General features: G+C 38.9%; 5 protein-coding genes, 1 long non-coding RNA gene and 2 pseudogenes across 6 annotated transcripts; 5 read left to right on the forward strand and 3 right to left on the reverse strand.

Annotated features, from left to right (window-relative positions):
- Positions 1-40851: 40851 nt before the first annotated feature.
- Positions 40852-228767, reverse strand: LOC139942627 (uncharacterized; annotated as a pseudogene).
- LOC139943370 (uncharacterized) lies at positions 53690-58149 on the forward strand. Its single transcript, XM_071940192.1, has 4 exons — positions 53690-53773; positions 53873-54067; positions 54407-54499; positions 58039-58149. Exons 1-4 carry the CDS (start codon positions 53690-53692, stop codon positions 58147-58149), a joined length of 483 nt encoding a protein of 160 aa, XP_071796293.1.
- Positions 88564-90117, forward strand: LOC139943371 (uncharacterized). Its single transcript, XM_071940193.1, has 2 exons — positions 88564-89458; positions 89900-90117. Exons 1-2 carry the CDS (start codon positions 88564-88566, stop codon positions 90115-90117), a joined length of 1113 nt encoding a protein of 370 aa, XP_071796294.1.
- On the reverse strand, positions 127920-134944 carry LOC139942498 (uncharacterized). The gene is made up of 6 exons (XM_071939313.1): positions 133669-134944; positions 132921-133044; positions 132217-132473; positions 131778-131882; positions 130326-130506; positions 127920-129441 (listed from the first exon to the last, which is right to left on the reverse strand). The coding sequence occupies exons 3-5, from the start codon at positions 132365-132367 to the stop codon at positions 130373-130375; spliced, it is 390 nt and encodes a 129-aa protein (XP_071795414.1). The 5' UTR covers positions 132368-132473; positions 132921-133044; positions 133669-134944; the 3' UTR covers positions 127920-129441; positions 130326-130372.
- Positions 152014-158254, reverse strand: LOC139942497 (uncharacterized). Its single transcript, XM_071939312.1, has 5 exons — positions 158045-158254; positions 156857-156991; positions 155528-155743; positions 153952-154010; positions 152014-152276 (listed from the first exon to the last, which is right to left on the reverse strand). The coding sequence occupies exons 1-5, from the start codon at positions 158189-158191 to the stop codon at positions 152102-152104; spliced, it is 732 nt and encodes a 243-aa protein (XP_071795413.1). The 5' UTR covers positions 158192-158254; the 3' UTR covers positions 152014-152101.
- LOC139943373 (uncharacterized) lies at positions 181232-186471 on the forward strand. Its single transcript, XM_071940194.1, has 5 exons — positions 181232-181372; positions 181867-181884; positions 184240-184298; positions 185134-185301; positions 186447-186471. The coding sequence occupies exons 1-5, from the start codon at positions 181232-181234 to the stop codon at positions 186469-186471; spliced, it is 411 nt and encodes a 136-aa protein (XP_071796295.1).
- An 11238-nt stretch (positions 228768-240005) lies between the features above and the next one.
- Positions 240006-241656, forward strand: LOC139942499 (uncharacterized). Its single transcript, XR_011786686.1, has 3 exons — positions 240006-240317; positions 240511-240739; positions 241477-241656. It is a non-coding gene; the product is annotated as an uncharacterized lncRNA (long non-coding RNA).
- Positions 241657-279387: 37731 nt separating this feature from the next.
- Positions 279388-282319, forward strand: LOC139942628 (uncharacterized; annotated as a pseudogene).
- Positions 282320-288358: the final 6039 nt, after the last annotated feature.

A 288358-nucleotide genomic window follows, 5' to 3' on the forward strand; every position in this document is an offset into this window, starting at 1 on the left:
ACTCTACGTTAACCGTATAGCACCTGCACAGTCGTATGGTAGAAAAAGGCGTGTCTTCAACTGGTTAATTAGGTACTAATTAGTAAACCGATTTAGCTTCCTACAAAATTAAGTGTGCCCAGAGGTATGGTATATTACATTATGTAATAAAATTCCACTTTTTTTATATCACGAAGGGTACATTAACTTTACCGTAAAGACAGTCTTAAAATTAAGATGACTGTGCAGGTGCTACACGGTTAACGTATAGTAGAAAGAGGCGTATCTTCAACTGGCTAATTATGTACTAATTAGTGAACCGATTTAGCTTCCTCCAAAATTAAGTGTGCCCAGTGGTATGGTCTATTAGATTATTGAGGATAATTGCATCTTTTACACAACATGAAGGATGAGTGCAAGTTTTTTGGCAGCTGTTTTTGATGTTCGACGATGAAGTTTTAATTGAGGCGGCTAATCACTAAATATATATGCAAAGATAATATAGTCTACCTCTTGATTTGCTTATGGCATGTTCTTTCAGAGTTCGGGGAAAAAAATTCTTGTAACTCTACACGGTGACTGCTCTATATTCCGACATCCCTATGTTCCGACACCCCTATGTTCCGACACCCCTATGTTCCAACACCCATATATTCCGACAACTCAACCTATACTCCGACACCCCTATGTTCCGACACCCCTATATTCCGACACCCCTATGTTCCGACACCCTTAAATTCCAATGACCCAAACACCCCTATGTTCCGACACCCCTATGTTCCGACAACCTGCACCAATATTTTGTGTTTGTCATTTGTTTTTTAAGAAAAATGGTGCGACTTAAAAGAAACTTCACCTGACCGCAATTTAGTCCATAAACGTACCGGTAACCTATCTTTATGTAGCAGTAGAGGGTTGGAATCTTTATTAATTGAAGGCTCATGAAATGTTATCAACACGTCGGACACGCCTCTAACAATAGCAAAGCACCGATTATCTTCATTCTATTCCATCATTTTTAACACAGTACAAATTTATCTTATGAATGTTCAAACCTAATCCCGGCCGAAATTCACCGGGAAACCTGGCTGTAAAACAAGTTGTGTTGTTGTTATTGATCAACAGAGTAATAATGTGCGAAACAACTTGTCGGAACATAGGGGTGTCGGAACATAGGGGTGTCGGAATATAGGGGTGTCGGAACATAGGGGTGTCGGAATATAGGTTCAGTTGTCGGAACATAGGGGTGTCGGAATATAGGGGTGTCGGAATATAGGGCTGTCGGAAAATAGGGGTGTCGGAATATAGGCTGAATTGTCGGAACATAGGGGTGTCGGAACATAGGGGTGTCGGAATATAGGTGTGTAACCCTCTACACAATTAAAAAATTTGTTCAAGTTAGAAAGGATGGAAGGCCAAAATGCTTCCACCTTTTACTGAGTGGGATCTATTTTCCTAGTTTCCGGAATGCGCGGCCAGTTTTGTGGTGTTGAAAATCTGGCCCGAAATCTGGCCAGAAACGCGGATAACTTCAGCCTGGTAATTTTACCACGTCACGTCTTTTCGACAATTATCATTCTTGATCTTTTCAAATCGGCAGCAGCACTAGGGTCAAGATCATCACACAGCAGCTCAATCGATTTCTATCTTTTAATTTCTTTTTGTTGCCTTGATGCAGATTTGATCAATTGAGTACCTCGTATTTAGGTTAGTAAAAATTTGTACGTCTGGAAACCAGTAGGCGTAAATGGTTTATTTTTATAAGTTGGCGTTTTTTGGGGTTTTTTTTTTCAGTTTTTGCCGCCTCAATAATAATACACAAACGTACATGGTATTTTGTGTGCGCTGTCTGTCACTCTCGTTGTGCTGTTTGAAAATCTATTTTTTTCGCAGCTATCGACCGATCGATCGCGCAACTAACATGTTTGCGATACACTGATTGTCGTGCAGTCAGAGATCGGTCGATCTCTTTTTATAAAATAAAAGTAGGCCTAGCTAGGTAACATGATGATAGATTTGCATAGAAAATCATACAGGTTTAAACATCAATTTAAATATCAAGATTTTGCCCTACAGGGCCTTGTATTTGTACATGTAATACATTACAAACAGTTTTTACTGTGATAGTCGCATTATACTATGTATCGAGGTTGACCAATCAGAGACAACAACACGCTCGCGCGCGCATGCTGACCCCTCCAGAACTTTCCTCGCCCCGGCTGGCCGTGTGTGTACTGTGCTGTATGTATACTTGGAATGGCCAATGCTTTGGGTTCGTCGCGGCCCCGAAGATCAAATGCCGTTAAACCAAGCAGGTATTATGCCAAATTAAATAATATTTCGCTACCATCAGAAAGAGGAATTGCTGCCAAAGATCCTAAATGGCGAAGAAGCGACACTTTTGATATCGAGGTAAGCTTTTGTTTGTTTTGTAACGATCCTAGTGAAGGAGAAGCCGCTAGTGCTAGATACAAAGCATGCTGCCTGTGCATTCAACACACAACGAGTATTAAAAACGATAAGACGAAATCAGACAGAGGATTGGATACCAACTTGTAACGTTAAACATCACTGTTTATGGTGTAATTCTGATGATATGACAATACAGTTACTGGTGCATATTGTATAATCTAACAGAAGAGTGAATTAAAACGACCTTTCTGTCCGAATTGCAGAGTTAGAGCGATGCAAATCTGTTTTTAATCTTTCGACTTTACGTACAACATGGCCATGTCCTTGTTCATTGTGTGAGTAAAAGTTTTGGAATGTTCCATGTTTGTAAATAGAGGTGGGTGCGCTCGTTGCTGTGTCTTCTCTCCTGCACCTTCCGTAGGCTTCATTGGATTGTTTATTTAATAAACTGCAATTCAACAGTATGTGATATATTGTCATCGTGACTTATGATTTTCAGCCTAATTTTATTCGACACTCATTTAATGTATAACGAAATACACTAATCACTATTGAATTCAAAAGTTATTAATGGGAATGAGTTTTAGAACCTTTTTTGATAGGGGAAAAACTCTTTTTGACAACTTTCAATTAGTTGGGTCAGTGCAGGACAAGTAAACTTTTCTAAATAACAAAAAATTTAAAGAAATTGACATCTGAGCAATTAAAAAATAATGTTTTAGTTTATAAATTTGAGGTAGTAACATTTAGTTGAGAACAACAATGAAAACGAACAATCACTTAAGCTTTTTGTATTGTCTCAATTGTTTTTCTTGCAGATTTTGGATGAGGATCGACTGGGATTCCACTTGGGATACATGGATCCCCAGGGATGATCTTGTCTATAAGAAGTCCGAGAGGTTAAACGACATCCATATTAATATTCGCTGTTTACATTTAGTTCAGAGACTGGAGATTGGCATTAAAGAAAGCCTGAAATTCCACCGGTCCCATGACCCAGTTGTACTTTTGAGATTTGAATGTGACCAGCTAACCTTTGAAACTATTTTTGGAAGTACTCGGCAACAAGGTCAAAAGTACATCATCAGAAACAAAGAACTAGATAGAATCCTAGGAGAAAAGTGGAACATCCGCATCATTAATCAACATGGAGAATGTTGCTCTGTTGTGGATGGGACTGTCATTGTGAGCCTTAAAAAACATCGCAGCCTTCAGGAGTATATCCAATGTGATGATGGGAGTCTCAGTGTACAACAGACAAGGGACATTTCTTACTGTTTCGGTTTGTAAAAACCGAGGGAAAAGTAGCTATGTCAGAATTGAAACTTGAAACCATGATATAAGGTACTGACATGTGTGTTTTAGGACCCTTTTTTATTTTGTACATAATACTACATGTAAATTGTATTTGTATTTTTGGGGGGCTGATGGATTTGAGACTTTAATTATCTGTACCATAATGGTATCCAAAAACGAACCAAGTGTCAGTATTTCTGTTTCCCATCACCTCATTTATGAGGTTATTTCCAACAATAAATCCCAAATCTACCAAAATCCTCGTAAAATTCACAGAGATTTGTTTAAGGCAATTTGTCAGCGGAAGAATGTCAATGTTGATTTCAGCAAAAGAATTGAGCATCAAATACGAATGAAGGTTTCAAGGTTTTGGAGGAAATATAAAACAACCTCTATTGGTGGAAAACAGAAACAACTGTTTATGAAATGGTTAAATAATGTTAATGACTGGGCATTTAAGATTCTGTATTCAGAATATGAACAAGACAACATTCTCAGAGAGAATGCAATACTAAAGAATAAGCTCACAGCAGCAATCAGTGCAAAACAAACACTGAGAAAACAAATTAGACAGAAAACTACAAAAATAAAACAGAAAGCGAAAACATTAAAAAGGTAGAAGAATATGCTTGTTCGTTGGGCACGCAAACATGTAAACAAGCAAAGGTGTCGCAATGTCCCGCACATTCAAGGAGAGTATAGCAGGAGTCAAATGTTTCGGCGCAAGAAAGAGTTAGAAGAAGATTACACTGCTGTCCTGTCCTTCCTCGATACACTAGGGGTATGAAGTAAAGAATGTCACTGTACTAAACAAAACTACAGGTAGACTTGAAACTGTCACTGTCCTGAATGATTGCGACAATGGATTGGGTGATTCAGACAGTATTGAAAAGTTGCAAAAGTTAAATCTGGCAATGCTAGTTAAAACAAGATTCAATATATCTCATTTGCTCAAATATCAGGCTTACCAACATTGTTCAGCGTGAAAAATCAGATGAAAAATATCCAGGATTTCATCCCTATGTCAAGCCCACCTGTTCACGACAAAGCTGGTGTACAAAGGGATTTGAAAGTCCTCATCGAAAAAAAACTGCCCAAGCTTGTAGAGGCCGGTTTCATAGGCCAACATAATAAAAAGCTACGGGTTAAGATCAGTGGGGATGGAACACAGGTTGGCAAATATATTCACTTTGTTAATGTTACAGCTGTTTTTTTGGATGACAAAGAGAGTGTGAATTCGCCATATGGCAATTATACAATTGCAATTTTGAATGATGAGGAGAAATATGAGAGCCTAGCGAGGCATTTGGTTGACATCATTCAGGACATAGAGTCATTCACACAAATCACTCATGATGGAATAACATACTCGATAGAGTATTCACTATCTGGTGACTATAAATTCCTTCTCAGTGTCTGTGGTATGATGGGTGCCAATTCCAACCACCCGTGCTTGTATTGCGACTCATCTAAAGAGAAATTTCCTGACCCACACTTACAAGGGGCTCCAAGAACCACTGAAGACATTGCCAAATGTAGCCTTAAAAATAGCAAGGGCTGTAAACGCACACCTCTCTTTCAAACAATTCCAGCACTTGGTAGTCATTGACATTTTGCATATGTTTCTTAGAATAAGTGGAGTATTTATTGCACTGTTGCTGCTTGAGTTAAGAAAACTAGATGCTATCGAAAACACTAAAACCTTCAAAGTATTTGACAGAACTCAGTATAGGCATTTAGTTGCCTATGAAGAGTTCATTGTGTCCATAGGCGTGAAAGGGTTCTCATTGTATCTTGACAAGGAAAGTAGGGCCCTAAAGTATAAGGATCTCACAGGCCCTGAAAAGCTTAAACTTTTCTGTAATTTAGAACAAGTAGAGACCCTCTTGGCTGATGTCCCTAGAGCTCGTATCGACAAAATTATGCAAATATGGCGTGATTATTTCACACTGCACGAAGCCCTGAGTGTGTTAGCAGGACTGTTATGGAAGGAAGAAAGTAAACTTACTCCCAGTGAATTCAAGACCCAAGCCAATGCCTGGTTTTCTCTCAGTGTACTTCAGAAAAAATGTGACGCCATACATGCATATGTTTGTACAGCATGCAGCAGACATAGTAGAAAGGCTTGGTCCTTTAACAAATTACAGCACAAAAGGCTTGGAAAAATTGAACCAATTGACCACCCTAGATTATTTCAAAGCCACAAACCATCACCTTGGTGTTTTTGCTTTAAGTCAGATTATGCACAAACAAAATAGGTTAACATGGCTGACAATGAACAACATCAAATTGCAGAAGCAAGTAAGGAAATGGACTAAGTGCAAATCAACAGACCATGATATAAGAAAGTGCATGGTAAAGTAGCTTACAATACATTTAGTAAGTTAATGATCAGAATGTTCTAAACAAATGAATTTTGTTGTGTGTAAACCCCCTGATAAATTGGGTTCCATTTAACAGTGTACTAAAATTACTCTATTAATTTAATGGTCCTTCAAGAGAGTAGACACTAAGCAGATTTACATTTAACTTACAGGGTTTGAAGATGATAGTAGAAAGCTTCCCTTAAAATATTACTTGTTTTTTAGAAATGAGTAAAACAATGTCACGAAAATAATAAATTTTAGCATGTAAAACGTATTAACCAATACTAGTATATCCATACTTTGTTTTAACTTTTCGTCTCCTGAGACAAAAACTATTTTGTGACACTGTTTTACTTATTGCTCAAAAACTACAGCACCTCAGCAAGTATTATTTTAACGGAAGCTTTCTACCATCATTATCTTCGAACCCTGTAGGTTTAATGTAAATCTGTGGACATTGTGTTTTGTGTCCTCCCACAAGTACCCACACCCTTTAAACTTGATACATGTACATGTGTTTGTTTTTATTGTTATAGAAATAATTCCAAATGATTGTTGATGAAATATTTACAAAGATTTGTGTATTAAACTGGTTGTTGTGACTTAATTTGTACTAAAAAGTATTAAAAAGTGTATTTTGATACTAAACAGACCCACCCACCCCATTTTCTGATACTTGAGAGAATCATACACAAACTTTTGTCTACCAAAATAAACCAAAAATAAACCGAAACAGGGCTTTAAACACATTTGAAGTATTTCGTATGAGGGATAAAGGTATATTTTATAGGTTAAAATATTAGATGCAATAAACAATCAAGTTAACAACAACAAAAACTCACGATTATGTTGTCTGTTCTTATTCAGCAGTAATATTTCAGTCATCTTTGCAAGTGTAATGGTAAATATTTGTGACCATTAATTAAAAAGGGTTGAATCGTTAAGTATTTCAGCAAAAAATAAGAAAGTGACAAGAAGTTCCCTTCAAAAGTTGTCCGCGGTTAAAACTAATTCAATGTGTAATTACGCACGACCCTGACAGACTTCCCTACTACATGAATGGTACAGTCCAACATCGCGCAGTCTTTCAAGCAGATCCCGGGCAGAAAGGTTCATTAAAGGAGAGATTTGTTTGGTAAATGGTACGGGGGTATAGTTTCATCAATACAAATAAGTGACCAATCAAAATGAAGCTTGTAAAATTCTGTATATCATGGTCGGTGAGCATTTTACTACAGAGCGCAATGGTATGTTTGGGTTATGGTTATGTGCAAAACGGATCTCCGTCACAATGGCGGACATCAACATGAAAAACGCGTTGCCACACACACGCAGCAAACACGGGTCAATCCGTTGAGGCCAAAAGGCCGTCAGCGAAATCGCAATGGTGCACTTATGAGACAATGTGTACGAGGTACGGACTATTAGTAGCTTATTTGGCAAAAAAGTACCCAGTATATCAATAAAATGTATTATCCTTTTAGAGAAGGTTGATGTGCAATTGTTGATAGTTTTCTCAAAACGCTAACAAGATCGTTGTAAAATGGGGGTGTGTGAGATCACTATGGGGAAATTTATGATTGCCGTGTGTGTGCGTTGTTCGTGCACGCGCGTCTCCAACGGAAGATGCGACCAATCTGTTTGTAATGATAGTTATACCTGGCATAGAATTAGGCCTACAGAGACTTATTTTTTGCCGCCAATTTTTTTTTCTCCTTTTCTTTTTCCCCTCAATAAATAACAAAACAATAGGAGATATAGGCCTAACCATAATAGTTGAATTGAAAAACATACCTCAGCCGGAGATTTTAAGGCATATCAAAGCACAAAACTTGTCCAACAACAGAACTAGCAGGGCGTACGGGTGCATAGACTTTTTATTACCAGATATTCTTACCACCAGTCCTTCAATAGTCAGATTTCTTACTATGAACAGATTAGAAGTTTAGAATTAGAAGTTTAGAATTAGGCCTATAGAATAAGTAGGCAACATGATGAATGAGTTAAATAGGAAGTCTGATAAATACAAAAAAAGTCAAACACGTTAAAACAACAATTTAAATAGTAATATTATGCCCTACAGAGCCTTGTATTATAGGCCTACCTGGCAATAGAATTAATACAGAGACTTAATTGTTTTATTTATTTTTGTCCCCTTTTTTCCCCTCAATAAATAACAAAACAAAAGGATATAGAGCCCTAACCATAATAGTTGAATTGAAAAACAGACCTCAGGCGGAGATTTTAAGGCATATCAAATACATTTACCAAATACACTTTTTACCAAATATTCTTACCAGTCCTTCAATAGTCATATTTGGAAATTTAGAATGAGAAATTTAGATTTATAGAGTAAGTAGGCAACTTGCTGAACGAGTTAAATGAGTTAAATGAAAAAAAAAACACCTTAAAAGAAATAAAACACGTTAAACAAACAATTTAAATATTAATATACTAGGCCCTACACAGCCTTGTAATATATTACCTTGCTTATTTTCTTGCGCAAACAAATGTAGGCCTTACCATCAAATAATTAGGCCTATATTAATAATAGCTTAACTGAAAAACAGACCTCAGCCAAGGTCTCAAATTTAAGGCATATCAAAGCACAAAACTTGTCAAGCTCCAACATTTTGTTTTCTTTTCGATCTACTACCCTGAAAACGATTGACCGACCACTAACTTGTTTACATGATCGGCAAATCGCACAATCGGGCCTCAAAATGTCCATGATTGATCAATAGGTCTGCTACATCTGAGCGCGATCGCCAGAATGTCATCTCACATTGGGAACTACAATGCTTCTCATTATGACTTTTGGCATTCGCCACAGCTTATCCAAAGTAGCACTCTCAGAGTTATTAACGCTGATCAGTTTGTTACTGTCAGCTGCAGTTTCGAAACACTTCACAAAGGGTAATTTCAGCAAGTTCTACCAAGGACTGAAAACTCCAGTAACTTCACACAAATACTGTAAGAACTGCAAGAGCTACCTTGGGACTGGTGAAGATGTGGCATTTTGTGAAAACTGTGGCAGTTACATCATCACCAAGGCCTACCACTTCATCACTTTGATGAAACCTTTGTAAATGACATTGAAGATGGTTACTGTTAAGTCTCTGACAGATTTTACAATGACAATGACTTTTTAGTCTGAGCATGATGTGGCCAATCAATATGGTCAGGATTTAGATCCAGATGATGGAGACGGTGATTTGTCACAGTAATCAAAGGAAGAACCACTACATAATGGATTACTTCTCTTATTGGGAACTACAATGCGTCTCATTATGACTTTTGGCAATCGCCACAGCTTATCCAAAGTAGCACTGTCAAAGTTATTAACGCTGATCAGTTTGTTACTGCCAGCTTCAGTTTCGAAACACTTCACAAAGGGTAATTTCAGCAAGTTCTACCAAGGACTGAAAACTCCACTAACTTCACACAAATACTGCGAAAACTGCAAGAGCTACCTTGGGACTGGTGAAGGTGTGGCATCTTGTGAAAACTGTGGCAGTTACATCACCAAGGACAACCACTTCATCACTTTGATGAAACCTTTGCAAATGATATTGAAGATGGTTACTGTTAAGTCTCTGAAAGATTTTACAATGACAATGACTTTTTAGTCTGAGCATGTGATGTGGCCAATCAATATGGTGACGATTCAGATTCAGATTCAGATTCCGATGATGGAACTTTTTCAGCTGCTGATCCCAATGAGGAAGAACCTCTATAAATATACTAAAATATTTACTATTATATAATAAAGAAACAAATTAAAAGCCTAGACCTTATGCAACCGTTTCACTAGTGTTTTTTTACCATATTTTTCAATCACAAAAAAAAAAAAAGTCAAACCTTAGTAATCAGCCAAACATGCCAAAGCCAAGGAGAGGCCCCTACAAGGCCTATGCCCATTGTGAGGATGGAGAATCAAGTCCAGCCAAGGTACCCCGCACATCAAAATGGCGCTTCTCTGCGGAAGCCATGGGTCAAAGTAAAGATTTAGTTGATGAAACCTTTGATAATGATATTGAAGATGGTGACTGTTTAGTCTCTGACTCTGAGTATGATGTGGTCAATAAGTATGGTCAGGATTTAGATTCAGATGATGGAGACGGTGATTTTTCATCAGAGGAAGAACCACTATATAATGGATCACTTCTCACATTGAGAAATACAATGCTTCTCATTATGACTTATGGCATTCGCCACAGCTTATCCAAAGTAGCACTGTCAGAGTTATTAACGCTAATCAGCTTGTTACTGCCAGCTTCAGTTTCCAAACACTTCACAAAGGGTAATTTCAGTAAGTTCTACCAAGGACTGAAAACTCCAGTAACTTCGCACAAATACTGCGAAAACTGCAAGAGCTACCTTGGGACTGGTGAAGATGTGGCATCTTGTGAAAACTGTGGCAGTAACATCACCAAGGACAACCACTTCATCACTTTGCCTATTGTTGATCAGTTGAAGAACATAGTACCAGGTATGTATACATTTTGATGTGCGCGCGTGCAAACTCATATGTCCATACATACATGGTCTTGTTTATCGTCAAACAAATATCGCAATATTTAATTATATCACGATTTATATTTGAAGTTTAACATTCTGAAATTGAACAATGCCACATTTTATTACTTAAACAAAAATAATAAATCGGGTGTACTACTACCCATGGTGTGAAAACCTGGGCCTTTCAGTTACACACCATAGCTACATTTAAATGTTACACACACATTAGGTGTCTTTTAAGGTGTCTGCTGCGCACGACTGTTGTTATGTGTGCACATTTAAGCTAGATCCCGCCCATTTTATTCTATCTAACCAATAAGCATCCATAATGCACATTGGGTCACCTGTCGGTCATAAACAGTAGTACTGGTGGGTTGTGGTTTGTGTAATATAGGAATGTTTATAGGGAATAACATCGTTCGGACTCGGTCCTCAATGCGTGGTAATGACCTTAGCTGGTGACCACCAACCCGGTCATTACCACGCAGTGAAGACCTGGTCCTCGCACTGATATTCACTAGTTCATTTAAAATAGATTGGCAGATGAGGCAATGACGTTATGCACATTTTTGGTTCCAAAACTAAGGACGTGTACCCTAATTATTTTGTAAATGTTCATTTTGTCATGTTCATTTGGGTTTTTTTTCAGATTGCATTGATGATATTATGCACTATCAGCAATCAAGCCATGGCGGGGACATACTCTCTGATGTCCTTGATGGGGAACTGTATAAGCAAATATTCATAGGCTCGCACTTTAGAGGTACAGATGACAACGCCAAAAAACGGAAGTTCACATCTCTCTCCAAATGAACACTGATGGGGTTTCATTGTTTCGTTCCTCGATATTTTCAGTGTGGCCAATTTATTTCATCATCAATGAACTACCACCAGTTCTCAGGTAAAATAGATAGGGAAAAGGTTTTCAAATTTCGGACAAAAGCACTTGTTTTCGTTCCAGTTTTTTATTATTTTATTTAGCTGTTTTGTAACGCAGTGCTGCAAAACAGCTGAAATGTTTGTTAAATTTTTATAATTATTATTTTTTTATTGGTATGTTTCACCCACAAAATATGTGCGATCAGGATGGAATTTTGTAGGTTGTTAGATATTGGCAAGTTTTTGTAAATTGTGAAATGACTTCATCATGGCGTCATCACATGATTTTCATTGTTAAAAAAAAACCAAGTAGTGTAATCTCCCGGCATGAATCTGAAGTAATATTGGTACGCTAACTCGACTTCCGACGTCATCGGGTTAAGGACACAACAACCACCAAATTGTTGTTTATTTATCAGCCTCAATTGTGTAATTAACTTTGCAGATGAGAAATAATTGCATCAACACGTATAATTTATGTTCGGACAACTTTTGCGAAACAATACACAATAATAAATCTGGATAGATCTGGATAGACACTCTCAACATTCTTTTTAGAGCAAGTTGAGGAGACTGAAAATCAATTACGTTATTCATTACTAGGACACAAGTCAGCAGACACAAGTTTGAAGTTTTCAAAGGATCTTTGGATATTTGCAGACAACCACAAATATCCATAATAATTAATAGGATAATATAGGTTTTCTCGGTCAAATTCGGCAAATAATTCGTGCACTCGGCGTTGCTTGTGCGCGTGCGCGCTACTTATTATTAGCTACGTCACCTTCAAAATGACACATGCGCAGTGGTTTGCTACCAGATTCGGAAGCGGCGGGTGCGTGTTTCCCTAGACCTTCTCTTGGAGCGGTTCGTGTGTGAGAGCGGATAATGGATATGCGCTCAAATTAAAGCTGTTTTGCCTCTCCAGTTGTTACTGCGTTTCAAATTTGGAGTTCGGCCATACAATTTCGTTATGGGTCAAGTCAAATTCCATTGGCACTCTGTTCAGTTTAGCGTATCGTCATTTTTTTCATTACAACAGGGATCCCATTGGCACCCAATTGAATGGGCTCACAATGTAATTCTATTTGGACCCAATGGGACCACATTGGATCCTAATGGGCTCTCATTGATTGGGATCCCATTTGGACCCAATTGGATCCCATTGGGACCTCATTGGGACCCAATGGGACCACATTGGATCCTAATGGGCCCTCATTGATTGGGATCCCATTGGGACCCAATTGGATCCCAATGGGACGTCATTGGGACCCAATGGGACCACATTGTATCCTAATGAGCCCTCATTGAATGGGATCCCATTTTCATCAAATGGGACCACATTGTATCACCTTAGGCCCTCACTAAATGGGATCTCAATGGGATCATATTGAATGGGATCCTTTTGTGACCCACGGAGACCACATTCACATGACTACTAATTTTCCAGAAGATGCCATGCTGCTGTCGCCAAGCAATTGCTGGTTGATTGGCCGGCCCCACTAAAAACAGAAACATAAAGGAGACATTTTAAATTCCAAGCTGGCTCCAAACAATTGTTTATTGATAAAAAAGAGTATTAGGGTCTTTGGGTGGTATGGTTGATAGCAAGTTTAAAGGCACTGGACACATTTCGTAATTACACAAAATATATACATGTATTGGCAAAAAACTTTTACTTTGTAACGAGCAATTGTGAGCTATTGATAGTTTAAAACATTGTGAGAAAAAACTCCCTCAGAATTAATGTAGTTTTTGAGAAAGAAGTAACTTCTCAATAAAATATTAAAATACTTAAGACCTGAAGCCCTTTTCAGGCATCTAGCCCTTTTTAGGCATCTGAAAGCACACAAAGTTTTGCAACAAGGGTGTTGTTTATGCATATGTTGGGAAAAACCAAGTGACAATACATGTACTGGTCTTTGATATTTACCAAACGTGTCCAGTGCCTTAAATAAACATAATAAGGGCAAATAAATAAAAGTATGCTGAATTTTTTAACAAGGTTGTTTTTGGTCACAACGCTATATCAGTTGTCCATTAATGATAATATAAAATAATAAAACATGAAGTTGAATCAAATTACTGTACCCGTATAAAGCTTTAACAATGTATAATCAAACTAATGAGCAAAAAAGTATAATAGAACACAAACTATTGCAAATCATTTGTTTGGCAGACTGAAAAAAAGTTTTGTGCACACTGAATGCTTATTACTGTACCTGTTAAAGCTTTTAAAATGTACATTGTATAATCAAACTAATCAGTTAAAAAAATATAATAGCACACAAAAAAATTGCAAATCATTTGTTTAGCCGACTGAAATTTTTTGTTTAGCACACTTAATGCTTATAGCTGTCTCCAGTAGGAAATGATGATTTGGGCATGACATGCAACAATACCTTTACTGCAGCATAGAATGGAAATCGTGTGTCACATCCATATAAAACTAGAACAAACAATTTTAACGAATAAAACTTTCGCTTTAGTTTAAATTGGCAAGACATGGTGTATGGTTCTGTACATGCAATATTTATGAAAATTATTCAAAAGAATACCCTTCATGATTGTTTTAAATGTGACGCATTTGCGTCGGAGTTGTCCTTTGACAGACCACAGTGTGACCTGCTCTACCAAATTGGCAAATGTCTCAAATTTTTTGAAAATTGAGTTATGCATATTATATTAACAAGGGAACGAAATGGTGTTATTTCGAGCGGCTACGGAGGACTTTCTTTTTATTTTGTTCACTCAACTCAAAGCACAAGGCACAGATGAACAAAAGGTTTTGCATGAAGCCTCTGTTATGCAAGATACATGTACATTACAGTTGATCTTTTTTTTTCCTCATTAGCCTGTTAATATCTTGTATTTTTTCAGTAATGTACTTCTCAAACTTTTATGCCTCTTGCCGAACTTCTTCTTCAGATGCTCTTGTTTCTTTTAGGCGGTCCATGAAGCAGCCTAAAATAATCGACAAAAAATAAAACCATTTTACAGGTTAATAATCACCCTTGCTTTACTTGACAAGGCAAAAAGTTTGCCTGTATCAGTTGAATTTGGGTCATAATTAAAGTGTCTGTTGGTGTATGATGCGGGTCATCTGATCGACTATAAATTCCCATGAAACCACAGCATGGGAGTTACCTTGTATGAATACATACCATCACTCACTGAGACATGTACAAAAATGCTAAAGTGGCAAAACAATTGGTTTAAGTCATATTAATCACATTACGACACAACCATTTGGGAAACCGATGATACTTTAAGTATAAGCTATTTCAAAAGATCAAAATTGTCTTTAACAATTAAACTAAATTTGCTCGTATGACATTTAGTTTCCAAAACTGCATGTAAAGTTAAACAATTGGTCTGCATAGACCCCTTGTCTTAGTCTGTTTTAAGTGCATGTGTGATTTTTTTAACCAGGACTTCACATAGACAAGTTTGGGTCAATGGGTGAAGGACATGAAGAAATTTATGCAATCATTGATCAATTGATGGCTTATAAAATCTGTGTTGATAATTTATGCTGCACCTACCTTTCATTACTCTTATTTTCTCTGGAGTTAAGGGTTGCCTCGCTTCTCTATTATCCTTAAACATGTAGCATATCTTCCCCTGTACAGACCTTTCCTTGAGGACCTCAGTCCCCTAGGTTGCAACCGCCAATCCCTTTACAAAGAGAGAATGCTTCCATTGACATTGCAAAGCCTCCCACTGGTCTTTGAGGAGTGCGTTACCATAATTCAAAAACAAGGAAAACACTGTATTTGTAAATGCAGATGGGTCAGTTTGAGAACTTCGACAAGTTATTTGTGTTATTAGAGAATGTGTGATTTTTTAAAAACAAATACATATTGCTGCAGTGAATGCATTTGCAGCTAATGAACAAGATTGTGAAATAAGTCATACTAAGATGTGTGTTGAGTTTCCTGGCCGCTTACATGTAGCTAGTGCCACAGAAATTGTTGGAAGTGGGATCTTTATAAAAATAAGAAACCGTTTATACGTGGGTTTCTCTCCAAATTATATTACTATGTATAAGTGCCAAGGGCTGGTTAGGTGAGAACATGGTCAATCAGAACCTTCCACTCAGTGTAAATAAACACCAAGAAGTATGTGGTTCAATATTGAATGAGGAGAGCATTTTTCGGCATACTTCTTTCCCTGGACTCGGGGAATATCAGTTGACAACTAGTAAATGCTGTATTTAACGAGAGAAAAGTTGTCAACTGATATTTTGCATTGAAAACGAGTCCAGGGCTCGTTTTCATTGTAAAATATCAGTTGACAACTTTTCTCTCCTTCAATATAGCATTTACTAAATATCAGTTGACAACTTTCTCTCGTTGAATACAGCATTTACTATATAGTAAATGCTGTATTCAAGACCTGTCTCCCCATGAGTGCTGAGACTTGGGTTCAATGAGAAGAAGCATGGAACTTGATCGAAGATTTCTTGATGGAGTGTAAACTTGAAGAAGTTCAGAAATAGAGAGGGGAGCCTTGCCATTAAGTGCTTTGTAGACAATGAGCATCAGCTTGAAGATGATTCGTTGAGAGATAGGGAGCCAGTGTAGTTGTTTCAGAATAGGGGTGATGGAACAGGATTTCTTAGACATGGTCACAATGCGGGCAGCAGTATTTTGGAGGCGTTGAAGATGGGAAATCTGGAATGTTAGGAAGACTGTAGAGAAGAGCATTGCCATTGTCAAGGCGAGAAGTAACAAATGCATGAATGACCTTTTCAGTGGCACTTTTGTCCAAGTACTTACAAATCTTGCCAATATTCCTGATGTGGTATGATGACAGACGAAGGTGTTGATGTGTGGTTGAAGTGTCATCGATGAATCAAAAATAACCCCTAAGTTCGGAGCTTGCTGCGAGGGAGCTATCCGAGTATCACCGATGAAGGTGCATGGCACTGAAACCTTAGTTAACTGTTGACGTGACCCAAATAGAAGGAACTTTGTCTTATCATCATTCAACTTCAGGAAGTTTTGTTGTGTCCAACGTCGAATCTCTTGGATGCATTTCTCAAGTCTTGCAAAGATGCATTGGCGTTTTCTTGAGAAGATTTGAACGTGATGTATAGCTGAGTGTCGTCTGCATAGACATGGTAATTCAGATTGAATTGCAGGATGATGTCACGAATCGGTAAAGTGAACAGTGTACACCACTGCGGGCCGAGTACGGACCCCTGTGGCACAGAGTAGTTAAAAACAACAGGGTCTGATATTGCGGGGCCAATACATACATGCCGAGTTCTGTTGTGGAGGTACAATATGCACCATGCTAGGGCTGTGTCCTCAGATCAACAGTCAGGAACATCGCTTGATCATATTAAACATTGGACAGGTACTCTGAACTCATTTGAGGTTGCTCCTGCTAAGCATTTGTCCAGTAACTGTGTTGTTTTGGAACTAGCCAGACATTCATATGTTTGTTTTTTACCAAACCACTGTGTTTTGTAAAGCAAATCTTCAAATAAATTAATTACTTAAGCTGTACAGGTGTACTTCAGTTCAGTTCCCACAACATGTTGACAAAGATACATGTAGGTGGGATTGATGCATAAAGTCACCTTCCACATCGTCGTGTGAGTCTAATGCTGTATCAGACACTTGGATTTTCAGTTGCGTAAGCAAGTCTACAAATGCTTTGTGTCTGTTGGTCCTACTTGTTGGGCACCTCAACAAAGTAAACAATGGCACCCCTTGAGTGATGTCTAAGGAAGAGGAACAATGGCGGTACCCCATAAATAACATGCTACTTGGGTGCGATTTGAACCCACCACTCCCTGCCCTCAAGTGCAGACTTTCCACCAGTTAGACCACCTAGCAGATGGCAAATAAGAATCTTTTTCGTTGTGGTACTTTTGGGTACAGTGTAATATTTCATTAAGAGATTGCCATTCCCTTCACAACAATGTTTTACTGCGGTAGACACTGCAAAAGAGGATTCTAAACTGCCAGCCGACAACATCAAGCTCGGTGGTCTAGTCAAGCTGCATGGTAGGACGTCTGCACTGTAGGGCGGGGTCTCATGGGTTCGAATTCCGCCCACGTAGCATGTGATTGTTTCAACACTTGCGCTCAATAGCACTGAGTATACAGAGTTTAATACCTATTATAACTAATTATTATAATATTACGTCGGCAATTGGCAATCCCTTATATAAATAAAGTTCTGTCTGTTTAGCACCTTGATTTTAATATGCTTCTTCAGTTTATCCTATGCCTTGTTTTAAGTGTTTTTAGAGCGTCTTTCCAAGTTTTAACAATGTGACAACATGTATTTAATTAGTAGAGTCGAAGGCAAAGTGTCTGTATACCATCCATACCATATAAGGGATAGTGTAGAGATGCTAATTTCAATTTTCTTTTAGCAGCCAAACACAAGACAAAGTACAGGATAATCAGTAGACTAGAGGGTATGTGAGTTATTACATGATTGATGTAAACAGTACATGTATATGTTCTTTCTTTCAAAAAAATACGTACACTTAACCTACAGGTAATTATATATTCCATCTGTGTTTTAAGATAGATGATGTCAATATACTGCTCAAAGAAATTAGTGGAACATACTTTGGAGATCGTTTTGTGCAACAGAGTTTGAGGGGATTAAATCTTAAGAGCATTCATTTGCTTTTCTCCTGAAATGTTGTATTTTGTAATTTTAAATGATTGCGTGGAAACAAATTGAACTATGAGCTATGAACTATGAACTGTTAAAAAGAAATTTTTAATATTCAAAAGTAATCTGGTAATATTTTTGTTACAATTTTAGTATAAACAAGCTTTCCGTGATTTTTTAAGCCATGTATTCCAATCATTTTCAGGATTTGTCTCCACACTGTCCTTTGTGATCAGTACATTCCATGCATGAGAAGAAATAAATGTAATTGTAGGACATACAAGTTTTAGTACGTTTGTGGCAGTGCTTTAAAGAGTTGTGTGAGTTTTATACTGAACAAAAATATAACTGTACAATGTGACTCTTTGAAAACTGTAATTGCCTTATTGTTCATGTCATGAAATAAGTCTCTTGGTTAACTAACTCATACAGATAACTGCTCATTTGCAAGGACGTACACTAATCTTGCCATACAACTCGAGAGAAAAAACAAATTGGTACATAATGTACAAAATATTGGTTCATCAATTGCAAGTGACACTCTTGTCATGTGGCACCAATATGTTACATTGTGCATTTATAATTTTGTTCAGTATAATGTTTTACTTTTAATTTGGGGATAGGATTTTAGTAGTGGATTTTTTTTAATTTTTTTATAAACATCAATGAATCTGGTGCAGAAACACAGGAAGAAGGTTCCAACTGACTGGTAATTAACTGTTTCCTCCAAATGGTTTCAACTGGTCCCTGTTCTTGAGAATAACCAGTTGTTAACTGGTCCCTTGAACTGGTTTCAACTAGTCCCGGTTCTTGAGAAAAACCAGTTGGTAACTGTTTCCTTCAACTGGTTTCAACTGGTCCCTGTTCATGAGAAAAACCAGTTAGTAACAGGTTCATTTAACTAGTTTCAACTGGTACCTGTTAAAAATTTCCAACTGGTAACTGTTTCCTTCAACTGGTCCCTGTTGGTAAGAATTTCCAATTGGTAACTGGTTCCTGTTGGCACAACAAGAATTACCAGTTGGTAACTGGTTCCTTCAACTGGTTCCGGTTGACACAAAAAGAATTACCAGTTGGTAACTGGTTCCTTTAACTAGTTTCAACTGGTCCCTGTTAAGAACTTCCAACTGGTAACTGTTTCCTTCAACTGGTTTCAACTGGTCCCTGTTCATGAGAAAAACCAGTTAGTAACAGGTTCATTTAACTAGTTTCAACTGGTACCTGTTAAAAATTTCCAACTGGTAACTGTTTCCTTTAACTGGTCCCTGTTGGTAAGAATTTCCAATTGGTAACTGGTTCCTGTTGGCACAACAAGAATTACCAGTTGGTAACTGGTTCCTTCAACTGGTTCCGGTTGACACAAAAAGAATTACCAGTTGGTAACTGGTTCCTTCAACTGGTTTGAACTGGTTCTGTTGACAACTGGTGTGTTACCTTCAACTGGTCTCAACTGGTCCCTGTTGGTAAGAGTTTCCAATTGGTAGCTGGTTCCTGTTGGCACAACAAGAATTACCAGTTGGTAACTGGTTCCTTCAACTGGTTCCGGTTGGCACAAAAGAATTACCAGTTGGCAACTACTTCCTTCAACTGGTTTCAACAGGTTATTTTGCAACCAGTTGAGCTACCAGTTGAATCCAACAGGTACCAGTTGGACACCAGTTAAATCCAGTTTAAAACGGTTGAAACCAGTTGACTGTTTAACTGGTTTCAACTGGAATTTTCACCTGGGATAAGATCAACACCAACCACGAAATCATCACCAAACTCAGTTGAATCACGTATGTTGGACTTGGAGGTAGTTCACATCCACATTATCTTATCATTCATATTTTACCCAGAGGAAGGGCATATGTAACTCTGTATGCCCTTCTTCTAAAACAAAAGGCTGTAAAAGCGTAAGCAATAAAATGGCTCCAGAAAAAAAGTGTGGCATACTGTTACATAGATTGACCCCCAAAGACCTTTGTCAATTCTCATGCAAAATTTAACATACGAATGACAGAAAACCAATCAAACTTTCAAGCTCTGTTTTCTTGAAACGCAATATACATGTAGCACACTTAATTGCTTGTATTTCTTCGGAAACTTTGCGTTACATCCTTCTTTTGGACACAGAACGAATTGCAATATAACAGACATTTGATACAAAGAAAATCTAACTTCCACTGCTCAGTATATTGCAAAGGTCTAATGGGTTAGCAATAATGAATGCAACCAAATGGAAAATGACAAGAAATGGCCAACACCAACAATTATTTTTTCACTGCGTATTTGTTTACCGATTAAGATGAAAGATGGCACAATACTAGTACCATCACACAATAAAGTGAAAATCAACTTCATAAAAGGCCCACGCAAGTAGGTAAATGACCTCTTTGTATAGCTTTAATATTAAGGCCCATCACACCACTCGTTTTGTCTTTTTACACATTTTTGACATCTTGACCTTTGACCTAGCTGTTTAGAAAGGTCATTTGAATCTAGTTGACTTAACTGAATGTCATTGATAAAGGTTAATCATTTAAAACTAAAGAATACATTCATTTGTAATTTCACTGTGATGGTATGCCATGTAACAATGCATTTGAGGGGAGAAAACCAATTTAACGTATGTTTGACCTCTTGACCTTTGACCTAGTTGTTTGGAAGGTGTCAATCGTGTATACAAATGTTTTTCAGATTCTCAGGGTCAGGTTTCTATTCACCTCTAACACAACATTTGTCCTAAAAACAGTTAGTTTTAGAGATAATTGACCTTAAAGGTTGATAATTACGACCTTATTTAAATATGCAAATTAGGTCATTTCTGGGTTGAAAATCTTGTCCCATTTTGGATATGTCAACAATAACCACCCATTACACAAGAATCAACAATAAAACAAACTTTTGCAATTTGTTTGACTCAACATGAAAAAAATGTCTAAAATTCCAAGATTAATATTTGCGAAGTTTTTTGTTTCCCTAAAGCAAAGTATATATTTTAAATCAACATGTAGCTAAATATTTAAATGCATAATTGAAATCTGTTTCTTTCTTTACATTACAGATTTTGTATTGGAACATTTCAAAGAACTGAAAGAGGCTGATTTCAACTGCTTTGTACGAGAAAAACTTGTAAACGAAGGTCGTGAGCGTAAGCAATAGATAGCCAAATGTTATTTTTGGGTTGTTTTTTAGTGTCAATTCAAACTGTTGTTAAGGCACTGAACACGTTTTGTAATTGTCAAAGACCAGTATTCTCACTTGGTGTATCCCAACATGCATAAAATTACAAGCCTGTGAAAATTTGGGCCCAATTGGTCATTGAGGTTGCTAGAAAATGATGAAAGAAAAAACACCCTTGTACAAATTAGTGTGCTTTCAGATAGAAATAAAAGGCTTCTGGCCAGAAGTCTTTTGTTATTTTAGTGAGAATTTACCTCTTTCTCAAAAAATACGTTACTTCAGAGGTAGTCGTTTCTCACAATGTTTTATACTATCAACAGCTCTCCGTTGCTCGTTACCAAGTAACTTTTTATGCTAACATATATCTTGAGTAACTACTAATCATGTACAGTGCCTTTAAAAAGGAAGGTAACAATCAAATTCCATTTTGAGAATTTCCAGTATATAGAGTTCTCAAATAAGTGGTGGGAGGGGGGCAGAATTAACAAGTCTCTAACTTCACGTTAATATGGTGTCAATTCCCATTGTACTCGAACCCTTCCAGTGCAACATTTTTCAACATCCAATTATATTGTAATGACTGATGAAATATTCCTTCTTTGGAATTAAAGAGCCCATGAGTTGTTGAAATCCAATGACGTCATGTTTCAAATTTCGCTCTAAAAAAAGTAGGCACTAAACCGAAACACTACCCGAACAAAAATGTACTGACCTATTTTTCTCCGAATGATGTCATCAGAGGATTGGATGTTTACAAATTTAGCACTAGAAATGTATCGAATGCAATGGCAATTTACACCATTTTAACGTCAGGTTGGAGACTTGTTAATTTTTCCCCATTCACAAGAGGTCTATATATCTTTTAGAAAATGAGTACATCACAAAAATACAAATTTGAGTAGCAATAGTCTATGCAAAAAAACAACTCATGAAAATTTGCTTGATCGATTCCATTCCACACATTTTCATTGAGGTTGCTGCCCAGCTACTTTTGAGAATTATATAAAGTTTTAATGTTCTCTTGTCTAAATTTTCTGATTTTGTATTGGAACAATTCAAAGACATGAAAAAGGCTGATTTAAACCGATTTGTATGCGAAAACTTCTGACGAAGGTCGTGAACTTTAGCAATAGTTAGCCAAGTGTTTTTTGTGTAAATTCAAACTGCTTTTGAAGAGGATCGGTTACAATTTAGTTCCATTTTGAGAGTTACTGATTTTCCAGTATATAGAGTTCTTAAATGAGTGGGGGGGGGGGGGGTGGAATTACAAGTCTCGAACATCACGTTAAAATTGTGTCATTTCCCTTTGTATTAAAAATTCAAATTTTCAACATACAATTACATCATTATGAGAAAAATGGGTTTGTACATTTGTGTATAGAGATGTTTTGGTTTATTCCTGACTGTCAATGACATTCGATAAACACGGATTTGAATTTGATATTTTGACTTATGAAATATTCCTCATTGGAATTAAAGAACCCATGAGTTGTTGAAATCCAATGACGTCATGTTTCAAATTTTGCTCTAAAATATCAAATAAACCGAAACACTAGCCTAATTGAACAAAAATGTACTTAACAATTTTTTTAAGATTGATGACATTGGATAATTTGATGTTGACAAATTTAGCACCAGAAGGCTATCGAATGCAATGGCAATTTACATCATTTTATTGTGAGGTTGGAGACTATGACACAAGCCAGATGCAACTTGAAAATGATAAATCTAAGTACTATTGGATGGATATTTTTAAAGATCTTGACTTCCATCTTTTTCTAGATCGTAATATTACAAAATTAATTAAAATTCTTTCCAACTTTTCACTCTCAAGAAAATGTAGAAAGAAAATTAAGAAAAAAAACCTTTTGCTCATTTTATCAGAGAATGCTCATTCAAAAAATGTTGGTAAAGAAAATAAATGTGGATTCTCAAATCTTCTTATTTCAGTTTGTACCTTGCTTAGTTTAATGTGATCTTTTTTGTATTACGTAGCATAAATTTAAATTAATGCATTAACTTAAAAATCACTTAACATAGGGCGTATTCTTGATTATTTTACTTAGAAACTGACTGGAAAAAATGTGTATGGTTGAAGTGTACATTGTATGTATAGTGGAACAAATTTGAACTAGTGCCAGTGATTGAAACATAAACGTAACTAGCAATTGCCTTATTCCACGTACCATTGTATTACCATTAAAAAACCAAGTGTACCACTGACTGGAATAGGAAGCGACCTTTCAGTTTAACATTAGAAATACCATTCAGTGTACTTTTGTACCATTCAGAAACCAACGGATGGAATGAACATTTACCATTAAAATACCATTCCACGTACTGTCATAATAGGAAGCTACCATGTTTAACATTTGAAATACCATTCAGTGTACTATATGTACCATTCAGAAACCATTGAATGTAAGGAGCATTTACCATTCAAATACCACTAGCGGGATGCCGCGCTTCACGCGGCACCCCGCTAGATGATGAAAATCCTTTACATAAATATTTCGAAATGTAATGTGGGTCAGAGGGTGTCATACGCCTCTCTCAATATTTATGCATGGCGTCATAATTGTAACCCAAAATGAAGCTATTTCGCACGTCCGCCACTACTTGCAGTGGCTGCGCCCACCTCGTTTTGGGTTAGACGACGTACCTTATGCATACTATGGACTTATGCACCTATTCTTGCTGTCATGGTTATTGTACCTAAAAAGCAACTCAATTATAGCTTCGTTATATCAATATTGTTTCTGCATTCTATGCTCAAACGGCGTTTCATCCCTATCATCACCAGACCTAAGACACAAGTTTTATGGGGCTAATCTGTCAGAACATCTGTAAAATGTGAGCAGCAGTATAGAACTTTTTGACAGCATCTTCAAGTGCGGACCTATGAACCAAGTTTTAGGGGGTAAACCTGTCGAAGAGTGGGCTCACGAGTGCAAAACCTTTATGGCATAAAGTTCCGGGCCCGCTTAAGGGCCCGGGAAAATTGTGCATTCTAGATGCTCTGTGGTGCAATCCTAGGCCAATAAGAGGCATACAGAACGAAACAGAACATCTGTAAAATGTGAGCAGCAGTCTAGAACCTTTTGGGTTGACAGTATCTTCAAGTGCGGATCTATGAACCAAGTTTATGGGGAAAATCTGTCAAAGAGTGAGCTCAAGAGTGCGAAATCTTTACGGCATGGGTCCGGGCCCGCTTAACGGCCCGGAAATTGTTTGCATTCTAGATGCTCTGTGGTGCAATCTAATAGGCCAATAAGAGGCATACAGAACGGAACAGGACATCTGTAAAACTGTGAGCAGCAGTAGAACCTTTTGGGTTGACAGCATCTTCAAGTGCGGATCTATGAACCAAGTTGTAGGGGAAAATACTGTCAAATAGTGAGCACATGAGTGTGAAACCTTTACGGCATGGGTCCGGGCCCTCTCAATTGGGTCCGGAAAAATTTTGTGTTTTTAGATGCTCTGTGGTGCAATCTTCAGGCCATTTAGCGGCCAAATAGAACAATGAGCTGTGTGAATATTTTTGTTCCAGTGCTCCACAGTTCCTCAGTGCAAAACACGATTTTCATAATAAAGGTGGTCAAACGACACGGGGAACATTGATACTGTGTCCCCCACCCTTCGAAAATGGGGTGGGGTGGGGTGGGATGGGGTCGGGTACACATCCCTTCCACTCTTTCAAGGGGGAGGTGCAAATCTGTCAACGATGGAGCATGCGTGTGAGAAGCCTTTACGGCTCGGGGTGCGGGCCCGATTAAGGGCCCGGGAAATTTTTTAGATGCTCTGTGATGCAATCTAGGGCCACATGATTAATGCCCATAGGGACACAGGGTTTCGTCTTACACAGTGCAAAACTTGGGCTTCATGATAAAGGTGGTCCAAAAGGTGGGGGGACATTTGATACTGTGTCCCCCACCCTCCAAAAGGTGGGGGGGAGTGTGAGTGTGCAAGGTGCCGACTTTGCAGGTGCCGACTTTGCGAGGTGCCGAAGTGTCCGGTATTCCTTCTAGAAACTATAAGGCTCCCCCGTGAGCCTTATAGGGGTCTAATATTTTGGGCCTCCTTAACGCTACACGTTTTTCAAATCATCGTGAAACTGACCGTTAGCCAGCAATAACTAAGGTTTCTTTTGTACTACACTACCAAAACTTTCCCCACACACACAATATACATTCATAATGCTTGCATTTCCTTTTTTAAAAACATCGTCAAAAAATGACATTTTCACGTCCCACGATACATAGCGTTGCTACAGCACTATAAGTAAAGCGAGTTTTCGGAACATGCTGTGTGCCACAAATCTAATTTATCTACTGTTTTGGTTTTTTTTCCGGGGGGCGATAAGAGCGTAGGCCTCTTTTTAGTTTATTCTCATCTGAGTTGGTCTTGTAAACTTTCTGGTCAATAGGTTGCACGCTACGGGAGCACTAAACGTGAACGTCAAAAAAGTGTTTTGTTTATTGTCACTTTGGGCTTATTGCATCTCGCGAAATTTTAACGACAAACGACACAATTTCTGACCGCGTTCATGTTCACGCTGCTCTAGGAACAAACCTCCATACATCCCATATCTCTGGAACGCTATATCGTACAAACTGACGATAAATTCATCCTCACTCCTTAATTTTTTCTAACTTATTTCACTTTCAGAAAGCATGTCAAGTTATTTTTAGGGTTTGTTACGTCCAGTTTGGGTCAATAGACAAACTCCTAAAAATGTACCCCATTCAGCCGCATGAGGTCTCTTTTGTTAATATTATCTCCACTAACCAACCCGACGGGCCGATTGCTAAATTAGGCTACAAAATGGATTTGGCAAATGTACATTCTGAGACCTGACCGACACACTGCTCTAACCAATTTTGTGAATGGACTTATTCAAAAGGAAACTTAATGTCGTTTTGCTTAACAACTTTGACCAAATGCAAAGTTCTTTTTTACAGCTTCAAAACAGCCTTTGACGTACGTGTATAAGTTTCACAAACTTCCGTGATGGGGTAAACTTTGAAACTGCAACACTATACCTCCATGAACAGACCGTATTCTAAATCGGTATTCATGTACTCATTTGAGTTTACTGGCAAAAGATAGTGTCCATAGTTTAAAAACAGCAAGATACGTTTTGCATCAATAGTGCAATTTCTGTATGGAGATTTTTGTAAGTCCGAGGTCGCCACCCACTTTCAACCTAAAGTGGTCCCACGGCGACCTCCTTCACCAAGCAACAGGTGGCCTGTCTCAAAACCAGACAACACACCACTCACAATACACTGACCAGTTTGTAAGGAGCAGTTAGGCTCTTTGTGTAAGCCCCCCCCCCCCCCACCCCAAAATGTTATTAATTGTAAAGTTCCCTTAAACACCTTCCAACCTATAGCCGGCCCTACCCAATGTTTCCAAATTTTAAAGCTTCCGTTTGATCCCATCCTTGTCCATCATGATAATTCTCATGCCATTTGGAAGTGAATGCTTTTTTATAAATATTCTCCATTTAATCTTTTCAACAAATGAGTCACCTGTCAGAAGGATTTCTAGGAAGTATGATAACAACATCGACCAGTGGTTGACACATGGTCGCCTGCGAAACATCAATCTGTGAGTTACTTCATTCATTCAATGCAAATTCGTGAGATTTGTTTCGGTTTTGTTCTGGCACCCATACAGCCTCTTCGACCCTTTCGACCCTGCGCGGCAATGAATGAACCAATCCGGAGAACCATGCTTAGTACAACATGAAAGTAACCCGACCAAAAAGGGCGGATCGAATGGCGGGTGGGCGGTCAAGGGGCATAAGTGAACCAATCCGGAGAACCAGCTGCGAAACACTGTCCAATGTGCCGCCTGTCAGAAAGATTTCTAGGAAGTCTGGTAACAACATCGACCAGTGGTTGACACACGGTCGCTGCCCAAACTTTCTCCAATCAGATGACTTGTAAGTGGGAGTTTGGGTCAGGGTTTGGTAGACTTGCAACCCGACGTCTGAAACCACACAAACGTATTGAGTTCCACACACTTAACCGTGTTGATTTCCACAAGGATGCCATGCCACTGGACCTTCTAATTTTCAATCCAAGATGGCGCGGGTTACGCTTTTAATAGTATAGATTACGTGTACTGTCATAATAGGAAGTTACCACTCAGTTTACAATTCAAAATACCATTCAGTGTGCTGTCGTACCAATCAGAAACCATTGAATGTAAGGAGCATTTACCATTAAATACCATTGTGTGCACTGGCATAATACCATTGATACCATTGACTGGATAGGAAGCTACCTTTCAGTTTACCATATGAAAAACCATTCATGTATCGTGGTACCATTCAGAAACCATTGAATGTAATGAGCATTTACTATTAAATTACCATTCCGCGTACTTTCACAATACCATTGGGGATACCATTGACTGGATCGGAAGCAACCATTCAGGTTACCATTTAAAAAACCATTCAGTGTACCGTGGTATCATTCAGAAACCATTGAATGTGATGGGCATGTACCATTAAATTACCATTCCGCGTACTTTCACAATACCATTGGGGATACCATCGACTGGATCGGAAGCTACCACTCAGTTTACCATTTGAAATACCATTCAGTGTACCGTGGTACCATTCAGAAACCATTGAATGTAATGAGCATTCACCATTAGGATACCATATATTGGAATAGGAAGCTAGCCACCATTCAGTTTACCATTTGAAATACCATTCAGTAAAACTTCGCAATACCATTCAGAAACCATTAGGATAATACTATGGTAAATGAAAAAAGGTTATTACCATTAAGTGTATATCATTACCATTATACCAATGGTAAACCATTGGTACATGTCCAATAACACCATTTAGAAATTACCATTTGTACCAGACAATGGTGCTTTTAATGGTAATGTATGGTAACAGGGTCTGCCCGATAGTCCGAAGGTCCGTTAGTCCGAAGGTGCAATAGTCCGAAGGTTCGATAGTCCGAACGCGCAAATTTTCCATAAGAGGGGGTTCATTAGTCCGAAAATGTAATAGGGTTCGTTAATCCGAACATATGATGCAATAGTTCGAAGGTTTATTAGTCCGAAGGTTCATCGATCCGAAGGTTTACTGGTCCGAAGGTTCGGTAGTCCGAATTTAAAAACGGTTAGTTGGTCCGAAGGTTCGATAGTCCGAAACAAAAACGAGGTTCAACAGTCCGAAGGTTCATTATTCCGAATCGATGATAAGGTTCGGTAGTCCGAATCGACGATAAGGTTCGATAGTCCGAATCGACGATAAGGTTCAATAGTTCGAATTGACAATAAGGTTCGATAGTCCGAATTGACAATAAGGTTCGATAGTCCGAACTGACAATACGGTTCGATAGTCCGAATCGATAATAAGGTTCGATTAAGGTTCGAAAGACGCACACCGTGGGGAAATTTAAATAAGAAGTTCGTTTTGTTCATAGATATAAATTAAAATAACTGAAATAACTAGATCGGCCGCGCGTACATACACGGGTTCTGGCATGGGTCCGCCATTGGCCTATCTCCCCTGTTCACTTTCTGTGCGTTGCCGTGGTCACGTGACTTGTTGCCGTCGGCACGTGACATTTAGCGCGTCCAAAGCCTATCTCCCGTGTGCATTTTCTGCGCGTCGGCTTTCGATAGGAAATCGTTACCGCGTCCATGGCGAACCAAAATAAATTCTACACAGGCAATGGCGCGTGTGTATTGTTGATTCGGACTATCGAACCTTATTGTCGATTCGGACTGTCGAACCTTATTGTCAATTCGGACTGTCGAACCTTATTGTCAATTCGGACTGTCGAACCTTATTGTCAATTCGGACTGTCGAACCTTATTGTCGATTCGGACTATTGAACCTTATTGTCAATTCGGACTATCTAACCTGATTGTCAATTCGGACTACCGAACCTTCGGAATTTTTAACCTTATCCTATTTTTGGACTAACAGGCCATTCGGACTATCGAACCTTCGGACCTTCGAACTATTGAACCTTTGGACTAACGAACCTTCGGACTAACGGACCTTCCAACTATTGAACCTTCGGATTATCGAACCTTCGGACTATCGAGCGGTAACCACATTTTTATAAGGGTTGTTCCATTATGCTAACTTTTTAGTAGCTTCATATATTAAACATTTTAGCCTATACTTTGCGTAGTTTTTTTCATGCAATTTGTCTAAGTAATTACCATTATGTTATACATTGATAGACAAGTTTTGTTGACTCTACCTGTTCCACAGGAAAACAAAATTACAGGGAGCTTAATTAAAGATGAGCTATAACGGTACTCCTACATTAAAATCATCATCACAACTTGTTTATGTTGTGTTCAGCTATCAGTTCATTGTTGTGGTCATGTTTTTCTCCAAATAATTTTGCTACAATTTGACTGAAAAAATTTGACCTCGATTCTTCGATTTTGAAATTTCCCGCCCTGTACTGGTTCCCGGCTATTAAACCAACACTGAAATCTAAGCGGATTTGTAAACCACCGGACGTCATGAACGTGGTCAAAAAATGGTGACGTCACACCCATGAAGCAACGAGAGTAAACAAAGATTGTTACGCCATGTTACTATGTGTGTTGTGTATGCGTTTTCATTCACATTATAGGCGTGCGTGTGTGCTACGAAGCTTTTTGTTTCTAGTGTATCAGCTATAAATACTGCCGACTATTTGGTTGTTTGTGGATGCACTAGAAGTTTCAAAAATTGTGTAAGAAGCCTGGATCGATTCCGAAATTTAAACCTCTAAAACATCGAGAGAATTCAGGGGGATCTTCTACCACCAGGCCCCAGCCAGTGCTGCTTGTGCATGCTACGACGTCGGCGGGGTCCCTTTGCCGTGGCCCTGGTCACAAGTGGCCGTGGAACAGCAAAAGAATCAAGGCATTACAGAAAAGAGAGGGAGAAACGCCTGGTAAGTACTTGCTAATAATTTTTTTAAATCTACTATTGAGAAACTATCTCCATTATTAATTCAGGCCCAATACATGTACATGTACATGTTATTGTAATAAGAAAAATAGTAAACAATCTCTACCCTTTTCATGCAAGGAACAATCATCATGTTGTCAAGTGACACGATGTGCATGCTCTGAATCTGACTACCATAAAATAGCTGGATAGTGTATTGACTCTGTTGAGTGATGATTCCATGTAGCCACCCAGTGCTTGTGGCATTTGTTTGTGTTTTTTTTTAAGGCACAGCTCAAAAATATGTTCAAACTCTCATCCATATAATTGCCCATCCATGGTCATTCAGATTTTTTTTTCCTAATTCAGTAATTACCAATTCCAGACATTTTTAGTGTGAAGTTTTCCTATAGCTGTTGTTTATTATTGGCTTAGCACGGTTAATTACATGGAGTGTTTACTATATTTGCATTTGTAAAATAAGGCCAGTTCTTTTTCAGCACTATTTTTTTTATTTTTTTATTTATTTTTTGTTTTTGTATTTTTTGTCTAGAAATAACTCGCAGCTCTACACTACAATGAGAATGCAGGACGAAGACAATGCAGAACGGAGACATGCTAGCCAAAACTAGAAATGGAGACCTAAGATTCTCAATAGCACTTTAGGTAAGTAGTAGGCCTATGCATGCAGTTTTTCAGAGGATCAGATGATTTCTTCATTTTTAGTTTTTCAGCTGCCCCTTTGAAAACTGTTCACCCTCCCCCCACCCCGATCTGTACCTGAACAGTTTTGTACTAGGTGTAGATCTGGGGGAGGGGGGTGGTTGGTTGCCCCCTTGGTTTTGTTGCATGTGGACTCCTTTTGTTCTGGTATTGTGTTAACTCAAAGAGAGATTGTCAGTACATGGTGTTACGTCAAACCTTCCGAGATTGTATTTCTGCCTTGTAAATTTTCAAGAAATCTCACATAACGATTATTTGGTTTTGTTTTTTATTTTTCATAAACAGATACGCAAAGAATGCATGCACAATGCACTTGTTCATTGTCAGCAGGGTGACAAGACATGAAAACAACTCCATCCGCAGCTGATGTGTAACCCCCGTGTCATTGACATCACCCTTCACCAGCTGGAAAAGGATGCAGCAGCTTTTTTTTGGGGGGGGGGGGGGGGTGGGGGTTCAAAGGTAGTGGGTTCAACTTTGTTTGAAGAAAGAATGACCTGTGCCCAGTTTCATGGATCTGTTCACCACCAAATTCTGCGCTTATGATCACCGTTCTCTGCTTACGTCCAAATGCTAAATTTCTGCACTAGCTGTGTAAGCATAGAATGCCTGGTATAAACCGAGTATGCACCCATGGCCCGCAAAAGCCAAAATTCGCTGGTAACCTGTGAAACGTGCTTGATGTAAGCACATAATTCCCTGCTTCCGCAAGTGCCGATTCTTTGTTTACAGTATGCAGATCCATGAAATTGTGCCCTAGCCTGTATAAACACATAGACTTTTTGGTGTTTTTTTTTTGGTGGGGGGGGGGGTTCCATGGTAGTAGAATCAACTTTGTTTGACGAACAAATGACCTGTGCCCAATTTCATGGATCTGTTCACCACCAAATTCCGCACTATGATCACCGTTCTCTGCTTTACGTCCAATGGCTAAATTTCTGTGCTTAGGGGAGATGCAGGAGAGTTGAGCCTTTTTTTACATTTTGCACCATTCTGTAGAGATGAAATGTAGGATCCCCTAACTAAATGTTTTAAGTAAAGCTTTAGAGGGTTGACTCACTTTAAATAATGTGACAGTTAGGCTAATTGTTGCAGCCTTTTCACAGGAAAGGTATAAAAAAACATGGCAAAGTGGTTCAACTCTCCTGCAAGGTGAGGAGAGTTGACCATACCCTTAAGGAGACTTGATCCACCTAAAGGAGATATGAGCCACTGTGAAATTGGTAACAAACAATGGCATTTACAACTTTTGCTTAAAACAATGTTACTTGCTTGTTAATATGTTTACTTGTTAATTGTCTTACAATAAAGCATGTTGAAGTCAGACAGTTTAGTTTCAACTCACTTTATATTCTAAAACAAACAAACAAAACCATGTTTTGCTTGTCAGTGTGGTACTTGTACTTATATGCAAACACTAAAATGAGAAAACCACTTCAAAAGTGTTCATCCGAGTTAAATTGGTGAAACCTTTTTAGAGCCGTCAATCAGTTACCAGTTTGAAAACTTTGAATTTTACCCTTTTGAAATTGTTTTTTCTCATCTTGGATGTTTTTATCATGAGAAATAGAATAGTCTTTGTATTAAAGGTGGGTGAGCCGATCTTCAACATCATCCCCTACTTTACTCTATTAAATTGTTAATGCTAATCAGAACATTTATTGTTAGTAATTTATGGCTAGTTTTGTGGGAGCAGGACTCATCTATAAACATCTAATAATCTACTGTTTGTCAATAAGGATGGCAGGATGAAACAACGTAAAACATTTTTTCAGCACTTAACCCCTAACTGGGATCACACCATGCAGTAAGATCTTCATATTCATCAGCGTCAAATCCGTCAACTCTGGCAATGTAGTGCATTGCTTGTGTTTTTCCGTGGACTTTCACAATCACGAAGTCGCCTTCAATGACATCCTCCTGATCGTCATCCACGTCAGAGTCATCAGAGGTATCCTCCACTGGCGCTTATGGTATTGACCACCGTGACTAGTTCCCCCCTTTCGGCAGACGTGACTGACCCAACTTGCTTTACTCCTTTTGCCGCAACAACATTTCCTGGCTTTTGCAACGTCGTGCACCCAGTTTCATCCAAATTGTATATGTCCTGTGCCTGAAACTTGTGTTGGTCAATGACAGATGCTAGGTTGTAGCCAAAACTAAAGTTTGGTTAGACACTACCAACAGAGGGCGTATGGACTCAACCACTCTTTGGGACAGGGGTCTTTTGGGGGGTGGGTCAACTCTCCTTATGGCTCAACTCTCCTGCATCTCCCCTACTTTGTAAGCGTAGAATGCCTGGTATATAAACCAAGTATGCACCCATGACCTGCAAAAGCAAAAATTCGCTGGATCTGTGAAACACGCTTGACGTAAGCACAGAATGTCCTGCTTCCGCAAGTGACGATTCTTTGTTTACAGTAAGCAGATCCATGAAATTGGGCCCTAGCTTGTACACATTGATGTGGGTGTTTTATTTTATTTTTTATATCTATATATTTTTTTTTTTTTTGGGAGGTAACCAGGGTAGTACAATCAACAATGTTTAAAAACAATGACATGGTCTATAAACAATGATTTTATTATATCCTTTTAACTTAATTTACAATTTACAAAGAGAACCACAGCTGACTAGGTACATAACATGTCTTAGGTTGTTTTTTTTAGGGTGAGGGGCGTTGACAGGGTTGTATAGTTAACTTTGTTTGAAGACGGAATTTTCAGATGATTTCGCTATCACTAGGGAACCTTTGTTCAATTTTGATATTTTAAACTCAAAAAAAAACTATTGATGTTTGAAAATACATACATTTTTAGTGTTGTAGTTATATGGAGGTGTACATGAAGGCTTCTGTTTTTTGTTTTGTTTTTATATTTCTGCTAACCAAGTTGAATGTTGTTACCGTGTTAATCATATAGTGTATTGTTGACAACAGGGAGCAAGTTTATTTGCACATCGGTGCTAAATTAATCAATTTGAACCACACACCTAATTTTATAAGCCATAGTAATTCACATTTTGTGTCTTTCAGAGGGGTGGGTGGTTCAAATTAAATTAATCAATTTGAACCACCCACCCCTCTGAAAAACACAAAAAGAAATAGCATACATGTACATGTATGCGTAAATTATTATGGCTTATAAAATTATTTCTCACTCCCTCCGGATCATTATAACTAGGAAAATTGTTACGACTGAAGACAAATAAACCAAAGCAAAGCTGCCTAATCCGTAATAGTAATATTGGCTATATCAATAATCCGTTATAGCTCATCTTTAAGTGACAATTTGTTTTTGATACTAGGAAGTTCATTTAAATTAACCCATGATCATGCGATCTGCTGTAAATGTGTACATTTGTACACCTTTTCACAAACTGGTGAGCACATTTTAAAATTAAATTAATACTACATTCAAATATAAAATTACCTTTAACAACATTTCAAATAAAAATGCCTTTGTTGTTATAGAAATGACAAAAAATAAAAAACAGCAATATTAAGTTAATTGAAGTGTTGATTCCAAATATAATATGTTGTAAGAAAAAAAAAAAGAATGCCAAACGTTGTGTATGGGAAGCATCATACAATAGACTCCAAATCCCTTTGATAGTACTGATTAAGATGAAATCCATATTTAAAATGCTACAAGAACCCTCATATTTTGCTCTGATGTGAAACAGGCACTGCTTTGTTTGCTACTGGGATGTTCGAAATGCTTAAGAAATTTTATCTTAAACATTTTTCATTTTTTCATTGCACCTATTTGTGTAATGAACTTCTACATGGGAACAGCTAACAGTTATAAATGCTAACAATCCACAGATGTTTTGTAGGTTAACATAGAACAACAAATGCATATAATTAAGTTAAAAATACACACAAATCTGTCCATGGTTTACTTTGCATAACAAAGTACCAAAAGCACAACCCTTATGCCCCAAAGGAAGAATAACTCATAATTGGAATACACAATCTGAGAAATGTTTCTGACACAAAGATTTCTCAGATCCAATTTTAGGTGTATAAAATCTAATGTATTTTCCCATAACCAAATACATGTTTTCAAAGTGACATGCTTCGATCTCGAAATGCTTTACTATCAAAAGCTGCTGTAGTTAAAGCCCGAGTACAGGCTAGTATAGTTCAGGTGGTAGGTACTTAGTTACGAAAAGAATACCATGGTTTAATGAAAATTCAGATCTGGGTTTAGAGTCGTATGGTCTACTGCCTCAAATTCAGGGTCTAAATCATGCGATTATGGTGAAATTAAACCTGAACAGCTTTGGGTTTGTCTAAAGGACAAACACCCTATATCTAGTTTTACTTCTTTTTTAGGATAACAGACATGCACCAGTCCGTCCAAAACGGCCCTGTGTTTACTGTGGAGAACTACAAGCACAGCTGAATCGTCACCTCCAACAATAACATCGGAAAGAGGAAAAAGTGAAAGCAGCGTTCAACTTCCACGGCAGGATAGGCTTGAAACCATGTCGCAAATAAGGAAAAATGGAATCTATAAAGAAAACATTTGAAGAATGAGTTCAAGTAAGGAATCTTTATGTAAATTACTCAGGGAGCGAGACCAAGGAAGTTCAAGCTTAGTTATGTGCAGAAATTGCCATGGATTTTATAGTAGGACACAAACAAGTTTGCCACTCCACAGTGGTCAGCAAGGTGTCTGCAGTAGCTATTACATCCTTGAGGAATATCAACAACAAAGCTATTGGTGCCAGATTTCAGTCAACAATTCTTGACAAGTTTAGAAGTGATACTGGTGGAGAGGTCTGTAGAACGGACAAAATGATCATTCAGGTTGGACAAAACTTTGGAGTAAATCTGTCACAAGGGAAAGATCAATAGTTATGAATGATATGAGGAAACTAGGAAACCTCCTCATCAAACTGAGAATAGTCTCGGATGACAATACTTTGGGTGGTGAGGACTTACCTAAGAGACAAAACTACACCTATCTGCAACTTGTCCTTGATGTCCTAACGGAGACGTCCAAAGGGGATTTGAAATCTGGGTTAAAGCTTGGTGGTAGGGTCGACAGCGAAGAAATAGATAACTCACACCCGGTCTATATGTATGTATGAGAGATCATTTTATTGATCACCATTCAATTCTGTAAAGGAATGTTTATGAACAGTTTGAGTGGATTGAAATTCACTCTACATAGACTCTCTACATAAAATACTTTTTTGTAAACAAATAAATTAGAAATAACACAAACTTCCATATTATTATTATTAATGGTTTATTTTAATCTGAATAAAAAACAACCAAAAGGTTGACAACATTCAAATTTACAAAGTTTTTACAGAATTAAGAAAAATGGAATTAACAATGAACAGGCAAAATCTATACATAAATACACAAAAAATTAAAGAAAAAAAAACATTATCTGGCAGAAAACACGGCATAAAAATGGCAAAAACATACATCAAAAAAACAGACAAAAAGTTTAAAATTTGCCAAGCAGCCCCAAAATCTATTTCAATATTCTAGCTAATGAGGGTAGCGTGGATTTACTACAGCGCTCAGTTTTGCATTTAGGCAGTCAGTGATCCAATAGAAAAGTAACTACTGAATTCTTTTAAGCTGGCTTAAAAGGGGTAAAGGGTCCAGAAAGCTTGTTCCTGTTCTGATTCCGAAAGATACGCTGCGTGCAGTTGAGATGCTTGTGGAGATGAGGTCTGAAGTTGGTGCGTCAGAAAAAAAATGTGTACCTTTTTCCATACACACAAAAATCTGAAGGTCATGTAAATGGATGGACAGAACTAAAAAAAGTAACTCAAATGTTGGAAGGTCATCTAAAGGATCACTCACATCTGACTGACATTATTAAATTAGAATCTGTAAAACACCGTGGAATTGACTGAAACTAGTTTATAGTGTCGATCAGATAGGTTTGTTTATTATTATCTTTTGTTTTGTTTTATTCTATTTGCAGCAGACCGAATGCCGAAACGAAAACGACAGGAAACTGAGTCATCCCCAACACGATCTAGAGGTATGAAAAAATTAATATTGAAAGGAAATTTTGAAACTGACGGACACATGTACAGTGTTGATTAGATGGAACTTTGCATGCTATTGAACTATGATACTTTCAACAGTGTGCTCTGTTCTCTCTTTTGCCCTATGAATGTAGAAACAAATTTTACCATTCATAAATATTTAATCATTGAAAAAAAGGTTGAAAAAAGAAAAATCAACTTACCAAGGACTTGAATCTTAGACGTCTGAAAATGTGCTGATGCTCTATTAACTCAGCTATCTAGCCCTATTATTGGCGGTCTCCCTATTTTGTCAATATCTTTGTTTGGAGCAACAGACAAAACTATTTAAGCCATGCACTGCTAAATATTGTGTTCTTGAAAAAAGAAAAAATCTTATTTCTAGACAAATGTTCCTGTGTTTCTTACAATAATCTTAGTTAAGTATTCAAAATACAAAATTGCTTTAATTAGATCCCCCTGCTGCCGCTTCTCATAATCAACAGTGGCGTGTACACACGTGTGCGTCTTGCCTTTCGTGAAGGCGCGCGCAGCACCCCGCCCCACAAGTATAACTATGCGTGGCTGATGCAGCGAATAACCCCAGTCTCTCAGACATGAAGTTCAGTCTAGCACCAGACGTACGCTATGCTTTCTGCTCCCATTGACCTGCACTTAGTTTAGTTTTTCAATCGTGAACCAGCGCGCTGGTATCAACCACAAACAGGCTTAAAATGTTATCTCTATCTTTTTTCCTGTTTGGCTTTCATTTGAGCCAATGTTCGAAAAAGTCCGCCAATTATTAGTACAGTGAAGTAAAGTGCTCAAAATTAGTTTTGGTCGGAATATCACGTGACCAATTTTTAAGTGATTTATAAATAACGGTTTATGGTTCGATTTTTTAATGTTTCGGGCCAAAAATCTGACATAGCATCTAACGGTTCAAAGGCTTTGTCGACGAATCCGACAAGCAGACAAAATACGTCAGTTACATTAATCACTTTATACTTGAACACTCACTGAAATGCAGTTAACGATAGGCCTATTATACATGACTGTGCTATTTATATATAAATTTTTTCTTTATACAGCCTCAAGACCCACGTCTGCAAGAGTTTCAACCACTGGCCAGACTCTCAGCCAGGATGTTGGTGCACTGGTATGTGCATATTGGTCGGCCAACTTGTTTTTGATTAATGACGCCATCTCCTTCCAGAAGAACGACAATGGCAAGGTATGTAATCAAAATTAAATGCCACTGGAGCTTCTTCAGGATCTTGTGCAGCTATGTGCCCTTCCAAAGGATGGGTGCTGGATGCCTGCAGTGGCAGTTGTTTCAAACTAATCTTGAATGCCCAAGGAGTCTATAACTGAACAAAAATTGATAATCTGTTCTATAGTTCTTGAGATATGGTCCCACTTCCGGTTGACCAGGAAGTAGGGGTCAACTTGACGTCACGGTTTTTTTAAAGTTAATATTTTATGCCTAAGGAGTTTATAACTGAAAATATTCTGAAAGTCTGCTGTATAGTTCTTGAGATATGGTGACACTTCCGGTTGACGCGGAAGTAGAGGTCAACTTGAGGTCACAGTTTTTTCAAATTAATCCCCAACCCCCAAGGAGTCTTTAAGAATAAACAGTTGAAAAGTCGGCCGTGAAGTTCTTGAGATATGATGCTGCAAAGATTTCCTAATTTTTTGTATGCAAATGAGGGTCACTGGTGGTTAATTAATAAATAATTTTAATATGTTTTATGATAGGAATTAAGCTAAACATCCTAAAGCTTCCATTTGATATTATTTTACGTGTTTAAAAACACATAATTAATTTGTAGGCTACTCCTTTATTTTCCTACTCCTGTCGATAGGGGGCGCTCTTATGAGATATTTCAATTGCACGATTTCTGCACCGTAATGTTTGTATCTGACTCTGTATCTGTATGTGTACATCGCAGAGACCAAAACTGTCATAAAATATGTCAAGCTATAACTTTCCCTATAGAACACATCCCAGTTTTATGGCTCTGTCTGGTTCAACCAAACTCTGGCCATTTATTATACAACCACCATTCTCCGCTTACTGTGCAGGCACTGAAATATCAGTGCAATTAGTTCAAAGCAGAGATTTCCCCTCATGTACTAACTATCTTTTTTGACTTTACATGTTTGAAGTGCAGGCCTTACCAAACCTACTTTTCAGGGCAAAATTACATGGTTCTCATGACCACCAAAGTCTGCGCTTACCATCACCATTTTCCGCTTACTGTGATGTGCAAGTTTGGAAAATAATGTGCGAGCTTGGAAGCACACAAACAAAAAGAATCCCTGCTATAAGCAGTCTATTTCGCTTGACGTAAGCGCAGAATTCAATGCTTCTGCAGAGCACTGAATCTTTTTCATTAAGCAAGTTCCCATCATGACTCGACTAGTCGCACCTCAAACCTAACTACGACACTTGTCGAGATAAAATACAGATTCTCAAGATTTGTGCGGTTATGTGCCGCAAAGGCAATATTAATTATGTTGCGAATGGGTGACTAGTGAATTTTACTACTCGACTAGTCGCAACTCAAACCTGACTACGACACTTGTTGAGATAAAGTACGGATTCTCAAGATTTGTGCCGCTATGCCGTAAGGGCAATATAAATTATGTTGCGAATAGTAGTGAGCAACACAACTGGTTCACCAAACAGGTAGTCGAGACAAATTTTTAATTATGTTGCGAATGGGTGTGACTAGTGAAATCTACTACTCGACTAATCGCACTTCAAACCTAACTATGACACTTGTCGAGATAAAGTACAGATTCTCAAGATTTGTGCCGCTATGCCGTAAGGGCAATATTAATTATGTTGCGAATAGTAGTAAGCAACACAACTGGTTCACCAAACAGGTAGTCGGGACAAATTTTGTAGTAGATGTGTGGACACGACTATAACGGAGTAGAGAAAAACAGTAGTCGCGACTCCAGTAATAATTTGTAGTCGCGACTTTAACACTAAAGCACACTAGTCGCCCCTGCCTAGTTTTGTCACAAGTAAAGCATGCGGTTTTTCCTGCGAATGCAAATCAAATTTTTAAGTCACTGTTTTCGCAGTGAAAATTTCGCAGGAGTTGAGCACAATTAGTCAACTGTAGCAAATTTTTTGATGCGAATTCTGACGTGAAGAACACATTCCCTGCTAAGCTGTAAAATACACTTAGCATAAGCACAGTTCCCTGATTACGTAAGCGCTGCGATTCTTTCCTTTAAAAGCCATTGGCCCAGGACCAAACTACATAATAGCTTTTTAAACACAAAAAGCAGCTTAACCATGCCTCATGTTCAAGTTGTGAATCCAGGTGTTCTGCTCAATTTCTGCAATTTTGTAAAGCAAAATGTTTTGCCTGTTTATTATAAGCAGCTCTATAAAACTGAGTCACTCAACCACCACAGAAACGTCAGCATAATAAAATCTCTGCTTTTGTATTCCTGTCAAAGAGTTTTTGTTTATCATGGTCTAATTTCCGAACGTTACGCGAAATACTGGAATTAGTTTAGGCAAATGGTCGCCGGCGCGAACAAGGTGACTTTACCCGTAAATAATTCCAAATCCCAGGCGGTCTATTTTCGTCGACCACGCTCGTCGCCTGAAATGAACCCGGTCCACGACGCACCATGCTCAGGCATGTCAAGTCGGTGACCGCAAGAAATCTATGTATATTGAACAAAAAAAACGCAATAACACCGGTCGAAAATGGGATAAGGACTTGGTCAAGTTTACAGTTTTACAATTTTGACTATCAAATCAAGTTTTACGCCGTACCCATGATCTTTGAAAAAACTTCGTAGATCTACGTATTGTCGTCAGATACACTTTTGTTTTGTTTATCCGCCATAATTTCTTATGTTATTTATGTTAATATCAATATTGTTATCAGAAACATTTATTCCTCCTTTGGTCTTTTTACGCCAGTGATTACCTGAGCCTGGATTTCTGGTGTGGTGCTAACATGATGACGCCTCATGATGGTGAGAAGACGCTGCAGATTGTCTTTCAAACCGTGAACAACACGACCTGTTCTATTGAACTCGGTGTGGACGAGCTCGCCACCCTGCTCGTTCATGAGTCCAAACCCTACACCAAATCTCCGAAGCTGCTCCACTGCATGGCGTTCCAGGAGGTTCATCTTGGGGGTAATTGAATGACCTGGAAACATCCTAGGGTATGATGACAAGAAGTCAGTGATACAAGCGTCTGAAATGTAATTACGTAAGACATGTTAAATAAAGCTGTGGCATCAGAGGAACTATAAAATTAAGAAAATAATAAAAATTAAAAACAATTTCCCCACATGATTTGATTACATACCAATTTGACTTAAGTCTTCTGTAGACACGCCTTTGGCATGATTAATGACAAAGTGTACATAGGCGAACTTCATGAATATTTCCATGAAGGTTTCACCAATTGATGAAGCCTCGCGTATTAGGTCGGTGTATCTGACAATGGGATGGTGTCACATATCATATCTTTCATCACATTCTTTGGCGTGGCTGTAAGGTCTTTGATAACTTCTATCTAAATTAAAATGAATAAAAACACTCAAAATGTGTAAGTTTGTTTATAAATAGGCATATTTGGAACAATAAAATACAACTAAATTGAATGTGAACGTACCCTGCAACACTTCTATACGTGGTTGCCCACAAAGGCCTTCCCATGATATGCCTGCCTTTCTACTCTGTGTCTCTTTAGGGTGTCATCAAGACCGCTGGCGATGGGTCCGGTGCCAAATGGCAGATCTGTGTGTGTTCGTGTTAAACAACAATGATGTACAATAAAAAGTAGTTGGGTAATTTGATGTTGAAAAAAAACCTGCAGCTGAAATTAAATTTCAAATAGTCTTAAAGGAAAAATGTTTGAGTTACCATTTCCTCCAGTTCACACCGCATTTTTGGGGTCTTGAAAAAATTGCAATAGTAGCTCCTCTTCAAGTTGTTCTAGCTCTTTTTGTTTTTTTGGTCATGACACTGTCGATCTTCTGTTGCCTTTCAAACTCATTGGAGATCTGCTGTTCAAAGTTGGTTGCACAGTTGTCGTCGTCCTCATCAGCAAACTCCACAGACCACTTATACAATTTAAGGTAAATGTTGTGACAGCTGCTTTCAAACATATCAAACAACTTTTTGTAGATGCCGAGGGATATGTGGAGACTAGGAATCACCACCTGTAGAAGAAATTACAAAAACATTTGTAAATAAATGTTGAAACACAAAAAGTTACACCAAATGTAAACGTACATGTATCAATTACTTGCTTGATCAATCTCAACAGGAATTATTGCCTTTGCTATGACACTGTTTGATATGTCTTTTGCCCGAACCTTGCGACAGCCATCTTCCTGGTATGCTTTGAACTTTCTGCAAGTGATGCAAGGCTTCTGTACTGAACACTTTGTTCTTCCAATGGAGCCTGCATGTCAGCTACGTGACATGCAGTACGTCTTGGAGTCCAAGGGCAGGATGACAGATCGGGCCCAGCTACACGACATAGTGCGCCATACCTCTGGACGAGCTCGAGACATCATCCTAAATCTTGAGAGCCGGACCCCGACGGGAGTGACCGCTGAAATGGCGTTCGCCGAGCTAGTTGAGGAGTTTGGTGAGGATACAGTTGCAAACTCGCCCATAACAAGATTCTATAGCCGAACCCAGAAGTCAGGAGAAACAGCTAGCGAGTTTGCAATTACCTTAGAGGCTCTCCTTTGGCGTGTCGAAGTCACCTGCGCTCACCATGGTTGGCAGGACACTGGTTTTGGGGACAACCGGGACACTATGTTGGCTACCCAGTTCATGGCTGGACTTCGGGACAGGCGTCTACATCAAAGGTTGGCCCCAATGCGGCCCCGCTCGATGAGCTTCAAAGATCTGCGACAAGAACTGCGGGTGATTGCAGAGGACAACCTCATGGAAACAGAGGTGAGGGCGAGACACCCCCTAAACATGATGGCCCAGCAAATCCCGGATAAGCCATCTAGCCTTAAACCACACCCCGAGCCAAAGGACAACAACACAACCTCACCAATTTTGGCCCTCACGGAACTTGTCAAACAACAGGCCATCACCCTAAATCAAGTGCTGGACTACCAGATGAGACTTGGTCAGCGAGTTGGGAAGCTAGAGCAGGATCCTGGTTTTGGACCCTGACAAGGGCCCCATCCGTCGCAGCCGCAGAGGCAAGCCCCGCCCCAACAGAAGGCTGGTTAATTCAACTGTGGGGAACTTGGTCATTTCGCCCGTCGCTGTCCATACAACAATCTTCGTCAACAGCCCCGTTTTCAGCAGACCTCTGGTGCCCAAAGCTATAACCATCATTTTAACTAGGAAAACCCTCTGATGCTGGGCAGTCAGTGGGTTGTTCTAGTTTACACAAGAGCCCTCTGGAGAACAATAGATATGGAAAGATCCCCCAGGAGAAAGAGCAAGGAGAAAGTCTAGTTGGTCCAGTAAGCCGTGTACAAGTTGCTATTTCTGGCAGGAAATGTTCAGTCCTTCTAGATACGGGATTACAAGTCGGCACCGTTACAGACGAATTCGTGGCCAGGCATCCTCTCCTTAGAACACATTCACTGCATGAAACAGATGTCACCATCCAGGGCGCAGGAGGCAAACCTGTACCCCACAAAGGGGTAATCTTCGTCGACATGACTGTCCTTGGACGCACCCTACCGAGGGTACCAGTGTTTATTGTACCGACGACAGAGTTCCGCAGAAAGATTCCTGGGCTGTTGGGCACAAATGTGCTGAGGGCAAGTCGGGATGCTCTCCATGAGAAACACGGCAGGCAGTTCCTTTCCAGGGTAAAAGAAGCATCCGAAACCTGGTATTCAGCACTTCAATGGACCATTGAAGACGGTGGTGATGTAGTTAAGAAGAATGGCAAGTTCTGTGCATTGCGGTTTAAAGGTCGTAAACCCTTCGTCGTGAAGGCTGGCACAGAGGCTGACATCCCCACTGAAACCCCAAGTTTCCTTCGAGACAGATTCTTTGAAGCTTTGGTCGAAGATGCCCGATCCCCACCAGCCAGAGGTGCCCTTGTAGTCGGCAGAACATTTGTATGAGTAGAGAATGGAAAGGTCCCTGTCAGAGTTATGAATATGTCCTCTCTTGATGTCGTGGTTCATTGTAACACCCGTCTAGCAAGACTGACCATGGGTAGAGTAATCTCTTCATCAGTGAGTGACCCCCCAGGAGATTTGGTAACCTGTTGTGAGTCATCCACAAATATGCCCCAACTTGATGACACCATTGATGTTGACTTTGGCTCTCTTTCCCCAGAAGATAGACCACGTGTGGCCTCCTTAATTCAGGAAAACAAGGACATCTTTTCACAACACTTGCAAGATATTGGATTCACCCAGACGATAGAGCACAACATTCCATTAGTTGACCCCACCCCATTTAGGCTTACATACCGACGCATTCCTCCAGCGCAGTATCAGGACGTGAGACGACATATTGCAGACCTCCAGCAGTCAGGCATCATCAAACCCAGCCAAAGCCCATTTGCATCACTGATTGTCATAGTCCTAAAGAAAGATGGCACCATCCGACTGTGCGTGGACTACAGGAGATTAAAATCAAAGACAGTTCGTGATGCGTTTCCCCTCCCACGAATTGATGAGGCGTTAGATGCATTGAAAAAGGCAAAGTATTTCTCATGTCTTGATCTGACTTCTGGATACCATCAAGTTAAGATGTCCGAGGTGGACCAGCCAAAGACAGCATTTACATCCCCAATGGGTCTATTCGAGTTCACGCACATGCCATTTGGTTAAGTCAATGCCCCAGCAACGTTTCAACGCCTGATGACTACTGTGTTTGGTGACATGAATTTTGAGAGCGTGTTAATTTATCTTGACAACATAATCGTTTTCAGCAGTACTTTAGAGGAGCATGTCAAACGTCTCAGCCAGGTGTTCAACAGACTAAGGGAGAATGGGTTGAAGTTGAAGCCCTCCAAGTGCCACCTGTTCCATTCCAGTGTACACTACCTCGGTCATGTAGTGTCTGGAGAGGGCATCACAACCGACCCAGCGAAGATTTCAGCTGTTAAGGACTGGCCAGTTCCTAAGTGTAAGAACGATGTCAGGAGCTTCTTAGGAATCACTGGTTACCACTGGAGATTCATTCACCAGTATGCCAAGATAGCAGGTCCTCTTTTTGCGTTGACAGGAGGAAAGAGAGGAGTTAAGGACCCATGTTTCATCTGGACACCGGAATGTCAAACTGCCTTCACTAAGCTCATCGACAGCCTGACGTCGGCACCCATCTTGGCCTACCCAGACAACAGCGAACCATTTATTCTGCAGACTGATGCATCCCTGGATGGTTTGGGGGCCGTGCTCGTCCAAAATCACAGCGGCAAGGAGCGAGTCATTGCCTATGCCAGCCGTAGTCTTTTTTTCAGCTGAAACCAGGTACCCAATTCACAAGCTTGAATTCCGAGCTGTCCACTGGGCACTTTCTACCAAGTTCCGGGACTACCTCTACGGAAATAAAGTCACGGCAGTAACCGACAATAACCCCCTGACGTATGTTCTTGACAAAGCTAAGCTGGATGCAACTTGTCAGCGCTGGGTGAGTGACATCGCTGTGTTTGACCTAGACATCTTATATCGGCCAGGCAAGAACAACACAAATGCGGATGCTTTGTCGAGAATGACCCATGATGAGGTGGTACACATTTTAGATTTGACAGTGCAAACAGCCGTTACGAGTACTAAACCAGAAGTTGTACAGGTTGAAGTTCACACGCGAGTAGATCAATCTGAGAAGTCAGAAAGCTCAGGAGACCAAGAGGAGCCGGGAAGCTGTGGAACTCCCTGTGTGCAAGGTAGAAATCTCCTTTAAGCTCAACTGGATGATCCAGACATAACTCGTGTGGTTCAGAGGCAAAGTAAACTTAGCAAGAGGCAAACCACAAAGGAGTCCGATGTTGGGGAGGAGGGTGAAAACCAAGTCCAGAATCTGCTCGTTCTTCCTCAAGCCATGAGATTGCAAGTGCTTGCTCACCTACATGATGATATGGGTCATCTTGGATTCGAAAAGGTTCTCCAACAGGTCAAGGACCGGTACTTCTGGCCAAGCATGTACACTGAGGTAAAGGTCTACATTCAAAAGTGCACAGGCGTACCCAACTAGAGACGAAAGAGTGACTACTGTGGCAAGAGTCCTTTGGGAGAAGTTCATAGTGCATTATGGGATGCCGGAGCGGTTGCATTCTGACCAAGGGAGATGTTTTGAGTCACTGGTAATTCAAGAGCTGTGTAGCCTCCTTGGGGTGAAGAAGATGAAGACCACTCCATACCACAACCGCACTTTACTCTCTATGTTAGGAACCCTGGAACCAGACCAGAAGTCAACATGGGCAACACACCTTGGAGCGCTCACACATGCTTACAATTGCAGCAAGCATGAATCAACTGGCCAATCCCCTTTCCACCTGATGTTCGGAAAAAAACCTAAGATACCCATCGACCTACTTGTTCCAGTTTCAACGCCAGCAGTTACAGAAGCCAATGACTATCCATTCTATGTCAGACAACTCAGAAGACACATGCGGAAAGTCTACCTCGACGTTCAGGAAACGGCAGAGAAGTCTAGGGCAAAACAAAAGGTCGGCTATGACAAGAAGGTCCATGAGAGCATCCTTCAGCCAGGTGAGAGTACTCGTGGCTAATAAGTCTGTGCGTGGGGAGTGTAAGCTGAAGGACCGGTGGGAAGCAATCCCTTTGTTTGTAGTCTGGAAACTGCAAGGTATCCCATCTTATGTAGTTCGGAAAGCTGGTACATCCTCCGTGAGAACTCTACATCGCAACATGCTGATGTTGTGCCCGTTTGATGTCACTCCTTCTGAAGCATCCAGTTCTGGACGAGACACAGCTCAAACATTACCAGGAGAACATGCTTCTTTAGACGAGAGTTCGGGTGTGGTCCTACCACCAGATGACTTCCGAGATGCTGATGAGCAGCAATCACATAACAACAGAAGGTTTCCACCCAGACGAGAGCAGCGGACCGGATGATACCCCACAAGCGGATTCACAAGGAGAAGTCCACCAGGACACTACAAGTTGCCAAGACGTTTCAACCCCTCCAGCTACTGAAGACTCACTTGAAAAGGATTCTTCTTCTTCGTCAGACGATGAACTACCAGCACACCAATTACGTAGATCCATTAGGCCTCCACAGCGATTTGGGGACTGGCTGTAAATCTTCATTGTTTTAAATGTCCGTTGTTGGGACATTAGAACCTCAGCAGGTGATTTCTGCATCTGAAGAATTCCAAGACCCTCAGGATGTCATTAACAGTGCCAAAAAACAAACTCTAGTAACTTGGTGTAACAGTCATTATTACCCCTCTTCTTCAGACTCATCCATCTATGATCCTTGTGACCCGAGGAGGAACACCCAGTCTATCGTCCAAAGTTTGGAGAATGGAACTAATGATATTTTAATTTGTTTTAAAGTTCTTGTTACATAATTTCAGATACGTTAGTGCAGTTGGGAAGATCATGCTCATTAGGCCTACTATGTTTCTCAAGTCAGACATTGTTGAGGACAACAATGATTTTAGCTGGGGCGAGTGTGACAGGGCTAAGTAATAGCCATTTTTAAATGTCCATTGTTGAAGGTAACAGAGAAAACTACAATACATTAATTGGTATAACCCCTATATAACCATTTTCTTATTTAAGTTCCCCCCTGGATAAACACTTTCTCTTGTTCAACCTTTTATACAAAATGATTTTTCACCCCTTCTTTTTTCGATCGGGGGGCTCCGGTTTTTGTAATCCTTTTTATCTTCTTCAAAAAACACTTTTTAAGCTACTCACACAATAACACTGTCAATATAACAAAATGCGGTATTCCTACGTTTGACATCGTCAATTTTTTTTTATTGTTTCCTGAAAACTCCTGGCAAACAGAAATTAGGAGCAATGAAACAAAACAGTATAATATTGGAACGTTGCGATCATAAGAAATAACGGATTTGACATGATGTGTACCGACTAACAAACCCACGATGACAAACATGTACTCTGATGTCTGGCTCCCAACCCCTACCAAGCTCACGGCGAGACCCGCAAGCTGGGAGTTCATAGCGCCCGAGATTACACCTCCTGCCCCCCACGAGACACGGCATGTGCGGTACGTGATATTCCCCGAGGCTCACGTTCTGATCGCTCCACGCTGTGGGGCCATATAACAAGTTTCCGTTACACAGACTTTTTGAATGCGAATCTTACGTTAGATATTTCACCATTATTGACATTTTGTAGCGATAATTTGAATACTTGATCTATTTCGTCAATTACTCGTTAATAATTTTGTACCACTTTTTGGTTAGAGCAATCACGCGACCTTCGTTTTTGTTGTAAAATGCTCAAAAACGGCCAAATTTGATGTGTTTTTTTTAAAGACTGTTCTTAAGGACTGTCCTGGAAACCCGTTGAATACATTAGTCTTTTTTGTAACCCAAATAGCCCAATTCTGCCGGTGCGTCCCTTCAACTGGATGGGGAAAGGTACCAAGGAAGCATTCAGCAAGCTTCCCCTTACAAAAATGTACCATACATTACCATTTAAAGCACCATAGTATGGTACAAATGGTAATTTCTAAATGGTGGTATTGGATATGTACCAATGGTTTACCATCGGTATAATGGTAATGGTATACACTTAATGGTAATAACCTTTTTTCATTTACCATGGTATTATCCTAATGGTTTCTGAATTGTATTACAACGGTAAATGGTATGGTATTTTTTGTGGTAATCCTTCCTTCATTCAATGGTTTCTGAATGGTATTGCGACGCTTTACTGAATGGTATTTCAAATGGTAAACTGAATGGTAGCTAGCTTCCTATTCCAGTAATTGGTATCCTGATGGTATTATGACAGTACTCTTTAATGGTATTTTAATGGTGAATGCTTTTTACATTCAATGGTTTCTGAAGGGTATTGCAACATTTCACTAAATGGTATTTCAAATGGTAAACTGAGTGGTAGCTTCGGATCCAGTCAATGGTATCCCCAATGGATTTTTGAAAGTACGCGGAATGGTATTTCAATGGTACATGCTCATTACATTCAATGGTTTCTGAATGGTACCACGGTACACTGAATGGGTTTTTAAATGGTAAACTGAGTGGTTGCTTCTGATCCAGTCAACGGTATCCCCAATGGTATTGTGAAAGTACGCGGAATGGTAAGTGCTCATTACATTCAGTGGTTTCTGAATGGTACCACGGTACACTGGATGGTTTTTCATATGGTTAACTGAATGGTAGCTTCCTATCCAGTCAATGTATCAATGGTATTATGCCAGACACAGAATGGTATTTTAATGGTAAATGCTCCTTACATTCAATGGTTTCTGATTGGTACGACAGTACACTGAATGGTATTTTAAATTGTAAACTGAATGGTACATTCCTATTATGACAGAACACGTAATGGTATTTGAATGGTAAATGCTCCTTACATTCAATGGTTTCTGAATGGTACATATAGTACACTGAAAGGTATTTCAAATGGTAAACATGGTAGCCCGTCGCTTCCTATTCCAGTCAGTGGTACCACTGGTTTTTTATTGGAAATACAATGGTACGCGGAATAAGGCAATTGCTAGTTACGTTTATGTTTCAATCACCGGCACTAGTTCAAATTTGTTCCACTATACATACAATGTACACTTCAATTATACACTTTTTTTCCAGTTTCTTTATTTATGCTACGTAATACAAAAAAGAACACATTAAACTAAGCAAGGTACAGACTGAAATAAGAAGATTTAAGAATCAACATTTATTTTCTTTATCATGATTATTTGAGTGAGCATTCTCTGATAACATGAGCAACAGGGGATTTTTTTCTAAATTTTCTTTCTAAATTATCTTGAGAGTGAAAAGTTGGAAAAATATTTAATTAATTGTGTGATATTACGATCTAGAAAAAGATGGAAATCAAGATCTTTAAAATATCCATCCTATAGTACTTAGATTTATCATTTTCAAGTTGCATCTAGCTTGTGTCATAGTCTCCAACCTCACAATAAAATGATGTAAATTGCCATTGCATTCGATACCCTTCAGTGCTACATTTATCAACATCAAATTATCCAATGTCATCAATCTGAGAAAAATGGTTCAGTACATTTTTGCTCAGGTAGGCTAGTGTTTCGGTTTATTTGATTTTTTTAGAGCAAAATTGAAAACATGACGTCATTGGATTTCAACAACTCGTGGGTTCTTTAATTCCAACAAGGAATATTTCATACGTCAAACGATCAAATTCAAATCCGTGTTGATTGAATATCATTGACAGTCAGGAGTAAACCAAAACATCCCTATACACAAATGTACAAACCCAATTTTCTCATAATGCTGTAATTGGATGTTGAAAATTATAATTGGAAGGGTTTCAATACACAATTTTAACGTGATGTTAGACACTTGTAATTCCACCCCCCCCCCCCCCCCTAATCATTTTAGAACTCTTTATCCTGGAAAATCAGTAACTCTCAAAATGGAACTTCATTGTAACTGATCCCCTTCAAAAACAGTTTGAATTTACACAAAAAACACTTCGCTAACTATTGCTAAAGTTCACGACCTTCGTCAGAAGTTTTAGCATACAAATCGGTTTAAATCAGCCTCTTTCATGTCTTTGAATTGTTCCAATACAAAATCAGAAAGTTTAGACAAGAGGACTTTAAAACTTTATATAATTCTCAAAAGTAGCTGGGCAGCAGCCTCAATGAAAATGTGTGGAATGGAATCGATCAAGCAAATTTTCAATCGAGTTGTTTTTATGCATTGACTGTTGCTACTCAAATTTGTATTTTTTGTGATGTACTCGTTTTCTAAAAGATATATAGACCTTTTGTGAGTGGGGAAAAATTAACAAGTCTCCAACCTGACGTTAAAATGGTGTAAATTGCCATTGCATTCTTTACATTTCTAGTGCTAAATTTGTCAACATCCAATCACCTGATGACATCATTCGGAGAAAAATTGGTCAGTACATTTTTGTTCGGGTAGTGTTTCGGTTTAGTGCTTACTTTTTTTTGAGCTCAGAGCGAAATTTGAAACATGACGTCATTGGATTTCAACAACTCATGGGTTATTTAATTCCAATGAAGGAATATTTCATCAGTCATTATAATGTAATTGGATGTTGAAAAATGTTGCACTGGAAGGGTTCGAGTACAATGGGAATTGACACCATGTTAACGTGAGGTTAGAGACTTGTTAATTCTGCCCCCCTCCCACCATTTGAGAACTTAAATTTTGCATGAGAATTGACAAATGTTTTTGGGGGTAATTCTTTGTAACAGTATGCCACACTTTTTTTTCTGGAGCCATTTTATTGCTTATGCTTTTTTTCGTTTTGGAAGAAGGGCATACAGCGTTACACATGCCCTTCCTCTGGGTACAATATGAATGATAAGATAATGTGGATGTGAATTACCTCCAAGTCCACCATAGGTGATTCAACTGAGTTTGGTGATGATTTCGTGGCTGGTGTTGTTCTTTTTGGTTGTTTTGTGGTACTGGATTGCCCATTTGATGAAGTGGACGGTTCATTTGATGAGTAAGAGGACAGAGGAGACAGCTTGGACGACAATTTGCCTGTCATTTTCTTCACTTCGTAGAGCAGTTGTGGCAGAACTAAAAAAAAAGAATATTGCAACTTGTTATATGGGCAGGACACGTAATAGTTCTTTTGAAACTATTCGAAATCGTAATATTTTCATTTACATCTTGATGAAAACAGTGTCAATTTCAGAAAAGAATGCAACTGACAGGGCTCCCTTTTATTTTATAAAGCCAATATAGTACAAAACCCAAATATTACTTGTCATAGTAGACAATGTGGTTGTTAATGCTTTGTTTTCTCTTTTTAGCATCTCATTGTCTGCCTTGTGATTCCTGAGCTCATTGATGGGATTGCTGTCACTGTCTGATGATGTGTTATCATAATCTTGCTATAAAGAACATATTAAAATCCAATTGTAACTGTTTTTACCTCATCGTGTTGCTCCTGTAAAGCAGGATTTTGTTTAGTGATGTAGATCTTAAATCATCTCTCCCCCTCGAGACCGGTCTCCCTACCGTCCTTTTAAAAAGGAATAAAAAGGCTATGCAGTGCATATCTGAGAGTGTGAAACACAATATGCAATCCCATTTTATAAAAATTACCAATAATATTTTAAATAGCAATGTGGAGTTTTTTGCAACTGTACTAACCTCAAATCTTGGCTGTTTCGAAGCAAAAATATTTTTCACCATGTTCTCTGCCACTGCTTTGCTGCTGGTTGTTTGTGCCTTTTTAGTCTGTATGAACATGTAATACATTAGAAAAAGTTACAATTTGACAGCTTTGTTTTATTTCGGCTAATTATTTAAAATTATTTTTGGAAGGGGGGTTACTGATATATGTTTTTTTGGTAGTGTAAACTTCTTCCACACAGCCAAGCACCATTGATGAGTTTGGTTGGGTGGTGTTCTTGTTGGATCAGGTGTAGGTTTGGTCCAACATCAACATTTGTTTAAGTTAGGGGTAGGATAGTTGGCCTTGATCGTTGGGTATGTTTTAAAGAAATAAAAGGGAAGTCAGTGTATCTGCCCATAAAAAGATGACAAACTTTACCACATCTAAGCGCTTTTTTTCCAATGACATGGAATTCGGAGTCACTGGAGTCGTCACTCTCTTCAAACTTCTTTGGTCTTTGACGTTGCCTTTTCCCTTAGGGCATTCAGTTGACTTTGAGTCACCTTTACTGTTGTTGTTGTCAAGCAGGCCTTCAAGAACTTTTTCAAGTTCCTTTTTTGTGTCTGAAATTTACAAGAACAAAAATATAGGGAAATCTTTACATTTGAAATACCTGGTTCTGGTATTTTCAGTACAGACAGTTTAATATAAAAAATTAATTGCCCAGTGTCCCGGGGTCGATTTCACAAAGAGTTTGGAATAGTCCTAACTTAGGATTTTCAAGTTAAAAAATCCTCAAAATATATGCATAAGGAGTCAATGAAACACGTATGAAATGGGGTTTATGTGGAAGGTTAAACTTTCAGGAGGACAGAAAAGTTGTTTTCGTGTCAATAAATGATGCCGGCTCTTGCCAGTCAGCCGATTGTTGTCGATTTTCAAGTTAAAAAATCCTCCAAATATATGCATAAGGAGTCAATGAAACACATATGAAATGGGGTTTATGTGGAAGCTTAAACTTTCAGGAGGACAGAAAAGTTGTTTTTGTGTCAATAAATGATGCCGGCTCTTGCCGGTCAGCCGATTGTTGTCGATATGCCTATTATCTACTGTGATTTTTTTTTTTTTTTGCATGCTGTTGGTGCAACTTCCAGGCTGCACATATGACAAGAGGAATAAAAAAGTTATTGTACTCCTGCAGTGCACACATTCCACCATCTATGTTGTTTGTATTTGTAAATTGTGAAATAATTAATTAAAATAGATTAATAATTGTATTAATTATGACTATGTAAGCCCCCTGGTATTTTTACATAATATTAGGCCTAATTAATGACCAAAAAAATATTATTAGAAATTGAAAAAGTAGCTAACATTATTATAACCTCATCAATAAAAGCAAGGCCAAGCTGATGGTCATGACTCAATGGTCCAAATGTAATGTCAGATGAAGTTCAATTAAATAAAAAACTAATGTTTACCTCAACAGATTTGTCCTGTCATGTCTACGTCTGGAAGTGGAACAGATGAAGTGCAAGACGACATGTGGCTCGCATACATTGACGAAAATAAAGGCTGGTACAATGTAAGCATTGCATTGCAGTAGATTTGGGCAACGTAATAGAATCTTCAGTTTATAGTTGTGCCTTGAAACTTAATTTACACATTGCTATCGTTTGTTTAGATTCCACAAAGTGATCTGTCATCAGACGTAAGCGCACCGCCCTCCCCAAAACCATCACAAGCAAGCACACATCTGTACTCAGTACAAGACGCGTGCCCCTCCCCAGGACCATCAGAAGCAAGCACACATATGTACTCAGGACCAGACGCATGCCTCTCCTCAGCACCATCAGACGCAAGCACACATATGTACTCAGTACCAGAAGCATGCCCCTCCCTAGGACCTTTAGAAGCAAGCACACATCTGTCCTCATGACCAGACGCAAGCCCCTCGCCAGCACCATCTGACGCGAGCACACATCTGTCCACAGGACCAGACGCATGCCCCTTCCCAGCACCATCAGACGTCAGCACACACTTGTCAACAAAGTCACCAAGTACATTCTCATCATCTGAGGATCATTTGCTTCAGTATCAGGTAAATGTGATCTACATCTTATTTGTACCTTCTTGCGCACTTTCGTGTTAGTTGCACAGGACAATGAATGCAATTGATGTTCAAATTGTGTTATTCCACTTAACCATTTCACAACAGCCGGCTGTTAAATTCGTGAAGGTGTCTGATGTCACAGACGACGAATTGGAGGTTACAGTGGTGCATTTGGCAGATGTAACCTGGGCAGATAAGGTAATTACACTGACTTTTTTCCTGGAGAGTCACAGCTATTGCAAAGAGAGCTGATTCAAGATTGACTTCAAATATATGTTTCCAGTTGGAGTGCTTGTTTTTTCAATCCTTCACCCTTAAAAAATATATTGATTTTACATTAAGCTGTATGATATTACACTGGGTTTGTTCCTTTGCTATAACATTGTCTTGTTGATGTGTTTAACTATATATTTTTTGCATTGTATTTTTTGTGTGTATTTAATTGACAAAATATTGACAGATCTCAGTTATTTTATTTTCAAGGGAACACAAACCACTGCTGAGAAACTTGAAGACACAGTGTCACGTCTTCAAAAGCAAAACGCAGAACTTAAGCAGGAAACACATTCATTACGTGAAAAACTGAAAAAGTGCAAAGCACTACTCTCTTAAATATGAGAAATGAAGAAGTCCTTAGCAAGTTACAAAGGCTGGACAATGCCAAGTTTATTAATTACCTCATTGATTCTGATCCGGCTGAACCAAAACCAACAAGAGCAGCTTATCAGAGGCTAGTCAATGTACTTAAAGTGAAAGCAAGGAGACTGCAAAATGATAAACGCACGGCATCTGGAGGGTTGAATCTTAAGAAATACCTTGACAAAGAGTTTTTATTCCCAAAAGCTCAAGACAGGCAACCTGCTGCTAAGACTTCAGAAGCACAGACTAATATTACAGGACCACTACCTCGTTACCTGGTGAACCAGAACAAGCCTCTCAGAGACAAGGTTCAGAGAAAAAATACAGAATTGAAAAAGAAAAACATCAAGTTCGGTATCTGGAAAGACGAATACTGGCTTAGCACAAAGGCTGAAAGACAAATGAAAAAGGGTGAGACAGGTTGAATCAAAGTGTAAAGACTTAAAACACACGCTAAAGGAAAAGAAGAAGGAAATCAGTGACACTCTTGCTGAGAATGAATGGCCGAGAGAAATGGTGGAATTAGAAATGCCTTCAAAAGATGAAAGTGGCAGCTATTAAATACCTATGAAAGAATGGGTCTGCCACCTACTAAAAAATAATGTGCCTACCGGACAGGTTCCAGGAGTAATTGAAGCTGTTTTGAAATTAGTAGGAAAACAGGCATCAGCCTTACCCAGTAAGTCAACCATAAATGAATGGAATGTTATGAGACTATGCATCGCCCAACAGCAGCTAGCTGAAGAAATACCACAGACGTCACATATTGGTCTTCTAAGCGACGAAACTTCTAAATTTGGAAAGAAGTTTGAGGGTTTTCACGCCACTGATGAGAAGGGTCAGCTGTTTGTACTCGGTCTCCGGGAAATTACATCAAAGTCAAGCCAAGATGTGTTATCCAGCTTTCAACAAATTCTGCGTGACATTGAAGACCGGGCAGGTGCCAGTAGCCACCAGGTAGCACGGGAAATTCTCCTGAGAATAACCTGTACTATGTCTGATCGAGCTGCAACACAAGGAAAATTTAATGAACTTTTGGAAGAATACCGGAAGGAAATTCTACCACTAACAGTACACCAGTATGCCTCCTTGTCAGATAGTGACCAAACATCCCTTGGTAAGCTCTGCAACTTCTTTTGCGGACTCCATGCATCGGTCCATCTGGCTGAAGTAGCAGCAACAACCTTGAATCAAGTAGAGGAAGGTATATTCATAGAGGGGGCACCAATCCGTGATAAGAATTTCAGAAGAAAATCTGAGCCAGGAGCAGCACGACTGCTTGGAACAACATGCAAGGCGGTTTCAGAAGGAGGAGATGAGAAGAGTGGATGCCATGGGCCATTCCTTGATTTTGTCCGGCCATCTATCAGAAAAGATGGGTTTATCCACGTTCCTATTGAGCCTTTTCGTGGGAATAGGTTTAACATTTTGTTTCAGAATGCTGCCAGTGTATTCTACTTGGCTACTCATCTCCAGAGTTTCTTTGATGGAGGAGGTGCAACGAAGCGTCTACTTCACGCAGTGCAGTTTCATTTGAAAGTACCTGAATACTTGGCAGGCTGTAAAGCTCTTGGACTGATATCATTCCTGGTGACTAAGCCATTGTGGTCTACGATTGAAGACACAGAAATCCATATCGTGGATATTGGCCAACACTATCAAGAGGTTATTGATTTCTGGGTGATGTCCAGCAGTAGGACAGCTGAATTCATTATGGGAGATCTTCATCTTTCCTTCTGCAGTGTGCCCTCCCTTCAAAAAGATGTGATGTTCCAAAAAATAAAAAAACCATGGAGTCATGATGCCACAGTTGAAGTTATTCTTCAAGTAGTTTTACCAGCCATGGCACGACTCTTGCAGCGTATCTTTAGTGACCACTTGGAACGAGGAAAATGGGACGATGTTTCCCCTGAGATCAGCGAACGTGTCAAGGGTCTTCCAAAACACAACAAGTTTTCAGAAAGCATATTTGGGCACTTGGATCAACTTCTTAGGAAAAAGCCGAACATCACAACGCTTGCGAGTAAGGCATTCATTTTATTCAGCCATAACAGAACACTGGCATGGTTGAATTCCAAGTCTACCGCTGAAAAGGCGCGAATATTCAAGGCGGCAAGGCGGTCAGTGAGAGTCGTCACAAGAAGTTTGAGAGCCGTCGGCAGGAAATTCAGGCATCCCGTCTGGCCAATGCTTTGAAGAAGCTTAACCAGGCCAAAGAAGCCGGTCGTAAACAGATGGAGAAGAAGGAGAAGCTCACCCTGGACATCATGTCCTGGGGTCTGTGGCAAAGCAGAGATCAAGTTGATGAGTATCTGTCCACAATTGACAGCAAATCAAGAAAGGTAACAGCTTTAAAGGCCCAGCTAAACTTCCGCCAGTTTGTCTTGGAACAGAAACCAGCAGACAAAACGACAGTCTGTATGCCTTCTTCAAAAACAAAGTACCATTCACTGCTGAAGAGTTGGCTGCTAACTTGAAGAAACTCATCCAAGAGACTCCATGTCTTGCAAGCCAATCAACCTGGAATAAGTGATCCCACCAGTAGCTCCAAACCACTCCTGGTTGGAAAGAGAATAAAACATTTATGCAGTACAGATGGTGATGAAGAGCAGTGGTTCTTCGGAAAAGTTATCTCCCAGGTTTGATTGGTCAACAACAAAAATTGGACATGTTTCTTACACTGCCATCATATCATTTCACGCAATCATACCTGGAACTGCTTATGTTCAACATTGTCAATGATCTTATAGTGTTATTCAAGAAATGTTGTACTAATAGTGTTATTACTAACAAGTATACAGTTGTTTTTGTGTCCATACTGATGTTTTATTGAATAAGGATTATTATTGATTGCGTTCATTCATGCATGGCATTGATTTTCTTCATTACTTTCATTCAAACAGGTTGTTGTTGCTGTTTCTGATACTGTTCTGCAGAATTACTGTTTTATTAACATTGTTCATACTAACAAGTTAAATAAATTTTACAGGCATGTACAGTTTGTTTCAAGCAATGAAGATGACCGTTATCAATTTGCATTGAGTTGATGGACAAATGTTTTTACCCTTAAATTTTGTCTTCATACCATATCTCAACAGGTTCCTGGCTATCCGGCATTGTTCAACGTGAAGTACGATACAGATGAACATGTGTACACATACAAGCTGCTTGAGGACTACGGAAAAGGAGACCTCCAGATAGTTGTTTAAGGTAATCAGGTCATTAATGGTGCATTAACAGGTTACTCTTGCTATATTTTGAATGGTTAGCATGCTACAACAGAACATTTTGCCATTTGAAGATACCCTGTAATCAACCAAAAATTGACGGACTGAAAACGGCATCTTTTAAATGAAAATTAGCCATAACTTCACTATACTTTAAGCTATCAAGCTGGTACTAAATTTGTGGGGTTCCTGAAAAAAAAACTTAAAAGTGCCGGACTCCCTAGTCAGGGGGGGGGGGGGGGCGTCACATACTATGTACATGTTTATGTATAGCACGAACTACATGCAGCATGAACTACATGTACCACAAACACGTTGATGTTGTTTTGCAATGATGCAATCGAGTGGCTGTGCACATCCATGTCGTCGTCGGCGTCGCGCATGAACTACATGCATGTGCCACGAACACGTTGTATTTTGTATTATTATTAAAGAAGAGTGGCTGTATAATTACTGCACAGCTAGCTGTCATGTCGTCGGCGTCGTGCAACAATAGCATGCATAAACCTTGCTAATAATGGCAGCCCGGCCGCCCTCACCACTTCTCAATCTAGGCCCCCCAAAACGTAAAAAATACCGAAGACCAGAATTCGATGACAATGAACGCTTTCACAGTATACCAAGAAGTACCGTATCACTACATAAAAAGAACAAGCGCCATGGCCAAGAAATGTGAGTACAGTCATACAATATTTATCCATAGCCTGTAGTTACAGTGTTTGGGCCTTTACTATTTTATAGGGTTATGAAAACGAAAAATGTTATTAATATCGAAAATGCTTTCATTCTAACATATTAAATTTGTGGGATTAAGTTTGCATGTCTTGCTATTATAACATTTATTATCCAAAATTAATTCAAAGTTTAGGCCCTATGCTCATTATATTTTGGTGAAGTTTGTCATATTATTTGGTTTTGTTCTCACTCTCTGACTCTCTCCTTCAATTCAACAGTCGTATAGATAACATTTCAAGCAGTGATGAAGATGAAGAACTGATTAATGTAAGTATTTCAAATACTGTTTTTGATTTTATTTCAACTTTCTGTAAATTTTTATCGAAAACCCTTGAAAAAATGAAGAGTAACTCCAACCTTCATTCTGCAGAAAAATTTGCCACGAAGATGGATTTTTTTCCATTTGGAAATTATTGTTCGAAAGAGTGTCAAACTCAAAGTGTATAGTGTGGCTTAGTGAGATATCACTTCACATCAAGCTACGTGTGTCTGAAAAAAAGGATGTACAAAATGCCAGTGCCACTACTAAAAAAACTACTACAGCTACAATAGTTACCTTGTGCAACAATTCACTATGCTATTATCTACATGGTAGATGTATTGACAATGCCAGTGCCATATTTTGTGGTCAAACAATGTTGAAACAATGGACACGTAAAGATTAGTACGATCCGCAAATAATGAAGTTCTGATTAATAAAAACAAAGTGAAGATAGTGTTATTTGTTATAAATTGTAAGAACCCACAGCGGCATGGTGTAAGGATTGTGAATTCTGACATTGCAGCGGAAAGTGATGATGGTCAGCAGTTTCTACAAGTTGAAGTGAGTGCCAACCAATTGGTGTTTGTATAGTTCTTCGTATTTACAAAACAAAAGAAGTGGCTTATTAACTATTGAAGATGCAAGTCCGGGGAGGAGGGTGGGGTCCTCAATCCATATGATATAGAAGAGTTTGCGGTAACACCATGTATAGGAGACCAAAGGGTCTCCTATACCCAAGGTCAAACACACACACCCACAGTTAGTTTACCATACCTAGGTCCCCCCTCGCATCGCCTCCAACGCATCTTCAAGCAAGCAGGTATCAAGGTGTATCACTCCGCCCCGAAGAAACTGCATGGCTCTCTCCAATCGCACAAGGACAAGAATGACCCCTCCACCCTGTAATAATTCAGGAGGCCGGATGCCTGAAGATTGAACTTGAATATGCTTTTATTGCTGTATCTCATTTACTAAGACAGTTAAGTGTGTATCGCCTTAAAACATGGCCGCCTGCATACAACATTAACTTGTTACACACGGCCTTGTGAGGGCGCTCTTCTAATAACAAGCTGTATTACAACATCTTCCTTTTTCTTTTCTTTTTTTTAAAGAAAGCCAAACAAAATACATTTACTTGCAGTTAGACTTTTTCAAAACAAACCATTACAATGAGGAATCAAAACCAATTTTCTTTGAACACTTTTTTTTTTCTTTTTTTTTTCACGACTGTTTGTTTTTGTTCTGGGTTTTCTTTTTGTGAAAAAAAAACAACAAATTTTTTCATAACCAGTATTAACTGTTGGCGGCAACAACTAAGTAACATATTGTTCCAAGTATAGTGGAGGTTTGGAGGTTTGACCGTCCGGCCAGACCTAGTTGTGATGACATGCGGTGGTGTTTCCTGCACCGTGTCATTCAGATTGTGAGTCTGTTCTGAATCAGAGTCAATGTTCAGAGTTTGTTCTTGATCCTTGCGACATGAAGCTCTGATGTCTCGTCTGTTTCGTTGATACTGATGTCCATCAGCAGTTTGCACGATGTAGGATTGTGGCGTAGCAGCATTTTTAGCGATCACAGCGGGTCTCCAGGTAGTTTCCTCGCGAACACTTACTGGAACTCCAGTGGCAAAGGGTTTGAGGGGTTTTGTGTTTCGATCGTAGTAGTGCTTTTGCATGGTTTGCTTGGCGTGAAGTTTCTGCGGAATATCTGTGAAGATTTCTGATTTCAACAGTTCTGCTGATGTCGGTAATTGGGTCTGTGTCCGACGTCTAAAGAACAATTGGGCAGGAGATGGGAGGCCATCTCGGGGTGTGTTGCGGTAATCGAGTAATGCCAAATGCGGATCCTGATTGTCAGCGATGGCTTTTTTGAGCAGATTTTTGGCTATCTGAACGGCTTTTTCAGCTCTGCCGTTTGATTGTGGATAGCGCGGAGAGGAGGTTGCGTGTGCAATATGGTAATCTTTAGCGAATTGTTTGAACTCCGACGAAGCATACTGCAGACCATTGTCAGAAAACAGTATATCAGGAATACCATATCTTGAGAACTGTTGCTTACAGCATGCGATAACTGCGGAAGATCTCAGGTTGGACAGTTTGTTGACTTTGATGAAGTTTAAATAATAGTCAACAAACACAACGTAGTGATCAGACTTGATCTCAAAAATGTCAGTTCCAACCTTTTGTAAAGGTCTCTGAGGGATTTCATGCGGTATCATCGGCTCTTTGCTTTGCTTAGCTTTGTATTTCTCGCATACAGCACATCTGTGTACCATATCTGTGATTTGTGCCGACATGTTCGGCCAGAACATGATGTCCCTTGCTAAGCGTTTAGTTTTCTCAATACCTTGATGGCTCTGGTGTAGTTTTGCAAGCATCGTTTTCTGCAATGCCTCTGGGATGAGAACTTTGTTGTTTTTGAAGATTAGTTTTTCTTCAATTGTCAGCTGTTCCCGAAAATCCCAGAACTGCTTCATGTTGGTTGGTAGGTCTGCTCTGTTATCAGGCCAACCATTGCAAATAGTCTTTGCGAGTGTCTGCATTGTGGGGTCGTTGGCCGTTTCGCGTTGTAGCTCTTCTATTCTCTCAGCCGACATTGGTAGGCAAGTGACCATACAAATCGGAATCTCATTGTCAGTATCATTTGATGAAACTTTGTATGGCGGATAGTTGCGACTTAATGCATCTGCCACTACCAATTCTTTTCCTTTTTTGTAGCGCACTTCCACATGATATTTCTGAAGTTTGAGCAGCATGCGTTGTAATCGTAGAGGAGTTTGCTCAAGTGGTTTTCTCATAATTGCTTCCAGTGGTTTATGATCTGTCTCAACCACAAAATGACGACCAAATACGTACTGATGGAATCGCTCACATCCAAATGTGATTGCATACAATTCTTTCTCAATTTGTGCGTATCTGCACTGTGCTGGCGACATCGCTCGTGATGCATAAGCTACAGGTTGCTCATTCTGCAACAAAACAGCCCCTACACCTGCTTTTGACGCATCTGTCCTGACTAACACCGGTATCGTGACATCATAGAATTCTTTTGCGGCTCAAAGTAATCTGTGAATTTTGTCAACAGAACATCTAGCTTCTTTTTGTCATCCTCATTATCAAAGTCAAATGTATTGTATATTTCAAGTGCTTCTTCTCCAATAGTGTGCAACAACGTGCAGCATCTGACATACATCGGTTTGTCTGCCATCCCCGAGGCTGTCATGTACAAATGAAATCGTTGTTTCCATTTTCGGAGACATTTCCCTCCAGGCAAAGGCTATCTGGTTGCTTGATGCTATCCATCTATTTACTGTAGTTTACTTCTGACACCATGTAACAGTTCAGGAGGCCGGATGGCTGAAGATTGAACTTGAATATGCTTTTATGCTGTATCTCATTTACTAAGACAGTTAAGTGTGTATCGCCTTAAAACATGGCCGCCTGCATACAACATTAACTTGTTACACACGGCCTCGTGAGGGCGCTCTTCTAATAACAAGCTGTATTACAACACACCCGTGCCGGAGTCTATCGCATCCGATGTGAATGTGGTAAGGTTTATGTCGGGGAAACCGGGCGTAACCTTCCCACTAGACTTAAGGAACACCGAGCACACGGAAAGAGGGGGGACTTTGATAAATCCGCCATCGTCAAGCATTCCCACATCGCTGACCACCGAGTGAACTGGGATGCTGCAGAAATCATCGCTCCCACCCAGGCGTGGCACCCGAGACGCATTAGAGAGGCCATCGAGATCCACAAGCATGACACCGTACCCCAAGACATCGGCTTCCACATCAGCAACATCTGGCTCCCCCTTCTCCCGACCAATGGATCTTCTATATCCACGGTCACCCCCTAGGCCCCAACCATTAGACTGCTTTGGGTCATCTATACCCTCAGTCACCTAGGCCCCACACCCTCACTGCCCCCTGTGCTTGTTCCTACTGACACGGTTCAGTGAGCACACACCCCCCACACAACTCCCAAGACTCCACTACAGGTTTCACCACGCATCATCGAGTTCATTTCCCGCCTACATTTCCCGCCTTCGTGCATCACCGCTGATCCACGGCCCAGTACTTAAGCAGCAATAGCATCAGAGTCCAGCATTCTCCAGAAGACGATCAGAGCATACTGATCAAAACGTTGTGTTACCGCAAAATCTTCTATATCTTATCTCCACCTTGCAAAGTTTCAAATCCTACTTATCAATCCATATGGTCATGCACAAGCGTGTTCATTATGTGGTTGAGCCTTAATGGGGAAAACCACATAAACCGTTTTAGGGTTATTATGTGGTTTGAGCGGGAAGTTGTGTTCATTATGTGGGTTTTTTCATTGTGTGGTTTGGGTCATTATGTGGTTTGACCTGAACTATTTTAACTGGAGCAGTGACCTGAATAAAACTATTAATTTTTCTGAAATTTAAAAAACCTCATAACTTTTTACACGATTAATGTACATTTTCAATTTTTTCCATACAGAATACCTGTATTTTAAATTTTATTTTCATGTTTTAAGTCGACTGATATTGTTTCAAGAACAAAAATCTTGAAAACAGACAAAATGTTCATTATGTGGTTGAGCAAGAATTTATTTGAAACAATTTTAATTGTTGATTTTTCTACTTATTCAAAAGGACCTCCTTTTATCAGCTCAAATTTGGTGTGTGGAAAGTATAATATTAAACTGACACTAAGGATTACCCTGATTATCTCTGTATTTTTAAAAGTTTCTTGTTTTGTCTGGATCCATAAGACGATCAGACTGGAGTGTCAATACGCTTTACTGAATGTTCACTTTACTGAGTGTTCACGTAACATTGGTTAACATCTTGTATCAATTAGTCAGCATTTACATCCTAACAGCATCAGGCCGAACATCAATTCTCAAAGTAATGGTTAAATAAGAAAATGAAGTTATTAAAGATGCACGACTTTGTCAACATGGTTTTTTGGGGTGTTTTTTATGTTGTTTTTAGCTGTTCCGACCGTCCGTCGGATCAGGTTTTGTTTTCGTCTAGATTTTTTTGTTTTTGTTTTTATTCTTTGTTTCTCCCCTAAATCCCATAGCGTTTGTACACATTTTTGTAACAGCCTAATCTCCTAAACCATAATACGAAAGAGTGAGTTTATTATACCAAATGAAGCTTAGAACATAAGCTTAATTCTTATCGTAAAAAAAATATTAATTTTTTTAAATTATAAGCCGTAATTAAGCTTATAAATATTTAATTAGCAAACCTAGTTAACACCATATCTCCAAAAGTAGACCGCCGATCCTTAAACTTTTTTGAGCTATACACTAGTCAGGTCCTGTTAATGTGATTTCCGACATAAAATTCTGGACGACGTCACCATGACGTCATGTTTTGCACGTTTTGTGTCTGTGCACAAACACAATGGCTCTTCAAGTGTAAACAAACCCAGCTTTCGGAAACATAATTTATTTGATTAAAATTAAATAACATGTTGTACACTTCCCAAAACTGCTTTTAAAAAGTTTAATCGCATTTAAAAAGCATCAGAACTTATAGAAACAGTGTAATTATTTAAAAAAAAAACTGTATTTCCGGGGAAGTTTTTTTCAAAGATCATGGGTACGGCGTAAAACTTGATTTGAATAGTCGAAATTGTAAAACTGTTAACTTGACCGAGTCCTTTTCCCATTTTCGACCGGTGTTATTGCGTTTGTTTGTTCAATATACATTAATTTCTTACAGTCACCGACTAGCACAAGTCTAAACTTGTTCCCAAAATTTGACAAGCCTGAGCATGGTGCGTCAGGCGACGAGCGTGGACGACGAAAATAGACCGCCCGGGATTTGGAATTATTTACGGGTAAAGTCACCTCGTTCGCGCCGGGGACTATTTGCCTAAACTAATTCCAGTATTTCGCGTTACGTTCGGAAATTAGACCATGACAAACAAAAACTCTTTGACAGGAATACAAAAGCAGAGATTTTATTATGCTGACGTTTCTCTGGTGGTTGAGTGGCTCAGTTTTATAGAGCTGCTTATAATAAACAGGCAAAACATTTTGCTTTACAAAATTGCAGAAATTGAGCAGAACATCACCTGGATTCACAACTTGAAATTGAGGCATGGTTAAGCTGCTTTTTGTGTTTAAAATCTATTATGTAGTTTGGTCCTGGGCCATTGGCTTTTAAAGGAAAGAATCACAGCGCTTACGTAATCAGGGAACTGTGCTTACGCTAAGTGTATTTTACAGCTTAGCATGGAATGTGTTCTTCACGTCACAATTCGCATAATTTTTTTGCTACAGTTGACTAAATGTGCTCAACTCCTGCGAAACTTTCACTGCGAAAACAGTGACTTAACAATTTGATTTGCATTCGCAGGAAAAACCGTGCTTTACTTGAGACAAAAGAAAGCGGGGTGACTAGTGTGCTTTATAACACCCCTTGCAAGTATTGTGGCTGCTCATTGGTTTAGAGCGCGTCGCATGACATGTCTTAGTTTTGCTAGACGACGGCCGTGTGATAGTGCGTTGGTTTGCCATGCGCTAGTTCGACAGACTAGCACACGGCGTGCAGTACCCAGACGTCCGTTGCGTGTACGAGGACGATAAATTAATAGTCTGTAACCATTTTGGATTGCACGACACTACATGCAACACAGTAAGTAAAAGTGTTTGCAATCTGTATTCGCGTCGTCCGTGGATTGTAGCATTCAGGTCTGTACAGTACAGTATTACAGTGTTTAGAAATGTTTGGGGTGTTATAAAACAAATATTGACTGCTTTTACTTGTGCAATGGTTAAAAACTATTACTCCCTCGGTGATCCCCGGAGCGCTCTATTTTCCCTCGGCTTCGCCTCGGGAAAATAGAACGCTCCGGGGATCACCTCAGGAGTCATAGTTTTAACCATAGCACTCGAAGCAGTCAATATTTGTATATTAGTGTTAAATTCGCGACTACAAATTATTTGAGTCGCGACTACTGTTTTTCTCTACTCCGGTATAATTGTGTCCAGACATCGACTACAAAATTTGTCCCAACTACCTGTTTGGTGAACCAGTTGTGTTGCTTACTACTATTCGCAACATAATTAATATTGCCCTTGCGGCATAGCGGCACAAATCTTGAAAATCCGTACTTTATCTCGACAAGTGTCATAGTTAGGTTTGAAGTGCGACTAGTCGAGTAGTAAATTTCACTAGTCACACCCATTCGCAACATAATTAAAAATTTGTCCCGACTACCTGTTTGGTGAACCAGTTGTGTTTGCTTACTACTATTCGCAACATAATTTATATTGCCCTTGCGGCATAGCGGCACAAATCTTGAGAATCCGTACTTTACCACGACAAGTGTCGTAGTTAGGTTTGAAGTGCGACTAGTCGAGTAGTAAATTTCACTAGTCACACCCATTCGCAACATAATTAATATTGCCCTCGCGGCACATAGCGGTACAAATCTTGAGAATCCGTATTTTATCTTGACAAGTTTCGTAGTCAGGTTTGAGGTGCGACTAGTCGAGTAGTAAAATTCACTAGTCACACCCATTCGCAACATAATTAAAATTGCCTTTGCAGCACATAGCGGCACAAATCTTGAGAATCTGTATTTTATCTCGACACGTGTCGTAGTTAGGTTTGAGGTGCGACTAGTCGAGTCATGATGGGAACTTGCTTAATGAAAAAGATTCAGTGCTCTGCAGAAGAATTGAATTCTGCGCTTACCTCAAGCGAAAAAGACTGCTTATAGCAGGGATTGCTTTTGTTTGTGTGCTTCCAAGCTCGCATATTTCACAGCTTAGCAGGGATATTTTTGCTTGTGCGCGGGGAATCTTCTCGTATGTAATCTTTGCTTTTAACTAATTGCACAGATATTTCAGCGCCTGCACAGTAAGCGGAGAATTGTGGTAGTATAATAAATGGGCAGAGTTTGGTTGAAGCAGACAGAGCCATAAAACTGGGCCGTGTTCTATAGGCGAAATTATAGCTTGACATTTTATGACTGTTTTGGGCTCTGCGACGTACACATACAAATACAGAGTCAGATACAGACATTACCGTGCAGAAATCGTGCAATTGAAATGTCTCATAAGAGCGCCCCCTATCGGCAGGAGTAGGAAAATAAAGGAGTATCCTACAAATTTTTTATGTGTTTTTAAACACGTAAAATAATATCAAATGGAAGCTTTAGGATGTTTAGCTTAATTCCTATCATAAAACATATTAAAATGATTTATTAATTAACCACCAGTGACCCTCATTTGCATATTAATTAGGAAATCTTTGCAGCATCATATCTCAAGAACTTCACGGCCGACATTTCAACTGTTTGTTCTTAAAGACTCCTTGGGGGTTGGAGATTAATTTTTAAAAAAATGTGACCTCAAGTTGACCTCTATTTCTGCGTCAACCGGAAGTGTCACCATATCTCAAGAACTATACATCAGATTTTCAAAATATTTTCAGTTATAAACTCCTTAGGCATAAAATATTAACTTTAAAAAACCGTGACCTCAAGTTGACCCCTACTTCCTGGTCAACCGGAAGTGGGACCATATGTCAAGAACTATACAACAGATTATCAATTTTTGTTCAGTTATTGACTCCTTGGGCATTCAAGATTAGTTTGAAACAACTTAGACCCCATGTTGACCTTTACTTCCGGGTCAACCGGAAGTGAGCCCTATATCTAAAAAAGTAAAAAGCTAATGTTCAAACTTCAGTTATAGACTCTAAGGCAATAAATATTAGCTTTGGAAAACTGTGACCCCAAGTTGACCTCTACTTCTGGGTCAACCGGAAGTGGGACTATAGATCAAGATCTACACAACCGATTTGATAGACTCCTTGGCATTGCAGATTAATCTTTGGTAGCTGTGGGCCCATGTTGACCTTTACTTACGTGTCAACCGGGAAGTAAGGCCTTATAACAAGAGCTACACAACTTTTTTGAAACCTTTTTGTCAGTAATATATTCCTTGGGCAATGAAGCACATAATCCAAGCAAAACAACACGAAACAGCTTCGTGTTTGTTCACAAACACTTAATGTCTAGTTTTATTTATTTTATTTTTTTTATTTATTTATTTATTTTTATTTTTTTTTTTTTTTTTTGGGGGGGGGGTTAATGGATGTTTTATTATACAGTTACAAGCATAATTTAACTTGTTGTTGGCGTAGTCACAGCCCACCTTACTGAAGGGTCTTAGTTCGCAGGGCATGTCAGTTCGGTCAGTCCCAGCATAGTGCAAGCATGAGTGCAAGCATGAAGGAAGTAGTAACGTGCAAGCCGAAGTAACTCATTCCATTGCAAGATCAGTGTGTGTACAAGTCATTTGCAAGCTCCACCCAGGTCTTCCAGTTTTCAGAGTTCCCATCGTATTGTTCTGTAAGTACCAATTCTTCCTTTTATTTGTAATTACTGCTACAAAACAACATATGCTTATAATTTGTTGCCATTTCTATTGAAGTGGTTTCATTGGTAAGTTCCTTTTGTATTTACAGTTGTAGTTCTTTAAGATTTTGTTTTCAGTTTGGAAGCACAGCACTTGCTACTACGGTGTTGTCCAAACATGTCCTTGTTTTGCCTATAGGCCATCTACCCTGTTTATAGTTGGAACAGTAATTTGATACTTTTGACTTCGATACTTCGGCCTTATCAACAGGACGAACCTATAGTTTGCTCTCACTTGGTCAACACCACAGAGATGACTTCCCGCCTTGTAAGCGTAAAAGGCAGACCATAATCAGACACAGAATAATTAGAATTTTAATAATAGTTATACAATCAAACCGACTTCAAACAACATTTTAATCAATTCAGACCACAAACAAAAGAAGAAGAAGGAGGAGGAGGAGGAGGAGGAGAACAAGAACAACAACAACAACAATAATAACAACAATAATAACAACAATAATAATTTTATAACTCGACCCGAATCAATCATTGTTTTCTAGGCCAACCATCAATGTGTTTTTCAGGCATAGTTCCGTATTTTTCACTTCAAAATTATGTGGTGTCCAAGTTCAGTGTGAATTTTAATTAAAAATCGAGGCTATGTCCAGGGCCCAATTGTTTGCTTAAGCAGCTCTGTGAAATTGGACCCTGGTCACACTTGGATAAATTAATAAAAATTATTTGTTTTCACCCACAAGTGTTTATGGCAACTTCTTCCATGTTGGATGCGGAAAGCGTATGGGTTTGCAAGACGTTCAGGGTCTTTCACGATCGGATTCGGATCCCTTGCAAGACGTTGACGTCACCGGAATATGCATGTGAGGAGAATTTGTAACAAAGTGTATGTGCTGTACATGTACAGCGATTGATCACAACCAAATTCTCACTACATACAGAGTTGTTTCTGTATTTGCAATGCTGCAATCAAAAGACACTGTCGTGAGCGTTTGTTACATGTTTTGCAACGTGGAGCCGCTAAGATATGTCAAGGAAACTGACCAAATGGTAACAAATAAATGACATATCTCTCAACATACTGACTCCGAAGATGAATGAATGTATCCATGATGTATCAGAAAGCATTTTGTTGGAAATTGCAACCAGAAAAGCCAGATTCAAGGCTCTATTGAGAAAAGCAATAAAATTGTGCTGCCGACACCATTTTGTCGGATCATGCCACACAGGGCCGTGCCACACACACCATGCCTGATCGAATGAAGTCCTGAACCACGTGGACCAACGTGACCAACGACCTTTCTAATCTCCATCACTCAGGTAATGACGTGCACTGCTTAATAGTTTGTGCTTAAAAGTTTATGCTTAAGCGAACACATTGCCTTGGATCGGTGGAGTTGGTCTTTGAAGAGCGTTTGTAACCGTTATAAAATGCATTATCATTAGAAATACAAAGTAGAATATAAACTAATGATCCACACACAAGTCTCAAGCATGACAAATATCACTCGAAACTGCTTGTTTTTCCTTATACCTCTCGTGGACAAAAACACGGTTGGCCATTTATTTGAGTCAAATTTTTGACTCCCATAGGTTAGTTCGCAAAGTAAACATGGTAAAAACTATTAAACTAAAAGGAAAACCACGCAATTTCGAGGCATATTTGTGTTGATCATTGTACTGTTCTAAAAAAAAAGATTAAAACATCTTTCTAAGTCCCTAACCATTTTATAACAAACGCCTTTCAAAGACCAACTCGAACAGGGACCAGTACGCTCTTTGATGCTCTTTGGTAAAATCGTGTAATGTAAAAATTTTACTAAAATGTGTCTTACTCTTAATAATCATGGACTCTAGTCTATGGAGGTGGAAATTCTTATATAAAATAAATTTGCCCCGGGGATAAAGAATATTAATTTTTTGTTTTACCCTTAGTGGCTTTACACCGATGTGTGTTACTGTTACTATTACTATTACTAATAAGAAGCAGTAATACTACAGCACTGTAGTATACTTAGTATTTTCCCTGAGTCGTGTGAACAAATTATCACAGGCATCTGGGGCGGTATATTCGAGATTGTCCATTTTCATTCCCACGGCCATGGTTTTGAGAAAGCTTGTTTGAAATGGGCTTCAATCAGCCTACTCCTATAACTACTATGAGGCTCGTTTCGCTATCTTACGGGATAACTATCTAAATTATTCACTCTTCTGAACTGACCACCAGCTGCCATTTTTGAGTTCAAAATCACTCTATTTACTAGGAGATATAACCGGAAGACTATAGTAATGAACTCTCCCCAGTAAATATCTGTCTTTGCCTACGATACGAATCAGAAAGCACATTACATACAAAGTTGAATGCAAACATTTGAAAAATATTCTTCTTCTTCCTTGAAAAGTGCAGCCTTCAAATGATTGACTTAGGCAACAGGAATTAGTGTCAGGTGCAGATAGAATTGTGTGCATTACAGGTGCGAGTAAAAAAAGCTGGCGATGAGGTTTACTTCAGTCAGGGGTCCCTTAACACCTGTTTGAAGGCATCAAGGGAATGGTCCTACTACTTGCCGTCAACTGGCCGTCAACTCTTTTGTGCCGTCAACTCCCCTACCATCAACTCAACCACTACGTAGATGGAAGGTATGGATTAGTCTTGACCCAAGTCATCTGCGATCCATTTCCAGAAGCGCAGTACTTAATACACAATGCGGTACCAATAATGGACATCTTGGACCAAGACTATTCCGTTTTCCGGAAAGCGCCCCCTGTCGTCCATGTTGTGCAAAGCCTTGTGAAAAAGCAAGAAGGCGGCAGACGGCTTTGCTGCTTCATGATCATTTTCCACGAGAACAAAACTCAATGACTTGTAGTAAAATAACCAAAATGTAACCTAAAACTTATGAAAATTATTTTTAAGCTATAAAGGGAATAAAAGTGTAGCGGCGAGTTCTTACACGGCTGCTTAAAGCCGGCAGGGTTGTTGCCATGTGATAAAGGACCTAGCCAAAGGCGAGGGCCTTAATAGCGCACGGCAACAACCCTGCAAGGTTTTAAACGGACGCTTAAGAACGAGTCACTACTCTTTTATTCCCATCCATTAATGCCCTTTTGTTGAAAAAAAGTTTTAAAATACAATTCCAGACACTTTGTCAGTTGAAAATTGGAGGTTTTAAATATTTTTTTCAAAAACTTCGAGTCTGTGTAGAGTCTGTTCGCATGGGTTGTGCGTACGTGCGCGTGCTTAGAAATAGATTACGCGCCGTTACGTATAGCTATGAATTGCGTGCCGCGTGATAATCTTGCGCGCCTGACACGCGGAAGCCAGCCGATTATAAACAGTGGTAACTATCAACCGTTTAAACACCCCCAAAAGGACTAGAGAAACTGTCTGGGCTATTTATGAATAATAATTAACAGTTCTTTGCCTCTTTTGTGAAATTTAAATGTATATTGGTTGAGTTGGCGGCAAGTTGACGGCGCCAAGTTAGTTGATGGCTAGTTGACAGCAAGCAGTAAGTCCCCAAGGGAAGGATACGCGCAGGATCAACTGGGAGGCTGTTCTAATCCCGGATGGTGCAAGGGAAGTATGAGCTGGCGTACACTGAAGAGCTCTTATGTAAGCTTGGGCGATCTTATCGAATATCGCGATATTTATTTGGACACGATATAGATATCAGATGGATTTGGTTTTAATCGGAATATAGATATATCGCGATATATTGCGATATATCGATTAAATATCGCGATGTATTTGCTAGCTGAGACATCTTGCACCCCATAGGTTTGGAGTAAAACCAGAAGATTAGGTCATTAGAACACCTCTTATGCTAGGACTGTCTCTACAACTTTCACTTGGAGTTTTAAGACTGATGATGTCAAATTTCATTAATCGCAATTATACAAGTTATCACACAAGCGCGAGTGGAATACGGTAAAATACAGCGCTTCTGCGTCCCATATCCAACGAGGCCGAGGGCCAAGTTGGATATGGACGCAGACGCGCTATATTTTCTGTATTTCCACAAACGTGCGTGTGATATCTTCAAGCAAACTTGGCGCATGACATAGAACACACAAGACGCATGGTAGTGATATTAGCCGTGCAATATAGGTTTTTAGCACCACTCTATTCTGCCAATCTGATTGGAGGATAAGTGCGTACTTGAAGATAATATCGAATATCGAGGTATATTGTCGGCGATATATCGTGAATAAAATAAATCAATATCGCCCCAGCTTACTCATATGTTGGATTGTGAATCGGGAGCCAAGACCTCAAATTGATGTGGTTGAATGTGTCAGATTGGTGCTGGGAGATGTTGAGGGGATTCGCTCCATGATTAAAGACACTGGACACTATTGGTAATTGTCAGAGACCAGTCTTCTCACTTGGTGTTTCTCAAATTATGCATAAATTAACAGACCTTTCCAAATTTTAGCTCAATTGGGCGTCGAGTTGCGAGATAATAATGAAATAAAAGACACCATTGTCACACAATGGTGTGTGCTTTCAGATGCTTGATTTCGGGACCTCGAAATCAAATTCGTGGAAATTTACTTCTTTCTCAAAAACTACTTTACTGAAGTTATCACACAAGCGCGAGTGGAATACGGTAAAATACAGCGCTTCTGCGTCCCATATCCAACGAGGCCGAGGGCCGAGTTGGATATGGACGCAGACGCGCTATATTTTCTGTATTTCCACAAACGTGCGTGTGATATCTTCAAGCAAACTTGGCGCATGACATAGAACACACAAGACGCATGGTAGTGATATTAGCCGTGCAATATAGGTTTTTAGCACCACTCTATTCTGCCAATCTGATTGGAGGATAAGTGCGTACTTGAAGATAATATCGAATATCGAGGTATATTGTCGGCGATATATCGTGAATAAAATAAATCAATATCGCCCCAGCTTACTCATATGTTGGATTGTGAATCGGGAGCCAAGACCTCAAATTGATGTGGTTGAATGTGTCAGATTGGTGCTGGGAGATGTTGAGGGGATTCGCTCCATGATTAAAGACACTGGACACTATTGGTAATTGTCAGAGACCAGTCTTCTCACTTGGTGTTTCTCAAATTATGCATAAATTAACAGACCTTTCCAAATTTTAGCTCAATTGGGCGTCGAGTTGCGAGATAATAATGAAATAAAAGACACCATTGTCACACAATGTTGTGTGCTTTCAGATGCTTGATTTCGGGACCTCGAAATCAAATTCGTGGAAAATTACTTCTTTCTCAAAAACTACTTTACTTCAGAGGGAGATGTTTCTCACAATGTGTTATACTATCAACAGCTTCTCGTTACCAAGTAAGGTCTTTTTGCTAATAATTATTTTGAGTAACTACCAATATTGTCCACTGGCTTTATTTTAAGGAGGCCAAAAATATTAGACCCCTATATAACAAAGGCTCACAGGGGAGCCTTATAGAAGTATGTTTGGAACATCTTAGAGCCGCCCCTGAATATCAACTTTAAAAATACTCAACAATGGCTTGGTCCCTGTTGACACCCTTAATATCCATGACTATCTTTTCCAATGCCTCCAGAAAGAGCACTTTAGAAATATACTCCAGGTTCTGATATCAACTTTAAAAATACTCAACAAATCAGTGGCTTGGTCCCTGTCGACACCCTTAATATCCATGACTATCTTTTCCAATGCCTCCGGAAAGAGCACTTTAGAAATATACTCCAGGTTCTGAAAGTTGATAAGGAAAATCAAATAAAATTAATAACCTACAAACAGAGTGAGCGTAGTCAGACTGTGACTGGTCTTTACAAGCAAATTGTGCGGGTTGACCCTCGTTTGTGACACTTGTGTCATTAATCAGTCCGCTTATAGGTTCTCTAGAAACATCTAGGATCTAAGAGTAGAGACTAAACGTGTGGGTCTATTATTAATGCTGCCGATGGCAATTCGAACCATCGAGGAAGGAAATACACCCGAGAAGTTGAAATTGTTTTGAACAGGGGTTATGGCGATTTAAATACGGAGCTCCAGGACTGCCATCCCACATTGTGTCTGTTGTAAAGTCGACTTACATAAAATGATAAAATAAAAGGCTTGGTTTAACTAAATTATGTCAGTAGGTCGACTTGTCATATTATCTTAAAGTTGACTTGGAGAGATTAATTATTTCAGTAAAGTCGACTTATCATTTTATCTATGGTGAGATAAATTATGTTGCCAAGTCAACTGATTGTTTTGATTGTCAGTAAGGTCGTTAAGACACAGTACTTAAGTCGGTTTAACTCATGGTTCAACCCGATCGAGCTCAACTATGTGTGCCTGAATACCCCGTCCAGCGAGGGGGTTTATCTTTAGACCGCCTCGGGTTTATCTTTTAACACTGTGTGGACAGAATAAAAAATTCCACATCCGGTTTAAACCCAAATACACGACCCGTTGACCTCCGTAATCATTACGTCAACACACTGTGACCCTAAACCGGATGTTAAGGTAACAGGGTCGCGTTTGCTTTGACCTCTTAAAACCAAAGATAAACCGTACCAGGTTTAAGTCGATGCTGTCTGAACGCAAGGGGAACAACCTCAAAACGCTGTCTGAACATACTATGCCATGAAATAAGTCGTCTTGATAAATTACATTATTTCGGTAACTCAATACATGTGATGGCACTCCTAGAGCTCCGTATTTGAAGGACCCGCTCGGCCTAAAAAGCTTGTTCAAAATACACGGTTTAATTATTGAAAACTACTTACGTTTGAGTCATTGTTGGTATAACGGCTGACCAGTTCTTCATAAATTAATTCGGTCTGCTCTTCTGTGAAGTCACCAAACATTGTGCACGACATCGTTGCTGTATAAAAAGGGTTGATGTTATTATCTGTCTTAAAGTCCACACAATTTTTTATACCGACGGAACTTGCTCCTTCTAAATGATTAGTGTCAGAAACTGAAATAAGTGGTGCAAGTTACGAATGATTTAAAACTTCACATAAATACAATCAAAACTAAGTTTTTGTTGAAACAAAAACAATTTATCCGATGTAGTAGGCATACACAAATTAGCAGGGTACGTGAAATGTAAAGAAAAGATTTTGCATACATGTCTTTGTAGGAGATATTGTTTTTTATGATTGTTATAAAGAAGAAGAAGATGAAAAACAACTTGCATTTACATGTACAGTAAAACGACAAGTGTTCAGAGCAATGGTCAGAACACCTAATAAGTGATGTTTTAGTAAACACTTTTGTTTAATTTGGAATGGTTAGCCTGGTTATAATGCAAAATGTTCAGTAACAAACCATAGTGAGTTGTGTTATCCTTCTTATACATGTACAGCAATACTATTGTTTCATCAGAAAGATACAGGGGTCATCTAGTACATTTTATTTAAACCAATACGTGGTTGTAAGTTACATCAACAGATTTAGTGCATCGTTATATATTTACCTCTAACCAAACCACCACGTTTATAGGTGATGTGCCTCTCACTACAAATCTGCAAAAAATTTTTCGAAAAGAAAGAGTTAACTCATGTCAATACAGAATTGCACATGGCTCATGATCAGAACGAGCACACAAAGTTTTATACCAAGTGTCAATCAAAAAACAGAATAATTGTTTAATCTTGAAAAATAGTTAATGTAATTCATTGTTACTAAATTAACAGGGCTGGAGATCTCAGATTCTCGGTCTTACCATCCCTCAGTCAGCATACATTTCATCACATACAGTATCTAAGATGGATATTGTCGTGCGTGGAAAGTATTTATTGAAATAGTAGCGTGAACAGATATTGGCTTTTAATAAGGTAGATATAAAAAAAGTATTTACATATAATATGCATAAACCAAGTAACAAGTCATAAAAGTACACAGGGCGCATACTTTTTTATGTAGCAGAGATCGGAACAGATGGCATGGAGACCTCCCGAATAACTTACATTTAGTATTATCAAGTACGCGCTAATCCTCCAATCAGATTCGCAGAATGGAGTGGTGATGAAAACCTATATCGCACGGCTAATATCACTACCTGCTTCTTGTGTGTTCTTTGCCACGCGCCAAGTTTGCTTGAAGATAAATACGTTATCATACGCGCGCTCGTGGAAATATGGAAACTATAGCGTCTGCGTCCCATCTCCAACTCGGTTAGGCCTCGTTGGATATGGGACGCAGTAGCTCTATATATATGAACAAATGCATTATCATGCAAATAGCTTTTGTATTGGTTTGTACATAAACATGGATGCGCGCACACAGCTTTAGTGCGTGTATTGTAGCTGGGTGCGAGAGCTCTAGTCAATATATATAGCTCTATTATTTCCCCTTTTACTTTGGCTGTGAATTTCATAGACACTGATTTTTGTTGCAAAAATTCTATTTTAACTATCCAAGAGGGTCGCCATCTGCCCTTTTAATTTTCCACACTTTTAGTTTTCTAATTTTCTTGATCCTTAGGTTCTGTAGAATTTCATCTACAAACTAAACATGTAATTTCCACACTTTTAATTTTCTAATTTTCTTGATCCTTAGGTTCTATAGAATTTCATCTACAAACTATACATGTAATGTAGCCAGGTGGCATCTTCTAATCATTAATATTCCTTGGAACTTAATTTCACACCATAAGCTCCCCGACTATTATTAGTTAAATCTTTAATAATCGAGTTCAATGTTATCCTAGAGCTCTGACGTTATATTTAACATACTATTAAAGTAGTATTGTGTTAGAATATTTTGTTATTGTGTCTCACCTTTCCAAACATAATATGGTTTAAAAGGTTTTCATGATATCATGGTCAGAAATTGTACTGAGTGTGGAGCTGTGAAGAAAAGATTTGAATACAAATTAGGCCAATGTAATCAAAATATATGTTTCTCCTCCCCCTTTTCTTATGGGTGCCACCTCCCATTTTTTAAGGAGTTGGACTTTAAGAAAGCAAAAATAACATTTTCCTTATTCATGCCGTGCAGCTTCGGTTCTGATGTTCGATGTTTCCTCCTTTTGAAGTTGAAATGTGTGTGACAGTAGGTTTGGTTTCATCAAACAAACATTTTGTTGAATTCAGACAATTTGATTAATTATGAGTATTACTTTTTTTCTAGTGGTATGGGTATAAAAGTTATACAAACCGGTTTTCAGCCCAATTCAATAGTTGGAATGAGTGTTGCTGCTCTTAAAACTCCTTATTAGCTTAAAGACCCAATTGAACGAATTTATTTTTGACGGGAAAAACATTTAATCTTGTTTATAACGTGTTTGTATACCATTTAAATGTAATTTTAATATTTGTACACTTCTGAATTTTTCGTAACTATCCATTAAAAATCAGGCCCAAACCTCAAGGTTTTAAAAAACTAAAAACACTTGTTGACGGCGTTCATCAAAATGACAATACTTTGACGTCATGCTTAGGACTTTGCTTTGTTATACCTCTATGCTGCAACAAACCTGCTGTACAATCTGGAGCTCCCAACTATGACGTAACATGAGTGATGACGTAACAGAGCTTTTTGCGAATTTTTCAGAAAAATAGTCAATGACTTAATTTCCTTTTTGATTGAAAACATTTCAAATGAAATTCCTTTAGAGATCACGACTTGCCATTTTCGCTCAAGTGGGACTTTTAAAGAGACTTGGTTGTGCCTCAGACCTTGGTTGTTTGAACTGTACATTCACAATGCATGTATTTCAAATTTGAACATAACCTTCTTGTGTCATCCTTCCTTGAGTTGCGGACATGTTTTTCTGAAAATTAAATTTTAAGAATTACCACTTGCGCAGTTTTTTCTTATTATAAATTAATCTGGAAGTGCCTTATAATTTTAAAGTTCGTAATATAAAGTACATACATGTAGGCTAATGATTGCATGATTTTGTGTATAAAAAGTGGGTGTTGGAGAGCCGCGTGTTCTGTTTAGTTACAGGTGTTCTATTCTCTTTAAATAATTATCATTCTCCATTGGTATAGTGCAACAATAATTGAAAACATGTATGCATTTAAAGAAAATAATAGTACGTACCTTTGTATTTTTCAGTGCCGAGAGTGTGCCAGATTTTGTCTGCCACCTGTTTGTCTGTGAATACCCTCAAAGCGGGCATTTGATCCTTAAAATCTTGCCTGAAATTTGAAAAGAAAATTACACTTAAAGGTGTGGTGTTTTCAGTAATTGAAATGATTACGACCATGTCTGATTTTTTAATCAACGCTTAAACAAAATATGGTCCAATAATTCAAAATCCATATTGATAGACTCTGATTAATTTAGTTTCCCCTTTATTACCTTATAATTTAATTTAATAATAATAACAATAAACATTTATTGTGCGCCTTTAAACTTGTTATTTGGTCTTATATGCATCCTGAAACTATCTTTGATAGTGTGTATAGATAGTTTGAAACTATCTTTGATATTCCTGAAACTATCTTACCTGCAACAACTCTTTGTGCTGTAGTTAAATTTGTAAATTGTTAAATTTGTAAATTTGTCCTAACTTAGGACTAGTCCTAGGCAATGCTAAGAGATAGGACTGGTCCTAAGTTAGGACCAGTAACTCATCCTAACTTAGGACTGGTCCTATCTCTTAGCATTGCCTAGGCATAGTCCTAATTTAGGACTACCTTTGTGAAATCCACCCCTGAGCACATATACTTGCCATCAATTAGAATATTGATCATGTCAATGATTGGTGAATGCCTTTTCTAAAATTAATTCTGCCTTTTAAAGGCAGTGGTAATGACTCAAAATAATTATTAGCATAAAACTTACTTGTAACTATCAATGGGGAGAGGTTGATGGAACAAAACATTGTGAGAAACGGCTCCCTCTGAAGTGACATAGTTTTTCAGAAAGAAGTAATTTTCCATGAATTTGATTTCGAGACCTCAGATATAGAATTTGAGGTCTCAAAATCAAGCATCTGAAAGCACATAACCTCGTGTGACAATGCACAGTGGTTTAAGACCCAGACATCAGGTCCGATTTTTTTTTCTGAGATAACTACATATCTTGGTGACTTGAACAAGAAGAACTAATTCGTTGAAGAATATTTATTTTTTTTGAAATTTATTACCCTGGTTTTTTAAGGAATTGTAGTCCGTATATTGTGACATGCGTTTATATTCAGCAAAAATCACAAACCCTTATAATAAAAAAAATACCTGGGTAGGCATATAAAAATTGTTTGAGAAAACAAAAATTGTTTTTAAATTACCTGTATAAAGTAACCTTTCGCGCTGTAGAAAATTAAATACGGACCGAAGGTTTCATGATACGGCAAAAATGCTTTGAAATCTTCGACTAAAATGTCAAAAAATGCTACTTTTAAAAAACAAATACCGCCACACATCTTTAAAATAAGCCATTAAGGGCCTGGACGAAATGCTAAAAATATGGAATAGATTAGTAAAGTAACCATTTGTTGTGGCTAGAAATTCACGGTAAATTAGCGAAAATGAGTTTGTACTCCTGAAAATGAGAATTTAAAAAAAAACAATTGTTTACATCGCCAAATTAAGGAAACTAAACAAAAATTAAAACGTTGGATATTTTCCCAATCGGCCACCAACGGCCAACATATTTTTGGTATTTGTTTCCATAAACTTACAGTGACTACTTAGCTTTTAAAATAAAATAGCGCCGAAATTCTGCAAGATCGCCTTCACCTCCCAAAAACTAAGTTTTCAGAACGCTGTTTTCAACCAAAAACATCGTGTACATGGACCTTTTCGCAAATACTGGGGCGCGCGCGTAAAGCTTGGAATTAGATGCATTGTGGTCTAGCTGGTAGCAAAATTTGATTCATATCTATCCCACAATGCACCACATTCAACAGTCTGCGCTTGCGCATTGGTATTTGCGATAAGGTCTATTAACATTACACACAGAAGATATAGCGCCCTCTGTTGACTTCAAAACCACATCTTAAAAATTGTCACAGTAGTTCGTGAATCACGACACGGAGCGATAAATTGTGGCTTATTCTCATAGACAACCACGTTTTATCTACCTAAAGATGACATTGAGACATGCTTGAGATATTATAAAGGTATTTTGACCGATTATTGTACAGAAACTTGTCGATGTCAGGGTCACATAGGGTTTTAAACCACTGTGCAATGGTGTTTTTTCTTTCATTATTATCTCGCAACTTCGACCATCAATGAGCTAAAATTTTCACAGGTTTGTTATTTTGTGCATAAGTTGAGCTACACCAAGAGAGAAGACTGGTCTTTGACAGTTACCAAGAGTGTCCACTGCCTTTAATTTAACTAACATGCTACAAGGATTACAAAATTGACATTTGTGTACAAAAGCTTAACGGTTGAAATTTTTTTTTCTCAATGGAAGTGTAAAGAATGTGGCACAATTCCCCAAAAGATATCAACAGAAATAGTATTTTTATAGCAAATTCCGAACATTTTGGACATACATACTGCAGTGATTGTACATTACAGTAAAATCAACTACATGTATGCATCTTACCTTCAGTGGTTGTTAATTCACCGCGGCTTGTGGTGCTTTATCATTCTAGACATAAACCATAATAAATATTAAATGAATTAATTACCAAAGCACTTGTCTTTGAAGTGGATCTTTTAACTATTTCAGGTTCAAGTGATTTATTAGTAAAAAACTGTTTTACACTCAACCAGTGGCTGCATCCAGCTTGGTCCTGAAACAAACATTAAAGCTCTTCTAAGTAGGTTTTTTTTTTTTTGTATTCTACAACCTCTTGACATCAGTAACAAATTACATTGTTGATTAATGTCTCGGGTATTTATGAAGAAGGGAATAAAGTGTAGTGACGAGTTAAATAATAAAAAAAAATAATAATAAGTTCTTATATAGCGCATTTCACAATAAACTGTATCTATGCGCTTTACATTAGTCCCCTGGTCATTGGGCCGATAAACATCCCTTTAATCTTTCTCAGCTCCCATTAGGGAGTATACATCCCCGAGCTGCCGTGGCGCTCCAAAAGCTTTTCATTCACAATATCAACCTCTACCCTCGCAGGTATACATTTATACCCCTGGGTGAAGAGAAGCAATTATAGTAAAGTATCTTGCTCAAGGACACAAGTGTCACGACCGGGATACGAACCCACACTCCGGTGAATTAGCACCAGAACTTGAATTCGATGCTCTTAACCATGGCACTCTACAGAGTTCTTTCACGGCCCTTTAAAACAGCTGCAGGGTCATTGCCATTTGATAAAGGCTTCGGCTCAGGCCTTTATCACACGGCAACGACCGTGAAAGAACGAGTCACTACTCCTTTATTTCCATTCATAAATGCCTTTTTGTTAAAAGGCGTAATAAAGTAAGAAACTCTTTAAAACTTATCCGTTTCCGTCGTGCTTGATCTCTGTATGTGTGGCCGTTACTCTTTTATTCCCTTATTCGAAGCACCATTTACTTGGTACTGGAGTTCTGGGAATTTTTTTGGGGGGACATACTAAGCGATTGGGCATAATAGTATTATCAACCATGTGTCTTACCTGTAGAGGTTGCTGATTCACAGCGGCTTGTGGTGCTTGATCATTCTAGACATAAACCATGATAAATACTAGATACAAGCACTTTTTTTAAAGTGGTTCACGTAAACCAAGTTTGAAATGTCGAGTTGAAACCATTGCAAGCCTTTTCCATAACTTTGACAATGTTATCTTCAGACAGATATGTTTGAATAACCAAAATAAATGAGTTCTTACAAAAGGTTTGCCGGAAACTTTTTCACTGGGGCTTGTAATTTAAAGAAATATGTACAGTTGGAACCTACATATAAGTACAAATTAATTAAGACATAACATCAATCAAGTTCCTTACCTGCAGTTGTTGTTGGTTTAGTTCAAGATCTAGTGGTTGATCATGCTGAGCAAAAATCATCAGTTTATATATATTAGTTTACATGTATAAGTGGTAGGCTGTGGGTTCAAATCCTGCTGTAGTAAAAAATATTCAACCCCATTTTACTTCAAATGTTCCCCAGTCAGTTTCCTTTGTGGTGTATTACTTTATAGACATTAATCAAATCTGACTCGTAAATATGGCAAACTGAAATTCATGATGAAGACTTTGGATGCCCTTCAAATACTTTGTCCAATGGAGGCAGAACATTATTAAGTGTGTCTTTATTGTGTCATTTAGGGAATAACAGAGTGGGTACCCGGTCTTCACTGCGTGGTAATGACCTGGCCGGTGGCTGGCGCTGTTAACGGACCGAGCTGGATTGTCCAAAGTTTGTGACTTTTCTCTCGGCGGTACTTCCAGACATGTTCAGGGGCCATATATTAAAACGCGCGCATGAGCTCTGCGTCAGTTTACACGCGCGAACTCAAAATTGATACATTTTCAGCGCGTATAATAAGTTGCAATGAAACTAACATGAATATAAATAAGCATGCGATACAGTGCAACATGCAAGGTTCACACAATGTATACTGAGTTAAGAGCACTTATTCGCTATTTTCCAAATCCGGTCAGTATACCACCGTTAACACTCCCACACGTGACCGGGTTTTTGACCAATCAGAGCCTTGAAACCATACAAGGTATTAATTAATGAATATTAAGAGTGTAATTTCTTTGTGACATAAATATAAGTTATCAATATAAACCACAAGGGAAACTGGGTAAATTTGTAAATGATTTTTGGGGTTGAACAAAGAATCGACTAGAGTGGGATTCGAACCCACGACCTCTGGATTAACGTGTCGGGGCTCTACCAACTGAGCTATCAGGGCGAGGCCACTTTGGCCTGCGATAGCTGCAAATTTTGAAGGGCACCAAGGCCAAAGGGAAGGGCACCAAGGCCAAATGGAAACATTTAAAAGGGCAAGGAGGCCAAAAAAACTCAACTTGTGATATTAAAAAAAACAAGAAAATGGAAGCAAAACACACAAAATTATGGAAGCACAAATCAGTTTTACGTTTAAGAAGTGTAAATTTATTATATCCACTTTCTGCAACTTATTTTACATAAACCCTTCCACTACAGTCAGTCCCACTCGTACAGCCACCCTTCAGCTTGACCGTTGCGTTCCATGATCTAAATTTTGATGCTCATCTGTCACCTTTTGCAAAATGAAGCTTCAAATATGATTTCAATCTGTATCTTTTCCCCTTACATTGTGCCTAAATCTTTTCCAATTTAATTACTTTCAAGACAATGTTGCACTGAACTGTATAATAAGATTTGTAAATTTAAAACGCTTTTCAGTTGTAATGTAGGACCTCAAATCTTTGAATGTTTTAAATAAACCATTCCCAAAGACCACACTGAGCCTGCTTCATCAGCTAATTTTAGCTTCCCCCCCCCCAAATAAAAAATTAACATCAGCAATTTTGAAACAAATGAAGTAAGGATGATCATCTCTACTACTAGTCCTCATTCTCTGATGCAGAAGTAGAGGAGTCTTGAGCATGAGTACCAAGAGAGGAGATGATCAGCTGGATGTCTTCTTCATCAGAGCTTTCCTCATAATCGTGATCAGAGAGTGAGACATCTGGTTCTGTGTGGACCGTAATGCTTTATTGAGGGCCTCTTTGTCTGGATTCCGCTCTCCCATCATCTTTCCACAGCAGGTACGCTGTTAAACTCGGCAGATTCAGGACCTCCTGTGGAAATCCGAAGGAGATCTTCAATTGTCCCTGTCAGGAGGCTGAGGCGCCAATCTCCCTGGAAGCGCTTAATGAAGGAGAACTGCCGTTCAACTTGTGATGCGGACACAGGAAGCACAAGAATGATACGCACCAGATGCAGAAAGTTAGAGTACTTTCCCTCCTTCTCATTCAGCATTTTCTGCCACAGAGGGAAAAAGCCGTCTTTCCTGTGGTGCCTTGTTATGTCTTCCTTCACCTTCATCCACTCCCTCTCCACTTTACTCAGATCACAGCCTTTTGTTATCAGAAGCACTTGAAAGTGGTTACATAATATTTGGATTTCCTCGACTCCAAAATCGATGAGTGTATCAGGGTCAGCAGGAAAGTTAGGGGTCTAGTATCTCTGCTGTATTAAGCACTGGGTCACTGGTAAAGTTTTCGAGCCTGGTGCCGATGCATGTAATTATCTTGTTTACAATGTCGTCTGGCTGCCTTTCGAAGGTATCAATGGTAAAAGAATGATGGATTGTTATTTCTACTCCATTATGCATCATGCTGGGTGACTTTCCCTCCTCCACGTGTTTAGCTTCACTAAAAGCTGCTAGAACTGGACGTAGGTGATGACTTGGTGTTGTTCTTTTTCTTCTTAGTGCTGCTTGTGCAAATACGACATTGCTCCTTACAGTTGACAGGGGTACGTCATCCTTCTGGAAGTCTAGGGAGAGCTCCGCCATGTCGTCAACTAAGTCTTGGTACAAAGCCATGTACAGAACGAACTTGCATGATTTAAGCAGCTTCAGGTATCCCTTCATTTTGGCAGCATCAGCAGCTGGGATGTTATGGCGTTCCCCGGTTGCTTGTTCCTCAAACTGCATGGCAATACACTGGTAGTTGGTGGCAAGGCACTTTAGAGCCTTTCTTCTGTGGTCTATCCACCTGGTGCCTTGGGAGCGGGATGGTTGACAACATGCTGTTTGAGGACTTCTGCAACAAGTTCGAGTTAATAAGGTCATGAATCTGAAACAAAACATTTAATTTTCATCAAAACAAATACAAATTAAATGATGTCCTGCTTTGGGAGAAAGGGGGTTGCTGTAAAGACCCATTTGTTTCAAAAAGATTGGTTGTTTTGTGGATAATTGTTGACAAAACTTTTTAACATGAGGTTTAGAGATTTAAAATTTTAGTCCCACTATTAAAAAAATGAAAAACTGACTCATGAGTGCCTCTCCTTATTGATAATTATGGTACAAAGAACTCAAGAAACGGTATTTCCTTTTCATTCAATCACAGTAATATTGTGTATATAAAATTACCTGTGTGAAATATGTATCCTTGAAAGCATCCTTCAAAGATAGCTCTAAGCAATGGGCAACACAATGCATCTTCACCATCCATGGTGCATCCGACTCCTCGAACTTTACCAGAACACCGTTTTTCCCACTGAAGTTCACTGCAGCACCATCAGCCGCTGCTGAAACTAAACTACTTGAAAGATCAAGATGATGCTTTGCACATGTGTTAGTGATGGCGTCATGTACTCCAGAAGCATCACACTTCTTGGGCTCCGCAATAAGAAAAAAGTAAGATAAAAAGAGTAAAAACTGATTAATTTTCAAATTGCTACAACAGCCCGAACACTATCGAATTTAATCAAAACAATTATCTCTTAAGTAAAAATCGATGGCATGAATATGGTATGTAGATAGGCATGATTTTTGTAAATATTTCAATAAAAAAAGAAGTTTTTAAAGCAATAGCATTCCTAGTTATCAGCTTATAATCTTTATAAAATATATCACTTTCATTATTTTTCATATTGATTTTCAAAAGTGTTAAGACTGGGTTGCTCTAAAAATCAAAGAAGTGGTGGCAGACTTTCAAAAATGGATTTCGTTTAAACTTTGCACAAGTGAAGGCCATCAACCAAAATGTAAAAATAAAGCATAAGTTTTGCATTTACACCTTCGTTGCCATGGCAACGGTCAAAAGTAGAAAATTACCATATTTCACCTAATTTAGCTCTTTTCATGAGTAAAAATTACCCAAAGTTGAGGGCTCCACTGTGTAAAAACAAAATAGTGGACCTACCTCTCAGCTGGATATGATAAATATGCATCCTTAATCTTTCCAAAAATGCGTTTGACAAAAGTACAGTTAATTGTGAATGGAAGATTCCATTATTTCAAAAAGGGGTGTTTTGAGGAAAAGTAAATTTGGGAAATACAGGGGGTTGTAAAAATTGTCAGAAGTCCTAAAGTGGCATATTTAGGAAAGTTTTGCTTCCAGGTATGAAAGATAAGACACTGGTCTGTAAGAATTTCAAAAAAAAAAATTGGTATTTGTTGTCCTGGGGAGCAGTGCTGCCAAAAACTTCCGTCCTTTTTTGGAAAAAATGTGTTTATTTTCAAATTGTATAACAAAAAAATATGAATTTTTGTTTTAGTGGATTTTGTTTACTCTTTGCACATGTTAATTCCTTCAACCAAAGTGTAAAAAGAAAGCATAGTTTTTGCATTGCACTTTGGTTGCCATGACTACGGTTAAAAATAACAAAATTGCCATAATATTTCACCTAATTTAGCTCTTTTCTGAAAATTACCCAAAGTTGAAGGCTTCACTGTGTAAAGACCAAATATATTACCTGCCTTTCAACTGAATATGGTAAATATACACCCTTGGTGTTTCCAAAAGTGCACCTGACACAGGTACAGTCAATTGTGAATGGAATAATCCATTATTTAAAAAAGGGGTGTTTTGAACAAAGGTCAATTTGGGAAATAGAGGGGGTTGCTAAGTTTGTCAGAAGTCCGAAAGTAGCATATTTAGGGAAGTTGGGCTACCAGGCTTGAAAGATAAGATACTGGTCTGTATGAATTTCAAAAAAATTGTTTTGGTATTTGTTGACCTCCATGGTTAAACTGGGGAGCAGTGATGTCAGAAGCTTCATGCTTTTTGGCGATTGTACAGATTTAAAGTTGTAAAATAATGCTCTTTTTATTACTTTCTACATGCTTAACAATGATGAAGACTGACAAAATATCAGGACAAAATATAATGAAGCATCTTATGACAACATAACTCCCAGTTGTAAAAACAGGCATCACATAATTAAAAAAGAAAGTTTTGTATTTTTTGAACTGTGGAGCAGTGTTGCCAGAAACTTTTGCAAATTTCATAATCATATGAAAAAATTATGCTCTCTAATTACTTATTACACGCTGAACAATGATGTTGATTGAAAAAAAACATGCACACAATAGAGCAAAGCAACTTACAAGTATAAAAATATAACTCTCAATTGTATAAACATGCATCACAAAGAGATTCTGTGGTATGTTTGTGGTTAGACCCAGTGACTGGGGCGCTGTACTCCTTTTAAACAATTTTTGACTTCATCTGTCGTACTAGCGCCCCAGGGAACGGCACAGAATTTTAACAAATACCCTGTTTTTCGCGACACCCAGCCACAAAAAATGCCTCAAAATGACAAAAAGACCAAACAAACTAGCTCAATAATCGCCTACTCTATTCTCGATACGTCTAGGATGTAACATCAGGCATTTTATTGTACTCACGATCATTTTTTAAACTCCAAATCGATGATTTTTAACTCCGCATCGTGGAGCAATTGACAAGTCTGCGATTTTCGGATGTGTATGGTAACGAAACATGGCGTCGCGGTGTATAGATCAGGTGGTAGTCGCATCACGTGTCTTCGGTTTGCTGGTGACGCGTTGTGGGTGGATGTCCATCAACGCTGTTTAATGCTACACTTGTTACAGGCGTTGCAGCGAATGCTATACATTTGTAGTGACTTATATTGCTATTTGTATTTGTCAGGCAACAGCCGTTTATTTTGGGACAGAAAACATGTACATTGTATATATTTGCTACATGCAACAGCAGTTGACTTTTTCTATGTGCTTCAGCTTTTTGCATGGGCAACGCCATCTTGTTTTATGAAGTCAACAGAGGAACATGCATCATTTTATTGCTCCACCTTCGGTTTTATAACTTCAGTTAGGTTTCATTCAAAGGGTATTCAGGAAAACCCTATTTGGCCATTGCTATAACTGTATACTATATATCTTCGCTCCAAGTATTGTGAGGACGGATTCCAGCACCTTTTTCTGTGGAAAATCGGAACAATTCTAAGTTGCAATTCGTGCGGTTTGACTCTTAATCTTTGGAGTATGTGCGCTACATTTGTACACGTTTTGACCATCGCTGTGATTCACCATTGGAAGAGCGGATGGTCATCTTATCAGTACTTTTACGTAAGTAAATTGACAGTGTTTTTTATTTACTTCATTGGTGACCCCGACGTGATCTTTTGAGAACCAACCTTGTTTCCACGGAACATTTGCGAGTGTGTGAATTATATATTGTGTACTACATTAATAATCAACTATGGCCTCTGAGAAGCCAGACGCTGAGGCAATTCCTGTGGCTGCTCCAATACCACTTGCTGCTGTTAGTATAAAGCTGCCCCCTTTTTGGCACAACGACCCCACGTTGTGGTTTGCACAGGTCGAGGCACAATTCCAAACTAGGGGGATCACCACACAGGCGACCAAGTTTGCCCACATTGTGGCCTCCCTGCCACCTGATGTCGCGCAGGAAGTCTGCGACCTGCTTATTGACCCACCTCAGGCACACCCATTTGACGTGCTGCGCTTGGAGTTGATTCGCCGGACACCTGCCTCGGAGCAAAAAAAGCTTCACCAACTGCTCATTGCCGAAGAGCTGGGTGACAAAAAACCGTCACAGCTACTACGGAGAATGAAACAACTCTTAGGCGACAACATGTTGGAGGACCGCATATTAAAGCAACTTTTTCTTCAACGCCTGCCCTCTAATGTTCAGCTCATCCTGGCCTCTACAAGCGAAACAGTCCCGATCGCACAACTTGCCGACCTGGCCGATAAAATTGTTGAAGTTTCTCTACCCGTTGGGCCAGCCATGTCAACTTTGGTCGCCCCGCATTATGCACCACCGCCCCCAGCTGAGATTAAGCCTCCTTCTTCGGATATGCAGCACCTACAGGCACAGGTCCAGCAGTTAACCCTACAAGTTTCTAAACTGACTTCGCACATGTTGGGAGCTGTCCATCAGTCTCGTTCTTCCAGAGACAGAAGTCGTGATGACGCACACCAGAGAACCCCCAGCCGCGGCAGCAGTGCCCAACGCCACTCCGCAGGGGAATGCTGGTACCATTGGCGATTTGGTCCACTTGCCCGCAAGTGCATCCCTCCTTGCAATTTTCAGCCTGAAACCTCTCCTCAGGGAAACGAGTTCACCAGCCGTTAGTTCGACCAACGCAACTGGTGCACACGAGTCGTCTGTTTTTTATCACTGATCATATAACTGGTACACGCTATTTAGTTGATACTGGAGCTGAGGTCAGCGTTTTACCCTCGACCTTAAGGGATACGTGTAAATCTAACACATTGATTCTCCAAGCAGCCAATCACACGCCAATTGCCACCTTTGGTGAACGATCACTAACGCTCAATTTGGGTTTAAGGCGAACATACCGCTGGATTTTTATAGTGTCTGCTGTATCTACACCCATCCTAGGCGCTGATTTTTTACGGCACTATGGACTGCTTGTTGATGTTAAAGGTCACAAACTCAAAGCTTCAGTTGCATTGGGAGTGTCCGTGGTTGGTCATCAAACAGCTGTCTGATCTTACTCTCCGCATTCAATTAATTTAGGGTGGTAAATGTAAGGTTGTCCATGCAGACCGATTGAAACCATACCTTGAAAAGGAACTTGAGTCATGGGAAAAGAAAGATGAGGTAGGCGCCGTGGAGTCAGGGACTCCTCAGTCTATTGACCTCTTAGAGTCTCCTGGTGTGACAGAGGATATATTTGTAGAGGAGACGGCATCAGAAACAGTTGATAGTTCTGGGGAAGTGTGGGAAGGGACCACACCCTCAGTAGATTACACGGCCAGATGATGTATCTGTGTACTGCCGGAGATGCCATTACAAAGCAACGAAACAGGAAACAATGAACTGGCATTACACCAGGTTTCATTCGTCTCATCTTTGTGAAAGCCGCTAGATAAGTGAAGAAAAAGATAGGCCGGAGCAGACACCCCAAGCTGCCCGTATGTTGGTCATTTCTGAGGGCCCAGCAAAGTGCGAACCTCCAGCTAGTACGCCCCCTGCTCCAATAGTGGACGTGGAAACTGCTCCTTTGGTAGTTGAAGACATGCTGTCACTCTCCCCTACTCGGATCTCACCCCTATGGCCCAGCTCTCGTCTTCACCTCTTCTCAGCTGTGCCCGATGGTCGCCCCGCTAGAGTTGCGACGAAAGGACAATCAGGCCGTATGCTGTTTATGGACAGGCCGCCCGGGTCACCACAGACATCTGAGGCTTCATCTCTCCCTGCCAGTGAGATCGTCTCGTCCGTGGCCCCCCCGCTTCAAAAAGGAACTGAGAGCACACCGGAACGTCGAATGGTAAAATGATTCATCCGCGAACAGAGAGTAACAACAACCTTTGCGGGACCAAAAAATGGGTTGAGCTGTAGCTCGTCACAAAGAGGAGTAATGTTATCTTCCAGTTTTCATCTTTATCAAACATTTGAAACCAAAAATTTGCTAATCATCAGGGAATTGGGTAAATTTATTATTTTATGAAAATTGAGATCAAAGTGTGTGACTTTTTATTGCCAAATTGCTGCCCTTAGTTGCGTATAAATTGTTGTGAATTGGTTAAATGATGCAAAAAATTACCTCAAAATCTATGTAAGTTTAAGTACTTTTAAATTGTGTGAAGCGGTTTACGCAAAATTGTTACCAGTCAACCATAACGTTGTGCATATTTAATAAGAGTAAGGAGATGCATTTCAATTCTTGTCGTAGTCAACCGTACAGTAAGCTGTTGACATGGGTTTTGTACCTATATTTTTGTACTGGTTTACTTGAGCTTCTATAAAGATTCTTGTACTTTATTAATTTAATGCACTTCCCTTTGATTGTTTTTGATGTGAAGTTGATTGGACTGGGGCAGTCCAAGCTTAGCTCGGCCTGTGTGATGGTCAGTGCATTTGCTATGTGTGGTGTGCGTGGTGTATAAGTAAATCTAGTAGACCAGTGCAGGCTGAGGTTGACGAACGTCAAGGCTCTGGTATACTGGTTGGTACTGGTTGACTAGGCGCGGTGGTGGCGTTATAGTGGTTTAATGGGCACACCTAGTTGATCAGGGACACGGTACGTGGTTTACTAAGTGATTTGTTTATTCCTTGTTGTCTAATTCAAGCACTGATATTCTGTGAACGATACTTGAGGCCAGTATAATTAAACTGATTGATGCTTGTTGTTCTGAATTAAAGTGTCCATTGTGATTTATTTTGTGCACGGATTACCTGTTATTATAAAAGCAAGACAATTGACTGGCATCATTTAAAATTTACAACAATTTACACACAATTAAAGGCAGCAATTTGGCAATAAGGCACACACTGTGATCTCAATTTTCATAAAATAACAAATTTACACAATTCCCTGATGATTAGCAAATTTTTTTGTTTCAAATGTTCGATAACGATGAAAACTAGGAGGTAACATGGCTCCTCTTCGTGACGAGCTACAGCTCAACCCATGTCTCGGTCAGATCCACGGTCGCTTCTCTTCGTACCTGTCGGCCTTCCGCAAAGGTTGTCCTTACTTTCTGCTCACGGATGAATCCCTTTACCATTCGCCGTTCCGGTGGGGTTTGCGTTCCTTTGTCTGCGAAGCTGGGGTCCTTGGGCGGGATGATTTCACTGGCCGGTAGAGATGTAGCCTCCGATGTCTGTGGTGACCCGGGCGGCCTGTCCATGAACAGCATACCGCGCGGTTTCCCTTTCGTCGCAACTCTGTCGGGGGAAGCATCGGGCGCAGCCGTGAAAGTGGGTGGAGACGGAGAGCTGGGGCGTAGGGGGGAGATCCGCGTAGGGTACAGTGACAGCGTGTCTTCTTCAACTACCAATGGAGCAGTTTCCACGTCCTCTATTGTGACAGGGGGCGTACTAGTCGGAGGTGTGGACTTGGCTGGGCCCTCGGAGGTAACCAACATACGGGCAGCTGGGGGTGTCTGCTCCGGTCTCTTTTTTTCTTCGCATATTTGGCGGCTTTCACCCAGATGAGATGGGTGAAACCTGGCGTAATGCCGGTTCATCGTTTCCCGTCTCGTTGCCTTGTAATGGCATCTCCTGCAGTACAGATACCTAATCAGGCCGTGGTTTTCCTTGATGTGTCTCCACAACCCTTGGCGCTGGCCAAACCCATCACTACATTCGTCACATCGAAACCGTCTTGGTTTGAAGGGTCTTCCTCCCCTTCCTCCTCTTCCTCCTCTTCCTCCTCTTCCTGACATACTTTGTACTCTCTTTCTATAGTTAACTCTATCTGCAGACACATAAACCGAAAAAGGGTTAGTTATTATTACATTGCAACCCTGACAAAACAAAACAAATCCAAATAACCAGCAAACTACCGGTACCGAACCGGTAGTCTATGATCCCGCCCAGGGTATCGCCTAGGGGGACACTCTGTTGAGGGTGTGGTCCCTTCCCACACTTCCCCAGAACTATCAACTATTGCTGGTGCCGTTTCCTCTACAAAGAATTCCTCTGCCACACTGGGAGATTCTAAGGGATCAATAGACTGAGGAGTCCCTGACTCCACAACCATTACCTCATCTTTCCTTTCCCATGACTCCAGTTCTCTTCCAAGGTACGGTTTCAATCGGTCCGCATGGACAACCTTACATTTACCACCCTTCTTTAACTGAATGCGGAAAGTCACATCAGACAGCTGTTTGATGACCAACCACGGACCCTCCCAACGCAACTGAAGCTTTGGCGTCAGGTGCCTTTTCTTGGCTGGGTTAAAGAGCCACACGAAGTGCCCTTCCTTTAGCCCATGGTCTGATGCCCTTCTATCATAGTCTTTCTTTTGCCGTTGGGCACTCTTCCCAAGACATTGTCGAGCTCTCTCATGCGCTCGTCTCATATTCTGCCGCAGACTCTCGGCGAAATCTGTCTCAACATCGTCCTCCACATCGGCACACTCAACCAACAAATCAACCGGAAGGCTCACCTCCCTACCCAACATCATCATATTTGGGGATTCCCCAGTAGATTCGTGGGGAGTGCAACGGTACGCAAATGTTGCGTATGGAAGACACTCATCCCAATCTTTCTGCATTCTTTTGGGGTCTATGAGCACCGCTACCATGTTTACCAGAGTCTTGTTGAACCTCTCCACCATCCCGTCGGACTTCGGATTGTAGGCAGTTGTACGGGTTTTGGTGATGCCCAATACACGGCACATCTCGCTGAAAACACAAGACTCGAAATTGCTACCCTGATCGGAATGTAACTCTTGCGGGACCCCAAATCGGCAGACAAACTCATTTACCAACTTCAGTGCTACTGTACTCGCTGTCGCATCTGGCCGCGGGTAAGCCTCCATCCACTTAGTACAGTAGTCCCCTACCACCATGATCCATTGATTGCCACTGTCCGACCTCGGCAGTGGCCCGAGCAAATCTATGGCCACTCTCTCCATAGGGACACCCACACGATATTGTTGGAGGGGAGCCCGCCTCTTTCTGGCGGGTGACTTCCTTTTTGCGCACAAGTCACAACTCCTCAAAAAGGACCTTATGTCTGCTGACATACCGGGCCAGAAATACCGATACTTCACTTTGGCCATCGTCTTATGGACACCCAAATGCCCACTCAACTGCCCTCCATGTAACTCGCCCAATACTTCTTCTCTGAACTGCTTAGCGAGAACAAGTCGCAACCTCACCGAATCACCGGTATCTGACTCCCATTGTCTATACAAGAGACCCTCTTTAACCACTAACTGCTTCCACACAGACCAATACGCCTTGTGACTCTTCGAAAGATGAGACACTTCCTTCCATTCAGGACGATTCTCACCCTTTCCTTTCAGCTTGACCACCCATCCAACAATGTCATCCTCTACCTGTGCTTCTCTTAAAACTTCCGAGGACAAGACTGGTTGAACCACAACACCCCTGACTTTGGGATCTTCCTTTTGAGGAAGCACCTGTTGGTCCACAGAACTCTTTTGGTCATCAACGGTTCCTTCATCTCTACCACATTGCTTGCATTCCCGCCGGGACAACGCATCAGCATTTCCATGCTTCTTGCCCGGCCTATGCTCAATCTGAATGTCATATTCGGAAACCACTTCCATCCACCTTGCCAACTGGCCCTCCGGGTTCTTAAACTGAAACAACCAACGAAGCGCAGCATGGTCGGTTCTCACCTTGACCTTTCTACCATACAAGTACTGTCTAAAGTGCTTCAAGTAAACCACAACAGCAAGCAACTCACGACGGATAACGCAGTAGTTCCTCTCCGGCCTGCTGAGTTTACGACTAGCATATGCCAAGACCTTCTCATTCCCTTCCTGGACTTGGGACAACACCGCCCCGATACCATCACCACTTGCATCGGTGTCTAAGATGAAATCTTGGTCTGGAATTGGATAGGGCAATACAGGTGCAGTAACGAGCATACTTTTCAACTCCTCGAAAGCACCCTGACAAGACTCATCCCATATAAAATCTCGTGACTTCTCGGTTAACGCATGCAGAGGACTGGCTATCCCTGCAAACCCACGGATGAATTTCCGATAATAAGATGCAAGACCCAAGAAACTTCTTACATCTTTCACACACCTTGGAACAGGCCAATCAGCCACCGCCTGTACCTTTTGCGGATCTGTGGCCACACCCTCTGTAGACACTATGTGCCCTAGGTAAGCTACTGACTGTCGGAACAAATGGCACTTGCTTGGCTTCAACTTCAACCCTGCCTGCCCAAGTCTCGCAAACACCACTCTGAGACGCTGTATCATCTCGGTCACTGACCTCCCAAAAACAATTATGTCGTCCAAATAAATCAAAAGAATGTCCCATTGCAGACCTGCCATGACTTTCTCCATGAGCCTTTCAAAAGTTGCTGGTGCATTACAAAGGCCAAATGGCATGCACTTCCAGCGATACAGCCAATTTCTCACAACAAAAGTTGACTTCTGGCTTGCCTCCTCGTCAAGTGCAACTTGCCAATACCCCGAAGCAAGATCTAGGGTCGAGAACCACTTTGCCCCACCTAAGGCATCAAATGTTTCGTCAATGCGTGGGACCGGGTATGCGTCCTTAATGGTGACTGCATTTAATCTTCTATAGTCGACACAGAAACGCTTCGTCCCGTCCTTCTTACTCACAAGAACAACATTCGAGGCCCAAGGGCTATCTGATGGCTCGATCACACCTCTCTTTTCCAAGTCACGGACTTGCCTGTCTATCTCTTGCTGATTACAGTAAGGTTGACGTCTTGGCCTCTCTTTAATAGGCCTAGCATCACCCGTTTGTATATGATGTCTAACATCCTCTGTTCGACCAATATCATGGTCACCACTGGAAAAGACATCACGGAAATCACACAAACATTTCTTTACCTCCTCGTGGTACTTTGAATCAACACTTGCAGTGCCTCTTTCATATAAGTCACTTAAAAAACCAGGAACTTCCAGTGGTGGGTCTGCTATCGACCCGGGGTTACCTTCTATCAAATCATGCTCAACTTGGCAAATAACACCAACAGTCGTTCCCTTTCGGGCAACTCTCTGTTCCTTACCAGGTTTAAACACCCGCAAGACCATAATTGCAATGTTGCCCATTTTGGACAGACTAGTCACCAGATTTGTCTAATTTTTACCACTTTTGATTACTTCTACTAGAAACTATAAGGCTCCTGCTCACAGGAGCCGGCATAGTTTCTAGATGTAGGATTTGATCATCAATGTCAATTAGTCATGTGTAATAAATCCGTTCATAACACTCAATCATTTAGAATTCATAACACTCAATCGTTTAGAAAATGATTTGAAGAAGGAGATTTCCTTCTCAATTTCGAAATCATAATCACTGGAAACATATTTGTTCTCCATGATTTATTATAAAAAGTCTTTTTAGTTTAATGGTTGAAATGATTTGAGAATTTCCATTCAGGTTACTCACACTGCACTGATAGTGATACTGCCCAGTGCCTAATAATGCGCTGGTCAGCCTCATATTGTAATTATATAGTAGAATAAGCTAGGTTTAAAACAAAAACAAAAATGACCTATGGATGGTATAACTGTAAATGAAAAAAATTGTTAAAATTGCCTCATGTTTAGCAGAGTGTAGTTCTCGAAGGCATAAAAAGAAGGCAAGCTTAACATCTGGCATATAAAAATCAATCACCATGGTACGTATTGTGCTGTTCCTGCGGACAAAATAATTTCAATGAAACCTTAAACATTGGCAATATAATTATTCATGTTCATGTACTTCTGTTGTTCGAATATCTAAAAGGGGGGCCAGTCACGTACCTCTATTATGCACTATTTTGTTACATCGAGAAAATGTTTGGAAGAAAACAAAAAACAACTAAAAGCTTATCAAAGACTGGCCGAATTGTCCATTAACCGTGAATGCTAGGTTTTTCAACCATGCACATGCATCATATCGACCAATCGGCATAAGCCAAACTCCTTGCAGATTGACATTGATTCCTGTGTAACTGAAACTGAATATTTCCCCAAGCATGATCAATCCAGTAGTTAGAACAAACAAACCCTTAAAATTTAAACTCTTTCCTGTCTGTAGAGCGATCCCATCTGTTGATGTTGACTCCTATGTAACCCGCAAAGCTACTCAACAGGTAAGACAGTCTTAAAGGCATCGTACACGTTTGGTAATTGGAGCCTATTGTTTGTTTCAATCCTATATAGTTGTATATTATACCATATACCATAAAACTAACCTGTGAAAATTTCATTTCAAAAGGTAGTAGTGTTTTTGAGATGTTAGAGAGGTTTCGCAAGCGTACGGATACAGATACAGATACGATAACCGTATCTGTTCACGTTGGATGCGTGTCAAATTTTGTTTTGCAATCATAGATACATACGTCAGGCCTAGGAAAAAGTATAGGGCCCCCCTATATACACTTTGGCAAAAGTTTTACGAGCAAAACAAATCCATTGCCATTCTGTATTTTTCTTGTTACGTCGGAGAATTTGATTAAATAGTATTTTTGTTCAACTGTTCGTTTTCAGACTCGCATGTTAAACACATGTAAAGAAAGTTTCCAGCAAGCATGGCAAAAAGAGAGATCCTGTTTTCACTGCATTTTTTTGTTTTTGTTTGTTTGCTCACAAATGACTTACAGAATTCTATCTATATCGTGAATGACACCCTGAACATTAAAATACAACGAAAATCAGCAAAACGGTATCCATTTGTAACGTACGTGTATGAGCTCCCGTACCCGTTTCGGACGACTATTCTTACTTGTGTACAATGGTTATACTCTCGTGGGCCGCAAAAAGTGATGACGTATTATGACATACTATAACCTATCCGTTCGTATTATGACGTAACCGTTGGCGTAACAGAATCGGTGACTCTGCAAAACCTCTGTATTGCCGAAAATGTGGAGCGGTTATGTCCACGCAGGAAGAACAATCTGCAATGGAATACACACGCTTCTCAATATTCAAAATATTTTGGGGATAAAAAGTTATATATTTTTCCATATTTTTGCTTTGAAGTAAAAAGTCTCTAAAAATGCATTATACTATCCAAAACTGCTGTACTTCTTACCAAGAGTCTTTACCAAACGTGTTCGTTGCCTTTTAAGCTACATTCAACTGAAACTGAATATTTTCATTACAATGATCTTTCCAGGAAAGCAAACAAACTCTTAAAATTTTAACTCTTTCCTGTCTGTAGAGCGATCCCATCAGCTTGACATTGACTCCTGTGTAACCTGGAAATCTACTCAAACAGGTAAGACAATCTTAAAGCTATATTCAATTGAAACTGGATAATTGACTTCAGCATCATCCATCCAGTAGTTAGAACAAACAAACTCTTAAAGTTTAAACGCTTTCCTGTCTGTAGAGCGATCCCATCAGCTTAACATTGACTCTTGTGTAACCTGCATATCTACTCAAACAGGTAAGACAATCTTAAAGCTATATTCAACTGAAACTGAATAGTTTGTCTCAGCGTGATCCATCCATAAGTTAAAACGAATGAAGCCTTTAAACTCTTTCCTGTCTTTAGAGCGATCCCATCAGCTTGACTTGCAAGATTAATTCAGTGATGTAACTCGGGGTCACAAATGATTGTGCAAATCCGTTAAAAATATTAAGTGCACGCACACAGACGAATGCCACTTCTACGCAGCAGTTTGGTTTACACTGATTATAGTTGAGATTTTGGAAGGACAATGTTCTATGTCATGTATGTTGACATGCAACAGCGCAATTTGATTCATGGACCATCCGACCATTCTCTGTTTTTTGTCGTTGTTGTGCCAAATATTTTCTCAATGATGTTATTGCTATTCCAAATTAATTCAATACACAAAATGAAGATTAAGTCTGTGTTCTTGTATGTGTGTTATGTTTTTTTTATTTTATGCACTCTGCTTCATAACCCACTGGTCTGCGACCGTAGATTGGGGGTTACGATTATCGCATCGATCTGTAGGCCTATTTGATGTAACCATTTTGGAAACTTCGCACAGCCCCTAGTATGGCGGTGAGATGACGTTAATAACTTTAAATTATTGTTTATTTTATGTAGAATGAGATTGCGAAAACCCATTTATCAGTAGTTCTTTGGAGGAAGCAAGAAGGTGCTGCATGCAGAAATATGATCAGGAGGGTTTTGAAGTAAAGCATATCAATAAGTACATTGGTGAGGTGTAGGTTTTATGTACTTTTAAAAAACTTTGTTTATACCATTTCAATACTGTTCAGTAAAAATAAAAATGGTGCACGTATTTTGCAAATACAATGTATGAGTTTTGTCGTCGATAATTGAGAGACTGGTGTTTGTAAGCAGGGACTGATTTCATGCTGAAATTTGCGGAACAAGATATTTATGTTTTAATCACTTTGAATGATAATATTGAGTAGCATGTTTGGGTAGCTGGTGTGTCCCTTTAAAGCACAAATTATGGAAAGTGTGTATTTGGGCATAGATTCTTCTAACTCTTTAAACATTTACATCAGTGATGTAACTCGGTTTCTGCTATTAAACAAATTGTTCTGCCAATACAGGCTTCATGAAATTTCACACTGCATCATGGCAATGCAGAAGTCTGTATCTGGATATTAATATAAAGGTTTGTGGTGTCACCGCAAACCTAAATTCTAAATTGTATTTCCACCTTGCAAAGTTTCAAATCCTACTGATCCATATTATTATACTCCGATAAAAACGTATACCCACACACACACACATGCTGAGTATAGCAAGTCATGCAACGCACTTTCTGCATGCATAGTACACTGCATGCACAACACTGATTATTATCCATTAGCCAACCGCTACGAAGCCTCTGACTGGCTCCACCAGAAAGTCAGGGGAGATTTGCAGAAAAACAATTAACAAGTTAAGACCCGTCGTTGCAAATATCCAAGACCATGGTGAGATCTAAATCAGAGAAACAGAGCGCCCGCTAGCGTTCGTTCATTACAAGCGTGTAGAGTTTTTACCGTGCATAGATCGGAACGTTGGTTGTGTGGAACGCGCAACACCAATGGTCTTAGAACCAAGACTAACAACAGCAAGACCCCTCAGCGTAAATCTGGATTCCGACAAGCCAAAACCTTAAGTCGATTATCCTACATTTCCAGGGCAAAGTATACAGTATATTTTTGATGCATGTCATATGTTGAAACTGATCAGAATTATGCTAGCTGATCTAAAAGTTATGTACGTTGACGAATGAGAAATTAGATGGGAATGCATCCAAGAAAAAGATTCACTAACTCTCGGCAACCGACTAACGAAACGTCACGTACAATGGCAACAACAGAAAATGAATGTCAGGCTTGCAGCACAGACCTATGAGCGCCTCTTCAAAGACAGCAAGGTAACAACAGATTTCATTAGAACAATAGACACAGTTTTTGACATGCTAAACTCAAGAAACCCTTTTTCCAAAGGGTTCAAGATGCCTTCGAACTTGCAATCAATATTACTTGGAGGACTATTTGCTGAGCGTACCAGACTATTTGCAGTCTATTCCTCGCCGATAGATCATGGTTCTCAAGAAGTGTCAACCAATCCAGATGAGGACGTATTGGCTTCCCTTAGCACATTGGTCGACGAAGGATGTGCTAAAGTTGAAGATAACATCATTTGTGGAGAAATTAGAGATAACAAGATTTTCTACATCTGTGGATACATTGCTCGCTCCCTGTCAAAAGTTGTTGAGTGCCCAACGTGCCGTTCAGCACTGGCATGCTCCTAATCAGCATTACCAGCAAGCCGACTTACAACCCGAAAATACCGCGGTGGTTTAGTTATGCCTGCAGATGGACTATTCAAAGTGGTAAAGGCGACGGAGAAAACCTTCAGGTATAGTTTGCATTACGTTTCGTTAATTGCTGAACAAACTGCTCATTAATTCCATCAGTAGCTTTAAACAGCACAACATTATTGTAATTGTTTTTCAGACGAACTTTCATTTTGTTTACTATTTGGCAGATATATAGTTTCAAAAACAGAAAACAAGATGTGTTCTTCTAAACAACTGGATCTAAAGATGGAAATAAATGTAATGGCGCATCTCCAGATTCACAGTCTGTTCTCATCACTCCAGGAAGATTTCTTTGACCATGAATTCGGCATTGAAGATGACCACGTGTCAACCCTAGTGAGACAGGTCATCAGGCTGTATATGAAAATAAGACTCAAAATTCTGGAAAATCATACACGAGGATGATTATAATAATAATGTTCACAATGTCCAAATACAGCATTTTAGAGTGCATATACGAGAGGACGATTATAAAAATGTTGTTCACAATGGCCAAATACAGCTTTGTAGAGTGTTAATGAACAGTAAACAAAAATGGAGGCCGTGTTGATAAGCCGACGCTTTGACAGACTGGTAGACAGAACCGTGGACAGACACAAGATAAACGTATGACGAGGCCAACCAACTGACAAACAAAATAAAAAACCACGACAGTTGATTAACTAAAATTAAAATACGCTTTTTGGAAGAATAAAATGATAATGGTAGCCCTTCACCATCAAGTCTAACTTACGGTTTTCGTGCACAGTTTTAGTTAGCCTGTGTAAAATGATTACCAAGTTAAAGGGACACACCGGCTCTCCGTTTACGCAATTTAGAGGTGTAGAATCATAAATGTTTTCATAGATGGTTGCTGTAAAAGAAATCCTCGAAAAGTCAGGTATTTAGCGAAAAAAACCCAAAGCGGCCATATAACAAGCTTCCGTTACACGGACCCTTTGAGTGTGAATCTTGCGTTAGATTTTTCACCCTTGTTTACATTTCCTATCGTCATTTCCTTACCAATCCAATTTTTCAATTGAAACCCATTAGAATTTTTGCAATTGGTTCTAATTGGACAAATTCCAATTGGAAAATGGCACAAAACACATTTGAACCAACTGGAGGTAATTTGAACCAATTGGACTTTGTTGGACTCAGTTTGACTTTTTTCCACTCGTTTTTTTCTACCATTCAGTTTAATTTCACATTATTTTATTTCATAAGTAAATTTAGCTTCCTTCGTAAAACTTAATTAATAATTGATTTACAAACTGGCTCAAGCAAATTATGACCACCCATTGCAAAGAATAATGGGAGTCCGTGTGATGTACGAAAAAAGACCGATCCAATAAGCCTTGCACCATAGCTCAATAACTAATCACAGCTGGGATTTTGAACAACTTAATTCCAACAAAATGAAGAGGCATTGCGAGAGGTTCAGATGTCGTGAAATAAGTTACACAAATGTCACACACAGTGTCCAACTTGATGAAGATTGAAATGACCCAAATCCAAAAACTTTACAAGGCTGGGAAAAATTTGAGCAAACTCACAATCACTATGTAAAAATAAACACTCAAATGACCAGACTTACCTAAAAAAACTTCATGACAGTAGATGCCCACAGTTTTGATAAAAGATCAAACAACTATTCTACACTTTAACACACCGCTGTGTACATGCGACAATCAGGGGCTTCAATGATTGATGAAGGGGGGGGGGGGAAACCGTTAGTCATACGTGGGGTCCAAGCCCGCTTTGATGCACCAGAAAAACTTGTTTTCCACGTGCGTGCTAGAACAACATTATCTTCAAGTCACATGTACAACGCGCAAATTAAACAAATTCAGAATGTTACTTCGCGAAGAACAGCATGCACGCACGCAAACTTTAAAATGTAACTTTTGCACTGTCCTTACCCGGAGCATTGACATTCACAATTACTATCTAATTCTAAATCTGCCGTGAATTCCCTCTGATCCATCCATTAGGGGTTTCTTGGAGTTCACTGATGTTGTCTTTTCCATACGCGTGGAACATGATATTTCTGTATCGTTCTTATGCTTCTGTTAATTTTAGAAATGAAATAAAACTAACATTGCACGCGGTATTTAATTTACAGAATATCATGGCATACGCCTGCCTTTTTTATTTCATAGCAAAGCCTTCATTGTTGTTTAAACATTATATTGTGTCATTAACAAAAACAGAATCATACAAATGCGTGAACATTTTTGTAATGCTTTGCAACTGTTGATTTCACAAAGAGTTAGGACTTATCTTATGGGGAGTTAGGACGAGTAACTCGTCCGAACTTCGGATGCGCCACTGGAGCGATTTCACACACAAAAAAGAAGGGTTTAACGTGTCCTTATTACCTTGGAAACGGCCCCGAACCCTTCCTAACTGAAGACTTACTTGCAAAATGGCGTTGATTCTGTTGGTTGCGAAGAGAGACGTGCGCTTCGGCGGGAACGCCTTTTCAATGACAGACGGAATCCGTTAGATAGTTTAAACAATCAAGAAGGTGTCCATAAATATCGGTTCACGAGGAAGGGGATACTGCAATTGCTAGACAGGGTTGGTGAGACACGGGTGAGTAAACCACGTCAAACGGACGGTACTTTCGTTTAGCAAACAAGAACTAGCTTTATATGCAACTATCAACCAATAAGAGTTTGCTTGAAAGTTTTGCGTAACGTGCAAATCAAAGATGAAGATAGTACAATCAGTCATGATGAGCAGCACTGTGCCGAAACACACAGTTTCGGGAAGGCAAGCACGATCAGGGAGAATTCCCCATGGCGCCGTGACTCTATGCAGATTGTGACAGCAGAAACTGACCATGAAGACTCGGAAGATTTGGATGAGCTAGAATCGAATGCTCCTTGACAATTTTCTACACTTATACCCGTTGTGGAGTGCACTTCTTCTTGGAGATTTCAGTCGATATGATAAGAGTAAAAGTGCACTGGTGAGAAGCCCTCCGTCCCCAAACAGAGCAACAAATGCAAAAATTGAAAACTGGTTTGGCAACGTAAAAAAGGACTTCTGTCCAGGAGGTCGTGTCAGACTGACGGCTGGTCAATTCATCAGAAAAGCCTATGTAAATATTTATCGCAGGGTCACAGAGACAAAGCTACAACAGACGAAGAGGAAACGTGCAGAGGAAGACTACAATCCAGAGGTAGTTTGGAAGAGAAAAAAAAACATCCGAGGGAAAATATTTCCAGGCCCCCAGTGAAACAGCGCAACCAAATGCCAATGTAAACTTTTTGCGCACCCCCCCCCCCCTCCCCACATTTATATCCGTCATCCTGCTGGACGGCTGACTTAGAGGGTGGGTTTTTCATACCCGCTTACCTGCAAAAACCGAGACTAAAATTGTTTGTTTGAAGCATTCCTCAAAAACAACCGCACCTCAGTAAGTAAAATTTCAAGGGAAGCTGTTCTAACTGTGTAAGTTTTAATGTTTATCTGTGAACATTGTGTTTTGTGTTAGGAAAAAGAACATAGACCATTTGAAACAAAATGGCACCTTGAGAAAAAACATGTAGTTTTATTTATTTCATTAATGCTTTTAAAGAGTCATTTCAGGTAAATAGTTGACCATGGTTATGGCTCATTTAGTTTTTTTGTCCATTTTAGACCGATTTTGGGGTCTGAAAAACTGGTTTTTAGCTCATATTTACAACTCCACCCCACCAAAATACGAAATTATTTAAAAAAACCTTGTATATCACTACAAAGTATCATCCTTGGCCTTCCTTCAGAAAAAAAAAAATTATTGCTATAAATATCACCCTTGTGCTGTTTTTGCATCATGCATTACAGTATGTTTTTAGAATATGCAAAATCGCCATTTTTACCCTATTTTTGGATCCCAAAATGTCAACTTGCCAGGGGTCTCAGAAAATTTTCCTTTCGGCTGTGATTATAAGGGCCAATGTTGGTCTTTTCATATCTGGTGAGAAAAACTTGGGCAATTGTATCCTGTTGTGACAGTATTGCCTCAAAAGTAGACTTTTTCCCCCAAAACGTGAAAATATGCTCTTTAAGGGTCTTTTCAAATAATATTGTTAAACGTCGTCCACGGTGGGAAAAAAAGAAATTTTTCTTATACTTTGTGGATGGTAGGGACTTGGGGTAAACAAAATCCACATTTTAAATCATTATAAAAATCAACATTTTAAATCATTATATAATACGTTGCCATGGTAAACAGTTCATTTGTGTTTAGGCCTATTTTGGCCGATTTTGGGGTCTGAAAAAGTTAATATTTACAACCCCACCCCACCAAAAAACACAAATCTTTCATAAAACCCTTTACATCACTACAAAGTATCATCCTTGGATTTACCTGAGACAAAAAATTATTGTTTACAAATTTCACCCTTGTGCTATTTTTAGATTGTGCATTAGAGTGTGTTTTTAGAACTTGCAAAATCAACATTTTTACCATATATTTTGCCCTCAAAATTTAATATTTTCCTTTCGGTTTTGATATGGGCCAAAATTGATATTTTTTTGTAAGAAAAACTTGGGCAAGTGTATCCTGATGTAACAGTACTGTCTCAAAAATAGACCTATTTTCCCAAAACAGAAAAAATTTTGGATTGTTTTTTCTTCAAATTGAATTTATAACATTCAAAAGTCATAATTCTATGAATCTTGCTTCTCTTTCAAGCACTCTGTAGGCTTAGTGGATTACCCAACATTGATCAGGAATTCTTTATGACATACATTTTAGAATTTGCCCGGCCCAGCCCCAATCATATTCCTTGAAATTGCCTAAAACAATGTTTTGTGAATAGCACCTCTTTTTTGAAAGTGTTCCCTTTCGGTTGTGATTGGGCGATTATTGGTGTTTTTATGTCTTCTGGGGAGAAACACTTGGGTTTATTGTATCCTGTTGTGACACTACCTGGCTCAATAGTATGGTATTTTTTTCAAAATCAATGCATGCTTGTAAAAATCTGTTTCAATGCCCTTTGAGTATTGAAACCAAAGTTTACATTTAAACATAATGGTATCCAACCAAGCTATAACCAATGCTTTGCCACTGAGAGTTCTTGATTTGGCTATTTTACCTATGTAGAGTGCGATAAGCATTCTTTACAAGTTGTCTTTAATACAGGGCCAACTCTCCTTGGTACCTGCCTGCTACCAGTTGTAAAACTTTTCATAGTGTCGGTGCCGCAGATGGTTTGGAGCATCCAAATATGTCCAACACAAACGTGGGAAATTAAAAAGCTTCTGCATAAAAGTGTTGTTAAAAACAATGATACAAACGATTTCCAAGATGACAGTAAGAGATCATTTAAAAGAAACATGTTGCCTGGGATCGGTCAACTTGGTCTTTGAAATGCGTTTGTAACCGTTTGTTATAAAATGCATATGGTTAGAAACATGTTTTTGGGTGATACTTGTGTGGATAATTGTATTCTACTTTTAAAATATCTTTCTAATCATATGCATTTTGAAATAAACGGTCACAAACGCTTTTTAAACACTAACTCGACCGATCCAAGGCAACGTGTTCCTTTAATGAAACAACATTGATAGAAGTTGTTAATACTTGCACCTGCTCAACATAAATAAGTAAGATGCAATTGCAGTGACAAATGTTTATTCACCCTGGTTTATTTTTTCCATTCACTAATACTAATTCATTTGTTATATATGTCTCTGAGAACGATGAACAAAAAACATTGTCAAACATTACCTGTTGAATTGTTTATCACGTGAAAAATAAACCTCTGTTATTGTTTGCAACAGTACAATTTAAAGGAATCCCACCATGGGTGGGGAACTGCTTACAGAAGGCTAAAGCAGGTGAATGGCCATTTAGATACTTTGGATACAGTATTTGCGCACTTTTATAGCCTCTTTATTCTGATTGAGATTAAAATCTTTAGTTTGGTAGCAGGCAGGGGACCAAGGAGACTGTTATAAGGTCATGTATAGACAACTTGTAAAGAATGCTCATCGCACTACTTCTTGCAATATGAATCATACCTGTACAACTAGGTAAAGTAGTCATGACAAAACAAGAATTCTCAGTGGCAAAGCATGGTTATGGCTTAAAAATAAAAACGTTGTACTTGTTACTTTAAAGAGCATAGAAAGAGTGCCAGATTGTTTAATAGTCATGCTCGTTTTTGTGTTTTATTAATTCAAACTAAGGGATATCTACAAAATGCATTTTTCTTGTTTTTTGAAAAATTACCATGTTTGATGCAGAAGTACTTCGCCCCAGCAGACATGCAAACCATAACGATAGCCCAATCACTACCAAAATGGAAATATTCTGCGAACCAATTTAGACTGCACAAACTTTCTTGATTTGTAAAGGGAATTAAAGAATGTGACTTCCAAAAAAAGAGCCGCTGTTCACAATTCTTTGTTTTATGCAATGTCAAGAATCATGACTTAGGTCATCAACAAGTCCTTGTCAATGTTGGGTAATGCACTAAGCCTACAGAGTGCTAATGAAGATCTGCCAGATTGATGGAAGTATTACTTCTTTCTGTTATAAATTCAAAATGAAGCAAATATTTCAAAATGCATTTCTTTTTGGGGAAAAGGGTATATTTTTGAGACAGTACTGTTACATCAGGATACAATTGCCCAAGGTTTTCTTACAAGAAATAAAAAGACAAATTTTGGCCCTATTCAAAACCCACAGAAAAATGTTCAAAACCCACAGGAAAAGGGGAGCACCTTTCTGATGGATTGCATCTACATACCTCTGCAATCTATTGATTAACCAGGGCTGGTTAAAGTTTGTCAGGAGGTGTCCATGGTTGTCGTGGAGGTAGTTCAGAGTTGTATTAATAATAAGTGATAAGGTAGATTTAGGACGACCAAAAAATGGTTCCAAATCAACAAGCCTATTTGGATAAACCAACCTTCTGAGGAGGACACATAAAGCATCCTGCCCACAGGCAAACGAAGGGCTATGGTCTGTCGTCGGATGGACTGTTTGTCAAATCTAAAGCTACTTATACACTGAAAATCTGTTAATCGTACTGAGCTGTATCTTGCAACATCAGGGTCATATGTTGTCGGCCGGAAATTTGGTAACATGAGGAATAAAAACATTTCTTCGTCGTCATTTTCAATCGCAAAACGTATCAGTTCATCCCTGGGCGTCGCCATGTCGAATGATAGCGCCCTCAAGTGACACATACTTATATTTTTGCGAAACAAAATCCAACACGCGTCGGACGTCAACGGATACGGTTATCATATCCGTATCTGTATCTGTATCCGTACGCTTGCGAAACCTCTCTATTAGCCGTGCAATATAGGTTTTTATCACCGCTCCATTCTGCCAATCTGATTTGAGGATTAGCGCGTACTTGAAGATAATGAATATTAATGTTGACTCTCCACATGCTTGACGGACACACTCGCTTTGACGCTGTTGTTTATGTACTTTTGTAATACATAAAATCCCTGTTGAAACAAATACCAGTTGATCGTCCTCTCCCTCATCCTTTTTGAGGCGGCGATCATCCTTTTTTTTTTATTTTTTTTATTTCAATTGTTTTTCTCTCAAAGAGACAAGTTTTCTGTGCAATTCTCATTCTTTAAACTTACCAGCTTCATGAACTTACTATGCCTTGTCTGTCAATAATATTAACTACATGTGGTGACTTTGTTTTACACACACCTACAGAGTGGCTTGACGGCTGCTTTATTTGAAGTACACAATGAAGGCCCTCCTCTTCATTTGGAAAATCACAGATGATCAACCTGTTTTTTTGGTACTTGGCCACACAATATCCAAAAATTTTAAATACATGAAGTGTTAAAAAAAAAAAAAAAAAAAAAGAATCGGACACGTAGGCCCTAATTTATTAAAATGAGGAAAAAAAAGGAAATAAAAATATTCATAAATTTAATTACACTCACCAATCCTGTTGATCTCGTTGTACTAAGTCTTCGCAAGACTTCTCACAGACTGCCACCTCTTTCGCATATTAAACCATGACCTAGCCTTGATCAAGGCGCTACAGCCGGCCGCGATCGGCATAAATCCTACCATAGAGAAAGGATGCTACTCTTCCCACGTTGAATTCTGCCAGTGCACCCCGCCCGGCCCCATATAATAGCACACAACGCGCGCATACAGTACGTGTATAATATGTGTACCATCCGTACGTGTGTACCATCTGTACGTTATAAATTAGTGCTTTCTAAGTAGCGCCTTGATGGGTTCGTAAACTGCCCAAATTTAGGGCGGAGCTCATTATGCTAATGTGTACTCACAACCCGTTCTCATTGGTTGCTGGTTGACCCATGTTTGACCTATTAATTCTCGCTGCGATGTCAATCACAACGTTTTGCAAACACTCTGCACATGTGCTCCTGTCATGCTGTCGACGTAAACAGTGCATTTTGCAAGAAAAAACGCAATGACGAGCCAGGGTTCGAGAGAAATACCTACTCCAATAAAAAGGGTATTTACCAAAGTCGCTGGAAAGCAATGGTGCATTATTTGCAATGATACACCGCAACATAACTATACGAGTTTACTACAACAAGATAAAACAGCTTCCAGGCAGTTAATCAGCAGGCTCGATTCTGTGTTGAGCACCAACATTAGAATATCAGACCCTTGTATGTCACATCAAGTGTGTAACAAGTGTTTTAGAAGACTACAAAAAGTCGAAGATGGCCGCGTGGTTCAGCAACAACTTCAAGCTCAATTCCACCAAACTTACTCTTGCCATATGACAACGTCTAATGTTACACTTGCGGCGGCTTCAGGGACAGATATACCAGCTTCTTGTACTTCTGTTGCTAGTCCTGTTAGAACAAAACGCATGCCAAAGGACCAAGGAACCCCTCCTATGTTGGAAGTTGTACGACACCGAACGGAGCGAGGCTTGTCCGGCACCGGTAGCCGTCAGCGCAAAAGAGCCCTTACATTTACAGACACCGTACTCCCTACTGAAGCACATGAACGTATGAAAAATAAGGTAAGCATTTTTAGTATAAAAATATTGTACCCCGCATTTAAGTTCTATTTCTACCTCCATGGTATAGTCTATACATAGTATACTCTATAATAATATTTTCCACCCTATAATCATATTATTGCACTGGTTGGAGTCATGTTCTTCCTATATAAATTACAAGTTTTCCGCAATACCACCTAGTGACCATCACAGTTTTAATTAGTCAATCATTACAAATGAATTGCTGATCGTCCAACTGTTTGCGAAAAGAGGAGGATGATGAGGGCTTTCTAATTTTATAGTTCATTTAAAGGTGGCTGCTGTGCATTTTTTAATTCAAACTGGCCCACAAATTTTTCAGTTTCAAGTCACCACTTACATGTTATTGGAAGATTAGTTGGTTTAATGAGAAACACATAGAAAATTTGTCTTTTTGAAAGAAAGAAAGAACAAAACATTAAAAATGATGCGGCCTCAAAAAGGATGAGGGATGGGACCATCAACTGGTATTTTTTATTTGGCCTTCCTTAATTTTATAATGGTCAATTTTTGTTTACTCAACCAGCAGCCACAATGGGGCTCACAAAAATGTTTTCTGTGGGGAGTTATCAAGGTTCATTAAACAGGAAAATACAGCAATGACATTTATAATTTATGCGGAAATGTTTTTTTGTTAAAAGTGCACTCAGTAGTGATTTCAGGTCATGTGTCCTACATTAAAAGCTCTTGAGTGGTGTACTTGCAGATTGTACAGGCTTATGGAAAATTCTTGGGGAAAACATGTTTACTAAAACGATAACTAAATTTCGCATATTTTTCATTTATAATTACAGGATACGTTGCAGGGGGAAAACATGAAAGACCTGGTAGCTTTGATAGACAAGGAGTGTGAGGGTCTATGTTCAAGTCTGAATCCTTCCATATTCAGGAAAAGTGCTCTACAAGATTTGGAGAGTTGGTCATATGTGAATCAGGAAAAAGAACTTATGGAAAGAGCACCACATTTTCTTTCATTTCTACAAGCTGCAGCAACATCAACAAAGTCTATGAAGAGAAGCAAATCCAAAACAACAGAAAACATCAGACCAGGAATCATGGCAGCTGCCTCCATCTTGTTGAATTGTCGTTCAAAATTCATGAACTTGCATGCTGTTATGACAGGAATGATTCTGAAAAGGGGAGCAGCAAAGAAAGCAGCATTCAAGAGGTTAAATGCACGATTTTTAACTTGCTCATATGACACTGCTCACGAGCGGCAGGTTGAATGTGGGAAAGAGTTTGACAAAACGGTGATCAACTGGAAGAAAAAGGTTGAAGACCAGGCTTTGGTTGCCCAAGCAATAGCTGCTGAGATGATCCCCAACAAGAACATTGATGAGTTTAACTCCAAAAGACACAAAGGCTATAAGTTAATCGGGGATAATGTCGACATCAAAACCCATGCGAGATATATGACACGAGACAAACAGAACAAAGATTGGCACATGTTTAATATAATGGCCATTGAAAATCGCGTAGGGGGATTCCATCTTCCAGATGACAAACCACAAATTCAAGATGTTAGCCGTGCGTCGGCCTCAGTATTTCTTCCAAGTGTTGCTGATGAGAACAACTTGCGGAGCAATTGGGTGATACACATTACGAATATTATCAGTGGCTACCTCCCAAAGCTTGCTTGGCTAGGAAAACACGTACCAACTCGGATTCCACACAAGTACATGGAGGAGACAAAGAAGAAAACCCAGCTGGTATGTCTACCTCCGTGGTATTACAGAAGGGCTCTAGTTGAAATTCAGTTTTGGGGGAGTTGCATGTTAGTTAATTTTTGAATCTATATAAAATTTATGGATAATGGAAGTGAAGTTAAATTTTGTGAGTAATTACAAAGTCCTGTATGACAGAAACAAAACAAACAAAATTGTGTTTCAATAAATTTCAAATATCACTCCTTAAGTACCACATTAATTGAAAATGTAGGCCTTGACACTTTGACAATCAGGTGAGAGGACTCCTTTATTGGCACTTAAGCGAAATTCTATCTACGGGTAATCGAGTGCATCACACAATTTTTTTTTACATTAGATCCCCTTTAGAACAAGGTTCCTGTTGTTTTGTTAAACTCCTTTGCTCCAATCCAAGTGTCGCATAGTAAAAGATTCAAGGTTTTTTTTTCATGTTTTTTTCCTGCATGTTTCCCATTCTCCTTTGGTTTTTTCTTCCATGTAGTATAGCATATTGCCCCTTAAGCTCTTCTTAAATTTTTATTTGCCCAGGTTAGTTGCTTCATGGAGGTAGTTGCTTACTGTGGACATGATAAAGGTGGTCCAGGTCCAATAAGCAATGCACCCTCTTGATCAATGTAATCCGGGCTATTCACCCATTGTATGTTCCTCCTCCATGATACAGATTATAGTTCTTTAGATTAGATAGCAGCTTGAAAGCCAAAGGCAAACAAAACAGTCCAATCATGGGTTTTTTTCAAGCTACTTCCATTATCCAATAAAGCTGGTTAATTGCAATTCGTAACTGGCTTTGATAATAAATTTTTTTTACTCTTCAAGTTCCATAAGTGGAGTCCATTTTGTTTATTGTTTTTGGTTGTTTACTTGAAGTGGGCAACTTTTGGCCATGTTACACAAACCAAACAATGGCATTCTCTATTGATAAGGGGAATAATTAAATTTTTAACATTGACATGTATTATAAAAGACCTTTTGAACTAAAATATTTCTGTTTTCTTCCCATGTTCTTTGCATGCAGATAGGACTAGGAGTTATGATGGAAAACGAAAATACTTCAGAGGGCATCGAAAAGATCATGCAGAGGCTTCACTCCTATGTTCCTGGTGATGGAACTGACAATCCAATACTTACCATGTGTGGTGGTGATCTCCTGACAGTTGAAAGGGAGTCCAATGCTCAAGATGACAAGCAAGACTCCCAGGAACCATCACTGAAGCTTTTGGGACTGATGCCTGTACTTGAAGACTGGCACACCTTGGCCAACTTTTATATGGTATGTTTAAATCAGCAGATGTGAAATTGTTTGATTGTGTACTGTTTACCATGCATATATGCAGCAAATTGATAAACTTTAATACAATGCAAAATAACAAAATAACCAATGCAAGTTTGACTGGAGAGGGACGAAGAGGGGTGACCTTCCTTCAAGTGTTTCATTAGCAATTGGAGCAGACAATTGTTGTGTTCATTGTTGTGTTCATTGCCCCTACAGATTCTTGGGGTGAGCAATGACTCAACAAAACAATGACTTTTCTGTGTAGCTTATGTGTTTTTAATCAGGGAAATTGTCTTTCATGAACAAAAAAGAGTTCTCTGTAAATTATTCATACTGATACTTAAAACTTTAAGTAATAAAAATAGACATGTGAAGTATTTGAAAATTGCCATTTTTATTTAAATACTTACACTGAAACAAACTAAACTTTCACCACACAATTGGTTAAGAATGTCTTCTGCAAGTTTGTAAGTTTTATTCAACTTCACGAAAAATTTAAGTATGTTTTAATGAACAAATACTTAACAGAATAATAGTTTTGTGGGTCTCTTCACAACATAACTTAATGGTAATAATGCATGTACATGTAGTTCTTTCTTCAAATATTACATGCAGTGCTCGTCCTCATGCCTATAACCACAACTAATTTGTTGAGAATAGTTGCGAAATATCTCACTTCAAGTAACAGAATTTACCACCAAAACTAATATTGTTTGTGGCGATTTTCCACTGAGTGATTTATTATCTCACACCAAGTTTTTGCTTGTTATGTAAAAATGCATGACAAAAGATGTTAATTGTCAATTAAAGCTGTCAATTTTCACCCCAAACTCTTATTTCATGAAGATTGTTAACTCCATCCATATACACAAGATTTATATAAAAACAGCATTGAAAACTATAACAGTGCTCCATAAAGAAATATCCTTAAATGTAATTTGTTTTTTCTCCTTTGCAATTCTTGTAAATGTTTTCTCATTGCAAAAAATAGTGAGAACACTCGTACATGTATGCCTTGACAAAATGGTGCTGAGTATCCACAACAGTTTGATACTTGAAGGTGCTTTAGCTCTCTTCCATGCCCTGATAGTTTACCCTCCAGTATCCCACACTTATATCAGAATCACTACCCACATCGTATACAAGTATGTCAGATGAAATGAAGTACATTTGATTTCTACCTCCATGGTTTGATAGATTAAAAAAAAAATTACCCAATTTTGATTTGATTGTTTTGGATCAGATTGTGTGTGTTCACCAAACCAGTAGCATCACTCATATCATGAAGGAAAATAAGTTTTCTGCACACTTATTTTTTTGTTCAATGAATCAACAGTACATGTACCTTTCCATGTAACTTATTTCCATGTGACATGTTTTATTCCAACCAAGGTACATGTGCATTGTACATGTAATATGTAGTAGTATAGGTAGCATAACAAAATATTTATCATAAAAAACCGGTTCATGTACATACATTGTACTGTAAATAAATGTTGTGCATGAGTGAAGTGTTACTTGAATTTGTTTCTCGCTGTAATTATTTATCAGTAGTGTCATACTTATTTTAGTATGACTTGAATTATTAAATTTAACAGCAATTGGTACTGTACTTATCATTCCAATTTTTAGACTCATAAAACTTGTTATGTGGGCTTTGAAGGCCACGTAAATAAGATTTGATTAGGGAACAATTATTTTCTGATAATTTGCATACGGGAAGGACTAAATTCCATTTTTAACATAATTGTTCAAAAAGATGTAAATTCACATAGAACTGGCTTTGAAGGCCACATAAAATTTGACTCCAATAAATGAAACTCGTGTTGTAGCATTTCAATATTTGTACTCTGGACGATAGGTGCCAGTGCTAATTTTCATGCAAGTTATAATGCTTATTTACATGTACTGTACACGACCTGCCAATGCCACACAAATTAGATAATATTTAAATGAGCACACGTAAATACATGTATGTCATAACGAATTTGTCAATGCTTACTACTTAGTTGACCTTCACAGACCACTTGAAGCCATTATACACTTTCAGAACAGAAAAAAAAATTAAAGTGCACAGATTTTCAAATAACTTACAGGGTTTACAGAAGGTAATGGTAAAAACTAAAAGACTTCTCTTTAAATATTGTTCCATGAAATGCTTTACTTTTTGAGAAAACAATAAAACAATTATCAATTCTCAACACAGAGAATTACGGATATACAGTAAACACATGTCATGACACGGCGAAACGTGCGGAAACAAGGGTGGGTTTTCCCGTTATGTTCTCCCGACTCAATGGCTTTAAATGAAACAGATAAGTAAACAATTTAAAAACTATTTAGAAAAGGCATGGGGAGTACTGGTCCAAGAAATTTTGGGTAAATTTTTTTTCTCTCCTTTGAAGCATTCATGTGATTGAAATATCCAAGACAAAATCTACCAGTGATCAGTGTTTTTTTTGGAAATGGTGATGTGAGGATTGCAACATTCTATCAAGAAAGTAGTCCCTACAAAAAAAAAAATTGAAGTGTTGGAAATTAATTGTTTAACAAAATTTGTGCATTTCATAATGATTTGTGTCACAAAATAAACATTGTGAACTACTTCCAACTGGATTGAACAAAATCTCTTAATGAATGTATTTTACATCATAATGGACTTTTTGTTTAAATGACGGGCTATTACTTGTTTCAAAATTAAAAAGAGAAAGTTAAGTTTTCCATTGAACTTGTTTGAAATGTTCTTTTGAATTAATAAAAAAAAAGGGTACCGGAACTTTAAGGACCATACCACTAAAGCACAGATTTACTGTCAATGTGTCTATTTCAGTCAGAATCAGTTGATGAAGACAAGAACAGTGGTCTCAAACTCAGTTGCTGAGATGTACTTGTTGAAGATGAAGATAAGTCAGTGTCTGATGTATCTGTGGACCGATCTTGATTAAGATTCACTACTGCACAGTCCTCCATAACGTCTTCAACAATATGAAACACGCGCTCCTCAACATCTTGGCTGTAGAAAGCATACCTCAGCTTGAACTGCTCCAACGTGAAAACCATCCGACATTCGTCCACTATCTTTTGACAAGTGGATGCAGGAAATCCACTCGTGATATCTCCTCCTGCAAGAAAATGGTGTTTCCGAGTTTCCTGTACATCTGATTCCAGTAGTTGCAATCTAAATGTCTGAAGGCGGTCTTGAAGAACAGTTTTGAATTCATCTCCAACAATCCTTATTGCTGTGGGAGGAGAGTTCGGTTTTACAACACATTGCAGCATGCGTTCAGCATGTGTCCGGAATAGGCAGGCATCTTCCCCGCATTTGCATAGGGTGGCACAAATGTCACAACAGAGGTGCATTGGGACAACACCATACGAATCACCCCCATCATCAAATTTCGACAATGCCTCTTGTCTCCGGCAAGTGTTGGTTTTCATGAAGGATTTCATATTCTCATCTGGTCTTGTATATTTGCCGGCACCTGCATATGAGACTAATATGGATACGCTCTGTTTGCCATCCCTTCCCGCTCTGCCACTCTCTTGTAGAAATTCTTCGATGTCTCGAGGAGGTCCATAGTGCACAATAGTATGCAACCCTTGGACATCCACTCCCATGCCAAAGGCAACTGTTGCAACAAAACTCGAAGATTACTGTTTATGTTCTTGAACGATTCCATAACCATATTCTTGACATCATCATCAGTTTGGGCATGAAACTTGGCAAAAAGCCTATCTGCAGCTGATGATGGTTGCATCACTTTCTGAAACTTGGCAAAAAGTGTATTGCACTGTTGCTTGGTCCTGCAGTAAACAATCATGCGCTCTGACTCCACACCCGTCTCCATTAACTCCTGCAGTTTCCATTCAAATGTTTTGAAAATGTCTCTCTCTTCTATTTTCAACACAACAAACTTGATGTTTTTTCTTTGAGGAGCCTTTGACACAACAATTGGATTCCTCAATCCCAGTGATTGTTCAATTGTTGCTCGTGTACTAGCCGTCGCTGTAGCAGTTAGTGCGAGCACGGGGACCTGGGAACCTGCTAGAGACCTGAGCTCTCCAAGATGAGCGTACTCACTCCGAAAGGCTTTCAGCTTGCCCTCTGCAAAACCCCTGTAATATAGAGAAGAAAGACCAAACAAATTATAAAAAAAAAATCCTTATTACTTTATTTTTATTTTTAATAAGTACAATTTTTAAAACACTAGACAGATTTATAGTTATTCTACCTTCTTGTTGAGTGTATGACTGTGACTCATGAGAAACAAATTGAGTGGTGCACCAACCAATTTAAAATGAAAAGAAAATTGAGAAAACACGCCTTTGTGATGAGTACACAGAGAGTAGGCATAATGATATATTATTAACCATGACAATTGTTTGACTCGGGTCGGGGGTGAACAAATTTTTCATGAAATAGTAAACATAGGTGTACATACTAAAATTATAAATAACATAACGTACTTGGTGGTATGGCTCCCAACCCCTCCAAAAAGTTCACAAGCCCCCAGCCCAGGCACTTTATCCACGTTCGTTGCGTGAATGCTATCAGGGTTAGGGTTACTTGGCCGAGTGTGGCCCTGTAACTTTGTATTCTATAGTCATGGAGCTATAGTTAATCCAACAACAGCAACAAATGAGCAACAAAACGAAAAAACTTACCACTTTTTCACACAGTGACTCTCGTCTACAAAAATCCCACAAAGATTATTTGTGTACACATCGCTCATAGAAGAGACCGTCCACTGACTGCCATGGCTTCTGGGCTGGCGAAAACCAAGGAAAATTCTCCCTTGTTGATGGCACGCCTAGTGTCTGTGGGTGTATCTCTTGTCAAACTTGCCGTCTTTATCCCCTTGCTGTTGAGCGAGTCAATCTGATCTTTCATCAGGGCTGTCAGGGGTGAAATGACCAGAGCCACACTCGTGTTTTTTTTACGAAGAAAGTTACAACAGTACGGAGCCGCCTGAAATATAGCCGATTTACCGAACCCAGTTGGTAAATTAACGAAAACATCATGCCCTTGAAGAAAACATTGAAGGATGGTCTTCTGTTCTGAATGGAAATCATCAATTTGGAGTTTGTCAGCGGCAGAATTAAGACAACCAATTATTTCTAGGTTCGATACCGTCGAAGCCCCCATGATGTTCATGTGTACAGGCCGGACGACACATACGTGTAGTCGCTATGGCTATATAAATAATACACGGTCGTCATGGGGGGCGGCACGACACGCATTTCGCATGCATATCAAGCATGGTCGAATACGTCATTGTAAACCGCGCCTGTGATTGGCCAATGTTTAGAATGAAACGCCCACATCATGCATAGCCCGTTTATTGGAATTCCGATAAAGCAAATAAAGAAACACATAAGCCTTCAGTTACAAACCCATCAAGGCTGTTGTTAGAGCCACACGTACGAGGTTGAGACACGACCGTACTCATGACTACGCTATACTGTTCTCGCTGTACAATGTATGGTAATGTACATTCGTGTATGCACTGCATGCGTGTGTTCCGCGAACCGGGCCGGGGAACAGTATGTCAACAGCCTTGATCAAGGCTAACCATGACCTGGAAGGGCTGCCACTCTCAACGAACACCCAGTAAAACATGCCTTGCTACTTGTGCCCTTAAGCTTGTGCTTGTTGGCACATACACAATCGTTCAGAATACACGTTTCTTCATACGACAAATTGCTTTCTCGAACACGTCTCCTTTCACGTCCTCGACCTCGAGCCATACTGAGCTGAGCCCCCCTGATGCTTCACAATATTGGTGTATACGTTGATAATACACAAATTAATTTAAGTAACGTACCTTAGGCTACCGACACTAGGTGTCTTGGAATTCTTACCCGCTTTCCGCTCTTCTTAAGCTTGTGGAGGTCATCTTCAGAAGCTACAAGTTAAAAAGTTAAAATATCCTAGTGAAGCTAACAGTAATCGAGTATAAATAATGTTATACTCAATGTCTGTGCATGTGTGCCTAAAAAGTATCATACTCAATATTTGTATTCTTTAAATGCATGTGCAGGCCGTTGTGGGTGGTGTTTCAGAAAGCTTTACAATTAATCTTAACTCCGAATAATCAATCTTAACTCTAAACAATCAATGTTAAATTCCACAAATTTACAATTTATCTTATCTCTGTTTCATAAAGAAAGTTACAATCAATATCAAACTTAATTTTACTCAGAATCAATCTTAGTTCTACACTTGATCCAAATCGATTGTTTGATCAAAACAATCAATCCTAAGTGTGATTTTGGCCGGAAACCAAAAAGTTTATGTTACAACTGAGTTAGTTCGGGTTATTACTCACTGGTTCAAACATAACTCTCCAGTTACTTTTGTTTGGGAATTGTCGTGCATTGCGAATGCAGAGAATATTTAAAAACAGGAAGAACCCTCTGGATCACTATGATGACTTTGAAATGTACAAAAAGTACAATTTACACGCGCTGGATGCATCCATATTATCAATATGATTGGGGCAAATCTGCAGCATCCTACAATGAGATACCATGCTCTACCACTGAGTTTGCAAGTATTTATTGCATTACGGTTCTATGCAATTGGCTCACTGTTTGATTGTGTCAGTGAGATGCATGATTGTAGCATCTGTACTTGCTCAAGAGTGCTTAGGAGAGTCACAGCGGTATTATGTCATCTAAGAAATACTATAAAATTCCCAACAACACCGGAACAAGTGCAAGGTGCGCAGAGACAACTATTTGCAGTGTCCGGGTTCCCCCCAAAGTAGTTGGCATAGTTGGTTGAACACATATTGGGCTTCATGGATGCCAACCAGGTATGCAAAAACTTCTCAAATTATCTAATTTTGCGTTCAAATTGTAGGCCTACATTTATTTTCGAGTCTTTGTTTTTAACAGTTGAACGTCTAGTCGGGCGTATATTCTGAAAAATGCAATATTTCCATTGTCGAATTACTACAGTTGGTCCCAAACTTTTTCGGTTGGAGCTGGAAGGGAAGTCAACTAGAGGCAATACTAAAATGAGACATGCATAGGTCATTACAGTTGCCAATATATAGTGTGCACATCTTGATTTTTTTTATGTATAGGCCTAAATGGTCTCAATTTGCTCCAAGGCTGCATTTGGGGGGAGAAAAACAGTCAAATAAATTGTTGTCTGATCCATGGCATTAATAAGTACCCTGGGGTGCTACTATAATTACTATTTTTGTAATACATTTGAAGCTGATCTGATCATCACATTATTTGTATTTTGGGGTTCATCATCAAGATTTTAAACACATTTTTATATTATAAACTGAAAGTGTTGCTTTGAGATATGTATCCATATTTTATAATACCCTGTAAGGTGACAATGGTGGTCATAGTGAATGACACGTTTCTTAGACAAATTTTTAGCAAACTTTAATTCAATAGCCGACAAGAATATAAAGACAAACTTAACAGTTTTGGATCAATTATATCTCAAAGCTGTTTTTAGTGTTTTTTTTTTTTTAATTCAAACACAATTAACAGTTTAATACTGTATAATGCTAACCTTGAAAAAATGTAACACGTAAATCAGTTTAACCCTTTTATTTGGCACATGAATAAGTACTCACGATAGGTGCAACTCTCTTAAATTTGTAATTTTGAAAAATTTCCATGGAAATATTTGAAGCTGATCTGAACATCACAATAATATTAAGTAAATGCACATGGTCAGTAATTAAAGCCTTTTCAGGATTAATTGTTGTTACTAAAAAAGTTCACTCATGATCTTAGGATAGACAACTTTTAGTAATGAACTAAATTTTGTATCAGAATTGTTGTTTATTTTACGCTGGCTGTGCTCTCGTAAGTACTGAATTAAAGATGTTTTCATGAATTGCCACTCATGTCAAAAGGTATTATTGGGATTTACATTTTACAGGGTGCATTCGCTTCAAAACAACAAAAAGGAATTTTAACGCCACAGATTGCAGTTTAAAACCCTTTAATATTTTGTGCCAGTTTAACTTCTCCATTGACTATCTAACTTCTTTTAAAATACTTGGTTATTGCCATAGTAATTAATTAGTCAAAGATGTATGTCTAAAATGAATCGGCAAACTGAAACTTACTGAAAACAAAATAAGTTTGAAGATTTTGTAAAATACTGTCTTTCGGTCAGTTTCCTAAAATTGTCTTGGGCACAAATACCATTATGGTTAGTATTTGGCATTAACTTAGCTTAAAAAAATATTCATAAATACCCCACACAGTTTCGCTATTCCTATTGGTGAAGAGCACGTCACGTGGGGGTGTTTAACCATGTTTAAACGGCTGATAAAGACACAGCTGGGGCTGTTTAAGACCGGCTGGCTTCGGGTGTTTGGAACGCAATGTCTATAAGAATTAGAACACGCGCGTAGTCAACGCGCGTACGACAACACAACGCGCACAAAACAGAATTCACTTAGTTATGCCACAGAAGAAGTTTAAAGCTAGTTACTAAGACATGAATGCAGGTTTGTTTTGTACCAATGTGACTCACCTTTCCTTTATGTTAATTACAGGCCAGAGAAGTGTGTGCAAGACATGCAATTCTCAAAAAACTCTCTTTCCAGAGACTGTTTGACAAAATGAGGGGACTGTACCCTAACCCAAGGAAGGTAATTGCTTCATGCTTATAATTTGGTTTGAACACTAATACCCCAAAACTCTAATTTTTTGGTATGGGGTTGCCTCCAAATGTGTTGTCTTTGTGTCAAGTTGCTTGCAACTATCAAAAATGGCAATGTTGGTGTAGTGGTGTCTTGCCTCGCCTTTCAACTCTGGAACCCCGGTTCGAATCCTGACTGTATGGGTTTTTCCCTGGAATATTTCTCTGGGGTTTTCCTCACACACCTAAACTGAACCTTCCTTCCTTGTCTTCTCTCTATTGGGTTCTTGCCTAGACCGGTGATTTAGTTCACTTTTCACAAAAGTTGGTAACACACCCACAAATTGTGAACAACCACAAATGGGAACACAACCACAACCACAAAATTGTGAACACAACCACAAACTGGCTTCACAACCAGAATCAACAAATGAAATGAAATGAAATGAATGAAATATATTGGGGCCAAAAGAGCCACAATAAGCTTTTCTTGTGTACATACATTGGTAATAGTATGTAATGACATTTATTGTTTTCTGTCCTTGGGAAAACAACAAACAACTAATTGTAATGACGGCAGAAGTCATCGTGTGTCGGTATTTTTTTAAGGTGCGTCATGTCTGAAGCAATTCTATTGCATACGTCCTTTTGTAGGTCGGGGATAATGAATGTTAACTTGGTTAACCCTACACTGATGCGCTCGGTGGTCTAGAGGTTATCTGCTCTAGAGCGCATGAGGTTGTGGGTTCCAATTTCACCCAAGTAGTGAGTTAGGCTGTGCATTTATTCCGCAAAGCTTGGAAAGCAAGTAGTATACAGTGTAAACACAAAGGGTAAATCCAAATTTGTATTCATTGTCTCCGATGCAATTGTTAACCTATAAGGTTGTGTTTTCTCGTTACCATGTTGAGAATTTTGAATTGTGAACAGTTTCAAATTAACTGACATAAGTTGGTCGGTGAAAGGTTAAATACACTGGACAGTATTGGTAATTGTCAAAGACCAGTGTTTGGAAAAGAACAAAATTGACATTATGGTAGCAGATCAGATAAGAAATGCTATGTTAAGACTGTTTGAAAAAAAAAAAAAAATGATATTATGGTAGCAGATCAGATAAGAAATGCTATGTTAAGACTGTTTGAAAAAAACAAAATTGATATTATAGTAGCAGCTCAGATAATAAATGCTATGTTAAGACTGTTTGGAAAAACAAACTTGATATTATGGTAGCAAATCAGATAAGAAATGCTGTGCTTTGCCAAGACTGTTTGGAAAAGAACAAAAATTGACATAATGGTAGCAGATCAGATTAGAAATGCTGTGCTTTGCCAAGACTGTTTGGAAAAAACAAAACTGATATTATGGTAGCAGATCAGATGATAAATGCTATGTTAAGACTGTTTGGAAAAAACAAAATTGATATTATGGTAGCAGGGGTCGATTTCACAAAGAGTTAGAACTAGTCCTAGCTTAGGACTAGTCCTAGGAGATATACAAATTGCATGGATAGTCCTAAGTTAGGACGAGTAGCTGGTCCTAACTCGAGATGAGACTAGTCCTAACTCTTTGTGAAATCCACCCCTGATCAGATAAGAAATGTTATGTTAAGACTGTTTGAAAAAAACAAAAATTGATGTTATAGTAGCAGATCAGATAAGAAATGCTGTGCTTTGCCAAGACTGTTTAGAAAAAAACAAAATTGATATTATGGTAGCAGATCACATAAGAAATGCTTTAAGACTGGAAAAAAACAAAAATTGATGTAGTAGCAGATCAGATAAGAAATGCTGTGCTTTGCCAAGACTGTTTAGAAAAAAAAAAAATTGATATTATGGTAGCAGATCAGATAAGAAATGCTTTGTTAAGACTGTTTGGAAGAAACAAAAATTGATGTAGTAGCAGATCAGATAAGAAATTCTGTGCTTTGCCAAGACTGTTTGGAAAAAACAAAATTGATATTATGGTAGCAGATCAGATAAGAAATGCTATGTTAAGACTGTTTGGAATAAACAAAATTGATATTATGGTAGCAGATCAGATTAGGAATGTGTCTTTTCAAACTGTTTTTTTTATGCAACAATTTTTTTTAATGAATTTTAAACTGTTGGAGAAACCAAAATTGATATTATGGTAGCAGATCTGATTGGGAATGTGTCTTTTTAAACTATTTTTTATGCGACAATTTTTTGGAATGAATTTTAGACTGTTTGGACAAAACAAAATTGATATTATGGTAGCAGATCCAATTGGGAATGTGTCTTTTTAAACTGTTTTTTTTTTAATGTGAAATTTTTTGGAATGAATTTTAGACTGGAGAAAACAAAATTGATATGGTAGCAGATCTGAATTAGGAATGTGTTTTTTAACTGTTTATTACGTGACAATTTTTGGGAATGAACTTTAGACTGCTTGGAGAAAACAATTGTTATTATGGTAGCAGATAAGATTGAGAATTTAGTTATTTCACTGCTGTTCATTGTGTTAAACTGAATTTGTTCAGACTTTTACATTTCCATAATATGGTAATAATACTTGATATTTCTGAATGTATTTGTACGCAGCGCCACAAGTGTCACACCACTTCCGGACAAAATTCATTTCACCAAGAGGACTTAGTAAATCTAAGAAGTCGACTTTTCTTGTGTGTTTATTCTACCAAGATGACTAAACTGAAATTTAGAAGTCAACTTATCTCGAAAAATTATCTTACCAAGACAACTCGAACAAAGAAGCTGTCGAAGTCACAAGTTGTCTAATTAGCGAGATAAATTAACAAGAAAAGTTGAATTCTAGTAAGACAAAGTCGTCTTTATGAGAAAACTTTTGAGGAAAGTCGACTTCTTTGTTTCAGTAAGTTGCTTTGTTGAACTACATGATCAGGGTAACTTTCCTGTCTTAGTGAGATAAGTTATCAGGATAAGACCACTTTTTAGCCTCAGTAATTCATTGAGTGATATATGGCACTCGTGGAGCTCCGTATAAAATAATGTGATTTAAATGAATTTTGATGTTCTATTTGAGGTTTTTGAAAGGTTAGAGAATTAAAACATTGAGTTGAGTGATTATTTTTGTATGTGTCTGTTATTTTGGCGACTGTGTAATTTAGTATTTTTTATATGTGAGTTATATTTAATGTAGGGGGGGGGGGTCATTCCACAACCAGTAGGTCTATGTTATTGATCAAACCTTACCATTAAACTACAATACTGAACTGCAATCTTAAATGTTTTTAATAGCAGAGCCGTGAATACACATCATTTTTGTGGTCAAGGGGCTAGTTGTTGCAACTCTATGAAATCATTGGTCATGCATATTAATATAAAATAGCGCCCTCTCGTGTCGAAGCTTGGAAAGTTTAGCTTATGCTCAATAATCTTACTTGTCAGGGGAGCAGTCTTCGGTGTCAACCCCTGAATGGGATATAGTTTCCAGACAATACTCGTGCTTGGAAAACGTATTGCAAACAAACAAAATAAGAAATAATCCTTAAACATTTAAGAAATAAGCTTTTAAAAGTAAAAACAAGAAAGCAAAACGTCCCAAAAGTACAGTGTTTTTGCTTTAAAAAAAATTGTGGTCTTGTTAAAAAAAATAATATTTGAAGGAGAGAAACAAGATGTAATATACAGAGATCAAACTATCTCTGATTTGCAGGAAATGTTTATTTGTGGAATAATAACAAATTTTGTTGAAAAAATTGTACCAATAGTACATATTTTAGGCAAATTTTTGCAAAAATTTTAAGTCCAATTAACTGAAAAAATCAGTACCGGAATTGTTCCAAATTTTGTATTTATGTATATAATGGTTAGTTTAGTTATTGCAGCCTTTGGTATGGCATAATCTGCCTTATTAACAAAACTACAAAGATTGAATTTTCTTTAGGTGTTTCAAGTCCTGAAAAAAATATTTGTGCACACCTACACTTCAACAACATTTTTGAAACCATTTTTTAATCAGTCATGATGGAGAATTCTTAACAGAATATAATAAAATTAAGAGAATATTCAACTCTGTTTAGTAATTTGGGTTATTTTTGTGGTAAATTTACATATTTAAGTAAAATCGACATAGGCCCAAACAGTACAGGTACAGCTTAATTGGATATGGTACTTCTGTGTTCATATGCATGCTTACAAGACCAAATTATTCTTAATTCCTTATTCAATCTATAAATAGAGGCAGCACACAAAAGTACCTGATATCTGGAGAGAGAGAGAGAGAGAGGGGGGGGGAGAGAGAATTACAAGACTCAGCAGAGCTGAAAGAGGGGGAATTAGAATTCCTCTTGAAACTAGACAAGTGAGATGTAAGAAAACATCCACCAGCACAAAATTCAAAAGAGACGCAGCATGGGAAAAAAGTTACTGGACCCTTAAATTGATGTCCCTCCCCCTAAGGGATTCACCCCGATTGAATTTCAAATTTAAGAAGTCTACTCCTCAGCATCGGAGGGCCATTTTAAGCTTTGTAATTACTGGAATACTTCATGAACAGGATTTGTCTAAAGACAATCAACAAGTCGGCAAATTTGGGCTTCCACATCCCCGTAAGAAGTGCCTTCACTACAATAAATAGGACATAGATACACACATGAAACGTACTTTTTCTTTTGGTTTCAGTCTGTGAAGCCCGGGCCATTTCCATACATTCAGTGGCTAACTCTGGAAGTTTCCCCTTTGCCGACTTCAAGCAGATCAGTCTGTCTGAATACTTCTTCACACCATTGGTGAAATCTCCCAAGCTTCTCTCTGATAGTCTCATAAATTCTCTGGTGATCTGTTTTGAAAATGAGAATGAGGTTGGACTTGTATTATTTCAAGCAGCACATATACCCTAAATCTGCAAATCAAATGCAACACACACACACCTTTGATACATCAATCAAAACTGAACTCTTGCTCATTGAATAAAATCGGATAGGTGTCCTTGATAGATGCCACCGACTTATTCTTTACAACTATTTCTTGACGTCTGTCAGCGAAGGTACTGTCCATTCTTGATGTTATTAGTTCCTGGTCTGGTCACGTTTGTCTTTTTTCAGTTGGCTCTGTCTCTAAATAAGAATAAAGTAAAGACAACCATTACTTAATAATATTTTCATTGTTACAAAATACCACATTATCCATAAATTCTACTCATTATATTGGTCCAAAGTGTGTCACCAAATAAAAAGACAAAATGTAATTGTAAGTAGTAAAGTATAACTGGAACTTTACATAACAACTATGGACTGCAGGTGCATATACACTGAAGTGGAAGAACTGCCTAGAGATGAACAAAAGAAAGGGTAGAAACTAGAAAGTGAAGGTACAATGTAGGAAGCAGGAACAAGATTTCTAAGTATCCGAGTTGGTGGTAGGAAGAAGAAAACAGACAAGTAAATGGGTTTATTGTGTCAGCAGTTTGGTGCAAAGTAAGAGGTATACGGAGGAGTGAAGTTGTTGAAAAAAATATAAATATATATAGTGCCACTGGTTCAAACAATCCAACAATAATATTGGGGGAAAAAAATACCCAATGCAAAATACAGTTACACCGTTGCAAACAATACTATTAACAAAATGCCCTGCATAATATGTACTGTACCTGGAGTTGTTTGATGAATTCCCAGTAAACAAAGGAACGTTAAAAACACGTGAAAAACACGTGAAATTCGAGAAAAGGTTTGGTGCAAATAACGTTCTTGAAAAACGTGAAAATCTCCTCGGAGGCGTTAATGCGTTTTTGCTAAATATTCACGTTATACCCTGAACGTGAATGTCACGTGAATTTCACTTCCATAATAACGTTACCAGTCCAATCCTAAAAAACGCGCATTCCAAACCAGAAAATAACGTAAAATACCCGTAATTGAATCGCGATTACCCTGCGTTATATTCACGTGTTTTGTCCGTTGTTGATTCAAGTTTGTTTTACACTTAAAGGTCGCGTTATGGTCAGCTATACAGATAACGTTTTTCAAAGCACGGGATAATCTCGTTGGAGGCCTCGAGTTAATACACTGGACATTTCCTTATTATAATAACGTTATTTGCCGGCTGTTTATCAACGTGTTTTGGACACCTGATAATCACGTTCTTATTCTATTATAAAAGAACTGTTTTTTTTTCTCATTTAATGAAAACGTCATTATCCCGACATATGAACTCCCTTTTTGCATACCTGATAATCACGTTCATAACTGGTTGTAGAAACCCCTTTTGTGCACGCCCAGTAAATCACGTTCTTAAAAAACGTGAAAATCTCTTCGGAGGCGTTAATGCGTTTTTGCTAAATAATCACGTCATACCCTGCACGTGAATGCCACGTGAACTTCACTTTCATAATCACGTTCTTAACTGGTTGTAGAAACCCCTTTTTGCACACCTAATAATAACGTTCTTAACTGATTGTAGAAACCCCTTTTTGCACACCTAATAATAACGTTCTTAGCTGGTTGTAGAAACCCATTTTTCACACCTAATAATCACGTGTTTAACCCTTTACAGAAACCCCTTTTCGCACACCTAATAATCGCGTTCTAAGCTGGTTGTAGAAACCCCTTTTTGCACACCTAATAATAATGCTCTTAATCCTTTACAGAGACCCCTTTTCGCACGCTTGGTGTTCACGTTCTTAACCGGTTCTAGAAACCACTTTTTTTATACCGAATAATCACGTTCTTGACCCAGTTATAGAATACGGGTTTAGAATATAGAGCACCATTATTTAAAAATAAATTTACATTAGTAACTTACAGATCAACATTACAAAACGTATGCAAAACCTTTAATTTGTTTCACACTTTAATTGTTCACAACAAAAGTTAACACATAACCATAACTGTAACGAGATGCAAAACTATTCAGTCTCAATGAAAAGTTATTCCTAAGTATCCCACCAACTTTAACAAAATTAAAAATAAAATTATCCATTCCAATACACATTCCAAGAGATAATGACATCAGCATCCAAACTTCACAACAATGAAAATAATTACCAGAATTGTACATTCCTCACCAACATTTCCCTGCATATATGTTCATTTCCAAACTTGATGACTTTCCCTGAATATTTTTCCACTTAAAAGCACTGGACACCTTTGGAAATTCATTGTCAAACAACAGTCTTCCCACTTATGCATAAAATAACAAACCTGTGTAAATTTGGACTCAATTGGTCGTCGAACTTGCGAGAAAAAGAAAAAACACACTTGTCGCACAAGTTGTGTTTTTTCAGACGCCTTATGAATTCGAGACCTCAAGTTCAGTTAAAATAATATTTCAGTGACAAATTATTTTTTTCTCAAAAACTATGTTACTTCAGAAGGAGCCGTTTCTCAACATGTGTTATACTATCAATAGCTCTCCATTGCTCTACATCAAGTAAGTTTTTATAACAATTTTGGGGCATTACTCAAAGTCATTGTTAGCATACAAAACTTACTTGGTAACAAGCAATGGAGAGCTGTTGATAGTATAAAACATTGTGGGAAACGGCTCTCTCAGAAGTAATGTAGTTTTTGAGAAAGTAATTTCTCACTAAAATATTTGAATTGAATTCGAGACCTCAGCTGAGGTCTCGAATTCAAGCATCTGAAAGCGCACAAATTTTCTTCCATTATTCTCTCGCAACTTCGACGACCAATTGAGTTCAAATTTTCACAGGTTTGTTATTTTAAGCATATGTTGAGATAAACCAAGTGAGAAGACTGGTCTTTGACAATTACCAAAGGTGTCCAGTGCCTTTAAAAGAAAACCTACTTACTCAGATGTTTAGATTGAGTCAAGTGTTAATATTCCATGTACATCTACAAACATGAGTGTTTTCAGTAAACAGCTAAGCATAACTTCTCTTACAATTTATCAATTTGTTTCATTCTTTTTTTAGATAAGCAGGAAAGAATGCTTGTTCAATATGAGCTTCACTGGGGTTTTGAGTGTCAGTTGTTGTTTTGTTTTTAAATCATAAATCTCAGTTAACTTCATTTTGACTTGCCCTGTACAGCTAAAATGCTTTGCTTGACATTTGTTTTGTCAAGTATTCCGTGGACAGCTTGCAAAATGAGTACCTTAATTCAGGAATGATCAATTTCTTTCATGAGAGAGTGCTTAAGCTATACATCTTATGTTTCCTCTTCACTGGTGTCCTCTCTTTCTGGTACACTCAATACTGGATGAAGTTTAACAACTTTTCGCTTAGGATAAGCTTTAAGTATATTAACAAGGTTGGAGTCTAACTCTGCCTGTTTGATAAGTCTTTCTCTATTAGCTCTTGATGCCCCTGGAAATATGGAGAAAAAAACAAAACATCATTATGCCTGTTAATTTATTTCATGTTGGTTAACAATCAACATTTTGTCACACTAGTAAACAAAACATGAATTGTTTTTTTCCATTCTGAAATCCAGAATTGATTTGTTTCACATGTGGCTCTAAAAAAACAAGCTTCACAAAATTAAAAAGTAAATGGCAAGAACTTGGGAAAAAAATTATGAAAAAAAAAATAGAAAATGAGGCAGGCCTTGTGTATGAATTTGATTAAGATACATAAAAATAAAGTTGATATTATTTGGCAAATAAGGACACTGAAGTACTATTGAAAAAAAGTAGCACATAATAATTATGCTGCTAGTTTTCATTTTTTCTCCCTGAAGCAGTCCTTCGGTGAACAGGACCATCGAAAGTTTGGCGTAACAATAGGGTTGTAACAATAGGGTTGAAAAAATGTGGGGCCGGATGGCTGGAGTTTTTAGAACAATCATAGAACAATGGAGCCCCCCTTTAAAAAAAAGGGTGAAAAGAAAGAAAACCCACATAAGAGACCAAATGTACTTAACTGTCCCTTTGTTATAGACTCCACAAGGCAGTAAATATGAGGGCACACATACATAAACAAATACATGCAATCAGGGACATACTTTTTTGTTTGTACATTTTGGTCAACAACACCTAGGGTTTTGAATTTTTCCAACCAGGTACCTTTCCTGAGCAGGGGATCCTTGTGTTGTAAGTTACAGGTTTGAATGTGTTTACCTGACTCTAGGTACATGTTTCTTCAGGAGTGCATACAATTTTAGGGCAAATTTTTATCACTCGCAGAAAGTATAGCTTTCGTTAATACGTTTTTTTAAGTTAGTAAAATTAATAAGTCGAGTGTTTACTTACTGATAATGATCGTATATAGAGTGAGATCCTGCAAGGATGTCTTGGCATCACACTTTTTCCTTTCCTGGCCACACTTTGAAAGCATTGCCAGTACTGGTACCGATGCCACTGCCTCTAACATTTTCCTTAGTACTGGCCTTGCCTCCTTTTCTCCAGCAGCCTTCACCACTAGATATTGTTTCTTAAAGAAAATTAGGCAAGCAATAAGAGAAAGGAAAACGTTTATTACCGTTTGATTCATGGTGTTGATTAGTTGTTGACTAGATTATTACAAAAGCGCCAAAATTGGCAGTTGCGAGCCTTATAACACTACAACACATATATAGCAGTAGTAGTGTAATGCTGGTGTTGAAACGAAGACAAAACCCGGTTTGTCCTTCATTCAGGGTTACAAAACAAATCGTCCCTGGATTTTGTGTAGTTGATATCTAGATCTTCTTCATTGTTGAAATATTCACTTAAAGGTTCACGCTCAGTACATATATTGAAAAAAAACGTTATCAGGACAGCAGTGTATCTTATCAAAGGATGATTTCTTACCATATGGCTGCTAAATAATTTAGCATAACATGAAAAATGCCGTTTTCCCATAATGCTTTGCTGCTATAAAAGTGCAATGCCCTTCCCACATGTGGCAGCTCCAGTGGTAATGATGGCATTTTTAGATCAATAATGTGTGTAAGGGGAAAAGCGAAATCATACATGTAGGCCTGCGCCAACAGACCAGGAGATGAGAACATTGTGACAACAAAAAAACGTTTTGATGGTAATAAACATGTGCATCATATAAAACAAATTCGAGGACAAGCACAGAAAAATAGTAAAACCGGGACACACTCAAAACGTTCAAAAAGCTTTAGGTTAAGTATTATAAAATTCTTCCCTTGTACATGGAGAATCATGTAATGGAAACCAAGGCTTTAAAGAGCGTATGAGGCGTTAATATGTGTACAGTTCTTAATTATGGAGGGGGGGGGGGCAAAGTGGAACAGTTGTTGGTAGGGGGTGGGGTTTGGAACTGAGGGAAGGTGCGAGGAAAAGAGATACACACTGCCTAGAAAGAACTAAAGCGGAAATAACCCTAGAGCAGGAAATTCGAAACCAAATCCGTGACAGCAACATATAGGCAGAGAAAGGTGTGGGGGGGGGGGGTTGAAAAGGAAATCACATGTTATTGGTGTTGTCTCTGGTAATAAACCATTCCCTGACTGTTTGGATGTTGTTTTTGTGGGAGACAAAGGTCTTCGTTTTCCAAATAATCATAGCAATGGTTAGAACAGACCTAATGTTTGATGTTTTAATGCATCTTCACAGAAGAAAGTGTGGCGGGGGGGGGGGGGGGGTTTGAAAAAAAGGAAGGGTCGGGAGGATGGAAGGGGTTGTAAAACTCACTAAAAAGAACCTTTTTTTCCGGAGCAAATATTTGAGTTATATATAGAGAATGTGACTCACCATAACTAAAACATCTACATTTTGTACGTGGTGAATGCTCTTCATCGATTGAAGAATCCATCACGTCTGCATTGTGCATATCAGCATCGGTCACCAGTACGACAGCTACAAAGAAAATAATAATGAAGTGTTAAGAAATTTGAAGTTTTTTATAAACAAACAAAACAAATGGCTTACTTCGTCGAGAATGACAATGATGACGTGGGTCACAACGAGTGTGAAACACACACACATACATGTAATTGTTTTAATAACTGTATGACCGAGGACGAAAACAGATTTTTAACAATTACTCGAGTTACTCTTCTATTTAAACAGGACATGAAATTTGTATTATTTTTATCCTTTTTTTAGATGTTAAATTAATTGTCTTCATTCATGTGACCCTTAACGTTAATTGGTTGCAAACATGTGAAATGTACTGGAGTTTACTACTTACATGTGTCCTCTTTCTGAAGGGATGCTCTCTCGTCAGATTCTTGTGTCTCGATGTTCTCCTCCTCCTCCTCCTCATTGTCCCCTTCCCGGCCTTCTTCGCCATCATCAATTCCTTTACCCCGCTTGTCACCATTCATTGTCTTTGATGACATTTTTGCTCCCCGACCTGCCCATCTTTGTTGCTTTCTTCTTCGGACTCGTATTTGTCTGACGTAGAGTTATAGTGTGATACGGCTTTATCAGCCTTCAGGTAAGTATCTGACAAAAATGTGATGAAAATACTTTGTATAACGTCGGCTACAAACACAAACAGACAATCAATAAATGTGCCCCAAATAATTATAGTAATAATGTTCGGTTTTTATAAATTGCTTTATACACCGCGTCTCAAAGCGCTTCCAACATTAGTACCCCTGGTCACTGGGCCATATTCATTCCTTAAACCATCTTAGCTCCCTGAGGAGTATACAGCCTGTGCTGCCAAATATGTAGTGCACTAAGCTAAACCAACCACAAGAACCATCTCTGCCCTCACAGGTGTCCATTTACCCCTGGACAGAGAGAAGCAATTATAGTAAAGTGTCGTGCTCAGGGACACAGTTCTCACCACCGGGGATATGTACTGGTATTCATTCCAGTTCAATGTGTCTTCGAACGCAGAAGTATTACAAAATAAATGTCATTATGATTTGAGTGTAAACTTACGGAACCGCTCATGCAACACACGGACATGGAACTTTTTCCATTTCGACGGGTTCAGCTTTTTGTGGTCAATGATGAGTCTTTTGATGTTGAAATTTTGCTCTGGCCACCAGCAAAAATCCTTTCGCTGCGAAAAAATTTGAATAATAAGTAAAACAGAAAGAAAAGAAGTAAGAAAAAAACAAAACAGTTTAAGGTAATACTATATCTCATTAAAATGCATCTCCATTTTCATAAACCATTTTACGTAGGGGGCGAGTTGAAAGGGATAATATATCCCATCTAACTGAGACAATAAGATAATGTGATCATACGCACTATTTAGGCCTACAAAGTGTATCGTGAACGAACATAAAACGATCAATAAAATCACACTAACCCTTCCTCCATGCACTAAAAACACACCCGGCATAGCTAAATGTAAATGTACATGTACATGATGTATATAATATGTACATGTGCACAGTATGACCACATGGCCCGCTGCCACCCACGCACCACGGCACTCGACACACATGAACCGTTAAATCTTGCGTTATACACAAAACACGGTGTTCTCTACGAACCTCTACAATTTGAATTTCCAAGACAAAAATCTCTCTATATACTTCAATAGTATTAACAAAATATACACCCAGAGTAATCAGGAGGCAACTGCTGCTAATTTAAGTACATTTTAAAGTAATCAATACAAATGGAATATATCAAAATCACAGATTTAAAAGTGAAAGTTTGAAAGAGTTTGATTTACCTGTTGGACGAAAAGCAGTCGTTGAGGTGAAAGGTCACTGGACCCCGCGAAACCAGTGAGCTAAAACAATGGAACGTGTAGTAGATGTTGGATCACAAGCAGATTACTGCTTTAATGAACTTTAAACATGAAATGTACGGAGAGAATAAAAAAAAATAAAAACGATCATCTCGCTGTGCATCGCACGAGGGCGCAAAACGGCAAAGGCAAACTTATAACTTACATAATACAATTAGGTCATATTATGACGAACAAATAATGAATAAAAAAAAAACCGAAGTCATAATCATGTGTGCATGAGGGCGAATTGAAAAAAAAAAAACAGCTGAAAAACCAATACCAAATAAAATAGTTACAAAAATTGCGCAAATGCCCCGAAAACGAAAATTATTTCCAAATAGCGGGTACACTGGGGAAGATGGGACATTGCCTATAAACCAAATCAATTCTGGCAAACCCATCCTATGCATAACAGTTTTGTCCATAGCTGGTGGTCTGTGTTGCCCCTTTGCCGTTTTCTATTACCGTTGGCGTTGTTTCACGCGTCAGATTAAAAGTCAGATTAATTATTTGTAAAACACAAGGTGGTTAGGTGACTACTTATTATTTTGTTTACAGCCTCGGACCTAAATAACTAAATAGTTCTGATAGAACGGCTGGATACAGAAAACAAGTTAACTGTGGAGAAACTGAAACCAGCTCTGCTTAGAAATAAATGATTAGGCTATCTCTTACACAGTTAAGGCCCTCTGTCCTAAACAGTAATTAGCTCGCCAAGCTATAGTAAGTTCGTAAGTTTTGTTTTTCTAATAGTAGGTTAATAGGCTGTCATATCCATTGGCTTTACTTGGGTATTTTGCAGTCGCCGCTAGTCAGGGGCGATTATTCCTTGTTTCACTTTTGTTCTGCCCTTATATTAATTAAAATCATTCAAATTTTGTGTTACAATGAATTTTATAAGCAAAATTGCCCAAATGGACTAACTGAAAAACGTCCGCTGCCGGAGTCAGCACCCGTATTGCCACACCCAGTAATTCACAGTTTAATTTAATTACAAACGTGTTGCTTACTTTTAAGATAATAACGGTATCCGTCTGTTTCTTATAGCAACCTCATATAATACGCTCAATAAAGTCGTCTGTTCTATGTCCTTACATAACCAAAGATTCCGTAGTCTTATATATTCAGATAATGGTAAAGAAAAAAACCAGTTTCAGTCAATGAACTTTCGGTTGCTGGACGTAGTAGAAAACTCATTACGAAACAAAACATCTGGTTATTTTTACCAGTCGGATGACTATATGACTACGTGTGTATTTATTCAAAAACACGTCAGTTTAACCATTTTTTTGTGGTCAGTCTTTCAACAAAAATAATTAGTGTTCTGACAACGTAATAGTCAGTTATTTGAAGAACCAAAAATCATCTCATTATTCAAACAGGTAAGCTGACTGCGTGTGTATTTGGTGAAAAACACGTAACTTTGACCATAATTTTTGTGGTTAGTCTTCATCCAAAATAATTGGTGCTTTGACAACGTAAAAGTCAGTCTTTAAAAAAAAAAATTATCTCTTTCTTTAAACCGGTAAGATGACTACGTTTGTATTTAGTCATAAACACGTAATTTTGACCAGTGTTTTTGTGGTAATTCTTTAACCAAAATAGGTGATGTTTTGACAACGTAATAGTCAGTTGTTTGAAACACCGAATCATCTCGTTATTTAAACCTGTAAGATGACTATACGTTCGTATTTGTTAAAAAAAACACGTAATTTTGACCATAGTTTTTGTGGGTAGTCTTCAACCAAAATAAATGATGTTTTTACAACGTCATTTTTAGTTCTTTTGAGGATCAAATCATCTTGTTGTTTAAACCAGTAATAAGACGACTACGTTTGTATTTGGTGGAAAACACGTAATTTTGACCAGTGTTTTGTGGTTAGTCTTAATCCAAAATAATTGGTGTTTTGACAACGTAATTGTCAGTTGTTTTAGGAACTAAATTATCTCGTTTTTTAAACCGGTAAGATGACTACGTATGTATTTGGTGGAAAACACGTAATATTGTCCAGTGTTTTGTCGCTAGTCTTCAACCCCCCAAAATAGTGTATTGACAACGTTATTTTCAGTTATTTGAAAAAACTAAATCATCTCGTTATTTAAACCGGTAAAATGACTACGTTTGTATTTGGTGAAAAACACGTGATTTTGACCAGTGTTTTGTGGTTAGTCTTTAACCAAAATTATTAGTGTATTGACAACGTTATTTTCAGTCATTTGAAAAAACTAAATTATCTCGTTATTTTAACTGGTGAGATGACTACGTTTGTATTTGGTGAAAAACACTTGATTTTGACCAGTGTTTTGTGGTTAGTATTTAACCAAAATAATTGATGTTTTGACAACGTAATTGTCAATTATTTTAGGAACCAAATCATCTCGTTATTTTAAGTGGTTAGATGACTACGCTTGTGTTTGGTGGAAAACGCGTAATTGTGACCAGTGTTTTGTGGTTAGTCTTCAACCAAAATAAATAGTGTATTGACAACGTAATTGTCAGTTATTTTAGGAACCAAATCATCTCGTTATTTTAAGTGGTAAGATGACTACGTTTGTATTTGGTGGAAAACGCGTAATTTTGACCAGTGTTTTGAGGTTAGTCTTTAACCAAAATAAATAGTGTTTTGACAACGTTATTTTTAGTCATTTGAAAAAACTAAATCATCTCGTTATTTAAACCGGTAAGATGACTACATTTGTAATTGGTGGAAAACACGTAATTTTGACCAGTGTTTTGTGGTTAGTCATCAACCAAAATAAATAGTGTTCTGACAACGTTATTTTTAGTCATTTGAAAAAACTACATTATCTCGTTATTTAAACCGGTGAGATGACTACGTTTGTATTTGGTGAAAAACACGTGATTTTGACCAGTGTTTTGTGGTTAGTCTTTAACCAAAATAATTGATGTTTTGACAACGTAATTGTCAGTTATTTTAGGAACCAAATCATCTCGTCATTTTAAGTGGTAAGATGACTACGTTTGTATTTGGTGGAAAACACGTAATTTTGACCAGTGTTTTGTGGTTAGTCTTCAACCAAAATAAATAGTGTTCTGACAACGTTATTTTTAGTCATTTGAAAAAACTAATTTATCTCGTTATTTAAACCGGTAAGATGACTACATTTGTATTTGGTGGAAAACACGTAATTTTGACCAGTGTTTTGTGGTTAGTCTTCAACCAAAATAAATAGTGTTCTGACAACGTTATTTTTAGTCATTTGAAAAAACTAAATTATCTCGTTATTTAAACCGGTAAGATGACTACGTTTGTATTTGGTGGAAAACACGTAATTTTTACCAGTGTTTTGTGGTTAGTCTTCAACCAAAATAAATAGTGTTCTGACAACGTTATTTGTAGTCATTTGAAAAAACTAAATTATCTCGTTATTTAAACCGGTATGATGACTACGTTTGTATTTGGTGGAAAACACGTAATTTTGACCAGTGTTTTGTGGTTAGTCTTCAACCAAAATAAATAGTGTTCTGACAACGTTATTTTTAGTCATTTGAAAAAACTAATTTATCTCGTTATTTAAACCGGTAAGATGACTACATTTGTATTTGGTGGAAAACACGTAATTTTGACCAGTGTTTTGTGGTTAGTCTTCAACCAAAATAAATAGTGTTCTGACAACGTTATTTTTAGTCATTTGAAAAAACTAAATTATCTCGTTATTTAAACCGGTAAGATGACTACGTTTGTATTTGGTGGAAAACACGTAATTTTTACCAGTGTTTTGTGGTTAGTCTTCAACCAAAATAAATAGTGTTCTGACAACGTTATTTGTAGTCATTTGAAAAAACTAAATTATCTCGTTATTTAAACCGGTATGATGACTACGTTTGTATTTGGTGGAAAACACGTAATTTTGACCAGTGTTTTGTGGTTAGTCTTCAACCAAAATAAATTGTGTTTTGACAACGTTATTTTCAGTCATTTGAAAAACTTAACCATCTCGTTATTTTAACTGGTGAGATGACTACGTTTGTATTTGGTGAAAAACACGTGATTTTGACCAGTTGTTGTGCTTAGTCTTCACTCAAAGTAACTAGTGTTCGTACAACGTAATAGTCAGTTATTTGAGGAACCAAATCATCTCGTAATTTTTACTGGTAAGATGACTACGTTTGTATTTGGTGAAAAACACGTAATTTTGACCAGTGTTTTGTGGTTAGTCTTCAACCAAAATAAATAGTGTTCTGACAACGTTATTTTTAGTCATTTGAAAAAACTAAATTATCTCGTTATTTAAACCGGTAAGATGACTACGTTTGTATTTGGTGGAAAACACGTAATTTTGACCAGTGTTTTGTGGTTAGTCTTCAACCAAAAAAATAGTGCTCTGACAACGTTATTTTTAGTCATTTGAAAAAACTAAATTATCTCGTTATTTAAACCGGTAAGATGACTACGTTTGTATTTGGTGAAAAACACGTAATTTTTACCAGTGTTTTGTGGTTAGTCTTCAACCAAAATAAATAGTGTTCTGACAACGTTATTTTTAGTCATTTGAAAAAACTAAATTATCTCGTTATTTAAACCGGTAAGATGACTTCGTTTGTATTTGGTGGAAAACACGTAATTTTGACCAGTGTTTTGTGGTTAGTCTTCAACCAAAATAAATTGTGTTTTGACAACGTTATTTTCAGTCATTTGAAAAACTTAATCATCTCGTTATTTTAACTGGTGAGATGACTACGTTCGTATTTGGTCACAAACACGTGATATTGACCAGTGTTGTTGTGGTTAGTCTTCACTCAAAGTAACTAGTGTTTGTACAACGTAATAGTCAGTTATTTGAGGAACCAAATCATCTCGTAATTTTTACTGGTAAGATGACTACGTTTGTATTTGGTGAAAAACACGTAATTTTGACCAGTGTTTTGTGGTTAGTCTTCAACCAAAATAAATAGTGTTCTGACAACGTTATTTTTAGTCATTTGAAAAAACTAAATTATCTCGTTATTTAAACCGGTAAGATGACTACGTTTGTATTTGGTGGAAAACACGTAATTTTGACCAGTGTTTTGTGGTTAGTCTTCAACCAAAATAATTGGTGTGTATGAAAACGTAATAGTCAGTCATTTGAAAAACCAAATTATCTCGTTATTTAAACTGGTAAGATGACTACGTATGTTTTTGGTGAAAAACACGTTATATTTACCACTTTTTATTTAGTTAATCTTCAACGGAATTCGCCGATGCTCTGACGACCAAATATTCACGCTTTGTCGGCACCAGTAATTTACAGTTTGAATTCACGTTAGTTGTTTAGGTGAAAAATAGGAAATTTTTACCTTAAAATCACTTGTCAATCAAACGTTTGTAACTAACTTCGACTATTCACGTGATTAAGCGGTAATGTCGAAGGGGAAATATAACGTAAAAATTAGGTGCCCAAAAATCCTTACAGCAATCACGTGTTTGCAAGGTGACGATTTGGTTCGAAATTATTCATACCTAATTTTCACGTAAAATTCACCGACAAAACTGGTTACTTTTTGGTGTCTGTTTACTGGGTTGTTGTATTGTATTGTCACTGTCAGCTGCACTCCTTTCAGGTAGAAAATGAACTAGTCCCCATACATTTTTCACAGCACTGTTGCCACTTGGTGTAGCTGATGAGGCAGCAAGACGTTTAACAACTTGTGGTTGATCTCTGTCTCCACGCTTCCTGGAATTTATAAATTTGACCTTTATACGTTGATGCCACATGTACTAAATGATACAAAATGAAAAACAAACATGTTATTTTGGAGTTGTAACAGAAAAGATAAGTTCCAACCATGTCATGACAGCTTTTTGGGTAATCAATCCTCTCTATTAAGGCACAGTGAAAAACAAGATGGAGATCTTAAGCTTAAATCTGCTATGATTTAAAAGCCTATTAGATGTTTTTGTAAAGGGAAAACCAATTTCCATCACGTTTATTCGATACACTATTTTGTTATAGATCTTGACATACATTTGTCACAAATAAAAAAATGCTGAAGGTCATGCTATTTCTCTATTTATCTACAACCACCAAATGTAATCTTTTTAATTACAAAGACATGGGTAACCCAAGAGACCACACAGCAAGCTTTTACAATACTTGCCACTGCATCTGTATAGATCGTAGAGTGTCATGGCCGAGTGGTTAAGAGCATCGAATTCAAGTTCTGGTCCTAATTCACCGGAGTGTGGGTTCGAATCCCGGTCGTGACACTTGTGTCCTTGAGCAAGATACTTTACTATAATTGCTTCTCTTCACCCAGGGGTATAAATGGGTACCTGCGAGGGTAGAGGTTGATATTAGAGGACCAGATTTAAACTTTTGAGTCAAACAAATTGCAAAAGTTTGTTTTATTGTAGATTCTTGATGATTGGGTAGTTAATGATGACATATCTAAAATGGGACAAAAGTTTCAACCCAAAAGTGACCTAATTTGCATATTTAAATTAGGTCATAATTATCAAACTTTAAGGTCAATTATCTCTAAAACTATCCATTTTTAGGCCAAATGTTGTGTTAGAGGTGAATAGAAACCTGACCTTGGAAATCTATAAAACATATTTGTATACTCAAATGACCCTTTCTAAAACAACTAGGTCAAAGGTCAAGGGGTCAAACATACGTGAAATTGGTTTTCTCCACTCAAATGCATCATTACATGGCTTCCCATTACAATGAAATTAATAATGAATGATTTATTTGGGATGAATGATTCCACCCTGTCCCAAATAACCTCTATTGATGACATTCAATAAAATAAAAGAAATTAACAATCAAATTCATTCAATGGAATCGTGGTGCAAATGCCTTCTTCTAGTCCATTCCCAAGCGAGTAGGTGCAAATTGAACCCATTTACTTTACACAAGCATCATGTGTCATCATGTATCAATAATCCTCTGGGGCTGGATTGTTGTACATTTTCTCTGGTAGTAAGCAAAGTTTCACACTGCCCCCCCCCCCCCCCCGATCATTAGGTTGTATTTCTGCATTACTGTTCCAAACTTGGGCCTCTAAGTATACCCTATATGCGTGTTACTTTGAAGCATCATCTGAGTTTGGTCTTTCGTTTGCGCCACTCTTGTGACTCTTTGCCGCCATGTTGAGTGGCAAATCAAGGTTTATTCTGACTTTGGCTGAAAGATTGACTGCAAAAGGGTTTGCACATTATTTTGGTTTCACGATGCTGATGTATGTGTTGATTATCTGTCGGGATATGTTTGTCCCTATGTCCATGGCAAACGTTGAAGAACAGACGTTTGACACACTATTTGATGCGATGCCTGATGACGTCTTAGAGACAGTGATTCTTTTCAAATGGATTATGGCTTTCTAGGTACTCAAGAATGATTGCTGTCTTTGCCACATTTGATTTAGCTTGTTGCGTTGTTGTAGCTACTCAGCTTCTCTTAGCATATTCAGGCATCGACAGCAGCCAGTGTCCGCTGTGCCTCATCCATATCCCGTCTTTGTGTGATTCCACGATGCTCTCGACAATTAGATCAGTTGCCTCCCCTGTTGTTGCCTCCCCAGTTGTTGCCTCCCTCGCTGGTAAATGTACCTCCTCACCTGGTGCCTCCCCTGTTGTTGCCTGGTGAGGCAACAACAGTGGAGGCAACCTTTGGGGAGGCAACAACTGGGGAGGTGTTGCCTCCCCAGTTGTTGCATCACCCGAGTTGTTGCCCCCCCCCCCCTGTTGCTGCCTCCCTGGTTGTTGCCTCCCCAGTTCCTGCCCTCCCCTTTTGTTGCCCCAAGTTGATGCCCCCCCAGTTGTTGCATCCCCTGTTGCTGCCTCAACAGTTGTAGCCTCCTCTGTTTCTGCCTCCCCGGTTGTTGCCCCCTGTGGTTGACTACACTTTTGTTGCCTACCGTTTTGCTGCCTCCCAACTGGTGATCCGTTGTTGCTGCCTCTAATTCTGTTGTTGCCACAATAAACTTCTCTAAAGGCATTGTTAACTACCTGTTGGTATTCCTCTTGTATGAACCACACTTCCAAAGGAGATCAAGAGAAGCTGTGGCTCCCAGAAGCTACCAGAGAAGCTATCCCCTGGTGTTTTGCTACAGACCCTTTGAATAGCAGACCTTCATTAAAGAAAAGACAACGCCCTTTCTCATACAACTTGACGAGTTCCTTGGAACCAAAGATTACATGCAAATGCACTGGCAAACTTCTGGTACACTCCTGACAGCCTCTGCTTTCCTGTTTACACATGCAGACACTAATAAACTGAGATGAAACAAAGCTGGCTGTACTATTAAGGCCCATCACACCACTCGTTTTGACTTTTTACACATTGTTGACATCTTCACCTTTGACATAGCTGTTTAGAAAGGTCATTTGAATCTAGTTGATTTAATTGAATGTCATTGATAAAGGTTAATCATTTAAAACCAAAGAATACATTCATTTTTAAATTCAATGTGATGGTATGCCATGTAACAATGCATTTGAGTTGAGAAAACCAATTTAACATATGTTTGACCCCTTGACCTTTGACCTAGTTGTTTGGAAGGTGTCAATCGAGTATACAAATATGTTTTTTAGATTCCCAAGGTCAGGTTTCTATTCACCTCTAACACAACGTTTGTCCTAAAAATGGATAGTTTTAGAGATAATTGACCTTAAAGGTTGATAATTACGACCTAATTTAAATATGCAAATTAGGTCATTTCTGGGTTGAAACTCTTGTCCCATTTTGGATATGTCATCAATAACCACCCAATAAACAAGAATCAACAATAAAACAAACTTTTGCAATTTGTTTGACTCAACATGAATTTTTTTTCTAAATCTGGTCCTCTATATTGTGAATGAAAAGCTTTCGGAGCGCCACGGCAGCTCGGGGCTGTATACTCCCTAATGGGAGCTGAGAAAGATTAAAGGGATGTTTATTGGCCCAATGACCAGGGGACTAGTGTAAAGCGCATTGATACAGTTTACTGTGAAATGCGCTATATAAGAACTTGTTATTATTATTATTATTATTATTATTATTATTATTATTATTATTATTATTATTATTATTATTATTTCAATCTCTCCGTCATGTGTGGGTAATCTTGCAAAATTGAACGAGCGATGATGTTGTACTCTGTGTCCAGGTAGCTATTTTTCAAGTAAACATTATGGAAACCAGTTTTCATACAAGATTGCTTGCTTACCAGGGCCCAATTTCATAAAGCGGCTAAGCGCACAAGTTCGCAAAGCACAGAAAAATGTTACTCAGCAGATGGAGGTTACCAGTCAAAATGCCATGTAACTGGTTCCCCGCAATTGTTTTACTTACTTTGAATCAATTTCAAGCAATATGTTATGCTTAAAAGCTCTAAGAAAATTGGGCAAAGGGCAATGACTTAATCAAATTAATCAATGACTGGAATTGTTGTCCAATAAACGAACATGTAGATTCTGAGACTTTGTATTTTTCTCGCAAGTTGAGCATTACCACAGCCAAGTGACCATAAATATCAAATTGCCTTTGTTCCTGAATTGCTCCAACTTCCGGTTCAAGGCCGTCATGATCATTTTCCTCAAATGGATTTTCATGAGGGTCCTCCAATCCTAAGCCTACATAACTGAGATCAACGGGCCTTGCTACTCCATCATTTTGAATGCGAAGTACATGTTCATAAAACTCTTTATGCTTCAGTCTAAGATGAAACTGATATGATCGCACACTTATATACATCTTTGGACAATTTGTGACCCCACAACTGAATTTAAAGTTACGTTCTGTTGTGTGTACAAGGTCAAAATGTTTCAACATACACTTGAATTGACGGGTAGAGTAGGCCCCTATGTACAATGGCTGCATTTAAAAACTGGTACTGTATGGGGCTGGCAATTTTTTGAATGAAATGCTCAGCCTTGTGAGCCTAAATGTAAAATAAAAACATCCCCGTAATTAACTTATTAAATAATAAGCATAACGTCATGAACGTTAGCTGTGGCAATGACAATGCAAGACTGCATGAATGCCTTGTGTGTGTGTCCACCCGGAAAGCTAGCTCCCGATCGAATCCTACCGATCGTACCCAGGATATTTGGTTTGTCTCCCACCACTTCTACTCTAACATGTCTAAACGCTAGGCCTACTCAACACCACATAACAATTACATGTTTTTTCATAACTTACAAAAAGTGCAATTTGACTCCACCGACAATCAAGTAGTTTGAGTTACAGCAATGACATTGGCAATGACTTTCTTCTTATCATTGGAAATCCAAGATGGCAACCAACATAGCAACGAACGTCATCTGGATACCGCTGCCAGCTCTCATTGCTAATTAGGTATAGAGTTAGTGACCAGACCACTACGGCTACTGCGCACGCGTGAAATTTCTGACAAAAGTTCACTAACTTTGCAAGCCCGCCATTACGACCAAGCCCGCCATGGGCCGGAGCCAAAATGACTCTGATTGTAGTCCAATTGACCCTTAATGAGAGTAAAACGTTGTTTACACTGCGTACAGAGTAATTCGACTCCAATATGGATATGAGTGTAGTTGAAGAATTAGAACCCACACCACCAAGTAGGAAGCTGATCACTAAGGAGTCTTCCTTGCCTCTCTGATTTCCTTAGGACATCCATATTCAAGACAAAGAGCCTTAAACTCTGGAAGTAACGGCCGTTTCAAGTTTTTCTCTGTAAATTTAGAGCAAGCCATTGAATTAAAGTAAACAAACTTCTTTGCGATCAGCTGTTCAATGTCAACAAAAAACAGCCCCCTCAGTACGTGTGTGTGTGTCGCGGCGTTCGTGAAATAAACTCAGCTGCCAACCAGTGGTGTGTGAGCGCAAGCGCGCTTCTCATTTGTATAGTTCATTGGAAGAGCCTATTGACACGGGCCACCACGTCGACAACAGACAGTAGGATACATTGCCGGCAAAGCGATTGGCCATGTGCCGAAGAAGATTGGCAACCTCATCTCCAGGGAGCTGAAAGGCGGGCAGGATTGCAAGAGCAGTGTTTTTTTTTTAAGGGGGCAATGATTCACGACGGCCCAGTTCGTGGCGGTGGCCCCAAACTGTCCGTTTTTTATGTTTTGGATGTCGTAAGAGGAAGGGGATGTCCAGGATATGATTAGCAAAATTACTCCCAAGTTTGCCCATCCCAGCGACTTAATGGAAGCTTAGAGAAAGGACTAATTGTTGAATGAAAGCAGATGTTCAAACCAGACGTAAACAAGTAAAAAGGAAGGTACAGCAATTTTGCGGGAAATAAAATAACTTAATAAAATTGTGCAATCTTTGTTAAATATGGCTACAAATTAAACCCAAGTGATGTAATATATTGGTAATTTTATGTATTTAATTTGTGCAATCTTTATCAATCAGGGCTGAAAATTATACTTGGGATTTCCACTTTTCACCAACAATTATCGAAAACCCAAGTAAACAGGAACATGTGTACTATTGTATCAAAGTTCTTTTGAACATTCTGAATAGTATGGTGGAAAAATTTATTCGAAGTGTAACATTATAATAATTGCTGTACTTACCTTCTGATGTTCATTGTTAAAGTTCTATAACAAGTCTAATTTTCCACTTATAGTTGTTTTTTCAAATTGTGCATTCTGTTGAAACTATTACCAAAATGAAACCTAATCAATAAGGCAAAAGTGTTTTCGAAATTTAGAAACATTTTAGACGAAGGATTTCTATTAACATTTTTTAAAGTGATCACTTTGTAATTTGTCATTGTAAATTATTTCAATCACTGTCAGTAAACTTGTATAAAAGCAAGACACAAGTTACGGTTTAATGACGTGTACTATTTATGTCTCTTTAAATGTTGAACCCCCAAAAAAGGAAACTTTTTAAATCTGAATGTATTGGTAATCCTTTATAATGTGTTTTCTGAGTACAGATGTTATGATAAAGATAGAAATATTGTTGACAATAAAAAAAGGTATTTTCTGAATTTAACAATCTGTTTTTTTATATTACTCGCACATTAATGAAGCACTAACACGCAAACATAAGCGGATCACATAGGAAGAAAAGCCCCACCCCACCGATTAGCCTGAATACACCACCCTGTTTCCCACCCCAATTAACCAATGGCAATACTTATTGCTCTTAGATAAACATATATTTAGGCTTATTTACAATTTAATGGTATACAAAAACATGGGAGCAACAAATTAATATTGGTTTGGTGAACAATAACAGATGCATCGCACAAACAAAAAATCTAAATGGTTCGTGGGCAACATAAATTAATCCATGCAGTCACACAGCCCGACATCAGATCAGAAAGCAAATTTTTGAAAGGTTGACCTTAAAAAAAAAACACGAAAGATGAACGATGAAAAATACAAAGAAGACAGGAAAACACATGACTATTAGAACACAATTTGTTAATTGTTGTATTATTATTTTTAAACATTAATGGTCAACAATAGTTGATAAAGAAAATGATAACAAATACTTGACGTAAATACAGAGGACAGTAACAAAATGTTTTTCAACATAGAATTCATTTTTCTACTTTTACACCTGAAGTTGCATTATTGCGCTACTAGTTGCACAATAATGCAACTTGCATTATCTGCACTGTGCAGATGGTCACGAGGGTAGGCCTACTACACCTTAATACAATATCTCAAGACCTTCGCGAGCTTCGTTCGGTTGGATTTTTTTTAGGGATAACTTTCCATATCTTTTTGAGGTCAATATATAATAGCCTATAGATGCTATAGTATTATTACATATTGAATAAAAAAGTGGTGGCGCCACTTAAATAGGCATACGGAAACTTTTTTTAAGTTAAGAACGCCAACTTAACTGACAGTCTACAAATATAGGCCTATTGTAGTGTTCACGCGATCACACTGTAATACATGTAATGTTATACATTTATGCAAATGAGTTGGCCTCGTGTAAGAGTACACGGAGGAAAAGGTGGAAAACCGAAGAACAAAATAAAGACACATGTTGATGCACATAAGATTGAATTCGTCTATAGTATTGGTTTAATCCGTTTGTCTAGTAAGACTCTACAATTGGCGACGAGGATAAACATCATAGCAACTTTTGGAAAAGTTTAAGTTGTTTTGAAACAGAGGAAAAGTGCGAAACACCGACGAAAATGGCGCAGAATATCCAGCTGAATGGAGTTGAGAAATTTGACCCTCATGGTGACCCCGCACAGTTGAGACAAACGTGGCGGCGATGGTTGCGTGGGTTTGAGTATTTTGCTGTTGGAAAGGGAGTCACAAATCAAGGACAGAAGAAAGCCCTTCTACTGCATTGTACCGGTCCTGACGTTCGGGATATTTTCTTTTCCCTGACGGAGGAGGAGGGAACAGACGAGTATGATAAAGCCGTGAAAACCTTGAACAAACATTTCGAAGTGAAAATCAACGAGCCGTATGAACGCTATGGTTTTCGCAACATGGAACAGGCGCCCGGGGAAACAGTTGATCAGTACATAGTGAGGCTCCGACAGAAGGCATTATTATGCGATTTTGACAAGTCAGACGAGGAGATCAGGGACCAGGTGATTGCACAATGTAAGTCACATAAAATTCGTACCAAACTGTTAGAAAAGGGGCAATCGTTAACACTTGACCGTTTGAGGATGATCGCAACAAATGTAGAATTGACTGAGAAACAGTCCAAGGATATGGAGGCGAAGAAACCTGACTATGGTCCACATGTAAATGCTGTAAGGCGACACATGGCCTCTGACTACGAGCAAAGGAGAAAGAATGGTGAACATGGAGACGCCAGCAAGGGTTATAGAGGCGGCGCTGGGACAAGACAACATGCCAACGGTGATCAGTGTTTCCGTTGTGGGCACAGAGGACATTACGCCCGTGATCAGGAGTGTCCAGCCCGAAATGCAGTGTGCAACAAATGCGGAAATCGCGGACATTATGGAGTTGCTTGCAAGATCCAGACGAGCAAAAACAGAAAAGACAATTACGAGCAAAAGGATGCCAAATGGAGAAATAACAAAGGACAAAAATGGAATGGAACCGGAGGAAATAAACCAAGAGAAAAAGTTCACACAGTGCAAGAAGACACTGAAACTGGTAGTGACACTGAATTTGCATTCCATGTAGGCATGGTGGGAAGTAATACAGAGGAAAAGATCAAAGTTTGGGGCAGGGCATACCAGTAGATGGAGCTTCAGTAAATATCATTGACAAAACTTGACCTTAAATAAGGAAAAGTGTCAGTTTGGTTTGACAAAGATTACGTTCATGGGTCATGTGTTATCCAAAAATGGAGTTGAGCCCACAGAGGGGAGAATCAAAGCCATGAAAGAGGCAAGACCCCCCAACAATGCAGCCGAAATCAAGAGTTTTCTGGGACTTGTGAATTTCTCAGCACGATACATTCCTAATTTGGCCACTGTGGCTGAACCATTGCGTAGGCTGAGTAGAAAAAATGAGAAGTTCACATGGGGCAAAGAACAACAAAACAGTTTTGATGTGTTGAAGGATTGCCTAACAGTTCTCTGGCATTGTTGTGCTATCAATCTCGTTCCTTTCTCCAACAACGTCATGCTATGTATTCTACTGTACAGCTCCCAGTAGCCCGACTATTATCAGTCAAGCACTGCACACACGATGCCATGGCAACGGGTTGCTCGGCTATGGCCAGTGGATAAACCACCGTCCTTTTACGATCGACCTGCCAACGCACTATGGAACGCAGAAGCAGCATAAATTCCAGACTTAACATTGTGACATCTTCTTAGATCTGCTCAGTGTTTACAGCTCTATGCGAAAAACCTTAGGAAGATTTATGGGTGCACCACCTAAATAGTCCCAAATTCGTGCCCCAAGCTACTTTTCTGCATCCCACAACTATTTTGGAAAATGTTTGATTTCGCGGGTCTAAGCAACTAATAATTAGTGTATTAATGCTTACTTCACAACCTGGGGGTTCTGTGCTTCCACTTTTGGGGAGACTTGATAAATTTTGGCTTCAAAGTTGGTCCTATTTGCTGTGGAACTGGATGGATCCTTCACTAAAACTGGCAGCATGTGCATTTTCATGGATGTTTTTTTGCTTTCGGGTGCTTAACAAAAATCCTAAACGATGACCACCCAAAAATTTAAAAAGAATTTGACAAAGTAACATTCAAATTTTCATACATTGACACAATTGTACGGATTCCTATATTGTTTTCACTGTGAGGTTAAAAGTTTTTCCACTCTGGTCAATACAACATTATTTAGTGTGATGCACCCTGATTGACATTGTCACCTATTACAGCGCCCTCTGTCGACATACATTACATCAGTTAATTGAATTTTTGGTTTTGGTTTTAATTTTTTTTTTAAACATAAATAAAATGAAACAAAACAAAAGTTTAAAAATACCACAAGACAAAAAGTCTTAAAATTCCAAAAAGTTTTAAATTCGAAGTCAAAACAGTTTAAAACTCAAAATTAAAAAAATATTCCCAAGTCAAAAAAGTAAAAAAAATTCCAAAACATTAAAAAAAAAAAAAGTTGAAAAAGTTGAAAAAATCCAAAAAGGTTGAAAAGTGAAAAAGTTCACAAATTAATATTTTTAATTTGGTGTTTTGAACAACTATGTATTTGTTCATCGAACTAACACCTAATGTATAGTTTATGTTCTAACACTTGAATGGGCACCTAAACAATGTAAGCTCAAACTTTCAAACGGCTTTGCCCCCCCCCCCCAATCCCCCACTTAACTTCACCCCTGGACCCCCCATATCCCATGTGCAATTTTTCCCCCAACATGTCCTTTCCCTCCTTGTACACCCTCCCCCTTTTCTAATCCAGATACCAAAAGGGGTAAACACAATCCTGGTTACAAGCCTGCCCGAATACAACAGACAAAGTGTAATCTACCAACACACAATACACATCATGTTGATTTTCAATAACACATTTATTCCCAACTCATTCAATATAACGATTATAAACATACAAAAAACAACTATTTAAAACTAACCATAATTTGAAAAAAATTATTGCTCTGGGAAATTACAAACTTCAGATAACTATTATGCAAATAAACAACATACCGTCAATACTTTGCAAAACTAAAATACAACTCCAATCCATAAATATTTAAATACTTTCAACAACTGAATAAAAGAACAGTAACAATAACAAATAATATTACCTCTTCATTACATAATTTCCAGGATTGATCAATAAAACAAAAAATCCTCTAATGATACTACAAAACATCCCCAACAACACAAATTACAAATTATGTGATCTGAAACAATTTTACTACTTCAATAACATCATACACTTACATCTTTAAAACATACAACAATAAATAACTTGCAATTTATAAACACTACTTTCTACTTCCTACAAAAACCTTGTGTTACCATAAAATATCTTCTACATATGCTATCTCCACGATCAGATTTATCAAAATATACTTTAAGTCTGTAAAAAGAAAAACAAAATAATACTAATAATACAAAATATAAAACGACAATCAATCCCACTAACCACTAGACTTAATGACTCAAATGGGGAGAAAACAAATCAATCACAAAAACCCCCTACAACACTACTACTTCATCCCAAACTAAAACACACTTAGATATAAGTAAACTTCAACATCGTTGACTACAACGCTTTTTACATTAACAAAAACCTTTTATGTAATATCACTCAAATAGACAACAGAAGCAAATGTTGTCTTGTGGACTTACAAACTTCTGAGATAAACTTCTGCTTTCTCTCAAACATTAACATATCAAAACCAAACACCACAATTTACCAAGAATTCTTCAATACTTTCAACAAATACATCAAATCCAAATAACACTTACAAAAAAACTCCAATTACATCTTAATCCTTACATATCCCCACATTATTTATGATTGAAATAGAAGAAACATTCTTCATGTCTTCTACAAAACATCCCCCAAAACACTGAATTTAAAATTACAACGTAATCTCAAAATATTCATCTAATAAAAAACACCACACATCTTTAAAACATTACCACAATAAATAAATGACAACTTCTCTTACTAACTTTTTAGTAAAATCTCTTGTTACCATAAAAAAAATCCTAGATATATTATCATCATGTTCACATTTATATAAATGCAATATGTCCATCAAAACAAAAACAAAGTCATTAGAATCGCAAATCCTTATAAACAAGTACACACATCTTGACTCATAAAAAAAGAACATGATGTTCAAAACTTTCATGGTAGCAACCTTACACTAAAATCATTTAAGTAACAGGAAACAATGCCACAAATTACATCAACCAAACATTCAAAGTGTTCACCTCTTGTAAAAAAAACTTTCCCTAAACAAACATCAAACATTTCTGAACAAAAAAATCAACAACAACAATCCAAAACAAAGAAACAAACAACAAAATCAAAAACAATAATATTTCCACAACTTTCACATTTACAAGAAATTACCTGTTTTCATACCATTATCTCAACATGTTTATTTTTGTTCTTAAAGTGGTAACCACAGACCTCCTATATATCTTGCTATCATTACCCAAACACCAGGCATATGAAAAGCACAAATTATTTATCAATGTCAAATCAATCTACTTAAATTAAGCTGTACCTTATCCAAACTTTTAGAAAATATTAAGAAACACTCCTCAATCCTGCTATGAAAATTTAAAAATAGATATATATGTGATGCAACACAATACATAATAGTGACACATATATCATCACCAATATACAATCAAACCAAACAAAAACAACTACAAACACAAACCAAAATTATCATTAAAACAAAAACACAGATTCTGAACTTAAACACATATAAAAAACACAGTATTTTTCAATCAAACACAGTGTCCAAATTAAACTACAACTAATTTCAGTCTGGAATGGAACTTTTCTTTTTCCACTTTCCACTTTCCACAAGGGTTTGGGTCTTGTAGTACACATAACACAATGTCCACAGATTTACATTAAACTTACAGAGTTCGAAGATAATAATAGTAGAAAGGTTCCCTTAAATATTACTTGCTGAGGTGCTGTAGTTTTTTAGAAATGACATAAACAATGTCACAAAAATAATTTATTTTAGCATGTAAAACGTATTAACCAGTACTAGTACCAGTACTAATATATCCATACTAGTACTGGTTAATACGTTTCACATGCTAAAAAGTTTTCGTCTCCTGAGACAAAAACTATTTCGTGACACTGTTTTTACTCATTGCTCAAAAACTACAGCACCTCAGCAGGTAATATTTTAAGGGAAGCTTTCTACCATCATTATCTTCAAACCCTGTAAGTTTATTGTAAATCTGTGAACATTGTGTTTTGTGTCCTCCCACAAGTACCCACACCCTTTAAACCACTATTTAAGCCTACACCATCATATCTTAAATCATACACTCTATTACATATGAAAACTCCTATTCTGCATCAAAATGTTTGATGGTTCTGTCAAGCGATCGATACGTAACATCAATAGTCACAGGCAAAATACCTTGCAAGTCAGCAATAGTGTCCAACTCCAATCTCTCTAGAAGCAAGGCTGGATCAACCTTGTACTCTGTATTCTCTTCTGTATCCAGATACAGAAACCCACTGAGAAATACAAAACAAAACCACACATTCAATTCAAATTAACAATAACAAACTACATAACAATACAATTTCACAACCTTCAAACACTTCCCCTGAAAACTATTTAAAAAACCATAAAACAACAACTCAACACTATTTCCGTCCCTCTCACCATTCCAATCCCAAAACAATCCCAACTCATCTTTCCCCAAGCCCAGCCATCACCTATGTAGGAAAACAACTTAAACTTGTCATGTCTCACACATGTTATGTACAGGCATCGATCCAGACAGTGATTTTGATGGTCAGACCCACCTCCCACTCAAAAATAATAAAAAACATATCACGGTTTTTTCTTCAGGCATAACAACAAACAAAGACCTCACCCCTCCCTCCAAAAATTCCTGGATCCACCCCTGATTACAGTAATCAAGTACATTAGACAGACACCCAGAAGAATACAAGCAAATACAAAAGTACAACCATTTGGACAGCCAATGTTAGCAAAAGCAAAACTATTTCAGCCACGTTCTCTGACAATGTCAACAATTGTTCTGTTATTTCACTGTTACAATCCACATTAACACAACCACCTGACACATACCTTGAACTTCACTCTTGAAATGGTACTACACAATAATCACTGTATAAAAAAGACTTATTATACAAATATTCAAAAAATGAGTGCAATGTCGGAAAATATAATCATAAGGTGAAATCTTGACTATTTCATTTTACGAGACGCAGATGAGTGAAACACAAAAGCCAAATTTCACCAAGTGATTGTATTTCGCCCCCGGCATAAACAAAATGCATACAATATTTGTTTTATATAACTCACACATAAACCCTTGTCATTTAATATTTATTTCACAATATTGACACAGAAACCCACACTCCAATCCACACTCTTACAATTGTACAAACCCTCTAAACAATCAGGGTGCGAAATTAAGAAAATTTGCTGGTTGCCCCAGGGCAACCAACAACTGAAAATCAGGTTGCCCGCCAGTGAGTTTGGTTGCCCGAATATAATAATATGCGACTATACTGATCAGTGGTGTGAATGTTGCATCTGCAACTATAGATTCATAAAGCTTTATGTGGAAAATTCAAACGATCTTTGGAGCAAGCACAATAATAAGTAGGATAGGCTTAAATTCTTATTTTCCATAAGGTTGCCCGACGGGCTACGATTGTTTGATCACAGGTTGCCCGATGATTTTTTGGTTGCCCCGGGCAACCGGGCAACTGTTAATTTCGCACCCTGAACAACTTTACAAAATCCACGCTCAATACCAACCTTGTCACTCATAACATGAACTAACCTCTTTTACACAAACGGGCTGGGGAACAAACATTTTGGAAACAAAGCTGATAACATGGGTTCACTGACCGCAAAGCGTCCAACAATTATGTTAATATTGCACACTATCCAATATTAAATTTATGAACTGCATCAGGAGAACAAGTCCGTACACGTTGCATTAAATACATGGCAAAATAATGGATGACACGTGCAATATGTTGCACCAATCAAATGACAAGGATCTGTCTATGTGGTATATAAATATCAAATATAACATTGTTAGACACCCCAGCAAAAATACAAGGCACCACTCACATCATTTGCTGTCAGTCCCATGGGCTTTTCAAATTCTCAATAACAAATACATGACAAAAATGTTATACTTACTCATCACCAACATTGAACCCATCAAACGTCAATGTCACTCTCTGATCGGTGTCAACAACCTAAACAATAACAAACACATTGTTGTATTCACAGAACCACACAACTCATATATAAAACGATTGAAGTACAGCACATCTAACTTAATATAAAGAATACAATCAAACATTGAAATCTTTCTTGTAAAAATGGTGATAAATCTGATTTTATCCTTAAAATTGTACATTCTCCCTTTCCACTTTGTGTTCACAAAGTTTTCTATCTTGCTAGAGCCGAAGTGTTTCACAGTGTTTTCACACTCCTATGCTGCTCAAAACAACCCAAAACCATTAGGTATATGTGTACCGAAGGCCCCCTCAAAATGTATTCATGAAATATCCAAGGTATCCTTTCCATAACAGACCTTGATACTTTACCATTTACTGAGGGTAATTTTTCAACATTGTGATTTTACCTCATTTCAGGTCAACAGTATTGGTTATCATAGACCAATGATTACATTTGGAATACAGAAAGTCAAAAAATACTTCAAGAAAATACATGTTATTCACCAATTTCAAAGTGATTTCATACACGCCAATCGCTACTCTAGATTTCCTTTTTCGAGGTGGTTTACTAGAACTAAACTCACTTAAAGCGATATCAAACAGAAAACAATTCCTTCAATTCCAGCCAAATCCTGAATTCAAAAAGATCTAGGGTAATTTCAGAACGAATATTTCCAGTGGTACCACCATCATTTTCACAAAAAACCCTGACAAACCAACAACCAAGAACACACAATTACTGATAAACAATGATAAACTACTAGAAACTAACTTGCATGTAGAAAAGTAAACAAATATTTGTCATTTGTACTTAGTTTACAAACTACAAATATTAATGTACAATATCAAACAGATACTCACAAAAATTCCATAAATCACAACACCAGCAACCAATTGCATGATGATGAACTCTGATACAGAAACATTTGTCACAATTATCACGTACGCCCCCCCCCCCCCCCCACAAAATATTTTTTATACCAATTGTACACTATAGCAAACCTACATCATCTCTAACGCCCACCAAACCTCCTCCCTAAAAGGAAGGACAATTTCCTTTTATCAATATAATTGCCATTATTTATTGTTTGTACACAATACAGAAGACATGTGTTGCATAAAACCACACATTTGTTTCCTAATATCTCTACATATTTAACAAAAACTTAAAAATTTTGCATTTATTCACAAGTTCAACCCAAATCTTAATTAAATAAATTTTAATGTAAATTTCAATATAAAACCAGTTTTCTTGTTTTTGTATTTTTCAATCTTAATCTTGTTACTGCATATTTTTGCTTGTTCTTTTTGAATGAGCTCCTTTTAATTGTACTATTGTTGCAATTTAACCCTATGGCTGCCAAAGGCAATATTTTTTTCATAAATCACTCAATAACGATAAAAAACAAGTTCAGCATAAAGAAAACACAACATCACAGGCATAATATGTCAAAAATATCAACATGACAACATACAATAACAAAAAATCACACAAACAAACACAATAATTTGAAATCCACAACTGTAATTACCTCAAGTTTGGTATGTTGGGTGGAATTGAAGTTCAAAGTGTTGTTATACATCTTACAGTACACGTTCTTGACCACAACAGAGGTATCTACTTCAATGTCTTCACTTTCACTTGACTGTCGCCACAAATTGACACACAACTTCTTCTTCTTATCTTTCAGATCTTCTAACTCTACTTCCCTTCTTCTTGAACGACTACCTTCCTTGATTGGCGACACCTATACATGAATATTAAAAAATACATATAATCACCATGCACGTTAGATTGTTCCATCTACCATGAAAGAGACAACCATAGGCAATGTTCAAATTCCCCCAGAATCACAGACTGCAAGAAATGCTGCACTTGCTTTCATGTGTTTATCGTTCAAAAAACAGAAGTGTCAAAGTCTCTAGTGCCTGAAAATTGTGGAGACTTTTCATTAGTTTCACATGAAAATGTCTTTGCTGATAGTTTTACTTGCGACTTTCATTCCAACACGACTGTAATCACAGCATGTTTAAACTGGCCTGCTCCGGCTCCTTTCCCAAACGGGCACAACTAGCACTCCCGATCCGTCACTAGCTAGCTCGGTTCCCTTCTTCAGCCGGCGACATTGATATAGTATACAAATATTGACTGCTTCGAGTGCTATGGTTAAACTACGATGCCCGAGGTGATACCCGGCGCATGCTATTTTCCCGAGGCGCAGCCTCGGGAAAATAGCACGCGCCGTGCGCCTCACGAAAATACCACGCGCCCGGGATTATCAAGGGAGTCGTAGTTTAACCGTAGCACGAGTAAAAGCAGTCAATATCTGTTTTATAACACCCCAACAGACTATTTATCATCCTCGTACACGTAACGTTAATTCGCGCATTTCAAATAAACATTTTCCGTTGGTTTTTTTTCTCTCTCCAGTCTTTTTATGAATGGACAGCTGGGAAAAAACAAAAGTTGAGGGGATTTTTTTTTTAAACCAGAATTCAAGGTTAAACCGGAGAAGTGGCATCTCTGATACTACCAATCTACCACATTGCAAAAACCACCATTTCAAACTACAACAACAAACATACAATGTCCCTAAACCACAAAACTTCTATGTATAAAATTAGATAACCCCAAAACACAGCTTAAAAAGAACATAACACATAGTAAACACTACAAACATCAAAACCTAACATTAAAAACCCAACCTAAAACTGACTCAAACCTAAATGACCCTACTGACTACATGTACATACACAAAACATCAAAAAACAAATACACAAACAAATAAAACCATAGACTTCATAAACTCACAATACAATATAACTCAAGAATAACTAAAAATACCATAATGGTCACATACCTTCACGACTACACCAGTCACTGAAAATCTTTCATAAGGACTCTTCTTCAGCGCATCACTAACACCTACAACAGGTGAATTCATGAACTCCTTATAGGCATCACACTCAAAATCAAAGACTTTACCGCTGTATATCTGTGCATCAAATAAAATAAAACATTTTAGTGTTTTACAATATATTTCAAAACCACAAAAACAAAAACAAAAACAAAAACAACTAGAGCTGAGTTGTATTCGTGAACGAATAACCGGCTGTTTCACTAATTGCCATCTTCTGATTACGTCATCATGATATACCTTGTTTTATTAAATGAATTGAATCATAGGCTACATTGCTACAACATGATTTAGCATTTGAAATATTATGACATACGCTTCATGATATATGATTTTTTAACATTAAATGCTTCAAATTACGTAATTTTAAATCTGATGACGTCAAGATGACGTAACTTGTTTTATAAAATAAAGTGAATCTTAAGCTACAATATGAAGTATCATTTGCAGTATTATGACATTGGCTTCATGAGATATAATTGTTTTAAACATAAAAGGCTTCAAAAATTCAAAAATACATAAAAAATCACAAGATGACGTCTTCTTAACGTCATTATAATATGCACACTATTACATCATTGCCTTTAGTCCCTCTAAATTTCATTTGAATCCCAATTAGGGAACTGTGCAAAATGGCCGTGACAATGTAAACGTGTAGAAAATTAATGGCTTTTTTTGCTGACAAATAAAAAAGAAAGAACAAAAGAAAACAAAGAAAACATTTTTTAACAAAAACTATAGCTGTTTCACACACTTCGCGGCGAAACAGCTAAAACAAAACAAAACCACACATCATATACAATAAACCTTGCTAAGTCAAAACCATGGCTGTGTCACAAATACACTCATATCACAAAATGAGTACAAACCAACCAGGATTTTTCCATTTATTGAGCTTACAAAAGTCCAGTTTTCCCATCCAGACAGCACAAGGGTATTAAAATACTCAGAAAACACAAACGACAAAGATTTGACAATCATAATTTTCAGGTAATTATCACACTCATTTCCATATTTAGGCAACGTCCTCAGCAACAAGATAACTGCACATGTATGATCACACACAAATAACGAATTGTTATGCACTGACACCATCATGTACACTTTCCCCTCAATTTTTGCAATACTCACCTTTGTTTGTGCAGCAAGCTTGATAATCTTCTGATTACTTGCGGAACAAGTGACTGTCGCATTCGTGAGCTTAAGAAAAGCATCTGCAACAAGAAAATTCAAGTGCCGCTCCTCACTTGTATACAATTGACGCACAGATTGATCCATTGTCACAACATCAATACAATGACAGGAACCACGCTGCTCCACTTGTCCCAGGGTTCTCACAAAAACCGTTGACATCTAAAATATAAAGACAATAAACAAACCAAATTATACAGGTGATACATTTCTACTCATCACAATCTACCTCACCGAAAACAAAACACAATAAAATCATCTGTTCTACTACCCCACCCTACAAACATAATGTCGCTTCAATGTCCACCACCAAAAATTGTCAATTAGTCCTAGGGTACATGTAGATTTCTTTTTTCAAAATATACAAATCAACATTCATATCCAGTAATAGGACCATTTTTCAGACCACTATGTAGTGTTTGGGTGCCAAACAAAAGAAGAATGCAAGAAACCTTCATGAAATACAAAAAAGCATAATTTTTTTAGTATTTGAGTTAACAAAAACAGCCCTACAGGTACATTTGTACCATCTAATGATGTCACCCCAAGACATGGAAGAATTCCCAAATGATTTCTCCGGCATAAATATTTATATACCAAATCAATAACTCACTAATCTCCATGTATCCAGTGAACAAACATGTGAAAACATCAATGCTGAAATCTTTCAAATATTTGAAAATATAGCATGAAAAAGCCACCAACATTCATCTTGCACCATAGACTTGTAGACAAATTACAACTTGCAATTTGAATACTCATTAGGCTTTTGTGAATTTCGTAAAGGTTCCTTGCATTCTTCTCTTTTTTTGACAGCCAAACACCACTGAGTGGTCTCCCCTCTCCAGTTTAAAACCTTTCTTCAGAAAAAAAAACATTGAATAGGAAAAAAGATGATTTTTCAAAGTCCAACGTGTCAACCCTATTGCATAATACACTAACATCCGCAACATCAATATGAAGTTTCCCCTGAGAGACCAAATGATTACAAAAATAATACAAGATGGTGATATCGTGACACAGCTTAACGTTATGGAAAAAAAACATAAATACGTGCACATAATCATGTGATATCTTTTTTTTTTACATATGATTAAAAGACATAACGTTAGACTTCTTTTGGGCACTTCTGGTACATCCGCCATATAGACCCCCTACCCAAATATTAAAAAACAAGTACAGTGCCCAAATTATTTGGTCTATAGACCCATTGCACAACGCGCAGCGCACATACACGCGCATCTCCTGTCCACCATTTTGGGTGTCAAACGTGCACAAAAGGAATGGACTCCCAAAAAGGCAGAAATGGTAGACGCGCGATGTTTGAAGGTGCGTAAACACATGTACCATCATTTTGTACATTTTTTGACACCCAAAATGGCGGACAGGAGACGCGCGTGCAAGTGCGCTGCACGTTGTACAGTGGATCTATATCATGATGTAAACATGCATTACCAATTGACACGATGTAACGTTACATCATGTACAGTTACACAACACAAATGTAAGGAATAAAATGAAGTACAATCATGTAGTACACGATTTTTCTAAATGGCCGTGAAATTTGCAATCAAAGTACCACGCATTTTGCGACCTTTGTCTGTCTGAAAGCGTTTTGGACATGTATCGAAGGTGGCCTGTAATAATGGCAACTGATGAGACCATGGAGGTAGAATAGAGTGATTTTAAAAGAGAGCCATTTATTTACAGCTCAACAAGGTGTACTACTACTAGGACTCGAGTAGGCCTACCCCGCCGCACAAATTTTTGAAGATTTCATCGGAGGGTCTCTACACGTTGTAATGGGCTGGATCTGGATCTGTGGCTAAATCCAAGGATCAGGCATCAACAAGTATTTCAAAATCCATCAGCCACACTGGGGCAATGCTCACAGACATGTCATGCATGTGCTCCCATTCCCGACATCTTCATCAAATATTATTGCCACTGCACTAAATTCATATCGATCCAAGTCACACCGAATCGTACACTACACTGAAACCCCTTTATGCAATTTCAAAACAATAATTCTCAAACTTCCTCACATATCCGTTATTTGTAACCATGGTCAACGTTTTCTTGTAACATGTCAACCTTACCGTTTCAGTTGTCTGCCGTTCTTCGGTTCTGCTTTCATTCAATCTGGACCGGTCAATCTGGATCCTAGTAAAACTAAGAGTATGTACATCGTCATGCCCTGGTGATCATGCCCTGGTGATCATGCATGTATTATGTGTGTGCTGTACATACAGTACTACTAGTAGCCCAACTATTTTTAGTCTGCTGCACACACGTGTGTGCACCAGACAACACGCGGTCGGTCAACCAAGAAAGAGACCTATGGCCGGCTGGTAAATCAAGGTCCCTTTTACGATCAACCTGCCATAACGATGGAACGCCGAAAAGACACAAACTCCAAACAAAACATTATGGCATCTCCTAGCTCTGCTGTATATACATGACACATGTTTATACAATATATATATACAATATATATATATCAAATAATACACCACAAGGGAAACTGACTGGGTATATTATATACATGTGTGCAATGCAAATAGCCTTAGATGAAAAGTTGGTTTACATTATCACTTGTTACAGCGCCCAGGCGTCCACATACATTATATCTATTAAATTCAAATAAAAAATATACATACAATTTAATAAAAAACATAAAATACAAAGAAAAACATAACAAACAATAACAAAACCAATCAGAAACAAAACAAACGCAAACAAAAACAAACAAAATAACGTAAAATAGCATAACATAATAAAATAAAACACAACAAAATAAAAATAACACTAGTTAAGAGTTGTTTTAAAAAATACAACATGAAATGAGACGAAAGATGAGATAACATGACATGACATCTCATGACATCTAATGACATTAAATGACATCTCATGACATAAAATGACATTAAATGACATCTCATGACATTAAATGACCTTTAAGAGCCTGTCCATGAGAGGACCATGCAGTCCGTGATAAGGTGGGGGTCAACGGATTTGGCTGAAATTTTGGTCGTAGGTGGGTCATAGGTAGCCTTGAGGCTGTGCACAATATTTGACCAATCCGACCTCCCTAACAGAAAAAATAGCAAAAAATGTGTTTTTTAGTGAAAAAAATTGCGTTTTTGATGATTTTTGACTACAAAAGTTTTAACGCTTGCTGCTGAAAGGTGGAATACAGTAGAGCAATGAATTTTGCAGGGTCTTTGGTTAGTATCCTGACCTAAACCACGAACTCAAAATTTTGGAAAACCAAGACTCTTAAGAGGCAACAGTAACTCTTTATTTAAGGGTACCCCCAAAATTGCGTCACATCTTTGAGTCGCTGTAGAGTCACTAGTGCAGGTCTGTGAGCAATGACATTCAGGTGAAAGAGAGGTCTTATTATGGTCCTTAGGTAGCATCAATAAAATATTTGCCAGCAGCTTTTTGTTTGAAATGGCAGGTGCCTGTTTTTGCCTTATAATGGCGGTTTAGCATTGCATCATTCAAAACTGGTACCTCTTGTGATTTGCGATTGCCTCGTTTTCAACGGTAGTCTCGATGCATTGGACATGAAGCAAACCTCTCATCACCCTACATGAAACAATTATGTTGGTCCCTGAATCTTTAATTAAGTATTTTTGGTAAACATGACCAATTTCCTCAGGATTCAGACACTGACCTTATATTTAAATGCTTTGTTTAGTTTGTCATACTCAAATCCTGATTTATATTTTAATTACAGCCCCCTCCTCCAAGCCTTTCACCCTTTCTGATTTGTATGATCACATGAGTAGCTATCAGTGCCAGTTATTTGGTCCTTGTCAGGCATTTGCAGTACTGCAAAGCCAATATCCTCTTCAGAATAAGTTAATTAGAAAACATAAGATAACAAAATAAACACACCAGGACTTTATTATAGTTTAGAGATTAACACAATAAGTGTCAATGGTTTTATTTATTGACATCATGAGTGCAACAGTTCAATATGTTTTAGTTTTTACCTTCACACTACCTGTGTGTGGTATTCCCTGACTACATGTACATGTATACAGTCAAGATAGAGTGGTACAAGTATTACACCATAGATAATACTCAAACGGCATCACAGTTGAAAGCAGTACTGGCCATTGAGTGATGGATTTTTTGGGGTGTGAAAATCAGCCCTGATGGTAACGAGACAATTGGAAAGCTAATTGGCTAGGTGTAGTTTGAGAACATCAACATTTTGAGATTTAAAAAAAATAAAAAATGGAAGAGTAGTACTGACTGTTTAATCAAAAACGAACACTTGATAAGCGTCCGATGGCATCATGCATTTAAATGCCTCAAAGCTAACACTGGTTCTGTACAGCATCCACGAGAACCTGTCTTTCTACCAATTCTACAGCATTATTTTGCACATCAGTCCAGCTCTTTGATGGCAGTGTCCCAGATTTTTGTAGGAGAGCAAGACGTGAAAAATAGCTGGCTATCTGTTGGGTAGTCAACCAGTCATCTCTGTGAAAGTGACTTTTCAATCGCCGGGACACAGTTTCTGGGTTTTCCTTTTTTCCTGTACTGGCGCCAATCATGAACTGAGCAAGCAAAAAATCCTTCACTTGCTGTGAAAACCTCTTCCTTGCCTTGGAAATCTTGCGAGCCCAGCCAGGAAGGATTGCCTGGGACATAGAGGCCGAAGCTGCTCCAGAACTGACAGTCTCAACACCTGTACTGGAACAAGAAGGGCCAGCTTGCATCTCGCCAATCTTTTCAGCCCACTGACGTGCAAAGTAACAATGTAATGTTTGTCATGTTGTGGGCCAATATTGATAAAATCTGTCGTTTGGTACACCAGTTGTCTGCAGCTTGATAGCACACAACTAGAGAGCTGGTACTGCTGTCAACATCTTGATCACTTTGTGATAAGTCAGCAGCTTTTTCACCAACTGTTATCTTCATAAGCCCATCTTCTTGACCAGGTGCCAAACAATTGAGAACTAAACCAAAAGCTTCCTTTGCCTTTCTTCTATAATAACGGATGGTACTATCAGATGCTTTTTCTAATGGTCGACGAAGCTGTCCATCAGCAGGAGACCTTCCACTCTGGATAAGGAAAGTGTTCAGGGATTGCAACTCCACATTCTTTGGTCGGGGGGTTGGAGCCCAAGAAGAGTCAAATGCACCTAGATCATGTGTAACATTGTCATCAGTTGATGAAGACTCGCACGTTTGCTGAAAATTTGAGAAATTGAATAAATCCAGTGAGATACTGTATGCTGCATAAAGCAAGGATGAAACAAGTATGTGCTTATGAAGAAGCGTGTTTACAATTCTGTAGCGGACACTTTGTATTCATACTTTACTATTGAGAGGTACTTGCCCATTAGGCGCACCATGAATGCCAAATACATTGTGGGATTGAATACACGGTGTTGACAAGATGGCTCCTGTGAGCTGAGCACAGGTATATAATAAATCATCTGTAATTATTGTATTTTGTATCGTCAAATCCGTTGTAGCCTTTGTCCTGTTTTCGGAATCCGAACAATAAAGTAATGGAGAACCCGTTATAACAACACTCACACTCACAAACAGCATAAACATGGGGGAGTTCGATGTCACTGGAAGTCAAAAACGGCCCATTTTTGACCATTGTTTACAAACTGTTGATGTATATATGTGGTAACCCTTCTTCTCAGGTAAGAAACAAATTATGTGGTTTTGGAGTTAATTAACGGCGGATAAATTGGTGGCGACGTGCGGAAGATTATCCCACCTCACGACTAGTTGTTTTATTCGCACCACGACATGGTTTGCCTTTCCCTTCATGGAGTGGATGACAGCATTTCCTTGTTGATGTCCAACTCAACCCCAACTTGTACCGATGTGCCGGGCATATCGTCTTATCACTGTTGTAAGCATCAACGTCGAACAACCCACATCGCAGGAGGATCAACTTCCACTCGACATTCACATCATGTGCAGCAACTTTCCACTTCTGCAAATGGCTCCGTATGTTTTTTGTGCATTGACGAAGATGCACGGTATTGCTCTCTCGCGGATAAGAGGGATATACACCACACTCGATGTCTTTGCAATGCTCAAGATTATAAAAATCACACTGCAGCGATACAGCCGCCATATTCATGGCTGACATGTTGACATCGCTCGCGATTGGGGGGGGGGGTTGCAATGCAATGTGGGGCGCAATCTTGCGGTACTTCGCGCTAACTGGGTGGGCGGTTCTGGACGTTCCACTTCCATTATCACGGTCGTTGCTGCAAACAAAACTCTCCCACCTTAATCCACCTTAATACACACAATTTGCAAAAACTTATGTATCATCTTTGTTGATGTATTTGTTTAATGTTATATAACATCCTATTCCAGACGTAAATTAAAGGCAAGCAATACTTTACTCAGGACTGTATCTAGGTTTGATACAGATACTTATGAACTTTTCCATCTTTGTTGACCCTTGGCAATCAAAATCAAGAAGAGCTGGCAATGTTTTTATTGTTTATTATTGTAGTTGGATATCTAAACTATACTTCCACCAAGTTTGTTGACACTCAGCCCTGCACTAATTAAGTTATGGTTAACTGCGTAGATGGCTTATTTCCTTAGTAGAACTGTCAAGTGTTTTCCTAATGCCTAGATATCTAAAGTGAAAATTTTCACACATTTTTGTATTATTTCATCGTGAAGAGGACGATGAGCTCTTTCTTTTGATGTATATGTCGACAAAAATTGATACAGTTTAATGGAGTTAACGGGGCTCTAACAGTACGCCAGAAACACTACAAATAAACTCCCCGGAAGTGTCAATTTTGCGCTGAAACTAGTTGGTGCCCGTACTCGGCCACTGTAAGATTTTTGAGCGAGCTGCTCCACCAGGTGTTATGGTCCCAGGTGGGGATCAAATAGCCAAGATTTGAGTTTAAATCGCTGACCCCCCACCTTGTCGATTTTTGAAGATTTTGCATGGTCTTCTCGTAAACGAACACTTAATGACATTAAATGACATTAAATGACATTAAATGACATTAAATGACATTTAATTACATTAACCCTCTGCTGCGTTAGACTACCAGTTTCAAACTGGCTAATTATGCGGTTTTGTTAATTACCCTAAGTGTGAAATCAGTAGAAATCTCATTTTTCTTGACTTTGTTGATTTTATGCTTGGAAAACATATTTTAGAGTTTGAGTGGCCTGGGTAAGTTTGTTCACCTGCTGTATCCATTACAACCGGCCGGCAACGGCTGCCCCTTGGGAATTCTCTATGCGCATGCGCAAAGAAATGTTTAGCCTCAGGGGAATTGATACCCCAGGCCGCCAACTCTAGGTTCCTGAAAATAAGGATTGACAGGCCTGCGGTCCTATGAACGGATTATTTATACTCTGTAGTCTGGTCTGTGTAGAGGATTGCTGTTGACAAGCTGTGCCCACAAGCGGTGCCTTCGAAGTGCCTGGTTTTGAAGTGCTTTTGAAGTGCCTGGTTCTTGAGCAATATCTGTATTTTTACTCATGTCGGCGCATATTGAGCATTTTGGAACTAAAGTGATGTCTGTAGTCAATTGTTTTGATTATTTACAATCTCTACTCCCCTCTAGACCATCCGAAAGAATGGGGAAATGCTAAGTAGCATGTTTATTGGGGGTATAGGCCCCGTTCATTGAGTTACGTACTTCCAGTTTGAAACTGGTAGTCTAATTCCCCGGGGTGAGGTTTGTTGCTACTGCGCAGCCCAGAGTTAAATGACATTAAATTACATTAAATGATATTTAATTACATTAAATGACATTAAATGACATTAAATTACATTTAATTACATTAAATTACATTAAATTTAACATAAAATAGAATCACATCAACCCAAGCCAGGCAGGCCAAACTTCAATAAATTAAATTAACTCAAGTTCAATTGTTACATAATTAATTTAAATTGAGTTTAATTACATAAAACCCTTCTAGCATTATGTACATTTCTGCTTTATTGTAGTTACCCTATAATGACCACTACTTTTAGAGTTCAATAGCAACTTCAAAAACATTCTTTGTTTTAAGAAGCTACATCAGATTTTCTGATCATTTGACCCACAAATTTTCATTTAAATTTTAAATAACTATTTTAAAAAATTATAAAGTATTAACCTTAGATTTAAACTATTGCACGAAAATCGGCAAATAGTTAGTGATAGTTAATTACAAAATAAATGAATTATTATCGGGATCCCGACAATAATACAGGTGGCCTTTAAATTCTCAATAATTATCCACACACGCATGCGCAAGTACTTTTTGAAAAACGGTTGTGCACAAAAGACATCACAGAGTTGTTGAGCAGCAGATATTTGCCCATCCAATGAGGATTCAGTAACACAATCAGAGTGTTTAAAAAACGTTCCATTTCATATTTCTTGGAAATAAAAGTTGAAAGTCAATATTTTTTCATTACAACAGCGTCTAAGCATTCAAAATTTGTTCGCACACGAAATTCCATTTTTTGTAAAAATCAGCCACAAATCTGTCCTAGCACCATGATCACACTTCCTTTAAAAAAAACTACTTTACGTTGGCTTAACAAGGGTTAACAAGGTTTAACAAAAGACAACATATCCCCAAAAGTCAAAAAATTAAGAAATTCCAAAACCCCACAAAATAAGAAATTCGAAAGTCAAAAAAGTTAAATTCCAAAAAGTCTAAAAAGTTAAAATTCCAAAAAGTCAAAACAGTTTTTTTGTAGGTTGTTTTAAGGCGTTTTAAAGGTATTTTTAAGTAGTTTTAAGATGTTAAAGGGTTGATTGAAGGTGTTTTAAAAGTGTTTTGAGGTAGTTTAAAGTTGTTTAGCGGTTGATTGAAGGTGTTTGAAAAGTGTTTTGAGGTAGTTTAAAGTTGTTTAGCGGTTGATTGAAGGTGTTTGAAAAGTATTTTGAGGTAGTTAACGGGTGTTAACACGTTGATTAAAGATGTTTTGAAGATGTTTTCAGAAATTCTAACAAGTTAAACAATTTCCAAAAAAGGAAAACAAAGTTCAAAAATTCCAAAAAAGTCAAAAAATTAACAAATTCCAAAATCGTTTAAAGGTTTCTTTCTTGAGATTGTTTCAAGAAGTTTGAAAGGTGTTTTGAAGTATTTTAAGGTGTTTCGGAACAGCTTTGTGTTAGTTCACAGAACTAACACCTAATGTCTAGTTATTTTGAGTAATTACCAACAGAGTCCACTGCCTTTAAAATTGATTTAAACATTTTAATTTTAGTTGACAAGGCAAATTTCATAGCACAGAATTTGTGAAACACTGGATAACAATCAAGTTCGTTTTCACCTTTTCTTAGTTGAACGTGCCAGTAGGCTTAAAGCTGACTTATGAATACCTGTCTAGTCGTCAATCTTAAGGACACCATACTGCAAAAAAAAGAAATTAGTTACTGCAGGTGAAATACACAAAAATGAGGAAATGTAGCACGCGACTGCTGTTATCATCAGCAACATAAACTACCTTGCCTTCTGCAAATTCTTTAATTTCTGTAGACCCATATGCCGAGTTTTCATCCATTTCGATGTGAAATTAATCCTAGAAATGACTGCCCCAAAACAAATTTAAATGACTAAACACACCACAAGAAGCTCCTGCAAATCTTAAATGTTGTTTGGTGAATAATTTGTTAAATTTAATTATTATTTTGTTTCAATCGAATAACACAACATCACATTTGACTAATCCCAAAACGAAATCGAATGACCCTTTTCATGAAGTTGCATTCTAATTCGGGCGAACTAGAAATCGGACCGTGGGGGATAATTGGGTGCTTATTTGCCGAAACTTTAATACCTATTGTAAAAACAAAAATAACGAAAAGTCTTAAGACTGATGCTGTTTTTTCAAGTTTACTTTCACTTTCAAGTCAAGTTTATTTTGGTAATTTAGTATACAGGGACACCCAAAGGGCTCTTTCATTTAGGGCCTGTATATGCAAACAATTTATATACTTACATCGGGTACAATCACACTGTGATTGTCTAGAGACCCACCTGGTAGTTTGTCAGTAGGGGTTTGAGAGCCATTTAGTGATCCACACTAGTTCGGGTTCGGTGATTGTTTGTATTCATAAGTTCAGAGTGCATTCAGATCACTAATACTAATCTTTCATTCACACTAATCTGCACAAGGAGGAAGCCGAGGTCCAGTAACAAACGATTTTTAGGTTCTCACAATAGCAGTTATCCGTCTGGGAAGAAAATGTACATCTTGTAGCGAAATCACGTAAACACACTTTAATAAAGATAAAGTATAGCCAATCAATTATTGCTTTTAATCTTTAAGGTTCATTGCCGCCGTGCTGCTTTCTGTTAAAGCAATGTCAATTATCAACAAAATTAGTAACCTGTACATTCAGTTTCTTCCTTTTTTGGAGTTCTGAACAATGAACTGTAGGAGGATGTGCGTTTCCAAGTTGCTTTCGTGGAGAACACCGCACTTCAATGGAAGTCAACACAAACAGTTTGGAATTGAACAAATATCATTTAGTTAGGAAGGAACACCCTGAAGATTTCCCATCACGGTACAAATTTAAGTTAGTAGCAAAGCGTCTCGAGGGAAACTGCGGGAAATCTTTCGTATTTGTGTCATTAATGAGAATATTTGGTAGGTCGGGCCTAGACAAGATAGGAGACAAAACGGGTGACGAAATAGGCAAAGTACTTATCGCTGAGCATTGCTTATTCGAGCCACTTGCGGTGCCTCCGGTAAACTAACCCGGTGACAATGATCGTAAAGTTCAAAGACAAGGAGCATAACCCAGATGATCGAGGGCTGAACACAGACTGGTGAGCCAACAAACTGATCCTACTGAATGATGCTTCGTTTGATCTCTTTATTTCTTCAAAGAATTAGTGAATCAAACTGGCTGTTGAATAGCATGTTGCCCATTTGCATTTTTAAGCTGTTTCCGGCTCATGTTGAAACTACTACAGACAGCACAATGAATGCACTACTTTTTGAGATAGAAATGTTACAAGACTTTTTCTTCTGGCAGAGTGTCTTAGAGCTTTTTAGGTTTGTAACAAGTACTTCCAAGACTCCGTCCGCTAAGATTCGCTGCTGACCTGAAGGAACTGCTTGAATGTTTCTTTAGTATTGTCGCCTTCCTTGGGGATGGCTTACTTTACAAGTTGTAGTGTTGTGACCCTTTTTTGTTGTTGCTACTTTTTGCCTGCTGCAAACTCGTCCTTCTATCCTGCTGAGTTGCAGATCAGCCGCGTTTTCATGGAGCTGCTAAATGTATTGATTCAAAGCTTTCCTACATAATTGTCTAGTTGGATTCTGTTCGCACTTTTTTGTGCTCTTTTGGCGCCGCCATGTTTTAATGATTCTCCTCTTGTTGGACGTGAGAAGTCACGGCATTTGTCAAATCTTGCAAGTCATGAATATCCAAGACCCCTGCTTGACCTTTTTCGACCTCTACTTGACCTCTTTTTGACCCCACTTGACGTTGTGACCTCTACTTGACCCCGTTACCAATTTTCAAATGACCGCCTGAACTTTTCCCTAAGTTAACCTATATTAAATGGTGGTTCTTCTTTTGCTCATCTCTCTTCTGTTGTCCTAGATGTTTTCATTCTGATCAAGGAGTGCTCTAATGCCTCTCAAGCAGCGTCTTGGGATGGCTGTTGGCGGTGGCGGGTGGTCCTGCTGTTGATCATCATCGTCGTCCTCTGTGTCTGGTCCAGGGAAGGGCCTGCTGCTCCTGTTGTTCGTCGTCGTCTGGGTTTAGTTCCTCCAGAAGGTTGTTGACTCTTCGCTCAATATCTTGTGGGACTGTCCATGGTGCAAAGAAGGGGTAGTCTGTCTGGTGGGGCTGTCTGATCTCTAGCAGGTGGTGTTGTTGTAGAACATCGCATATCTGTTGAACGTCGATTTCTGAAATGATAAAGTATATAACATATTATTAATGGTTTATTTTAATCTGAATAAAAAAACAACCAAAAGGTTGACAACATTCAAATTTACAAAGTTTTTACAGAACCAAGAAAAATGGAATTAACAATAAACAGGCAAAATCTTTACATAAATACATAAAAATTTAAAGAAAAAACTAGACATTAGGTGTTTGTGAACAAACACAAAGCTGTTCCGTGTTGTTTTGCTTTGATTATGTGCTTCATCGATGACTAAGGATTTATACTCTGAAAAATGTTTTTAAAAATGTTTAGTAATTCTTGAGATATGGTCCCACTTCCCGTCACGGTTTTTCAAAGTCACTATCATGCCTAAGGAGTCTATAAGTGAAAAAAGATTGACATCGGTTGTGCAGTTCTATAAATATGGTCACACTTCCGGTTCACCCGGAAGTAGAGGTCAACATGGGGTCACGGGTTTTCACAGTCAATATTTATGTCTTAGGAGTTTGTAACTGAAAAAAAAAATGAACATCGGTTGAGTAGCTCTTGAGATATGGTCCCACTTCCGGTTAACCTAGAAGTAGAGGTCAAATTAAGGTCACGGTTTTTCCAAATTTTTCTCCTATCCCTAAGGAGTCTTAAACTACAAACAAGTTAAAAATCGGCCCTGTACTTCTTGAGATCTGTTGTTTCAAAGATTTCCCAATTAAGTATGCAAATGAGGGTCACGTGGTTGATGAATTAAGAATTTAAAAACAAAATTTCATTATGAATTAAGCTTAGGTTCAAAGCTGGATAAATGATTTAACTCGTTATGATTTAGAAGAATAGGCTGAAACAAAAACAAATTACTGGTCAGTAGAGGGCGGTATGTAAGATGAGTGGTCTTTCTATATCACCATCTCCTTTTCCTAGTTAATTTTTCAGTTGAAATGTTATCTCAAAAGTTTGATTAACAAGATGAATAAATGTAAAGAAAACCTATTATTTGACTCAGGATTGTTTGATTTGTTGGTTTCTTGAGTTCAATGCAGTACTTTCAGAGTCCATTGTCATGTGACAAACCAATTAAGGATAAAATCCTTGTATTTTGTAGGTGGTTTGATGTTTGATCTAGAACGAGTGGATTTCACTGAACTTTTAACGGCCACCAAACTCTGCGCTTACGTTCACCATATTCCGCTTACTGTGCAAGCGCAGAATAAAATATGCGAGCTTGGAAGTACAAACGAAAGAAATCCCTGCTAAGCAGTCTAATTTGCTTGACGTAAGCGCAGAATTCAATGCTTCTGCTAAGCACTGCTTCTCTGCTTCCAGAGCAGAGCATGACATTTGGCCCATTCCCACAGGATTTTTCATTAAAATGCAAGTTCCCATCATTATAGGCCTAGGTGACTAGTGAAATTTACTACTCGACTAGTCGCACCTCAAACCCAACTACGACACTTGTTGAGATAAATTACAGATTTTCAAGATTTGTGCCGCAAGCGACACATGTTGCGATTAGTAGTAGTCAACGTGTAGGCACAATTTTAACGGAGTGGGGAAAAAAAGAAGTCGCGACTCTAACACTAAATTGTAGTCGCAACTTAAACACTAAACCACACAAGTCGCTCTGGCCTACTTTTGCACAAGAAAAGCACGGTTATCCTGCAAAAGCAAACCAAATTTTTAAGTCACTGTTTTTGCAGTGAATGTTACGCAGAAGTTGAGCACCATAGTAATCGCAGCAGATTTTTTGTTGCGAATTGTCACGCTCGTCAAGAATACTTTCCCTGTGTGCCCAGATGTTAAATACGCTTAGCGTAAGCACAATTCCCTGATTACGTAAGCGCTGCTATTTTTTCCTTTTAAAGCCATTGGCCAAGGACCAGACCAAACTAAACACAAAAAGCAGCTACACACAGCAAACACCATTCCTCATGTACAAACTGCACGTTGTGAATCCAGGTATTTTGCTCAGTTTTATAAAGCAAAATATTTTGCCTATTTATTATAAGCAGCTCTATAACATTGAGCCACTCAACCACCAGAGCACCAGAGAAACGTCGACCAGCATAATAACATCTCTGATTTTGTATTCCTGTCAAAGAGTTTTTGTTTGTCATGGTCTACTTTCCGAAAGTAAAGCGAAATACTGGAATTAGTTTAGGCAACTGGTCCCCGGTGCGAACAAGGTTACTTCACCCGTAAATCATTCGAAATCCCAGGCGTTAACATTACAAGTATACACTTAACACTACATCATTATGATTCACCACAAGACACTTGCAGTCTTTACATGCATTGATAGTAGGCCTACTACCATTTCGATGGTCATTTATAAAATGTGTATGCCGTGTAAACTTCCAAATCTCAGGCAGGTGTAATCGTCCATGCATGATGCCTTTGATCGAAGCCGAATAAGTAAAGAAACAAGTTTGTATGTTTCACATAGGTTTGTCTTCAGTGATAAGGTTTAGAAAGAAAAGGCTGGCACTTTGTGTTGATTGACAACATACATAGAGCGAAAAAATGCAAAAATAGCGCTATTTATTAGCGAAAAAGTGGTTGTACCTAAATCGAAGAACCATGTACATGTATGTAGAACTTCCCTCCATAGTGCCTACACCCACTAAAGATCGTGGTGCGCGAGGACAAAATCAGATCGTTTTATTTTCCAGGAAAGAAGCATCTCATGAGCCAAAAATGTGAAAAATAAGAACATGTTGTACTGATTGTTTAAATGTAGGTACATATTTGTGCATTATAATATTGATTTCGTCGAAATACCCAAGGATTCAAACTCAGATCACCTGGGTAATAGCACCCCAATCGATCCATCAACACAGACTGGGTGATTTTATTCCTTATATAATAAGTGTATTAATTTATGACAAATAATTTCAAAATGACGTGACATTAAAAATTACTTCATTTGGCACAACTTCAATACCCAGAGAATCAAAATCTGAAAACAATTTGAAAATCAGACGTTTATTTTGGGAGATATGGTGTTAACAAGATTGCCTAATTAAACATTCATGTCATTATAACTCAGCTAATTGATTAAGAAATTAAACAAAACGAAGTTTAGTGATTAAGTCACGTACTAAGCTTCGATTCCATATATGACTCAAGTCTGTCATTTCTACCGTTTCTAAGATTACGAATAAACAAAAATCGTGCGTTAAACCTATAGCGTTCTGGCGGAAACCAAGAACAACGTTTCTAAAACGTTTTGAAAAACTCGACGAAAACAATAGCTGCTCCGAATGCATCGGAACAGTTAAAAAACATTAACTAGCAGAAACACGCCATAAAAATGGCAAAGATCTACATAAAAAAAAACACACAAAAAGTTTAAAATTTGCCAAGCAGCCCCAAAAACTATTTCAATATTCTAGCTAATGAGGGTAGCGTGGATTTACTATAGCGCTCAGTTCTGCATTTAGGTATTTGAAAGCTAGTAGTTTAGGCTGCTCTGAGATGCATGTCAGTGGTGTTAGATCTGGCAAGAGGTAGTTAGTGACAAAATTTTTGAGAACAACGAAGACTATTACCAAACTTAAGCAACAGATTATGGCGTCTATATTCTAAAGCAGGAATATTAAGACTAGTCAGAGCATGTGAGTAGGAAATATATCCATAGCCTTACATAATACGACTGGCTCGTTTCTGCACACGCTCTAAAGAGATATTTTGCTCATTGCTTATTGAAGTGTGCCATACTTGGCAGGCACACTCAAGAACTGGTCTTATGTAACAAATGTAAACCGCAGGTATGTCAAAAACAGGAACCTCAGCTTTCTTAAGAATACAGTGTAAAGTTTGCGAGAAGCTTTAGATATGTCAGTAGTATGCAAATTCCATTTAAGGTCACTCTGAATGGTATACTCCAAGTAATTTCAAATGAGACACCTGACTTAAGTTACTCGAGTTAATGATAAGTTGTGAAGCAGGTACAAGGCGCTTTAAGAAACTTATTACCATACTCTTACACTTGGAAGGCTTAGGTAACACATCATTATCCTTACACCAAATAGTTAAGTTGTTCAGGTGACTTTGCAATTTTTCCTGTTGCCCATGTTGGATAATTTCCCCCAGAGTCAGATCATCCACATATTTCCATCGTTTACAGCAGTCTATTGAAGCATCATTGACAAGAACAAGGAAAAGTATTGGCCCCAATTTTGTTCCTTGAGGAACACCACAAGAGATTGACTTGGTGGATGAAAAATGGACCATGAGTTTAGTATTGTGTGTGCGACCATTGAGAAAGCTGCTCACGATGGGAACTATGGACGGTCTGACTCCGAGATTCAAAAGTTTCTGCATAACAATAGTGTGGTTAACACGGTCAGAGGCCTGAGTAAAATCAATTGTACAAAGCTGGGCATAATGGCCGGGTTTATCCAGTCCTTCAGCAATAAAATTTAACATTTCAACAAGATAGTGTGTAGTGGAACAGCCCTTAATGTTACCATATTGTTTAGCATCCAATTTAGTAGAAATGTCTTGCAAAATCCATTTAGCTATGAATGTTTCAAAAAAAACGGGCAAATATTGGCGTAAGCGAGATGGGGCGGAGCTGGTCAAGAGACGAAATGTTCTTCTCTTTAGGAACTGGAACAATTGTAGTAGTTTCATTTGTCAAAGGACATGATAGTTCAATGGGAAACTCATTTGAAATTAAGAAACAAGTGTAAGAATTGACAAGATACCAAAGCTGTATTTACGTAGCTCGTCCCTGTACTCTCTCCAACCAAACCACGGGTGCCAGGACTCTAGCTTGTTGAGTCTGCCTCGTTTTCTTATGCTTATAAGTGTCAGGCCGGCAAAAACGTCAAGGCGCTCCCTTTGAAGGTGTGGCTGGAACTCAACCAAGTGGTCATTGCAGTGGAAGAAGGTAACGGTTCCGTTGTCTGTCATGCCGAGGGTCGGTTTCGACGGGCAGTGCATGACTGTGGTGCGGCATGTCACTTTGGCTGCTGCGATTCTCCGTACCAGCAGGTTGTCAGTGACTGCACAAAACCTGTACCCTCTGCTGCGCTTAAACACTGGAGTCATATCGGGCCATGCGCCGATGTTGTAATTCCTCTTCATCTCTCACAGGACCTGCATTTGCTCTGTCTCTGCAGTCTCGACCATGTTCTTGAAAACAGCTGTCTCAACGCTGGGGTAGTAGTTGGCGTGGTTGATGGGTTTTGGGTGCATGAGCATCTGTAGCTACTGCTCTTCAGTGATAGAAGATGTAGCTCGAGATTTGTCAATCTTCAGGTGTCTGGCGGCTGCCTCCGCTGTCTGCTCGACTCCAGCCACCATCATGTTATGAGAAACATGGTTCTATCAGCCAGTCCACCGATCTAAGGTTGCTGTTTCCAATGGTGCCCCCCAGGGCTGCTTGAGAGGATGGTACAGAAGCCGCTGGGTGCTCTTGTCAACGAAGTAGTCTATGTAGGACTTGGCTGCAAGACACTTGGCGCTTGGCTGCCACATGAAGATCTGACATCGCCCTGTCAATCAATCTGTTGTTTCTTGGTCGGATGATGATAGAGTCGTTCTCGACGAGGAAGTCGACCATCTCAATGGTGTGGAGAAGCTCAACATGGACACAATCAGCAAAGACCAACTCTATGCGTAGGGTGTGGATGGGTAGTCAAGAAGTGCAGGACACCTGTCATGGCGCAACCACATCTTGATATCGTCATGAAGCGTCTTGTATGAGTCGCTTGCCTGGGTGATGAAGGACGCAAGGTCTGCACCTCGAAATCGTGGCTGTCGTAGAGCTGGCGATCATGAGTGCATGAGCACCGGCTCGTACGCTCTCACCTCACTGTGTTGGGTGCCATGTAGATGTTGATGCCGTCGAGCAGATTCCCAGCACATCGCTCTCTGATCACGACTGACATGGCCCTGATGTCTGCCTTAGGGAAGAAGTGTAGGCCACCGAGACAGGAGAGCCTGGGGTTGATGGAGGGTCTGGCTGTGTCGTGGATCAGGTTTATGCCAAAGTGGATGATGCACTCGGTGATGAGTTCGAGGCGAAGGTGATGGAGAAAAACTTTGTACGTGATGAGTTTCATCTTCATGCCAAACTCCATGATGCATGCATAGGCAAAGTGGCCCTGCCGAACTTCATCTAACTTCCCCTGGAGCCACTGCCCGAACTTCTCGGTGATGTCGCTGTTGATGCTGATACTCTTGGGTGACACTTCTCTGATCTTTGCCTCCACTGCGTCGGCGTCTTGCAAGAAGGAGAGGAACTTCTTCAGACTGGGCCTCTCCCCCTGTGTTAATTAGAAAGAAAGATGGAAGGGTCCGCTATTGTAATGATTATATAGCCTTAATCAGTGTAACGATCAAAGAGGCATTTCCTTTGCCTAGAATTGAAGAATGCTTAGATTTACTCGAAGGTACAACATTTTTTAGCACTTTAGATATGAGCAGCGTCTATTACCAGATAGAGCTTGGTGAGAGCGATATGCATAAAACTGCGTTTATCACCAAATATGGACTGTTCGAGTATCAACGCATGCCGTTCAGGTTATGCAATGTCCTGGCAACATTCCAGCGCGCGATGACACTCATACTCAGAGGTTTGCATTGGAACGAGGTGCTCGCCTATCTAGACGACCTTATAATTCTTGGGAAAGTATCTTGGGAAGATTCAGAACACATAACATCAAGCTAAAATACTAAAAGAATGTCACTTGCTCCAGAAAGAAGTGATCTTCCTGGGGAAACTAGTCAGGGACAAAGGAATTTCAACCAACCCTAGCAGCGCCAAAACCTTGGTAGTCTAGTTGGTAAGGCACTGCTCTAGAATTGCAAGGGTCCTGGGTTCGAATCCCACCCGAGTAACATGCCTGTGATATTTTTTTTTCACAGGACTCGGGAAAGTACTGAGTATACAGTGCTAACTCAGTGTATGGGTAAAAAACCAAAATTAATAACGTCAAAATCGTTCAAAAACGGCCGACACCAACCTCTAGCAAAGACGTAGAGAAATTCATGGGTCTGGCAAATTACCACAATACCCATGTGAGAAATTTTGCAAGTATAGCAAAACCATTGTATGACCTTACCCCAAAACGAGCAGAATTTGTGTGACAAACCCAACATGAGCAAGCATTCCAACAATTGAAGCAACCACTGCCAAGGAACAATACGGACCAGCCTTTTGTAATTGACACTGATGCCTCAGAATTTGCTACGGGGGGGGGGGGGGGGGAATTACTCCAAATCCAAGATGGAGTTGAACAAGTGCTTGGCTATGGTAGTTACATTTATCCCCGGCGCAAAGAAAGTACTGCACAACTGGCAGGGAGCTCCTTGCAGTAGTGATATTTACACGCCAGTATCGACGCTACATACTCGGTCGTAGGTTTTTCGTTCGTACCGACCATAGTAATCTTGTATGGTTCATGCGCTTTAAGAACTTACCTGGTATGTTAGCTAGGTGGATGGAAGAACCGAGTTAGTATAACATAATCATTTTGCACAGAAAGGGCTCACATCATACCAATGCAGACTCTTTCTCGTATTCCCAGCAATATTGCAAGCTGCAACACTGTTCACAGGTCCACGTACAGTGGCAGCGGTCTGAGGATGACGTTGACGACATAGGCTAGCCGTTTGCGAGATCACAACGCAATCAAAAACATCTAGCAGACCGATTCCAACACAGCTAATATTAACTGGGGGTGTGATCACGTGGACCCTGACCCCAACAAGCAGTACTTACTGGATGAGGGGGAAGACCACGTGCTCACAAAACGAAACATCTAGCGAACCAATTCAACTCAGCTAATAACTGGGGGGTGTGACCACGTGGACCCTGACCCCAACAACCAGTTTTCACTGGATGGGGGGAAGACCACGTGCTCACAAATAACGGACAAAGTGAACTAGTTGACTACTACCGGGGTCCTGACTCTCAAAACCAGCCTGTGCTGGAGGGGGGGGGGGGGACGGCCCCGGATACCAACTCGGACTACCGTGAAGGACCGGACCCTACCAACCAGTTTTTAGTGGATGGGGGAATGGCCTTCACGGTCGTAGATGATGAGGGATTAAACACCAGTAACCAACACAAACGGGATGAAGACCTATCAATAGCCAACAAATACACTTACGCCAGCTAAGGGATTTACAACTCAAAGACCCAAACCTTACACAATTGCATAACAGCCATACAGCCAACGGGTTCACACCTCAACAAAACGAATTTCAAATCAAGTCAAGGGCAGTTTAATACTTATGGTCGAATGCCCCTCTCATACAGTTGTTAGATGGTGTACTTTATTACAAGTGGGTCGACGATTGTCCAAGTAGATATCTATTGTTGGTTCCAGCAGGCTTAACACTAGAAATCCTCAACCTTTGTCACAATTCCAAGATGGCCGGTCACCCAGGAATCACTAGAACCCTGGAAAAAGTGCAACAGACTTCGTATTGGTACAAGATGTTTGAAGATGTCTCCTTACACGTTAAATCATGCAGGGAATGCAATGTATATAAAAAAAACCTCACGCTTGGCAAAAGCACCAATGACAATATATTCTTGACCAAACTGCACAATCCGTGGCAAAAGCCGTTAGAGATAACTTTATATCTCTGTTTGGTTGCCCCACGCAAATACACACAGATCAAGGTAGAAACTTTACGAACTCTCTATTTCAAGCTGTCTGTGACTTGCATGACATACCAAAACACGAACAACTCCTTATCGACCCTGTTCAAATGGGGAAGTGGAACACTAACAGAAAACTTTTACAGGTTATGAGATACCACATTAAGGGAAAGGTTCTGACATGGGATGAAGATTTACCTATATTAACGGCAGCCATTCGCTGTCTTCCAAATCGACAAACGTGCATGACCCTTTACCGTTTGATGTTGGGCAGGGAGGTTATAGGCAACCAGTTGATCTAGTTTTCAATATACCACCTAGTAGTCAACAAGAGAACGAACCGAATGCCCACCAGTCATCCTGTGTAGTAATACTACCGACCTTACAACAAGTGTTTGTGTAAAACAGGCCCCCCTTATTTTTTTGGTTTAATCAACTTTAGTTTCCTCCTTTAACTAATTCTTTTGTTAATCGAGCGCCCTCAACGTCAGGTTTTCGGGTGCTCCCATAATTCCTATGAAGACTGACAGCCGTGATAACTGTATTTCGCTTGGCTTCATATTTCAGGTAAATTTCCCCTTTTTGTATTATATATTTCTATTTCTAAAGTTGTTTAAGTTGCTTAGCTAAGCTTGCTTTTCATAATACATGAGTTTGAGAAGTTGATGTTTTTAAGTGGAATATGCCATTTATGCTCTAGTTTGGTTTTCGTTTTGTAAATAATTGTTATTGCATAGCACTTCAAGATGGCGCGGCCCAGAAAGCCGTAGTGGGAACCGCTATTGAGTTTAAAGTGTTTTCTCTTATGAAGTGTTTTGATTATTTATTTGCTCTTGTGTATTCATTTATTTTAAGTAACGTTGATAATATTTATTGTTAAATGTTTAAGTTATTTCATAATTTCTATGAAGACAGACAACCGTGATAACTGTATTTCGCTTATTCTCATATTTTCATACCAGAGAAGCCGATTCCTCAGAAGTCTTATTAACAACGACCCATAAATTAAATGCGTGTCACAAATGGTGGAGAGTCCATTTTTTAGGACACCGACAACCAAATCCCAAACAGCGTTCTTCACAACCCTCGGGTCCAGAATGTCAACAATTACATGAGTACGACGAAACATCAAATCTACCAGTAGCCGGGGCTGAAAAGCATCCAGCCTTGATCAGCCATTTTGTTACTTCTTCACGAAGCCCTGGTATGTAAACTTTTGTTCGCTGTTTTGGTACGCTATGACAGTACCATTGTCATCCACATTCTGCAGTAGTCTACCTCAGCTGCAATAAAACCACCACTTGTCTTTGTCGAACTGCTGAACTATTTGCTTAACCGCAACACAAAAGATAATCCACCGTTTAAAGCTACTGTGCAGCAGAAGCTACCTTGATCCCAGCTGCAACCTGCATACCTACCTTTGTCGAACTGTAAAAATATGTGCGTGATCAGCTACACAAAAGGTAGTTGACCGATCAAATTCAGAGCTACTGTGCAGCAGATGTTCTTTTAACCCCTTATTGAACCCAACTACAACCACACCAGACAGCTTACTGGCCCATTGTTCGATGACAGCTGTTAACAAGTGCAACAAAGCAGTGCAAATTCAAAAGATTCGTTCATCACACAAGAAAGATTATTCCAGGTGTACCAGACAATGAATACTCCTGAACGTTGCAGTCCCTTTGATGAAACATATGAACTGACAAGTCTAGACCACTCACGGTTGCGGTCAACTCACCGCAGACGGAACACCCCTCCAGCACTCACTCCCCAGAGACAACCAAACAGCCGATTCTACTCAGTCAGCTCTGCCCCTAAAGAGATGCAGAACTTCCAGCCATTAGCCGAACAATTCCTCGCAGAGATAAATGACATTGAAAGAAGAACCTTTCAGAGCATGTCACGTCATCACATGCAACACCCAACCCAAAATCAATCACCCCACTCAACTTTCACTTCAACTGGTCCAGCAATACCGAACATTCGCACCCACGAGGACTTTACAAGTAATCAAGTAGAAGATAGTAAGCCTGTGAGAAGTCAACCAAAGTCTCCTTCAACACAGTTACACCTCCCGCCAGCTCATCAAGTGAAGAATGTTCCCTTATTTACAGGACGAGAAGGATCGACGATCTGTATCGAGGACTGGGTGAGAGACACTAAATACCTCATTGAAATGACATCCATTCCAAAACACATGCAGTTCTCAATAGCACGCTACCTTGGAGGAGCAGCTAGAAAGCTGATACTGAACTTGCCACCCAATCAGCAAACTCCCAAACATGCTTTCACCGAGCTGAAGTCTCAATTTGGAGAAATCCTACTGTCCGAAGACCCCCTAGCCAACTTCTATGAGAGATTGAGACTGCCTTGCGAATCACCGGCCATACACAGTGTAGAACTGGAAGCAGCGCTCCTTTCGTAGCGTAAATAACATCTAGCGTAAATAACATCATTAAATGTCTGTAATATCTCTTCACACTGTACAAACAAGTATGGTTGTACAACCTAATAATGTTGGACACTCAGTTGAATCCCATGTATTTTTTAATATTTTTTTATGCCTTGAAGTTCATTAAAATCTGTAATAATTTAATACATTTGTTTCCGCAGTGTTCCTAATTATGGTGACACCACAGATGCCCGGCAAGTCCATGGTTCCCAAGGTGTCGTCGAGCACTCTTACAACCTGGCAAATGCAGCGCCTGTTTGCTGCCAGTTACAGTGACAAATCCAGACTCTTTCCAAGTTTTCTAATTGAGAGTGTAACAAAAAATTGGGGAACAAGACCGAAAACTTTTCACCTGCAAAAACATAGTCCAGTTTTCATTTTAGTGGGGGAAGGCAGGGGCAAGAGGTCTCTTTGTCTTTGTTTTTGTGGTTCGTATGCCAAGTGGTTTATATTTAAACATGGAAAAATAGTTACTCGCCTGTCGTTTGTACTAGAGGTTTTAAAGTGCTCTGTTATATCTGGTTTCGACCCATCAAGAGTCTTAGGCTAAACGACAATACAACAAACATAAAAAGGTAACTAACTGACACAAACACATTTGAAACTACATTTTTTCTACCCGATTTTTTTTTTTTAACATGACCACAAAACAATATTGTTGTCAATGCTTAGTTGCCACATATATTGGTTGCCTCTGTTGGTAGTTGAGCAAGTAAACCCAATTTTAAAATACTCATTAACCCCGACGCAAAATTAACATCCCTTAATAACTAACACACTAAATATTTTTATTTATTTTGTTTATAGACCCTAGGCACTTCTCAGGTAAATCTCAAAGACCATTCTTTCCACTTGGTGTACCTCAACGTATGCATTAAAAGAACAATTTGAGCGCAATTTGTCGTTGAAGTTCCTTGATATCGAGAGCTCAAAGTCTAATTCCGATAACTTCTTTCTCAAAATTGAGTTACTTTTTCTTTACATTACAAGTTACTAAACAAGGTTTTATGCTTGTAGTGTCCACGGCCTAAACCACATATTATTTTTTGAACAAAACAAATTCGTTACTTCCAACACTAGCTCTTACCTCGTACAAAACCATTTACGTTAAAATAAATGTCTTCTATTAAAATAACTGTTTTTTTTTTGGGCACAAGCGATGTGGCAACAAAGAGTCGCTTTCAAAGTGGTTGACTTTTTGGTTCTAGACAAAATTAAATAACAAGACAAAATACAACCTCCACAGGAGGGATACCTGTAACCCAACATCCAGCCAAGCAAGGGAACATAGAATAAAAAGGCAACCAAAAACAATTACATAATAAAAACAAACTATATTCGAACCTGCCAGCTGATTTCTTTAAAAAAAATTTTGGTTCCTATAACGAACCCAGGAGGGCTAGCCTTAGTAGACAAATAAGTAAATAAATAAGTAAATAATAGCGTTCGAGGGCGCAAGTACGATTTGACGAAGATTTTTCATATTTTCGGACAGCTTCGATCCTTGGGATAAATACCTTTCACTGTTTAAGTGCTATAGACATGATAGAGCATATTATTTGGTTGTTTTTAAAACTTTATGAAGGTTTTTTTGGCCCATTTTAAATCTCTCGTGTGGCCTTGGAGACACCATTGCCATGGATAGAGTAGGAAAATTGAACCGCCATGCATTGAAAAGACCGAGCACTATCTGACTCAACTATCGCATCTGAAAGACCTTGTCACGCCTCGAGAGATTTACCAGGCAGTTAACAAAGAGATTGGGACAACAGCTATGATTAAATGCATATCACCACTTGAAATTGCTGGTTCAATGTAACATTCGATAATGAGAGACACTGCGAGAAAACGGCAATGCAGGGTATGTTTCAGAAGAAATTCTTAATTCAATGTGAGAGGACCAATGCGCAGGATTTTGCTCTTGCATACACCAAGGCTCCATACGAAAAGGCTGGTTCACCACTTTGACGAAAACATCTAAACTGTCATGTCAAATACCAAAACATGAATGGAACAGCGGCTTCCTAAAAAACGAGGACAACAAAAAGGAGCTATTCTCATTCATCAGCACACAAATCTCCAAACTGACATGTGAGGAAAGCTCCTTCTGAGTACCCGGTTCGAGACCTTTACTGTATATGACACCCTTCCACCTTTGATAAGCATTTTATAAAGTAGATACATGCCCCCAAACAAAGCCACTCCTGGTATGGGGCTACAAAAAGAAAGAAATATTTAAAGTGGGAAAAACCTATAGGGGAGCTGAAGGTAGGAATTTATTTTCCACTTAAAACAGTGTACAATGTATGATTGAGGTAAACATGCACCAGGCAAGGAGTTCCAAAGAGATGAAGGACGATGATGGAATGACTCCTTGTTCTACACCTCAACAAATCAATAGCGTATGGATGAGAAGAAGCAGAAAGTGTTGTCGTTTCATGCGCAAAAAAGTGTGATAGGTTAAACTTATCACACGTCATGGTGACACGAGTATCGGAACAATTTCTGTAGAAGACACTTATAAAAGGCTGGCTACAGAACTACTGTGGGAAAGAGTTTATAACACTGGTCCTAGTACTTCATCAACAATAACAATGCACTTCTCCAATCCTGTCTTATAAAGATAAGTGAAGGGCAGAAGGTCCGGCTAAAATTTAAATTAGGCCTATAATGATTAGGAAACATAAAATTGTCTTACGAGATAGAGAATAGCAGCAGGGGTTGGACAACCAACTCGCATGGGCGCACTCCTTGCAGTGGTTTACCAACTCGCATGGTGAAGTCACAGAATGTAAAAATCTACTACCTCAGGCAAAGTCAATGGACCCATGAATAGACATCTCTTGAGCGAGAACAGATAAATATTTTTATTTTTATCTGATTAAGCTCACTGGCCAATCATTCCCCCACTTAGGCAAATATCCAAGTCAGATTTTGTTGAGACACCACTCACAGCGAGAGGTGTTGGAAGAGTTTACTTGGTATCTAATTTACTTAGCCTACTCAAACACCCAACAATGTACAATGGACATGGGGGCTGGTCGTGTTATGGGTGCCCCATGTCTGCAACAATGAAGCCAGTGACAGGATGGTTGGTTGCACGGTAACAGTTGCTATGAAATCGGCCCAACCTTAACACAGCTATGACAAACAATGTTTTTGCATATTATATTCAATCAGGAAATTGAGATGCCTGCTGAAAACAGGGAGTATATCATACAAGGCTTTGATACTGAAAGGTAAGACATTTAAACAATTTTATTTATTCATTCTAACTTTTTCCCCCAGTATTTTCAGTTTAAGACAATGTCTTACTTGGCCATCCAAAATTAGAATTCCAATGCTTCTGACAATTTACCAAGATAACCAATGGTACATGCTAAGTGCCTATTCATGTCATCACAGGTGCTAGTTTTCAGGAAATTAGACCAAATACAAGCATTTGATTATTAAATTATAACCTGAGTCAAGGCTTTTCCATGAACAACGAGGACTGCTTCTGCATGATTTAAGGTTTTATCTTTCTAAACAAAAACCTTACTGGCATTTATGTCATATTCAGGGCTACAAATTTACTCAACTCCATATAAAACTTACAAATGTTTAAACACGCACAGATGACTGCTATTCACAAATACAAATTGTTGTACTATTTTAACAAATGACTCCTACTCGGGCCCATAACTACACATACGCCATGCGTTACATTATGTTAATGAATGCATAAACAATAAAACGAACTTCTACTCAACTATGATATATCGCTTTCAACACACTAAAAATCAAAATTTCAATAACTATACAGTACTGAAGTCACGAATTTCAGGTCACCTACCCACAATAAGGTATTTATATAAAAATGTAATCACAACATAGAGCAAGGTGCACACTTCATTATTATGCATTACACTTCCCGGATCAAAATATACATCTCACTTCTGAAGACCCACTCACTACAGTATTGCCAGTCTATGCAACATCCAATTTTCCAGATAGTTTGTACCTATCTTCTATTTCCGTTATTCACTTTTATACCATAAACAATAATATACATATCTTTTTTTCTTATTACAGCAACCCTCCACAGATCATTACACAGGATGACGTCACTCTTAACATAAACATCGAACAGCTCGTCCAACTAGCCCCAAGGCACCAAATAGATGAACTCCAGGGCGCTCTTCCACTAACCGTTGAGTTAGTTGTGGACCTTGGAACACTTACTGTTATTGACATCACTCGGTAAGTATTCAACTTCAAAATGTTCTTTATAAGTATATTAAAACCTTTCCACAACGGCTTTATCCACAAATTGCAATACTATCAAAACCAAACAGGCAAATCATACCAGCATCACTCCACTACTATCTTCATCAATCAACAACAACCCACTAACAATAATCATAAGTTACAAACACCCTAAACTAACCTTTAAACACAAACTGATTTTCTTCAAAATCAACAGCCACCCCATTAATTTCCAATACAATTATTATTATTTTTGTCATAACTTGCACAGCCCAAATTTTACCAATGGTTCTGTCGGAATATCACACGGCAGTTGACCCCCCCCCCCCCCTCCCACCTCCCCTCACCTGGGTTCTACACTTTTGATTACATGCCAACGTTCACATATAGTATCAACATAAACAGACACAAGATTTGCATGTATCTTTCACTTTATGCAAGTAAAAGATACCAACTAAATATCAAATATCTGGGCCTACTGCATTTCCATTATTTTGTTATGTAGGATGACGTTCAAAAATGTATGAATTGCTGAACACATGTTTTTCTTATTATGAAACACTTTCAAATACAAGATTAGTATCAATTTTAGCTATCTCAACATGAATCCATGATATTGATAATACACTTCAAGCATAGCCACCTACAGAAGAGTTTCCTGAAGAAAAAAACCCCAATCTGTCCATGCTCTGACGAACTATGAAAAACACCCTGATTGTATGCGAACATTTTCTCTATTATGTTGAATGTAATTCACAGTATCTCCCTGGCTGATTGATGTGCAAAACCTCCCTGATTGCAAGATGCAAATGCTGGCAGCATTGCTATCAATCTATCAAACCCATCAGTACAACCCTCTCATCGTTTTCAGAACCATATCTTCGAAATCTAATGCCTACTCTTTAATTCAAACTACCCTTATTAACAAACCTGTATATACTGAATGGCCAATGGCTATAGGCTATCAATTCCAGTTATTTCTAAAACCAACCACTTCATCAACTAATGCCACACTTAAAATCATGTACCTGTACTCAAGCTCCCCAACATTATTAATACTGCCACCCCCAAAGAACCCTTAAATATTTGAAATTATTTTCATGCAATGTTTCTTTATTTTTTGTTTCATGCTTCCACAGAGGCGCCAACGATGATGAAATGTGAGAGGAATAATGAGAACAGCATCAACCAATCATGAATCACAAAACAAAGTTTAATTGTTGTACATGTAATTATGTAATTTTCTACTGTTTTAAAAGGTTTCAAAACAATTTTACTTAATCACATCAATCTTCTTTAATTTTACCCATACAGGGTACAGGTCATCACCATAAATTTTTGGAACAATTTCCCTTATCAAAGATCTAATTTAATAGCTTTTACATGTAATTCTCCATTCCTGTATGACAGAAAACACAATAAATGGTACCACTTTACATTTTGCAGCAATTTCTCCAATGGTTAAAAAAAACCATTTCAGTAACTAAATTAACCCAAAGCTTTTTTATGAGAAAAGACATGCATACTTAAATGAAAATAATTTGCCAAGATTCATTTTACCTTAACAACAACCACAATTAAGTAGCTCTCATATTTCCATTACTAAATAAAACCCAACCTGTTTCATGTTGAATGAACTTTCATAGTAATTTCTAACCAACTCAAATTATTTTCATTATAAGCCTGCATATGTCTTAGCCTTTTGTCATGACCTTCGTGGCTAGCTGCAAAGCGACTGGAAGTGGAGACCACACGCACGAATGGTTAGTGTGGCGACTGGCGAAGCCACGAGGGCCTTTTCCAACTTGTTTGCGGTTTTCTTAATGAATTATTCACTTCTGATTGGTTTAGAACTTTGCTACCTCGTCAGGGTAGCAAAACTCGGGAAACAAAGAAAAACATAAGAAACCGCAAATCAAGTTGGAAAAGGCCCTCGTGGCTGCACCACTCGCATGTCTGGTCTCCGGTTCCAGTCGTTTCGTGGCTAAAAAGCTGCCCAAGCCCAGAGGCCTTGTAAAAAGGCTAACATATATCCAGATCATAACTGTATATTAAGAGACTTTCGACAACAAAAGCCATTTTGTGTCCAAAACTATGCATGGACTAATACAAGGTACCAGACCAGTCTGCATTTTCACCTAAATTAGCTTCCAGAATAACCACGTAACCGAAGAAAACTGGTCCCTCTTTGTCACAACATCCTCCATACACAGCACTGCATATATATATTCTTATGTTCAAATACTTCTATGTAGTTTCAGGTACTTCTACAAAAATTACAGCTATTGAAAAAACACTGCTTATGTATCAGAACAAAAACGGTACCATTTCTTCTGTTTTCTGTCATACATATATATAAAACACTGACTGAAATCCATTAAAAAAAAAATGAAAAAAGAAAAAAAAAGTTTAATTTCATTTACCAAAATGAGTAATGATCACTAATAAAACCCTGAAACTAAATGTATAATTTCGCATAATTTCCTAAATCTGTTATAATTAAGTACACTTGTAAATCTTATTTTAAATTACATAGCAGACCATTGCCACAATGAACATATCATTTCTTATAACTTTCTAGATTTAATTTTCAACACTTTGTACACGTAACATTTGATTTCAACGTTCATATTGCAAGAGCTGAAATCTATGCCTAAATACTTTTACAAGAATATTAAAATAATTAACCGAATCACAACTTCAATTCAAAAACATTTTACAAATTAATCTCTCTCCTAACCAAACAAAACTCGATCCATTTCCCCCCATTTAGTTTCATAGATTTTGTTTGTAAACATTGTGTACAGGTACGTCTAACATTAATGTTTAAAAGTATTCAAGGGATCCCTGTCCTAAACAAAACACATCGTTTATTTATTATTAATGTTTTCCCTCTAATCATCCTACCTACTTCGGACTAATTCAAGTTAACTTTAAGATGAACATCCCTGACGTAATTTTTTTTAGAACTTTATTGACCTTACAGTCTTCAATTGTAATCAATCTTAAATCAGGCTGTTAACATTTCTCATATGTTTGGTGTTTTTTCATTTCTTAAAAACATTTTGATGTGTTGTGTTCTTTAAAAAAACAATAAAATTACAAAATCCTGTTGACGGGACAACAATGTTTACTTTTCTATTTATTTTTCTGGTATGTACGATATGTATTAACATAACAGTTGTTCTTTGTATTAGCAACCATACCACAGCCTCGGCAAGTTTTAAAATGGTTTAAAAGAAAATCAAACAAAAGCAAATTTTCGGCAACGACAAGATCGCTGCATCTTCATGAAATGAGGCAAAAGACATCCATAGCAACACCCTTAGCAACAGCCGCAACCGTTGCCACTAGTATAGTCTCCATATCGGATGATACGGCCTTCCAATGAATGTATCACTTGGCCTATTGGTGTTTGTCTCTATCCTTGCAAATAAAAGACAGGGGACCAGGGCCCAATTTCATTGCTCTGCTTACCGCAGTGCGGGGCATCGTTAGCGTAGAGTTCATTTCATGGATCTCGTTAGCAAGGAATTCGGCGCTTAACCGGTTAGCGCCGAATTTCTGCGCTAGCTGTGTAAGCGAAGAATGCCTAGTAACGTGGAGTACGATCCTGCACAAGCAAAAATTTCCCGCTAACCCGTGAAAATAATACGCTTGCGTAATCACGGAATTCCCTGCTTCCGTAAGTGCCGATTCTATGCTTACGGTAAGCAGAGCCATGAAATTGGGCCCAGTTCTCATTTTCACAGTTTTAAAAGCAATAGAGGGCGCACTTCAAAAAACAAGAACGGACCCGTTTATGACAAGAACTCCCGAGTCTCCCCCTACATCACTAAAACTAGCGGGTAAGGGAGCGATTGTTGTGTATGCTGCAAATGTAATGTGGGGTAACGGCGGGGGGGGGGGTGGTAATTGGAGAGACACTCAGAAGTAATCACTATGTACAATTGGCTCGGAAACGGTAGTTCAAATTGGTACGCAAATGACAAAATGTTGTTTTATCATATTTTGATAACATTTTGAGCATGCAAATATGTTGAGGAGGGGGGTCGGAACGTCGCCTGCCCTCCAAACCCTTTTCATCCCCTTTCTCCAACTATGAAGCATAGTTTGGGGTGTTTGTACGGCCGGAGTTTATAATTGGGGAAGGGTGTACTTCGCGCGGCAAACAGCTAAGGGGAAGGGGATGGCTAAGGGAAAAAATGGAGACACTGATGGAAAACATACAGTACAGGAAACAAAAGTTTTGTATTAATAAGTATGTACTGTCAAATTTCACAAAAGTTGGGGAGCTTACATTGGGGCCAAAGTATTCCCGTGTTCTCTTTATTCTGGAATACTATGAGAATTCTAATTTTGATAACAACTGATATCTTTCTCCATCAACCACATTATTCTGAAGTGAAGTGATCCTTAAAATATTTACTATCGAAAGCTGCTGTACTAACCAAGTAAGTTTATATTGATATTAATTGATTACCTAACCCTAACCTAGGACGCATCGATTCAGCAGGGTGCGGGCGCCAGTTGACGGAAAACATTGTGGCGCCCAGCGAATCAACGATCATTATAGTATAGAAGAGAAATAATTTTCTCCTGAACCACATAAAATAGTAGGGTTTGTGCTGTCTGTTATATACCGAGACCAGTCTCGAGACGAAGAACACTGCCAAACAGGAAACTCTCAAAGTAACATAAATGATGTATCCTGCTGATGAGCGAATGTCATAGATTAATGATCCCAAGAACTACACAACCGATTTTTAATTTCTTTACAATTGTAGACCCATCGAGCACGAACGATTGAACATTGGTTACCGTGACCCAAATTGACCTTTACCTCCGGGTCAACCGGAAGTGGGACCATATCTCAAGAACTAAGCAACCAATTTTCAATTTCTTTTCATTTATAGACCCTTTCAGCATTGAAGATTGAACTCTCATTACCGTAACCCCATGTTGAACTTTATTTCTGGGTCAACCGGAAGTGGGACCATACCTCAAGCACTACACAACCGATTTTTCCATTTATTTCCAGTTTAAGACCCATTGATCATTGAAGATTAAACTTGGATGACCGTGACCCAGTTGACCTTTACATCCGGGTCAACCGGAAGTGGAACCATATCTTAAGAACTGCACAACCAATGTTCAAGTTCTTTTCAGTTATATACCCTTTGAACCCTAAAGATTGAACTTGGATTACCTTTACCTCAAATTGACCTTTTCTTCCGGGTCAACCGGAAGTGGGACCATATCTCAAGAACCATGCAACCGATCTTCAGTTTCTTTTCAACTATAGACCCCATGAACTTTGAAAATTAAAAACGGAACAGCTCTGTGTTTGTTCACAAACACTTGAAGTCTAGTTATTATTATTATTCTTTGTTTCCGCCTCAAACCCCATAGCGTTTGTATGGCGTTTTTGTTTAGGCCACTACTCCTAAAGTATTATGATAAAATAGTTAAATCATATATCAAATTGAAGCTTAGAACCTAAGCTTTACTCTCACAAAAAAGTGTAACAATTCTTCATTAATTAACCACGTGGTCTTCATTTGAATTTTTAATTTGTAAACTTGATGCAGTCACTTTCATGTTATTGTGAAATATTCTCTTTGGTGATACAACACAGAATGTACCCCTATGAGTTGTTGACGTCTTGAGAGGAGTCTATACTATTTTGTTTCCTACCCGCGTTCTGGACACATTACTCTGTACACGCACAACATACGGAGGTTTGGAATTTTCGTTAGAACGTGCGTTAAATTTGTCCTTGTTTTTCTAACCGCGTTCTGGACCAATTACTCTGTGCATGGGTTTTCGTTAAAACGAACGTGCGTAATTAGATAGGGGTTTTTAACGACATCATCGACGTCGTCGTCGAAAAACCCTAAAGGCATCTAATACTACATTTCAGCCATACTTAATAGTTATATTAATACTTAACAGTTCATATTTAGTGACAATGGTCGCAAAATCATGAAACGAGAATTATTTCGCCGAATCATAATCCCCTCTGTTGATGCACACATGTAAAAACCCACCATTTTTGCATCGTGCCCTTCTAGCCTAGTGGTCATCAGTCGCGACTACTCATCAAAGAGTTGCGAGTTCGAATCTCCGTCCGATATCAATTTTTTTTTATCCCCCAAAACTAAAAATATATTTCTTTTTGTAATATTTAAGTTTGATTCTTATCTCTATATCGATAGTGTTGCCTTTTCTTTTTCTCAATTGTAAGCCTAACATAACCTGTGTGCATGCATGACATGATATGATGTTTAAAAACACAGTAAGCGAAAAATGGTGATCATAAGCGCAGAGTTTGGTGGTTAAGAGTTCTGTGAAATCAACTTGTACTAGATCAAACATCAAACCACCGACCAATTTTTTTTTTAATTCGTAATTAGTTAACCACGTGACCCATATTTGCATATTTAATTGGGAACTCTTTGTAGCACCATATCTCAAGAATTACACGGCCGTTTAACAGACTGCTTGTAGATATAGACTCCTTGGGGATTGGGGATTAATTTTGAAAAACCGTGACCTCAAGTTGACCTCTATTTCCGGGTCAACCCGAAGTGGGACCATATCTCAAGAAGTAAACGGCCGATTTTCAAACTTGTTTCAGTAAGAGACTCCTTGGGCATTCGAGATTCGCTTTAGGTTACCATGACCCCATGTCGACCTCTACTTCCGGGTCAAACGGAAGTGGGACCATATCTCAAGAACCATGCAACCGATCATCAGTTTCTTTTCAATTAAAGACCCCTTGAACATTGAAAATTAAAAACGGAACAGCTGTGTGTTTGTTCACAAACACTAGATGTCTAGTTATTGTTATTATTCTTTGTTTCCGCCTCAAACCCCATAGCGTTTGTACAGCGCTTTTGTTTAGGCCCCTACTCCTAAAGTATTAGGATAAAATAGTTAAATCATATATCAAATTGAAGCTTAGAGCCTAAGCTTTATTCTAATACAAAAGTGTAAAAATTCTTCATTAATTAACCACGTGGTCTTCATTTGAATTTTTAATTTGTAAACTTGATGCAGTCACTTTCATGTTATTGCGAAATATTCTCTTTGGTAAATGCCGTACAGTATGTACCTATCATGAGTTGTGACTTCTTGAGATGAGTCTACGCGTTTGAACATAACTGGATGCAGTCGCTTCCATGTTATTGTTAAACGATCTCTGTGGTAAATGCGATTCCGTATGTACCTATCATGAGTTGTGGCTTCTTGAGAGGAGTCTACTCAAGTCTCTTTTTCTTGTTTTTCTACATCTGTTCTGGACCACAGCGCAGTGTCTGTTTCTTGACTTCCTAACCAAGTTCTGGACGTACACAAAGGCATAGGGTTTTCGTTTAGCGAACGTGCGTATATAGATAGGGGTACGTTTTTGACGACGACGACATACCATGGTGTCCACAGAATTACACTAAACTTAAACAGTTTGAAGATAATGATAGTTGAAAGCTTCCCTTAAAATATTACTTGCTGTGGTGTTGTAGTTTTTGAGAAATTAGTGAAAAAAAACTGTCAAAACGTATGACTGGGACCGAGTTGGTTTGGGACCGAGTTGATCGGGTTCGTTTTTGAGAAATGAGTGAAAAAACTGTCAACGTATGACTGGGACCGAGTTAGTTTGGGACCGAGTTGACCGGGTTCATTCCAGGCGACGAGCGTGGACGACAAAAATAGAACGCCTGGGATTTGGAATCTTTTACGGGTGAAGTCGGGGGCCATAACCGTAAACTAGTTCAAGTATTTCGCTTTCTTTTCGGAAATTATACCATGACATACAAAAACTCTTTGGCAGGAATACAAAAGCAGCGATTTTATTATTCTGACGTTTCTCTTGTGGTTGAGTGGGTCACTTGTATAGAGCTGCTTATAATAATTAGGCAAAACATTTTGCTTTATAAAAATGCAGAAATTGAGCAGAATAGTGGCTAAATGTTATAGAGCTACTTATTATTATCAATAGGCAAATTATTTTGCTTTAAAAAATTGCAGATGAGCAGAATACCTTGAATCACAACTTGTACTTGTATTTGCTGTGTTTATGCTTTTTGTGTTTAAAAAGCTTTAGTGTAGTTTGGTCTTGGGCCAATGGCTTTTAAGGGAAAGAATCGCAGCGCTTACGTAATCATGGAACTGTGCTAACGCTAAGCGTATTTAACAGCTTAGCAAGGAATGCGTTCTTGAGCGTCAGTTCCCAATAAAAAAACGCTACATTGACTAATTGTGCTCAACTCCTGCAAAACTTTCGCTGCGAAAACAACAGTGACTTAAAAATTTGATTTGCATTCGCAGGATAATACCCGTGGTTTACTTATGTGCAAAAGTAGGCCGGGGCGACTAGTGTGCTTTAGTGTTAAAGTCGTGACTACAAATTATTGTTTGAGTCACGACTACAAATTATTATTTGAGTCGCGACTACTATTTTTCTCTACTCTGTTATAATCGTGCTCAAACGTTGACCCGACTACCTGTCTGGTGAAACACTTAGTTGTGTTGCTTCTTACTATTCGCAACATATAATATAACGTGCGCTTGCAACACTTTGCCGCACAAGTCTTGAGAATCCGTAATTTATCTCGACAAGTGTCGTAGTTGGGTTTGAGGTGCGATTAGTCCAGTTAGTAAATTTCACTAGTCACCCAGGCCTAACATGATGGGAACTTGCTTAAGGTTTTATCGCAAATCGCAAAATTTCAAGAGAGGGCGCTGTTGAACCCACACAAAGGTATAAGCGTTGCGAGCGCGAGTCGTAGAAACTGGTAGATACCGCCCCATATTCCTTCCCAAAATGCATTGCGGTTCTGAATCGCGATAAACCTTATGAAAAATCTTGTGCGAATGGGCCCAATGTAGTGCTCTGCTCTGGAGGCAAAGATTCAGTGCTTAGAAGCAGTGAATTCTGCGCTTACGTCAAGCAAAATACACTGCTTAGCAGGGATTTCTTTTGTTTGTGTGCTTCCAAGCTCGCACATTTTATCCTGCGCATGCACATTTAGCAGAAAATGGTGATCGTAGGTGCAGAGTTTGGTGGTTACGAGTTCAGTAAAATCCACTCGAACTAGATCAAACATCAAACCACCAACCAAATACAAGGATTTTATCATTAAGTAGTTTGTCACATGGCAATGGACTCTAAAGATACTGGCATGAACTCAAGAAACCAACCAAATCAAACAATCCTGAGTCAAATGCAAGTTTTTACATTATTCAACTAGGGACGACTCATCTTATATACCGCCCTCTATTGACAGTGAAAATCCTTGCAGCACCATATCTCAAGAAGTGCAGGACCAATTTTTACACTGTCTGTAGTGAAGACTCCTTGGGGCATGGACATTAATTTTGAAAAACTGTGACCTCAAGTTGACCTCTACTTCCGGGTTAACCGGAAGAGGGACCATATCTCAAGAGTTACACAACCGATTTTAAAAAAATTCTTCAGTTATAGACTCCTTAGGTCTTAAAATTTGTTGGGAAAAACCGTGACCTCATTTTGACCTCTTCTTCCGTGTCAACTGGAAGTGGGACCATATCTCAAGTGCCATTGAACCGATTTTCAAACTTTTTTCAGTTTTAGACCCCTTGGGCATTGGAGATTAGCCTTAGGTTACCGTGACCCCATGTCGACCTCTACTTTCGGGTCAACCGGAAGTGGCATCATAACTCAAGACACTATTCAACATTTCAAACTTTTTTTCAGTTATAGGCTCCTTTGTCTTTTTACCACATAATCTAAGCAAAAGAACACGGAACAGCTTTGTGTTTGTTCACAAACACCTAATGTCTAGTTTTATTATTATTTTTATTATTCTTTGTTTCTCGCCAAAACCCCATTGCATTTGTACACGTTTTTTCTTTAAGCCTAATCTCCCAAACCATAGTACGAAAAAGTGAGTTTATTATACCAAATTGTAGCTTAGAACATAAGCTTTACTCTAAATGTAAAAAAAATGAAAATCTTAATTAATTAACCACGTAATCTTCAGTTGAATATAACTCGATGCAGTCGCTTCCATGTAGTTGCTAAATATTCTCTGTGGCAAATGCCATGCAGTATGTACCTATCATGAGTTGTGACTTCTTGAGAGGAGTCTACTCATTCTGTTTTCCTACCATCGTTCAGGACCCATAGCAATCTAACTGGCTTCCGGGCCCATATACTTTGCACGCGACAAAGTACGACGATTTAGGGATTTCGTTCAAACGAACGTGCGTAATTGAATGGGGGTTTTTGACGACGACGACATACCATGGTGTCCACAGAATTACACTAAACTTAAACAGTTTGAAGATAATGATTGTTGAAAGCTTCTTATAAAATATTACTTGCTGTGGTGTTGTAGTTTTAGAGAAATGAGTGAAAAAATGTCACATTTAGACTCTGTCTGAGGTGGCGTCGTCCGAGACAAACATGCGTAATTTAGATATGGGTTTTTGACGACGACGACGTCGTCGTCAAAAACCCCTAAAGGCATATAATACTACATTTCAACCCTACCTAATAGTTATAGGCGTTGGCAGTTCATATTTACTGACAATGTTCCCAAAATCATGTAGTGGTCATCAGTCGTGACTTCGTATCTGATAGTTGCGAGTTCCAATCTCCGTACACCATTAAGTTTTTTTTAATCCCCCAAAACTCAAAAATTATTTCTTTTTGTGATATTTAAGTTAGATTCTTATCTTTATATTGATAGTGTTGCCTTTTCTTTTTCTCAATTGTTAGCCCAACATAACCTGTGTGGAAGCATGACACGATGATGTTTAAAAAACACAGTAAGCAGAAAATGGTGATCATAAGCGCAGAGTTTGGTGGTTAAGAGTTCTGTGAAATCAAGTCGTACTCGATCAAACATCAAACCACCGACCCCAAAAATTTTTAAAAATCGTAATTAATTAACAACGTGACCCATATTTGCATATTTAATTGGGAAATCTTTGTAGCACCATATCTCAAGAAGTACATGGCCGTTTAACAGAGTGTTTGTAGTTATTGACTCCTTGGGGATTGGATATTAGATCAAGTTTGAAAATCCGTGACCTCGAGTTGACCTCTACTTCCGGGTCAACCGGAAGTAGGACCATATCTCAAGTACTGTACAACCGATTTTCAAACTTTTTCAGTTTTCGACCCCTAAGGTGTTAAAAATATACTTTGAAAAACCGTGACCTTAAGTTGACCTCTAATTCGGCGTCAACTGGAAGTGGGACCATATCTCAATAAGTACACGGCCGATTTTTAGACTGATGGTAATGTAGTTATAGACTCCTTGGGATTGGGGATAAATTGCAAAAACCCGTGACCTCAACTTGACCTCTACTTCTGGGTCAACCCAAAATGGGACAATATCGATTTTCAAACTTTTTTCAGTTATAGACTCCTTTGGCATTGGAGATTAGCCTTAGGTTACTGTTACCCCATGTCGACCTGTACTTCCGGGTAAACCGGAAGTGGCACCATAACTCAAGACAATATTCAACATGTTCAAACTTGTTTTCAGTTATATACTCCTTGGTCATTGTAGCACATAATCAAATCAAAAGAACACGGAACAGCTTTGTGTTTATTCACAAACACCTAATGTCTAGTTATTATTATTATTATTATTATTAGATGTTTCTACCATGTATGGCTTCACCGGGAATCCACACTTTCTTGTTTGCCGTGAAAACAGGAAAAAATGGGGCCAGTTGAAGTCATTGAAGATCGGTGTGTGGTATCAACATTTCAATGTCCATCTAGTTTTAGTAAATGTTTGCATACTTAATATTAACAAACGAAGATAATTAGGGCATCGGTTGATATATGGCATCATTATTTTTTCCCCAATTCAAAGAAAAAGGCATATTACCGTGAAAACTGGTAAGAGGAGGATAAACAATGATTATTTTTTTATCTGTGTAACTGTAAGTCATAGTGTAAGAAAAGTGTAAAAAATTTGGCAAAATAGAAGTCCAACATGAACAACATCAACAAGCTGACAAGTAGGCCTAGGTTTTAGCTTAAATAAATACCCCAAATAGAGATATGACCTTACCTATGCTCATTTGCTAAGCCTTGCCCTTAAACCTTAAAGCCTTTGGACCCTTTCGATAAACAGTATTGTCCAAGGCCCACACTTCGTTTATCACAACTTCTATATAAAATAACAAACCTGTGGAAATTTAGGTTCAATTTGTCATCAACGTCAGGAGAAAATAACGGGAAAACCCACCCTTGTATCCGCACGTTTCGCTGTGTCATGACATGTGTTTGAAATAAATCTGTAATTCTCGATTTCAAAACGGAAAAAAAACACCCACATTTGTGGAAAATGTTATCCCCAAATTTTGGCCCTAAATAATACTTTTTCCATCCAAAACCATTTTCATGAACTAGTGATTAGCGGTTCCGTCGTTGTTAAGAACTTCGTTTGCAATAAAATCATTGAGATTCAACGATTGGTAACACACCAAACAATTTATTTATCAATGAACTTTGCCCCGCAATGCGCACGCCCTCAATGGGCGAAACTCGACATGTTTGAATATGCTTCCAGGACTGGAATTACACTTTAAATACCCAATGTATGCATTACATGTAGCTTAATAAAAAAATTCTGATATAAATGAACCCTTATAGAAAATATACCCATTTTGTCTTTCAACAGTGCCACAGAATGGAGCTAAGAAGGTGTGGCAAAACCCTGCCATGCCTGCCGCTAGTAGAAGCGGAACTGCATATCAAACTTGGGTCGGACAGACCTGGACTGCAGTGCAGATTTGTCAGTGAAACTATTGGTAAGACAAACTGTGTGATTGTTCTTTTAGACAACTACTACTGTACAGGTTTCTTTCATGTATTTTCAGGCCTGTGGACTCTCCGCTTTAAAGCGGATTTCCGCTCTTCTTAATTTCCCCAGTCCGCATTTTTCTTGTGTTCGGCTTTTTTCCCGTTCCTTGTTTTTCTTGCGGGCTCCCCTTTTTTCCCGTTCCGTTGTCTGTTTTTGTTTACATCCGAAATGGGTCGTCAAGCAGCACGTACCTGGAATCGGGAAGCACTTGAGTTGCAATTTGATTTTGACATGTGAGTCGGGGGCTACACCAAGTAAAATGCTCCGTGTTGGTCTCTCATTGGAGCTGATGTTGTTAGTTTTTCGTTTAGCGCGATGTCTATTTTACATGTACTTCAATGTCATTGTTCCATTGCACCAATAGAGGGCGCTTTACTAAAAAGCCAACACCTTGAGACAAGATCAGGCACACATGGTTTTCCCCCACGCGACGACTATACGTTGTGTACGGTGTGTGTATTGCAATTGCGACAAGTAAAATATATGGCAGTCGACGACGAGGACTCGTCGCGCTTGTGGATTTATTCGTAAAGAAATGCTACAAAAATATCTTGAAAATGAGGATCCACAACACATTGTTACATGTAAGAATTGTGGCCTATGTTTCTGTAAATGTTTAATCTACACTTCAGTTTTTAATTAAAGACACTGGACACTATTGGTAATTGTCAAAGACCAGTCTTCTCACTTGGTGTATCTCAACATATTTGAGCTCAATCGGTCGTCGAAGTTCCGAGATAAAAATAAAAAACACCCTTGTCACACAGAGTTGTGTGCTTTTAGATGGTTGATTTCAAGACCTCAAATTCTAAACTTGAGGTCTCAAAATCAAATTCGTGGAAAAATACCTCTTTCTCGAAAACTATTTCACTTCAGAGGGAGCCGTTTCTCACAATGTTTTATACCATCAACCTCTCCCCTTAACTCATTGCCAATTCAAGTTTTATGCAAATAGTTATTTTGAGTAATTACCAATAGTGTCCACTGCCTTTAAAGCCTTTTATTACGTTCGTAGTGCTGGCCCAAAATCCGGACAACAATTTCCCGTTTTTTTTTCATGACCCGCTCACAGGCCTGGTCTTTTGCACTTCATTTTTGGACACCCAGTTGTGTTGGTCATTTGCATGTAAAAGTACTACATTGTACAACACAAGTTTGAACATCCAATGTACAACTCATGTACACATGTAATGTACATGCACATGTACTGACATGACTGATGACTTTGCTTTCTTATGGAAGTCGGGTCTGGATGACAAACTCCATAGAGAAGTGCACGTGAAATAAAGCATTAAAACATCAGAGGTCTACTATTCATATTACAGCAAATTGGGCACCTACATTGTATAATACTTCCTGCATGATTAATTCCCGCATGAATGCTATTTTAAAAATTTTAGCTGTCTTGGTTAGTTTTAACGTTAGAACCAACCTGCTAACAGTCCCATCTGCTTTTCTCACTTCCACATCATAAAACACTGACAAAAAGCATAGGCTTATTATTTACTATTACAACACCTTTTTGTACAATATTTTGTCTCTGTCAGGCTTACAGGTAGGCCCTCAAAACATTTGCTGCCTGTTTGTGGCTTAAAAGTATTTTTTCATCTTTGTTCTTAAAAATTTCTTTGAAATCTTTAGAAACCAAAGCGAATCTCGCGCCCTATAAACTAACAGAAACAGCCATAATGTTTTTGTTGGTTATTACTGCAGCTCTGTTCAGTGTTTATTAGTAAACTACAGAGCGCAAACTTATTAAAATGCCCAAAATGAGGGCAATATCAAAGCCAAATTGCTGTCATCCGGGTACTTTTATGAAAGTACCGATTTATTTTTACCCCTGGAAGCCTTATGTAAATAATAACAGTTCCAGTACATTACAAGGATTGTTTACAGGGGTTTGGAATGATTTCCCTCATGCAAATGTACATGTGCTACTCTTCATTTTTCACAAAATCAGCATACAACTTAATAGTAATGTTTGAGTGTATTATGTATATATATATGCAAGAGTTCATTCTATATATGTTCCTTTTAAAAGTCGGGGTGTTTTCACAACAAAGTATTTCATGAAAGGGGACTTTCTCCTGGAATATCGCGGAGACCACATAACCTCAAGGGAGGCATCTATAAGAAATAAAAAGTATACTAAAGCAGACGGCAGCTTCATGTATTTTTACAAAGCTCAAGGGAAGGCCAAGTGGTAAGTTAAAGCTGGAAATGCAAGCTTGTCATGTTTATTCATTCTTAAAAATGTGTCCATTGTAATGGAACATTTATTGTAAATTGGAATGATACCCTTTTACCTTTTCAGTGCCATATTTTTAAAACCTTGGCTGTCTGCCATGCCATGTACCTGACCACATTGTTTCTTATTTTCCAGCGATCATAGAGCATGTTAAATCAGTCCAAAAAGCAAGCAATTTTAAGAAAAATTTGTTTTAAATTAGTTTATTTTAATCTACTAAAAAAGCTATAAGATGCAACACATTTTTCTCAGCAATCAACATCCGTTTAAAGTAAAAGACAAATTTTCACATGATGAGCCTTAATGCTTACCATTCTTTAGAGATAATGTTACAGGCCTGACTTGACGTAGGCAACACTGGCAATTGCCTCCACGCCCCTGGCCAAATGTCTAGGTGCCCTTGAAATGTTCCAATATAAATTTACAGTTTCCTCATAGAGTGTCCTTTTCCAAAAAGAAATGCCTCGGTCCCTTGCCCTTTCAAAATTCAGGCATACAGGCCTTATTGAGTTTTAGTCCCTTTCAATGAGCTGAAATGAGATTGTGTTAAAAATAACCCTTGTTCTTGTTTACTACGTCATTCTTTGTCTAGTGTTATTTATTTTGTTCAGTGTGGATGCTACAAAAGCCAATTGTCTGGGGAGAATGGTCAACGATGGTGTTGGCCATCATGCAAACTGCAAGATGCAGTTAGTGAACAACCACTTGTGTTTGTTTGCCATAGTGGACATGGCTGTGGACACCGAGCTTCGATATGACTATGGGGAGCCACATCTCCCATGGAGAAAGGTTTGAAATAATTGTTTTTTCTTTTTCTGCAAGCTGTGTTGTTTGCAAGTCAGTTATCCCAAACATCTGATAAAAGATAGTTGGTGTTCCTATTTCATGACAGCAGCTACTCTGATTTGCCTGTTACCAGGCATTTCACTATATTACCATTGCTATTGTAATACATGTACATACATGTACAATCGTACCATTTCACAAGTCTTGATGGCACAAAGTAGGCATCGGATCAAGGGTGCGTGACATTCATTTGTCTAGAAAGATCTTTGTAAAGTTGCATCTGTCAATTTAACTTTCATCCTCTCAGGCCAATTTTATAAACCTGCTTAAGCACAAACATTCACTTAAGAAAATAAAAAGAAAATAACGTAAAATCATGTTACCAGCCCAACTTCATGTGATATTGTTTGTGTCTGATCTTCAGCTGTTGTAATCGGCTGCTGCGATTTCTTGATTTGATATCAGTAAACTATCATAGAGAGGTTTATGTGCATGGTTTCATTTGTAAGGGTCTAATCATCAGATCAACCATTTATTCAGGGTTCGAAGCGAAAGTGAAGCTTATGTTTGTTGTGACAAATTATTGTCAAAGGATGTCATAATTTGATATTATTTACGAATAACAGTATTGGAAACATTTCAACAAAATTGGAAATGGGTGTTTCCAGTTTTTAATTTTGAATTTCTTCAAAACGGTTTAACTATGCTCATATTTTCGGTTTTATTCATGTTAAAAACCATGCATTTTACTCAAATATCTCACAGTCAAAAAGTTTAACAGAAATTGTTAACTTCCTTTAAAAGTGTGCATTGTTTTTTTCATAAATAACTGTGTATAACACAATTGACCATACAAATACAAGAAACAACAAGTCCAAAATACTGATCACACAACTATTTTGCTTCAAATGTAAACAAAAATTGTTTATTATTTTCATAAATAAAAACGTTTGTCATGTACAAATTACACTTGTTCTTAACTTACAACTATATGCTGTAAAAATATCCAGTTGACACAAACAATGCTTCATAGAAGCCTTTTCCACAAATAAAATACAACAATACTGCAAATCAACAGAAAAATGACAACAAACCCAAATAAAATCTTGTTACTGTGATTCACATAAACAATTTTCACAAGATCGTTTTTTTTGTGGGTAAAAGTTGCCATGTTAAACACCTTGGCCTCATAACATTGAAATGTGTGATATTTATCCACCACTTCAGTCCTGGAGTATGAAGGGAGCGTTTTTCCCCTAAAAAAAACCCCATACTCAGCTATGTTGCTGTAGGGGACATAAATTGGCGTCCCTTACTCAACCAACCCCAATGTTACACTTTACATCAGAGAGGAAAGGTAGGGGACATAAATTGGCGTCCCTTACTCAACCAACCCCTCTGTTACACTATACATCAGAAGGCAATGGTAGGGGACATAAATTGGCGTCCCTTACTCAACCAACCCCACTGTTACACTATACATCAGAAGGCAATGGTAGGGGACATAAATTGGCGTCCCTTACTCAACCAACCCCATATTACACTATACATCAGAAAGCAATGGTAGGGGACATGAATTGGCGTCCCTTACTCAACCAACCCCTATGTTACACTATACATCAGAAGGCAATGGTAGGGGACATAAATTGGCGTCCCTTACTCAACCAACCCCTATGTTACACTATACATCAGAAGGCAATGGTAGGGGACATAAATTGGCGTCCCTTACTCAACCAACCCCAATGTTACACTATACATCAGAAGGCAATTGTAGGGGACATAAATTGGCGTCCCTTACTCAACCAACCCCAATGTTACACTATACATCAAAAGGCAATTGTAGGGGAAATAAATTGGCGTCCCTTACTCAACCAACCCCAATGTTACACTATACATCAGAAGGCAATGGTAGGGGACATAAATTGGCGTCCCTTACTCAACCAACCCGTGTTACACTATACATCAGAAGGCAATGGTAGGGGACATAAAATGGCGTCCCTTACTCAACCAACCCCTATGTTACACTATACATCAGAGAGGAAAGGTAGGGGACATAAATTGGCGTCCCTTACTCAACCAACCCGTGTGTTACACTATACATCAGAAGGCAATGGTAGGGGACATAAATTGGCGTCCCTTACTCAACCAACCCCTATGTTACACTATACATCAGAAGGCAATGGTAGGGGACATAAATTGGCGTCCCTTACTCAACCAACCCCTATGTTACACTATACATCAGAAAGCAATGGTAGGGGACATGAATTGGCGTCCCTTACTCAACCAACCCCTATGTTACACTATACATCAGAAGGCAATGGTAGGGGACATAAATTGGCGTCCCTTACTCAACCAACCCCTATGTTACACTATACATCAGAAGGCAATGGTAGGGGACATAAATTGGCGTCCCTTACTCAACCAACCCCAATGTTACACTATACATCAGAAGGCAATTGTAGGGGACATAAATTGGCGTCCCTTACTCAACCAACCCCAATGTTACACTATACATCAAAAGGCAATTGTAGGGGACATAAATTGGCGTCCCTTACTCAACCAACCCCAATGTTACACTATACATCAGAAGGCAATGGTAGGGGACATAAATTGGCGTCCCTTACTCAACCAACCCGTGTTACACTATACATCAGAAGGCAATGGTAGGGGACATAAAATGGCGTCCCTTACTCAACCAACCCCTATGTTACACTATACATCAGAGAGGAAAGGTAGGGGACATAAATTGGCGTCCCTTACTCAACCAACCCGTGTGTTACACTATACATCAGAAGGCAATGGTAGGGGACATAAATTGGCGTCCCTTACTCAACCAACCCCTATGTTACACTATACATCAGAAGGCAATGGTAGGGGACATAAATTGGCGTCCCTTACTCAACCAACCCCTATGTTACACTATACATCAGAAGGCAATTGTAGGGGACATAAATTGGCGTCCCTTACTCAACCAACCCCTATGTTACACTATACATCAGAAGGCAATGGTAGGGGACATAAATTGGCGTCCCTTACTCAACCAACCCGTGTGTTACACTATTCATCAGAAGGCAATGGTAGGGGACATAAATTGGCGTCCCTTACTTAACCAACCCCAATGTTACACTATACATCAGAAGGCAATGGTAGGGGACATAAATTGGCGTCCCTTACTCAACCAACCCCAATGTTACACTTTACATCAGAGAGGAAAGGTAGGGGACATAAATTGGCGTCCCTTACTCAACCAACCCCTATGTTACACTATACATCAGAAGGCAATGGTAGGGGACATAAATTGGCGTCCCTTACTCATCCAACCCCATATTACACTATACATCAGAGAGGAGAGGTAGGGGACATAAATTGGCGTCCCTTACTCAACCAACCCCAATGTTACACTATACATCAGAGAGGAAAGGTAGGGGACATAAATTGGCGTCCCTTACTCAACCAACCCCATATTACACTATACATCAGAGAGGAAAGGTAGGGGACATAAATTGGCGTCCCTTACTCAACCAACCCCTATGTTACACTGTACATCAGAAGGCAATGGCAGGGGACATAAATTGGCGTCCCTTACTCAACCAACCCCAATGTTACACTTTACATCAGAGAGGAAAGGTAGGGGACATAAATTGGCGTCCCTTACTCAACCAACCCCTATGTTACACTATACATCAGAAGGCAATGGTAGGGGACATAAATTGGCGTCCCTTACTCATCCAACCCCATATTACACTATACATCAGAGAGGAAAGGTAGGGGACATAAACTGGCGTCCCTTACTCAACCAACCCCAATGTTACACTATACATCAGAGAGAAAAGGTAGGGGACATAAATTGGCGTCCCTTACTCAACCAACCCCATATTACACTATACATCAGAGAGGAAAGGTAGGGGACATAAATTGGCGTCCCTTACTCAACCAACCCCAATGTTACACTATACATCTGAGAGGAAAGGTAGGGGACATAAATTGGCGTCCTTTACTTAACCAACCCCAATGTTACACTATACATCAGAGAGGAAAGGTAGGGGACATAAATTGGCGTCCCTTACCCAACCAACCCCATGATACACTATACATCAGAAAGCAAAGGTAGGGGACATAAATTGGCATCCTCTAAGGGGCTTGTCTATGCTGCAATTTTCCAAGGTCATCATACAGGCAAACTGGCATCCCTTACTCAACCTACCTGTATGCTAAACTTTACTTTAAAGCAAAGGTCAACAAAGGTCACAAATTGTATCTCTGTCTGAAAAGGAACTGGAAAAATTACTTGTCTAAAAGTGGTTATTTATATCAAATTTATCTGCGTTTCAGCTCTTAAAGTGCCTTTCCTACTTTTAAAACATAAATCCATTCTATAATTTATCTATATTTTTGGAGTTGAACAGTGAACTGACTACAGTGGGATTCAAACCAACAACCTTCGGATTTATGTGCCAGTGCTCTACCAACTGAGCTATCTTGGCGTTCTCCCAATTTTTTAAGTATGTTTGTACGGGGTGCCAGTCAAAAGCCATACAACTGTTAACTGCCGTGTAGCTAGGGATCACACAGCCAGGGGATCACTTTATTAAGATGCGACTTTTTGTTTCAGATATCAATAAAAAGCAATCAATATATTTTTCTGTATATGATTTAGCATTCCTGCCAGTACCGGTGTTCCTTGTTCTCCACTCGTAAAGCGATGATCTTTCCTCCAATGTACCTGAACAGTTGATTCATTCTTCTCCATTATAGTGGCAATGTCCACTCTGCCCTTGCTTTCTTCCTGATGAACTGCAACAAGGTCAATACTGCAATCTTAAGCCTGCTGGTTGCTACTGAGACCTCTTGCTTCCCATGGTCACCAATACATACCTAAATTTAGAAACGCATTAGGAAATAATGTTGAGTTAAAGATTGTGATGCTTTTCAAGTAAATAATTGAGGGAAGCTTTTTTGGTAATAGCAGTGGTTTTTAGGTTAGTATTTTTCTGTACTTTGTAACTTACTTCATAGTTTCAGATTACAGGGATGTGATTGCTTGTCTTAAAAAAAGCCTGAAAATTTAAACTGTTTGAAAATGTGAGGGCTATCATTGCGCGCGCAAGCTCGCCCCTTACGGCGTGGGGTCCGGGGCCCGCCCAAGGGCCCCGAAAATTTTTTGAAGTCTAGATGCTCTGTGGTGCATCCTAAGCTTCCTTAGAACACCTTCCTTAGAATCACTTTTTGTTGCCCACTTCCAGTGTTTTTGAGGAGAAAGAACAAAAAATCTCAAATATTGCATTTAATTCAGCTGGGAAACCCTTGTTCAGAATAAGTATAACATTGAAAATAAAACACAAAATCATTGCCAAATTTACTCTGTGTTTAAAATAATCTGCCATTTCCAGTGGCAGACTTCTTTTTGCGTGTAAAGGGAAAAGTGAAATCATACATTGTACTTGTTGTAGCCTTGGGTAAACAAACCCGGAGATGATGGTGTCATCACGCATCACAGTAAGTACCTATCACTTTTCTAGCCGCGGTCATTAATTTTTCATAGCAGTTAGCACTGATGCAAATGAATCTCAAGTACGTCCGTCAACAGTGCCCGACTCCTCCAGCCAACTCCAGCGGAATTTATTTCGAACACCTTTTTTCCAGGTCTCGAACTGATGGGTCTCCCCTCGGCAAAGTTTGTTTCGACGCCGCCATGCCGATGCGACTGGCTGACGAGACAACAGTCATGACAGTACGAATCCTCAAAACAGTCGTACGTCGTATGGATTGTGTTGGTGTGGCCGGCCACACGTGGACGGACGTTGGCCGGCAAATATAGAAGCTCCAGCGCAGCATTGATCTTCGTTCCTGTACTAGCATTGGCAACGCGCAATTTCTAAATTGATCGTGCATTTCGAGTTTTTTAAATTTGCGCAGTTATCACCATGCGTAAAACCACCGCACATTGCGCAGACACAAACCGAGGTCACTGCTACACATTGAGTCTGTTCCCCCATTCCATTAGTACGCAAGCACAGCAGACGCGTTAATAGGAGCTAGACTTGGTGAAAGAAGCACGCTCCTACCCAGTAAAAACAACAAACCGTACGGGTCCAATGTGAGAACAATCACAACTTATGCGTCTTCTTAGCGTCATTTAATAAAAATCCCGTCCGACCCAGCGCTCTGTTTCCACCTCGTTCTCATATATGGCAATACAATTTAATGTAGAACGTTCATCGTAAAACCAATTAAATACATTTTGGCATCCAAAACTCAACATGAATAATTAATTAGTACAATCTACCCCCAGATTTTCTCAACGGATTCACATGATTCACATTGGTTGACTTTTTGAGTCGAAAAAGCCGGAAATCCGGCAAAAGCCGGAGAAATCACATCCCTGAGATAATGGACGATGATAACCTGGTGTTAATAATTTTTTCCTTTTCCTTTACTTTATTTAATAATTGATTCAGTTTGACTGTTGCTGGCCTTTTTCTGCCATTGTAGATTAGGTATAACAGTTTTACAATTCTTTCACCAAACTTCTCTATAAAAACAATTATACAATACTCACAGGTAGACAATTCACAGCAAAAGCAACTTTATCCTTGATCATTTTGCATTTGGTTGTCTCCTTGGACAGGCTCCACTGCTGTTTCTCTGGGACATGCCAATCCTTTCAGCTGCTGAAGTGGCCAAGAACTAACCTCTTGTGAAACCTTGGTTTTGTACAACGAATAAGAAGTAACAACTATCAGACAGTATAGTTAAAAGAAACTTACTCAAGTACACACTTTATATCAAAACTCTATTAAGAATTAAAAACTTTTGCCACTGTATGTACTTTGCATCAATACTGTACTTGAGGTAATAGTGAGAAAGCAAATCCATCAGAGACGGTTGTACTCGATGTAATAGTGAATATTTGTAAGCCAATTAGAGACCCTCCCTCCCCCCGCTCCGTTGTGATGCTGTTTCATATCTGCTTAGCATGGATGGTCCAAGCATTCAACATTCAGCTCTGCCCTGTGCTGCTGTTGTATAACATGGCAAACCCATGTCTATAGTCTAAGGACAGCAACCTACACACACATCATCTTAACTGCTAAAAAAACAATTATTGTATGATAGTTTATCAGTTTGAACAAAACAGGAAAAGAGATAACTTTGTGCAATTGTACTTGTTTCTTCTTTAGTTTGTGCGAACTTTGACATGGGTATAAGACAGCAAGTTTCAAACCTTTAAGTAGCGCAGTCCCTTGGAGTAGTCTTTAACTGAGTTGGTGACTTTGTGCTTTAGCTGTGGCTCCTGGTAAGGTCACCCACATCCACCTTAGACAACTTAAACCACTGAGGTGGCTGTGGCTTCAGAACTCCCCATAAGTCACTGTGAATAAAAGAAAACCAATTTTGTACTTGAAATGAAGTAAAATTTCCACAGCTTTTGTTTGATTGAATAGGGACTCAGTACAGATTGAATCAGACAGCATGCCATTAATTTATTGTTACTCAAGTGCGCATGCGAGTATTCATGCACATGGTTAGTACGCATGTGACAGTCTACTTGTCATGTGCTTTACGATTGCGGAACTAGAGAATATCGTTGGCAGTAAAGATGTCTTCTCCACACAAAAATTTTATATATGTATAAGATATAGTAAAAAATATATATAACACGGTTTGGGGGTGACCAGTCTTTATTAGCTCCCCTTGGTACTGAAAGTTGACAAAGAGGAATCTGACTGGCATAATACGAAACTTCTGTAAACTTTTAGCAATTAAACTTTAAGCAAACTAGGACTCAAACCAAGCACCTCTGGACTAAACATGGGTAACCAGCACTAACAAGGGGTGAATGACTTTTTAAAAAGTGCATTTTTAGAAGCTCTTTCAGAGTGTATCTTTTTGGTGCTGCTGCATAATACTGTACTCCAAATTAAGTATAAAGTGTCAGGATTGACTGTCGACCCGGTTAGCAGCATTAGTAATATTTAAAGCACAGTCGGTTTAACAGTAACAGCATGAACAGCACGTGTTATGTGTAAAACCTTTACGTACATCCATCCAATGGGGGAATTTCGTAGTTCTTTAACAGGAATTTTGAAATTTTCAGCCTCGATTTTGAACCGGAAGACAAGATCAAAATGGGGTTATGTCTGTGAGGCGTTTACGGAGTTTCCAATGGCGGTTCCGATGGAGTAATAATTGTAAGAATCCCTTATGTAGATCAAAAGTTATGATTTTTTTAAATAAAAAACTTTTAATTTTTCATGACTCGAGAATAAATGACGAAACTCGAACGATTTGCTCTCCTAATGAATATCTAACTATGTGCGAAGTTTCAAGTTCATACGAGTTTGGGAAAGGTGTTTTTGTTAGGGGACATGGGGTCATGTGTGCGTGGCGTCATGTGTCGATTGTAAGAATCCATCACGTGGATCAAAAATAATGATTTGTTGAAATAATAAACTTTGAATTTTTATAACTCAAGAATGGATTACGTCATCATGACCTAACTAACAAATTATTCCACTCCTAATGCATATCTAACTATGTGCGAAGTTTCAAGTTCATATGAGTTTGGAAAGTATGCTTTTGTTCGAGGACAAGGGACGAAGAGAAGAAAACGATGACAATCTGGATTGTTTTATTTATTTGTTTGTACTAAAGTTTTGTTTAATCCGGCAGTTTATTTTAGCAAGACCACTCCTAATTGCTTGAGCCTTATACTTTAACCAATCTGTTTTCTTTGAATGTTTTGTATTGTAACATCCATGTCTGTGCATGGAGGTAGAAATAGATTAGTTTACGTAACGTCCTTTCCTACTAGAGAAAGTTTAAAATGGCTTATGTTATCCCAGAGATATTTTTTTTCTCCAAATATTTAACTCAGAATAACTTGGATAGTTGTTTTAACAAATATTTAAAACAATTGATGATTATGCCAAGTTCAAGAAGTAATAGATATTGTAATACTGACGTGAATTCCGTGGGCCCAAAACGCCCTTCACACGGGGGGAGTGGTCGATCGATGTAACGTCTCGATTATTCTCGGTGTTTAACCAAAACATGACCAATGTTCGTCATTTTGTACTGTTGTTTTCTCACATAATTAAAAGTTCCATGAATCACTGAAGTAGGTGGCCATCTCAGCGAAACTTCGTCTTCAATTACACATTGACCACTAAGCCATCAGAAGGGTAACATTTGAACAATTTGACGCCGAAGATTGAGAGGAAATCGTTTTCGCAGCGTTCTGCATAAATAGAGCTATACAGCTCGTAATAGAGCTATATAGCTCTATGCATATCACGCAATGGCACAGAGTACAATAAACTTGGCAGCATGCCACCAAATAAAGTATGCCTAATACACTACACGTGTACGCCACACGTGTTACGCACAACCAATGGGGAAATTTCGTAGTTCTTTATACATGAAATTATGAATTTTCAAACTCGATTTTGAACCAGAAGACGAGATCAAAATGGGATCATGTCTGCGAGGCATTTACGGAGTTTTTAACGAACTTTCCGATGATGTGTCGATTGTAACAATTCATCCTGTAGATTAAAAGTTATGATTTTTTGAAATAATAAACTTTGAAAATTCATAACTCAAGAATTGATGACGTCATCGTGACGTAACTCACACGGTTTCTTCTCCTAATAAATCGCTAACTATGTGTGAAGTTTCAAGTTCATACGAGTTTGGAAAAGGCGCTTTTGTTAGCGGACAAGGGACGGTCAGAAGAAGAAGAAGAAGAAGTATCAATAAAAAAAAAACGAACAAAAATAAGAGGTGTTCCGGGCTGTTGGCCCGAACACCTATTTATTATTTGAGTCGCGACTACTATTTTTCTCTACTCTGTTATAATCGTGCTCAAACGTTGACTACAAAAATTGTCCCGACTACCTGTCTGGTGAAACACTGGTTGTGTTGCTTCTTACTATTCGCAACATATAATATAACGTGCGCTTGCAACACTTTGCGGCACAAGTCTTGAGAATCCGTAATTTATCGCGACAAGCGTCGTAGTTGGGTTTAAGGGGCGATTGGTTGAGTTTGTAAATTTCACTAGTCACCCAGGCCTATCATGATGGGAACTTGCCTATTAAGGTTTTATCGCGAATTGCAAAATTTCAAGAGGGCGTTGCGAGCGCGAGTCGTAGAAACTGCATAGTAACCGCCCCATATTCCTTCCCAAAATGCATTGTGGTTCTGAATCGCAATAAACCTTATGAAATATCTTGTGCAAATGGGCCCAAAGTCATGCTCTGCTCTGGAAGCAAAGATTCAGTGCTTAGCAGAAGCAGTGAATTCTGCGCTTACGTCAAGCAAAATACACTGCTTAGCAGGGATTTCTTTTGTTTGTGTGCTTCCAAGCTCGCACATTTTATTCCGCGCATGCACATTAAGCCGAAAATGGTGAGCTTAGGTGCAGAGTTTGGTGATTACGAGTTCAGTAAAATCCACTCGAACAAGATTAAACATCAAACCACCAACCAAATACAAGGATATTATCCTTAAGTAGTTTGTCACATGGCAATGGACTCTAAAGATACTAGCATGAACTCAAGAAACCAACCAAATCAAACAATCATGAGTCAAATGCAAGTTTTTACATTATTCAACTAGGGACCACTTATCTTATATACCGCCCTCTATTGACGAGTGACTGAAAATCCTTGCAACACCATATCTCAAGAAGTGCAGGACCAATTTTTACACTGTAGTGAAGACTCCGTGGGGCATGGACATTAATTTTGAAAAACTGTGACATCAAGTTGACCTCTACTTCCGGGTCAACCGGAAGTGGGACCATATCTCAAGAGTTACACAACCGATTAAAACAAATTCTTTAGTTATAGACTCCTTAGGACTTAAAATTTGTTGGGAAAAACCGTGACCTCATTTTGACCTCTTCTTCCGTGTCAACTGGAAGTGGGACCATATCTTAAGTACTATTCAACCGATTTTAAAACTTTTTTTTCAGTTTTAGACCCCTTGGGCATTGCAGATTAGCCTTAGGTTACCGTGACCCCATGTCGACCTCTGCTTTTGGGTCAACCGGAAGTGGCACCATAACTCAAGACACTATTCAACATTTTCAAACTTTTTTTTCAGTTACAGGCTCCTTGGTCATTTTAGCACATAATCCAAGCAAAAGAACACGGAACAGCTTTGTGTTTGTTCACAAACACCTAATGTCTAGTTTTTATTATTATTATTCTTTGTTTCTCGCCAAAACCCCATGCATTTGTACACGTTTTTTCTTTAAGCCTAATCTCCCGAACCATAATACGAAAGAGTGAGTTTATTATACCAAATTGTACCTTAGAATATGAGCTTTACTCAAAATGAAAAAAAATTTTTTTTTTAATTAATTAACTACGTAATCTTCATTTGAATGAAACTAGATGCAGTCGCTCCATGTTATTGTTAAATATTCTCTTTGGCAAATGCCATACAGTATGTACCTATCATGAGTTGTGACTTCTTGAGATGAGTCTACGCGTTTGAATATAACTCGATGCAGTCACTTCCATGTTATCGTTAAACATTCTCTATTGTAAATGCCATGCAGTATGTAGCTATCATGAGTTGTGACTTCTGGAGAGGAAGTCTACTCATTCTGTTTTCCTACCATCGTTCAGGACCCATAACAATCTAACCAGCTTCCGGGCCCATATACTTTGCATGCGACGAAGTACGAAGATTTAGGGACTTTGTTCAAACGAACGTGCGTAATTGAATAGGGGTTTTTGACGACGAAGACACACCATCGTGTCCACAGATTTTCACTAAACTTAAATAGTTTGATGATAATGATAGTTAAAAGCTTTTCTTAAAATATTACTTGCTGTGGTGTTGTAGTTTTTTGAGAAATTGGGGGAAAAAAACTGTCAACCTATGACTGGGACCGAGTTGGTTTGGGACCGAGTTGACCGGGTTCGTTTTTGAGAAATGAGTGAAAAAACTGTAAACGTATGACTGCGACCAAGTTAGTTTGGGACTGAGTTGACCGGCTTAGTTTCAGGCGACGAGCGTGGACGACGAAAATAGAATGCCTGGGATTTGGAATCTTTTACGGGTGAAGTCGGGGACCGCTTGCCTAAACTAATTCAAGTATTTCGCTTTCTTTTCGGAAATTATACTATGACATACAAAAACTCTGGCAGGGATACTCTTGTGGTTAAGTGGGTCATTTGTACAGAGCTGCTTATAATAAATAGGCAAAACATTTTGCTTTATAAAAATACAGAAATTGAGCAGAATAGTGGCTGAATGTTATAGAGCTGCTTATAATCAATAGGCAAGCAATTTTGCTTTAAAAAAATTGCAGATGAGCAGAATACCTTGATTCACAACTTGTACTTGTATTTGCTGTGTTTAGCTGCTTTTTGTGCTTAAAAAGCTTTAGTGTAGTTTGGTCCTGTGCCAATGGCTTTTGAAGAAAAGAATCGCAGTGTTTACGTAATCAAGGAATTGTGCTTACGCTTAGCGTATTTATCAGCTTAGCAGGGAATGTGTTCTTGAGCGTCACAATTCGCAATAAGAAATGCTACAGTTGACTAATTGTGCTCAACTCCTCCAAAACTTTCACTGCGAAAACAACAGTGACTTAAAAATTTGTTTTGTATTTGCAGGAAAATACCCGTGGTTTGCTAACGTGCAAAAGTAGGCCAGGGCGACTATAGTGTTTTAGTGTTAAAGTCGCGACTACAAATTATTATTTGAGTCGCGACTACCATTTTTCTCTACTCTGTCATAATCGTGCTCAAACGTTGACTACAACAATTTTCCCGACTACCTGTCTGGTGAAACACTGAGTTGTGTTGCTTCTTACTATTTGCACAAATAATATAATGTGCACTTGCAACACTTTGCAGCACAAGTCTTGAGAATCTGTAATTTGTCTCTACAAGTGTCGTAGTTGGGTTTGAGGTGCTACTAGTCGAGTTAGTGTATTTCACTAGTCACCCAGGCCTATCATAATGGGAACTTGCTTATTAAGGTTTTATCGCAAATTGAAAAATTTCAAGAGAGGGTGCTGTTGAACCCGGACAAAGGTATAGGCGTTGCAAGCGCGAGTCGTAGAAACTGCATAGAAACCGCCCCATATTCCTTCCCAAAGTGCATTGCGGTTCTGAATCGCGATAAACCTTATGAAAAATCTTGTGCGAATGGGCCCTATGTCGTGCTCTGCGCTGGAAGCAAAGATTCAGTGCTTAGCAGAAACAGTGAATTCTGCGCTTACGTCAAGCGAAATACACTGCTTAGCATGGATTTCTTTTGTTTGTGTGCTTCCAAGCTCGCACAGTTCATTCCGCGCATGCACATTAAGCGGAAAATGGTGATCGTTGGTGCAGAATTTGGTGGTTACGTTTTCAGTAAACTCCACTCGAACTAGATCAAACATCAAACCACCAACCAAATACAAGGATTTTATCCTTAAGTAGTTTGTCACATGGCAATGGACTGGCATGAACTCAAGAAAACAACCAAATCAAACAATCCCAAGTCAAATACAAGTTTTTACATTATTCAACTAGGGACCACTCATCTTATAAACCGCCCTCTATTGACGAGTGACAGTCAAAATCCTTGCAGCATCATATCTCAAGGAGTGCAGGACCAATTTTTACACTGTCTGTAGTTAAGACTCCTTGGGGCAAACTTAATTTTGAAAAACTGTAACCTCAAGTTGACCTCTACTTCCGGGTCAACCGGAAGTGGGACCATATCTCAAGAGTTACACAACCGATTAAAAAAAATTCTTCAGTTATAGACTCCTTAGGACTTAAAATTTGTTTGGAAAAACCATGACCTCATTTTGACCTCTTCTTCCGTGTCAACTGGAAGTGGGACCATATCTCAAGTACTATTCAACCGATTTTAAAACTTTTTTTCAGTTTTAGACCCCTTGGGCATTACAGATTAGCCTTAGGTTACCGTGACCCCATGTCGACCTCTGCTTTTGGGTCAACCGGAAGTGGCACCATAACTCAAGACACTATTCAACATTTTAAAACTTTTTTTCAGTTATAGGCCCCTTGGTCATTTTAGCACATAATCCAAGCAAAAGAACACGGAACAGCTTTGTGTTTGTTCACAAACACCTAATGTCTAGTTAGGATTATTATTAGTATTAAAACAAATTGTGGTGGGGGGGAAGGAAAGAAACTACAATAAGTAATAAACGCAGGAGAGGGTGGGAATTTTTATTAATTGAAGGCTCATGAAATGTTATCAACACGGACATGCACCTACAAATAGCAAAGTACCGAGTATTTTATTGCCAGCTACCTCGGGGCCATACTCATGTGTATAACCACAAAACAAATGAAATGCATGCGTGATTCCATCACTTTTTAAAATAGTACAAATTCATTGTATGAATGTTCAAACCTTATCTCGGTCCAAAATTACTGGAAAAACCTTGCGTAATTGAAAGTTGTGTTTTTGTTTGGTTCAACTGAGTAATAATATGCGGGAACAACTTGTCGGGACATAGGGTTGTCGGCACATAGGGGTGTCGGAATAAAGGGGTGTAACCAACTTTTTTGTTGTGAACTTTCTAATCGTGTGCACAGGCACTCATTACCAAGTCATGAAAGTATAATGCGATGTCTGACCAGCAAGTGTTAAGATTACTGTAGGAGTGTGGCGTTAGATCCCTGATGGACGTTTTCTGAGGTGAGAATTTAAAAATATATCTCTAAATTTAAAAGTACTTCTTATTATGATTTAGATCAAGAACGTGTGGGCCTGTCCGCATGTGAACGCATGGCCTACTGCACGCTATCGCAGTTTAAGGGACACACAACACACACACATGACGCCACACACAGAGCCAGGGCTAGCTCTTGTGTAGTAGTAGTAGTAGCAGCCTATAAAGTTCAATAGAATCATAGTTAACTCCCTTATCATTAACTTTGATTGACAATATCCCTTGATATAAAACATGTAGATGAGCTTGGGTGAACATGTAATGTATAGCAATTAAAACAGCATGGGTTTGGTAGGCCTCTTCTTCCAAAAGAATGAGAAAACTTTGTTAAATATCTCCAAAGATTTGGTATTTTCTCCGTAGAAAATGGGTAATCGGTTCTGTTCTTCCAAAACGTTGAGTACATGCTCTTATTTTGCCCAACTGTTTGCTTACTGATCTAAAGAAGTTGGGTTACATGTTCCTGATCTCCCCAAGGGTTGGGTACATGTGCACCCCCAATTATATTCTCCCTAAATAGTGGGCGCAAGTGCTCTTATACCAAGCAGTTGGGGTACGTTACACTGTTTAACTTGGGACCGGGGTATGTCCCTAGTTTTCCCTGATGCTGACAATTTGGAAACAAAATTACCTCTTCTTGATAAAAAGGGAACACAAAAATCTAAGCAAGAAAAGAACTAAAAAATTACACTAGTTTTAAGAGCATTGAAAGCAGTGCATAGTTAAACACAGCTACTTTAAAGATAGGATAGCTATGCGTAACAGCTTTGCAACTAAATGTATTTTTGTTTTCAACTCATACAGATAATGAGATCGACAGGCAGGCAATGAAGGCGCTGACCGAATTGTAACTTATTCCCAAAATCATCCATCGACACTCAACGGGTTAAGTGATGAATTTTTCTGAAAACGAGCTGCCTTACTTTGGTCTTCTATTTGTCACTGTTATCTGAATTTGTTTTATTTAAATGACTCCAGTATATTTTGAAAATCCAATTTCATGAATCATTTGTTTTCAGAAATAATTACAATTCTTACAAACCCAACACAAAATAACAGTAACACACATGTCTCTAGTAAATAACTGTTACTCTTCTCAGTATACGGATCTGTCCTGGTGTTCGTGCGTGGTCTGTGCGTCTTTAGATTGTGCCATTACCTTGTAAACCATTACAAGGCGCTTCAAACAGTACTCATAACTCAAAAAAGTACTCTGTGTATCCTATTGTAAAATAAAATAGTAATGGTCACTTTACTTGACATTTGATTGTAATTTTCGGCGCTGTATCTTTAGAACTGAGTATTAGGACATCAACAAGTTTTATTTATTATTCTTTTTATGCCACAGGATATCACAATGCCACACTACCTGAAGGATAGACACAAGCTTCATCCCCAGCCCTTTGTGCTATCATTAGGAAGCGCCGATCTGGAGTCAAGAAATGTTTTTCAACAACCATCATAAAAAGCAGTAGACGTGTTCTACAAGGCACACTATGTGCTGAACTGCAAATACCAAGTTCGTTGCCAGGGTATGGACTTTTTTTGAAACGTGCGTGTTCAGCCAGCAAGGTGTGCAATCAAAAGAAACCGCCACACTGAGAGGTCCAAGGGCTTATCTTGCACATAAAAACGTACCTTACAAGTAATAATTAATGTAGTCGGTACTTGAGAGAATCAGATTATACATTTTTTAAATTTTTTTTTAGACATCCAAAAACCATTTCGATCGTCGTCGGTTGTTGAAACATTTTTTAGTAGTCAGCCATATTTTTGTTGCCAAGTTGCAGCAATAGACATTTGTAAACAGTAAGCTAAATGCATCAGTGACTTTTGGCTCGGAATTTGCGACATTCCAGAACTTACTTACTGCTACTGTCCAGCCAGGAGTTCCCCTATTGATCCAAATTGAACTATTGTATTTGAGATGCCAATTGTATGTGAGATGTCAAATCTCTATTCAGTGAGCCTTTGGCAGATTTCTATGAACGTGTCAGACAAGCTAACAAGTCTCCAACGATCTACGCTTTCGAGTTAGAGGCTACTTTAAGAACTGTACAAGAAAGAATGAACAGGGGACAGAGAACTTCCAACAGGAGATAAGGCAAGTCGAACAAGAAACGAAGACGGCATCACTCTCCAAATCGGAACAAGCACAATCTCAGTTTGTCCGGGACAAACCACCAACACAGCCGACAAAGCAATCCAACCGAGGCCCCACCATCAACTCTTATATTCCAACAAATAAAAACCAACACTGACGTCCTCCAAGACCTGGCACTGACTGTCAGGGAACTTGCAGAGAAAGTTGAAAAGATTACTACGCAACCATTACAACCTCTTCGTCAAAAAACAACCTACCCGACTGATGGAGTGTTTACCTGTCATTGCTGTGGGCAAAATGGACACATTGCAAAAGGATGCCGCAAAGTGCCGTCAAACCAGCAGGGCCCACGGCCACATTGCATGCCGTTGGAGCCCGACATCAAGCATCTAGTATCTTCTTCAAACACTGATTTAGAGAGTTTGCACCAGAAACTCATCAGCCCCAACAACGAGACAGTGGTAGAAGTCAACGGAGAAGTTTTACTGCTTTGATTGATTCAGGCTCTCAGATAATTGTAATCTCAGAAAGTTTGTGGAAAGAGCATCCACAGCTACAGTGCAAACTGACTCTAGTTTCTGTCATCATTCAAGGCGCCAGCGGACAGACTTTACCCTACCTAGGTGTCATTCCAATTTCACTGACGATTCTGGGTGTTGTTTACGATGAGGTTCTGGTCTTTGTTGTCCCATTTGACCCTTACAAGAGACGTGTTCCTGTGTTTGTTGGTACCAACGTCATTGGAGCAGCTAGAAGAGAATAGAACTAATCCAGAGGGAACTCGTTCATAGAATCCGTCAAGAAGGAAGACACGGCCTGGCATACTGCTTGTATCAAAACCACAGTTTCAGAACCAGGTGATCATCAAGGTTGCATTGGCTACGCCAAGTATACTGGTCGTTCTCCAGAAGTAGATGTCAAAGGTCAAAAATCAATATTTTCACAGTTTGTGTCAAATTTATTCTTATTTGACAGATCTATCCATAAAATGTATTTTTAACTTTATGTTGATACTACAAACCTAAGTAATTAACGTTTACACTTTGACCTTGTGCATATGTAAAGCAAAACGAAGTGTAAAGGTGTGATTATCTTGAAGAGTACATTTTGAGTACACCAATTGTTTTTGCACTTCCCATCCTCATTGGTGCATATATTGGTTTTAAACAACTTTTTTTAAAGGTAAATATACCCAGGCAGTTTTTGAAAAAAAACATGAAATACCACCTACATGTGGGGTTTTAACGACTCATTTTAAGGTCAAACAAGGCAACAAATTAGCATTTTTGAAAAAAAAAAAAAAAAAAATGACCCCAAGTGATAGATCTATCTATAAAATGTATTTTTAAGTTCATGTTGATATGCCAAACGTATGTAGTAAACGAATAAACTTTGACCTTGTACACAAACGTATAGCAAAGAAAAACGTAAAAGAGTCATAATCTTGCAAAGTGTACATTTTTAGTATACCAGCTTTTTGCACTCAATGGTGCGTTTATGTTTCAAACAACTTTTTTGAAAGATTAATGCACCCAGGCAGTTTTTGAAAAAAAACAGATTTGATATTTTATCGCCAAGTTTTACCCCAGGCGGCAGATCTATCCATAAACAAAAGTTTCATAATCAAAATGACATGCCAAGTCTGTGAAATTATGAGTTAATCCTTTGTCTTGTACACAAACGTTTATGTTTCAAACAACTTTTTGGAAAGATTAATGTACCCAGGCAGTTTTTGAAAAAAAAACAGATTTGATATTTTATCGCCAAGTTTTACCCCAGGCGGCAGATCTATCTATAAACAAAAGTTTCATAATCAAAATGACATGCCAAGTCTGTGAAACTATGAGTTAATCCTTTGTCTTGTACACAAACGTTTAGGAAAATTAAATCTTAAATTGAAATTTTCTCAAGAAGTGAGCATAATACAGTGTTTTTGCACTTTCTAAAATGCATATAAATATTTGAAAACAACTTTTTGTGAAAGGTCAATATACCAAGGCAGTTTTTGGTTTTAACTAAATTCATATTACACCTTCCTCATTGGTAAATTGAAACAAGAAATGCGTATGCTGATTCATGAATTAGTTTGATATAGTAGTTGTATAGTTTGACGTGCTCAGAAAATGCATGTTTGTATCAAAGTTATTTTAACACTTTCAATCTTTCCAAGTACATGTGCGCAGTTAAATACTCAACTTTTATTAGTGAATTATCAAAGTTAAACATTCTTTTTGCGGTAAAGTTTTTTCCTAGGCAGTGACACAGTCAAAGAGAACGGGAAAGAAAAAGCCATTTCGAAAGTTCATCGATAGACCGGGGTTCCACTCATACACGTCAGGTATGGGCTATTGAACAAACCTAATGTCAATTTCTTGTCAGACGTTTGTGTAGAAAGGGCAAGGGTCTACTGGAAAGATGAGGAATGGTACAGGCGGGGGTTCCTTTATGTTACGGAAGCCATGGTCCTTTAGGAGAAACAACGCTTTGAGGACACCTTAGCAGGCTGACACCCGGTTGATGCTACATGCATAGAGGCAGTCAATGGAGCGCCAAGGTGAGAGGAGGATGCAACACCACAAAGTAGCCACAGCAGAATACCAATTAGAATGCTTATCCAAGGACTTTTATTATAGACGGAGAAGATCGCAACAACAAAGATGGCGAAGTAAACAAAGACAAACCCCTCGCAAGAGGGCGCTATAACAACTACTGGCGCGACTACTTTTCTTTCGCTTAAACAAAAGAAAGAGGGGAATGAAATCCCTTAAACAGAGAACACTACATGATAAAAAGTCAACAGTTAAAAATGTCTGAGGTCCACAGAAACAATGGACGGATGTCAAGCCACAAACAGGATACGAGGAACGCAACCGCAAAAGGGAACATAGAGCCGTCATAGGGATGGACTACCCTCTGGCCCTGGGGATTATTCTGCCCCATATAAACATACAACAAAACGATCCAAAACACAATCCAACAGGAGAACGAGGTGATTAGTCCGTAACATAGTCATCAAGGTACTTGGGAGGACGAAGCAAGCGCGAAGAGCGTCGTGGTCCAAGGGAGGGTGTGTCCTGTGAAACAACTACTGGCGGTGGTTGGGGCGATTCAAGATGGGCCTCAGGTGGATAAGGCACAGACCAGGGTTCCTCAAGAGCGGTCGGAGCAGGTGTTGAAAGCTTGCTTGGAATGTTCGGAGGATCGGGAGGACTAGGTGTCGGGACGGGGTCATGGTCCTCAGTGTCATCCTCGGTGTCTGGGCTGCAGGATGGGGGAGGGACAACGTGGGACGAAGCGGGCACCTTATAGCACTCCGAGCGGTTCACGCGATAAGAAGTACTCCTGAGTTGGTTGCCCACAAACTTCTGAACGTTACACCAAACGCCTTCGATGGAGACAACTAGGTAGCGATTGCGACTGCGTGTCTTGTTGCGGTCAGCATGGAGGTACACAAGGTTGCCGATCTCGACAGCAGTTTCGAGGGGGGGCATCTTACCAGGGGCCTTAGCATGTTCACTATGAGGGTGATTGGCTGTGCGAAGACGCTGCTGCTCCAAAATAAGATGTTGATCGGAGAAGGGTATGTGGTGGTTAGTGAACTGGTCACGCTGGTACCACATTTCACGGGCTGAGAGTCCACGGGAACGAATGCGTGAATTGAGGCATGAGGTAGCAACAGAAAGGGTCACAGGAGAGATGGCACCACCCATGGGGTCCTGACGGAGCAACTCATCGATAAGTTCGCGGACAGCCTTTTCCGCCACAGGGTTTGTGTTGAGGTTTTTCACCCGCCCAAGTTCGATGGACAGCCTGTGACGTCGGAGGAGCTCGTCATTGACGAGTGATTTGAAGCCAGGCGCTGGATCAGTGCGAATAACTGCCATGGGGCCATCGAGCGGCCTAAGGCCTATGCAGAGACAAATCAGTGCATCCCGCAGAGTATTGCGGCGCTCATCTTCGATGAGGCAAGATGTGGTGAATGAAGTGGCAGTTTCCCGGAGCACGAGGATGAGCTGGCGATTACGCTTAATTACATCGGCAGCGAAGGAGAACCCAAGTGCATCTGGGGGGTCGGATGAAGACAGGAGGTGGATTGTAGATGGGACAGTGCGAAGTGCAGCGCACTGGTGGCATCCGGTTGTAACTGTGTCAATCGACTTGGCCATGTCGAGAGCAAAGAAGTAACGATGAACGATTGACTTGAGCTGGTGGCTAGATGGATGGTCGAGTTGAATGTGCTGCGCTGTGAGTAGGCCATCTAAAATTTGACGAGGCACAACGATGCATTCACGAGTTGGAGCGAGTGGAACATCGCGACGAACGACGATCAGACCGTCCTTGGCCAGGGATGCAACCTGAAGATAGCGCTTGACATCTTTAGCATTAGTGACCTTTTTTGAGGGGCGTGTCCCCTGCACCAGGTGTGCCCGGGTGCGGCGTAGATCAGGACATTCAGATTGGATTGCAGACCAGGCAGCCCGGCTCGTGAACGGCAACTTCACTTTACCTGTGAGAATATCCTGTGCCGATACGCGCAATACAACAGACTCCTCAGCTTGTTGGACAAATGAGCAAATCTGACAAGGAGGGCTCAAGCAGGCTGGGGCGTTACGGCTAGCAAAGTCAGACGGAATGTTGGCAGAGCCAGCGAGGTGGCGTACAGTCGCTTGGTACCGGCTGACAGTAGAGAGGAATGTGGAGACGCGGGGACTCGAGGAAAACTCACCGCGGCATAACTTCTCGTAAGCCTGTACACAAGGTTTGCTGTCGGTGAGGATGGCAGCATTGCGAGTCGACTGGATGAGATAAGGGCTGAAGTGCTTGGTCGATGCAGCAATGGAAAGGGCTTCAACTTCACAGGGCAGCCACGTGGGTTGGCGGCCGCGGAGTTTGGCGCTGAAGAAACCAGCGAGGCACAGCTTGTCTTGGCGGGTAACGTACAGAGTGGCGCCAATGCCATGGTTCTTAACTGCACCGTCAGTAACAATCCATAACTGGTCAGTAGGGCGAGGAAGCGTGATTGTGCGAGACGCCGACAGAGCTGACTGTGCATTCTTGAAAGCAGAACGAGATTCGTCGGACCACACAATAGAATCGGAGGACTGGCGTCCTGCTATGACGGTATCCAATGGGGAAAGGATTGAGGCACAGTTTGGGAGCACCCGCGCGAGTACTTTGTAGGCACCGATGAAGGAACGCAGTGCGGAAACTCTCTCCGGGATTGCGCATGTTGATAGGGTGGCGATACGGTGAGGGCTGGCATGAAGGGTGCCTGATGACCAGATCCATCCGAGGATAGTGGTGGTGGTCGGACAAATCACTGTCTTTTTAGCAGACAATCGTAGGCCATTGGTATAAAGGATATGAAGCACACGCCTCCAGTTGGTGAGAAGACTGTCTAGTGTGTTTCCGCCACAATAGAGGTCATCAGCAATTTTGGCGACAACACCGTCCTTGAGAAGATCACCGAGTACGCGGCACATGAGCTCTTCAAGGGCTGTCTCGGAGCCTGGCATGCCCATGGCTGATCTGGTGTAGACACGGATGCCGCGGAAGGGAGTGGCGACTCCGCAATACTTCATGGAGGCTTTTGAAAGGGGGATCTGATAGAAGGCATTGGTGAGGTCTGTGGCAATGATGTACTTCCACTGTGCAATCAGGCGTAAGGTGGAATTGACGTCAGGCATGAGAGACGGCTGTGGCTTACTATAACGGCCAACGTCAGCAAAGGCCGTGACCAATCGAAAACCGCCATTGGACTTCTTGACGAGGAATGAAGGGTTGAGGTATTCCACAGAGATGCCGATGTCCTCGGGGCGAGCAAAGACACCTTTTTTTTCAAGCTCGTCGAACTTCTGCTGTAGCTCCAACAATTTATCACGTGCATACTGGGGCAGGCGGCCTTTGCGCTGTGGAGGTTGCACGGGACCCATGTTGACGACAGCCTCGAAGGGGCCGGAGGCACCATTGTACCCTTTGTATTCGGTATCAAAGACTTCGTCAAATTCAGCCATAAGAGATGAGAACAGTGCTCTGGTGTCGTCAGGCAAATTGTGGTCGGGGTCCAAGCTGGCGGAGTGTGAATGGAGTTGAGCGATGGCAGGGCGGGCCTTCGGAGTGACGTGAGAGGGCACACTTTGTTGTACTACATCGGGTGACGGGGAAGGGGTGAAGACGGGGCAAACTTGGCAGAAGTGCTCATTGCGTTTGAGAACTTGCGGTTCTGTTGACGAGTTGAGGATGCGGATTCTTCCAGCGACGGAAGTGAAGATGTCGGGGGGAGGCCACAGCCGCGATGACTGATCGGGTCTTGCCCTGGCTGTGTCCGTGCGAGGCTCAAGAGCAAAAAGTTCATCATTTGATATGTCTTTTGGTAGGGTTAGCTCAATGAACTCCCCCGGCCAAACCGTGGTGGAAGAGGTGGGTGCACGCAAAACGTGTGCACGTCGTACGGCATTGCTTGTCGAGGGCCCCTTGGGCGAGCCATATGTTATTGCGGATCCATCGCCAAGGGTGATGAGACGTTTGGCAGGGCGGATTGCGATATCATTCACAGACATGAATGGCGTGCCGGCAAGGATGTCAACATCAAGGTTATCAACAACCAAGCCCTCGAACATGAAGGTATGGTTGTCACGAGTGAGTCTGAGTCGAGTTTCACCAGTGATGGTGAGTGGTGAAGAACCATCAGCCTGGTGAGCAGATTGGGAGCTCTCGGTAATATGGGCACCCAGGCGCTTTGCTGTGGATGCACGAATCATATTGCCCGTGGCGCCGCTATCAATGGTGACACGGGTGGTATGATGGCCATAAAACATGTCCATGTAGGGGGATTGGTTGATCTGCACTCGGAATGACGCAGGGGCCTCAACATGGGGAGGTGGGATCGAGGTGCATGAATCCCCATCATGATCCGACTCAATATCTGTGGGCTGGTCATCAAATATGTCCGCAACTTGTCGGGCTCTCACGATGTACTTACGGTCATGTTCTGGTAAGTATGTGCATTCGCTGAGGAAGTGGCGGGTGTCACTGCGACCGACTTGCTTGCAGAGAGGGCATGTCTTCTGGGGACGTGCAGGACGGGGCTTTGAGTTGGGGGGGAACCGGCCGCTGGGGGCAGAGGTAAAAGAAGCAGTACGAGGTGTGTTCAGTGGGCGAGTGGTGAAGGCTCGCATGGCCTTAGCATCGTCACTGTTATGCACTTCATCTAGCAGTGAGTCCAAGGCCTGGGAAATTTCCGGTTTGATTGAAGCTAGGGTGCGTGACCGTAATTCCGTCCCGTACCGTTGTTTGACAAATTTTGGTAAGTTGGTGTGGATAAGGCGGAGCCAAGTGAGGACAACAAAATTCTCAAGGGAAGGGGAGAGCTCCTCATCTTCAGTGACTTCTTCCCCATGGTGGGAGATTCCTCCATTGCACTGGAGCAAATTATCCTCAACAAATGCCATGAGGCGCTGGTATAAGTCCTCTGGGCGTTCATCCGGTTGGAGGTGGATGTCAGCAAAATCGAGTAAGTGTGCGCCAGTAGACTGGAAGCCATAATGGAGGCGAATCACTTGCCAGATATTACAGATTGATGTGGACGATTTGATAATGGTGTTACGTGAGATAACAGGGCAATAATTTGCAATCTGGCCCAGCATAAGCTCAAGCATGTTGACTTTCTGTTGAGCTGTTTTACGTTGGGGCAAGGGGATGTCATCGGCATCATCAGTGAATCCACGGAGGGGAGAAGTTTTGGCCTTTTTCTCCCACTGTGAGCCATCGAGTAGAAACGGAGCAAAATTCTGGTCGAGGGAGAGAGTGTAGTGCAAATTCTGACGCCAATTTTCGAAAGAGTTCACAGTTTCAATTTTATTCAAGCACCACTGTTTTGGTGCCCGATGTGTGGTAGCCATAGTAAGTAAGGCGGTGAGAATAATGGCTAAAAGGCAAAGCAAAATGTATGGTACGATTAGTCAAATGTATCTTGACTGCACTGCCGCTCACCTGTATAGTGAACTGAAAGACCACGTTGTGACGAACCGGAGATCCGTTGCGTTGGAACGGCGTCGAGAAAACTGCACTTTCTTTCACCTTTATGGAAACGAGGGACGTTTCAGAACGCTGCCACCACGCCAAGGTGAGAGGAGGATGCAACACCACAAAGTAGCCACAGCAGAATACCAATTAGAATGCTTATCCAAGGACTTTTATTATAGACGGAGAAGATCGCAACAACAAAGATGGCGAAGTAAACAAAGACAAACCCCTCGCAAGAGGGCGCTATAACAACTACTGGCGGAGGATAAGAGTGATTTGCAGGTGGAGAAATGTCAATTTTGTGTGTACAAAAGCGTCAGGACCTTGGAAAGAAATGCATATTAATTTCCCGATACGCGCAGTAACTGAGAGACTTGCCAACCTGTAAGGCAGCTTACATGCTCTTAAATGATGCGGCACAGCCTCTCCTACATGACCATTGGGAAAAGAAAGTCTCCGAAAAGTTAATATGTTTCAAGTCAGGCTCCAACTTTTTGGTAAATAAGGCGAAGAAGTGTCTGGAGATGTTACCGCCAACAACAACAGATGCACTGAAACTTCAACAGCATAAACTATGAATACATGGACGTCTCATCTCTCACACTTACACAGACACATGAGCTTAAAATAAAGAGTGGGGTTATCTGGAAGGCTACCCCTATCTCAGATGGTTGATTTGAGCTAATTATATTAGGGTGCAAATCAAAGGGCACCAAGTCAAACTGTAAAACTACGTCAAACTGTTCTGCGTGAATAGCATACAAGTACCTTCTTGTTTCATTTACTACATGAGAAAGTTTGATATGATTTATTTTAATTTAATGCCTGGGTATATTGACCTTTAAAAAAAAAATGTTTTTCAAACCATTATATGCATTGTGGGGATAGGAAGTGCAAAACACTATATTGTGCTCAAGATTGAGAAAATTGCAATTTAAAATTTAATTTTCCTACACGTTTGTGTACAAGACAAAAGATTAACTCATAATTTCATAGACTTGGCATGTCAATTTCATGATGAAACTATATTAAATGGATAGATCTGCCGCCTGGTGTAAAATGTTTACATTTTTTGCACTTTTTGACCTAAAAATGACCATACAAGAAGCTGGCGTTTTATTTTTTTGCCTGGGTACATTAACCTTTCAAACAAAAGTTGTTAAAAACATTTATTGTGACGGACAGTGCCGGGTGTATGTTATAAATTATGTAGTTATGAGCATGCGCTAGTTTATGCACGAACTGCGCATGCGTTGGCTTGCGGAGCACGCTGGTACTCTTGGACCGAGCGTGCATCGTCAGTCTGCAGCGAGATTTCGAGAGAGAAACAGGTACGTTCTTTTACTCTGATTATTACCCAAGTGTTATTTGTTGTGCAATGTGCGCTAGCGTGCGTGAGTTATTGCAAGTTATATACAGCAAATTGTAGGTCTCACTGATTAGCTGAAAAGCTTGGTGCTGTTGATCGTGAGAGTATTTCTGGGCGAAAGGATTGACGGAAGCTGAGTGCTTGTGAATTTTTTTGGGGTAGCAGTCCGTTGCTGAGTGAGCCAACGTTAGTTTTGTGGTTGACTAGCAGGATTGTGGTTTAGGGTATCTGTGCGAATGTCTCATGGGATTCTACAGGCGCTGCCGTGGAACACTGCTTTTGTGGTTAACCGGCGGCGTGGTTGACTAGGCGATTGCTGGCGCTGCTTACGCGCGAGAATCACGGGTAATAGTTGAGTAGAACGTAGGTGTCTTTTGCAAGTAACTGGTACTTTATTATTTAATGTTCTGTAGCTCTGTATTTATCTACAAATTTAATTGGCATATCCAATAGCTTCTCTAGTGATTTGGTTTTGTCTTGGATTTGGTCTGTCTTTTTTTAATAGTTGTTTTTAAAGTCAACTCTTACGAGAATTTTGCGTATAAAATAAACAAAGTTTTGTCCAGGAATGTATGCAAACCTTAATTATTTTATATTTGACACACTAACATTTTCCATTTTAATTTCATTCCTACTTCTGATTCTCATGATGTACCGTTTCTCACAATGTTTTATACCATCAACCTCTCCACATTACTCGTAATCAAGAAAGGTTGTATCCTAATAATTATTTTGAGTAATTACCAACAGTGTCCACTGCCTTTAAGTTTCTATGCACCAAACAAGTTTCTATGCACCAAACAAGTGGTCAATCCGAGTGTTCAGTTTCGTTTTAGCTTCATATGGTTTACTACAGTGTAGCAGAAACCAAGTACAGGAAAAATATCAAACCAACTTAAATTTTCCAAAGCAAAATTTAAAACAAAGATTACCAATCTGATTTATTTGTTGTGGTGAGATGGCCCTGGCGTGATTGATGCCATGATTTAATCTGCGGACTGCATTTTTTCTTTATGTTTGCAGATTACCTGAGAAGTCGTTCGTGGGCTGCAAGAGAAATATTATCCGTCATATTTTCCAGCATGACCTTCATTGGAACCGCAGCCAATGCTTCAATGACTTTAACCTGTTGATGGAAAATGCAGTTAACTGAATTTTTGTTTAAAGTTTGCAATTATGCATATTGGTGGTACTTACAGTGCAGCATCGGTGAACATGGTTGCCCACAAACCACTTCCCGTGGTGGGCCTGTCGCTGAACATGAAAAGAAACGCTGACAAAACTTTTTCCAAGGAGCTGACAGCAGGACCAGTTCCATAGGCAAGGTCAGCATGATTCATTGCTATCACAGTAGTAGTTGTTCCTCTGTAGAAGCCCTAACATCCTGTTGACCTTGGAGCTTATTTGACTAATATGTGTGTTGACCATTTTAGGTCGTGGCTGAGATCAATCCTAGGTATGGGTGATGTTTAACTTTTGCAAGTTTGAGTGGCCAATTTTGGTAGTTAGACACAATTTTTGTTCTTATGTGTAACCCTCAGCAAGAACACTTGGTAGTGTTGAAACAGAGCTACCAATCAGTTGAGGTTATTGATGTAATTTCGGAGTACTAGTTCTGTCATTCATTCATTAATTTTTATTTTAAAAAAAGGAAGCACAAAGCTGAATAATGTGGCATTACAAGATAACAATATTGATAAAAATAGCAGATAAAACACACAAAAAATGCACCACCGCGGGGTACAAAGGAACATTATAAAAAGACGACGACAATAAGTAACAATAAATATTATGCACAGGGTGTTGGGGAACCCTCTTATAAATTGAAACCCCACTATGGAATAAACCACGTCAATCTTAGTAGGCACATTGGCAGGACGGACCTCAGCAAGGCTTAGATCATCAACATACTTGAAACTAAAAGAATTGGTACTTATAACGCCAATGAATGCAATGGGTCCCAACTTCGTACAATGTGGAACTCCACAAGAGATGGATTTCTCATTCCAATAGGGCAAAACTCTCTGAATTGCAAAATTGAGATCGACGCAGTCAAAAGCCTTGGAAAAGTCCGTAACTACCAGCATGCCAACTGTATCGGCTTTGTCAGTACCCTTGTAGAGCACATCAAGGAGTTTGATTAAGCAGTGAGTAGTTGATGACCCCTGTACACTACCATATTGGCGCTACTTGTGTGTCGCAGGAATGAGCCTTGAGGAACCCATGCTGATTGTCTGCCAGGACGTTATGTTTTTCGAAGTGAACCATTATGTGGTGATAAAGACATTGGGTCATATGAATACAAAGTAGTAGTTACTTTTACTTGAAAATTTCAAGTATTTACTACCATCCATATGAATAAAAGGAAGTAAAAACTGTTACTTAAAAGTATTTACTAAAATGCTAAAAGTATCTACTTTTACCCAAAAGTAAATTCTTTTCATTTAAGCACTTACTTACTTCTATATGAATAAAACGGAGAATATACTACAAAATGCAAGTAAATACTAGTGTTCCACTGAGCCAGTGACCTGTGAGATGGTGACTGTAGGTTGAAGAGCGCCCTCAAGTGACTGTAGTTGTTTATTGTTTACATGTGGGTTTTTTTTCAGCCATGTTTGACCATGTTTTACTGTAACAGTTTTCAGCCGAAAAGTTTGTAATCAAAACAGCAGTTATCAGTGTTTTTCTTCAGAGATTATGGACACCTGGTGTTACTAGAGTCTTGCCAAAGAAGTGAGTACCTTTTTCAGTTGTGACTTACGATGATATAAGCCCTTATTAGAGCAGACATAATTTACTGGTTTTCATGTTGAAATTAAAGGGACATGCAACTTGTTTACATGCAGGTTGAGTACATTAACGGATAAGAAGTTTCCCAGCTTTTGCTAGTTTCAGACCAGATATGAGAAATAAGGGATTGTTTATTATTGATTGACATTACTCAGAACTAAGGAAATATTAATATGTATCCCAAGTATCTACTGGATTATTATGAGAAATTAAAGAGTTTTAAGAACCACTTTCTTACTGACAAGTTCAATTTATATTAAGGATCACATGTATTAAGGATCTCTTTTATGTATGTTTATTTACAGTTCGAATTACATTAAAATACGAATGCAAGATCTCTAGTCCGTGTCACAACTAAATGCCTTACTCCTTGATGAGCCACAACGTAATTTTTCAAGGAGCTACCTTGAGCACAGAAGTAAAAGGCTCGTCCGAAGAACTGACAGTGTTTATGAACGTTCCTCGCAGGACAAATGTTTTAGTCCAAAGGAAAGACATCACTGAAATATTAAATAGACACATACACAGTGTTTCACAACATAAACAATACACACAAACTCAAACTGCTTTTAATCAAACTTGTTTATATATGCCGAGGATAAAATATGACCGTTTGTAAAAAAATAAAAAACGTTTTGTATCATTACAGTAAGCTTTTAAAAAATATCAGGAATTTTTTCAACTCAGAAATGAATGCCTCGATCATTAAGGCTTATTATTGTTCATAAAATCAGAAGTAATTGTTTAAACAATTTAATGCATTTCAATAAGAATGTTGTTCGTGTTATTATTAAAACTTTTAAGTTTAAATTAAATAGCTTATAAATGCTCATATCCAGCTCTCATCTTCTCTATACAGCGCTGTCATGCTCCACTCCAAGTTTCAAAGGCTTAACAAAAACGTTTTATTCTGTGTTAGTCGTCTTCATCAAAATGTTGTCGAAATAAAAACCTCATGGCTGACTTTCTATGTTTCTGTTAAATCAAACGCTGCTTTGGCTGTGTGCGTGCGTACGTACGTAGACGTGAATGGGAGTTGTAATACAAAGGAAACCTTTTGTTAAAGAGCCATTTAGCCATGGTCTATCAGAAGTATTTACTCCACAGCATTAAGTGAATACGTTGCAGTGAAAGAATAGGTTTATTCATACGGAATTTAGAAGATGCTTTTACTGAATGCCTCTACTTGGAAGTTTATGCTTTTACTTTTTGCTAGTACTTGTCAGTAAATACTACTTTTTATTCATACGACCCAGTGTTCTAGAAGTTTTCAGGGGAAGGAGGTTAGGGAGAGTGATCAATAGTTGAAGGGGTCCTTTCTGGGTTTTTTTTTTAAATAAAGGCGTTTAATACATTGACATCTACCAGTCATGCGGTAATTTGCCCAAGTCTAGTGATTTTTTGAAATATTAGTTTAAAGTGCAGAGTTATCTATGGAGTCACTCTTAAACAGGTCAAAAAGCTTCTAAAAAACTCAAAGTGAGATGGGAATACTGGGAAGTATAACCTAGTGATAGAAGAACAAGTATATAAGTTGCATACTTTCCCAAAAGATGTACACAAATGTACGTGTATAAACCTGCAAATGTGTACAGGTAAGTCATTTAATAGTAACAAAGCAGGCCTGTGACTGTACATGGAATTGTTAGCTTTTCAAGCAGAGAGTGTGCGTGTCGGTGCTGTAACTGGTGAGTTTATATTCCCATGTACAGTTACATTTGACTTACATGATCAACTTCTATGGGGATAAGCGCCTCACTGACAACACTGAAGGAAATACCTTTGGCTTGATTCCTTTTGGCACCTCTTTTGTCTTAAATATCACTCAATGATCGTGCTGGGGATAGTTCACGTTCTGCTGTAACTGGTGAGTTTATATTCCCATGTACAGCTTTGATCATGACAACATATCCCCTTATAAAAGTTAATAAAGTTACATTTGACTTACATGATCAACTTCTATGGGGATAAGCGCCTCACTGACAACACTGAAGGAAATACCTTTGGCTTGATTCCTTTTGGCACCTCTTTTGTCTTAAATATCACTCAATGATCGTGCTGGGGATAGTTCACGTTCAGCTAGTGGTTTTTGCATAATTTCTTTGGATGCTTACCAAAGGCCGTAGTCTTGTTCAAGAGCTCGTAACCTCCACTACATAGAAGTCGAAAGGACTTGTCTCTGCAAAACGTGTCTCCGTGCGGAAAAAGTAACAAGCACAATGACAAACTTTGATCTCACACGTGCCCGGTGCTGCATGGGTTTGTACAGAAAGCAGAAGTTCATCATAGCATAGTAAATTTGAGAAGTTATAATTGGAGCTATAAACAGGTGGAAATCATTTGTTTGATGAAACGAATGTTACCTTTGTTTTCTGATTCAGCCGTAGATTTTTTGTTCGGTTGCTGTATGGTATCGTGCTGTCTGATTATGATGAAGTTGCCGATGTTTATTCTTGATTCAATTCGGTCGTTGTGCCCCCTGATCAGTAGTTCAACAATTTTACTGATGTCCGTTATCCAATGGTCGACCTTTTTGTGTCCTCTTGGTGTCAAGTTCGTCAGACATTTCACCACTACGGACGACATCTGAAAGCATATGAAATACAATATTGTGTTTTTATGATGTGAAATGACGGGTTGGGGTGGTCTAAACTTTTAACTTACTTTGTCCTTTTTCTGTAAGTCTTCGAAAATACTCCATGGATTTTATACTACTGTGGTGGAACTGGTCCCTTACCAATCGAGCGGTCAAGAAAGCTAGGTCCGTTTTGGATGAAATATACTGCCTTTACAAGTAGCTGCATTCACCCGCGCCTCAGCCTTCTGGGACAGACAATGGACAGGCAATATAAAACACACAGACAGATATATCATTGTTCCAACTATTTATTATGCAATCATCATTCTTGTACTGTTGAATAACCTCCCTAATTATTAGTGTAATCCCTACAATCACAATAGCCTCCTGTTCATCCATGAAAGGCAATGCTGTCGCTGGCACGTACTCGTCCAGCAGACACTGAGGCTGGTGATAGAGATAGCTCAACAACTACCTGTGGTCGAGGCACCGATAGGTCAAGAGGACCTCCAGTGGTGCCTCCATCGCCTTTACCAACCTTGCACTTGGGTGTCTGCTGCTCCTTCGTGTTTCCCTGTGGAAGCTTCTCGCCCCGTTGTTGCTTGCTGGATGCCTGCTTCTCTTTGATGGTATCCCGTGCCTCCGCCCACGTTTCCCCATTCTCCAAACCCTTGCTCGCAGTCACTCTTATTGTTTCCTTAGTCCCCTTCCCCGTCCAAGCGTCGCCTCTGTGCCCGTTCTCTCTCCGTCTCCAGGGGCACCATATCTACCTCGTGATGTGTTCCTTGTGGTTCTGGCGATAGTGCCTTCTTAACCCTTTAGCCCGCATAACGCGCGGAGGCGCCCTGCATATGACCACGCATACCGCCCGCACGAGTTATACACATACGATTATAACGCAGCAAACAGCCGTAGAGAGAGCGCGATCACAAGATGACAACAGTCTAAAAATAGTGCATGGTCCACATAAGAAAAAATGACGTCAGGTTCAAAGGTCATAAGTCATTTCACAATCAACCAACGCATGTATGAGTGGGTGCTTTCTCTGTGTAGCCGGATCGTATAGGGGATGTACCACGTACTACACGCGCATGTACACACTAATGACAGTCAAACTTTCTGGTGTTTTCACACACGGAATACCGCAATTTGAAAGGATTTTACAAAAGATTTTAGTTACAGAAGGTATCTGTTGATAATAGAGTAATTCATTTTCATTTTTCAAGGTATTTTGTGATTATTTTCAACCACTTTTCGTAGCTTTGTTTTCCAGTCGGACGACAGTAAACTTGAGAAAACTTGTGTGCACAACTTTCCACGTAAACGAACGTTCACTTGATACGCAAACAATGTTTTCAATTTTTTTTGATCTCTCTGTTTCCAACCTGAAATCTTGAATTTTGTGAGACAAACAAAGAACTGTGACAATCATCCAAAAGATAACTTCATCCTCTACAAAATAAACCCAACTTGTAAGACAAGAAAATAATCACACCGACAGTTATCAGACACTTTTCTGGATAGGGCCGGAAATGGATTGAATTTTCCTGGCGCACTAAGGAGCGTGTGACATTATGTTTAACGTTGCGTGCGTGCTAAAGGGTTAATTTGTCTTTCCTTGCAAGCTGACTCTAAAATTGCTATTCGCGAACGTAGACCATGGAAAGTTGCAGCGCTTGAACTACTATCTGTGTACAGAGCTACTGAACATGCAACTACTGGGAAATCATCAGCAGAACTCTTGCACAATCGACCTACACAGATTGCAACAAAAGTTTGGATTGATGTTCGTTATCGCATTGAACAGAAACAGGAAAAATACAAGCAGTACACTGACCAAAGTGTGGTGCAGTTCAACTGCGTTTTCAGAGAGGAGACTATGTGCGTGTCAAAAATCTGCGACATGTTCATAAAGGCTCCAATCGCTATGGACCTCCTCATTGTATCACTCAATCCAAAGGTCCATCTACTTACCAACTCGATGATTGTTGCACATGGAACACAACACACTTGACCATGTCTCAGAAACCATTCAATCAAGCTCAAAGCAAAACTGATTAGCCTAAACCTGAGAACCGACCTAAGAGACAGATTAGAAAGCCTACTTGGGCTAAAGACATGCCAGTTCAAGCAAAGCGAAAGAAAAACAAAAGTGTTCCTTAACTGATTTAACTTGATAACTTAATTGGATCTTATTATACATTCAACTGTTTGCCATACATTGCTAGAACTGTTACATTTAAAGTTCTTTTTTTATTTGTGAGGGGAGAACGTTGTGTTCATGAAAATCATAGAAATAGAACCCAGAGAACGCTGAGTGTCTCATTGTGCGTGCGGTTTCGGTGTGAGATCATTTTTGTGGACGCGCACACGCCATTTTTGCCATACGCGCGTATTGTTGATACGCCGCGTCCACAGAAGACACAGAGGGTGGTCGGGCTCAACGTTCTCAGGGTTCTATTTCTATGATGAAAATGTAAAAGCGCCCTGTTGTGACGGTTGTAATACAGAACGCCATGTTGGAATATTTTAAGAAATACGAAGGCTGAATAAAGAAGTGTTGCGTTGAATTCATATATCTAGAACTGTATTACTTGAGATTACATACACATGTCAAGAAAAGGTCACCAATATACCCATTTTTGTGTAATACGTGAGGCCCTTTCATATGATGTACAGATTGGCAAAATAGCTTTTGTGGCTGAGGATATAGGAGCATAATGGATAATGACAACTGGAGAAGAGACTAAGTAACCGGAAGGGAAATGTTTGTTGAAAAGCCTTGAAAACAGACTACGTACGTAGAGCCCTTTCATATCATGTACAGATTGTCAAAATAGCTTTTGTGGTTTAGGACATAGGAACTATGCATGAGGACTGGAGAAGAGACTAACTAACCGGAAGGGAAGTGTATGTTTAAAACACGTTGAAAACAGACTACACACATAAAGCCCTTTCATATGATGTATAGATTGTCAAAAAAGCTTTTGTGGCTGAGGATATAGGAGCATAATGCATAATGACAACTGGAGAAGAGACTAACTAACCGGAAGGGAAATGTTTGTTGAAAACAGACTAAAAATGGGGCTATTTAAAGGAGAAAAATAAATTGAATACAACTAGACTTAACTTTTTGTTTATTCCAAAAATAAGGTGTTCGGTCGGATTCGGAAGTTTGGACGGGGGTATAAACTTTCATTGAAGTAGTTTTGCTTGAAATGGCATGCTACCTTTTTTTCTTTGACCAAGTATCCTATTCAGTATATAGATTTTGAACTTGCACTTTCAAGGTGACGTCATGTTACACAAGATGATGCCATCGTGGTGTGAACGACTTTTTTGGATGTAACATATGCCAACTTAGATACATGCAAAGTTTTAGCTTGATTACTGAAGTAGTTCAGTGGTTATATTTGTTGTACGAACTAGGAGTTGCTCAAATAAATGTATTTGACTAATATTTAGCTAAAGTTTTCATGAAAAGTTAGTTAATGGGTCTGTTTAGCGGTCATACTAATTAGCATCAACAGGCCCATTTCACGACAACTTAAGACAACTAAAGACAACAAGTTTAAAATACCATAAAATACAATGGATGTACCATCATATACAATGGTTGTAATCAGAGTGTATCTGGAAACTTGTTAAAACTTATTGGAACCATCGTGCATACAAATTTTCAACGTGAAAAATTGTGGGGGGTTTTTCAAAAAAAATAGTAAACTTTCTTTGTCCGCATAGAATTGGCTGAAGTGGTGCTATTGCGCTTCCGCAACGACAAGCGCAATAGTGCAAGCGTATAGTATTGTCTATTAAAATATCTATTGACAAGTAAAATAGCGCAAGCGCGACTTAAAGCATCACGTCGGCCAATTCAAATCTAAGGATGGAGAAAATTTACTATTTTTTTTTAAAACATCATTTTTTCCCCGCAAAAAATTTGTATGCACGATGGTTCCAGTCAGTTTTAAACGTGTCTCATGATACACTCTGATTACAGTCATTGTATTTGATGGTACAACCATTGTACTTGATGGTATTTTTAACTTGTCTTGAGTTGTCGAGAAATGGGCATTGTTACCCTAAGTTTTAGTTTTTTGACTCGAACGCAAGAGGACGGGCATGCTGCAGAAAAATGGAGACAGATATGCGTCGCTGAATCAAAGCTGGATCAGAAAGGTTATATTTGTTGCTTAACAGAGATTTGCTTGTAGGAACATTTGATTGGATATTAAGGAAGGGACATATCTTTAACTGATTGCAGAGTGATTCTTTGGTGGAATTAAATGCAGAGCCATTTTGGTTTTGTACTTTTTTGTTTACTTTTCTGTAAACGTCGATCAATCGTTGAACACAAAGCATGTATCCCTGAGAGACCACGAGAGCCATAAATATACTACAGGCATGGCTTCATCTCTTCGTCATACTTTCAGCTATTTAGTGGAAACACAAGGAGTAAAAAGAGGTCTTCAAAGTTCGTCATTTTTTCAGCATATTCCGTAAAATTTTCTGGATCGAGTAAAGGTAACTAGTCGTCCATATTCTGACTCTTGCTTAAGGTCTTTCATGAATTTTCTTTAATCAATTTCGAGCATAAAAGGGTGCTTCAACTCACGTAGAACATGTACGTGTTGGTTACACATTAGCAAACCATAAGGGATGGCCTCTGGGCACCCTTTCAAAATGGCAAAATATTGCAGTTTACTACGTTTTCACTTTGTCCACAGCGTGTTAACATGTCTTAAACGTGCGCACCTGCATCTGGAAATCTGTTGTATTTTACTCTTTGTAAATAAAACCTTTTTCTAGTTTGGGTAACTTAAAAAGCTAACTAAAGTTAGTTCATGTTTAGTTTTTATCAGTTCAAGAAAAAAGTTCAATTAAAAATATTAATATTATAAACCTTTCATCATGATGAAATTCATCAAATTTTAGGAGACTGGAAAACCAAAAGATAAGTTGTTGGTAAAATTGATCCAGCCAGAAAAATTATGATAGAGCAAGGACAAGATATTACCATCCATGGAGCTATAAAAATGCTTACTGAGTATTATACATCAATGCTTACGCTAAATCATTCAGAAGGCTTGGTAATGGTAGTAGTACAACTACTACTCTTGCGCTTGCGTGGTCATGACTGGGGACGTAGACTTGATAAAGATGGGTTAATACATAGAAGGTGTGGCTTCATGATGCACAGTAGCTTGTATAAATCTAGATGTTGTGATGTGTTTTTGGCGCCATTGAATCTTCTGCTGAGTATTGAAGACTGCATGCATTGATTCTTCCCCTTGTTCTGTTAACAGTCCAAGTCCATGATGTGTGCTGTGAATTTTCCACGTTTTTTTCACTGTATGTGCATTTTTGGTGGGATGGTCTTGGTTGGAAATGCAGTGCTGAAGTTAGTCATGAACTGCTGGATGTTTTCCTCTATAAAAAAAAATAAAAAAATACAAACTTAATTCGAAGTGTTTCAAATTGTCATTCCAGAATTTTTTTTAAAGACTAATAAAACCCCAAATGTTCCTTAATCTGCTTTTTAAGGGGACACAGTTAAAGTCAAGAGAAATAACTAACTTACCAAGTTTGGTGATGTCATTGTCGTCAAAGTGTTCCACCTTGTACAGGTGGCAGTTTGCGAACAGTGAAAAAAACGTGGAAAATTTATGAACTATGATACTAGCTTTTGGGAGTTTCTCTGGACTGAGTTTTGTCACCTCTAGCACCACTGCCTGGGTGATTTTTTCGATGTTTGTTTCCTGAATAGTGACAAATCAAATAGACCAATTATGTAAAACTAATTTGTAACACATTTGTTTCACTTCTTTACAAGTTCAAATATTATAATTACATTTAGACACTTGTGAACGTGGTTTCCAACAAAAGTGTTCGAGTAATACGCTTGGCGTTGAACTTTAATTTCTTGAAGGGTCTGCTCCAGTCGTTTCAACAAGGGGTTGTGAAGGTCATGCAGCTTATCCACTGTGGTGTTCGCAAGCACGTCCTGTATTAAAGGGACACACCGTCTCACCGATTACGCAATTTAGGGGTGTAGAATCTTAAATGTTTTTATAGATGGTTGCTATAAAAAAAATATCAAAATGTCACGTATTTAGCGAAAAATGATTTTAAAAAACCAAAGCTGCCAAATAACAAGCTTCTGTTACACGGACTCTTTGAATGTGAATCTTACGTTAGATTTATTACCATTATTTACATTTTGTAGCGATAATTTGAATACATGATCTTTTTCGTCAATTATTCGTAAATAATTTTGTAATTTTTTTTTTTTAATTTGGTTAAGTAAGTTACTTTTAGACGGCTGAAAGTAAAACTAGCTCGGAAGGTCACGTGATTGTTTGTACCACTTTTTGGTTAGAACAATCACGCGACCTGCGTTTTTGTCTAAAAATGCTCAAAAATGGCTAAATTTGTGGATTTTTTTTAAGGACTGTTCGTCTTCATTCCTGGAAGACCGTTGAAGTCGTATCTTAGTCTATTTTGTAGCCCAATAGCCCAATTCGGCCAGTGTATCCCTTTAACAAAAAGTCGGAGCAATTTCAGGTAAGATGCATTTGCAATTTTTAATACTCATCATGATTACATTTATCAAATATGTCACTGTCACATGGTTCTCAAAAAAAGCATCCAAAGGGAAAACCAGTGGTTGACAGATCTTAAATTAGATTAAAGTCACCTGGAAATAGATGTTTATTTTCTTTCAAACATAAGAGTATATGCTTATGATCAATAAAACATTTTTTTTAGTAATTGTTTGTCACGATTTATATGTTTAAAAAATATATAAAGTTGTTTAGGGGGCTGACTCTGCCTACCCCTTTTGTAACGTCAATCAGGGCAGACTTTGCCTGCAATGCGTATAGTAAACACATGTGCAAAGTACATGTACGTCCAAGTCGTGAGTTGGTACATTTCAAAAAGTGTTCTTCTGCATTCAGCAGCAATACACCTGGTCGGCATTGCCGAAAAAAACAACAAACGTTTTCTTTTTAAACGTACAAACTCAAGATTTGGTCCGTACATGTACTTTGCAATAGTGTTTACTCTAGGGTCGGGTCGGGGTGTACTCTTTAATTTGTAAACAACATAAGAACTGATTTTTTTAAACCTTAGCTAACTTGTTTATTCACATTCCACTCATTAAAACACATTAATAACAAAAGCTTTATTTTGAGAAAATACCATTTTCAGGTGACTTTGAATTCTTACCTGCCGAGTCAGTTCTTTGGTGAGATTGTCTATTTGGACTCTTGCATCAGCTATAACTTCTGAGGCGTCAATGTTATCATTGAGGAGAGTGATCACGGCTTGCTGCTCATGAAGGTCATTTATTTCCTCCCGGAGTTCACTTGCTCTGTCCTTAGCAGCAAGGACCTCAGAAAGTTTTGCGATGTGCAACGGAAAAGGTCCCTCTCCATACTTGGCAGCATCTCCATTTGACTGTGCAAAATCTTCAGCTATTTCATCTCCTAGAGCTCTGCAATCATTCTCAAACAAGGTATATAGTTTAAACCAAATGCCTAAACTGATATGAAGAGATGGTGGGCATACCTGGAAAATAATGCACAACATTAAGAAACGAGACTTGAAACAATTATTACCTAATGCATGGATGAGTTACATTCATGGTGGAGTTTTCACTAGAAATTTTAAAATTAATTACAATAAATAATTACATACCTTATCCACAGGGATTGAAAAGAAGGGTTTATCCACGGCATTATTGAAGAGTTTGGCTTTTTGATGCATCCTCCTGCAGCAAGGAAGCGCTCGTGGTCACTGTGGAGGGTTCCAAGGGTTCTGACTGTGCACGCTGGGCGAACAGACTTGTCACCTGCCATTTCAGCACTTGTAACATGGCACCAGATGCAGGGATGACGACCTGTGAATTAAAGTACAAGATGTTTATTTGTAGCAGTGGTGAGTATTCTTTTTTTCTGATATATAATTAAGTTAAAAAATCTTTAATACTTTAAAACGTTTGCTCAAGTATAACTTACCACTTGCTCCAGAAATTCCCATCATTCTAGACAAGAATTTGTAATCTCCGAAAAGGTCGACTATTAGTTTCTTCCCCCTGTGCAATACAAATTTTTAAAAATCATGATAATTCAATAAATAAATACATACTTGGTTTAAAATAAATGTATGTTTTTTTTAGAAACTTAATGTATGATTATTACCTCCATGTCATCCTTGAAATTGAGTCTACTTCCATCTTGTACCTATCAAGGGCCATGTGGAGGTTAACTGCTGTGTCCGTAGCTTCGAAAGCACACAAGACAATGGTGTTTCTCTTCGAATTTGGACATTTTGTGTGGGCAATTTCAAGCATGAACTTGAACGATCCCCCGCCCTTATCTCCGCCAAGTTTGAGCCATATCTCATCTGTTGGCTGACCTGGATGCAAGTGCAACTCTCCTGATCTGTTGAAAGGACGACATAAAATGTTGGGCTAATACTTAGTGTAATACAGTATATAAAAACAACACTTTGATGGTTCGGTTTTATTGTCGCGAACAAGACAAGTCAACTTTTTTTAAACAAGTTATTTAGTTTCCTTTTGTTTCACCTTCAATAATGTCATTTCTCTTCCATTTATTAATGTCAGTTTTGTTTCTTTTAAATAAAGTATTGTACCTTTCATATTCATCCAGCAGGTCAAGTATGTACGGTTGGAGATCAGCTATGTACACGCATGCTGCCGGTTTGGTGACAAGACCAGTCTGCTCAGTAGACAGGAAAGGCAGTCTGTCAGCCTCCAGCAGTTCTTGACCAACAGATGCTTTGCAAAGTTTCCTGCTCTCTTGTTCACTCGCCATGACCAAGTTGTACTGACAAAGCCACCTTTACAGGTAGAAACCAGAATGTGTAATTATTCTTTCATTAATAAACAGTTTAGAGAACAAATGTTAGGACAGAGACAATTATATGATTTATTACACAGAGCTTAGTACCATTACAAAATCTTACAATTTAAGCTGTCTCAGTCCGGCCCAAGATAACCCCAAGTCTGCTTAGAGTGCCATCTCATTTAATGCGGGTATTCGTGTTTTCATCTGCAGCTTTTCGAGAAGTTGTTGAAGAGATTTCCTGGAGGCTGTACTGATGAGATGCCCCAGCTGAACATCAGATGGTCCTGCGCTGATTTCGGACATCTGCTCCTTCAAGTGTTTTGTACGCCGCTGAATGGTTCTCTTGTTGACTTCTGTGCTGGGCTTGTTGGCAGTGGGGCATGCTGAACACACATGGCCTAATGGTGCACAAAATGAAAAGGTAAGATATGCATTTTTATTTGTAAAACAAAACAGTTTTTAAGGGGCACATCAGAAATTATACATAATTATTTTAATTATATACAGATCAAAAGATCTTGGCTTTGCACAAAATACTCACTGTTCCTTTGGTTGACAATCGCACCATTTTCTCTCCATCCATGCATTTTTTTAGAAGGTGAGATGTCAGCTGCTGACCTACTTTCCCAAGAGGTGACACATTACTGCCCAGAATCTGTTTGAAGATTTGTTCATCAACTGGGATAGAGGATTCGGGATTGGTACAGTCATGTTCATCTGTGGAGTGCAACCATTTAACCCTCAGATTTTGGAGTACATCCATGAAGCACTGTTTAGGGAGTTTGATGTCTTTCAGGCTGAAGTTCCGTTGGCATATGTGGCAAACTGTACAGGATGATGATGTCGAAATAAAAAAAGTTGTGCAGACATGATAAACATAAGACGTGATCACAAGGAGTTTCAACAGGTCTAGAGAGTAATCTCTTACAAAGCTTGCAGACAAACAAAGGGTCGTCGGTGATGAAATTGATGTTAATATAGTTTGTAGCCGTTTCTGCCAACCTTTTAAGCTTTGCAAAGACTGCTTCTTTGTTTTTCTCTTCTGTCTTCTCAAGCTCCTCCATTCTAGTGTGCTTGCTTGTTGGTCGACCAGCCTTTGTGTTAGCTTCTGCTAAACAAAGATGGCAGAAAAAGGGTGGATGGCGTTGAACTTCATCACTGGTGACATCAATGTTAAACTTGACTTTTATTTTAGCTGCATACGTTGAACGTTTCTTAAGAGGCTTCTTCAGATTTGTCTTCTTAAATTCTTGCACTTTGTTGCCACACACTCTACACAAGGTACTTAAATTGTTGAGGTGATCGTCCATTTCTGAGGCTGGGTGACCAGGAAATTGAGATAAAGTTTATATCTGAGAGTATTTAAAGAAAGTTTACATTTTTATTATATTTTATAAAAGCAAACTTGAACTTAAACTTAACTACTATAAGTATAGCGCTTCTGCATCCCATATCTTTTGATGGAGACGCGCTACATTTTTCCTTTTCACAAGCATGAGTATTATAACAAATTTATCTTCCAGTCTCGCGTACAACGCTCAAAGTTTAAAATTTCAAAACAGTATTTTGCGAAGGACAGCATGCACAAGCACAAAGTTTAGAATGTAGTTTTGTGCATATACGGAGCATGCTGCATTGACACTAACAATACGCAAAGTGCGATATGAAAAATGGTAGTAGATTACTCCTTTTTATACATTGACTGGTGAACTGTGTACTGGAAGATAAATGTATTTAAAGATTGTTTATAAAGTAAACCTGTATTTAACTAGTTGTTTTTTTCCCTTTTTCATTAACTTAATTTTTAAACTTCTCTAAATTGAGTCCTGCTTTATTTATAGTTTGTAGGCCTCAGTGTTACTTATGGATCTTTTAGATGTTACTTTAAACTTTTCAAGTTAGATTCAGCAAACAATTTGTGTGAAGATTTAAGCCTTAAATTAAGGTAACTTTAAAAATGTTTTATGAAAATGTAAATAGGCCTAGGTTTTGGAATTAAATATTTAGAACTTGTTATTAAAATTAAAAAATAATTGGGGCCTAACAGTAATATTATCTTGAGAATAAGTAATTGAACTTGATTTGAGAACCACCCCTATAAACTAATAAAACATTAAATGCATTCCCACAGAAAGGAGATAAACTTTTATAAATTTAATCAATGCTAACATGCATAACCATCAGAAACGTAATTTTTGAGTTAATCTTAGCTCAACTCGGTTGGAAGATAATTCCTAAGATTTCGAATTATAATTACGGTATAAATATTATAATACTTGTAAACCAAAAAAATGTTAACCCCCTGTTGGCCAACCCTCTTAGTTCAATCAAAATACCCATGTTTCCTTAATGTTTGTCCGTGAAAACACGATGCGACGCAATGTTACATAACTCACCGCTACGGACGGATTCCCCCCAAATCTTGTTTACCAACGCTAAACTCGCAGGGGAATCCCGTCGTTTTAAGACTATCTACATGGTTTGTTCAGATAATAAAGTAACAAATATATAGAGAAAGACTTGTTATACTTGTCCTACTTTTTTTGTGTCGTGGAAAATTCATGTTCAGGAAGAAAAAATGCCTTGAAATCCTACCTTTTTCAGCATCACTCTGTACGTCAAGGGCCAGAATTGTCCTCAAATTTTGGGGATTTTTGCGAGGTTGCCAATCCTGTTGGTATTTCACTCCATGAAAGTGTTGCAGACGATATTATGCCTCAATTCCATTGGTTAAACATTCTCTTTCTGATGAATATTCATCGTGTAAAAGCATTTTTTATCAATGAAAGGATCGACGAAACGAAGTGCAGGTCACGCTACCTGAATATGCATTTTTGCATGACCTTTCTAAATTCTTGCGCATGCGCTCAAACCACATGTAACCCGCACTGCGTTTTGCACAGCGGTGACGTGTGCTCCATGCTTTCAGAGACATTTCAGAAAACGTATGTAGTCACAAGTGAAGTTGATGTGTGTAGTACCAGCAGATCATACATGTTCTTTTGATTGAAAATGTGGGTAATTTATAGATTACTGGAATGATAATCGTAAATTAAATATTTCTAGGATGCCACCGCCGCATACAATGGCAACGAGTCTTTTTAATACAACTCTCTTAGTCTTAGGGGCCTATTTTGAAAGTTTTCTGCCCTTTTTATTTTTTACATTTTGGCTTTGTAAGTGGCCTCTAAAAATTTGCCTTGCTCTGTTAAACATAAACTCAGCAGTGTGTCTTTGTACCATTGTTTTTCACAGACTCATCATAAATGTCCATCTTGGTGTAGTAATAATGCTCGTTATTACCTAGGTCTGGGTGCATGATATAGATATTGTGGCGGGCAATTGCAAACTATTACAGGCAAATTACAATTTGATCCTTGGCCTAACTATTCTCTAGGCTTGAAGACCATCGAGGGGTCTAAAGGCTGTGAAACGAGGTCCGTTTTTGGGGAAATATACCGCCGATTGCGTAATGATCAGTCTAATTATGTTAGGTAAACAAACACAAGTTACACGTAAGCAGAGAAACCTTGACAAATTGGCTGTCGGTAAAACTGATCACTAGATCCTTTATTGCGCAATCAATATTCAATCAAATCATATACATTATTGGGCAGGGATTCGTTTACTAAGCACCTTTCTCTCAGGGTCAATGAATATACATCTCAACAAAACATTAAATCAGTACTGCATACCCTTTGTATACACATACCCTTGCTCTAATGTAACCACAAGTAACCCTCTGATATATCCCAAGTAACTCAAAGTAACCCTTTGCTAGACCCAAAGCCACTCTAAGCAACCCTTTGCTTCATCCACAGTAATTCAAAGTAACCCTTTGCTTTATCAAAGTAGCTCTAAGTAACCCTTTGCTAGACCCAAAGCCACTCTAAGTAACCCTTTGCTTTATCAAAAGTAATTCAAAGTAACCCTTTGCTTTATCAAAAGTAACTCTAGTGTAACCCTTTGATAGACCCAAAGTAACCATGTAACCCGATGACGCCTACTTTGTAACCTGATGACACTTACTTTGTAATCATGTAACCCTCTCTTTTACTTTTACTTTATATATCTAAAAACCCGGAGCACTAAATATCGGGTAAAACCACCAATACAAGAAACAACAAATACCCAAAAAATAACCACACCAAACCACACTTCCCGAACTGTGTTCACACTTACTGCAAGCCAAAAGCTTTTACAGTGTGCCTCTACACGTTCCCAGTGCAGCACAAAAAACCACGAAAACCCAGCTTAATTCCTACACTACCAGGAGGTGTTCTTCACCTGGTCACAAGCCAAAGCATTTGCGACCGGAAACTATACACTCAACTAGCGTGTCACATAACCACATCACAGCCTAACTTAATTCTTACACTACTAGAAGGTGTTCTTTACCTTGTCTCAAGCCAAAACATTTGTGACTGGAAACGTTACACTCGACTAGTGTGTCACAATAACACAATTACATGAAAATACACCTCGAAATACTGAACAACTTATGCAATAACAATTCCGTAGACCCCCGACCTATCATATAAGAATACAAAATAAACACGTATAAGACCCCTGGCCTATCACATACAAATGCAAGAATGAACTTGGTATAAGACTTCCGACCTATCAAATAAAATGCAAGGAGACAAGATATCTCCGATAATTGCAATCAAACTAAACTTACACTTGTCTATCGTCCAACGTCGACAGCACCGCCAACACTCTTTTAAACTATTACAAGACTAAAACCCTACATTGTCACTGACCCTAATCCAAAGACAATCACCCAGTACACGTACTCTTGATAAACGATGGTCTCACTACACAATGGAATGACTATACTAAATATGCACGTCTTGCTCGAGTCACTTCACTAAACACACTGACCCGTGATGCACTCCCCGGTAACCCCCGCTGCCTTGCCTCTACACACATGAGGTCCTAGGTCGCTAACTGCGCACGCGCACCCCATCCCTGATCACTGCGCACGCGCACAAGGCCAGCCTGAGTCACTGCAAGCGCTTAGGCTCCACCCACTTGCATCGATCGCCCAGCCACACAGCAAACACACGCAACCACATGGACTACACTAAACAGTCACATGTCCGTCACATGCATTTCCGCTACAAAGGCCCAAGCAATGGCCGAGTTGTCCCCAACTCGTCAGCCATAACTAATAAAAAAGGAAATGCATAAATCTTTTAAAGGTTACAGTATAATACAATATAAAACATAAGAAAATACCCTTTTCTTAAGTGCTTCTTTACAAAACAATGTAAAACATAAGAAATACCTCTTTCCTAAGTGTTTCTTTAAAATACAATGAAAAACACAAGGAATACTTCTTCCCTAAGTGCTTCTTTAAAATACAATATAACACATAAGAAAATGCACCTTTCTCAAGTGTTTCTTTAAGATTCAATATAACACTTAAGTTTCGACCTCATTAACTATGCGCAAGAACTATACAGGTAGGAAAGGGACCAGTTTTTAAGAAAATACAATTTGTGGCATGATCCGCCTAAGATTTTGAGGTAATCACATACTTACAGGATTTATACAATCGGAAAAGGCCAAAATTTTTAAGAAAAGACAGTCGGTAGCATGATCCGCCCTAAATTTCAGGAATTACATCATATCAGTACTTATACAAATCACAGGAATGTTTAAAAATCACAAAATCACATCTAGTGCCTTTAATACCCTGTAAAAAAAACGTCACTTGCATAAACTTGGCAAGAAGAGTACAACAAAAATATATATATATAGGTAAATGACTCCCTGCCTTGTTTACAAAAGAAATCACCGATTGGCAAGATTAATTGGTTAATTACCACCGACTAATGAACTGAACTAACGGGCAAGAAAAAAACATGAGAAACAAAAACGAAAGAAAACTAACACACCGTGGGGGGGGGGGGTTGAATGTAGTGTCCATCTGCATTCACCTCTACTTGTCTCTCTCTGGTCTCTCTGTGTTCCTGGCGATTCACAATTCAGCCATCGAGCACTGTGGTGATGCTTAAACATCGGAATTCCTCGGCCATCCGTACCCAACGTGGTGCCGGTTCACTCCCTATGGGCTCAGATGAGGGGTCTGGTAAGGGGTACTACGTTTCACTCACTTCGCAGGCAGGTCTTGATGTGGTCTCAAACTTCTCGAGTGCAGGCATTGGAAGAGACGAAGGGGGGGCTTGCTCTGTAGAGTACTTACCATGCATCAAAGCCCACATGGCTTTGGGTTTGCCGTGCAGTCCATGGGGGGCTTCCTGGTCAGAGGGTTCCGGCTCCGGCGATGCAAGGGCCGACATAGGGGTTGGCGATAGGGACACAACAGCGGGTTCGGTGTCTTCTGTCACCAACTCAGGAGCGGCTTCTGATGTGACATTGTCCGAGGATGGTCCACCTATTCCTTCCAGTCGGGCAACCGTTGCAGATGGTCGGACTTTGTGGGCTGCTGCTCTATGGGCTTCTATTACATCTGGACGTCCCGCAACGTAGCTGCAAGTACCGCACTGAAGACTCTGCTCCTCTTGGTGATTGCACTTGACATGCCGCCACAGACCCTGCCGGTGGGAGTATACGCTGTCGCACTGTCGGCAGCGATACTTTCTCCCCTTGGACTTTGCTGGGTTCTTGTCCATCCTTGAATGCAACACCCTGCATGTACCACAACAAGGCAGAACAATGGATCAACCCACCGAAAACTACAACAAGACAACACAATTGATATTCGACCGTTCCTTAAACTCATTCCCAGTACTCAACTTTGGGAAGACCACTTTGTTTTACAACCTCATTCCCAATACCTAAACTTTGGGAAGATAAATTCCCTTACAACTCATTCCCAGTACTCATACTTTGGGAAGATAAATTTCCTTACAACTCATTCCCAGTACTCATACTTTGGGAAGATAAACTTCTACAACCACTCATTCCCAGTACTCAGACTTTGGGAAGATAGACTTCTTAAACAACTCATTCCCAGTACTCAGACTTTGGGAAGATAACTTCTCTAACAACTCATTCCCAGTACTCAGACTTTGGGAAGATAACTTTTCTAACAAGTCATTCCCAGTACTCAGACTTTGGGAAGATAACTTCTCTAACAACTCATTCCCAGTACTCAGACTTTGGGAAGATAAATTTCTCTAACAACTTAATTTCCAGTACTTCTCTGCCTAGCGAAACCGCAGGGGTACCCTGTGTACTCTTCTCGGATATCGCCTTGGCGTATGTTCACCAATGACCTCTGTTGAACTGCCCGGCTGAACCCCATCTCCAGAGTCACCAGCAATGGAATCATTTATTCCGGGACCTCCACAACTTCCCTCAGTAGGGGATTCCTCACATTGAAAAAATGGCTGACCCGCAGTTGCAAGGTCAGGAAGTTGACCAAATTGAGGTCGGATCTCAACGCGAGGGCTTTCCGTCACCCCCTCGCTGACTCCACTGTCCCAAGGCTCCAGCTCCTAACCGACATATGGCTTTAGTCGATCAACGTGGACTACTTTTAACTTGCCTCCTCGTCGATGCTGGATACGCACAACCAAATCTGACAATCCCTTCACAATCAACCAAGGCCCTTCCCAACGCAATTGCAGCTTGGGGGACACTTGCTTCTTCTTAGCAGGATTGTGGAGGTACACAAATTGACCCTCCTTCAACCCATGACTCAACGCATGTCGATCGTAATTCCTCTTTTGCCTTCTGGCACTTTTCCCAAGACAGACCCTTGCTCTCTCATGAGCATGTTGCATATTGCCTTGCAACTTCTCAGCAAAGTCAGTTCCGGAGTTATCCTCGACTTCGGGACTACCAGTCACCAAATCAACCGGAATGCTTACTTCACGACCCAACATCATCATATGGGGGGTCTCCCCAGTTGACTCCTGTGGCGTGCACCGATATGCAAAGGTGGCATAAGGGAGGAACTCATCCCAATCCCTTTGCCTCTTCTTTGGATCAATGAGCACTGCAACCATATTAACCAATGTCTTATTGAATCTTTCGACCATGCCATCTGACTTAGGATTGTAGGCGGTGGTACAAGTTTTTGTGATGCCGAGGAGACGGCACATCTCAGCAAAAACATCAGACTCAAAATTCCTGCCCTGGTCGAAATGCAACTCTTGGGGTACCCCGAAACGACATACAAACTCATTTACCAACTTAAGAGCAACAGTGCCTGCAGTGGAGTCAAGAAGTGGGTACGCCTCCATCCACTTGGTGCAGTAATCGCCCACAACCATAATCCACTTATTTCCACCACCCTCTAAGGGCTCAACGATAGCCTGACCAACTACATCAACTTTCCCTCTAGAAATCACACCAGGGACAACTGCCTCATCGCCTGAAGGAATGACCGTGGTCCTGGAGACCACTACTCGCCCAATGAACGGTTCACCAGCTATACTGGTGCATTTAATTCGCTCCCCATGGAGTCGAAGTTCCTTAAACTGAAAATCTAGACTTCCACCGGTGGGCACCAAAAAGTCCATCCCCAAGATGCCTGGGTACTTCATTTCGGTAAATGTCACCTTCACCAGCTGAATTGTCCGACCAATTTGTATCTCCAGTACAGCACTACCCAACACAACCAACGGGCTGCCATCAATTTGCTTAACCCGAACACCTTCCGTCTCCAAAACTGGTCTCCGCTCTTTCGGAATTTGGTTGTAAATCGCACTACTAATTAGGGTATCGGTGGACCCCGTATCAATCAAAAATTGACACTTGGCCGTCCTTACCGATCCTATAACAAACGGTCCAAAGCGGGGATCAGCACTTGACACAGGTAGAGTAATTACTCTCCCGTCCCCTTGCTTTGGTCATTTACCCCCATTACCACTACTGTCGCCTTGTCTCTTGGACCCTCCACTATAGCCAGCCTGTCCGCGGGTCCCCCTTGAGACTGGTTGTCGTTTCCCTGATTCGAGGAAGGCTTCCTTCGGGGCTGTTTACACTCCGGGACAAAATGCCCCACCACCCCACAGTTGTAACACCGCCTCGGACCAGGCTCCATTCCCTTGGGCTTGTCCTTCCCAGAAGGCACGCCCTCAGAGGAACCTCCACCACCCCCAAAAGACCTCAACATCTCTGCCATCGAATGCAACGCTTGGGCTTGTTGACTGAGATTCGCTTCCAAGCTACCCAACCTTTGTTCAAAACCAACAGAGACCGCAGCCCTTGCCAACTTGGCGGGCTGTCTGTCTGTCTAACAACCTTTGACGCTCCTCTTTGTCAAAGTTCTCCGACTCTAAAGCTGCCTGAATAGCCTCGTCTAAACTCATGGGACGGGCCCGGTTGATGCCTTCTCGGACTGAATGACTTTCCACCGCATCAATAAAGTGGTATGCTTGAGCCGTCAGCTCCCGAATCGCCTGACCCAACTCTTGCAGGGTTTCCTTCGTCCCCTGACGCCTGTGTCGCAATTCGACAAAATAATTCTCACTTTGATGACCCAAACCAAATCTACGTTCCAACAACTTGACAAGGGCACAGTACTCATACGTTGGACCTGCCTCACCCACCAATCGAAGTGCATTACCCTGCAGGCTTGCGGTTAGGTACCTTGCAGCCTGTTTGTTACTCCAATTGTTCAACTCACGGCATGACTCAAAATGATGGTAGTACTCCTTCCAGAGAACTTTACCATTGTAGCGATCAGGGGTTTTGTATGGCCGTCGATTCTCTTGGTCCACACCACCCTTCTGATCCTCCTGACAACTGACTGACCTACTATCTTTCGGTGGTTTGCACTTCACCGAAGAATCACATACCTCAGCTGAACCGCTGTCACATGATGCCTTTACAGGGCGGGTCATGCCACTTAACAGTTCGCTGTTGGTCTGATTGGGTTGTGCGACTACCTCATCATCCAAGAACGGGTTGGTATTACCTCTACCCTGTTCCACGACTTTCTGTTCCGCAAGGAACAGAGTCAAATCATCGGTCGATTGACTACCCAATGCCTTAGCAATAGGGGTAACCTCCAATGCTCGGGAAAACAACCCTGAGCCCCCAGGCCTAAGAGGTGTACTTCCCTCAAAACTAACTTCCTTCCTAACCTTGTGAGCCATATCATGTACGGAGTTTGTACCCGACCGGTTCCCCAAGGCGGGAGAAACATACCCAGATGTCTCTTCCCTTAACTGAAAATCTACATCTGTATCCACCTGATGTCTCACCTACCTACCCTCACTAGGCACGTACCCTGGAGTTGACCCCTGCATGGCAGCTTCCAATTTCTTTGCAAGGAGATCTCTCTCCCATTGCAGAAATTGGGCTTCCATGCGGAGCCTTTGCACCTCTGAACCCAGACCGGAGGTGCCCACCCTACCATACGCTTCGCCAGTCATACTGCTGTATCGTATACGTTCGGGGTTGCACCCCGCGTAGACGAAGCCAACCAACGAACAGACCGCCGCTGATCTTTGATGATGCGCCAAACACAGCAGTAAAGCACAATCACCAGAACTCCAGACAATTGACCACATTCGCTAGCGTTTCTAGAACCTACAAAGTTGCCACACTCGGCCACTGACCACTAGGTGACTGAGTCACATCTAGCACAGCCGGCTGGTTGCAATTCTTTGCCGTTCCAAACTCTGCGAAACCCCGACACTGCACGTCTGACTAGTCAAACTGCGAATTTGCAGCAAGATCAAGTTCTGCTCCTTTGCAATTCGTCGTAACCGCCTCAACTCCAAACGGGTTTTGGCAAACTGACAAGTCACAACCAGAGCAACAATAACCAAAATCACCAATGGCATAACAACAACCCACAACCTCATGCCAAACTGTATAACTTGTGTACTCGCCTTTCCTCAGAAGGAGGCGTTTACCTTAACAAAAATTAGACTAAATCATTCGCAATCATCCCACTTCTGACACCATTTGTGGCGGGCAATTGCAAACTATTACAGGCAAATTACAATTTGATCCTTGGCCTAACTATTCTCTAGGCTTGAAGACCAGCGAGGGGTCTAAAGGCTGTGAGACGAGGTCCGTTTTGAAGGAAAGATACCGCCGATTGCGTAATGATCAGTCTAATTATGTTAGGTAACAAACACAAGTTATACGTAAGCAGAGAAACCTTGACAAATTGGCCGTCGGTAAAACTGATCACTAGATCCTTTGTTGCACAATCAATATTCAATCAAATCATATACATAATTGGGCAGGGATTCGTTTATTAAGCACCTTTCTCTCAGGGTCAATGAATATACATCTCAACAAAACATTAAATCAGTACTACTGCAAACCCTATGAATACACATACCCTTGCTCTAATGTAACCACAAGTAATCCTCTGATATATCCCAAGTAACTCAAAGTAACCCTTTGCTAGACCCAAAGCCACTCTAAGTAATCCTTTGCTTTATCAACAGTAATTCAAAGTAACTCTTTGCTTTATCAAAGTAGCTCTAAGTAACCCTTTGCTAGACCCAAAGCCACTCTAAGTAACCCTTTGCTTTATCAAAAGTAATTCAAAGTAACCCTTTGCTTTATCAAAAGTAACTCTAAGTAACCCTTTGATAGACCCAAAGTAACCATGTAACCCGATGACGCCTACTTTGTAACCTGATGACACTTACTTTGTAATCATGTAACCCTCTCTTTTACTTTTACTTTATATATCTAAAAACCCTTATTTTTGTGCAACGGCGGAGCACTAAATATCGGGTACAACCACCAATACAAGAAACAACAAATACCCCAAAAATAACCACACCAAACCACACTTCCCGAACTGTGTTCACACTTTCTGCAAGCCAAAAGCTTTTACAGTGTGCCTCTACACGTTCCCAGTGCAGCACAAAAAACCACGAAAACCCAGCTTAATTCCTACACTACCAGGAGGTGTTCTTTACCTGGTCACAAGCCAAAGCATTTGCGACCAGAAACTATACACTCAACTGGCGTGCCACCTAACCACAATCACAGCCTAACTTAATTCTTACACTACTAGGTGTTCTTTACCTTGTCACAAGCCAAAACATTTGTGACTGGAAATGTTACACTCGACTAGTGTGTCACAATAACACAATTACATGAAAATGCAACTCGAAATACTCAACAACTTATGCAATAATAATTCCGTAGACCCCCGGCCTATCATATAAGAATACAAAATAAACACGTATAAGACCCCTCGCCTATCACATACAAATGCAAGAATGAACTTGGTGTAAGACTTCTGACCTATCAAATAAAATGCAAGGATACAAGATATCTCCGATAATCGCAATCAAATTAAACTTACTCATCTATCATTCAACGTCGACAGCACTGCCAACAGACTCTTTTAAACTATTACAAGACTAAAACCCTAAATTGTCACTGACCCTAATCCAAAGACAATCACCTAGTCATCATCATGTCGAGCGCCATCTGGAAGCTCGAGCCTGCCCAGTGATTTTTCTCCAGATGTTCCGGTCCAGCATGCAGGAGCGAAGTTCCTTAGCGCTGGTCAAGCCGGTGTCTTGTTTTAGTATGTCTACAAAGGAGAGACATCTTCTCCCACGCGAGGCCTTGCCTTGGGTGGGCTTCCAGAGGATAGTTGGGCAAGCGGCAAGCTCCAAGCTCCGAGTGGCGGACACAGTGCCCAGCGAGCTTGAGTCGGCGTTCACGGATCTTCTCTGTGGCCTTTGGCCAACCAGCATACAGGTTGGAGTTTCTCATGTGGACCTGCCAGGGGATGTTTAGGGCCATACGCAGCATCCTGGTGTAGCAACCATCCAAAGACTTCTCCATACTGGTGGTGAGGGTCCAGGTATCAGCTCCATATAGAAGCACTGACTCCACTATTGCGACAAATAGTGATCTTTTCAGCCGGGCACTCAGCGTTGATGACCACACCTTTTTCATGCTGTGAAGCACGGACCACGCCTGTCCTTTTCGTATCTTCAGGTCTTTTTCACTGGAGTTGATCCAGGATCCAAGGTCATTGAAGTTGGATTCAAAACGAAGAGTTGTGCCGTCCCTCGTGTGGACAGAAGGGTCACTGATGTTGTAAGCTATCACCTTGGTCTTTTTTGTGTTCAGCTGTAGGCCAATTTTCAGGCACTCCTCCTCAACTGACAGTAACAGGTCCTGGGCTTGCTCAATCGTGTTTGACACCAATGCGATAATCACCCAGTACACGTACTCTTGATAAACGATGGTCTCACTACACAATGGAATGACTATACTAAATATGCACGTCTTGCTCGAGTCACTTCACTTAACACACTGACCTGTGATGCACTCCCCGCTAACCCCCAGGGCCTTGCCTCTACACACATGAGGTCCTAGGTCGCTAACTGCGCACGCGCACCCCGCTAACCTGATCACTGCGCACGCGCACAAGGCCAGCCTCAGTCACTGCAAGCGCTTAGGCTCCACCCACTTGCATCAATCGCCCAGCCACACAGCAAACACACACAACCACATGGACTACACTAAACAGTCACATGTCCGTCACATGCATTTCCGCTACAATATGTTACTTTTGTATTAAATAGAGAGTTAGTGGTGATTTTAAACTTAACAATTGTTGGTCATTTTGATTTAAAATGGGTGGGGGCCATCTTGGAAAAAGATGTACAAATTGAAAAGGCCCTCGATATTCTTTTTTTGTGAAAAGATCATGGTTATTAACTGGTATCTTTCTTTCTTTCTTAGCCTTACTTGTGTTACTACCACTTTTCAGTTGTGTTTTAGGGATTATTTTGTTATTTTTATTTTAGGTGTACATTCAAGTTGTCTTTTTATATCGTTTCTATTCATAGTCACATTGAAACCCGAATCTGGTAGATTGTTTATTCATGATTGTGTGTTGACCCTTGAGGTTGCATGGTTCATTGTTTAGTTTTAAGACGGATTTATGATGATGGAGGATGAAATGTACTTTCTTAGCAAAGGGTTTGACAAAAATTGCCATCAGCAGTAACTGAACTTGTGCGGGCAGTTTTTTTTGTGCTGAATCATTCAGTGGTTAGCAAGGCAGTGTTTAGCTAGTAAGTGCTCATGTGCATGCACATTTATAAAAACATAGTGTCGATGGTTTTGGTGATGGTGTGTATGATTTCACCAAACAAGGCAGCTCATTTTTGATGTGATGTATTTGGCACAATTGTATTACCGTTTTAGTTTGTAGGTATTTTGGCTGGTAATCTTCCTGTGGTAATCATGTTTTTATACGAGGCAGTTATTTTTGCTTTAACAGGTTCTTGAAATAGGGCCCAGGTTGAATCAAGAAGTGTTCATTTGAACATGTAAGTGTTGTGAGGTGATAAAGTACATATATCTAGAATTCTGATAGCTGAGATATAGGTCGTAATTTGTAGTAATTTAAGAGCTGATCATTTTATTTAAAATAATATTGGTTTTTCGTCTGTTAATTCACAGATGGCCTCACTTTTTTAACCTGGGCTTATCATCAGGGAAAAGTGTACAAAACCCGTGGCATCACAGAGAAAAATGAGATCATGGACATACTGAAATTTTGTGACGGAGAATGTTGTCCTTAGCTGATAAGTAAAATTGTGAAAGGAGACTTTGTGAAATTCATAACGTACAACTTGGACGCCTCAAATCCTTTGAACAAATTTGCCAAACTTAACTCAAAGTCAAGGGTAAAATTAAGAAACCATTAATATTTTAGTTGTAAGAAGTTGAAGTCTATACCATTGATGTGAAAGTCCAAAATTTTCTTGTTGCATTATTTGTCATGATCACTATTAGATTATGACAAATTGATACAGAATGATTCAGAAATTTAGATTGCATTCCATTATATAGACTTCCCTAAATTGGGTTAAATTAAAGATGCATGGTCTGTGTATGATCTAATTTGACCTGAATGCCTTAATAAAACAAATTACAAAAAGTTATTAATCTAACAAAGAAACAAATAACCAAACACCAACAAATTCAATTCAGTTTTAATGAGTTTCGCTAGTCATATGTGTGAAGTGTTACAAGTTGATTCGATAAGTTTGTTAGCTGTTTCGTAGCGAAGCGCAGCGAAACAGCTCTTGTTTTTGTTAAAGTTTTTTTTATTATTATTATTATTATTATTATTATTATTTTTTTTTTTATTTGTCATCTTCAGAAAAATTTCATATAAGTGCTGATTTGCAATGTTCCCAAAGAGCAATTGCAATGAAATTTTCAGGGATGAAAGGTATTGGTGCAATGATCATTGCGAAACAAGGATGTCATTATGACATAATCAGAAGTCACGTGACGTCATCTTAAAGGTGTTGTATTTTAAATGTTTGAAAATTTATAACAAATCAGCCACAAGAGACCGTAGGTTTCTGTTTGCGGGATTGGGGAGGAATAAATAAGGTCTTCATTTTGTTTCGTGTGCGTGACCTCACATGACCTCTACTTCCGGTCGAAACCGGAAGTGGCCCTCTAATTCAAAATTGGAAAAAGATATGAAGTTGCTTTTAACGATGTTAGTGCGTGGCAAGGGTGGGCAGTTCAAAAAAAATACCAATGACGTCACAAAATGCAACGGCGCCCTCTAGCGGCAGGTTGAAAACTCTTCAAAATGGACTTTTTGAAGATGTGTGTGGTGAAGTTTTTTGTAATCACTTCGAATTTTACACACATGTTAACTGTCAGGCAGCCATCATATGTGTGAAGTTTCAGATCAATGACGTCATTGGGGGTCACGTGACGCGGCCTTAAAGGTGCACTTTTTGAACTAATATAACTCTCTAAGTAATTATGCGATTATGTTGAAACTTGGTAGGTTGTTAGATATTGGCAAGCTCTCGTGAATTTTGAAATGACGTCATAGTGACGTCATCACACGATATTTTATGATTTTTTCAATTTTTGCACCTTTAACGAATAAATTGCTATCCGAACATGGTATAATCCAATTTTTTTTTTTTAATAGCCTGGATTAGTCATAACTGCTTTAAAAAAAGAATAAATTTCAAATTCAGTTGACAAAATTTAAATTGTTATTAACGAAACAGCTCTGCATTTGTGCACAAATGCAATCATGTCTAGTTTTTATTAGTTTTTTGTGCATTAATACTGAAGCTCGGATTATTTTATAAAATGCCGTTTTAATTACTATTATTTTAGTTTTTTGGTCAAAGGTTTTACTTTGTAGCTATTTTTTTTAATATAATTTGATGCTATTGTTGTTTTTATATTTTATATGTATATGTCTTTAATACCTCCCTTTGATGTTTTATTCCTCACCCAGCAACTTGGCGCAAGTGAGATCTGGCAGTCTTGTAAAGAGTGCCTGGTGTTCAATCAAGCATGCAACGATTCAAATGAAAATGATACCAAAATGTACTGGGAGGATAACTTTATAAAGACATATCATAAAACCCATCATTAAAAATTCATACTTCAAACAATACAACTTTTAAAAAGTGGGATTTTTTTTTGACTCTGTAGTGTTTGAGTAATGACAGTTTTACAATAGTCGGTCGAAAGAATGTTGTTTGTGTGATGAAGGATATTTGTGCATTTTAATGTTTTAGCATTTAGTGAAATCTGCCAAATGAAGTTTACAAACCCAGTAGATTAGGTGTTTCATTGATAAAGACCTACATGGATATTGTTTTTACTAAGATCATCAAACAATACATTTGAGTTATTGTTGTCTTTGGCCATTGGTTTGATTATTAGTTGAAATAATAATAAAGAGTTGGATTAAGAAATTTGAATCAGCTGAAGATGTTAGCAATAATGGTCGATTTATTGGATCGCACTATATAATAGTTTGTGGGTGTCATGAGCAAGAATGCAGCAGTGTGGTTGGCTGTTTGATAGAACAACTAATTGTGGTTTAATTAATTAATGTAGTTTTGTTTGTATCAATATTTTATTTTATACTTCAAGAAAAAGAAGTATCTTGGGGAAGTTTAATAGTTGCAGTTCCATAGAAAGGTGGTCGTGTGATTGAGGGTAATATTTGTTTCTAAATCTTTTTCAATATGTGAACCCATTCTGCCGGGTGGCTCGTAGGGGAGGCGCCAGAATATTTGTTTGATTTTTGTTATTTCTTAGCTGCATATAATGAAATGGTGTGGACGTGTTTCTAAGGATTCAGCTAGCCTTGGCCACACAAGTGGGGCTAGGGTGGTGCTGGTAGTATTTTTGTAAACTGACCCTGACAAAAAAAGAAAAATAATAGTAAAAGGAATTATATTTAAAAAAAATTGAGGGAAAGATTGAGGAAGGAATATATACACATGATCTGCGTGGTCACACATCATAAAATAAATAATGGACTTTGATTACTATGCATTGTTTAATATGCATGTAATTTCGAGTAGGTGATTGTAATTGTAACTGTTAATTTTCATGTTTCCTCCAAGGCTTCACAATATTGGCTCGGACTTATTGACATGCACTTTCATACAAGTCAAAGAGCTTCTTGATTACTCCTAAGGATATATGGAGGCTTGGGAGTACAACCTATTAAAAAAAAAACATTAAAACTTCAAAGACTGTTCCAAACACGCACACACTACATGTACCAGTAGTAAATTGACAAACTAACTGAACAAGTGTGTATAAGAACAAACAGTGAATGGAGACGTTGTACATGAAGTTACTTTTGTTTAGTACATGCACATATACCAGTGATGTTATACGTATATGGTGGCTCTTTCATTGTTGTCCCAGGTGAAAATTCAAGTTGAAACCAGTTCAACTGGTCCTAACTGGTCCAGTTGGACTGGGAATTGGTAACTGGTTTAACTGGTTTGGAACTGGTTTAACTGGTTTGGAACTGGTTGAACTGGTTTAACTGGTTTTTAACTGGTTTAACTGGTTTTGAACTGGTTTAACTGGTTAGGAACTGGTTGAACTGGTCTCGAACTGGTTTTAAACTGGTTGAACTGGTTCAACTATTTTTGAACTGGTTTCGAACTGGTTCAACTGTTTTGGAACTGGTTTAACTGGTCTCCAACTGGTTTTGAACTGGTTTTGAACTGGTTTTGAACTGGTTTAACACTGGTTTAACACTGGTTGAACTGGTCTCGAACTGGTTTTGAACTGGTTTTGAACTGGTTAAACTGTTATGGAACTGGTTTAACTGGTTTTGAACTGGTTGAACTGGTCTCGAACTGGTTGAACTGGTCTCGAACTGGTTTAACTGGTTCTTAACTGGTCTCGAACTGGTTTTGAATTGTTTTGGAACTCATGTTGAACTGGTCTCGAACTGGTTTTGAACTGGTTGAATTGGTTTTGAACTGGTTTGAACTGGTTTAACTGGTTTTTAACTGGTTTAACTGGTTTTGAACTGGTTTAACTGGTTAGGAACTGGTTGAACTGGTCTCGAACTGGTTTTTAAACTGGTTGAACTGGTTCAACTATTTTTGAACTGGTTTCGAACTGGTTCAACTGTTTTGGAACTGGTTTAACTGGTCTCCAACTGGTTTTGAACTGGTTTTGAACTGGTTTTGAACTGGTTTAACACTGGTTTAACTGGTCTCGAACTGGTTTTGAACTGGTTTTGAACTGGTTAAACTGTTATGGAACTGGTTTAACTGGTTTTGAACTGGTTGAACTGGTCTCGAACTGGTTGAACTGGTCTCGAACTGGTTTAACTGGTTCTTAACTGGTCTCGAACTGGTTTTGAACTGGTTTGGAACTGATGTTGAACTGGTCTCGAACTGGTTTTGAACTGGTTGAATTGGTTTTGAACTGGTTTGAACTGGTTTAACTGGTTTTGAACTGTTTGAACTGGTTTAACTAGTTTGAACTGGTTTCACACTGGTACCACTGTTATGGATCTGGTCTTGAACTGGTTTTGAACTGGTCTCGAACTGGTCTCGAACTGGTTTCGAACTGGTTGAACTGGTTTTGAACTGGTTGAACTGGTTTTGAACTGGTTTTGAACTGGTTTCAAACTGGTTTTGAACTGGTTGAACTGGTTTAACTAGTTTTGAACTGGTTTCGAACTGGTACCACTGTTATGGATCTGGTCTCGAACTGGGTTCGAACTGGTTTTGAACTGGTCTCGAACTGGTTTCGAACTGGTTGAACTGGTTTTGAACTGGTTGAACTGGTTGAACTGGTTTTGAACTGGTTTCAAACTGGTTTTGAACTGGTTTCGAATTGGTCTCGAACTGGTTTAACTGGTTGAACTGATCTCGAACTGGTTGAACTGGTTTTGAACTGGTTTTGACAACTGTCGGTTTTAATCTATTAAAAAAATATAGTGTAAAGAAGCACAATGCATTATACATGTATATGAATGCAGTTTTTCACATTTATTACTTCTCCCTTTATCAAAAATAAATCAAAAAGCAAAATAAAATATATAAGAAAACAAATATACAAGGTTTTACTCTGATTTAACAGCTCTTTGGTAGGCAAGAATGGTTTTGAAGTGTTCTTTAAGTTAAATGAACTAACAAAACTATAGTAATGATTTTTGCCCTTGCCCTGATGTAAAGCTACATGAGTAACCTTTCAAGTTCTGCCGAAAAATTCCATAGGCGACTAGGGCAGGACTCAAACCCAAAACCTGCTGCTTACGAGTTCAGTGATATTGTGATATTGTGATATCCCCTGCTATACAGGACTCAAACAAGCCTCCAGTGGTCGAGTGTTTAAGACGTCTTCACTAGTAAGCAGGAGGCCGTTGGTTTGAGTTTTGCCCAAGTCGCCTGTGGAATTAGTTATGCAGAACTTGAAAGCACCAAATATTCAGCATAGCTGTACTCTGTGTCAGGGCAAAACAAAAATCATTGTTCAATTGTGTGACCCAAGAACATCAGTTAATACAAATAACTATACAATATTGCTATAAAAAATAAAAACATATGTATAAAGTTCATTTGACATTATTCTCCAAAGGGAGGCTATCTTTGGCAATTACTCAAACAATCAATGACCATAAAAACTTACTTGGTAAAAAGACTTTGAGGGCTGTTGATAAAACAAGTTATAAACGACCCCATTGGAAGTAATGTAGTTTTACAGAATGAGGTAACTTTTTTAACCCACTATTTGAGTCTGAGAAAGACTTCAGGCATGAAGCCTTTCACAGGCATCAGAAAGCACACAAATCTAAGCAACAAGGGTGTTTGTCTTCATTATTTTCTTGCAACAATAGATGACCAATTGAGCCCAAATTTTCACAGGTTTGTTATTTCATACATGTTGGGATGAGACACACAAAGAGAGGATGGTGGTCTTTGATAATTAACAAAAGTTTAAACTGCCTTTAAAAGCATTTGACACAATTAATTTTATGCTACGTTAACCTTTGTGCATGAAAGTGTTTGTTAAATTTAATGTGAAATGTCAGTGTTATGTCTGAGTTTTCACTATTTATATAAATGCAAACCCAATTTGTCTTTTAATAACATGACACGCGACAACGCACCAATAAAAACATTTTTGACAGCAATACAACAGAAATGGAAGGACCCCAAAAAGTGAGTGCAGATGTACATGTACAGTACGAAAGACGCAAAAATGTGACAACAAAGCACAGTATTTACTGGTACAGCTCGATAGTCCGAAGGTTGGATGGTCCGAAGGTTCGTTAGTCCGAAGGTTCCTTTGTCCAAGGTTCGTTAGTCCGAAGGTTCAATAGTCCGAAGGTTCGATAGTCCGAATTGACAATAGGGTTCGATAGTCCGAATTGACAACAAGGTTTGATAGTCGATTCGGACTACCGAACCTTCAGACCAGTGAACCTTCGGACTAATGAACCTTCAGACTATCGCATCAAATGTTCCGATTAACGAACCCTATTTTATTTTCGGACTAATGAACCCCCTGTTATGGGAAATTTGTGCGTTCGGACTATCGAACGTTCGGACTTTCGGGCAGACACCGTATTTAAGTCTAGCTGTTTTAAGTACTGGGTTTTGAAGTTCTCTGATGTGCCCTGTTGACGTCCTGTAACTTTTCGGTTACATATTTATTGAATTTAGACGCCTCCTCGCGCCGACTGATTGGATCGTTACTCATAGTACCAAAGCGATTCATGAATTGACCTGCAAGTTTAATATAAAGATCAAAACCTAGAATTGATTTACAAAATCACAACATTTTAGGAAAAAAATGTAGAATTTTTTGGGGAAAACTAATGGTGGGTTTGTTATTTGAGCCCTACAGTACTCTCAGGAATGAGAAGCATCCTACACCCATGGTGTATACTTCTTTTATTTCTTAAGCAAACACCAATGTATACAGTTTACAAGGTTACCACTGTGTCATGACCCATTACTTAATTCATAAAAAGGATGAGTACAATGGGAGTCCAGACTTCCTACATTGTATTATTGCAGGTTCCTACTAAATTTTGTGTTGACTACAATCACTCAAACATCCCTCTCAACCCAACAAATCAACAAGAGGGATACTTATGTCACTTGACTTTTTGTGTTAAATAAAACTCTTACATGGTTCATTGAATGTTCAAATGTATCGAAATAGCAAATTGATAAAAGTAACATTTTGTGGCCTGGGTAGCAGTTTCCACACAACTTAAAAATTTAACTGTTGGTGCCCCACAACCTGTACAAATAAAAGAAGTTTCAATACACGTTGCTGGTACTTGAGTTGATAATGTCAACAAGTCGGGGGAAAAATTTGCTGATGACACATTCAAGCGAAAAGTTTACTTCAACTTGTTTGCCTTTAAATCTGAGAAAGTTTTCCCTGAAAAAAAAGAAAAAGAGTATGCACATATACATTGAACATATACACCTGTACATGTACATTTCTGCAAAGGTTGCCAAAAACAGCACTGTTTATCAACTGAAGCAGCCCATTCTGTTTCTTTTCCAAGCCTGATGGGGTTATTTCTGGAGCATGACTTACGTTTCATGGCAGTAACTTTCTCTGGAGAAAGAGGTGGTTTGGCAACTCTGTCCCCTTTGAAGCGGGGGCAAACCTTCCCATCCAGTGACCGGCCTTGTAAAACACTGCTCCCCCAGATTGCCACCATCATATTTTTCACAAACATGGAATGTTTAGTTTGGCTACAGATGGCTGCCCACTTTTCTGTTGAGATCCATACATCCGCATCAATGTGTATCTGGCGATGAACACAAAATTGAATGCTTTTGTTTATTGTTCCATACTACCAAAACTAACCTGTACACTACACAACTCGACACAACAACCCAGGGGTCGAAATTGCCACTAGCCCGCTAGCCCGGGACTACCAGATTTACAGCCGGGCTACTCATTTTTCCAGTTTGATAGCCCGACAGGCTAGTGGAAAAATAATGCAAAAATCATCATCACAAACAATAAAGAACTATGTCATTGGTGTATTGTAAAGTTTGAGCCGTGACGCGAGACATAATGTGTCTTTCGGGCTACCAAATCCTAATCAGGGCTACTAAAAATTATTGGTCACTAGCCCTGCTGACTACCATGGAATACACTTAATTTCGACCCCTGACAACCTTTCATCACATCCGTTACTCATGTACAGGTTTTGCTTAGGGTACCTGAATAGCCATTTCACCATCCTTGATCCTTGTTTTTAGAATTTACAAACGAAATACATCAATGAAGTAAGTGTTTAGAAATCAAGCTGTATAAACGTCCCAGTGGCATAAAACCATGTATGGAGATGATATCAAAATTTCACCCCAACACTTCGGGGGTGTTGCTTATGTTCTGCTAACACTTGGTGGCACTTTGTATACATCTGATCTGCACGTGGGCAGACAGCAGTAGTGCTGGAACTGAAAACAAAATTGCATAATTCTGATATTTCATCTACAGATTGGAATTTTGAATGCCGCCTGAGGACTTATATTAAAAATAAATTATTATTTTATTATTGTTATAATATGCACAATCAGCAAGTGTTGAAGTAACAGAGGCCACGGACATCGTAGGATCGAACACATCCATTTGAAATTGTATCAAAGTAATAACAAGACATTGCTTGTACTCCCCTTCCCATTCTTCTCTTCAACATTGCTTGTGTCTCCTGAAGTCGAAGGACTTTCCTTCCTTGACCTTAATGAAGGTTCCTCATGTTCTTGTGGTTTCGAGTGGTCAATAGATCTGTGTTCGTTCCCTAAAAATCAAGAAAGTTGAGAGAAGAAAAACAAACCATGTCAAACCCATTCACTTTGGTTTTACACTTCGATGTTGTGAAAAAGTTCATCTGCCAAAATATTTCCTGCAAAAACCTTTACCAAGGCAAGAGTCATTACAGTAGTATGCTAGCCTGCCTTCCTCCAATTACCTCCAACCTACTTTGCTCTCTAAAATTATGTAATTCCTTTTCTCAGGAGTTATTCTCAGGAGTTATAGTTGGTCAGTGCCTGGCTCTAGTAGGGGTCTTTTTCGGTTTGAAGTGGAAGTGAAAACTGGCGCATTTTTCATTCCCTTGAGGCGGCTCTCAAGTGCATTCTTTAATGAAGCAGCAGCAGTCTCCGTCTGTTTCTTTTTCAACTTCTGCTTAACAAATATTTCAAAAGAAATATACACGATATAAACAAGCCTTAATATCAGACCCCCTGTCTGGTATAGGACCAAACTGTTTGTGGTCCATAACTTAATTTATGTCAAGAATAGTTTTCCCAAATTGTGTCACTTAGGTCAATGTCTCCTTACCCTTGAGTCCAGCAATTAAACAAATACAATCAAGGTTAAAAAATGTACACGTTTGAAGCAAAAATTTGGCCTGGAAAACCAACTGCTGAGCAGCTCAAAACATCAGGCTTGAAATGATTTTTTCCTGCATTAAGGGGTCTCATTAACATAATTCTGAAGTTCCGGTTCTCCAGGGCCGGGACTTTAATTCATATTTGCATTAGACCGATATTGTAAATATAATAATGGATTGGTATTCAAAGAGGTATCAGTTTCCATTATCCCTCTAAACCCAGAGTACCTTTTCCTTCAAAAGTGTGGCAACTTCTTTTTCACACGTCTCGGGTTCCTCATCATCTGTTGTTTCCTCAACACTTGTGTCATACACCTTTGGCATTCTTACTCGCGAAGAAGCAAGCTGTTCTTCAAGTTGACTTTTTGTTACTGCCAAGACAGGGAACAAAGTCAATAATTTAATAGATGGTAATTTTGCACCGGGGATAAAGAATATAATTTGGTCAATAATGATATCATCTTCCAAAAAACATCACGTCACTTGAATCCACAACATCATGCATAGAGGGTAATGCATAGTTGTAATTTTGTATGTGTTGTACTTATAATACATATTATAATATTAAAATGCTGATGCGCCATTATTTATTTGTTAAGAAAATATCTCAGGACACCCCCATACAGACTTTAAAGTTAAACTGCCTTTGATTTATGATATATGACTTGGGTGCGATGTAACTATGGGAACGGCATTTAATTGATTAACTTGGCATGCTTGGGTCCAACTCTAAATTTGTTGGTAGGGCCTACTATTTAACTACTTTGACTTGGGTACGAGTAAAACTGCTCAAGCCTCCAACACAGATCTAATGTGGCCAATTAGGGGCAAATTTTGTGTTCCGAAATAAAGTTATGGGTTTACCTTATTTTGGGAGCGTTAATAAACGGAGGCCCAAAATGTTTAAGACCCCTAGGCCCTACATGTATATATACTAATTTAAGGCTCAAATAAGGGGAGCCTTATAAAGTGTTATAATAGAGAACCTAGAACTGTAGAACTAGAAAGAAGCAAGGGCCAACCCAAGGATACGACTTGAGGTAGGCTAGATTGCTTGGCTTATTTATCATTTGTTCAGGGTCGCACTAAAAGCCGACAACTGACGACACCTGACGACAACTGCCCACCCACAACAAATTTTAAATGCACTTTAAGACTACGTTTGAACATAAATAAACCGTTTAATATAGTATGTAAAAGAGTCACATGTATCTAAATCACCTTCATTTTGTAGAAAAAGTTTCATTTTTAATTGTAAAAACAGTTTTTTTTTACCACGAATTAGTAACAACTACTAGTGTCCGCCTTGTTGTCTTTGGACCGTACCAGGACGATACCATTATACTGCAGGGGTACTTCAAATGGCAAGTAGTCTATGGATGCATGATGATCATGGTACTGGTACTCGTACAAAATGTAGCATGCAACCAGTTCGTATGTTGAAAAAACAACACGTTAAATTATTATAAAGACAAGCCAGTAAATTATTTTAATTTCTTAGAGGAAAGAAAAAAATAAAGAAAGAACAAAAAAGCAGCAGTAAAAACAAAAAAGAGAAAAAATTTAACTAAAGCCCAGAGAATTTACCAATTACATAATCTGATAATGGTATCGTCTAAGTATTGTCCAACGACATAATCATTGCGGGCACTAGTTAGTAGTTGTTACTATTTCGTGGTAAAAAAAACAATTTTTTTTAAGTTAAAAATACAACTTTTCCACAGATTGAAGTTGATTTAGATACATATGACTACAAACATATATTTAATGGTTTTTTATGTTCAAACGTTGTCTTAATAAAGTGCATTTAAAATTTGTTGTTAGGCATGTTATTGTTGATGGTTAGTTAAGGTAGGCTACTCTTTTTCTAGCTTTTAAACTTATAACAAGGTAATGCACAAGAAGAGCCTCAAGACGAAGATTTTTTTAAAAATAAGATGACTTAAGTTAGGGCATGCTAAAACTAAAAAAAAGAACAAAAAATTTAAAAATTGTAACTAATTTTACCTGCAAGCCTGAGGATTTGAGCTTTGTAAAACTCCGGTTCTTCATCACTGACACCGACCATGTCAATGTCATCATCTTCGCCACTTGACCACTTGACCTTGACACTTTTTCTGGTGGAAAGTCCCTGATGTCTTTAGGATTAAATCGCTTGATGTCACATACTTTAACAACACACCTAACATTGTCTTGTAAAAAACGAACGAAGGCGAACTTTGGCGGGTCACTTGGTTCAGCCATTGTCTGCTGTGAACTTTGTTACAATTGAAAAGACGCGTTTGAGCGAAAAGCGCGAGCGGGAAGGAATTTGTTGGCTCTTTCAGTATGTGATTATTAAATATTAAAACATAATCGCAGTTTGAAATATTTTTAAAAAAAATTTGAAAAAATAATAAATCTTATGTATTATTTTTTATTTAAATGTTGTTTTTATTTATTTTAAATGCCATAAATGCATTTTTTGTTTTTAGAGTTTATTACGTGTAGTACGAGCTCGAAAAACATGTTGACATTGCCAACCTCGTCCTCAAGTTGTGTCGAGCTAGCAAGCAGTACGAGGTTAAAGTAAACCATGGGGACGAGGTTGTGTCCTTAGTTACTTGGTCTACACTTTGGATTTGCACAGGCTGCGTATAAAATGACGGCTTGCTAGTCAAGTCGCCCCTCGCATGTCGCCCATTCAAAGTCGCCCCCGTACCTTAAAGTAATCATGGAGAAATTTCTCCCAACGAAACGTCGTAAGTACAGATCATATTATGAGCCACATCGAGAATTTGTTGTACCGCATTCAACCCAGGTAAACTGGCGTGTGCAAAAGGAGATATCGGTTCACCATGACGATTCAGGGAGGCCCGATTCAGAGTCAGACGCTGTCCAGATCCAGAAAAGAGCAGTAAGTTAAAATCTGTTTTTCCTTTTAGTTTTAATATCTTTTACACGTACTTTTTGTTCTCAAGGCAAGGCATACAAGAATGCAGTTTATAGTTATTATGATCTATGCATTTTTTTAATTTAAAGATCAGAATAATAACAGTATAATATTACATAGGTAGCATGGTAGGTCCATTTTAATCATGACTATCAATATCAATGAATATCAATATCATGACTATATAGCCTACTAAAGCGGCCTAGTACAAGTAGTAGTATAAAAATAAAAATCACCACACGAATTCTAAAATTACGGATTTGATTTCCAATTTAATATATATCTTATATCTTATTCTACCTCCAATTGAATATTATGGAGGTAGATCATTCAAGGGTCCAATGAATCCATTCATCATGTTCATCACACTCAATACATCATTGAACATATTTTGAAGAAAAAAAGACAAAAACTTCCCTCTCTATTACTTCGTGTGTTCTTTGGACACGCAAATCCGTCATGACGTACCATCCGGCCCCGGGGGTCTGGTACTAGTGGTAGTGCGTCTTACAATTGATAGGTGTATGAGACGCAACATCAGGCATTTAATTGTACTCAAGATCATTTTTGAACTCCAAATCGATGATTTTTAACTCCGCATCATGGAGCAATGACAAGTCTGCGTAATAGTTTAACACATCTAAAATGGCCTCGCGTTGTTCACTGGTATCCCGCCGTCGTGGTAGGTTCTCCGTGCATGTCAATGGTGGATGTAAATAAACGATTGTGTACTAGTGAACACCGTGTCGCCATTTTGCTTGTGTGAAACACATCCCAAAATCGCTTTTGGCCTTTCACTAGAGGGTCATGAGGACTTTTCTGAATATTACATTTAGGTGATCTGGCATGGAATTACCCGTTCATATTTAAAATTACTTTCAGATATCCCACTTTAACAACCATCAGAAGAACATCAGATATGTGGCATGTATGCCATCTGGTTCAAATACTGATGTCGCGGCAGGTGACACTGACAGTCAATCTTTTGTTCTTGAACCAAGCATCTCTGGTGATGAACGAGTTCTACAATTTGGATACCATGTAGAGGTTAGTTGGATGTCAACATAAAGTCTTGTACACTTGTTGTACAAGACTTCAGATTGCCACCTCCATTCCCCCCCCCCCTTTTGAGCATGTGTGCAAATGATCCTTTACGCCTTTTTATAATCATCATCCATTCATCACTATCATAGACCTTTTCGCAAATAATCGCTAGCTACACCAGCATGCACTGCGGCTCTATGGGAAACGCGTGCACACCGTGTATTTGCGAAAAGGTTTATTATATATGCATTACATCTTTTGTTGGTACTTTTTCTGGAAAATATTCCAAACCAGACAAACAATTTAATAAAATACACCCAATTCAGTACCGAGTTGTGACCACTTCCACCTTGAACATTGTACAAAATGCACATATAACCATATGTTTTAATTATCAGTTCTCTGGACAAGAAAACTGTGCAGGTAATGGGAGCGACTCGGAATCCGATCGAATGTCCGAGGATCAAGACGGTTCAGACTTGTCGCATCATGATCACGACAGTTCAGACGACTCGGATGATGATCAGGATGATGTCCTGGGTCTCTTTGGACATGATAGAACCTTGGCTGAAAACCTGCAGCCGGGAATTGACACAACCAAAGCAGAGGCTTTGTTGATGGTAATGACATTTGCGATGAGGCACAACTTGTCCACTGTAGGCATGGTTCACTTGCTACAGCTTGTTGACACAATTATTGGAAGACCTGTTCTTGCTGCCACAAAGCATTTATTTGAGAAGATCTTTCACAATAGAGCTATAAACCTTTCTTTTCAGTTTTACTGTACAAACTGCCTATCTCATGTACATACTTACCATCACGACGAAGCCAACGATACCATTCTATGTCCGATTTGCAATACCCAATGTAATGTTGGTAAGCTTAATAGAGACAATTTTTTTATCACTTCATCTCTTTCATGCCAAATGAAAATTCTTTTGGAAAGGCCAGATATTAATCAACATCTTGAGTATCGCTGGGATCGTCGGAAAGTGAACGAATCTAATTTTGAAGATATATATGATGGTGCAATTTACAAAGAGCTAAGCAAAGAAGGTAAACCTCTATCTAACAGAAATAACTTCAGCTACACTTTTAATAGTGATGGTGTCCCCATTTTTCAGTCTTCTAAATACTCGTTGTGGCCTATATACCTGATGCTAAATGAACTTCCTCCAAAAGTTAGGAGACAAAGTCTCATACTAGCTGCAATTTGGTGTTGAAAGACAAAACCAAACATGAATGCTTTCCTGCAAAAATTTGTGGAAGAGACACAACAACTAGCAACAGATTGTGTTAGATGGAAGAGGAATGGTATTGAAGTAGAAAGTAAGTTTTTTGGCCTGTGCTGTTGCGTTGATGCACCAGCAAGAGCTTCAATGCAGAACGTGGTGCAATTTAATGGGTACTATGGTTGTTCTCTATGTTATCACCCAGGAAAGGCATGCAACGGTGTTGTCAAGTACCCCATTGATGTTGCAGAGTATGGTGACAGGACAGAAGATGAAATGTTGGCTGCCATGCTGACAGCAGCTGAAGAAAAGCGAAGTGTGAATGGTGTTAAAGGACCAACACCTTTGGCCACTATGCCTCATTTTCCCATTGTTTGGGGCTTCCCGCCTGATTTCATGCATTGTTGCCTCCTGGGAGTAACTAGACAACTAGCACAATTGTGGTTTGGCTCTTATGGGGAAGAGTTTTATATTGGCAACCCAACAAAGATGGCTTTCATAGATAAGAGACTAAGTAGAATACAGCCTCCAAGTGTTATCTCTAGAACCCCAAGGCCTAATAGTGAACGAAGTTACTGGAAAGCAAGTGAGTGGTACAACTGGCTATTGTTTTTCAGTCTGCCATGCCTGTCATGTGTTTTACCTACACGGTATCTCCAGCATCTATGTATCTTTGTGCAAGCTATGTCCATTCTCCTTCAAAAGAGCATCAGTTCTGAAGATGGAAATAGGGCAGATTTGTTGATGATGTCATTTGTTGGTAGGTTCCAGGTGTTGTATGGTGCTCCGTCAATGACATTCAATGTACACTCGTTGACACATTTGGCTATAAGTGTGCACAGATGGGGGCCTCTGTGGACACATTCATGCTTTCCATTTGAATCATGCAACGGTCAAGTTAAGAAACTGTTGTGCGGTAATAAAGGTGACAAAACTGTTGGGTACTCAAAGGTATTTGCCACTAACTGAGAGGAAAGGTTTGCTCTCAACTCTCGTGGTTATGAAGTTAACATGAATGTAGATTCCCACATTGGACTTTTAAGAAATGGATGTACATTTCAGACGGTTCACTACACTAGAACAACTGCTCGAAGCAACAAGTATTTTTGTTACAAAAGATGGTACACCAGGTGAATTGCATCGCATTATCATACATAGTGGGCAGTGTCTCATACTGTACAAGAAGTTGTTGTTGCATGATGCAAATGAGTTTAAAGACAGGAACATCACTTGATCATATTAAACATTGGACAGGTACTCTGAACTTGTTTGAGGTTGCTTCTGCTAAGCATTTGTCCAGTAACTGTTGTTTTGGAACTAGCCAGACATTCATATGTTTGTTTTTTACCAAACCACTGTGTTTTGTAAAGCACTCCCTGCCCTCCAGTGCAGACTTCCCACCAGTTAGACCACCTAGCAGAAGGCAAATAAGAATCTTTTTCGTTGTGATAATTTTGGGTACGGTGTAATATTTAATTAAGAGATTGCCATTCCCTTCACAACAATGTTTTACTGCGGTACACACTGCAAAAAAGGATTCTAAACTGCCAGCCGACAACATCAAGCTCGGTGGTCTAGTCAAGCTGCATGGTGGGACATCTGCACTGTAGGGTGGGGTCTCATGGGTTCGAATTCCGCCCACGTAGCATGTGATTGTTTCAACACTTGCGCTCAATAGCACTGAGTATACAGAGTTTATTACCTATTTTAACTAATTATTATAATATTACGTCGGCAATTGGCAATCCCTTATATAAATAAAATTATGTCTGTTTAGCACCTTGATTTTAATATGCTTCTACAGTTTATCCTATGCCTTGTTTTTAAGTGTTTTTAGAACGTCTTTCCAAGTTTTAACAATGTGACAACATGTATTTAATCAGTAGAGTCGAAGGCAAAGTGTCTGTATACCATCCATACCATATAGGGGATAGTGTAGAGATGCTAATTTCAATTTTCATTTTTTTTTTAGCAGCCAAACACAAGACAAATAACAGGATGAGAAGTAGACTAGAGGGTATGTGAGTTATTACATGACTGATGTAAACAGTACATGTATGTGTTCTTTCTTTCATAAAAATACGTACACTTAACCTACAGGTAAATATATTCCATCTGTGTTTTAAGATGGAGGATGTCAATATATTGCTCAAAGAAATTAGTGGAACATACTTTGGAGATCGATTTGTGCAACAGAGTTGGAGGGGATTAAATCTTAAGACCATTCATTTGCTTTTCTCCTGAAATGTTGTATTTTGTAATTTTAAATGATTGCGTGGAAATAAATTGAACTATGAGCTATGAACTATGAACTATAAAAAAAAAACCATTTTAATATTTAAAAGTAATCTGGTAATATTTCTGTTACAATAATACAAGTATAAACAAGCTTTCCGTGATTTTTTAAGCCATGTATTCCAATCATTTTCAGGATTTGTTTCCACATTGTCCTTTGTGATCACTACATTCCATGCATGAGAAGAAATAAATGTAATTGTAGGACATTCAAGTTTTTGTACGTTTGTGGCAGTGCTTTAAAGAGTTTTGTGAGTTTGAATTTTTATACTGAACAAAAATATAACTGTACAATGTGATTCTTTGAAAATTGTAATTGCCTTATTGTTCATGTCATGAAATAAGTCTTTTGGTTAACTAACTCATACAGATAACTGCTCATTTGCAAGGACGTACACTAATTTTGCCATACAACTCGAGAAACAAAACAAATTGGTACATAATGTACAAAATATTGGTTCATCAACTGCAAGTGACACTCTTGTCATGTGGCACCAATGTATTACATTGTGCGTTTATAATTTTTTTCAGTATAATGTTTTACTTTTAATTTGGGGATAGGATTTTAGTAGTGGATTTTTTATTATTTTATAAACATCAATGACTCGGGTGCAGAAACACGGGAAGAAGGTTCCAACTGACTGGTAATTAACTGTTTCCTCCAAATGGTTTCAACTGGTCCCTGTCCATGAGAATAACCAGTTGTTAACTGGTCCCTTCAACTGGTTTCAACTAGTCCCGGTTCTTGAGAAAAACACTGGTTCCTTTAACTAGTTTCAACTGGTCCCTGTTAAGAATTTCCAACTGGTAACTGTTTCCTTCAGCTGGTTTCAACTGGTCCCTGTTCATGAGAATAACCAGTTGGCAACTGGTTCCTTCAACTGGTTGCAACTGGTCCCTGTTCTTTAGAAAAACCAGTCGGTAACAGGTTCCTTTAACTAGTTTCAACTGGTACCTGTTAAAAATTCCCAACTGGTAACTGTTTCCTTCAACTGGTTTCAACTGGTCCCTGTTCATGAGAATAACCAGTTGGCAACTGGTTCCTTCAACTGGTTTCAACTGGTCCCTGTTCATGAGAATAATCAGTTGGCAACTGGTTCCTTCAACTGGTTTCAACTGGTCCCTGTTCTTGAGAAAAACCAGTTGGTAACAGGTTCCTTTAACTAGTTTCAACTGGTACCAGTTAAAAATTTCCAACTGGTAACTGTTTCCTTCAACTGGTCTCAACTGGTCCCTGTTCAATAAGAATTACCAGTTGGTAACTGGTTCCTTCAACTGGTTTGAACTGGTTCTGTTGACACAACAATAATTACCAGTTGGCAACTACTTCCTTCAACTGGTTTCAACAGGTTATTTTGCAACCAGTTGAGCTACCAGTTGAATCCAACAGGTACCAGTTGGACACCAGTTAAATCCAGTTGAAACCAGTTGAAACCAGTTGACTGTTTAACTGGTTTCAACTGGAATTTTCACCTGGGGTGTACTGACCATGTGATTTGTTTACATGTACACTATGTACATTAAATGTAAAGGTATTGTGTTAAACTTACATGATCAGGTTCTGTTGGCATCATTGGTTCTCGAACAACACTGAAAGAGACATCTTTAGAGCGAGATCTCTTGCTACCATCCTCTGTGAACAGTTCAAATTGTGCTCAAATGGAATCCAGAGTCCTTAGCTGAGAGAAAGATCTCTCTGTGAAAGGTGTCTGCATTTGCTCCTTGCTTAAAAGTGCAGTAAATGCAGCAGTACCTGGCTGAAATTAAAAAATTGTACACATTTCCAGAAAATATTAAACAACATTAAAATAGTGGTATACACATACACATGTTCATTGTATTGTACACAATTAATCTTACCATTACAGCCATTGATCCCACAAGGGTTGTTCAACAGCTCATAATCGCAAAGCACAGTGGACGAATTGATCTTTCACTGAAATGGAAAAAATAAAATTGTTGTGATACTGACAATTTAAAGGGCATCTAAAAATTGTCTCCAATAAACTAAAATGTAAACATAATGTCAATATTTAGCGCCATTTTTTCGTCGACAGAAGGGCAATTTGTTCCATCATGGCAGGCATTGTGCGCTGAAGGTTCACAAGGGAATCGGTTCCTTCATAGCAAGCAAAGACGACAGTGTTCTCCAAGGAATTTGGCTTGTATACGTTGACGACTTGGAAACACATTTTAAATGAATTACCACCCTTACCGCCTCCGACTTTCAGCCAAATTTCATTGTCAGGAATTAGACCATCATACCATGTGAGCAGTCTTTGGCTGGGTGAAGAAAAAGCAAAGTAAATTGAAATATTTGTTGTGAAAACAAACTGTTTTTTACTAAGTCTAAGGATTGATGAAGGGGAATAAAAATTTCAAAAGTACCCTGTCAAGGCGATCAAGATAGTCTAAGATCATGCTGCTTAAGTTGTTCACATAAACAAAAGGAACATCTTTGGTTTCTAGACCATTCATCCCTTCTGCTGCAGAGCTGTTGATTAAAACATTAACAAGCTCCCCACGAATGTTGTCCTTGAGAAGGCTGTCTCGTTTTTTTCTTAGCTGCCTCTCTGAACACAGCTTTACATTGCTTGAAGCTCCAATGTATCTATAAGAAAGGATTTAAGACAATTTTCTTTTGCAAAGTTAGTGTAATTAAAGTATATTTATTAAGTGTATTTATTGTCACAAATCGATGACACTGATAAAGTCCATGTATTTAAATATATTTATTTATAATCTATTTATCCCGGACAAATAATGAAAGACTCATGACACAAAGTGTTTGTTGTTCGCTGTCTAGCACGGACAGGGTCAAAATTTATTTCTCTCAATTTTACTCTTTCGTTCAACAGAAAACATTTCAACAATGAAAGGAGGCAGCCAACTCAAAAGGTTAAAACAAAAGTGGACAAAATGCCACTACACACAATTCTTTACCTCCAGTGATAATACTTGAGGAACTTCCTGATGTCTACCAGGAGTCTAAGAATTATTCAATTCAAATAAGTTCGCCGCGGACTTACAATACACATTGCATCCCAATAAACGGTTTTGGAAGTGTCTACTCCAAAGCACTGACTCCATCACACGGTGTCTATTACCGGTGAAGCCAAAGGGACCTGGCAATAAAAACAAGCATGCACATGAGATTTAATGGCCGACACCTTAATTCTTGTCTCTTGTTATAAGTACACATGTATACATAATACATCACCTGCTCCGAGCGTCTGCCGAAGCATTTCTCATAGGAGTCTACCTGAAAGAAACTATGAATTCAAGCTAATTATTAATATTTTATCATAATTTAAGTCAGTTTTTACAAACCACCTTTTCCCCACATATCATTTAATCACTGGTTAGCATTGTAACTATTTTGCAGAGAACAACCTTAATCCAGATATTTATGTATCATCGTCGAGGGTGATATTATCAATTGCTGATATAAATGTGTCTTTATTATGGGAGAGGTGGGTGGGGAGAAAAATTATTTTGACCCTCTCTATCCGTTGCCGAGACAGAGAGTGAACTGCAACAATGCTTACCGAAGCGTTATCGACCTATACACGCCGGTTGTGATTGGTCCTTCAAATTGATAGAACCTTTAAAACACGCATCATGATTAGTCCAGACCGTGCGTCTCCAAAACAAGGAGACAATGAGGCCTAGCGGACCGGATCACTATTTGCCGTGGATAAATGAGTTTTTCTTCGATGCTCGAAATAAAACTTTATTATCCCGGACAAATAATGAAAGACTCATGACACAAAGTATTTGTTGTTCGCTGTCTAGCACGGACAGGGTCAAAATTTATTTCTCTCAATTTTACTCTTTCGTTTAACAGAAAACATTTCAACAATGAAAGGAGGCAGCCAACTCAAAAGGTTAAAACAAAAGTGGACAAAATGCCACTACACACAATTCTTACCTCCAGTGATAATACTTGAGGAACTTCCTGATGTCTACCAGGAGTCTAAGAATTATTCAATTAAAATAAGTTCGCCGCGGACTTACAATACACATTGCATCCCAATAAACGGTTTTGGAAGTGTCTACTCCAAAGCACTGACTCCACCACACGGTGTCTATTACCGGTGAAACCAAAGGGACCTGGCAATAAAAACAAGCATGCACATGAGATTTAATGGCCGACACCTTAATTCTTGTCTCTTGTTATAAGTACACATGTATACATAATACATCACCTGCTCCGAGCGTCTGCCGAAGCATTTCTCATAGGAGTCTACCTGAAAGAAACTATGAATTCAAGCTAATTATTTATATGTTATCATAATTTAAGTCAGTTTTTACAAACCACCAAACAAGTTGCTTGTCATGCAATGCGAGCAACTTAATAAATCCCCCTCCCCTTTTTATTACAAATAACTGGGGTTTAATTCATATTTCTTTATTTATCTTATTATTATTATGATTATTATTGTAACTATCCTTATATCCTTATTACAGTATTCTCTTCTGAATTTGAAGAATATTAATGCTTGTGATAGCGTTTGTCGGATTACGTGGTAGCCAAATTCTGATTGACTTGAATTGAATTGAATGGTTTATTTGTCATGTATTATACCAATAAATGAAATTTGCAATCCCTTTCTACAGCAACATATAAAATATTAAAAGGACGAGTGCCGTCCCATTTGTATATGGGCTTATCTTCTACTCTTAGATTTGTTCTATTAAGGACACTTGAGTGGTTGATAACATGAACGTTTGATGTTATTTCTTCTCTACAGAGCTTGTGAGCTATCTTATTTATATTTCTCGTGGCTGCTAGCCCTGCCCCTGTTCATCCTTATCACAGCCATAAACACAATGCATGTACATGTACTTCACTTAAACGCTCTAAAACTGCCAGAAACTCAAGCAGAGTATTTTGCCTTTTGCTGTATCGCTTTTCCCGATACAGATGACAAACTACGGTCAGGGATTAAAAAACCAGAGATAAAAACTTGAAAAATGCAAAACTCTGGAAAAACCCTCGGCCACGGCTTAATAAGCCGCCTGGAACACATACATGCTGATGTCCACATTTGTTAACGCCTTTTGCGTGGTTTACTAAAAATAAATATCATCTTGTTAAAACAACAAACGTGTCGAACGTCTATAAACTTTGTTTACCTGCTTTACTGCGTAACGCAGGTACAAACATTTCTTAATTTCATATGCGTATGCTACTCTGATCACAATATCTGACTAGTGTGAGCAAAAGCTGGCGGATACCCTTAATATTTTCTTTTACCCATTAATCTATATCCCATGTGGGACGCTTGAGGATGTTATTGGTCTCTATGTGGATAACAAGTGTCGTCGAGCCTGGTTTCTGTGCCTCAGCCTCTGTAACCGACTGTTCACTTCAGCACGCCTTGCCCCTGACAGACTGGACCCGATAGTGCGACCTCCCCCAGGTAGTTGGTCTCCATTCTTTCCCGCACTGGCTATGATCAAATCGCCCATTATCCACGTTGTCATTGATTCTGAAAATAATAAGAGAAAGAAACACGGCAGCAACGAGAACATACTTTTTGATGCTGTATTTAGCACATGTTGGTTTGTTTGTTTTGCACACAATTAGCTAGTAAATCCAATAGGTCCTTTTTATTTGATGAAAGTGTTATATATACTTTCAGCATTCTACATGGTGTACCTGCGGAAGAACAAATTAAGTTAAATTAATTGATAAAGGCCTTTCCATTGTCCTATCGGATTTGATGTCGTGATTATTAATTATTTCTGAATTACAACATTCGGTTTGGTCTCACGTAAATTTGAAACGCGGAGGACTTCCATCGTCCCATTTCCTTACTTTCTTCTTCTGAGAAGCCATTCTGAGAAGCCATTGTGGCTGCTCCAATTCTGAAGCTATGTGAGCTATACCTTTCTGGAGGTAAACCTATCAAAATAATTCCTTGTTTCAGTATGTGATTACATTGATATGTTGTCAATGGTTTCCAATTAAAGTGAAATAGCGGTCCCTGATAATTTGGCCTGATTTGTAGGAAATCTGACATGGCTTTCACCGGGCAGACATCTAGATCACGTGCACTTTCTATTCTTAAATAGGAGGTTACGCCTATCTGATCGGTTTTTGAATATCTGATCCGTAACTGCATGAATGTTGTGTGTTCGGTTTTGATTGACACATCCTGTTGCCAATGTAAATGCTGCTCTCCGTAACATGTGTTCATAGTGTGATTTACAAAGGGATACCAGCACTCTTGTCAATTGCCTAAGTATATTCAACGTGATAGGATGCCTAATATCCTTATTTTGGGTTACCTCGCCTGCATCCCTCCATAATCTACTTAATTATAAAACTATCTGATGGGTTTTTCCATCCCTGGGCTGGATAACAGTATAATATTACATAGGTAGCATGGTAGGTCCATTTTAATCATGACTATCAATATCAATGAATATCAATATCATGACTATATAGCCTACTAAAGCGGCCTAGTACAAGTAGTAGTATAAAAATAAAAATCACCACACGAATTCTAAAAATACGGATTTGATTTCCAATTTAATATATATCTTATATCTTATTCTACCTCCAATTGAATATTATGGAGGTAGATCATTCAAGGGTCCAATGAATCCATTCATCATGTTCATCACACTCAATACATCATTGAACATATTTTGAAGAAAAAAAGACAAAAACTTCCCTCTCTATTACTTCGTGTGTTCTTTGGACACGCAAATCCGTCATGACGTACCATCCGGCCCCGGGGGTCTGGTACTAGTGGTAGTGCGTCTTACAATTGATAGGTGTATGAGACGCAACATCAGGCATTTAATTGTACTCAAGATCATTTTTGAACTCCAAATCGATGATTTTTAACTCCGCATCATGGAGCGATGACAAGTCTGCGTAATAGTTTAACACATCTAAAATGGCCTCGCGTTGTTCACTGGTATCCCGCCGTCGTGGTAGGTTCTCCGTGCATGTCAATGGTGGATGTAAATAAACGATTGTGTACTAGTGAACACCGTGTCGCCATTTTGCTTGTGTGAAACACATCCCAAAATCGCTTTTGGCCTTTCACTAGAGGGTCATGAGGACTTTTCTGAATATTACATTTAGGTGATCTGGCATGGAATTACCCGTTCATATTTAAAATTACTTTCAGATATCCCACTTTAACAACCATCAGAAGAACATCAGATATGTGGCATGTATGCCATCTGGTTCAAATACTGATGTCGCGGCAGGTGACACTGACAGTCAATCTTTTGTTCTTGAACCAAGCATCTCTGGTGATGAACGAGTTCTACAATTTGGATACCATGTAGAGGTTAGTTGGATGTCAACATAAAGTCTTGTACACTTGTTGTACAAGACTTCAGATTGCCACCTCCATTCCCCCCCCCCCCCTTTTGAGCATGTGTGCAAATGATCCTTTACGCCTTTTTATAATCATCATCCATTCATCACTATCATAGACCTTTTCGCAAATAATCGCTAGCTACACCAGCATGCACTGCGGCTCTATGGGAAACGCGTGCACACCGTGTATTTGCGAAAAGGTTTATTATATATGCATTACATCTTTTGTTGGTACTTTTTCTGGAAAATATTCCAAACCAGACAAACAATTTAATAAAATACACCCAATTCAGTACCGAGTTGTGACCACTTCCACCTTGAACATTGTACAAAATGCACATATAACCATATGTTTTAATTATCAGTTCTCTGGACAAGAAAACTGTGCAGGTAATGGGAGCGACTCGGAATCCGATCGAATGTCCGAGGATCAAGACGGTTCAGACTTGTCGCATCATGATCACGACAGTTCAGACGACTCGGATGATGATCAGGATGATGTCCTGGGTCTCTTTGGACATGATAGAACCTTGGCTGAAAACCTGCAGCCAGGAATTGACACAACCAAAGCAGAGGCTTTGTTGATGGTAATGACATTTGCGATGAGGCACAACTTGTCCACTGTAGGCATGGTTCACTTGCTACAGCTTGTTGACACAATTATTGGAAGACCTGTTCTTGCTGCCACAAAGCATTTATTTGAGAAGATCTTTCACAATAGAGCTATAAACCTTTCTTTTCAGTTTTACTGTACAAACTGCCTATCTCATGTACATACTTACCATCACGACGAAGCCAACGATACCATTCTATGTCCGATTTGCAATACCCAATGTAATGTTGGTAAGCTTAATAGAGACAATTTTTTTATCACTTCATCTCTTTCATGCCAAATGAAAATTCTTTTGGAAAGGCCAGATATTAATCAACATCTTGAGTATCGCTGGGATCGTCGGAAAGTGAACGAATCTAATTTTGAAGATATATATGATGGTGCAATTTACAAAGAGCTAAGCAAAGAAGGTAAACCTCTATCTAACAGAAATAACTTCAGCTACACTTTTAATAGTGATGGTGTCCCCATTTTTCAGTCTTCTAAATACTCGTTGTGGCCTATATACCTGATGCTAAATGAACTTCCTCCAAAAGTTAGGAGACAAAGTCTCATACTAGCTGCAATTTGGTGTTGAAAGACAAAACCAAACATGAATGCTTTCCTGCAAAAATTTGTGGAAGAGACACAACAACTAGCAACAGATTGTGTTAGATGGAAGAGGAATGGTATTGAAGTAGAAAGTAAGTTTTTTGGCCTGTGCTGTTGCGTTGATGCACCAGCAAGAGCTTCAATGCAGAACGTGGTGCAATTTAATGGGTACTATGGTTGTTCTCTATGTTATCACCCAGGAAAGGCATGCAACGGTGTTGTCAAGTACCCCATTGATGTTGCAGAGTATGGTGACAGGACAGAAGATGAAATGTTGGCTGCCATGCTGACAGCAGCTGAAGAAAAGCGAAGTGTGAATGGTGTTAAAGGACCAACACCTTTGGCCACTATGCCTCATTTTCCCATTGTTTGGGGCTTCCCGCCTGATTTCATGCATTGTTGCCTCCTGGGAGTAACTAGACAACTAGCACAATTGTGGTTTGGCTCTTATGGGGAAGAGTTTTACATTGGCAACCCAACAAAGATGGCTTTAATAGATAAGAGACTAAGTAGAATACAGCCTCCAAGTGTTATCTCTAGAACCCCAAGGCCTATTAGTGAACGAAGTTACTGGAAAGCAAGTGAGTGGTACAACTGGCTATTGTTTTTCAGTCTGCCATGCCTGTCATGTGTTTTACCTACACGGTATCTCCAGCATCTATGTATCTTTGTGCAAGCTATGTCCATTCTCCTTCAAAAGAGCATCAGTTCTGAAGATGGAAATAGGGCAGATTTGTTGATGATGTCATTTGTTGGTAGGTTCCAGGTGTTGTATGGTGCTCCGTCAATGACATTCAATGTACACTCGTTGACACATTTGGCTATAAGTGTGCACAGATGGGGGCCTCTGTGGACACATTCATGCTTTCCATTTGAATCATGCAACGGTCAAGTTAAGAAACTGTTGTGCGGTAATACAGGTGACAAAACTGTTGGGTACTCAAAGGTATTTGCCACTAACTGAGAGGAAAGGTTTGCTCTCAACTCTCGTGGTTATGAAGTTAACATGAATGTAGATTCCCACATTGGACTTTTAAGAAATGGATGTACATTTCAGACGGTTCACTACACTAGAACAACTGCTCGAAGCAACAAGTATTTTTGTTACAAAAGATGGTACACCAGGTGAATTGCATCGCATTATCATACATAGTGGGCAGTGTCTCATACTGTACAAGAAGTTGTTGTTGCATGATGCAAATGAGTTTAAAGACAGGAACATCACTTGATCATATTAAACATTGGACAGGTACTCTGAACTTGTTTGAGGTTGCTTCTGCTAAGCATTTGTCCAGTAACTGTTGTTTTGGAACTAGCCAGACATTCATATGTTTGTTTTTTACCAAACCACTGTGTTTTGTAAAGCACTCCCTGCCCTCCAGTGCAGACTTCCCACCAGTTAGACCACCTAGCAGAAGGCAAATAAGAATCTTTTTCGTTGTGATAATTTTGGGTACGGTGTAATATTTAATTAAGAGATTGCCATTCCCTTCACAACAATGTTTTACTGCGGTACACACTGCAAAAAAGGATTCTAAACTGCCAGCCGACAACATCAAGCTCGGTGGTCTAGTCAAGCTGCATGGTGGGACATCTGCACTGTAGGGTGGGGTCTCATGGGTTCGAATTCCGCCCACGTAGCATGTGATTGTTTCAACACTTGCGCTCAATAGCACTGAGTATACAGAGTTTATTACCTATTTTAACTAATTATTATAATATTACGTCGGCAATTGGCAATCCCTTATATAAATAAAATTATGTCTGTTTAGCACCTTGATTTTAATATGCTTCTACAGTTTATCCTATGCCTTGTTTGTAAGTGTTTTTAGAAGTCTTTCCAAGTTTTAACAATGTGACAACATGTATTTAATCAGTAGAGTCGAAGGCAAAGTGTCTGTATACCATCCATACCATATAGGGGATAGTGTAGAGATGCTAATTTCAATTTTCATTTTTTTTTTAGCAGCCAAACACAAGACAAATAACAGGATGAGAAGTAGACTAGAGGGTATGTGAGTTATTACATGACTGATGTAAACAGTACATGTATGTGTTCTTTCTTTCATAAAAATACGTACACTTAACCTACAGGTAAATATATTCCATCTGTGTTTTAAGATGGAGGATGTCAATATATTGCTCAAAGAAATTAGTGGAACATACTTTGGAGATCGATTTGTGCAACAGAGTTGGAGGGGATTAAATCTTAAGACCATTCATTTGCTTTTCTCCTGAAATGTTGTATTTTGTAATTTTAAATGATTGCGTGGAAATAAATTGAACTATGAGCTATGAACTATGAACTATAAAAAAAAAAACCATTTTAATATTTAAAAGTAATCTGGTAATATTTCTGTTACAATAATACAAGTATAAACAAGCTTTCCGTGATTTTTTAAGCCATGTATTCCAATCATTTTCAGGATTTGTTTCCACATTGTCCTTTGTGATCACTACATTCCATGCATGAGAAGAAATAAATGTAATTGTAGGACATTCAAGTTTTAGTACGTTTGTGGCAGTGCTTTAAAGAGTTTTGTGAGTTTGAATTTTTATACTGAACAAAAATATAACTGTACAATGTGATTCTTTGAAAATTGTAATTGCCTTATTGTTCATGTCATGAAATAAGTCTTTTGGTTAACTAACTCATACAGATAACTGCTCATTTGCAAGGACGTACACTAATTTTGCCATACAACTCGAGAAACAAAACAAATTGGTACATAATGTACAAAATATTGGTTCATCAACTGCAAGTGACACTCTTGTCATGTGGCACCAATGTATTACATTGTGCGTTTATAATTTTTTTCAGTATAATGTTTTACTTTTAATTTGGGGATAGGATTTTAGTAGTGGATTTTTTATTATTTTATAAACATCAATGACTCGGGTGCAGAAACACGGGAAGAAGGTTCCAACTGACTGGTAATTAACTGTTTCCTCCAAATGGTTTCAACTGGTCCCTGTCCATGAGAATAACCAGTTGTTAACTGGTCCCTTCAACTGGTTTCAACTAGTCCCGGTTCTTGAGAAAAACACTGGTTCCTTTAACTAGTTTCAACTGGTCCCTGTTAAGAATTTCCAACTGGTAACTGTTTCCTTCAGCTGGTTTCAACTGGTCCCTGTTCATGAGAATAACCAGTTGGCAACTGGTTCCTTCAACTGGTTTCAACTGGTCCCTGTTCTTTAGAAAAACCAGTCGGTAACAGGTTCCTGTAACTAGTTTCAACTGGTACCTGTTAAAAATTCCCAACTGGTAACTGTTTCCTTCAACTGGTTTCAACTGGTCCCTGTTCATGAGAATAACCAGTTGGCAACTGGTTCCTTCAACTGGTTTCAACTGGTCCCTGTTCATGAGAATAACCAGTTGGCAACTGGTTCCTTCAACTGGTTTCAACTGGTCCCTGTTCTTGAGAAAAACCAGTTGGTAACAGGTTCCTTTAACTAGTTTCAACTGGTACCAGTTAAAAATTTCCAACTGGTAACTGTTTCCTTCAACTGGTCTCAACTGGTCCCTGTTCAATAAGAATTACCAGTTGGTAACTGGTTCCTTCAACTGGTTTGAACTGGTTCTGTTGACACAACAATAATTACCAGTTGGCAACTACTTCCTTCAACTGGTTTCAACAGGTTATTTTGCAACCAGTTGAGCTACCAGTTGAATCCAACAGGTACCAGTTGGACACCAGTTAAATCCAGTTGAAACCAGTTGAAACCAGTTGACTGTTTAACTGGTTTCAACTGGAATTTTCACCTGGGGTGTACTGACCATGTGATTTGTTTACATGTACACTATGTACATTAAATGTAAAGGTATTGTGTTAAACTTACATGATCAGGTTCTGTTGGCATCATTGGTTCTCGAACAACACTGAAAGAGACATCTTTAGAGCGAGATCTCTTGCTACCATCCTCTGTGAACAGTTCAAATTGTGCTCAAATGGAATCCAGAGTCCTTAGCTGAGAGCAAGATCTCTCTGTGAAAGGTGTCTGCATTTGCTCCTTGCTTAAAAGTGCAGTAAATGCAGCAGTACCTGGCTGAAATTAAAAAATTGTACACATTTCCAGAAAATATTAAACAACATTAAAATAGTGGTATACACATACACATGTTCATTGTATTGTACACAATTAATCTTACCATTACAGCCATTGATCCCACAAGGGTTGTTCAACAGCTCATAATCGCAAAGCACAGTGGACGAATTGATCTTTCACTGAAATGGAAAAAATAAAATTGTTGTGATACTGACAATTTAAAGGGCATCTAAAATTGTCTCCAATAAACTAAAATGTAAACATAATGTCAATATTTAGCGCCATTTTTTCGTCGACAGAAGGGCAATTTGTTCCATCATGGCAGGCATTGTGCGCTGAAGGTTCACAAGGGAATCGGTTCCTTCATAGCAAGCAAAGACGACAGTGTTCTCCAAGGAATTTGGCTTGTATACGTTGACGACTTGGAAACACATTTTAAATGAATTACCACCCTTACCGCCTCCGACTTTCAGCCAAATTTCATTGTCAGGAATTAGACCATCATACCATGTGAGCAGTCTTTGGCTGGGTGAAGAAAAAGCAAAGTAAATTGAAATATTTGTTGTGAAAACAAACTGTTTTTTACTAAGTCTAAGGATTGATGAAGGGGAATAAAAATTTCAAAAGTACCCTGTCAAGGCGATCAAGATAGTCTAAGATCATGCTGCTTAAGTTGTTCACATAAACAAAAGGAACATCTTTGGTTTCTAGACCATTCATCCCTTCTGCTGCAGAGCTGTTGATTAAACATTAACAAGCTCCCCACGAATGTTGTCCTTGAGAAGGCTGTCTCGTTTTTTTCTTAGCTGCCTCTCTGAACACAGCTTTACATTGCTTGAAGCTCCAATGTATCTATAAGAAAGGATTTAAGACAATTTTCTTTTGCAAAGTTAGTGTAATTAAAGTATATTTATTAAGTGTATTTATTGTCACAAATCGATGACACTGATAAAGTCCATGTATTTAAATATATTTATTTATAATCTATTTATCCCGGACAAATAATGAAAGACTCATGACACAAGTGTTTGTTGTTCGCTGTCTAGCACGGACAGGGTCAAAATTTATTTCTCTCAATTTTACTCTTTCGTTCAACAGAAAACATTTCAACAATGAAAGGAGGCAGCCAACTCAAAAGGTTAAAACAAAAGTGGACAAATGCCACTACACACAATCTTTACTCCAGTGATAATACTTGAGGAACTTCCTGATGTCTACCAGGAGTCTAAGAATTATTCAATTCAAATAAGTTCGCCGCGGACTTACAATACACATTGCATCCCAATAAACGGTTTTGGAAGTGTCTACTCCAAAGCACTGACTCCATCACACGGTGTCTATTACCGGTGAAGCCAAAGGGACCTGCAATAAAAACAAGCATGCACATGAGATTTAATGGCCGACACCTTAATTCTTGTCTCTTGTTATAAGTACACATGTATACATAATACATCACCTGCTCCGAGCGTCTGCCGAAGCATTTCTCATAGGAGTCTACCTGAAAGAAACTATGAAATCAAGCTAATTATTAATATTTTATCATAATTTAAGTCAGTTTTTACAAACCACCTTTTCCCACATATCATTTAATCACTGTTAGCATTGTAACTATTTTGCAGAGAACAACCTTAATCCAGATATTTATGTATCATCGTCGAGGGTGATATTATCAATTGCTGATATAAATGTGTCTTTATTATGGGAGAGGTGGGTGGGGAGAAAAATTATTTTGACCCTCTCTATCCGTTGCCGAGACAGAGAGTGAACTGCAACAATGCTTACCGGAAGCGTTATCGACCTATACACGCCGGTTGTGATTGGTCCTTCAAATTGATAGAACCTTTAAAACACGCATCATGATTAGTCCAGACCGTGCGTCTCCAAAACAAGGAGACAATGAGGCCTAGCGGACCGGATCACTATTTGCCGTGGATAAATGAGTTTTTCTTCGATGCTCGAAATAAAACTTTATTATCCCGGACAAATAATGAAAGACTCATGACACAAAGTATTTGTTGTTCGCTGTCTAGCACGGACAGGGTCAAAATTTATTTCTCTCAATTTTACTCTTTCGTTTAACAGAAAACATTTCAACAATGAAAGGAGGCAGCCAACTCAAAAGGTTAAAACAAAAGTGGACAAAATGCCACCTACACACAATTCTTACCTCCAGTGATAATACTTGAGGAACTTCCTGATGTCTACCAGGAGTCTAAGAATTATTCAATTAAAATAAGTTCGCCGCGGACTTACAATACACATTGCATCCAATAAACGGTTTTGGAAGTGTCTACTCCAAAGCACTGACTCCACCACACGGTGTCTATTACCGGTGAAACCAAAGGGACCTGGCAATAAAAACAAGCATGCACATGAGATTTAATGGCCGACACCTTAATTCTTGTCTCTTGTTATAAGTACACATGTATACATAATACATCACCTGCTCCGAGCGTCTGCCGAAGCATTTCTCATAGGAGTCTACCTGAAAGAAACTATGAATTCAAGCTAATTATTTATATGTTATCATAATTTAAGTCAGTTTTTACAAACCACCAAACAAGTTGCTTGTCATGCAATGCGAGCAACTTAATAAATCCCCCTCCCCTTTTTATTACAAATAACTGGGGTTTAATTCATATTTCTTTATTTATCTTATTATTATTATGATTATTATTGTAACTATCCTTATATCCTTATTACAGTATTCTCTTCTGAATTTGAAGAATATTAATGCTTGTGATAGCGTTTGTCGGATTACGTGGTAGCCAAATTCTGATTGACTTGAATTGAATTGAATGGTTTATTTGTCATGTATTATACCAATAAATGAAATTTGCAATCCCTTTCTACAGCAACATATAAAATATTAAAAGGACGAGTGCCGTCCCATTTGTATATGGGCTTATCTTCTACTCTTAGATTTGTTCTATTAAGGACACTTGAGTGGTTGATA

Source organism: Asterias amurensis, chromosome 10 (assembly GCF_032118995.1).
Source record: "Asterias amurensis chromosome 10, ASM3211899v1".
NCBI lineage: Eukaryota > Metazoa > Echinodermata > Asteroidea > Forcipulatida > Asteriidae > Asterias > Asterias amurensis.

Bases quoted from the DNA above. Each gene is read 5' to 3' on its own strand.
- LOC139943370 (XM_071940192.1), top strand. From the start codon at position 53,690: ATGTCTACGTCTGGAAGTGGAACAGATGAAGTGCAAGACGACATGTGG. The intron at 53,774-53,872 runs GTAAGCATTGCA...TCGTTTGTTTAG, and splicing joins AAAATAAAGGCTGGTACAAT to ATTCCACAAAGTGATCTGTC. The intron at 54,068-54,406 runs GTACCAGAAGCA...ATTTCACAACAG, and splicing joins CAAGCACACATATGTACTCA to CCGGCTGTTAAATTCGTGAA.
- LOC139943371 (XM_071940193.1), top strand. From the start codon at position 88,564: ATGGCCTCTGAGAAGCCAGACGCTGAGGCAATTCCTGTGGCTGCTCCA. The intron at 89,459-89,899 runs GTTAGTTCGACC...TTGTCCATGCAG, and splicing joins GGGAAACGAGTTCACCAGCC to ACCGATTGAAACCATACCTT.
- LOC139942498 (XM_071939313.1), bottom strand. From the start codon at position 132,367: ATGTCATCAAAGACAATGAATGGTGACAAGCGGGGTAAAGGAATTGAT. The intron at 131,883-132,216 runs GTAAGTAGTAAA...TTTTCTTTGTAG, and splicing joins CCTTCAGAAAGAGGACACAT to CTGTCGTACTGGTGACCGAT. The intron at 130,507-131,777 runs GTGAGTCACATT...ATTTTCTTTAAG, and splicing joins ATGTAGATGTTTTAGTTATG to AAACAATATCTAGTGGTGAA.
- LOC139942497 (XM_071939312.1), bottom strand. From the start codon at position 158,191: ATGGATCAATCTGTGCGTCAATTGTATACAAGTGAGGAGCGGCACTTG. The intron at 155,744-156,856 runs GTATGTGACCAT...ATTCATGTATAG, and splicing joins TGACTGGTGTAGTCGTGAAG to GTGTCGCCAATCAAGGAAGG. The intron at 152,277-153,951 runs GTAAGTATAACA...TGTATTTCTCAG, and splicing joins GGGTTCAATGTTGGTGATGA to TGGGTTTCTGTATCTGGATA.
- LOC139943373 (XM_071940194.1), top strand. From the start codon at position 181,232: ATGGTGACACCACAGATGCCCGGCAAGTCCATGGTTCCCAAGGTGTCG. The intron at 184,299-185,133 runs GTAAGACATTTA...TTCTTATTACAG, and splicing joins CAAGGCTTTGATACTGAAAG to CAACCCTCCACAGATCATTA. The intron at 185,302-186,446 runs GTAAGTATTCAA...ATGCTTCCACAG, and splicing joins ACTGTTATTGACATCACTCG to AGGCGCCAACGATGATGAAA.